At 41.8% G+C, this 288358-nt stretch overlaps 1 protein-coding gene and 3 long non-coding RNA genes across 11 annotated transcripts; 2 read left to right on the forward strand and 2 right to left on the reverse strand.

The window, feature by feature from the left end:
* The first annotated feature begins 838 nt into the window (after positions 1-838).
* Positions 839-38234, forward strand: LOC306802487. The gene is made up of 5 exons (XR_013774379.1): positions 839-977; positions 1840-1934; positions 6454-6527; positions 36811-36925; positions 37195-38234. It is a non-coding gene; the product is annotated as an uncharacterized lncRNA (long non-coding RNA).
* A 39951-nt stretch (positions 38235-78185) lies between these two features.
* On the reverse strand, positions 78186-83179 carry LOC306802486. The gene is made up of 4 exons (XR_013774378.1): positions 82855-83179; positions 80860-80967; positions 80323-80513; positions 78186-78868 (listed from the first exon to the last, which is right to left on the reverse strand). It is a non-coding gene; the product is annotated as an uncharacterized lncRNA (long non-coding RNA).
* On the forward strand, positions 81567-222742 carry CXXC4 (CXXC finger protein 4). 8 transcript variants are annotated; one of them, XR_013774376.1, is made up of 4 exons: positions 84261-84362; positions 84486-85747; positions 102993-105937; positions 106665-108646. XR_013774376.1 is itself a non-coding variant. In XM_079306766.1 (3 exons), the coding sequence occupies exon 3, from the start codon at positions 84671-84673 to the stop codon at positions 85877-85879; it is 1209 nt and encodes a 402-aa protein (XP_079162892.1). In that variant the 5' UTR covers positions 81567-81886; positions 82044-82120; positions 84486-84670; the 3' UTR covers positions 85880-91299. The 8 variants fall into 8 exon arrangements, 6 of the variants coding, with proteins under 6 accessions (XP_079162892.1, XP_079162891.1, XP_079162894.1 ...); XR_013774377.1 differs by having other exon boundaries at positions 105878-105937; XM_079306766.1 differs by lacking the exons at positions 84261-84362; positions 102993-105937; positions 106665-108646 and adding exons at positions 81567-81886; positions 82044-82120 and having other exon boundaries at positions 84486-91299.
* Positions 180687-194001, reverse strand: LOC306802488. Its single transcript, XR_013774380.1, has 3 exons — positions 193878-194001; positions 189147-189256; positions 180687-181330 (listed from the first exon to the last, which is right to left on the reverse strand). It is a non-coding gene; the product is annotated as an uncharacterized lncRNA (long non-coding RNA).
* Positions 222743-288358: the final 65616 nt, after the last annotated feature.

The following is a 288358-nucleotide window of genomic DNA, read 5'->3' on the forward strand; positions in this document are numbered from 1 at the left end:
GGAGAGCAGATCTACTTTGGTATGGCATGACATTTGGTGATGTTTCTTACAAAAGTTCTCCCCCAAATCAAAGAAAATGATAAAAGGAAATATTAAAAAAAATATTAATTTTGTGGGCAATTCTTTTTCAGGTAAAAAATAAGGAGGAGAGTAAATAATAAGGAGCAGTAAATATTTACTGTTTTAGGGGCAAGCATTTCCTCCTCTGTTGTACTTTTTGTTTAGTATTTTTGTTTGGTGTGCTTTTTCTTCCCCTTAGCCAAACCACCCCCTTAGCTTTTATTTCAGATAGATTCAACTGAAATTTTTTCTGCCCATGATTGTTTTTTGTTTGGCCATTGAACCAGATAATCCAATATTTGCACAGCACTCCCTGGAGCTGCATGAAGAGGTAATGTTGTCATTATGACAGGTAGACCTCAGGAGATTATGTGAGAGCACGGGTTCTCCTAGCAGAAGCTCCTTGGCCTTTAAATGTTCACTCTCAGATCCTTAGGATTTCCCTGCAGATCTCTGGACTGTGTTATTTTAGAAGGGATTGAAGTGTTGAGGGGTCTATGGTTTCCCGAAGAAAGAGCAGTAATGGTATTCAGCAACAGGGCATGGAGTTTCTGGACTGTTCATGAGTATTTTTCTCTTAAGATAAAGATAAGGCTTCTAGTGCTAAATGTTGGGATTTACTCCTATGTATATTTGAAATTTATTTTACTTCTAGTTTGTAGTCTGAAAATATGGTGAGATATACGTATATGTGTCTGTATCTCTATCTTCTGCTATGGGTTCTTGCTTAGGTCAGTGTACCTTGTTCTGTTTGTACAAAAATATTTGTTCCTAATTAAACTCACCTTATTCTGTTTGTACCAAAACATCCTGGGCTTGTGAAAACTGCCTGACCTGTGAAGCTGTCTGCTTGGACAAGGATTTTGCAGATCACTCTGCGCACTGAAATTCAAAATTTCTCCTTCCTGGCTTAGATGGTTAGTAGTATAAATTTTTTAAGAAAACACCCAGTGTTACAAGCAGCTGCAGATTTTGTGCTTGTGAAACCTATTTGCACAAATATTAAAAGCCACCACAGTCTCCACCCAAATCTGCCACAATTGCTCAGATCTCCAAACAATTACGATCTAATTAGAGCTGGCATTCAAAGTTGCCTCCAGCATTTGAAACAAAAGTAATTTAGCTGTAATAAAAGTGTAGATTGGCAGCTCTGGAGGCTGAACTCTGCTTATCTGCAAAATGTACCGAGGGTGGGAAAGAGCTACAAGAATCACCACAATGACTGAAGGGCCTGACCCCCTGCCTTGAGATGACAACCCCCAAGGGATGAACAAATGGGCAATTTTCTACAGGTCTCTTTACTGCCACTGCCAAGAGTGCTGCTAATTACTGACAATAATTAGTATGTTGTCTGTGGCATGAATACTTTTCTGTTAGAAAAAAGCACCTGATTCATTGTATGATAACAATCAAATGCCCTTCATGTAGTGATGGTGTTTGTGAAGTTAAGGATTATTCTGAGTTTGAACCGCAGCCTTTGAGGTGAAAGGCTTTATCCTGTTACCAGTCTGCCGTGTGTGAGGCACAGGGCTGTGATTACTAATTCATTTCATAAAGGCCAACCGTTTAAAATTCTCTCAAACTAGCAGCTGCTGGAGGAATGAAAAAGCAACTGGGTCTGGACAAATACTTTTTTTTTTCTTTTTCTGTGTTAATTTAAAAAGAAACCCTGCAATTCTTCCCCCTGATGAATGAGACTTTCAATCAGAGTTGAGCTATCACTGCTGAATGATAGCTTGTCTGTGCTTGCTTGACGTAAGGAATTCTTCCTTATTCCAGAGGTGGAAGTCGTGTTTAGGCTGAAGAGCATCTGAGAAAATAAGCTGCTTCGTGTTACCAGTCAGTAGGAGGAATTATTTGGATTTGACATGGAGGTAGGTTCTAGATGAACCCACTTTAGCAGAGATATTGCATTTGATGTTCTTCACAGGTGCTTTCCAACCACAATCATTCTGAAAAGTGTGTGAAAAGAACCCACGTACCTCAGTTTCTTGTGGTGCTACTGGATTCTTTTATTGCTGTGAATTATAACCAAATGCTGAAGAAAGAATTCCCTTCCCATTTTAGTACTCTAAAATACTGAATTATAACATAGAAAGGTCCACCAGTGACTTCTGAAAATGGAGGAGTCTTAGCTTTCCTCCAGCCAAGTTAGCATACACCTTAGTGCAGCAGGCAAACCTTAATTCAGTTGGCAGTAGGATTACAGCAGGTATATTTGCCCACAAGAGCACTCATTTCCCATTTATAATTATCATCTTCTCTGCTGAGTCAGGAGGAAAATATAAATTATCCTCTGTTTTAGGTTATGTTTTCCTTGGACTGATGAGGAAATTCTGGGTGACATTGTCAAAAGCATCCAATTTATGTAGGATCAAAAGACTGTGGCTTTCAAGGTCATCTGCTCCTCAGATGTATAAGGGACATTAGAAAACAGTACCTTTGGTTTCTGATGTTGAAGATGGAGACATCGATAGAATGTTGCTGCTTCTATTGCTGTTAGTGTGGCATAAGATCATAATTTATGTTTTCAGATGAGTCTTTGAGTATAATGATCTTATGTGTTCTAGCTAGAAGCAAAGTTGCCCCTGGGGCAGGTTTCAAAAGTGTGTGAATGTGCGCTAATAGTTCCACTATAATTTTTTTCTTTGTCCCTCTGCATGATGTATTTCTGGCAGCCACAATCCACTCCAGAGAATGAAAAAGAAGGTAGGAGGCTTTGTGGATGCATGTGAGAAAAAGTATTTTTTCTGGGGAATGTTGTGGTTTCGGTTTTTGGTTGGTGGCTTTTGTTTTTTTTTTTTTTTTTTTCTGTAACATTCTTCTCATCTGCAAATTACTACTGCTTGCTCGAAAACTGTATGTAAGCAAGATGCTTTTATGCCTCCTTCATCACTGTGTTCCACTTTCCCTACAAGCAGATTCAGACAGAGGATGTCCCTCATTCCAAGGAGTATGTATGCCACCAATATCCATGCCTCAGTGACCTAGAAATAATATGTTGGCCACTCAAAAAGCCAAAGCTGTTTGGAGCAGTTGTACATAGAGATATGCAGTACAGGTCCTTTTCTTTTCCAGTTCCATTCCCTCATCCCTATTGAAGAAAAGCAGAATTCTGTGTACAACTATGACAGCCAGCAACCTGTCTCTTCATCTGATTGCATGGAGCTATATCAGCAATCTAACCCAACACCTCATGAATCTCACCAAAATACAAGCTAACAATACAGATGGAGTAAGATAACCATACAGATGGAAGCATTTAAGTTAGTATATGTCTGTAGAGTAATTTGGGTTGATAAATGCTGCAGAAGTTTAAAGCACCGTTTTGTCTCACGCTCACATAAACTTACATTCCTTGGCTTTGCATTTTGTTGTGTAGATTAAGTTATAGCAGATCTGTCTGGAACATCCGTTGAGGCTAAACAGTGGTGTTTCATTGTTTAATATCAACTACTTTATTATGGGAATTCAAATAAAATTTGACCTAACAAGGCAGGCCTTCCTGTATTTTTAGAATGTTATGCCATATCCTATGTCCCTGTTTCACAGGCCAGTGAGTAATTAATGATGCGTGTCCTTCCTTCTCTTGTTAATTGATGCACAAGTTTTTGGGAGGTTTAAAATCATGCAGAAATGTGAAAAGTGGAAAAGGAAAGAAAATAAAAAAAAAATCTGCATGCCTTGATACCACAGTTGAAGTGGGAGTGGGGGTGGGTTTCTCTAGGCAAGTTCAGAATTGCATTGCCTTACAGCATTGCTGGGATCCATGAGCTTTGAACATTGTCTGGCTCCAATGCTTCCATGATCCTGTTCAGAGAAGTTGTTTCAAATGTGTCTTTTCCTTCTGTTGCCCCTTGCCCTGGCATCTGGCAAGAGGGCAGAGGAGCCTCTCCTTCAATTTTCTCCTGAGTGATCTCCATCTCACCGTTGTTCGCTTTCAGGTTGGAGGCAGGTGTGCGGGAGACCATAGGTTCCTTTAATCCCTATTAAGAACAGCAGATCACAGTTGCCCCTCTGGCCTTGTTCCCTATGACTATGAAACTAGCTCTAGCAGCAGAGAGATTTAATCTTTCTAGTGGAAATGTAGTGCTGGTCAAAGGTCTGCACTGCATCTTTTAGGACAGTTTCTTAGCTGTGTGAAGTTAATTGTGAGGCAGTGTCCGTTCCCAGTCGCAGATTTTGGCACAAGGCTTGTGCTACACTCTTGCCTTTCTGCAGCTCTGCTCCATTCCCTGAGAGAGATCTCAAAGAAGAAAGCCACAAACTCTGCCAGACATGCAAAGAGGCCTCCAGTCCCTCTTAGAGGCTCCTTTAGTTGCCTTGCCTCTTCTTCCCATTACCTTCTGGTGACCAGAGGGAGGGAACAAGCTGTTCTGGGATGCACTGCAAGCTGCGTAGGGATGATAAGCAGCTCTGTTTTCCTTTGTTATCTCTAAAACCTACCTGGTACAGTCTGTCAGCTGCTTCAGGTGCTCTCTGAGAGCATGGATGAGGATGAGCCGAGGTGTCTATGCTACATAGTACTCTGGCTGTACCCTTGCCAGTGCCTACAGCAGATAGGACAGGCTGATAGGAAGCAGCCAGTCACTCCTTCAGCAGTTGCTGCCCAGTTTTGTTCCTCCATCTTCAGTTAATTTAGATCATACCTTAAGTGCGTCCACAACTACGTTTAAGCAAAAGCTGTTGCCATAGAAACACTGGAGATTTTCTAAATGCGGTCTATGATGTAAACAACTAAAATGACTGTCACCCCAAATAGTTTATTTCTTCTATGTAGTTTATTGAGTATTTAAATATGTTTTGGCACACACAGATTTACCACTTCTAAGTATAACTTGAAGGAGTAACACATCTTTTCTCTACTGCTTCCATTTCAGCAGATCTGTTTCCATGTCAACAGCTCACATTGATAAAGAATTGACATTCTGACTGCATTTGGCAGTGTAGGATACAAGGTGACAATTAAAATAAATCAATGTTTCTAATGTTGCTGATGTTAAAACCATGCCAAAATACTGGGATTCCCATGCACAGTAGGCAGTGATTGCTTCTTTTAATCTGCAGAGGGAGGCAGGAATTCTCATGGGAACAGACTTTCTTTGCAAGGTTTTTAAGCCTTCCTACTTAGAGATGCAGAAAGACTGGGAAAGCAAACTCTCTCTCTCTCACAGAAAAATGCATTTAGCACTCTGTGTGTATGTGCACATGTGTGTTTGCTTTGGCTCATCCACTTCTAGTCTAGGTGAGGTCTAGGAATGCATAAAGCATGTAATAAAAAACTGAATGTAATTCTTGGATTGGAAACCTGTTTTGAGCTGAGTTTCTAGCAAAAACTGTGGAGCATGTGCCCCCTCTTTCCACTTCTGATTTCCTCATAGTGAGTATATGTGTTGAAATTACTGAGGGACGAGAAGCATGGAGGCCAGGAGAGGCATTTTTTAAGCTTGCCAACCTCTTCAACCAACTGGCACTTCAAATTGTGCATTTTGAAGAGGCTTTTCTCTGTGTGCAGCATGTAGGTACATAGTTGTCACAGTTGAGGTGTCATCACTCTGCTTGTTTTCCCTTAGTTCATAAGAGATGAGATTAGTGTCCCAATGTATTAAGCATTAAGTTATACATGATATGAGAGACAGAAACATGACCCCCATTTTACAGGGTGAGAGAGAGATTGAAAGAAGTTTTTCAAAGCTGCAGGTTGGATTGGATGCTTCCAAGTGGGGCAAGCTCCCTACCTGTGGTTGGGATGCCACAAAATCCTTTATCTGTTATTGGTTCAGGGTTATACTGAAGTCTCATGTCAGACATGGAAATTCAGCTTAGCTCTCCTGATTTATAATATACTCATGTTCAAGGGTGAGCAAAATTTGGGAAAATATTTCCATGGAGTCATTCAACTTGTCTGTCTAGTTTGAAGTAGATTTAAGTCTATAATTTCTGTTGCATCTGAGCCTGTAAATGTCTTCCAATGTTAGGCATGCAGATGATGTGCCTAGTGATCTTAGTTGCTGTGGATTCTCCTGCAATCCAATGAAAAGAAATAGTTGTGTCCAAGCAAGCAGCACCTGATACTGCTTTGTGAATGTGTAAATTCACGTGTTACATCTTTCATATTATGGAATTATGTAAATTTTGTGCGTTTGACAAGAGCACAAATTTACTTTGCCTAGTGAGGCTTCTATTTTTGAATGAAATTCTTAGGTGTTGTTTTAGAGAAAAGACTATAAAAGCAGAAATACTGGTAAGAGTAATGTGGTTCCTGGTACCACTGAGGTATGCCAAAATCTGGTGAGATTTGCTCTTGTACACAAAATCAGTCATTTGTGTAATGGAGAGTGGAGATGAATATAATAAATCCCCCACATGTACTAATGACAATTTTATTTTCAGATTGCATTCTTTGGAGGATCTCTGGGCACTTCATAAGAATTAGTGGATTATGCCTGACAGCAGCCCATAAGATGGTAAATATTATTGCTGCATTTTATAAATGTGAAAGAACTGTGTTTTATTAATAAACAGAGAACTTGCAAAATCAGTCATGTGCATGGCAAATAACTTTTCCCTATATAAAAATCCCACTCTTTCAAATACAAGACGTGCAATGTTTGTATTTCAGCAAACGAGCCATTGCTGAATGACTTTAATTTGATTGCGCAGGAGTGAGACACTTTTAGGACATACCCTGTCAGACAGGATGTGTAATCTCTGTTCTTTGGTCTTGACTGCTGGCTGTACCTGACAGCAGAATAGCAGCTGGTTAGATGGGGCTGCACAATAATTAGGGCTAAGAAGATCCAGCTCTCTCTATTGAACTGCTGTTGGCCTTCCTTACTGTATTACCTCATCTCCTCGCTGCAGGGGTTGGCAATCCTTCAAGGAGGCATGCACAATGTTGGTTTTTCCCCACCTTGAGCTAGAGGTATAAAAGTAGCAGGGGCTCTATCTGCTGCTTCTCAGGGATTTGGCTCAGTGAGGGGTCTTGTGAGGGGGTAACCTCCAGCACCTGTGGGATTTCATTTTGAAGGGCATCAGGGTCAGGCAGGTATCCCTCCTGGTGCCACAGCTTTCAGTATCTGGCTCTGCCTGGAAGATTTCACCACACACTTGTGGCTGACTGTTCATTCTCAAGCTGAGTTTCAGTACCTATAGCTATTGTTCCATGGAGACGTGACTAGCCATATGGTAGTGCTGATTTTACCCATTTTATTACCTAAATTTAATTAACAGCCAATTATAATATCTAGACAGACAAATATAATAATGTACTATCATGCTTCATTGTAAATAATGTCTGTATTAGCCAAAGCAATGTTATTTGACTTAATATGAATGTACTTTACATATGCCATCTAGAGTGAGATGAACATGATGCCTAACTCTGTAGTAACATGTGGTCCCTGTTCAAAAGCTCTGGAAGCCCATCCATAATCAATAACAGTAAAGTTTTAAAGAATTAAAGGATGGTCATAATCATTTGTATATGAGTTAATGCAAAGCAGAAGAAATGCATAACTAAACACAGACAGGAATTGAAGAACAGCTATAACTTAGTCCAAGAAATTCTGTACTAAAGACCCTGATTTCAACAACACCGTAATGCCTAAGACAGCTGAGAAACCTTTGTGCAAAACAGGAATTAAGGATGTTAAATGGTGTTTGCCTGTAATTTAATACAGCCTAAATGCCGTGAAAACGTTAACCTAATTCTGTCCAAATAGGAAAATAAAGTTTGTTCTTTCCACCCAAAATTTCTTCTAATTTTGCAGAGATGCCTTGTGGACCACTAATTGATAAAAAACTGTAATTCTAATAGCTGAGCAAACCCTGTTCCAATACAACACTAAGAAAGTGGAGGAGGAAAGAAATTAGTTACAACCCCTCATGTAAGAAAAAAAAAAAAGCAGGTGGAAAACAATAATGAAAATTAGTTTTTCTAATAAACTTAATATATTACACTTTTGACTTCTGCCCTCTTAAAAAAAAAAAAAAAAAAAAAAAAAAAAAAGCAGCAAGAGGTTTTCAGTGGAAAATACTACGTTGTTGGATTTTCGTAGAATTATAAACCCCATTCCTCAACCTTTGTGAGGATGTAGTGGAAATACAAGATGCTACTCACAGTTCTGCTTGGTTTCATTCAGTGTCAGAGTTGCCTTTTGTTGTCAGTGGGGTGCAGTTCCTATGGAGTGAAACAGCACATACAGCATGAACTAAAGTGCCTCAAAACAGCTGTGTGCTGCCTTAGGCAGTACCTCAGTGGTTAATAGGGATAATGAATGTGCACACTAACAACAGTGAACACAGCCAGTTTAAGGATCAAGACCAAAGGTTATTTTTGGGTGAAAGAGAGAAGGTGGAAATACACAGGCGTGCAGGAATACAGTGTTGTAAGCTGATTTAGGGCTTTGGCAAAAAACAAAGAGTCGTCTTCCTCTGCTGTTACTTTGCAACAAAGGTTTTAACCTGAAACATAAGTAGCTAAAATACTGCTTCAAGCTGCCTTAAACTTCACAGAGGCTGTCTTTTGCTAACGGCTGGGCAGAGAAGAAGTGAAGGGTACTAACTAGGGCATTCCTAAGACCTAGTGGGGCTTTCTGCTGGGGCACACATTCCTGAGCAGTCACTTTGCTACCTTTTGAAAGGATAAGGATGCTCTTCCTAGACTCTTTATGCTGGTGTAGGTAGGTGTGCAGACACAGAAAACTCATACCAGAGAGAATGCTGCAGTTTCAGCAGTAATAGAGTTTTGGCCAGAAAGAGGGTGAAAGAGCATGCAGTGACACATGCAATACCCCTATCTTCTTCTGCTCTCCTGGCTGTGCCAAGCCTTCCTGCTTTTTTTCTAGTCCATGGCAGAGGAGCAATACAGCAGACTGACTGCTTGCTCTATTCTCTCTCCTGTAGCTGTAAAATGAGCTGTTCCTATGACTGGAGGAGTGGCACTGGGTCTCTGGTGACAATGTAAGCAGTTACCAGTGACTGGCAACTGCATACTGCAGCAAAAGGGAGATTCCAGGGTGTCAGAAATGTCTCACTTTGGTTCTGTCTCTGGATGTTTAAACGTTGAATCAGCATCCCAATACACTGTGTTATTCTGGAAGAAAGTTACTCCATTTACTCCTTGGGTTCCTAATTGCTGGGGTCAGAGACTGGCCTATAATTGCAGCTGTCAGCTCACTGTTAAATAGAGAGATGTAAAATACCTCCTTGCACATCATTTATTAACATTTAAAACCCATCAAGGGACATATAAAACATTCCTTTTTTTTTGTAACATTTATAAACTACTGAGGAGCGCAGAAATATTCCCCTATATTAATTACGGTAATTTAGGCGATGTCCATAGAGGGCTGGTGAGCACAGCAGCTATGATTCTCCCCCACAATTCTTTTATTTCCAGGCACTGAAGCTCCCCTGAGCCTCTTCCAGCTGCAAATTCTCCTGGCATGAAGCAGGGTAATGCTGGAGAGTTGAATGTATTTTCAGACCGTGTATACATGAGGGAGTTGCATGAAGATTACTGGTAAGCCTGCTTAGTTAAACCAATGGAAAATGTGGCATGGACAGTCTTATTTCATCTGGTCACTTCTTTTAGATTTGGATTAGGTTTGAAATCAAGTAAACTCCCATTTAACATCTTTAAATAAAGATGTATGAAGGCATTCACATCAGTTTAACTTGAATTGTTGCAGTCAGATTTAAATGAAACCAGTGAAGCTTTCTTGTACTGAGGTGACCTCAGTAAATACAAATTTCTGTCTCTGTTCTACAGATTAAAGGAGCTGCAGCTCTTCTGGTTTTTCTCTAGGCATAATTTTAGTCACCTATGCTAGTAACCAGTGGGAATTATAAGCTTTGCTGCATGAGGGTAAATCAAGTGAGGGACATTTAATGGTCAGGAAAGGAACATGAAGGAAGGCAGCTTTACTTGTCACTCAATGAAAATGAGCACAGCAGCTTATTTGAACTTCTCCAGGTCTAGTGCTGTGAATGGTTGGGCCTGCCATAGGCCCTCAGTGTCTTCTTGTTGTCAGGATATCCAGTGGGGCTAGTACAAGCACACGTGGAGTACCCCAAGTGATGCATCCTGACTGGGGAGGGGTCAGCCTGCAATGTGTATAGATGGCAAATTCCCTTTAAAGCATTCACTCCTCTGCTGGGACAATAGAGAGCTCTTGGTACCTGTGTGTGAGAGCAAGAAAATGGGCAAGTACCTATTCCCGTTGGGTTATTTCAGCCAGGTGCTGCAAAGTTAAAAATGCAGCTACTTTCAGTTCATGCAACCTTGGTGATGGGCGTGTTGTGTTGCAGTAGTGTGACATTTGGAGAGTAGAATATGTTATGCTGAATATCATCTTGAGCTTCCCCCATGAAATAATTTGAAGAATGTTCCCCAGCTGCACATGCTGAGCTGTGAGAATTGTTGCTGAAAGCATGTAACGTGGTGTATTCTTAATTTTAAATGACTCCATCATGAGAAGTGTTAGAGAATTGCTGTGGTTTTGAAGGGTACAGATATGAAGTTTTCTTCTTCAGAGGTGAAGCCATATAAACACTGCTTGTCACTTTCTAGTTATGCCCTTGTTGTGTCACCTGTGTTCCAGTCAGTGTCCCAAAACGGTGATGGAAAAGCACTGGATCTAAAGTAGTAGGGGTCTTGAGTCAGAGGGGAGCTGATTAGATCCAGCACTTGAAGGGGAATTCTGCTGCAGAGGTATTCTTCCCTTTGCTGTGCCACTAGGCCATATATCATTGGAGGGCTGAAATTTGTTTTTATCAATTCAGGAACAAGATCTTACATCTGTTCCTAATTACAGGTAGGGATCTCAGAGGAGGTCTGAGTTACTGTGTATGTGGATATCAAAATGCCTAGCTATCATTACTTGAATAGGTAAATAATTTTATTCCTCATCTGTGCAGGGACGTAGGAAGCGTAGCCTGGGAGATGTTAACAATTAACAGCAATCTTATCTGCATTACTGGCTATCAATATCTTCAGCTTTTCTGCTCAGTAGTTTAATATTGACTGTGTAAACCCTCTGAAAAGGGATAATTTTATTTTTTTCATGTGAATTGGACATTTACCAATATATTTCTGGCATTGTTCAAATTGAATTTACATTGTATTTTTCTATAGAGGATATGATTTATGGTTTTTGCTCTCTGTGGGGGAATTAGAGACCGAGTGTCTTCTGTAAAATGTGTGCTACTGCAGCTTGTGACTAGCTTTCATTCAGGACAACATGCTAACTATCTTGCAGGACTGCTTCCTGTGTCTGAAGTGGGTAATTTCTCTGGACCCAAAATTTTACTTTTAACAGAGCTGCTATTGTTGGTTTTCATTTTGAGGGCATCTGTCCCTGTTCCATACAGTGTACAGTTTTACTTTCCAGTAAATGCAAGGATTTGCTCTTAGTTTTTAAAAGGCCTTTCCCCCACTGTGCTGTTACTCTAGTTGCTTGCAAAAAGGTCACATATAAGAAATGCACCAGCCTGTGTTGATACAATTTATTGCTACACATTCAAGCAGACATGAGAGAAAATAACAGAAAAGTGTAGCTACTTTCAGGCAAATGCAGTGCTATTAATATTTTTAACTTGAGCTGGCTTACCTGAAGCACGCTGGTGCCTTTTGCTGAAGTCATCTGCACAGCCAGAGAGTATGGGCAAGAAACAGTGCCACATACCAGATGCTGATAGGACTCCTCTGTATAGTTTAACCATGACACTACAAGGTGGCTCACCTCCCTGTAGAAACTGTCACTCAAGGGTTGTTAACTCAACCCCCTGTTAAACTGTAACTGCTGGGAAACTTTTTTTTTCTGTTAGAAATTCAACTGTATTCCAGGCAGTACAAAATACTGCTGACACATTTGTTCTGCCCACTGCTAATTGTGGTAGCAAAAGTGCTTTGATGATTTCTCTGTATGAGGCTGGGAAATCCCTCTGAGAAACTTAACACATGCAGTAATGTAAAATACACTGATGCTGTTACTTGAATTTTTCAGTTTGCTGAGGTGAACAGCAATACTGTCAATAGGAACAGGAGACAATCTGGTGATTTCGAATCAGTGCATTTAATTTGAATTCAGTACCAATCACATTTCTGGAGTTATTAGTAAAACATTGTTTGGAAGCAACTACAGCAATATGGGTGGTAAATAGATGGCAGCATGGATTTATTAAAAGTAAGTCATACAAACTAATTCTTTCTCTGACAGGAAAAAATGCTTAATGAATGAGGTAAATCCACCAGAATTGTGTATCTCTATTTCATGGGCATTTTTCTTACAGTTCCATACGATAGTCTCATAAGAAAATTAGAAGCATGGGTAAGATATAATATTTTATAAAATATGATGGATTGTGAGCCATTTTGAGTGACAGTAAATATATATGTCAAGGTATATCTGAAGTGCTTGTCACATTGGTACTTACATATGTATTAATAACTCAGTTTTGTGAGAGGAGAGTGCTATCTTCTAGGAATCAATTCTGACTCAAATACTACGTTAATGTGCTCTATTTTCATTAATTGCTTTGATGGTAGGATTAGGACTTCATTGATTGTATGTGTGAGTGATATTAGTCTGCTTGGAACTGCAAATACCATGCAGAGTGCAGTCATTAAATTATCCCCTTTTGTGCGTGTGTGTTCCTGGCATGCATACTAGAATCTTGGACAGGGAATATGTGCATATCTGTGCCACTTTAGGATTTTGTCTATAAAGAAAAACTCATTCTATCCTAACTGGGATCAAGAAATTGACTTTCTATCTGCAATTACTCTAAAAAAACCAAACCCCAAAAAACCTCACATTGAAAATCTTCATTAAAAGAACACTGAGGTTGTAAAGCCAACCACTGAGTAATTAGGAAAAAAAAATAGAATTCAAGTGGACTGTATAATTTTATTTCTGCTTCCTAATGCATATTTATTATGAAGCAATTTTTAATTCTAGGAATTCACATTATTTTAAACTCAGGATTTTTCCTTGGTACCTGTCTGCAAAGGGATCCAGACAGCTTTTGGCTTCATGCAATTTCATGAATAATTCCTCAGAACTTCATTGCAGGCCAGTTTGCAGCCCACTGTTCCTAATTATATTCTTGCAAAATGAAGATGTGCAGGGAGAGATGTTGAAGCACTTCAGAAAAATGTTTCAGAAGCACTAGAAAAAAACCATGTAGTTCTGAAGTACAACAGTGATTTAAGAAATTGGTGAGATTTTGACTTTTTGAAAAAACATAAATAAAACTCAAAAAATCCTTCCAAATTCAAGTTTCAGTGCAGATACTTTGCAAGGTCTGTAATTAAAGTCATAATATGATCCCTACGTACACTGAATCTTTGTGTCTGAAGGTTTGCCCTGTTGCCTTAGATGCATGACAAGTAGGCATTTTCTGTTGGATGCTCTGGATAATACCATTAGATGCACAATAATTAGGTGTTTTCATCTCATTAATATTCATTTTCATACATTTAAATGCCTCTCTTATAGGCATTTGTTAATTAACATACATTTACAATGGTATATTCCTCTTCCCCATTCACCCATTCTGACTAATTTAATGAGCTGACATATCAGATGACTTCTCGTACAGGATTCTGCTGTTGTATCTTTGCTGGGAACAAAGGAGTGGTTATGGTGCTGTTTGCAAGCAGTATTAGCACAGCTATTTTTCCTCATAAGGAATCTGGCCATGGAGAGTTTGTTCTTAGTGATGCTATTGCAAAATAGGAGGCTCCTTATTGTCTATTTCCTTTTACTCATCTTGGTAAAACCTGCATTGCAGAAGCAAAGTTTGTGCCCATTTATATATTATTCAAATTGAAAGCAAATACAGTTTGTACCCCTAAAAGTTTGTGTTTTGTGAGTCTCAGAGAGCAGAGTACAGGCTATGAGACTATAGTGAGGGACACATCAACATTAACAGAAAAAAACCCCTTTAAACATTCTTGTAAGTAGGGCTAATTTAAAAGGTAAACTAAAACATTCAGGGGAGTTGAAGGAAATCCCCATTTCCTGATAATGTCTGCAAGGAGGTGAAATAGTAACTGAAATGTTGCTGTATAATTACACCTGCTGGGGATATTCATTATGATTCTTTGGTTTCTCTGGAGTCTGACTATTAGTAGTACGTTAGACAGCTTGCCTGTGTATCGTACAAATATTTTAACAGACCATGCACAGCACCTCCCACAACAAAGTCTGTGGTTTCAGTTCCTGTGTTGCTTCTGAAGAATAAAATAATAATAATAATAGCAGCAAAACACATACAGAAAATAAACATAGTTCCTTCTGTAGATTTAGCAGATAAAGTTTTTGTGACACTACAGTTTTTCCAGTCTCGTTTCCCCAAAATTTAAGGTGAAAAACTCCTGTAAAATTCTTCATACTGATACATGAAAAAGCAATCTCAGCAGTTAACAGATTATTCAAATTCAAAGGGAGAAAACACACCTGGAGGGGAATTTTCAAAAAGGCTCAATGTCAACTTAATTCTGTTCCCACTGAAGTCAATGGGAGTTAAGCCAGTACAGAGCATTTTTTAAATCTTAACCCTGGGATCTGCATACCCATCTAAGTTCGATGGGGTTTACTCTTTAGGAGATTCCAAGTTATTAAAGGAGAGATTTTTCAGTAGCACCTGAGGGATTTAGAAGCACAGTTCAATTAGTCTTTCAGTGCAATTTGTGTTTCTAAATACCTGAGACAGGTTTGAAAATCTCACGCTAAAACCCTGTCTCAGCTGTTGGTTAAAGCCTCAGTGCACATGTCTATTCTGATAAAAATAGGGTTGCAGTGCGAGGCACATGCGGAATTTTGCGTGTGGTTGGATGGTACGCCAGGAGAATAGGCTGTCACATCCTCGTTAACTATAAATGAAGGGCTCTGTCAAGTGAGGAGCTTTGAGCAGCACTGCAAACACCGCTGCCGCCGTCCTGGGCTGGGCTCTGCTTAGTACTGAGGAGTCACGTTCCGTGACCTGTGTTAAACTGGGAGGCATAGAACTCCCTGAAGATGCAAGGAGGGTAAGTTAGTATTCATTTTAAGTAAGGTGGAGGGATCTGGTACCCCCCTTTGTGGATTGGCATATCACTTAGGAGTGAACATGATTTACATGGGTTTAAATGGCTCCTTTTGACGTGGTTTTTATACTGCAGCCACTCAACAAAACCTTGCCCTGCTAGTGCACTGAAGATGATAAGATTTAGGTGTCTTGACAGCCCCCCTTTCTCTGCTGGCAAGAAGAGACATATCCCTCCTTTCCCAAATTTCATGGAAGAAAAAACACACTTCCTTTTAAATGTCTGAAAGAGAAAAGATGAGACAGTTTTGTCAGTGTGTTAGAAACTGTGAGATTCAGCTGTGGCTCTTAGGAGAAAGGTTTCTAAGTCCAGTGTTCCTTCATTTAATTGCAGCTTGGCTGGCAATGCCAAGTTAACTCCCTCACTGTTTGGAAGCTCCAGATATTAAATGCTGGTGCTTCAAAGGTTAGTCTGCCTTCTTTGCTCATAGGATGCAGTGTATGTTTCACATGGAAATGGGCAGTAGGCCTGTTTCAGAGGTCAAATTCTCCATGAGATACATCTAAACACTCCCACTGATGAAAGTAGTTGGATGGCTACTGAACAACATTACTGCCAGATTGATGCTTTGAACCATACTGGTCCTCCAGAAGACCTCTTGTGAAGGTGCCTTGCTTTCCATTTTAGGTCTGCTGTGTTGTACTTGAACAGGAATTTGGGGATCTGGGAGTAAGAAGCTGATAAAGGGTTGTTTTCCTTTAAAAAAGAGATGGCTAAAGAAAGGATACTAAATTTGAATTAGTTTAGCACACACAAAAATGAAGAGGAAGCTTGTAATTTTTTTTGCAGGGGCTGTCCTAGTCACTCTGAAATTAAGCTTAACAGAAAAATCAGTCTTAGTCTTTACTTGGGTAGGCAGATGGGTGAAAGAATGTAAGTCTGTTTCTCTACCATCTCTTCTGCTCAGCAAGCCTTGTACTCATGTCACGGGGAGGAGCAGCAGGAACATTACAGCAGCAGACCTAGAGAAATGCCAGATGCTCTACTGTGAGCAAAGGGGGATGAAGCAGCAGGAAATGAAAGGAGCCTCATCCTGATGAATGCAGAGAGGTAACAAGCTCTGCAGTGCAGGGTGAAATAGCTTTCCCCACTGTGTAAAAGGAAAGAGTCTGGGAGGTGAAGTAGTGGTAATTCACACAACCCATGCCAGCCTATTCAAGGGAGTACTGTGTAATTCAATACAGAGTGAAGAATTACCATCTTTATACACTATTGAACCTATACCAAGCCCACAGCCCAACTGTTTCAAGGGAAAGCATTTGCACTTGTACTGGAAATAACAGTTAATGAATGGCTCTAGAAGCTTCAGATTACATTAAGAGTTGAGATTTACTGTCTGAGTGGGATATCTCTTATGACAGTACTTTTGTTTAAATATAGATTCCCCTTTGGAGCTGCTTGATATAGTAAAATACGACCAACAATGTTATGGAGCACACATTTCAGGGAGAAATTTCAGGAAGAAGAACTCTGCAGAGAACTGCTGCTTCTGAGGCCTTCTGAGTACACCAAAGTAGGAACGCTCTGAGTGTCGGAAGGGTGGAAGAAGATTTGTAATAGGCAGTTCCTAAACTGAGTAAGACAATGCAATGTGTGGCTGGCTCATCATCAGGACAAAAAAGTAGTTGCATAATGAGGAGGCTAATGTCATGGAATCTAGGATAGGTCAGGAGGCAACTGAATTAGAGGTGAGGAAAATGAATAATAGAATGGAACTTTGAAGGCCATATAGATCAAGCCCCCTGTAGTAAGCAGGTGCATCTTCAACTATATCAGGTTGCTCAGAGCCCTGTCTAACCTGACCTTGAGTGTTTCCACTGATGAGGGATCTACAGCTTCTCTGGGCAACCTGTTACAGTGTTTCACTACCCTCACAGGAAAAAAAAAAAAAATCTTCTAATATATCTAGCCTGAATCTACCTTTTTTGGTTAAAACCCATTTCTCTTGCTCCTATCACTACAGGCTCTATCAAAAACTCTATTCCTATCTTTCTAATAAGGCCCTTTCAATGCACGCTAAGGCTGCTATGAGGTCTCCCCAGAGCCTTTTCTTTTCCAAGCTGAACAATCCCAAGTCTCTCAGCCTGTATTCATAGGGGAAGTGCTCCAGCCCTCTGATCATTTTGATGGCCCTACTCCAGAACTCACAACATCAGGGATGTGTTTTTCCTGTACTCAGCTGGATGCAGGAGTCTCACCAGAGAGAGCAGATGGGAAGAATCAGCCTCCTTGACCTGCTAACCATGCTTTTTTCAGTGCAGCCCAGGATATGGTTGTCATCCTGGGCTGGCAGCACTCATTCCCATGTCAAGGTTGTCATCAACACTCTCAAGTCTTTCTCCTCAGGACTGCTCTCAATCCATTCTCTGCCCAGTCTTTATTTGTGTTTGGCATCACTCAAAGCCACATGCAACCACACACTAGGCCTCATTAAATTGTATGAGATTCCTATGGGCCCATTTCTTGAGCTTGTCCAGGTCCCTCTGGATGGCATCCCATCCCTCAGGTGTTTCAGCTGCACCACATAGCTTGGTGTCACATGCAAATTTGCTGAGGGTGCAATCAGTCACTTTTTCTGTGTCATTGGTGAAAGTATTAAACAGTGCTGTCCCTAAGGGACACAACTTTTCACCAGTCTCTATCTGGACATCGAGTTGTTTATTGCAGCTCTTTGAGTGTGACCCTTTAGCTAATTCCTTATCCATGGAATAGTCTAATCCACATCTCTCCATTTAAAGAGGAGCATGTTGTGGGGGACTGTCAAAAGCCTTGCAGAGTTCCAGAGGGATGGTATCTGCAGCTCTTGCCTTGTCCACTGAATAGATGAGCTGTTGGAGTAGTCACAGGATAATGTAGCATGAAGAGAAAGATGTAAAGAAGTGAGGAAAAGACAAAAGTATCCTCTCAACCCAGACAAAAGACTGAAGAGCTCTGGATAACTTTTCTGATTTGGGCTGTGAGGGTATCTGATGCACAGAGACTCCTATTGGTGGTCAGTCTCTGAGCAGGCACTTAATGCAGTCTTAGTTTCAATTTTGTGAAAAACTGCAGCTCCTGATAATCAAACACTGGAAATATCCTTTTGATTCTGCATGGCTTGCCTGGCCTGGAGGCTAGACCCAGAGTGATGGGTAATGGGAGCTTTGACAGGAGTGCTGCACAGATTGGTGATTTGGAGAGTAGCATTTTCTTCACTCGTGGTCTAATCTTGGAGGAAGTGAGTCATTGCTATCTTCTTTTCATTTGCTTGGAAGTTGTGCTGGTAGCAAGAACACATTATAGAAGAGTCAAATTTTCCATCCTTCCTTCCTACACTTGTGTCTCTCTTGTGTTAACTTAATGCAGAAGAAACTGCTCAACTAGAAAAGGGGTCCATAAACAAGTGGCTCGAAAAGGGACAGGTGAGCTATTTAATTAATAGCTTCTGTTCATCCCTGCCACCCAGCCTAGCCTGCTCCTGCCTTTACCTAGCTCAAGTGGAACAGATGATAGGGCAGTAGTGCTCCAGTGTTCCCTTCTAGGCAGAGCCTGAGACCTATTCAGCTTCATGGGGAAACAGTGACCCTGCAGCAGCAAACCCTCTGTGAGATGCTAATCCTGCTGTAAGGATGATAGCGGTGCAAAACTGTCTTAATGTCAGCATTAGCAGGATGGACAGGTGAGGTGTAGAAAAAGCTGATACAAGAATTTTGGGAGATTCCTTGAGGCCATCAGTAGGATTGTGCAAATCCATGTTCTCTAAATATCTTTCTCCTCCCTGACCCCCCAGATGAGCTGTTCTTACAACGCTGAGGCCAAAGGCTGGGACAGAGTGCATATCCCTAAGGTAAAGTAGAAATATAAACATATAGCACCATTTGTGCTGTGCTGCTTCCTGACGTAATCAAGTACTGTAAGTTTTACACACCAGTGCACAGATTACTGGCATTTACTAGGAAGAATGAGGAGCAGGCTGGCAACTGCTTGGAGGCACATGGAATATACAGGCAATTGCTCTGGAGCATGGGGAACACACAGGCAATTCAATTCCCAACTGGTTTCTAGGCAGGAGCTACCAATTAAAATTAAAAGAATAAAAGACCGCAAGCTTCGGACTGATGATATGCTCTGGAGAGAGGAGTTGCCAACAGCCTGTGCTACAAAGATGCCTCTCTTTCAATGGATTTCAAATGGTGAAAGAAACTCAGGTAACAGATCATTCTTTTCTTCTGGCTTTCCTGATTTTCATGTACTCAGTCATACAGCCAAAATTCCTACAAAGACAGACGGAGCTGCTCCCCGTGAATTCCAAACAGCGAGCCAGCCGCTTGAGAGCTGATGCAGTGAATATGCCAGCTAGTCAGCTATACCTGGGAAGTGAGATTTTAAAACAGGGCATATCAGGTACCTGAGCAGAGAATGCTGAATGAGGAGGCTCAGATAATCCACTAATGAGAGCATGCTATATATATATATATAATGATTTAGGAATAAAAAAAAATTCATCTGACATGTCTTTCACATTAATTGTTCATGAATCTCTGAAGCAAACCTCCCCTTCTGATGAAGAAAACTGAAGCCTGTCTAGGTGGGGTTATTAGACATATGTGGGATCTGCAGAGCTGGGATTTATGCTGTGTCCATCACAGTGGTCTCTGAGGATCATGTGGGAAGTGTGTAAGTTTTAAGCATAATTACCAAACTGCAGCTGCCATGGGGCAGATGAATTTCTAAATCATAATTTGTCATTGGTTATGAAATCAAAACATGCTTTCCTTTCCTCTCTGAAAAATCATGTTAATGTTGATTAACTAGCCAGGTAGAGGCTGCTGGAATAGGAGAATTTTCACAAAAAATCAGTGAGTTTACTCAATTTTTAAAATGTTTTGTATGAAAGAGGGTAACATAAAGATTCTTAGTGCTTCAGGATATGGAAGTCCTAATGGTGGTGCAATGCAAGAATTGTGCTCTTACCTGAACTCCGTGCCAGTCAGAGAAAAAGCTGTGCCCATCAGCCACTGAAAAATTGTGGCACTAATCCAGTCAAAATACACTTCCAGTCTGGAGGAAGTGTATGCATTGTTTTAAGATGCATTCTGATGACAGGTGGCCTTTGCTGGGGAATCAGAATAAGAAAGTCAAAACCTCTCTGGCACTTCACCTCTGTAACTTAGGAATGACCAGACTCCACACCACATACTTCAAAGTCATTGCAGTTCCTCATGTCAACACAGTTCTGCTACTGGAGGGTTTGCTTTGTGAAGGATACACTGAGTGGCTTTTGGATTTCTCTTTTGGTGAGCTTAATGCAGAAACTGATCCACCAGCAGGTGCAGGATGGAATCATTAATTATTGCTTAGCTTAACAAACTGCATCTTAAATTATGATATCGATTACAATGCTGAATGAAAAGGTTGAGCTGGCATTACAGTATTTGATACAAGCAACATTTTAAAGTGTTCACACTGATTGCATGATGCACCAGTATTGTTTTTGGGAAGCAATAGACTTAAAATATGGCATCACATAAAGTGCTAGGTGCTTCTGAATTCCTTAACTTAAACTTTGATTAAAAAAATTTGCATGGCAAATGGTGCTCACCCAGAGTTCTTGCTCTCCTTAACGAGTATAGGCCAACATTTGCTGTATCAGTTCACCAAAAAAATGACATTAAAGCACAGCAAAAATACATTTGCAGCATCCCTAGTAAGTTCTGTAGGATTTCCTGACAGGATAAACATGTCTTTTCTGCCCTCCTTTTTTTCCCTCCCTCCCAAACGAGCAATAAAAACATTTTGCATAAACAAATTCCAAATTACAACTAATCATAGGAAAGCTGACAAATGTATGCTATGCTAGTCTGTGAAAATACTAATCAAAGCAGTCTGTCAATTGTTAAAGTTAATGATTTAGATATGCAAAACTCTGACTAAATTTTTGTGGATAATTACATAATTACGCCTGGGTTAACACAATCAAAAATAGCAATTGCATGCTCCATCTTGAAACCACCACAGCAGTTCCCTACTACCTTTTAAAAGCCTCTTTACCCTTGTTCCCCCTGCACACAAAGTGCAGTAGGGAAATAAAAAACTGGGAGTCACCCGGAAAGGAAAAGTAACTGTGGTAGGTGTCTCCTGCTTATTCCAGTCACTCTCTGCCCTCTGCAAAAACAATCCCCTGGAGAACAAAGAACCTGCTAGCGTGGGTGGAGGTGTGGGAAAAGACAGGCAGATAATGGAGGATTGGAAACAGGAGAGTTATCTGCTGTAAGAAGCTGGAAGAGCAGCACCTCCACCCATGGATTAAAATGTGTATGACATTGAGCTTTTCCTGTGGGAGGCATTGCTGATTGAAGGGGAGGGAGTTTATACTTTGTTTTAAAGGTCTTGCTGTCATGCAGGAGCCTAGGACTGGCAAGGATTATCTAGGTAATTAATTTTTTCATTTCATTATCAAATCACTGAAAAGTTCCTTCAGAACCCAGACAGCCCCCTTACAAGTGTTTGCCCTAGAAGGTGCTATCAAGCTCTTCCATTCAGACCCCACTCCCTTGAGCTATGAAATGACCCCTCCACCTGAGCACATGCTTAAAGCCTTTGCTATGGGGCTAGAGGAAGGGAGACTTTTGGTGAAGGGGAACAAAAGGGAGTGAACAGACCAGGTCCTGGTGGGCGCTGGGCTTTTTACATCTCCTTTGAAGACAGCTCAGAATCTATTCTAGGCATCTTTGAAAAGCCTAGTCTTTGGAAATCTTGAATTTCTCTTGCACCACTTTTTTTTCCCCTTCCTATGTTGGCTTTGTGCTTTCTTTTTATTCTAGGTCTAGCTAATACTGTATAGAGATCCCAGTTGTCAGGAATCTCAGGAAGGCTGCAGAGCATAAATAAAATTAGTATTGAGTTCTTTGCTGAATGACACATTGGCTGGAATTGGGCAATGGTAGTGATGAGAATTTAAAAAGTAATATATCTCTTCTGTAATTTCTTATCATAATTTTTCTATAGAGTTTTTATTAAATAGATGAATGACCAAAATGGAAAAGAGAAATAAAGTGGAAGTATAAAATCAGTCCCTGTCAAGAGCTGCATAAAAAGAGCCAGCCTTCTCAAAGTGGCTGCCTAAACTCCAGAATCTGCAAATAGGTGTTCAGGTAAATTGACTGGCTTTACTAGTGGCTCATTACTAACAGGGATCCAACATGTAAGGGAAGCAAATGCTTATTGACACAGATGTATTCGCAACACCTGCCCTCTGCCCAGAATATGCTGTTAAAATCAGCTTTAGCTCACTGATGTTATGGAGCCCATTATTGTTTTTTGTTATATTTTCAAGTGTAGCTATTAGAAAAGCAGCAGTGAGTTGCTCAGTGTGGATTAAGGGTGTGAAATTAAATAGTAGTGCAGTTGGATATCTGAATGAAACCCAGAATGTTGTTTTGGAAACCTCACAAGCACCTGGAGCAATATCAGAACTCTGAGGCACTATTCACCAGTGTTACACTGCTTACTTCTGCTGCATTGATGAAGCAAAAATAAACTTCCTGTACTTAGACAGATTTTAAACATTTTTCTACAAGACAGAAACCAGATGGAATATTTTCACAGCTGACACCAAAATTCACAGTTTTTGTGACTTCTGTGATATTGTGATTTATACAGGGACTTTCTGTATCAGCAGCCCTGAGCAGACAGCGTCTTGCCATTCAAGCTTTTAAATGTAATTTGGATTGGTAGGTCAAAGGATTATATTAGCTATGTGAAACATGAAGTATCAGTGGATTTAAATGATAGTTCTGTGAGCTGTTCTGCTTTTACATCTTGACTATAAGTCATAGTAATAAAATATGTTAAAAGTACCCTGCTCCAAAATGGATAGCAAACCCTCAAGTCATTTCTAGAAGCAAACGAGATATTCTTATGTCAGGGCATGAGCACAAGGCAGGCAATTGCTTTAAGTGTTTGCTAGATCTTTTAAAGGGGGGACATGAGTGACAGAAGGCTTTCTGCATTTGGCTGCATGTTTCACAGCAATATTTTCAGACAAACCTGACAAAAAAAAAAGTGTTGAATCTTGTTTTGGTATTTTGGGGAGGTGGATTTTTTTTTTTTTTTTTTTGATTGATTGTTTTCCCTGCTGGGAATTAGGAAGCCAAGTCAAAATTGCTGGTAAACTAGTTGGAGAGAACTGGTGGTTTATGTGGGACTTGGCAGAGTTTAATACAGTCAGGTATTTTTCTTCATGTCCTATTTAATTTGTTCTCCACTTGTGTCTGGATTAACTTATTCTTTGCAGTCACTTCCCATCTTTGTGGGAATTCATGGTTTCATGGGGAACTTGTCTTGACCTGTACCTGAAAAAAAATTCAGAAATGCATTGGTTTTTCTGGTTTTACAAGAATTTCTGTATACGTGAGAGCAATATTTTGGCAACCCCGGTGGCTGCCTGCCTGTTTCCAGATCTGATGTTTTTCTTTCACAGTTGTAGCTGACTTTTGGCTGTGTGATATCCTTCCTAATCTGAAGCAGCATGTTGATAGTTTTGGTTTTAATCATACTCAAGAACTGAGTTTGCTGAAGGAGGTAGTGTTGGAGGTATTCCTTATATATGTATATTATAGGATCCCATACTCTGAAAATCCACTTGCCCACTTTTGTCACCTTGAAAGAGAGCTGGTTTGCATAGGGCTCCAGAAATCAGAGATTTGTCTTTTCTTCAATCAGGTGTTTGTTTAGGAAGAGTTATGTTATTCCTAGAGAATGTAATTTCATGGATGCATGGAATGGCTTGGGTTGGAAGGGACCTTAAACACCATCTTATTACAACCCCCCACCATGGACAGGGACACATTTCACTAGACCAGGTTACTCAAAGCCCCATCCAGCCAGGTCCTGAACACTGCCAGGTATCCCCAGCTTCTCTGGGCAACCTATTCCAGTGCCTAACCACCCTCATAGTGAAGAATTTCTTCCTGATATCTGCTCTAAACCTACTCGCCATCAGTTTGAGGCCATTCCCGCCTGTCCTATCCCTATGTGGCTGGGAGCCCCACAGCTGGATGCAGTGTTGTAGGTGGAGTCTCATGAGAGTGGAAGGGCAGGACCCCCTCCCTTGTGTTGCTGGCTGCACTGCTTTTGAGGCAGCCCAGGAGGGAGTTGGCTTTCTGAACTGCAAGTGCACATCGATAGTTCATGTTGAGCTTCTCATCAACCAACATCCTCAAGCCTTTCTCCTCAGGGCTGCTGTCAATCTATTTTTCACCCAGCCTGTATTGACAGTGGGTGTTGCACTGACCTTGCTGCAGGACCTGGCACTTGGCATTGTTGAATTTCATTGGGTTTGCATGGGCCACCTCTAAAGGCTGTCTAGGTCCCTCTGGATGGCATCCCTTCTCAGTAATTCCAAACAGCACTGGTCCCAATACCAACCTCTGGGGAACACTATTCATCACTGCTCTCTATTTAGATATTGACCGCAATTCTTTGAGTGTGACCATCCATCCAGTTCCTTATCCATTGAGTGGTCCATCCATCAAATCCATGTCTTTACATTTTAAAGACAAGGACATCAAGCAAGACAGCACCAAGTTCTGTACAAGTTGAGCCAGATATGTAAGTCCTTCTTCTATCATCCACTAATGCTGTAACCCTGTTGTAGAAGGTCACCAGATTTGTCAGCCATGATTTCCCCTTAGTGAAGCCTTATTGGTTGTCACTAATCACCTCCTTATTTTCCACATGCCTTAGCATAGTCTCCAGAAGGATCTGCTCCATGATGTTGTTGGGCACAGTTGTGAAACTGACTAGTCTGTAGTTCCCTAGGTTTTTCTTTCCTTTTTAATAATGGGGGTTATGTTTCCCTTTTTCCATTTTCCAGTTTCTTGACATCTCTGAGAAAGATGGAGGTATAAATAATTGTAGGTGCTTATCATTTTAGAAGGATTTATTATGTAAATCAAGGACAAAATAAATAGTTATTTAGTAATATGCAGCAAGGGCAAGGCTAAGACTCAGTCTCCAACGTGTTTTTCCTGCTCAAACAGTTCTTGAGGCATGCCGAAGTATCCTTCAGTCTTCTGGAACATATGTGCCAGTCTCAGAGTAGAATTGAACCACATTTACCCTTTATCCAACTTGATGCTGGACTCCTGCACACCATCATTCCCCTAAAAAAAGGTACAAATATGATAGAGATGGAGGGGGAGGACGGTTAATAATTTACAGCAGATCTTACTGAATTTTGTGCAAAGTAAATATTGTTTCCAATGATATCTTCTGAAAATTGGCATACAATAAGACATTTGGTGATAACATATGGAAGGAAGTGTGAGAGACAGTTGAAGAAGCTTTCCTCTTTTCTGTACATGTTTATAATCTAGTGTCCTCAACATTATAGATACTACATATTGAAACTGTCTGTATGCAACCTGGCTTATGAAAAAAAAAAAAAAGGCACTATTATGAGCAGAAAATACTGACATTGTCAATTCTGGCATGTTATTTCCCTATTTGGACCTTTTATTCCTGTATCTTTCCTTTTCTTTTTTCACCACCAGACATCTTCAATGAATATAGACACTGTTTCACAAGGTTCATGCTAATGAACAATTCTTTAAAAGGCTGCAGCACAAATTCACGGTGTTCTTCTACCGACAGTCTGTGAAATCCAGGAAACCACATTTTAAATGCAATGCTGATGTATATCTAGGGCAGTTTAAACAAATGCAGTCACTTTTGCAAGATACTTCCTTTGACTAAACTGACCTGGCAAGTTAAATATATATATATATATATATATATATATATATGTGTGTGTGTGTGTGTGTGCTTAAATCCCATGTGTACTTGCTTTGAAGTCAATGGGATTATTTGTGTGTTTGTATACTCTGGTTGTTGGAGGCTTTAAAACATAGGAGGATATTTGGCATTTAGAAAGTAGGGCTGGAAGGGGCCTCAAGAAGTCCCCCTTCTGCAGGATTGGTTATATTTATATAATTCCTTAAAGAATTTTTTTTTTTTTTCTAGGCTATTCTTAAAAACATCTGGTGATACACATTGCAGATTCCATAGTTTTCCCAGGCTTCATCCTAGTACTTCACTATCTTTGTTATTATAAATGTTTTTCTCTTATGTCTGACCTGCATCTGTCTTTCTGGAAATTAAAGCTGTTATTTGACAGACTTTGTAACATGCAAGAAGGCTGTGTGTGACAAACACTTGCACATTCAAAGTCTTAAAATTGCCTTCCCAGAAATTATCTCCTCTGAAGACCCTCGAATTTTCAAATCTTTTCCCCTGGACACATTTTCTGGACCTCTGGTCGCTTCCACTGCTTTTCTTCTGGGGCTGACCAATTAGACCATCTCTGCCCTCCAGACTTTTCCTTTCCATTCCCCATTAAGTCTTATCACTTTTCTTGACACCACAGTTATTCCTCAGCATCTCTTCAAACTCTGAGCCTCTGCAGTTGTAGTTGTCCTGTGGATGACATTTGTGTAGTCTGCAAGCACAGTAAGTGTGCTGTGTCAAGGCCAGATGATTTATGAAAGTACTAAAACACAATCATATCCACAGCAGAGTTTTTTAATCCTCCTGTCCTCCTAGATGGCTTTGACTATGGGCAAATAATAACTTTCTCTGCACGTTACACCAAACTGCTTTCATACCTGTCTTGCAATTTTGTTCAGACCACGTTTTGTTAGTGTGCGTGAGAGTGACATTTGAGACAGCACCGCAAGCTTTACTAAATCAGGAAACGTGACATCTCCTGCTCTGCTTCTGCCACAAGGCTTGTTCCCATATGGCAAAAGGAAATTACATTGATTTGACAGGATTTATGCTCTAGAAATCCATACTAGCTGCTATTCATTTCCATGTTATCTTCTAGGCACTTATAAGTAGTTTGAATACTTGTTCTGGTGTTTTTCTGAGGATTGAAGACAAATTCACTGGCTTGTAACTCCTTAGTTCTGCTTCCCCTGCTTTGCAGAGCTGGATATTTTGTCTACTTTTCCCCAGTCTTTTAGTACCTCATCTTCTTTCTTGCATTCCCAGAGGTGACTGTCCAGTGACTCAGAGAGCTCTCAAGTGGCCATGTAAGATTCCTGACTTGAAATGCATTGTGCCAAATCAATTTGAAGATCTCTGATTTATTTAAGGGCATGTTAATTTGCTCTTTTTAGGCCATTATCCTCCTGCTATCGTGTCTTCTGTTCCTTGTCTTCATTGGCATCTGTGTCCTGTAGAATTTTCTCAGAAGCACCATAAATTCTCCTAAACTGTTTATTTTGCCTTGCATGAAATCTCTCGAGTTTTTATCAACTGCCAGGGTTAAATCCTGTTGATATCAATGATTTATGTTGCTTTTGCATCAAGGCTTAATTGTAGACCATGGAAAGAACCTTGCTTTTTGGCTTCTTCTTGGACATCAGTCTTGCTGAAGAGTGAATGGAACTAACTGCAATAATGGGACCTGAGGTGGACTGTGATTTGAGATGCTTACTGACCAACTCTTGTGTACAGTAGGGTTTGAGCTGTTGTATTGATTTGTTTTCATCCAGAACAAATGGCTCAGCTGTCACTCTGGGAGCTTAATGAACATTTATGCCACAGTCTCTGCTCCTCTTTGTTAGATCTGAGAATTTATTTAAGCAAATATATGTTTAGAGAATTAATTGGCTACATTGTATTTGCCTCCTGAAGTTTCTTTGTGGTGGCACTTCCTCATTTGCAGTTCTTTGCTGTTGTTGGTCAGGTATCAGGGTGGTCACTTCATCCTTTATCTGCTTCCCTAAAAAAAGTAAAGTAGGGAGCACTGTTAGAAACTTGGGAGCATTTTTGTGCATAACAGTTTCTGTAATATCTGTTTTTCCATAGTCAAAAGAGGAATGCTCAATTGAGGTTTCTATTGAGCTGGTAATTCACTGTATATAAATTAAAACTTTCAGTGCTAATTATAATACATTTATGAGGTCTTCTGGTTTCCTTCCTATAGGAGAGTATTTTCATGCCTCTTATATTTTGGCATAGTCTATTTTTCTGAAAGGAAGAAATATAAAAATTCAGTAGCTAAGGTTGTAATTTTAAGAGGTGCAATGAGAGACTAAGTTAAAAGAAACTGCAATATTCTATATAATTTCATGGACTGTTCTAAGAAAATGTGTCAATTTTATGAGGGCTCTTATGGAAAAATTCTGATTTTGTGTGGATTCAGGTGAAGAGGTAAATTTCATAGGATTTGTGAAAATGGCTGAATTTCACTGGTTCCATGAAATCTATGACTGCCATGGAAAAAAATCACAGTGTTATCATGGAGGAAATTTTTATTGCAGTTTGCAGAACTTTTATTTTCTGTGTACATCTGTTCCTCTGGCACATATTATGCATTCTGGACCTCTTCCTCATCTTGTAGTCTCTTCCTGTGGATATTTTACCCTTCTTGGTAGATGCATAGTGCTCTGATCCTCAGATGATAGAAATCCATGACTGCCTACAAAGGAGGTTCAAGGTGTAAATGTGGGTGGGGGAAGGGCATGAAAAGTAAGAAACACTAAATACAGTCCTGTAGATTTTGTGTTTTATGGTAATGCCAGTTTATTTAATGCAATATAGGAGGGAAAATAATCAGGACTAAGGAATAGGAATGATGTATCATATTCAACATGAGATCTATGCAATGTAGCATCAAAAGCCACCTACCTGCAATCTGTAAAATCTGGGCTTGTATGGAGGGTCCAGCACAAAACACCTGAGGAGCATATGAAGCTTCAGAGGAGAACAAGTGCATTTTGGCATCTCAATTTATCCTCAAAGCAACCCCTCGTTGGCTAGGACACAAGTGTGACTCTAGCATGTTCACATTGTTCCCTGTCTTCACAGAGGCAGCAGAGCTGAAATAGATCTTGCTTTTCAAGGAGAGAAATTAAGACACAGGAGAAAAGGAGTGCATCCTCAGACAGGGCTTGAAAATCAATGGTGAGATGAGGTGAAAACTTACAAGAAGGCTGTGTCAGAAGGGCATGGGAAATGACAAAGAAAAAGCGATATTAGGTAAGTAGAGGAATTGGAAAAAAAGAGTTGTGAAGCAGATGAAGCCAAATCTATGCAGGGTTTTAAATGAAGAAGTCTGAACAGTTTCTTGAGACAAACAGGGAACCATCTGATTAGCTTTGATTTAATAATATTTTTTAAAATCTTTGTGTGCCTGAGCAGCCAGAACTGAGAACATTCCTGAGAGGAGCCTCTCCTGGGGAATTGCCTTCCCCTTTGCTGAGGGAAGATGTGGAATGTGCTGGTTTTGTCTCAGATAGAGCTCATTTTCTTCTTAGTAGCTCTTGCAGTGCTGTGTGTTTGATTTAGTGTGAGAATATTTAGTGTATTGATAACACAGACATGTTTCTATTACTGCTGAGCAGTGCCTACATATAGTCTCAAGGCCTTTTCTGTGCATCAACCTATCCCACCAGCGAGGCAGCTGAGAGTGCACAAGGCATTGAGAGGGGACACAGCCAGGACAGCTGACCCCAACTGACCCAAGGGATGTCCCACACTAAAGGATGTAATTATGGTCAGCTCATAGAGCTGTGGGAAGAAGAGAGAAGGTGGAGTAATTTAGAGTGATGATGTTTGTCTTCTCTAGTAATTGCCATGTGTGAAAAAGCCCTGCTCTCCTGGGGTGAACACCTGCCTGTGCATTGGAAGTGATGAATGAATTCCTTGCTTTGCTTGCTGGCACACGGCTTTTGCTTTGCCTGTTAAGCATCATCACCTTTTACTATATTCTTTTGAAGGAGATTTTGGCCTGCTGAGACCTAGAACTGCTTTTCCTACTTCATTTCCAGCTCTTCTTTGCATTTGTGCTGTATGTTCAAGGCTAGGTTGGATGGGGCTTTGCGGAGCCTGGTCTAGAGGAAGGTGTCCTTGCCCATGACAGGGGGTTGGAACTAGGTGATACTTAAGGTTCCTTCCAACACAAAGCATTCTATAAACTGGTGGACTCCATGAATTTTCTTGGATCCTGGATGATGTCATGTAGCACTCCCACTGCCATGACAAATGGGAAGCAGAAAGCTGACACTGAGGCTAGCTATTGATGCACACAAAAGCTTGTCTATATATAGCAAAGCCAAGGGGAGGTTCTGAGAGGCAGAAGGAACAAATGGAAAGCAATGGCTGAGGTATGAGGGAGTTGTTTGTATTAATTGCAGTGGACACAGATATTTGTGCTGCATGTTACACCGTTGATTATTGACTGCTGTCCACTCTCTTCACTGAATTTAGGATCTGTATTCCCTTTTACTCAGTTTCTGTAAATGCTAAATAGATTTTTGCAGTGTATAATGCTTTCCAGAGAAAACACCATCACCTTCTGTTGTATTGTTTTGAAGGAGTTTTTTGAAAATCTGCTGAGACCAAGAACTGCTTTTCCCACTTCCCCATCAAACAACTTGCAATCCAGCTCTCCTTTGCATAGTCCTGTTTCCAATATGAATAATATGAATCTTCCAGTTTATGCTAGCAAGGAAATTTGCGTGGTTATATTCCATCATTGCCTTAGAGAAGAAGGGCAGGGCAGCTGCCAGGCTGTCTGTACAGATTTTCTCTGCTGAAATCTAGTGAAGAAACTGTAGTTGTCTTGGTAATATATTCAAGACTTTCCCCCCCTCTTTTACTAGCTCACAATACCAGGAAGTTTTGTGGCTGTGCACTTTCCACTTGCAGTGCCCACCTCATCCTCAAGGTGTACAGATCAGACAAGGTCCTACTGTCTCTTTCTCTGGCAGCAGCATCTAGATATATCTGACTCTGTCTTGTTGACACTCAAATCTCTCTAGTGATGCCTAAGTCATCTCTAGTTTTAGTGAGCTTTTCAACATAAAAAAGGAGTGCTCAGCTCAAGAATAGCAAAGCCTGGAAGCAGATGTCTGTAATAGTATTGACCAAGTTAAGCCTCTGGTTCAGGGAGCCTGCCCAAGGGGCTGTGGAAGGTTGGAGTAAGTGGTCTGCATCAGGCCTGTATTGTGGTGACCTCTCTTTTGCCAGGGAGCTAACACATGCTCTGCAGGGCTGAGTACCAGCACAGCTTCTCCACTGCCACTCTTCGTGTATGGCAGGGCTGGGGCTCCCGTACTGCACCTTGTCCCTGTGATGTGGGAGTCAAAGCCCAGTGTGATGTCTTGTGGGGTCAAAACAGGATATGTTGGTACTTATACCAAGAACATAAATCTGTTTTATTCTCTGAAACTTGCCAGTTGATCCTTTTCCTTACATCCAGTGTATGCTTGTATGTTTTGTCAAGCCAGGTAGGAAGAAAATGTCTACCTGGTGTAATATGTTTTGACAGACTGTCCCTTTTTCCCCAGAAGCAGCTTGTGCCAATATTCCACCTATTCTATCCACTAAATATACATGGCTAATGTCTACAGATGTATTTATGCTGATGGGCCCCACTTGTTGAAAGTGTTCTCTTCACACCAGATGCTGCAACCTTGACCATACATTTGTGGATTAGCACATTTGATTAATATGAATACAGAATTGGAGGTCATAATGCAAGGGATGGGCTATCTCAGCCTTTAATTTCAAATATACCCCATGGGTAAGGTAGATGGATTAGTACCATCACAGGTAATCATATAATTTTACCTCTGAACCTCATTGGTTGTCTCCGCCTTGGGAATCTCCAAAGATCCATGGGGAGATTTGACACCTAGGTTCGCATAAGCAGAGATCCATGTTACCTGTGGTGGTGGTGTCTTTCCACCAAGGAAATGCTAGGTGACAACCCGGATATTTCTTTTTGAGTGTTTTCTTTCAAAACAATCAGAGGCAGTGGGACTGGAGTGCCTGACACCCTGCTTTTGCATGTATCTGACATCGTCATTTCTTCTCCAGAGTAAGCTGGCTAAATTGATTTGATTTTAAAGAAGTGAAGCACTGAGACTGTGCCTGACATTTTCAGAATTCCAGGACGCTGTGTTCCCAAATCAATATGCTGATTTAGTAACATAACTTATGCTCAGGAAGGCCATGTGACACTCTCAGACCCATCTATCTTAGTTGAGCATTTCTATTAGAGCTGTGCAAATCCTTTCCAGGACTGCAAGTGAAATTTTACAAATTTCCCAGTAGAAGGAGGTAGTGTGGAATGGCAAACAGCTCACTATCCCCCACACCAAATATCAGATTTGAATATACCCCTTTTCTTGTTTGTCTCAAGCAGGCCCTGACACAGGACCATTTCTGTATTGCTAGCAGTCAAATACACAAGTGCACACATCCATAGATGTGCAGATACAGCAGTGGTAGCCTACTGCCCATAAAATATGCACTTCATGTGTAGATAAAGATCCATTTTTAAGTAGGCACTTTAGGGAATCAGAAGATGCACTTGAAAAGGTAAAAGGGTACCTCAAGAGACATTTAAGTTTTTCACAGATTTAAATAGAGTCAGAATAGTGCACAAATGTAATCTGTGTCTGTCTATGCAAAAACAAACCCAATCCCATTTGGTCATGTAGCTCATTTAATATATATCAAAAGTGTTTGGCTGTAGGCCCTTCATGTTTATGATGCCCAAAGAAACAACATGTTGGAGGCAGCAATTGCTGACTCACTTACTCAAAAAGTGGCTTTAGGACACAGACAATGTGAATGAGCTTCTTATTCTGGCAAAAGTGTTGATAAAAATATATCAGAAAAAATGCTATTTTCCTTTTCTTTGTTAAACATCTACATGACACAATGCTTTGAGTTTATATTTCCTTTCACTTACAAGGTACTGGCAGCTGAATCTCCTAATAGTACTGGAAATATCTTCGTGTGTTATTTCAAGGTGCACAGAAGCTGTGTGTTTTAAACAGTGAGATTGTAGCAGTGAAGTTGACTATCTTTTAAACTGACACCACTTGTTTCTGTGTGGGTGTAGGCCCAGCTTTGATTGAGGGTATTTCAGTACCATCCTGTTTACCTGTTGTCCTGGCCTCACTACAACTTTTAAGAACAGGCTTAAACTTCTACTGGAAAGTGTCTTACCAAAGAACACAAATTTTCTTCTCAGTGCCTTTCCTTACTCCAAGTAGCCCAAGTACTCCTGAAGGCATCACATCTTTTATGCCCTAAGCTGTGGCTGGCAGAGCCCAGCACATCAGAATCCTTTGTGCTCACCAGGGAGCCAGGATTTGAAGGACCACTAAACTTAGCCATTCTGTATATCAATCCACGAGGCAGCACTTTAATCATGTATTTTCAAGGTTAGAGTGTTCATTTTGGCCTCATACTTGCTAAGTGGCACAGAGATGTTATGCATGGTACATGGTAATGCTATAATTTATTGCTTTCTAAAAGCCACCCAAAGTGCTGCACTGTAATCAAATAGCCCCTCTTGATGACATTGCGGGCTCCACATATAGCCTGAAACAGACTGACACAAATAAGTCATTTAAAGGTGCACAGCCAATCAGAAATTCTTGCCAAATGGAAGATTTGTGAATAAGCAGTTTTCTGGTTTTAAATTATGATTTTGTCTTAATGAGACATTTGCTAACAATGAAGCTGTGTACATGCATTTGGTCTGTCCCTGCTACTCTAAATGAGGTAACTGACATGGGCATATTCTGATCTGCAGCATGGGACCAAACTGAGCTTAGTTTGTCTCTACAAGAAGAAAATATTCCTGTTACTCCTACTCCTTACATGACTTTGGTTACTGACCAAAGAACCCCAGTTTTTATACTGGTGAAAAAAAAAAAATCAGAAGACTTAAACAGAGGATTAAAGTTACACTCAAAGTGGCTGTTTCTAAGGAGGTTGTTTTGTTTTGTTTTGTTCTTTGTTGTTTTGGTTGTTTGTTTGTTTGTTTTTAACTGTAGAACTGGGAATTCTCCACAATCTAACTGCGTTCTGCCTCAATTGGTTCTTACAAACATTACCAGGTTACTTTAGATAGTATGGAAGGCATTAGTTTTTATCAAGCTTGTATAATTTAAAATCTGTCTCTTGTTACACTTAAGTCACTGAAGACTTTCAAATTTCTCTTGAATTTCCCTTTTATTTGTGAGGACCCTCCAGTGACCACTTCCTGCCATGCTCCTCACAGTTTGTAATGCTCCACCTCTTACCTTTGCCAAGGTGCTTCTGACTCCTTGAGTGGACAGGCTTCTGCCTGTGCAACTTTCTTGGCTCTACCAGAATTCTGTACTCAATGTCTGTGTGTTTACTGGGGTGTTTACAGCCCGGCCCAGGCATTGTTTCTGCCATACTGTGCTGTCATTTGCCCACCAGTTACAGGAGCTGCTCTTCCATGCCCCAGGTACCTTGTCCAGCACCTTCAGGTATTGAAAGCCTCAATTTCTTGTGACTGGGGGAGATGGGTAAATCTTAGCACACCTGTTTGCCGTTATTTCTGAGATTACTGATGAGATATTTCTAGGGGTAGGTCAGCCACCACATCTGTGAGAGGCCAGATGACATTTACATAGTGTCTTGTGGATTTTTAGAGCTCTCAGGGACAGGCATAATTTCTTCATTACCAATCACTATTGACAACAAGAAAACCAAGTTCATAGTATATTTAAGACTACACCTAATTCTTGGTGTAATATTGCTCTGTGTCTTTGTAGAAAATGTAACCTGTATACCAGGAAACAATGGACCACATTTGACATTGGGAATATGTGCAACAACATAAATGCAATTTTGGCATCTTAATTTGTAGAAATGCTATATTTAGCTATGTCTGGTATATTTTTAAATGCTTTCCAGCACAATTCACCTGAAGATAATTTGTTCTGTAAGACAACTTGGTCAGCACTACGGTTCTTGGAGTCCTGTAGCAGAAAGAGAAGCTGGTGTATTTGTGCCTTGTGAAGCCAGTGGAAGTCTGTCTGTTGACTTTCATGGGGCTCTGGATTAGATCTTTAATGAGCATCTCCTGATATCATTATGGGAGCAAATATTGGAGCAGCATCATGAAAACTTCAGATTTAGTCGATACGAAGGATTTATTAAATTTTTTTTGAACATACAGTAGTTTGAAAATTGCTTCTTGAAAATTGCTTCTTTACCTGCTGCTCTGTTCATGCTTATCCCACAGTGACCTGAGCCACCCAAAAGATTATTTTGTCAGAAAGAAGCTGAGGCCAAGATTAGGGCAAATGAAGAAACCATGCAAAATTAAAGCAACCGGTTGTTTTGAAACAAATTGACAAGGTGCAAATCCAAAAATCAAATCTGGATGCACCCAGAGAGATGTGGGGAGAACTTTTTGAACCTGTCAATTTCAGAAGTGTGGTATGTTGGGTTGCAGAATCCTAGTAGTTTTGAAACATAAACACATGGTATGTAAAACATAAACCACAGAATTAATGAATCATGCTAATTTCACACTGCCCTCGCTTTGGACTAATTAGTGCAAATTAAATGTTGCACTTGTCAAGCAGAGCCGTTTGTGCACCATGTATTGCATTAAGAATTATTTTCGTATCCATTTGCACAATGTGAAAATAGTGTGAAAATATTTTTATTTCAATTAGTGGTAGTTTTACAGTCATTAGAAGATTTCTTTAATAGGCTTAGACTCCCATGGCCTGCACAGCTGCATGAGGTCTGGTTTGCATTTAAAGGTGGGAAATGATGTAGTGGGAAGGAGGACATTTAGCTGACTGGATTTACTTAATTACCCCCCACCCCATGCTAAAATGCCAGACCAGGCTGGTCAATTATCTGTCCCTTCGTCAGAGGCCAATTGCTTAATTGCAAATTATCCATAATAATTACACAGCCAAATAACTACTGGATTTATTTTTAATGAATGTGGAAGCCCTTAACAAGGATTTAAATGTACCCACCAGGATTAGTCAAAATCGACAGCTATCAAAGGGCTGGAATCTGCCACTCACACTTCTGTGGAGGAGAGCATTGCTCTGCTGATTTTCTGTTCATTTTCAGTGAGACTCAGAGAAGTGAGGATGCTGTGTCCATGCTCTGTAATGTTTTCAGGGTCTAATATTTCCATTGTTTCTGCGAGACAGACTGAAAAAGAGGGATTACTGAAAATAGAAAAGGCTGTCAGAACGTGGGATGCTGTGAAGCTGGGGCAGAATATAGGACAGAGTGGAAATACTGCCTTTTCTGAAATGAGATGGAGCTCTGCCAGGCAGCAAAGAAAGGGATTGTCAAAGCAGCAGCGCGCTCCTCCTCGGAGGCATTCCTGGCGCGGGAGAGGAGGGTCTGCCCACTGCAGGGAGATGGAGGCCTTCCCTCTCGGTGGGATGCAGCGCTCGGAACTGGCCGGCAGCAGCAGGGATGTAATTAGCGCTGACACAAAACACAAGGCAAGGCTTTTGGCGCTTGTTTTTCAGTTTTGACAGAGAGGAAAATCATAAGAAAGGTGGCCTTTTTTGTTTGTTTGTTTAGGGTTTTTTTGTTTGGTTTTTCTTGTTGTTGTTTTTGGTTTTTGTTTTTGCCTTTTGCTTTTTCCTTTCTTCTCTCTTTCTCTCCCCCCTTAAATAGCTTTCTCTCTTCAAATTACCTGAAATCACTGGGTATATGGGCCACATTCCATGGTGCTGCCCACTCCTCCACACTTGTCAGCCTGGAAAAAAAATACATACTTTATTGAAATACTAAACAAAATGAGAACAGGAATTTAAATGTAATGCTCTCTCTGCTCGCAGGCAGACAAAGAAGATTCTGTAGCTGAAGGATGTAACAGAAAATTTGGAGTGTGAAGGAGGAAATAAACTGAATGCAAAGGAACATGCAGAGGAGAACTAAACTAATGTGGTGCAGGTAAATTAAAGTGACAACTGTTTTTTGAAATGGAAACTTGGAATCTCTCTGTTCTCTGTCTTGCCCATATTGGTGTCCAGAGGTCCAGTTCAGAAATCTGTGTTTGATTGTGCTAAGCCCAGTAAAAACACTGTAACTTAGTGTCTCCCATCACTATTGCCCAGCATCTAAGCAAAAGCATTCTCTCAGTTCTAATTTGCTTTTTCACTTTTATGTTGCCTGCTCTTTGTCAGTCACGTGTAAGCAATTTTTTCTGTTGCTTTTTCTAGGAGTTTAAGTAATTAACTTGGAGGAGAATGGGAAGCTGTGATCTCACCTCACTTTGAAAGGCCATTTCCTGAGATTTCTGCAGCATGCTTCTTCCTCCTCTGAAATTTCTTACACTGAATTCTTGCATGGGGAGTTGATATTCTTGACATAAAAGCCCCATCTGGGATCTCTTTTTGATTGTGAAGCATCCTGTGGAGTATTATACTCCTAAAGGGACTTTAATAATGATAGAGTGAGGCATGATGAAATATTGGACTGTTTTGTTTCAAGACTTGTTTTTTTTAATGACTGAGCCCTGTCTACTTGTACCCTGCTATGATGGGTGTCAAAGTTTGCTAACACAAACACAGCCTGAAAATTTCAGACTGTGCTTAACGGCTCAGTGGTTAGAGGATGCAGCCCTGAAGTTCCTGAAATGTGTCTGGATCTTCTGAATGTCACTACATGAAATAGTGATCCCCCATAACTGGTAGAAACTTGATTTGTCATCTAAAATCTGGATTTATTTAAGATGTAGTTGATCCCCCAAATATGAATTCAGTACCATTAATCATTTTTATCTATGACTTTGAATAGCTTCTCTAGTCTGTCTCTGCTGTTGTCAGTCTGACAGGTTTGTTCCTTACAGGGTTAATTAAGAATACACTCTGGTTCCTACACATGGGGTCTACACGTTAAAATCAATATGGATTTCTACCTACACTTCTTGTTCACAGAAAGGAAACTAAGACCCTGCACTATGAGAACAGTTTCTGCATTTATTCTCTGCACCAGATGCCAGTAATGAGGTGGGGAGGAAGAATCATCCAACCATTCTTTTAAATTGAGCAGATATTTTCTTTCCTATTTTTCTAATTTATATACCTTGCCCTTCAATGTTTTTATTATCATATTCTCATTCCTTCCTCCTTGTTTTCTATTTCCCTTAAATATGCATCCCAGTCTGCACTGCTGTTTGCTCTTCTTAAGTCATGCTGTAGTTTTGACTCTTAGTCACATGAAGAATATCTGTTTCCAGTGTTTCCAGCCCTGAAATAAATGCCTGTAATTGTTAAGGGTGCCAGAAAATTCCAGCTCTGTTGTTTTTTTCTCGTATTCTTATTTTTAATCTGGAACCAGTGCATCTTGCAGCTTTCTCAATTCCCTTGTAATTTGTTTAGCATGAACACTTTTCTGAGTACCTTGCTTTTTTTTTCTTTTTTCTTGTTTTTTTTAAGATTTCTCTTTTCCATCTCTAATGTGGATTTTTATGCACCAGAAATTATTGCAAAGCAACATTTTCTTCAACCCACGTTTCTCAATGAATCTTCCCTTCCCATTTTCTTTGTCTTGTCACAACGAGCATTCAACAGTTCCAATTAATGTTGCAACTAAAATTTCCTCAAAGAGTAGTTGTTAGGGGTGCTGTTAAGTATTCTGAGAACTGTCGGGGAGTTACTGGGACAGAGGAGATCCAGGAATCAGCGGCACTGGAAGGTGATAACCCGGCCCGCCGCCCCGGGAGGGCGGTCCTTGTGACGCGGCGCGGCGCGATGGGCTTCGCCCGCAGCATCCCCGAGAAACTCCTTATTGCCTCAGATTTTTTTTTTTTTTTTTTTTTTTTTAAGTATTATTTAATCCAACCCTTCCACTTAGTTTGTTTGGCCTGGTACCCTGTGTTTTTGCTCCTCCTAAATGAAAAGTGAAGCATGGTGGAGCATCACTCTGTTGTGAATATACATTCAGGGAATTCAGAGAATCTCTTTGGAAAACAGATGCTGGCTCACCCCAAGATAGAAACTGTGGCTTTGCTTCAATGCATTATTGCAACAACGTCAGTGCTGCTGGCATTGCCCACTAGGAAGGGCAGCAGTCTGCCCAATAACTCTTTAAAATGCAAAAAATCAGATTGGAGGAAAAAGAGAAAATTACCCTGGGTTATCCTGGCAAACCCTGGAAAGTCCTACAAACAAATATAAGGAACATCTAGAATGAGCTAAAGGAAAGATGAAGCTTAAAAAACATAACAGGGAAAGCACAGAATGGCCTCTCAAGTGCTGTGAAGGCCTATTGTATTTTAATACCTCATTAAGAATCTGCATGGGAATGAGGCACCTAAATATCTTAAAATATGGTCCCAAACAATAAGATTTTAAGCTGTCTGGAAAGGGAAGTGATCTTCTGTTTCAGGATATGAAAATGTGGGACGTACACTTAGTTTCCACTCCATGTTTTTAAGATTTGTCTCATCAATCACAAACTTAGGGAATAATAGTAAAGATTTATATTCTATACAGCTCTGTACTGGTTTATTCTGAGAAATACAGAATCAGAAGGGATGTTAGAGGTCCTACTTTATGAATTAAATGTCTTGTAAGTGGAAGTTGTATCCTGTGAAGTGGTTGGCTCTGAACATGTGTAGTGCTCTATGGGACTATCCCAGTCCTTGATGGGTGGGTATGTGTGTGTCCCTGTGAAATCAAGGCACATCCTAGTTCAGCCTAGAAAAGCTCAGAGGCTGGGGCAGAAGCATTCAAGGTGTACAGAAATGCTCTTTCCTGGTGCACATATTTCATTCTTTTGTTCCTTTAAAAAGACAAACCCAAACTTTTTCATTCAATCTTAGGTATGACAAATGTGAAGTTTTAGAAGAAAACTGCATTTGATTTATGATGCTGAGCTAAATTTTAAAATGGTGGGGAGAAAAAAAAAAAGGTATTCCAAAGGTAAAATTTGGAGTTAATGCTAAAAAAATTCAGTATCTAAACAAAATTATAAGTAACTAAGAATAGGAATTCAGAAACTAGTCTGCCTTCTCAGTACATTGCTACCATGACACTACAGTAATTTATTGCTGCAGAACATTCCCTTCTAGAACTCTCTAAATATTTTAAGGAATTTCAATTACATATTGCAGGGGAACATCTTTAAAAGCGTTCAGGTTTGCTAGCTTTAAGGACCTTAGAGAAATCCATATGCAGAAAAGCAAACAAACCCAGTGAGATATGTACACTGTTTAATTAAAATACTAGGGTTTGGCACATTCTTTTTCTTACTATGACTTATTAAGGAAAAAAAATCCCTGCATAAAATCCCTTAAGTGTACAGATAGATTTTTTTTTTCTTCTGAGCTTTGTACAAATGGCTTGTATTGTCACACACACAAAAAAAAAAAAAAAAAAAGTCATAGACTTGGGTGTATGTTTTGTTCTTTTCTAATGTTAATGCTTTATGGACTGTGTTGCACCACTTATATGATCACCAGTTAGTGAAATGCTCATTGCCCTGAGAAATGTTGAATTCATTGAGAGAGAGGAGTAATAGATTCCCTATCTTCATCTCAGTAATCAGTTGTTATGATGGATGCTCAATTGCTGTGGATGCAGGCAGGCAGGAGAGCTGCTTGGGAAGAGAATTACCACCCTCAGTGCCAGTCAGAACTTGCTGGCTCCCAAGTTTCATATGGAAACACACATTTTTGCTACACAAGTGTATGTAACTAAGAGGTATAGTTTCCAGGCTGTTACAGTTACACAGTAGCTATTTTTAATACAAAACAGCTCTCATCCTTGCTCTTCATGCAAATCTTTAATGATTTCCAAGAGTATGATTAAGAAAGGGAGGAAGGCTTGGATGCTTCAGTAACTTGGTAAGGGCTCAGTCATTGCTGTCAGTCCTGTACCACCTGTTTCTGCAGTACAATGCATGGTACTTCACAGCAAATTAATGCTATGTAAAGTATAGCATTCAAAATTTTACTTTGGCAGGCAATAAATAGAGTTTCTGTTTTCTAACTGGCATTTACTTGGGAGATGGACTTTTCTGGTGATGTTCTTCACTTTGCTGCTGGGCTCTGCTTTTGCCTGCTTTGCAAAGCTGCATAATGTAAGTAGGACCAGTATTTAGAAACAGATACTTGCTTCCTTTCAAAGCCTAAACTGAGCCTACTGCTGGTAGATTAAGGTTGTAAGGAGTTGTGAGAGAGTTAAGCATCTATCATGATAATAAGTAACTGATCCCGTTTTGGGAGTAATGCAAAAGTCTTGGTGCATCACAAAGGACATACTCATTCCTTGGATTTCTCTCATATCTGGAATCAGCACTGCAAAGGAAGGAAGATCCTGGCCATGATTCTGAGCCTTGTGGACTAGACTTGGCTATACAGCTCAATGAAGTAGTCCATCTCTGCTTGAGCTATCCTAGCTTCTTCCAGTGAGTACATCAAGGGATATGCTCTGCAGGACCTAATCAGGAGCTGTGCCTATCTGTTACATAGGTATGGTCACTATTAAAAATTTGTTCCAAGTTTTGATCTTACTGGCATCAGTGCTCTTCTAAAATCAACCAGCAAAGAAAATGTAGCTGAGAGCAATTGTGGCAATTTATTTTTACAATCTCTCGTATTTGTGGTCTCAGTGGTGGGACCTGACAGTATCAGTGCCCTAACTCAGAGCATCTCTCAGCAGGCACTCAGCTCACCAACCTGGCCTGGGCTACATGGTACTAATTAATTCTAAAGAAGGCTAGGTGGATTTCAGGTATGATATTATTGGTACTGAGGTAACTGAGTGACATACCAAAAGAATTTCAAATTTCTAGCTCTGTGATGAGCATAAAGGACTCTGCCTTGTTCTTGCTTAAATACTCTCTTTATATATTCCCTTGGCTGCAACTAAACTGTAGAATATTTACCTGCTTGATTGTTGTTTGTAAATCTAGACTGTTCCCTCCCCCCATCCCCTAAATCTTCCTTAGATGCCGAGAGGAAAAAACAGCGTACAAGAAGGTGGCTGTAAAGCATTTCTTTTCTGTTCTGCCGCTCTGTGTTGAGCTTTTTGTGGCACTCAGGGGTGCAATAGGGCTTGAACAGTCCAGACAATGTGCCAAGACATATTCCTGTAGGACATCACTAGAGATCCCTGCTCGTAAACCCTGCCTGCAGAGCTGTAACTGGAGAGAGAAAGAGAGAGAGGGAAAGAGAAAGGGAAAGAGTTGAAACAGGGAGGACACAGAGGTGTGATTAAGGTCTTACAGAGAAGACAGAGAGAAAAAACTGGGAGAGACAACATAGTGAACAGATTGGGAAATGGAGAGCAACCACCCAGGGCCAGGCTGAAGACAAAGGGGCTGAAACAGAGAATAAAGGACAAAAGGTAATTGCAATTTTGGGGTATTATATTAAGATGAAAAGCTGGGCCAGTCCCAACCAGCCTATGAGGAAAGTCCAAGAGCTGGCTGGAAATTGGGAGGCAGAGGCTGTGAAAAAAAAAAAAAAGGGAGAGGTGTTAGAAAGGAAGGTTGGCCTTGAGAGCAATAAAATCTGCTGTGCTTTGTGTAGAATTTAAAATTGTTTGGCTGGGAAGGTGCATTTGGCTGTGGACAAAATGCTCAGAAATCTACAGGGAGAGATGGAAAAGGCTTTTTTCAAAGAGGTACTGTGAAGAGCTTTGCATAGGGACAATTTTTAACAAAGTGAAAAGAGTGGTGACTTCATTAAAAAGTGCTTGATGCTTTCCACAGTTTAATCTCAGGTCACTTGCCTGGGTATCTAAAATCAGATTTAAGGGCACAGCTTTACATATATGAAAGAAAAAGAAGTGGAGCTGGGGTCTTGGTCTACCTTCTTTGCTGGTATAAATGTCTGGAAATCAGACTTACCTGGATGTCAGAAGGCACAGATTACTGATGTTATAGTAGCTTGTTAGCAACTCAGGTTTTCACTCTTGAAACCAGGAGAGTCTGAGATAATGGAAAGAGAAGTCAGTGGAGCTCTTGCAAGCCTTGCTAGTGCAGAATCTTCTTGGATGTTTTTAGTTATGAATCAGCTTCATCTTGGTTTCTAATGAGTGATTTGGAAGCTGTGTCCATTTGTGAGAAGCACTTTTATATTGATAATATTGTCATGTTAGTCTCATAATTTATTTCTGTGTTTGGCTAGCTATTCTCAGTCATGTCTAAAATTGAACATAAATTCCATACCACCTGTAGTGTCAAATGCCAATTTTAATGCAGATTTTGATTGTATTTGGCTGTGACTGAACAGAAACTAAAGAATATAAGCAGCATTAAGGGACTGTCTAGAATTTCAGCCAGACCCCTCATTCTGACTAGGGAATGTCATGAGAAAAATGGAATTGGGATAAGTGAATGGGGCTGGTTAAGGGATGTTTGAGGGTTCCTTTTCTTCTCTTCTTCAATTCCTTTAAACTTTCATTAAATTATGGATAAACTCTCAATAAGAATAAAAGAGTAAAAGAATGACAGCTGAATTTTTAGACTCTAATGACCTAAAAAATTGCTTTGCAGATATAAAGAAACATAAAGGATTTAAATGTATGACTGTAAACACTCAGACATTATACTGTCTTTTTTCAGAATCAGCTTCTGATATTCACATTCGTGAATAGCCCATTTCAGTGACATTACTGGGACAAAATCCCTGTGGGTGTAATTCCTGTAACTTCACTAACATCAGTTAAAGTCAACATCTCTACATGGATTTGAACTCGCTTGATGAATTTTGTGAGGTTTGTGTTATACATGCAACAGGATGTGTCTGCTGTCACTGTATGGGTGTGTATTGGAATCTGGTGGCAAGTCCTGCTAGTGGGGAGAAGGCTGCAAAGGGCAAACAGAGTAGAGCTTGACCAAGCAGCAAAGCAGTCTATGAGGTGTCCTCTGTGGGGAGGAGTGGGGATGGAGTTTGTGAGTAGAGAATGTTGCAGAACAGCAGCTAAGGACTCCCAAGTAACAGGTACTCAGAAAAGCACTGGATGCCTAAAAGCAGTTCAGCAAATACCCTTCTATGAACTTGAAAGAGACTGTGAGCACCAGACAAGTAGCTTTATTTAATATGGCTTGTTCAGCTAACTAACATTAAGCTAAGTGAGGGAGTAAGAAATAGCTAACAAACTGCTGCAAAAATGAGAGGTTTATTACAGTTGGAAAGCGTGAAATTTCAGCTATATTATTAGTTTTCTATGAGAGACCAAAATAAAGGGGGAACACTTAAAATGCATAGATTTAAAATTTAGGAGTTGCACAAGTAATTTGGAATCCTTCCTTCAGAACCAGATTGTAATAGACTTCAGAGACCCAAACTATGAACAGAGATATTTGAATATCTATGTTAACCTTAGAAAAACAGTAAGGGTGGAGGAGGCCACAGCACAGAGGCAGACCAGACTGCAGGTGCTGGAAGGAAAACCAAGGCAATGATCCCCTGAATCGGGGCCACAACCTATCACAAGCCTACGGGAGCGCAGGAGGCAGAGCAGAACTGATGACTCCAAGGGGAAATGTGCCAACATGCACAGAGCTCTCTTAAAATGCTGCCCTAGCACACCGTGCTATCTGCATGTGATGGCTTTCAGCGGGCTGTGTGAAATGATTTGGTAGCCTTAGCTGAGTCCCACCACAGAAATGCCAAGCCTCTTAAGCTGCTTAACAGGCTTGGCGAAGAGGATAATGATTAACCGTTTATTAAAGTCAGCCCCTCCAGGTCAGAATGAGGGATATTGGTAGTGAGAAAGCTCGTGCTGCTCTTGCCTTCCCAGTGCCTTTTATGCAGATAGAGGACTTTAGCCTCTGGGGATACAGTCAGTGGTATTAAATTTACTTAAAAGTATGAAGTGCCTTCATTTCAGTGCTGAATAATACCACTGTGGGCCATTGTAAACTTCCCCCGTGCAGTCTGAATCTCCTTAAAGGCAGACATGCACTGGTTTCTCAGAAAAGCCCTACTGAGAGCATACAGTGTACATGTCAACTTAATTAAATGAATTTGTTTAAAATATAATCAATGGTGTGTGAAATTATATAATTATTCCATAAATACACGTTGTTAATTAATTAATATTTTAATTAAAGGGTAATTGGAAACTTGTTGCGTTAGTACCTTTTTTGAAGGACATGAATATGTCTTTACCTCATAGTCACTGATTAGATCAAAAAGCCCTTTTTTAAAAAGAAGGTATTGAACTAGTAGCCCAGGAGATTAAAAAAAAAATAAATATATATGTATATATATAAGAAAGGAAAAAAATGGCACGCTATGACAGCTATGTCCCAGTTTGCCATAGGAAGGAATTTGGTTCCCCTTTAAAACCTTTGCTTTCAATCAGCCTTCAGTTTTTCTAATATCCTTCGTGTCTTATTCTGGGAGAGTGATTGTCTCTCTGGGAGTTTTGCCTTGAAATGTCTCTCTGGAAAAAGAACTTGGAACAAAGTGCTGTGGACTAGTTGTTGGTTGGGAGAGGTTGGTATGAGCAGTGTGTCAGAGTTAGACATAAATCCCTCTTTTCCCCTCATAATAATTTTCCTCCTTCAGTTTACCTGTTTATTTTGAAGACTATCCATATTAACAAACCCAGACTCCCTATTACTCACTGCCAGAACAGCACACCAATCCCCAGACCACTTTTCGTAACTGCTGGTGTGGAATAAATGAAAAGAAATGACTGGAAACCAAGAGAGAAATGACTGTGGCCCTTATCTTGCCCCTGGAAATTCATATATAATTCATACTGAAGCCAATAGGCTAGGAAGGGCAAATTTGAGGCCTGAAAAATTATCAAGGGCTCACAACTTAAGGCCCTAATTTTGCAAACTTGCACAATTAAATGTGAATGCCTTCTATGAAGGCAGTGGAAGGGGTGCTGCTTGCAGGTCTAAACTGAGCTCATGCTCTTGTTAGAAGATTTGGGATGTAGACAAATATGAACCAGAGAATCCTGGACAGTTGATAGTTGTTCTGCATTTTTTTGATCTTCTGCTTACCTGGCAAAATTAAACTGGTAAGGTTCTGCAGCTGTTAACTACTCTGCAGCTGCCCTCTGCTCCTGGATGCATCAAGAGCTACTAAGTGTTGTTTGACTGTGACTAGCCTAAACTATTGGTGGTTTTTGATTTCTAACCTGTCCAGCAGTACCATACCCACAGCAGACGTAGAAGGTCCTAAGAGAAATCATAAATTCAGCACAGTGACAGCACTTTAGTGTGTGACAAAAGAGGATTATATGAGGCTAGCATAAAAAGAACAAGGAATACCATAATTAGCAGAGGGACAAGTAAAATCTAAGTTGCTCAGGAGTAGATTACAGCACATTTAGGAATGGCAAAGGAAAGGACCCACCGTACATCTGTTTGCACAGGAAAACTTACACAGCTTTTCAGTGATTCGTAGATTTTTTTTTATATGGATACTTATTTTTTTAATTCCTAATTGCAAAACTGAGCTCACTGTGTTGTATTCTCATAGAAAAGCTACCCTTACTTGTCTCTAAATCCAGCAGTGAATCACAAGGCATGCCTGACTTATTCATGTGTGACATGTCAGGTGCATGAGAGCTTACATCACATGCTATGCCAATGCATAAAATTTTTAAGCCTGTCCTTGACAACTGAACAATTCAGCAACCTGGACACAAGCTGCAAGGATCAAAAAGTAGGACAAAATTACAACTGTTTATACAGCTTTTCACAATGCCATGGCAATGCCTTTTGCAAGAAGAAATATTTACTGAGAGTAAACACAGTTTAGAATGAGATTTAGTGTCTGTGTCTTCTCTGCAGAGATCCACACACGGAATGCTGGGTTTAATGCTGCTTGAAGAGCTTCAGCTTTTTCATTGGTGAATTCTCTGTTTTTCAAAGGTACAGGAACATTTGGGGTAAGAGAAAGTGTCCATGACATGAAGAAATACTTGAATAAGCAAAAGGGAAATTTATGTAAGTTCTACTTCTCTTTTTTTTTTGCCATACTGCAGATTGTTTGACAAGAGTGATACCAATTAGTGCTAACGATAGCATAGTTTATGATACTGACATCTGTCCAAGAGAAACTGGCCCAAAAACATCAAACTTATTTTGCAGATGTCACTGAATAATCATTAGGTGGTGATAATTTTCAGTTGCCCAGTGGGGAAAGGTTCCAGCATATTAAATGGTTGAAGTTTCTGAATTTCAAAATATTGCTGTGAGAATTTTCACTTGAGACAGCAGGCTGAGGGTTTGCAATCCATCTTTTGCTGCCTTGCAAAGCATAGGAGCAGAGGGAATGGTCTTTTCAGCAAGGCTGAAGAAAATCTGAAATATTTGTAGGGTTCTGTGTTCTGACTGGATTTACAGGTCTAAATTTATCTTGGGGCTAGTTACACTGGCATCTCTGAAGTTGTTTATCTCCACGCTGAATTTTCATCAACAAAAAATGATCATTGAGTAATGGAAATTTTATTACATTCAGTAACTAGGTAAATGTTGGGGTGATTTTAGCTGTTATCTGTTTCACGTATTTTTATACCATCTACAAACATTCAAACTTGCAAAAGTGAAAATACAAACATCCATTTATAAGGAGTCTCCTAAATAAATGGCTTGATTTTTTTTCTTCTCCCAGGAATGCTGTCGACAGAGAGGGCTGAGTGGAAGCTGTAGCCACACAGCAGCTCTGGTCATTGAATTTCCCATTTCAGTGAATAAAAACAAAGTTAGGTGTTGCTGGACATTCACGTGGCTTGCATTTTGAGATCCAAGGATATCTGAACTTATACTAGGTGCTCTATATCTTTATCTATCCTTTTGGGGTTTTTTGTTTAACTTCAGAATTATCTCCCTAAGAGAGAACATCTCCCACAATTTCCAGACAAAGCCTTGAATTTGGAAGGGACAAGTCCATGCAATACTCATATCAGATTCAAACTAAGAAATTAGTCTGAATAAATATAAGCTGCTATTTTGTGTACTTCTAGATTCCTCAGCCTCTTCCTGGCAGTGATAAAGGGATTGGGATTCCTTTCTGTTTAAATCCACGAGGAGGACAAAGCCTTGAAGGAAAATCTTGTCCCTTCTCACACACCAGTGTAGAATTTACACCTTCTTACACATCCTCTCTAAAATTAATCCTCTTGGTCTAACTGAACCTGAAATAGTCTAACATGGAATAATTTGCATGGATGAGGGTCTGAAAGAGATGTGTAGCAAGAAAGACAGCAATCAGAAGGATTTAAGAAGATAGAAACTAAAGTAAGAGGCAGCTTATTTATAATTCAAATTCACTTAGATTTGTGTGTGAATTTGGCCCTTACTCTGTGAGGGAGAAAGCAAGACTTCATTTGCTAGATGAGGCAGTTGTAAGAATATAAATAATTTTAAATTCATATGTACCTGGCTTTAGAAGGGAATTATGAAATAAATATTCTTCTTTTATTTTTGAGTTGCATGCTGGGAAAACAATGCACTCATGTAGATATGAGCAGAAGTCATTGCTGCCTGTTAAAACGAATTAGGAAACATGCTTTCAAATCTTAATATAATTTCTAGAGGAAGGAGCCTCTTGACTTGAATGGTAAAGGTCTGAAAATGGTCAGACAGAGTCATAGAGCTAAGTGGGGATCCCAATTACAGATTAGCAGTAATGCAAATGTTGCTGCAGAGGGACCACTCAGCTTCTGTAGCTCAAGAGTTGTGTCTGTGCCTAGTGTGCAGGCATAGAAAACCTCCCTTTCATTATTGTTTTTAATTATCTGCACACTGACAGAGCTGGAATACCTGCTGCACACTGAGGCCCTTTGTGCAAACCCATCAGCAGAGACTAAGCAGCCAAAGCCCACATTTTATGCCTTCTGCAGGTCTTTCAGCTGAATTTTGCTTTCATGCAGATATGCCTTTCTTTCCCATTTACTCCTTATCTTCACTGGCTATTTCCCCTGCTCCACTGAACATACATAACACATGCAGCTTTATGTGATGACACCAGGTTTTGGCTATCCAGCTGTGGTCCTGAAGTTCTCATGTGCACCTGTAAGACTCTTGTGTTACTGTGAGGAAGTGAGGATATGCAGCACAAGGGTGGCCTTGGGGCGTGTGTCTAGCCTCGTCCCCCTTCATAAAGGAGCTTGCAGGTTTGGATGAAGAGCAAGAAGATGACAAGCTCTTCATTAAACTCAAGAATGAGGTGTTAGTCTGTTCTCTGGTCTTGTCATGTGTTAGACTTATGTTCAGCGTCCCCTTTTTCTTGTTGCTTATCCCTCTGTTTTTCCTATGTACTTAGCAGGTATGATATACCTTCAAGGGAGGGCAAAGCAACCAGGAAAACAAAGAGGAAGAGTTGGTAGACAGTCACTGAAACTAATTTCCCTCTGAGGAAATACTGCCAAAGTTATGTTTTGTGTTTCCAACTAGCGGCTGCATAGTTTGAGACCATGTGAAAACAAAACATTGTTGGTGTACCTTTGATTTGGACCTACTTGTCATTGGTGGGACATGCTGTGCCTGTAGCACTGGGAGAATAAAAGGGACTGGCTGAGCAATCTGTGTGCTCTGGGGAAAAGAGTCCGGGCCAAAGGAAATGGACAAGTGAGCATGGGAAAAATGAATATCCACTGGGCAGCAGTAAGGAGCTGTAACTGGAACTAGTCAGAAACAGGGAAGTGCAAGGAAACTTCACCCATGTTTTTTGGCCTCTTGGCAGTGCTGAGCTGTTCTAACATGACAGGAAAGAGGCAGAAACAAGGTAGCTCAGCTCCTTTTCACATGAGCATATTTTGTCCATTGCAGAGTCCTTGCCTCCAACTCAGCCTCATTGTGAGGAGTCTGAAGAATGATTAATAACAAAGAATGCAGACAACTTCTGATGGATGCTCTTGAGGTGTCAGGACTTGTGATAATGCAGATCCTCCTTGTTCACCTTACCTGCTTTTCTGATGGCTCAGTGCCAAAGATTCATGTGGCAGCAAATTTCTACCTGTTGTAGACACATGAAGGATGACTTGTATATATGAGGGCATGGGGTACTCTTTTGTCAACAGAGAAGCAGGCACATTCTCTGTCAACAAAACAGAGTGGAGAATACAGTTTGGAAGAAGATGTGTGGATGAGGATGGGGGAAGCAGCAAAATTGGTTAAAACTGGCCTGGGGAATGAGAACTGACTGCACAAATGCATCAGCAGGAAGATAGACAAAGAGCATATCATTAATAAGTAAGGAGGAGGAGGAAAGGAGTGATGAGGAAAGTCATAGCAACACTATACTTCTTTTAAAACAAAGGAAGATTGGAAAGCAATACAGATCTCAGGAAGATAGTTCTTTGAAAGCATCGAGGGGACAGCGGGAATAAATGCAAATCAGCTGGTGCCTACATCACGTGCATCCACATGAAGGCATGTGGATACATACAATTCAGCATCATAAAGTCACTCCAGGACTGCATTAAAGGGACAAACTTAGTGAAGGGATAATCGCTGTTCCTTAGAAATCACCAAGAGCTGTGGCAGCTCCGGAGGGCAAGGAAGGGGGAGAGGAGAAGGTGAAATTCCACCCTGAGCCTGGCAGGGCTGAGCAATTAAAGCCCAGTCAATCCGGGAGCAGTCCTCTGGGAAATAACGTAGCAAGTGAACGGAGCAGAGAAAAATCTTTCAGAAAAAAGGATTTGATGAATGGTGGCAGGTGGCCTGGTGCAGCTCTTCTCAAGGTGATAGGAGCAGTGCAAAGTGAATTCCTGAAAGTTAAGCTTTGAACCCTGTGTTGTGATTTGGGTCCCCATGTTGTTCTCTGGGGAATTCAGAAAGGCACTGTACGGGGAAGCTTTACATGGATATATCCACAAGACACTTCTAATTTTTGTTGTGGGAATGGAGTCCAGCAGGGGGAAGGCAAATTCTAATTGGAAGTTAATAAGATGTTTAAACATTAATAATACTAATATCATAATGATATACACTGTGTAAACTCATACCAGTAGCACTGTGCCATTTAGGATCTAAATGAATACCAGAAAAAAAGGAACACAGAATTCAAGGGACAAAACAAGTTGTAAGGGTTTAAAATGTATTTTAATTTCCTACTGCAGTTGGCCCATTTTTCAAATGTTTGCCTGATATTGTTTCATTCCAAATCATTTGCCTTACACAGCTGTAAGGGCTGTGTTTTCAATTGGAATCTTCTTCTAAGTAATCCAAGGTTTCTGCCCTGAGCCCCAGAAGCCTTACCAGCTTAAACACTGCCAAAATCTGGGATGTCTCTGCAGGACATTTAAGCTTTGTCAAGGTTTTGCCAAAAGTTTTTACTGAAATGCTGACTTCTGGTTATCTGTGACGGAAAATACGTTTATGGTTAGACCTATACTACAGTAAGAGTTGGATTATGGCTGGAAATAGGTGTCAGGTTTGGTTTTAGTCAGGTTTGGTTTAAGCTGGATCTGGTTTTGGAACAGGATTTGTTTTTATTTATATCATTGCATGCATGCTGATCCCAGAGAGAGGGGTCAAGAAGGTACCTTGGATGGAACAGGGTATTATTGCTATTATTGCCCTGATGGCCCAGCAAGGACCCCCAGTTAGCACTGTGTGAAGTGCTTTCAGGACTTATCATGCTGATGAGTCAGACAGGCCAGACAACAATTTCAGTTTGCTTGTCTTTCACTTTTTGCTGTTGCAGGTTTAGCATTTTATTTTTTCTGAGAAGCAAGGGGATATAGGGAAAAAGGAAGGGGAGCTGGGATTTTTAGGCATTTTAAAAATTTTTGTCCTTTAGTGTGGCTCTGAATGGCTGCAATTCAAATGCAGTGATACAGCAAATGTAGCAAAGAAAAAGATACCAGGAAAGCTGGGCAGCTGGAAAATAAGAGTGGGGAAAGTAATAAAAATGAGGATCAGATTGGAAAAAGAATGCAAAATACTTGATGTGAGGACAGAGTGCTTGGGAAGGGTGGAAAGGCACAGAGAGCTCAGAGATTTCTAGCAGGTGTTGAGCCTGATGCACACATCCTTTGCACAACAGCGAGTGGCGAGGCAGGGAGAATACAAAGAAGCATGACTGACATAAGCACAGTCACCATGCCAATGAGCACAAGTGGCTGAATATATTAATAGGCCAGAAGGAAGATGTGAATGCTACAGGAGTGCAAGCTACTGAAGGTGAGCTCTATCATCAGCAATATGTGGAAGTAGGGTGAGAAATTGACATCTGATTGCACTGCTTGCTCTCTCTGGGGAAAGAGGGCTGTTAAGGTTTTTTGGAAATGTGCCTCCCAAAGATAGCCCAGGTGTTCTGAGCTGGAGCAGGGGATGGTGATGGTGGGACTAGGTAACATGCAGCTAACAGTGCAAAATTACCCAGCAGAGATGAGCCTCTGCAGCAGCTGGGGACAGATGTTATATGATCAGGATGGCCTTTATTGGCTGGGGTTAGAGAGCAGCCTGCAGCCAATGGCTCCAGAGCTCCAGCTGCTCTCCAGGGCACCACAGCAGGGAGCTACCCCTTGCCCCTGGTGAACAAACCTGGGCTGCTGTGTCCCTTGGAGGGACTGGTCCCAGACCACCAGTCTCAGCTCATAGGACACAGCTCAGACTTTTAGAATTTAAACTCCCAGCTTTCTGCTTTCCCTTATTTCTAAAACATAGGGACTGATAGGAATGCACTCCCCATTTCCTGTCCTGATCTAAATGCCTTGATTACCCTTCCCTGTCTCTCTGGCAGTGTAGCTGTTCTCTTTCTCTGGATTTTCCTGGCCCTATCAACCTATCAGTGTGAAAATCACTGAGCACAGTAAACATGCAAGTGTCCTGGGATGTTAACACTGGGGACAACTATTCTCCTTGCTGATTGGCAGCTGGGCCTCCACTGGCACATTGGTTTTCATGGTATGAGGGTGAATAGATGTATAGATAAACAGTGGAGCTTTCATAAATATTTTGGGAGCTATTGTGTGTCTCTGTGCATGCATCCATGCATGGACTTCTTGATTCATGTGAGAGACCACTTTGTTCTCTGAGTGCAAGTGGTTTCTGCTGTAACCATGGCTCTTCATTTATTGCTGTGGCTTCTTGTCACATCCCTCCAGCATTAGAGCCACCCTCTGCAGAATTTGCTCTTGCTCAGTAAGCAGACCCTCAGTTTTGTGCTCCATGCATGTGCCATTTCTTTGCTTTGTGGAATATTGACAAGCCTTTTGCCTATTGAGTTTGTATTTGAAGCATGTCACCTAATTTCATCTTTTTTTTCAGTCTTTCTACCTGCCAGTAGCTGCTCCTGGTTGAGAAACATCTGCCTTGAAGAACTTTTTCCTCCCAGTCAGGTTTTCAGCCCTTTTATTTCCTTCCTCTTCCTTGTGTTTGCACACATATTGCTTAGCACCTGGTGTTTGTAGCAAATCTGACTGGTGCAAAGGTGATAAGTAAATAGTTTCTGAGATATTTAAGAGAGCAATTTTGTCCACTTCTAATATTTGTGTTTCTTTGAGAGAATTCCTTTCTTTTATTGCAAATGCCTGAAGATGTCCTTGGCTGAATTTTTTGTTGTTCATTTTTTAGCAGGTTTCTACAGATCTTTGTGATTCTTATCTTCATTCTCTTTTCCTTGTAGAGGTGGATAAGGAAAACTTGCAGAAATATGCTAAAATGCCTGCAAAAATTTAAAAAAAAGAAGTTACGATATATGCTAGCATAATAGCAAGTAGTGAAGAGGGAATTTAGTAGGCTGGAGGAGTTTTCTAAAGCCCTACTCAACATTTAATTTTATGATTCTTAATGACAAATGGTGATTGTGAATATTCATGAATTTTTCCCTGGGTTAATGTCATAACCTTTGCAGTAAAAAGGCTGTTTTCACCGGTAATAACTACCTTTCAATTTATTTATGCTTGGTTTTTTTCTTTTTATTTTTTTTTTTTAACAAAAATAGACTCCAAATTAACATTCAAAACACAGGAAAGTAATTTTGCATGTTTGTTTGCTGGGGGGAGGGGACAATGTATTTTATAAGTCTTATTATGTTGTGTCTTTATTGACACAATGCAGTTCTTTACTTTCAAAGTCTTGAATTTTTATCTCAGCATTATTAGAATGCTGGAAAAGATGTCTCAATTCAGCTTCACTGAAGAGACAACTCAGCATGTAGTATGAAGAATTTGTCTTTTTAAACATGAAGAATTTGCCTGTCTTTGTTTTTTTCCCCAGTTATTCTAAGCATTCATTTCATATTTGATCAGTAATTACCTTATATCCTTTCTCCTGGACAGTATTCCCTCTTCTCCTTCCTTTTTCCTGCCTATGATTCTATTTAGTGCCTTGCAGTCATTATGTCTTACTCTGTTGCACTGAACTTGATGTGCCCTTTATCTGTCCATAAGCCTAATTTATTCAAATAATTTTAAATTTGCTTGCTCTGTGCACAATTTTACACTTACATGCCATCAGCAAAAAATTCCACTTTAAAAATTATATCCCTTGTGGGCCATTTATATAAAAGTTGAATAAAAATTGGTAGGGTGCTTGAATTTGGGAGTACTGCCTTGTTCCTGTCCCTCTAGTCACCCTGAACTGTGCTGTTTTGCTGACACCTTGCTTCTTGTCCCACAGATAATTTTGAAGGCATTTGCTGTTGTGCTTTTTCTGTGCTGCGCTCTACCGATTCTACAGAACAATCTCTCTAAGTCGGGTGCAGCACCAAATTAATCTCTTCCATCTGGATAAATTATGCCCATCACTTCACTTTTGGCTCTCTGTTGAGAAATGTATTGAGAGCACTTAAAGCACATTTGACAGACAGGAATGGATCTGGCTGCCTCTCCTTCCCCAGCCGGCCATTTCTACATGTTGCATAACCCCATCCCGTATTAATGTTTCCAATATCCGTTCCGTGGGTGCAGCTGGGATTACTGGTGAATGGACTCCTAAATCCTCCCTTGACTTAAAAAAAAAAAAAAAAAAAAAAAAAAATTCTGTTTTGTTTTTAGATACCTATTTTAGATACCTATTTTTAAAAGGTAAAGTTTGAGTGGTTACTTTCTAGGCACCTCCAGATACACCATGCTCAGGAAGCTATCAAGTAATATTACTAAAGGTTTGCCAATTTCCCTTGCTATTTCCTTCCAAATTCAGAGATGCAGTTAATCTAAGTCTCAGGTCCTGTCAACTTTTAATAGTTCTAATTAACTAACTACCTGTCTAGATTGGATGATAAAGCATTTTAACATTTCATTTTTTCCCCTCATGAAAATGAATCCCTGTTTCTGGGATGTGACCTTCAACAACTTCTGTAAATACTCAGGCAAAGGATATTAATTGAGACTCAGTGCAGCATCAGTCTCATCTGTCACTGACTTCTCACTCATTCCCTTTCGTGGCCTCACTGATTCCACCCCTGGTCATCTGCTTTTCATATATCAGATGAAAGATCTCCATTGAGTTTCTTCACATCCTTGCCATTTTTTAAAAAGCATTTGCTACTCCAGCGTTTCCTGCCAGTGTTTATAATTGCTCCATTTTGAATGCAATGTCATTGGCAGACCTGCTAAGTAATATAATAACAGTGCAATAGAGGAAACTGAAACTGATGTTGCTGCCTGGGTGGCAAACTTCTCTGGATCTGGATATATTGAAGTGGAAGTGATGCTACTTTTACAGCATGTGGTGCAAGACCAGAATCTGGCCTCGCTTTTACCTGAGGCTTTTTAGCATGGCATAGTGGTGATGCTACCTCATGTTAAGGGCTCTAACCAATGTTTTGTAGGATAATCACATAGAAACATGAGACTTACGAGAACACCTTTTGGAAGAAAGCTTATATTTCCTCATGAAGAAAAATATCTGACCTGGTTCTGAAGTAAATCCCTTTTTCTTCCTAGAAGGTTATAACTGCTTATGTCTATGCTAGTTTTTTCGTGGCACCTCTGTACATCTTTGCGTGTGATTGCATGGCTGTGTTTGATTTACTGTGTTGCCTTCCATCCCACTGTCATCACAAGCTCAAGTCCCCTTCTGAAAAATTTCTTCCTTTCCTGCATGGGTATGTTCCACACCAGAGACCTGCTGTGAGGTTCCCCATATGCAGGGAGGACATGGAGGGAGTTGCCTTGGGAGGGATGTTTCTGGTCTGCAGCTGAGGTGACTCCTGACAGCTCTGTGACACAGAAAGCACCTTTGAGAGGCAGCTAAAACATAAGCAAGTCCCCAAGCCTGCAGGCATTGCTCACCTGCTTTTGCAGATTATTAAGCAGATCAAGAGAGGGCAGAGGTGATATAAAACTACCATAGTTTATCTAGGAGGTCTCTGTAGCCTGCTTGAGAGACAGCAGGTTTGCCAGTGGGCTGTGGAAGGCTCACTGCTTGTACCAGCACTTTGCACTGGAGCAGAGCTGTGTAGAGAGGTGAGGGGCATCTTTGTAGGACCAACTATGGCTCCAGCGAGGTCATGTAGCCATGGCAGCCTGTACCTCTGCCCTCTGTTTTGGAGGGTATGTACACCTTGTAGCTGGCATAGAGAATGCTGCTGCAGAAGCTCTTTTAGCTTAGCAGTCACTGTACCTTCTACCTTTCTTTTTTTGGTCTTGTACCTTAATGTCCTAAATCATATTCCCTGTGTTGCTTAATACCACATCTGGCATTCTTCCCTTCCTTGTCGGTTTATGTACACATTAAATTAGAAAGCAGTCCTCTACCAGATCAAGCTTTGCTTCCTCCCCTTAATCTACTCTGAGGTCTAGATAATTAAACTCTCCCACTGTCACTGCCACGGTCTTTCACATGTTTTGCTTCTCATATGCTGTGCTTCACACCTTCTTCCCAGTCAAACTGTGCACAACACATTCATTTTAGTGCATCTGCAGCATAGGTATAATCCATAGTGCTCTGCTACAATTTAGTTTATTCCAGGCTTCAATTTTCAAGATGGGCCAGATTCTCTTTTGGAAACATTAGAAGCCTCTAGAGATGAAAAAGGAAGGAAGGGAGAACCAGAAATATTTCTCTGATTTTTTGTGCACAAGGCATGCTCAGCTCTAGCCAAGTCTTTAGTAATTTAAATTCAAAATTGTTCTAACTTTATTTTAAAATACAAGTAAGGTGTTGTGCTTCTGTACACAGTTGTTTTCCCAATTAAAGTTTTTCAGTCAGCAAAAGCATAAATAATGTAAAATGTGATATCATTGGAGAAAAAAAAAAAAAACGGATGCTCTTTGTCATATTTTGTAGTAGAAATGCCACTGGACAGCATTAGAGATTTAAATATGTTGGTCTGTCCAGAATATGACCTGCTTCCAACTTTTTCTGAAAAAGAAGTACAGAAATGTTCATTTCAGTTGTTTTCATTTTATTGTATGTGTTTTTCGGATTTGATAAGTGATCATCAAAAGTCTTTCTGCCAACCAGTGTAGGTATTTTTTAGTGCCTACAGGGTACTAAATGTTGGTATTTATGTTAAAGTTCAAGCAGTACATGGTTGTACTTTAGCACAGAACTTGCTGTTTCTTTCCCACATGGGAAAACATACAACTTCACTGGTAGTTTGGTTTCATGAAGGTGGGTAAGGGGCTATGTAAGCAATAGCAATGTTTTGCCTTCATATCTGATAATATTTAGAGGCCAAAACAGCAAGAAAAATTCCCTGAGATCTGAGCATATTTTGTTTGGTCAGAATTACTGAGGAAGGCAGTACTCTGAATGTTTGTGTAGAAATGACATGGGAAATCTCCATGTGGCTGACTTACACTTAATTCCTAGGTAGAAGAGAGATCCACACCACTGCCTGCCCATGTACCTGCCATCAGTACCACCTGAAAGACTCTTGAGAGTCCTGGATGTCTTCTACTACTCAGCTCAACACTAGAAGTGTTGGCTTTTCCTTTCTTTTATTTCCTGCTGAAGGACCTTCTCAAGGAGTCCCCTTTGTTGTTCTCCAGCAGCAGCCAGCATATCAAATCACGGCCTGCATCTTTCTACCTTTCTTTTGTTGCAGAAGAGGGCCAGCTGCCTCCATACCCTTTTCTCCCTGAGCAGGTAGGTGACTGTCACTGTTACATTTGCCAGCCCCCCTGGGAGACTGACGAATGAAGCCGCATTCCTGAGACCCGAACATATAATTTGCAACACGCAATTTATGTCACATCATACCTAGCTGGAGCTCTAGTGCCTGGAGTACCCAAAATACATCTACAAATAGATCATGTCATGTCAAAAATGAAATGGAAGGTGATAGTAATTGTGGACTATATAATTAGAAAGCAAGTGTCTAACTAATGGCAGCACCTGGAATACCTGCACAAAAAGCTAATCAAAAGTCAACTTGAAATCCAGGGAAAGCCTATATAAGGGGCTGTTTCTGCCCCTTAAAAAAAACTGCTCAGAATATTGCAAATTACACACTGATCACACTTCTACTGGTGTGAATCACATGGAAATAAAGCTTTAAACAATAGTCTGACTTTTCAAGAAGGTTACATCCACATAAATGTATGAAGCTGGACATGGTAGGTTTTTCTAAATGTAGAGTCTATCTATAAAATCATGGTGATTCCAAGTCTAATAAAGTTTCCTTGATGTTATGGAGCGTAAAAGTCTGTTAGAAGTACAGGGTAGGAGGAGAAGGAGGAGGGAGAAGCAGCTTTAGGGCCATGTGAAAACAAAGCCTTTCTTCTCTCCTTTTAAATATTTTTGCTGAGCCTGATTGAACACAGGATGAAAAGCTGCTGTCTTGAGATTTGAGGAAAGCAAAGGATTTCTGTTTCCACTATTACATTGAAAAGTTCTTTACTGCTTGAAAGGTCATCTCTCCTAAACGTCCTCAGACTTGTGGCTTAAGTTTTGGGGGACCAGATCTGCTGATATCATGGAAATCTATTATCAATAGGATGTGGTATCTCTGAGTAGTCCATTTAGTCAGGAGCATTAGCTCTCTGTTCTTTATATTAATTTTACATTGAACCTTAGCTTAAATATTTCGAGAATGAAGTTTTTACTAGTAAAAGTGGCATAGAGGGGTGGTGCATTTTGACAAAAACTCTCTGTTGTTGCATGGTAAGAATGGCAGAGTAATGATTTGAGGTGGTGTACTGAGACTGGCAGTCACAGTGTCAGTATGAGCAGTGGGGTCCTCCAGAACTTGGCCTAAATATTTGACATTTTTGAGCTCTGTTTGATGTTTTTTCTCTCTGTTATCCACATTGTCAAAACCACACCTAGAATGCATTAGAGCCTTGTCATGACAATTGTTTGGGAAAAAAAAAACCCAGAACCCTTCCAGAAAACATTCTTCTGTCAAAATACAGCATTTTACAAAAATACAAAATGTTTCATGGAAGTGTTTGTTTCAATGAAAATTTCTCAGGGAAAACTTTCCAGGGCTAGACTGGGATTCTTAGGGAAAAAGATAGGAGAAAATGACTCCCTGGGAAATGGCACGACCAGCTGGGGCAGTGATGACCCCAGATATGTCCAGCCTGGGTGCAGAGGTGATTTGTACTGCATGTTTGCCTATATACCTGCGTCTCCAATTTCTCTGAGCCTTGTCAGAAGTATTTTGTGGTGTGAATGGTTCACCATTCTCCAGTCCAAAGAGTTACTAAATCAGGGATTAGATTCCTGGTATCCACTATAGAGGCCAGAGTTCCTGTAGGAATAAACTAGGACATAAATTTAAACTCACGTTTTCCACTTCCAAGCAAGGAAGTTGGTCACCTTGTTATAAATCCTGTGGTGGATATGGGTCCAAATATCCCTCTTAACTTTTTCACTTTTATAAAGATTTTCATTCATTGCTGAAGTAAAAGTTAGCTCTGCAACTGAGCTTTCCCTCCAGTCCCTGAATAAATTTATGCTCCTGTTTGCTTCTCAAGTACATATCCATCTAGACCAATCATGCATTGTTGATATGCAGACCTTACTAGCAGTCAGGGGGAAGGTTTTATGTGTTTGGGTGAGCAGAAGGGGAAATCCTGCCTACCAAGGAGTCTTCATCTCTGCTCACATAATCTCCAGTTTGAAGATGGTGCAGGCTCTTCTATGAGGCGTAGCTACCATTGTGATGTTTGTAGTGTGAGCCAAAAGTTAGCTTCACTTTGAAGACAGGAGAGGGTTGAAGTCAGCACCAGGTTCTGGTTGCTGCTGTGTCTCTGTTGTGTATGCTGATGAAAACAGTGTTAGCATGAACAATGTACTTGTTCATGCAATGTACAAGTTGTGCTTTCAGCCATATTTTCAGGTCAAGAGCACCCTCTTGCATTCTCAATCAATTATGTATCAAAGTGAAGGGAACCAGGACTGTAGTCTAATTCCTTCTTGCCTCATTTCATGCTATTAATTGTTTGAAACAGGAGGAAGAGGCAAGCAAGCTCATCTTGGACTCTGCTGTTGTAAGAGACTGGTCAAGGAACAACTCATACAAGAGCTATGATCTCATCTTTTTTTTCTTCTTCTTCCTCCTCCCCTGATGACCAATCACAACCTATCCCACAGGAAGTATTTCCAAGAGAATTGTGTATCACTGACAACTTCATCATAAACCACTGAAACACAGAATCAAAGATTCACTTTTAGACATTTCCATTGGAGTTGTTTTCAAAAAGAATATGAAGAGGAAAACTCTTCTCTTCCTGATTTGCTTGTAAATCTGATGCAACTCTATTGAAATCAAGAAATAATGGAAATTTTATCTTCTGGCTCAGAAAACAGGACTCTACAACAATTCATTGTGGAGGAAAGCCAAGTCCACACCAAATGTTCATATTAATTTGATAATTTGATTTAGGACTTGGCTAGTGAGGCAAGGTGACCCCTTAAAGTATTGAGTTCAGTCCTTGGGCTGTTCTTAAAATATTATAAGATATTATTAAAGACAGGCACTACTCTAACTGCAAAAGAGGACAGATTTGGAATGTATTATTATTGAGTGACTGCAAAGCCCTAGACCCAGACTGTGATGCAAGTATGATGGGTGCAGAAAATAATGGAGAATAAGGACAGTACTTTTCCAGGTATAGGGGAGATGTATAATATTCAAGTATTTTTTCACTATTGCAATACTTGTAGGAGATCTTTGTTCTGTGTCCTGTTGCCCAAACCCAGTAACATGCAGACCTTACAAGTGTCTAGTTTTGGAAAGCTCACCCATCAAAGAAAGGCACTTTCCCAAATGTCCTGCTGTGGATGGCAGCCTGGCCCCAAATCCAGTTCATCTGATCCACATGAATAAGTGAATGGAATGATTTGCAGAGGTAAGTTGCTTGAATGGTTTTGGAATAGAAGTGAAAACTGCAGTCTTGCATATTGTGTGCTTGAAACTACAGGTGAACATGTCACATTTCCCCATTATAACTTCACATTGCAGATATAGGCTTATTTAGAGGAATAATATGGGAGATACCATTTTTTTTAAACAAATTATTTCTTTGTAGTCATTGTATGAATTTGAACACAATGATGCAGGGTTCATATTTATTTGAAATAAAAACCCCAATATCTATAAAATTGGTGTGTTCCATCCAGCTAAAAATCTCAAATAATCTATTATTAAATCATCAAAATATTTTAAACTAAATTGGCTGTAATATTTTTACAAACGACTAGCTCATGAAGGCGGTGGTTTCCTTCCATATGCAATAAAAAGCATTTCAAATGCATGAAAAACTAGTGTACCAAATTCCAGGCTATAAATAAGGCAATTGTAAAATGTAAATGCTTAGAAACACTAGCAAACTTCAGCCAACAAAGCAGGGATCAGGAATTTATACCCTCGTTACTGGTAATTACAGTCACATTCTTTGCTGATCTGTATTCCCAGCCAAAACATAAAAGTGTCCTAGTGCATTACCTGCTTGAAACTAAGTCACCCCGAGCACACATGTTCCAGAAAGCCAGTCTGTGGCCGTGCTAGCACATGGACCTCTGCGTGTGCCGCTGTAAATGTATCTGTCTACCTTTTAAGCAAAGTAACTGAAAGCCCCTCAGGGTGTTCTTACGAAATGTAAATTCACTGACTTGGAGACCTCAGCATAAAATCGCTGCTTTTAGTGGATGGCAGTTTAACCCCCTCCTTCCCCTAATAAAGTGAGGAAGAAGACATTCAGTCCCATGGTTGTTTTTACATACGTGCAGCATTTGTCTTCTTTCTTCTTCTTTGACAAAAGAAGTAATTTAAGCATCTAAAAGTAGCTGCTTTTTTTAAACAGAAATCAGCAATAAATTCTTAATGCTCTTGTGACAGATTAATCTCAACCTGTCAATAATTCATATTTGAAGCTTTTGCTATTCAAGAATGAATTGTGAGGAAAGATGAGCCTTCTTTTGGGTTCATACTGATGCCTCCTGCCAAATATTAATATGCTTAACAAAAAAAAAAAAAAAAACCCCACACATGGGAACTTAAATTCATTAGCGGTTGTCTTGTAAATATTTTGACAATACTGCATGAATCACATAGTTCTCTCTGAATGATGTGCAAACACACATGATTAATGTGTCTTAAACAGTCCCACTAACTAGTCTTGGTTACATAAAATTACCCATCTAGAGTGGCAGGCACCTATATATTTGACTTCAGGGGCACTGTTGCAGTTCCTTCTGGGCTGATAACTGGGCCCTTTTCAGAGTCGAGTGGGGTGTCAAGCACTGCCTGTCCAGTTTCAAGGCCACTAAACTGCAACTATGAAGCAAGTGCAAAGCAGAGGTACCATAGGGATGAGAGCTTGTTGCCTGGAAGACTGTTGTGGCTTGAGAACCTTCAAGAGTCATTCATTCAAGTCTAAAGGTAATTTTGTAGTGAGATGGCTTTATTGATGGGACAGAAATTTCAGCACGTTACAGAAATCCTCAGTGCTGTTAGCCAAATTCTGATCAAATTGGAAAAGGGGGATCCAAGAAATTACAGAAGTCAGAACCAATATTTCTCACTGAATGATAGAATGGTTTGGGTTGGAAGGGGCTTTAAACATCATGTAGTTCCAACACCAGATCCTCATCCAACCTGGCCTTGAACACTTCCAGGGATGGAGCATCCACAGCTTCTTCAAGCAATCTTTTCTAGTGCCTTGCTATCTTCACAGTAAAGAATTTCTTCCTACTCTCTAATCTAAACCTATTCTCTTTCAGTTTGAGAACTTCCCATCATCCTGTCACTCTATGCCCCTGTAAATAGTCTCTCTCCATCTTTCTTGTAGACTCCCTAATTCTTGGGGGTGTTGGGAGACCACAATGAGGCCTTCCCGTAGCCTTCTCTTCTCCAGGCTGAACAGACCCAACTGTCTCAGCCTTCCCTAGTAGGAGAGGTTCTCCATCCATCTAATCATTTTGGTCACATTCTCTGGGCTTGCTACAACAAATCCATGTCCTTCCTGTGCTGGGAACTCCAGAGATGGATGCAGCCCTGCAGGTGGGGTCTCAGCAGAGCAGAGGGACAGAACCCCCTCCCTCTCCCTGCTGCCCCTGCTGCTTTGGATGCAGCCCAGGACAGGTTTGGCTCTCTAGGCTGTGAGTGCCCATGGCAGGATCATGTCCAACCTCTTACCCACCAGCACCCCAAGTCCTTCTCAGCAGGACTGCTCTCAATCAGTTCATTCCCCAACCTGTATTGATGAGGTGTAAACTTCCTCACAAAAGGCTTCCTTTTTTCTGTTACTTTTTCATCCTATTGAAAGCAGTTAATGGAAAGTCACCAGTGTTAATGCATTTCAATAAGCTGATTTTCCTTGGGATCTTTCAAAGGAAATGATAAAACAACCTTGAGTTTTAAAGCATAGTGACACTTTATGTAAAAATGTTCTCCAGGATTTTTTCTGTATGTTGCTAATGATGTAAACAATAAGCTTTTTTCCATGTAAAAGAATACTACTTTTCCTTGTCCAGTTCTCCAAATTTGTTTGGGCTCTAGTTATCATGTCTCTGTTCTTTTTGTTTTCATCGCCACATTTTTTTTTCTTCTTTTTCAAATGAAATAAACTTATTTCAAAGACTTGTCAATTAATACTGGTTATCTCCTGTCCTAAAAGCTATACAAACTTAGAGAAAACATTCCCTTCCCTGGAGGTCTTCCCTGATGATCTAAAACAAGAAGGAGCTGATAGAGACAAACTAAAATAGGCCTTGCAGGTCAGTGATGTTGGCTGGTAGGCTTGATTGGACAAGAAAGAAAAAAATGTCATTGGCAGTACCCAATTGCAAAATTTTGTTCGGTGGCAGATCAGAGCCAAATCAGAGATGTGTGCAGAAGGCAGGAAGACCTTTCTCATTATGTACTAAGGGAGCAGGTCTCACTCCTTCTCTTCTCAGGACTGTGTATGAGCTGCTTGACAAAGCCTAAAGGGGACCTCACAGGGGGTGCAAGAAAGGTGCAGTCCTGCCTGCAACCCAGGGAATAAGTAAGAGGAAAGCCACCTGAGCCCTCCTGTTATATCATTGTTGGGGGTTGAGTGTTTTTCTGTTACTGTGTCAATTGTAAGAATTTTTCCCATTATCATGCCAATGGAGCTGGCCGGGTTACACCCAGGGTCCCTGATGGGTCCAGACAAAGGGGGTGGGTGGGGATGGCCCCGGAGGAGCCTCTGAGGCTTCCGGGAGGGCACTCGCGTTTCCGGCGAGCCGGGAGGAGGACGCGCGGGATCGTTCAGCCACGCGGCTGAGCACAGCAGAGCCAGACCCTCTGCGATCACGTTTCCAGCCTCCTGCCTCTGCGGACACAGCTGATCCCCCGGACACACACGGTGAGCGAGGAGCCGCCGCCCTCGGTGAGGGTGAGCCCGTTCCCGCCCGAGACCGGCGTGGCCGCTGCTGCCCCTCCCCCCTCCTTCCTGCCTCCGTTTTCCGCTTGCCTTTTTGGCAGATCCGGGCTCTGGACTAAGCACAGAGACAGCGTGCTTGCATCTAAAGGGACTGGCACCGAGTTACCTATTTCATTCTGTTACCAATTTTAACTGTTATTGTTTTCTGTTTGTATAATTAGATATATTAGTAAAAGAGCTGTTATTCCCACCCCCCCTTATCTCTGCCTCAGAGTCCTTGATTCAAACAATCGTAATACTTGGGGGAGGGGAGTGGAACCAAAGTCTCTGTTCCAGAGGGAAACTTCTGCCCTTACTGGCAGACACCTGTCCTTTCAAACCAGGACAATCATGCATTTTCCTGATGTGCTTAATTTATTTCTCTGAGCCAGTGTGGTTCTGCCACTGTCTCTTCGGAATTAATCACAGCTGGTTTCTCAACCCAAGCAAATTCTTACAGAAACTTGTTTCTCTCTCCCGTGAATGCATGCAAGAAAGAAAGTGCTATTTTTTAAATGTAGTCACATTTTAGGTTAGAACTCAATGATATAAGCACAAGACAACAATAACTACAGGAATCTGTTAATACTCATAATCAATAAATGGGTACAGGACTGTTTCTTGTATTACAGACACAAAGTGATGCATAGTGTTTGCTAACTGCTGTTCACTTCTAAATACTGCATGTTACTCATTCATTAATTACTGCCACAATTTTCAGGAATTATTCCATAATTAATTGGCCTCTAAAACACTCTGTTATATCTCTCTCACATTTGGGAAGTGCTATTCAACATCCAATTTTTCATACAGTTTCTCCATACAAGCTTTGCTAAAGCTCTTTGAACATGTCATCTTGGCAGATAAAAATGTGACATGGGAATGGCTACAAGAAATGGGAATGACTACAAGAAATGAGAGTGTGAAAAGTTTTGGAAACCGTGAAATATCACCATTAAATGTAAAATTAACATGGCATTCCTACATCATGAAATTCTTCCTTCAAACTATGAACAAGGCAATATTGTAAAAAGTTTGAATGCAGAATCCTTAATAATTTATCTAATCCCGGAATTGGTTCAAATTTTAGAAAAAATAATTCATTTGAATGCATTTGAGCAATTTGACTGTCATAATGACATAAATAATAACCTATACAGACTTGGCATCCTTCACTAGCATGGATCCCAAAGTAAAGCTTCAGTTGTGGAAATTAAGCAGCTACTTCAAGCACCTCTGCCAGCTGTATTATGGATCCAGTCTTCCCCACTACCTCTGGTGAGCCATTTATGAACTGCAGCAGTCCGGCATCACAGATGAGTGAGCCAGTCTCTGTTAGGAAAAAAGTATCTTCTCTGCAGAGAGTTGCAGAGAGAGAAGGGGGCAGGCAGAGATGTAATTATTTATATGGCACATAACTCCTTATGATCTCTAATGACTGAAAATACTGGGAATGATTATGTCTCATTTTAAAAAGCACCACAAATAACAAGCAGTACAATCCCCACTCACAGGACTCTTTCAAGAGCCAATCTCATTGTGCCAGTCCACACAGCACTGAACATGTAGAGTTCTGGGAAAATCTTGACATTTATTTAGGTGCTTACAAGGGAGAAGAAATCTGAAAATTTAGTCTCAGCTGCAGGAGGTGCAAAGCCTTTGGTAAATTCCTATCAATAGCTGGATTGTAAAGCTGGAGATCACACAACAGCCTTGGAGTAAATCAGTATTATGCACTGTTAATCCACACCCACTCTCCAGCCAAAACAAATAAAATAAAAGCTCTTAGTGCATTACAGTAATGCAAAGCCCAAGATAATACAGGGAATGTTCTCCCATGAGCTAGAATGTCTGTTCATCTGAGGTTTGGAGCACTGGTGATCACTGCATGGCCAAACATGCCCAGGAAGAAGTGTCAGGGACAGAAAGGGAGGCAGAATAAGTAAAGGGGGCCAGAGGAAGGTGTCACTCCATCTGTCACACCACATGTGCCAAAGCCTAGTAACTTCTGCCTGCTCTGTACCAGTCACAGCATTCATGGTAACTTCTCCATTGCCTGCTCTGGCAAGTACTGTCTCATCCAGTCAAAACAACTACATGACATTTCATTTTCCTGTGCTGCTCTCCCTAAAAATCCTTTATCATGAAGCTTTTGGACTGCTCTTCTTTGGCTCTGTTGATCCAAATGGCAACTTGAGATATTTTCTGTTCTATTAAACACTTTTGTATTTATCACCTCTGGTTCCTTATCACAGTCTGTTTTGTCTGTGCACTGAAGCCATACTCGGAAGATGAACTCTTAAAGGAGAGGAAAATCTTCCTAGGCATAAACCTCTACAGTGCATAGTGAAGGTTGCAAAGTGCTTCAGTAAAAATGAGCTCTTAAACTATGTAGTAGATGAAATTGTGGGGTTTTATTAGAGAAAAATGATCCTGTTCTATATATTAATTTAAAAAGCAGGTGGTGGCTGGTGAAGATGGAGGAGGTCAGTATTGTGGTGGCTCCCTGAAGATTGTTACAGTTTGATGTGATTTGGGTTCATAGATAAGGGTTGAAGATGAATAGGTATATACAAAATGAAACAAAATCATAACCATACCTAGCACATGATCTGCTCTCTGGACTTAGAAGTACTAAATGAGTACTGGCACTGAAGGATTGACCTGAAAAAGAGGGCTTCCAGAATAAAAAGTTTATTTTAACACATTACACAGCTAAATATGGTTGAGGATCATACAGTTTCATGTTCAGCTCCTGTAAATACATTAGTGTACTTTGATCTCCAGGGCTGCCAAGCCAGCTTCCGCTTTTGTTAAATCAGATGGGTTTTTTGATGAATCTGCAGTGGATGTGGTGGTTTGTTGAGTATTACACTGAGCTAAAACTACTGAGACAAGCAATTGTGGACCATCTAAGATGAAGAGCATTAACAATTAAGCTTTGGTGGCAGTATTTGATAGAAGAGAGATATATTACCTTAACTTTGCTGAAAGGACTGCTAATGTTGTGAAGTATTGGATGTGACTCTGAGGAGATTATGAATGTGAACTCGAACTAAATGAGTAAAATGTGAAGGAAGTTAATTTTGAATTAAATATAAAAATGGTTTAACTGTAGATTTAGCCTGAAAGTTACTTAGAAAACTTAGCCTGGATTTTTGCATGGTAACAGAAATGTTACCAGCTATTTGATGAATGTATCATATGAAAATGTTTGATTAGAAACTAGTGACCAACAATGTTACAAAGCGCAGGAGATTACACAGAAGCATACTGAGGAATGCAGAAACAACTGGCTTGTATTAATACTGTGACAGCAAATACAGCTAAGCTATCAAGATAGTAGGAAGGCTTTCTAGCTTTAATACAAATTCCCAAATTGTTTTGGCACTGAACTCAGAATTGCACAGGCAGACACATAGGATGACTCTGAACATCATAGGAACGCAAATAGCAGCTTTTGCTGAAACACAGAAATGCTATCCTTAGTACTAAATGGAAAAAAACATGATTTGGGAAGACATCAGTAAAAAAGCCGAGTGTTGTCAGGTGAGAAAATGAGGTCAAAGAAAAAGAAATGTATTTTCTTCTAATGTTTAAGGAGGCAGAACCAAAGCTGAGTTTCAAACTAGCAGAAAAAAATTGAGGGAGATAAAATGATGCAGGAATATGACTGAGAGGGCAGCTAAATCAAAGAGGAAAGAATTAATTATCTACCCCGAGGTATAATACACATGGCACAGTTTAGGTGGCCCAACAGAAGCAGCAAATCAAGCTTAGCAAGAGGTTTCTCTCCAGAACAACTGGGAGGAAAAAAAAAAGAATCAATTTATTACAGAGGGAGAGAAATTTATAATAAATGGGAGGCAAGGTATAATGCAAAGTGAATTTGTGGGATTAGCTTGATGTATTGTTTTATTCTTGAGCAATATGACTGAATATTAATGTAGTTTCTATATGTGGAAAAAGTAGCAAGGCTTTGCAGAGAAAGCATTAATTTGTTATTAAGATATGGTTCTCAACCTAGAACTCAAGGAGAAACATTGCACTTGTCACCCCCCTCACCAAAATGATACTGGGAAGACTGAGTTAGACTGGCTGATAGACTATAGACATAACACACAAACACCTAAATCAAAACCTTGGTACCCCAAACCATAGCTGTAGAATAATACCACTAGATCCTCTTAGTCCTTAGTCTACCATATGCATATGGCACTTGAGGACAAAAATGAGTGTAGGTTGAATGGGGAAATAATCCACTCTCTTTAGTGATGCTAATGTTGTTAGAGCATACACAAAAGATGCCATATTCTGCTTATCTATCTGACATCATCTCAAGTGCTTTAAAGGATGGTCAGAGTAAAGGAAAACATCAAACAAGAAGCTTTAACTGAGCTGAGAGTATGACTGAAGGGAAAATGCAGGTTAAAATTTTTGATGCTTTTAAGAAATTACAGCAACTGAATCATTTATTCCCTTTGCTACTATTGCCAAGTCAAACAATGTACAACTGGAACTGAGAGAACTGTCCTTGTGAGAGAAACAGCCTACGATCATTAATACATAGCTTTTGTTTTCTATAGCATGTCAAGCCATATATCCACTTTTCCTGGGTCATAACCAGCCATAACCAGGAGACATATAGCTTCCTAATGAAATGGAAGCATTATGACATCTAACTTTTATCACTGTTACTGAGCCAGCAGACTTCCCTGCTTGCTAGGTCTATTTTACCACCTACAAGATAAATCCTTTTGGGTAAAAAGGACCGGAGGAATTAGTGCTATTAGAGACGTGTGTATATGCATATTTCTATGTGTTCTAAGACTCTTGCTGGTGATTTAAAAAATCCTTTTAAAAGATATACCCAGTGTACAACAATTATCTCCAAAAATCCCTATTGGGCAGTTTTTAATAGTGCCTCTTAGGGCAATTCCTCTTTCAAGATGGAGACTGCAGCCAGAGTTTGAAACTTGGTTGCCTTTGACTTAAATGTGTTTGGAGTTTCCAGCAATGCAGGAGGTAACACTCTTTCCCTTGAACAAAACACATACACTACTTGATGCTTCTGTTCTGAGAGCTCTGAGTAGATTATCCTTAACAAAGAGAGAAAAAGTGAGAGTTTCATCCCTTTTGCTCCTTTACACCAGATAAAAGGAAAAGAGTAAATTAAAGGCACACTCAGTATCCTTTGTCCAGCTAACAGAGTTTGCTGGGAACACAGTAGAAATGCTACTGTGAGGGTTCCGTTTTCCCTGTGGCATGTATGGGCAAGTACAGGCCTTGGAGTGGCAAGACAAGGGAAGAAACAGTAGTCTGGGGAGAATAACCTTGGAATATTTATGAAGACTGCAGGACCTCCTTAACTATATAATTGACTTCTTCAACACCTCAAGTCAGGGTGCTCTAAAACTCTAGGACTCCTTCTCACTCCGAAATAACTGTGATTTTTGTCTTTTTAATTACATTATTGGCAAACTACATAATCAATTAGAATCACACAAAACAGGGAGGAAACATCCTGTCATTTAAGTTACTTGGAGAAAAGAGATATTTCCTAGGTATAATGCTACATATGAAATTTAAAGTATAATATTCTTTTAAATTCAGTGGGTGGAAACAGCAAGGAGAAAGTCTTGACTTGTTGGATGACCTGAACTGTGAAAACCTAAAAGCTACAGAGGAAATGAACAGCAAACAGAAAAAAATGTAATTGAACCAGAGGAAACTGTTACAGTAGGAAAATTAGCTCTTTGGGTTATTCTTCTGGAGCCTGACTGCTTTTTATGACCAGCATATATTTCTGCATGTTCCCTCTTTCTTTCTTCCTTCTAAACATTGTGAGTGTGGAACATGAGGGTTGATGGAGAGTACAACACACTGTGGCTGTACGTGAATGGATTGTGAAACTTCCTGAAGTGTCCAGGCTAGGCTGGAGTATTTGCAATAACTATGCATTACTCTTAATATGTTTATTCATGTTGGCAGCAAGATTTACCTTGAGGAAAATGTTAACAGGTGTTTGATGGAGGAAGAGAATAAAATTGCAAACTGGAAATTCCTGGAAATGGCTAATATGGTAAAATCTCACAACATGAGCAGGCTCTTCTAAGGTGACAGATCTGATGTCTCCACAGAGAGGAAGGAAGACCAGTGAGTCAAATCATCTCCACCTTTCCTTCCCAAGACAGTATTAACTTTCATTCATTCCATAGGGATCTCTAATCCATGCCAGCTGCATCTGCCTTTTAAATCCTTCTTCAAAATGAACTTTTCATTGGAAAGCCTGAAGGAAACACCTTGTCAAAGGAACCTAGCTTGATAGGTCATTTGAGAGATGACCTTATTTATAGTTAAAGAGATCATACATGAACCAGACCTAGTAGTAACCAAAACTACATTGATTCACTACTACCCCACTGAGCATAGTTGCTGTGGACACATGACTGTCCTACTAATGTTCATATCTTCTTCTCTCTTTCCTTTTCATTGCTTACCACCTTAATAATTGTATTACTTCTTAAATTAATTCTGCCATAAATCTGATCAGTGTTTTAGTTTTAGGTCTTCTTTGGATCAGTCTGAGAGTGCACTTTGGAAACCTCTTTTTTCCCTGCACATCTTACAGCTTTTGATACATGAGCCTTATAGCAAATGGATATTTCAGCAATATGGGTTGGACTCATGTCACCTGTCTTTACCTCCTAACATATAAATCTGAGTCAAGAGAGAGAAAGAGAGATAAGAATCATTAAGGTGCCAGTCAGACTTACCTGTGACCTGTACTCTAAAGTAGGTTACACTATTGACAGCTCAGGTTTGGTCTCCCCAAGGACCACAGCACAAGCAGATGACCATTGTATGTATGTAAATATACATATGTATATACAGGCGTTTGTTTGGAAGCAAAAATCATTCATAAACTTCTAGTGTTTTGTTAGGAAAAATGGATGGGTTTGTTAAGTTGGATCAAAAGCAGAGAAAACTCAGGTGAACTGATGGTGCTGAAGGGATTGCTGTGGGGTGCAATGGTCAAGGAAGAATATCAGCCAAAGAGAACAGTGAACTCAATTCTGGATGCTTCTATGGGTATATTTAAGCATAGGATGCATACATTATCTGTAGATTCATACATCACACTGGAATGAGCAGGATGCAGATGGATATTTGAAATACAGATTTGATAACAAAAATGAAAAATGAATGACCCTAAAATCCCTAAATATATAAGGACATTTGTCATGGCTACAGCAGGAAGGAAACCATAGGAATGTAGATAGAATTATACACAGTGACAAATTTCATATAGTAGGAAAACATGGGAGTTTAGTACTCCTGTCAATGTGTGAAAACATACATTTCTTAAAGATTAATTTATTTTACATACTCAACAGGTCTGCTGCGAATCCATTGTTTTACAGTCGCAGCATGGCACAAACAGAAAGCTCAAGTGTTCCTCTTTCATTGATCTTTCTCTTTTGTCCACAGTTTGCAGCAGATTTGACAGTGGTGGGTTTTAGCAGCTGAGATTCTCCAGGCAGGAGAAGGAATGATGTGGGGGAGGGTGAGCAACAAAAAGCTAATTCTGAGAGTGACTTTAATGAAAAGAAAGGCTAAAATGTTTCAGTCATTAAAGCCAAAATATTTAGAAGCCTTCCTGAATGATACATTTAATTCCTGATTCTGAACAAGACTATTCTACCATTTAACCTACAGGTTTACATGAGACTTAAATGACACACAGTATGTCCAAAGAGTTGCAACTTGCAGCATACATTGAATGGTGCATAAAGACAATATTACTGAGGTAAACATATAATTGGCATTCTCAGTATCTTGCTTTTATAAATGCAAAATCAATACCTATTTTAGGCATACTAGTACTTTTACAATAACAGACATTAAAAGAATCATCAGATAACACTTGTTTTAGTATGTCTAGAAGAACTAAAGGAAAATTATGTATTGTTAAACAAAATTATCAATGTTTGAGGCATTTGACAACTGTAAAAAACAACACGCTTTCACAGGCAGCTCTATTAAATAATTTTAATTTGCAATAATAGTGGGGTTCAGGTTCTTTAATGTGAAACATTGGAGAACTGTGAAAACATCTACAAAAATATTGAGAGAACATTTACTTTGTAGCAATACTAATCCTAGGTGACAGACAGTGTTCTCAAAGCTTTTTTGATGACAAAGACAGCAATAATGCTTCTCCATAAATAGCTGTATAATGACAACAATCTGCAAAACCCAAAGTCATTTGAAAAATATCTACATTCAGAGAACACAGTCAGTCCTCACCTTTTTTGAAAGATAGTTTCTTTATTCTGACTTTTTCTGTTTTGATTGAGCTAGATGCCAACACATTTTTTTGGGAAACTATTCCTTAAAATTCAAGAACAAATTATTGGCAGAAACCACAGCAGCAAAATCACAACAGTGTACAGTTTGCCATAACAAACTTGAGAAATAATTACCAGATCTCTTATGCATCTTTATTTTCCCCATATTTTTTCTCATGAAGAGTAGGATCACCACTTCTAGGTAGATACTGGGGCAAAGCTCCTTTCTCCTAGCAGGACTTGGTTCAGCACAGCTGCATTAGAGGACGTGGATTTACACTGTCCTAATGGGCCAACTGGCAATCCCTGGGACCAGAGAATACCAGCACAGCCTCTATATTAATCTTGAATAGCATCATTTTGTCCGCAGGACTTCAAATACTGCTGACCTCTCCTAAGTCTGACCCATATCTTGTGATCAGGGCCAAGAAATACACATCAGTCTCAAATTAGCATTCTTCAGTGTCACAAGCCCATTAGAATTGGCAAAAACAAAAGCAAGAAGCACTATTTCCCCTTCCCACCTCCTGGCTTCCTCCTAGGATGGCTGTGGGCATAAAATGAAGATCATTAAAGTGGACTTTTGTATTAATGATTGAGTGTATGTTACAGTAATCAGATAATGGCTATATCAGCTTTCATTTGAAGTCTCAAGAAACTCATCTTTGCTATGCATGATGAACTAATTTCTTCTAGATACTTTGACAACAATGTTGATTAAAGCCTTAATGTTCATTTTATATCTATAAGGAAAATTGTTTTTTGGTCAGTTTATTGCTTTGTGTAACAGCAAATCTAAATGTTAAATGGGCTTGAGAAGTGTTAAGAAAAATTGTATACTGAGTATGTGCAGTTCTACCTTAAAGTATTTGCACGGGTGTTACAGACAGATCAATAGACAGACAGACTTACATACAGTCCAGGTATAAAAGAAATAACCCTGTTACTTGATCTCAATTATCAGTTAAAATATCTTAGGCCCTTAAGAACCAAGAGTAATAAAATAATAACATTAACAATGGGCATTTCTGTCATCTCCTTAGAGTAACTCTTTTGCAACTTGGAATCAAGCAGTTTCAGCGAAGCAGTGGTAACAAACTAATGTTCAAGAGTGAGGGTATATTGGTCCTTGTTCAATTGGCTGATAAAATCTTCTGGTCTGCCTACAGCATGTTTTAACAAGATTTCTGCTCTCAGAGCTTTGTTTCTTCTGTTCTGCAGATGCCGTGTGAAGCAGGTATGTGACCCCTCAAGGGGGCTAAAGTTCCACCCAGGAAGGTTTGGAGCACTGAGTGGAACGTGCCCGCCGTTGTGGGTGTGCCAGGAATGGCAGGGAATCCCACCGGCAGGAGTGAGAGGTGAGAGGGCTTTCTCTGGGGGCTCGTCTCGGCAGCACAGCACCGGCTGCCACCATAACAGCTCTTGCTGGCAGGAGAGAGCAGCTTAACATATTTGTGTGACAGCACGTTTGGACAGGATTGCACATGTGTGAGAAAGGATAGCTATCTTGTTGAAACATAAAAGTTTGCTCGTGTCCCTTGCGGTGCCTTCTGTGTTTTGTTCTTCCCCGATTTTCCCGTTAAATCATTACAAGACTTTTTTATCCATATTTCTTCAATTCTTACTGGTTTATGGGAGTTTTTGTGTTTCTTTTCACTGTATTCATTCTTGTTCTTCCCAAGTCCAGTAGCTCACATTTAGTTGCCCTTTTGGGGATTGCAGTGTATACTTCTGACCACATTGTCATCTGCAATATCTTCCCTTTCCCAGCATCCTATTTCTTGAACCTCTGGGTCTATAGCTTTAAGAAGGTGAATATTGAAAAGTACTCAGGGAACCGGTGTAACAGTGGTAATATTATGGAAACTGGTATTATCTAAACCTCAGCAATTACCTCTGTGAATCAATACCTGCTGTTGAATGTCCTGCCTTTCATAGGAGGTGCTTAGTTGTGGTTATCTAAATGCCAGACACTGTGCTGTCAGCATCCAGCTACTTGCAGCACCTTTTAAACCATCTGATGTGTGGTGAAGCCAGGTGGCCTCTGCACCTCTATTCGTCTGTAGAATACATCTGAAATCAGAGAAAGAAGCAGGTTCTGGGGACATCAGCAGAGGATCAACACTACTCCTCTGGGGTCATCCATCAGTCCTACACTGTGTAACAGTGGAGTCCCATTTTTATGCCTGCTGACAGTAAAGCTGAAAGATGATTAACATGACCTCAGGGAACAGTAAGGGAAATGGCCATCCACTGCCTGCTGATGCTTATTGTAAGTCGGAATGATGGCCTGTAGAGTGCTTCTGGCACTGTGACCATATTTGAGTCATGAGTGATTGTCATTCTTCCCAAGGAAGCCTTAACCATAAATAGTAGCAGTATGTGAAATCAAGTATTTAAAAATATAAGCTTATTTCAGACTAATCTTAATGGTGAAAGTATGACAACTGATGAGGGGAGCAAAGCATTAACAAAGCTGAATAGTAAAATATACATGTCTTTTGTCAGAGTGTGAGAATTGAGGTAAAAGCAGAATCTCAGGCTATTTCAATGAGAAGGTAACCAAAGCTATGCAACATCACAACTACAGAGAAAAGACTTTTCTCTAGAGAAAAACTCTACTCAGATTTTCCTTCCTATGGAAATTACCTGAAGCAGACACTTTTTCTTTTGTTGTTTTATGAGATACTGTAAAAGTTTGATATACTTACTACTTTGGTTTCAGATGCTCTTCCAGACCAACAGAACCTGGAATTGTTTGATGTAGCTATCCTGGGCATCCCAGGGCCCAGCTAAGTGGTACGAGCTTGATTTTTCATTGCTGTATTTTACCAGAGGTGTTTTATCACAGTGATATGAAAACCTGCCATGAGATGACTATCAATTATCTGAAGATGGGGTTAAATTGACAAAACTCTGCATTTAAATTAATTGTTTGCTCTCCCCAATTTACTAAATGAGAAAGTAGAACTAGCTCATCAAAAACTTACATACAAGTGTAAAGCAAAACCTGTCACTTCCAAGACAAGTACCAAAATTCAAAAGGCAGCCAAGCCCAGAAGGTAGAATCTCCAGAATGTTTGCAAAGGTCACAGACTAAAGTGCTGGAAATCTAGACCATGCCTGAGTTGAGCTTATCCATTAAATCCTTACTGTACCAGTTCTGTACCTATGTCTGATTGCATACTGGTCTCCCCCAGGACTGTTTCTTCCTTTAGTCCCTGGTCCATTCTCAGCATCAGTCTTTTCTTGCTTCACACAGTTGCCCCAATTCCACACAACCATATTCCAAAACTGGAACTCCAAATTCACTATTTGTACAGGTTCTCTCTGATACCTATGTGCTTCTCAAGCATCAATGAATCAGTCTGCATTCTCTGGGATATCTTCCTTGCTTTGATAATCTGATAAAAGAGATCATCTAATTTGAATACTCTATGGGTGATGCTGACCTTTTGCTACTGTCACATCACTTAGCAGTTCCAGTGCAGGTAATGTATCTACAGAAGGAATCTCATTCAAAGATCAGCCAGAATTAATTTTTCCCTGTTGCACTTCTAGCAATTCTCTTGTGTGTGAAATAAGATTTCTTTCCTATAACTCGGAAATATGTGCAATTTGGCTAAATGAGGCATGTTCATGATGACCAAATTTCAAACTTTTTGCTTCTAAGTGCAAAGGCATTACAGCTCCTTAGAAAAATAGTTCTTAGATAGTTATTATTTTAGCACAGAAAATGTGTTAGTTAAGAATGAACTCTGGAAACCAGCTGAATAGTTTTATAGACTGCATACCTCTCAAACAGGGAACTTTTTAGATCAAAGAGGTAAAACTTGACAAATGGAGAAGTATCTGAAAATAGGGCCCAAAAGGAAAGAAAAACTGTCAGGCATCATGAACTATCAACAGTGATGCATACCTTTCTCACAGTTTTTTGGGGACATGCAAGCCCTAAAAGAACAAATAAAGTTTCTGAGCTAGCTGCCGCAGAAGAATGTTGGTGCAATGCCATTGGAAAAAACCAGAATGCAGTCTTAGCACTGAGGAGCCCAAAAGCTGATTAGGTGAATGAGCCCATGCTTACTGTGTGCTGGCCAGGGAGTGCTTATTCTAAAGCCCCTTGTTAGTTGCTGGCATGACGTCTCTGGCTTGACATTTAGATTCATACAGCATTCACAGGGTAAAAGCCACTCAAGTCTCCCTCCAACAACAGGCAGTTCTTAAGAACCATAAAGAAATGAAACTGTAGGACTGACATGGGCTGTCAGTTAAAGCAGGGAGAGGGGGGGAATACCTGTAGGTATTGAGTTGATCTAAGGAAATCTAGGTGGTTCTAGCAGCCTGGCTCTTTGGACCCAGGACTCAGAGGTCTCCATCTCTGTTCTGTCAGACTCCCAATATCGAAACAATAAGGATCCCTGTGTGCTTTCTTTTTCCTGGGCACTGCTATTTCTCATCTGGCAGCATCCTATCAAATGCAGAGCTACATTGTTGACTTGCATCAGTGATGGATCGAGCCCTCTGGGAGTTGGCATAACTGGAGATCAGCAATCTGGGTTCCTGCCTAGGAAGCATCAGGAAAGTGTCTGTGCCTGAAGCAGAATCAAACCATATTGAAAGTAATAGGGATGTTTCAACTGTGACAACTTTAAAAAAAATCTCTCTGCTACATGTTATTAGTAAATATTTGTAGGTGTCTGTAATAGGGGGCATTCGTTGCATTTCCCTTCTAACTAAAGTACTTTTCAGTAATATTGGATGAAAGCAAGAAATTCCAATGCATGGGTTTACCCTGATTTTTGCTGGCAGATAGCACTTTTCAGCAGTTCTCAAGTGTCTTTTCTTGCAGCACACAAAAACTAGTTTGTGCCTGGTCTTTACCGATACAAGAATTCCACAGTAGCTGGCAAGCAGTGAAGCCTCCCCCTTTGCCAGGGAGCTGGGATGGCTTGCACGTGTGAAAATCAAGAGGGGCAGGTATGAGGGAGGTGAATAGGATATGTCTGGATGCAACTGTGAGAAGGAGGAATGGTGCATAGGTGCCAGCAGGAAGGTGAGCGTCTACAGATGAAGGAAGGAAGGAGGGTGCCTAACAGTGCTGAAAATCGCAGAGATGAACTGCAGCTCAAGAAGAGCTTTCAGGTTACATTGCAGCCCAGGTCCCTGAGAGTCTACGAAATAATTTGTAACTCAAAGGATGTTAAAGAGTTATGGGGGATTGCAGGCAATGGGGTGCAGGTGTGCTGTTATGGCTGTGGATGGTATACCAGACATTTCCATGTTGCCACATGTTTCTTGCACCAATTAAGTAAAAAAGAATTTGGTTTGGGAATTCTGAGAAAACTTATACATCTGTTTTTTGAAATTTACCGTCATCTAAGAAGGAAAGAACCGTACATTAAGAGTGCCCACTGGTGCTAGAAGAAAGGCTGTGCCAGAAATGTGTTTCTTCCTGAGGGTGGGAAACAGCTGAGCCACTGTTTCTATTTTCTTCAAGGGGTGCGGCACAGAGCTGCAGCCAGGTAAAAGGATATGGTCCTGAAGGAAAACCACCCATTTCCTTTTCAAGGTGGGAGATTTCATAATGAGAAAGGGAATGGAGCAGAGGCAGCTACTTTTCCAGTCCCCATCCACAGTTCTGTAAGAAAGGCCCACACCCCAAGGTTAGCCGGCTCAGGGTGTGTGCCACATGGACCACCCAGAGGAGAACCTGAGCTGCAGCATGCCCAGTTTAGAGCTCTTGGTCACAGCAGAAGGGAACCCAAATACAGTAACAGGGACAGAGTTTAGCTCTGACAGTGGATCCATGAGCTTTAAGAAGCCTAGGAAAAGAACACAAAAAGGGGAAGAGTAATGATATTAGAAAAAAAACAAAACTCCAGATTGGAGTCCAATGAACTGCTGAATTCCCCAAGCGCTTGCTTCACCTCCTATTTCTGGTAGGGTGCTTGTAATACTTGATGGCTCTGGGTAGGTTTAAAGTGGTTACTTTGTAGATACACACTAGAGTCAGTAACAGAGTGAACAAGAACTGAATGTGAATTTCAGTTAGTTTCTTTTTCTTGCAACTTTCTTTCAGAACAACCTCAATATTTACAAAGGCAGGGCAGCTCCCGTATTCTCGTGTCACAACACACTGCTCTAGCTGCATTCCTGCTAAAAAAGAAATAGGAATGGTTACTGAACAAAAATCAGAGCCTGTGATTTTTAACTTTCTGTCCCTCCCATCAAAGCACAGATTATGGTGAAAAGGACAATCTGGAATTGCTTTCATAGGACTCATCATGAGACAGTTGTAGCTACCTCACTGATAAACTCCTGAATGTAACAGTCATGATCTGCTCTCAAGCTGAGGAGAGAATGCAGGATAAAACAGATTTGTATCCAAAAACAAAAACCAGAAATACCCCTCCCCCACTCCCCCCCATAAAAAGACCCCAAAGAAACAAAAGCCCCCAAACTCTACTAAACAAAAGGTTTCACAAAACAAACAAACAAACAAACAAAAATAAAAACAAACACCCACCCCCCCCCCAAAAAAAAAGCCAAAAAAACAAAACACCCAAACATCTGAACCGGATTCCTCACTTCTTCTCCAACACCAAAAAAGTGTACAACTTCCCGGGCTGGAGTAGAAAGGTTATATATAGCACTGCAATTTAATTCACATGACAATTAAAAAATACATGAATTGGTCTTCCTTATGCATGAGAAAAGATTATCAGAGCTTTCCCCTTTTCCTCTTTTAACTTATTAAAAATGTAACTCCTTCAAGAGTAATAAATTAACTCAGATAGGATTGCTTAACTGAGACACAGGTTGTGATTAAAGGAAGTTTGGAGTTCAGGAGAAGTCTGTGTTTGAAAAACATCCTCAGTGTTTGGAGTATTGCATATGGCTTTTGACAACTAATTTGGGAAAAAAGTGGTAGGGAATGAACCTCAACAGGAAAAGCTCTTGTTTTTTGTCACTTTGTGACATTATTCAAACACCGTTTCCCCTCATTTGTATTTCCCCCTCCCAGTAAGTTTGTGTTAAAATGTATCAAAACAGAAAAGACTTTGAAAAAGGCAGCAGAACTGTCATAAAGGATGAAGCTATCTAGTTGGGAGGTTATGCTTTATTATGTAAATCCATGTTTGGGGGTATTTTAAAATGCATATCGTATGGTTAGAGGCAGCTAATTAGCTAGATAAACTATACTGCTTCCAAATAAAGTGTATCAATCCATAACATAAATGCCAGGGGCATGACTTCTTGCAGATCTTCGACCTACCTGATTGACCAAAATTGTCCCTCATCTGTACCAGTCAGTCTCACTTAATGGAGCATTAGCCACAAGGCTGCTGGTCCTTGCCAAACCCCACTGCTCAAATCCACGTTGTCTTGCTGCTCCTGGGAAAAGGTTCCTGCTGTGCTCTCCCTTGGGTAATCCCGTAGAGTTGAGCACTCTGAGCCTGAAATCAGCTTGGAGAGGAAGGAAATAAAACTTCAGTCTCACATAAATCCTTCATTTACTTACATATAAAACCAATGAAAGAGTGCAATTTCCCCTTCTTTTTCTGTAATTTACAAACGGTTAAAATTGTTTTCTTGGCAGAAACATCCATTTCTTAACTGCTTAGTGCCAGGCTGCAGCAATGGCTCTGTAAGTACCAGTGCTCGCTCTGGAGGTACCAAGAGGGACTGGATGAATATAGGCCCTTTTTTGTGCTTACAAGAGCTCCGGGGAAGGCAGGTGGGCTTGGTTGGTGTTTTTTAAAATAGTTTGCTGAAATTCTTTAAGATACTGTAGTGCGTTTGCATGCAGTACCTGTACGTCTGTGGCTTGTTAAGAGATGCATTTCAGAGTTGGCAGTTCAGGTGCGGGATACGTGCGGCCTGCCCGGACAGCTGCCATGCACCTCCTGGGTTCTGGCACCTGCAAAAATGTTGGGAAAACACTTCTAGTGAGTGCCGAGACACTTGTGCAACATCCACGGTTCAGCTGGCACCATTGCGCCTAAATATGTCTGAAATCTGCAGCACCTCACGCGTCTGAAAAAAAAAAAAAAAAAAAAAGAAAAAAGAAAAGATAGCGTGATCGGGAGTTGGTAGTCATTAGAGATCTGCGAACGCGCGTGAAAAATTGCGTGCTGCGTGGCCGTGCGCTGACCGCGGCACCGGCCGGGCCGGGCGGGGAGACCGCCGCTCCCCTCCGCAAACTTGCCGGGGCGCAAAGTTTGCCGGCAGTTCCCCGCCCGCCCGCGGGGAGGGTGACAGGGCACAGCGCGGGGGGCGCGCCCTGCCCGCCGCCCCCTCCCCTGCCTTCCCCTCTGCGGCGCGGCGCGGCCCCGCCCCGCCGGCAGCCCCGCACCGGGCGGCCGCGGCCGCAGCGCCCCCGCCGCGGGAGGGGAGCGCGGGGGGCGGCGGCGGGGGCGGCCCCGCGCTGCGCTGCGCTGCGCTGCGGCCCGTGCGCGCCGCTCGGCGGCGGCCCCGCCAGCGCTCGGCGGCGGGTGTCCGCATCCCCGCGTCCTCCCGGCGCGCTCCCTCACCTCGGCGGCGATCGCCTCCCGCCCGCCCCCGCCCTCCCCTCCCCCGCACCGCCACACGCACACGCACTCCCGGCGCTGTGTGCGAGGGCGGGCGCCGAGAGACGGGCGGCGAGCAGCGCGCCGGCAGAGGAGACCACCGCGCACACGCACACACACACACAGACACACAAACGCACACTCCCTCCTGCCCGCCCTCCCTCTGTGCCTGCTCCTTCCTCGCCCCCCGCCGCCTCCCCTGCTCCCCCTCCTCCTCCTTTCTCTGCAACCGAGCGAGAGAGGGAGAGGGGGGAAAAAAGCCACTTACAGGTATTTGTTTAGTGGATCGGCGGCTTAATTTATCCCCCCCGCCCCCCCACCTTCCCCACCGCCCCTCGCAGTTTGTTTACAAGTATCAAAGTTGTAATTGAGGAGCTGCCAAGGCACATCTGGATATTTTTCTTCTTCTTCTTCTTCTTTGTGTTAGGGACTGATGTGCAACTAATTAAAGGCAGACAGGCTGGTAGCGTCTGCACACTCAAGCCCCCCCAAATAAAGAGCCTGGTAAGTGACTGGTTTGCTTTCCCCCCCTCATCTTTTCCCCCCTTATCTTTCGCGGGTTTTTTTCTTTTTTTTTTTTTTTTTTTTTTTTTGGTTTTGTGTGTATACGGTTTTGGATTTGAGTTGTGGGGTTTCTTTAGCGGGGTGGGTGTTCGGTTTTTTAAATTGTTGTGGGTTTGTCGGGGGCTCTTTTCTTTCTGTTGTTCTTGTCCACTGGGATCGTAAAAGTAGATTAATGCTAGACTTAGGCAATAAAAGGCGTCGCTATATTAATTTATTAATTAATCTGCACCCGCCCCTCCTCCTGAATGTTAAATATGACCTTTGATCTCTCTGTCTTTGGCAGAGCAGACATGCAATATTGAACATGTACGGTCACATTTAGCTTAAGCAGGGACAGAATCGCAAAGCCCGGCTAGCAATTTCTATTTATTTATTTCATTCGTGGAAAAGAGGGCGATAGTTTAGAGGGGGAGGGAAATCAATAACTGCGTCTCGGGTACCCTTTTCATGCTCCGGAGATGCATCGATTAAACAATAATGACCCGGTTGGTGGGCACCATCATTTTCTCGCTGCTGGTGGCAATAAAGCCTGAGAGGGGATCGAGGAGAGAGAAAAGGTAGCCAGCGAGGGAAGGTTTTGTGGATAGAAGCCAGTTTAATGCTGGAGGAAATAGGGCAACAAAATGCATATGACTTCTGGCATAAAAGCTGAATGCTAACATTTTATTCCTTACCAAATGCGTGGCTTCCGTACACATGGCTGGCAAAACTAGTTTAATTGAGTAGTTGTTATCGAGGACATGCAGCTAGGTTTTCTTTCTAGAAATGGGAAAGGTTTTTTTGCTTTTGCTGTAAGCAAATCCTTCGCATCCCTCCACAAGACGACGCTTAGCCTAGAGCTTTCCGGGGCAGCCTTTGTATTGCCACTAGACCTCTGAAGGCAGCGAGAGTCTGGGTTTTTCCCTGACGTGGAAACACAGAGGTGGCTCCTGCGAGCGAGCTCGGGGTCTTTTTTTGTGTTTTTTTGGTTTTTTTTTTTTTCCCGACGGAAAGACGCCCGCCAGTCCTCAGTGCAGCCGGGGGTGAGGTTCCTTCTGTAGATTTACGCTCCCTTCATCTGGATTTGTTTACATAAAGCCCGCTTTCAGTGCACGACGTTGGGAGAAGACGAAGTTTTTGCACTCGGTAGGTTGGGCTGCAAACGGTTCATTAATCTAATTATGATCGTAATTACCGTAATTGATAACCATTTTGAACTAAACATACCGGAGTATGGAAACTAGACGTAGCCCTACGAGTGCCTCACGAGTGAGCTTTTCCCATAGCCCTACATCAGAAAAGATGCAGGAAATATCTGAACTATTCAGGTAGAGCATCTGGAAAACAAAGAGGCAGTGTTCATAAACTGAGGGCTTTTTAAGTTGTGCTTATGTTTTGCTTTAGTTCGCACCGGCTGCCATAATATACCTTTCTCATTGCCATGAGCTAAAATACCCCCTTCACCTCCCTGGGGGAGAAAGGCTGCGATGGGAAATAAAACGGACGCCGTGCCCTTAGCCCCCTCCTAAACTTTCCTAGCCTGAAGCAGAGAGCCATCTTTCCCCGAGGAGGGCTAGTTCAGCAGGTACAGCGACGTGCCCTCCCGAGAGTTCCCGCGCTGTGTCTCGGCAAAGCCCCCTGCCCCGCGGCGCCCATAGAAGGGCTGTCCCCGTGTCGGTGTGTGTGTGTCCCCAGCCCTCCCTGCGCAGCCCCCGGCGGCGGTGCCGGGGAATCCTCCCCGAGAGGCTGGGATAAATACTCCGTCGTTAGTACAGCTGCAGGCGCCGGGATCACAAGCTGTGAAATTGCTTAAGTTTTTTTTTTTTTTTCAACCTAGCCCCGTGCCCCCCGCGGCCTACTGGCAGCCCCCCCGTACCCGGAGGTGGCGGGGGGGGCAGGGGGAGCCGGTGCCGCCGCAACCAGCGCCCGGCGGAGCCAGCTGTGCCGGCAGGCAGCTAATGACCGCCGGGCTCAGAAGGACACCGTGGCAGCTGGCGGGTCCCTCCCCCACCTCCCTCCTTTTTCTTTTTTTCCTAATTCCTTTTATTTATTTTTCCCCCCGCCCTTTCTCTCTGCCTTTTCATTTTTCCCGGTGCTGGTAGGTGGGCAGCTCCCGGCCCCCGTGCCGTGTCCCCCCGCCCCCACATGGTCCCGGGACTGGGCTTGCTCCACCCGGGCCGGCCCTTGGAACCCTCGCCCGCGGGTACGGCGGCGTGTGCCGTGCCCCCCACTCGTGTGTGCTCTCCCTCCCTCGGGGGGGCCCTGGGCGGCCGTGAGCGCCCCCCGCACGCGCGCACCCCCTCGGAAATGACTTTTTGTGTTTCAGCTGCGGCAGCTCCCGTGAGGATGCCGGAGGAACGGCTGCCCGGCCAAGCACCGACCGCGGGGATGCGTCCGGAGGAGGAGGATTAAGCGATCCCCCCCCACCCCTCCCCGCCCCATCCCTCTCCCCCTGGTCCCCAGACCCCCGTCCCGTCCCTTCCCGCCTCCCTCCCCCCCGCCCCGGCCACCATGAACACCAACGTGTGCGTGGAGAGTGGCCCCAACCCCGAGGCGCCGGGGCTGCCCAAGGACAGCCACCTGCCCGAGGGGGCCCTCAACAGCCTTGTGGATTACAACTCGGAGATGGAGAGGTACCGCTCCTTCGCCACCTTCTACAAGACCAACGGCGGCGCCTTCCCCCAGGCGGCCAAGATCGCCCGCATCACCACCCCCATCTTCCCCAGCGCGGCCGCCGCCGCCGCCGCCCGCATCGGCATGTCCCCCTGGAACTGCGACACCGCCACGGCCGCCGCCGCCACCGCCATGCTCTGGGGCAGCGGCGGCGGCGGCGGCGCGGCGGGCGGCGCGAGGAAACCCTCCTCCTCCTCCTCCTCCGCCGCCGCCGCCGCCGCCTCCGCGGCCGCCGCCGCCGCCTCCTCGCTGCACGCCGGCAGGGGCGGCATGCACCACCGGAGTGACTCGCAGCGGCTGGGCAAGCCCGGCTGCCCGCCGGCCGAGCAGCCCGCCCTGCCCATGGCCAACGGCAACTTCCTCTCCACCCTCGCCCCCGAGCACTGCCGGCCGCTGGCCGGGGAGTGCATGAACAAGCTCAAGTGCGGCGCCGCCGAAGCCGAGATCATGAACCTGCCCGACCGCGTCGGCACCTTCTCGGCCATCCCGGCGCTGGGCGGCCTCTCCCTGCCCCCCGGGGTCATCGTCATGACGGCCCTACACTCCCCCGCCGCGGCCTCGGCCGCCGTCACAGACAGCGCCTTCCAGATCGCCAACCTGGCGGACTGCCCGCAGAGCCACGCCTCGGCCTCGCCCGCCTCCGCCCTGGGCGCCGCCGCCGGCGCGGGGGGCGGCGGAGGCGGCGGCGGTGGCGGCGGAGGCGGAGGGGGGGCCGGCGGCACCGGCGGCGGGGCCGGGGCCGGGGCGGGCAACCCCGCCAAGAAGAAGCGGAAACGCTGCGGGGTGTGCGTGCCCTGCAAGCGGCTCATCAACTGTGGAGTCTGCAGCAGTTGCAGGAACCGCAAAACGGGACACCAGATCTGCAAATTTAGGAAATGTGAAGAGCTTAAGAAAAAACCGGGCACTTCGTTAGAGGTCAGAGGAGATGATTTCTTTTTCCCCAGCCTCCCGCCGTCCCTCCTCAACCCCCTGCCCCCGCCCCTCCAGTGCTTCTTGTCTAGCTTCAAGATGCAGCATCCCTTCTCCGAGGCCTCCTTCAGGCTCTGAGGGAGCCCCGCCGCGGGCGCGGCTCCCCGCGGCGCGGCCCCGCCGCCCGCCCCTCTCCGCCCCGCAGGGAAGAGAAACGCCGCCTCCCGCGGCGCCCCGCCGAGCCGGGCCCCGGCCGCTGCTCCCGGCCCCGGGCCCCGGAGGGACGGCCGGGGGGCGCCGGCCCCCGCCCCACCAGCTCGTGGCCGTTACGGAACGATGCTAACCTGGTTTACCTGCCGTGCTGTTTCCATAAGACTGCTGGCTCTCTGGTTCCTTTTTCATCTTTTTATTTTTCTTTCTCCCCCTTTTTTTATCCCCCCTCTTTTTAATTATTTGCAATCATGATGATTCGGGGTGGTTTGTAAGAATAGAGAGGTGGGAAAGGGAAAGTTTTAGCTGAACACCAGGCTCTTGCTGTCAGAAGTTCAGGGAAAGCAATGGCAAGTTCAACTCCAGGTTGGCTGGTAGCAGTTTGTCCCAGACAGACAACGGGTCATGGAGCCCAGTAGTAAGTGAAACCCACCCAAGTGATCTCTTTGGCAATGTCTTTTATGAAATAACCTGCTTGTGATGTATTAAACACAATGGAAGAATAGCACAGGTATGACTGAACTGATTTCTGACTGAACTGTATGTATGGTTATTTTTACGTTTCCTTGGAACTGACAATGTATTGTGTTCCCCAAAGCTGTAACAACAGGTTTTCAGATTTGCTAGATGTATGAGAGACAGGCAGATCCCGTGTCACAGACATTTCAGTTATTGTATTGGGTACCACAGACAATGGGAACCAAAATACACAATCGTGAGGAAAATGGCAATTGGATGGTATCGTTAGGGGAAGGAAACAAGTGAGGGGAAAGACTAGTAATCATAGTTAATTCCTTGTCATTATTAAAATTATAGTGTTTCTGGTTCGACACGCATCTCAGATGCGTCTGAAGGTGTCGGGGATGATGGATTTAGTACAGAGGAGTAGTGTGTGGTGGGTGACACCAAGATTTGTAGTCACAGAAATCAGCAGCTAAGTGAGAAATTGCAACTTTGTGTGTGTGTGTGTGTGTGTGTGTGTGTGTGTGTGTGTGCCTCTGTGTGTTTGCATAGCGGTTTATTCCCGTGCTCATTGCTTGCAGGAGCTCTCTCCAAGAAGAGATGGGATGAGGGATTCCAGCGAAAAAGCAACACTTAGAGCCAATTAATTTGTTCTGTGTTAAATAAATTGAGATAATAGTGTTGGTATTGACATTGCCATGGGACAAAAGCAACATTTGGGGGTTAACTGACATTTGGCTGATAGCATTAACTCTTTCCTAACCAGCCTCATCAAAGCAACTAATTAATTCCTTCTTGAAAGAGTGAACTGTCCTTGCTGAAATTTAATTCATAGTTCTGCATCATTTTAGCTCGTTTTTTTTTCTTGTGAATGGTGACCCAGCATTGCTAGCACAAAAACCAGGATGGACTTCCCAGGGGATAGAAACTAGACTGGGTTTTCAGCACTTGTGTTTCTCAATAATATGCCTTTGTTGGTTTTGTAGCAAGTTTGCAACAAGGATAGTTAACGCCCTGGTCTGTTAATACTGAGTACAGCTTAAAAGAGACTCCCTGAACCAGAGGCATGGAGAATTCTCCCCACACAGCCCAACACTGAGAGTGCCTTTGTGTGCCAGGTTCCCTCATTAGGCTTGCAAACCAGAGTGCTACTAGGATTTAATGTTTGTGATAAATGATAGGTTCTGATGGTTTATCGATTTGTGCAGAAAGTGAGCTATCTCTGGAAGAAACAAATTTGTACATTATCAGATCTTCCTATGGGTTTGTGTGCATCTCTGAGCACATTTCCAGAACTTCCTTGCTCCTGACAAAGGTGTTTGGTAGTGTTAAAACTTTTCAGGAGTGCTATGAAAATGCCTCCCGTTAAAATTGTTTAACCACCGTGACTAGTAAAACCCATGGTTTAATTAGGCACTTGTGTGCTATCATAACCAGCTGCCTTCACTTCTTTCCTTCATTCTCTCTTCCCCTACTTGCTCTCTCCTGTTTGTGCTCCATCGGATATGTAAACACAAAAGCTCCTCTGCTACTCTATTGTGGCTCGAAGGAAACAGGTTTCTCTTTCCAGCTGTGGAGATGTCAGTAAGGCATCACTTTTCTGCAGGTCATGGCCCATCACGAAGTTTTGTCACAGAATGTGGCTAATTTCTTTACAGAACTGTGGTTTGTCAGTGGGAGAGGAAGAATAACTTACTTATATGGTTGCTTCCTTATGTCTTCTTTCTTCTTTATAAAAAATTTAAATTAACTATTAAAGTAACAGAAGGGCTGCCTACAGAGCAGGTGCAGCAGCAGTGCTTTGGCTGTATGGCACCAGCTGGAAGGGTGTCAGAGGGTGACAGGGCCTCCCTGAGGGCCCTGCAGCAGCAGTGTTGGTGTTGGGGGTGGCCAAGGGCAGCCTCCCTGTGGAGTGAGTGGCTGGAGTGACTAATTTGGCCTGTGCTCCTGGGGAATCCACCACCCTGTGTGGATGATCCCCTGGCACCTCGGGTAGACATGCTCCTGTGGATGTGTGTCAAGGATTGAGGGGCTCACGTTCCACTACACACTTAGATGACTCGTGAATAGCGCTCGACAGTGGCTGCAAAGTGCAGGGGTGATGGGAGGGTGGAACCATTTTAAAAGCAAATGAAAAATTAGAAAAACACCAATAAACTGTAAACTGGCTGATCCCACAGAAACCATTTTCCTCTTTTTCCTTTAATTCTCTTCTACTGGTGTAACAAAGGCATAGGATATAACTCTCAAAGATAGTATATGGAGACAGACTCACATGAATGCTTTCCAGTTCCTGACCCTTGCATTTTTCATGGAATGCTTCTTGCCCAGTATTTTTTTTAAACACTTGAGTTATTTTTTCCTACTTTTCTTGTACCGTTTTCACATTAAAAGTGTCCCAATGCTCTAGTATTTTTCATAGAATGTTATTATTACTAGGAAATTTTATGTATAGCAATAATAAATCTATAAAAATCAGATTGACGTCACGTTGCATGCTGCCTACTTGTGTATGTATATTCTGTGTTCATTCAGATTTACAATCAGTTTAAAGAGACATAATCTTTATTTACCCATAGAGACTACTTATTTCCCTCTGCTTGGTGTATGCCTGTAACTTCTGCTGCAGGTTATGAAGACTAGGTGCCTGATGGTAGTTGACATCCTTCTCCCTTTTCAGTGAACCTCATTCGGTGTATGAATCTCAGTAGCCCCAGTGCTCATTTTCATTAGCATGACAGCAAGTTCAGGCAGCGAGGCTGACTTGCATTGGCAGGGGCTGAAGGGTCCTGCCAAATGTGAAATATCAGCTGTTTAGGCATGCTGTCATCGCAGCGGGCACCGCTTGCTCCCTTTGTAACAGCCCAGCTAATTGATATGCGCGCTATTAAAGTGAGCGTTTGCATGCCAACCTGATTGAGTCAATACCAGCCTCCAAATCCGAGGCACTTCACTGAGCTGTGCTTCAAGCCAGTGGGGTTTTGAGATGGCCTTCTCCAGGGATAGGTTGTGATGATTGATTTCAGCAGGAACGGCGTCTGATCCTGAAAGCCTTAACACCATATGGCATTGCCACGGGGGAGAGAGGCTTCGCTGGCAACCTCCGAACTTGCACTTTGTGTTGCGGTAGCGCGTGCGAGCGCTGTTAAGGGAAGACTGCTGAGCTCTGTGGATAGGGGTCAATTAGTAGGGGCCTCAGAGGAAGCAATTTCCCTGCCGTCTATCTGGCTTTAAATTACATGCACAAGTTAAGTGACGGCATGATGGAATTGAGCAGTGGTGAGGGGGAACTGTAAAGGCTGATAAGAAGCAGGCGGCTAACACGATCCAACGGGCTTACTGGAGGTGGAAAGAAAGACCACCTTGTAGCTCGTGTTGCCGTTCATCACTAAACATCAGCAGTGCTGCTGTATGACAGGCTGTCTCTCTGCCTGCCACCTCCTCGTAGCCCTCCATCTGGCCCAGGCTCCCTGTGTGCATGTGTTAAATGCTTTGCAAAAGGGCAAAAAAGCAGTCCTTGTTCCCGGCCGTTTACAGCTGGAGCAAGAACTGCCGTCTGCCCTGAGCACAATTTACATTGGCATTGGCTGCAAAGCCCCAGTCAGCCCTGAGTGCTGTTTTTTCCCCTCTTTCCTCTTCGTTTGTGCCTCTGGTGCTCTGCCAGAGTTCTCTGTTCTTCGTTCCCAGGCCTGAGCCTGCAGGGAGTGTGCTGGTGCTGGAAATGGCTTCTAGCACCATAACAGAGCCCTCTCTGGGTGACTGTGATGCTCTTGCTTGGGGCTTCCAACGTGGTGCATGATCCTGCTGTGACAGTGTGAGCAGGGAGGGAAGGAAGGGGGGGGGGCAAGCGATTTGACCTTTGTTGAACTTTTTGCCATGAGGTTTTGTTGCTTTCATTCAGATACTGTATGTCTGGGATAAACATACATTCAATGATGAGTTTTACTTTAGACGTCTGGAGGTTCTTGGGGACAACACCAGGCCTCCCAGGAGAGACCAGAGGATCTTTGCTCACCATTGCCTGATGTCTGCTGCTCAGAAATCTCCTTGAGAGGAGTCGACCTTCTGTATTATGTTCACATCTTGCGAGGCGGGAACGCGCTGCAGTTGGTGGGAGTCATGGGGTAGAGGAGTATGGATCTTAGAGGAGACAAACTTTTGCTCTCGTTGCAGTTCTGGCAGATCACTGAGTGTAAATGATTTCCTCTGAAATGTGGTTGGATGGTGCCTGGATTACCATTTAATGTTGTTGTTTCCCTTTCCTCACCTGATACTTGCAAAGCTGAGAAAGTGCCCAAACCCCATGGCATTACTGTTCATTTTAGAGCATAAATGACTGCTTGGTACACTGTACATACTGTTGTTAAGGAGGGGCAAAAATGAAGTTGCTCCTGCCTAAGAAAATCTCTTAGTGGTGGGATTTGGTACTGAACTGAGCAGAATTTCAAGAAATTCTACAAAATTGTAGACCAGTGGAGGACTTAACAGCCTCTTTCATACAAACCCTGCTTTTTTCTTGCACTGAAAATCACTTGCTTTAAATCATTGAACTATGATTGCCAGTGAAATTGACCGTATGGTAAGAGAGGTTAACTGGTTGTGGTGGTTCTGAATTTTGATTGCACTGAGTAGTTCTTTGCATGGTTTTATAAGTACTAGTATAGGTTATGCACTTGGGGCATCAAGATTCTGTGCCAGACTCTGGATTTCAGTCTTGTGGCTGTTTAGTCTATTTTTTTAAGCTGACATAATGAAATCTGTATGTATTGTTTAGGCTGGGCAAGCTGCATGTGTCATGAGAAAGATGATGAATGGGGGTGGTTTGGGATTTTTTTGAGCAGTAATTAGCATAAGTGTCTTTTTTTCCTTTTTTTTTTTTTTTTTTCTTTTTTTTTTTTTTCCCTGAAATTATTTAGGTCACTTTGAACTAGATATTTCAGTTAGAGGTGCATGAAACCATCATGACTTGCAGCTACAGGATGCTTGGAAAGTCTTTTCCAATTCTGTGTTTATATGAATTGTTGTAGACTATACACGTCATGCCTGATTCATATAGGGAGACTATTGTCTAAGTTGGTAGATATGTGAATGTCATGCTACCTACCACTGATTAGGGGTGGGAAACAGTAAGGAATAGTCTCAATTTTTGTCTGCTTATTCATGTATGTTCATATTATCGGATCTTGAGGTCACTTCCCATGTAATTCTGTTTGCACACCTAACACCTTTACTGAAGTCAGGGAAGACATTGCTCACTTGGAGAGCATATTAGGATGCAGCCAGCAATCCCTTGGTACTGGGGAAAGAAAAGGAACAGAAATTTTGTTTTTATTTTTTTTGGTCAGAAAGCAACATCCTGTACTGCTTTTTGGGTTTTTAAAGAAAAGCACCCCAGAGAGTTAAAAAAAGAAAAAAAAGTTGATATTAATTTCTGTATGCTGTCATGTCATGCATTTATGCATGGCAATGACTAAGAACAAGTCTTTTCCAAATATCCTAAAACTTTGTACTGTTAAAAACAAAACTAGTAGTCTTCCAACTCTTAACATGCATATATTGTAAGGGTTAGGCTTGGTGAAATAGTTCTAAGCAGGCAAACCTAGGATGTACACCATAAAGACTCATCAAATACAGCATAATCCTTTTGATCACTGGTTGCATTGGGAAATTGCTGCTTGCATAGGGAAAGGCTTTAAGAAAAGCTTTTTGGATGTACCCAAGCAAGTTGGGAGCAATAAGTAACCTGTGTCACTGTAGCCTCGGTGGCTCATAATTCCTTAGCCACCAACTATGTGCTTGAAAACTGGCAGCAGACACCATGTCTCCTGAGGAGTGCCACCACCCAGGGAAAGAAGCATTTCTCTGCTTCTTTAGTGTCTTGTAGTGTTTTTGATACCTCATCTGCTTGGATGATAGTACTGAACCACAATGTCTTGAAGCATGTGGCTTTCTTTGACGTTTTTCTTGCTATTTGAGAGCCCTGACTTTCTCTTCTTTTGGGTACTTTTATGGTTTTCCACAGTCGTATCTTGTTCAGTCACATCCAAACAGCTGTCCTGAAATTGAATTACTCTGTGGTGTAATCTAAAGTCACCCCCCATTTCAGCATCCTGTGCTTTCTGTTGTGTGTTGAGTTATGTTGCACCGTACTTCAGATGCAGCAGCCATTTAATAATGTTGAAGTCTTAGCTCTGCAGGGGCTAAAAAGATCCCAGCAGGCTTGTTAACTTCTACTCTCAGACATTATGGGAAATATTTTCTCCTCCCTGGAACTCCTTGGCATCCTCTTAATTAGCACCATAAAAATCCATAGCCAGGTATGTGTGAAGCCTGTTTAATTTTTTTTTGCAGTTTTCCCAGTTTCTCTGTTCATTCCTATTTAACCAGACAGTGGTGCCAAGTGAGATATGAGAAGGTAAAAGGAATAAAGGAAGCCTGGGTCATGCTGGATACTGTGTTCTTGTCAGGCAGCGTACTCATCAAGTGCCTTTCCTGTACTCACCATAGGATCTTATGTTTTTGCCTGCTCTACTCATTATTTTTCTTTATCTCAATCTCTGAAGTGCTGGGCATTTTAAAACTTTGCACCTCTTCTTTCTCAGGACAGTATTTTTTTCTGCTCCAGACTGCTATGGTCATGGTGTCTGTTGTACTTCTACATAGGATCCCCACTAGCTGATATCAGACTTCATTGGCCTAGAAGTTATCTTTCTATATATTTGACTAAGTAGGTATCTATGACAGAGATGAGAGAGATTACTCACTGCTTTAAGAAGTGGAGAAGCAGTATTAAAATTTGAGGTGGAGAGAAGAACTTAATAAATATTGGAAAATGGGGTAAATCCAAGGAAGTAAGGATGGATATTACTTTAGATGAGGGTGGAGGAGGAGGAAAGAAGAGCTGCAGAGTGCTCAAATAGAGAAGGATTCCAGAGTGGCTGAGGGTTGGTTATAATGTGTGAAGCCTCAGTGAGGGGGTGACTGCTTCTGCACAGGGATAACTCAGTTACCAAGGGACAGACTGAGCACTGAAGGGTGCAGGGATAGGGCTGAAGATGCAGTGACATCTCCCTTGCTGAGAAGAACCCAAGGTGTGTTTGCTGCTATGAGTAATAAATTAGTATTCAGGTGAGGCAACTGAAGAGCTCACCAGCAACCATTTTCCCAAAACTTCTGCAGGGGAAGGCCAGGATTTCACAGAGCTGAAGGGAACCCAGATGAGGCTAAGCAGGGCTTTACCCATGCCCTTGTTGATATCATGAACCAGCTTATTTAATTATTTTTTTTTTAATTGACCGGACTTCGTGGAGAGAATTTGGATATCAGGGTGAGCATTTGTTATGGGTGAAGTCTTGTCATCCAAAGAAATTGTTCAAGGGATAAGAAAATGATAAAGGCATATCTACAGAAAAGTCAAGAGATGTGAAAGAGAGGGGAAGCATGCAAAGGAGAGGCTGAAAATGATTTCTTGCACAAGGACTTCTTGATCTTAAAGGTTTCTTTGGTGGTGTGTATTGTGTTTCCTAGGAAAGCTGGAGTATGCTGACAGCATATCAGTCTGGCACTACGTTAACACAAAGAATTTGCCCCATTGTCATGAAAAAAATACCCCAAAACAACTGCAGTTCAGTAACATCTGTCCTGCACATCCTAACTCTGGTGGGGGATTGGAGATTGAGTGCAGCACTCTTGGTAGTTACAGGCTTGGAAGAGCAGTGAAGAGCTCTGAGAGTCTGTGTAGAAGCTACAAGGAGGGCAGAGCAAGAGGCAATTAAAGGGGCTGGAAACAGAAAAAGGGAGACAAGGAATAGATATTCTTGTGTGATTTCCAAAGCAAGTAGTATTAGTTTTAAAAAGGCTTTTAGTTTTAGAGTGAACAGAACAGGAGGAAAATATATTTGGAAGGGTTGTGTGACCCACATGGCAGGGGGTGAGAGAAGACTTGATGACACCATCTTAGTAATGATGTAAAACCCATTCCCTCTACATTATCAGTTCATCTGAGCTCTGGGAGATAGTGAAATGGTTGGCTGGTTGCTTGGAAGCTGATGTAGAGTAGATTGGAGGTCAATGTCCAGTGGAGGTCATAGTGTCATGAAAATAATTACTGAGATGTGTTTTAATTGTCATCCTTGCAAATTTCAGAAGACACACACCTGTGATGCATCTTAGGCATTGGCTGATTATGCTCCCTCAGCTCAGATATCAAGTGCTGCATTTGAGTGATGAATTTCTGTATTTCTCCTTCCTTTTTTTTTTTTCCCAAGCTTTGCAGAAAAAGAAACAAGCAAGCAGAGACCAAGAATTTAATGGATATTTTTTTCACTGGCTCTTTTATCAACAGCATATGAAAAATCCCAAAGGACAGAAACAGTTAGCTAACCAATGAGGCATCATAGCTGATTTCAGGTTCCATGCAGGAGAAAAAGATACTGAAGCCCCAGCAGCTCAAGGGGAAAGAGATTTAAATTTAGGTTTGGTACAGCAAAATGTGCCTCTCCTCTGCTTGGAGACCAGTCTGTAAGAGATTACTGTACCCCAGGGCAGCAGTTTAGAGGATGATAGAGATGTCAGCCTGTGAGTGCAAAGACTTGTACTACTGGATGATGAACCAGCAGGGATTTCTCATTAATGGAATGAATGTTAACAAGAATAATGCTGTTTTGTGAGCTGGTGTGTGTGGGAAGGATAAATGATAGGGGCTGATGGATGGTCTTCACAGAGATTTGATTAGGGAGAAGGTGAATATGTGTGTGAGAGAGGGGGAGGTGTATGCACATGGTACATCCATTGCAGTAGGCAGGCACATTTCTAGTTGATGTCTGACAGAGAAGTCAGCAGAAGTAACCAGACAGGTCCTAAGCAAAAGAAGAAGCTGAGCACTGGTGTGGATATTTCATTTTTAGTGTCTTGTGAATTGTAGGGTCTTGGGTTTTATGTTGCATGGTGGTAACAAACCGATATCCAAGAATTTCTCTATAAAACTTTTGTTAGTAACAGAGCTTTCTGCTTTCTTCTTATAAAGCATTTGACTATTTATATTAATTCCCACAGTCAGTATGCAAGCACTGAATGACACCTTTTCTGCTTAGCATCATTTTGGCTCTGAAGTAATACTCTTAAAGCTTCTATGAGCCTTTCCCAGTTCTTGAAAAAGCAGGAGACAGGCTGGACCTACTGGTTGAGAGGCCAGTCAGGCAGAACCAACAGAAACAATCACTCATCCTGCCTGAGGCCTTCATATGCTGCTGGAATGCAAATAACAAATGAAAAAAAAGCAAAATAATCACATAAGCTGAGTAGGCACTTCAGCAGACTTAGTACATCAAGTACAGGGGTAGCTGAAAAAGTGAAGGAACTGCATGAACTTCCCGAGAGAGATGTAGAAACGGGGAAAGAAACGTGAATCCCTTTGCCGGTGAGATGTGGGAGACCCCTCAGCCGAAAAGCCAAGGCTCTGGTGTCTCCCGGGCTGCCTTTGCCAGGAGCCGTCGGGAGCCCCGCCCGCGGCCGGAGCGCGGCCAGCTGGAGCTCTTGGCAGGGTGGCAGATGGCAGCGGGAGCTCCCGGCCCGGCTGGCCCGGCGCTGCCAGCCCCGCCTGCGGAATGCCAGCCGCGGGGAAGCCGGGCCAAGCCGCGCTCCCCTCGGGAGCGAGCGAGACGGCGGAGGCGGAGACTTGGCTCCGTCCCTCGGCTCGCTGGCCAAAAGGGCTGCGCTGGCACAAGGGAGGGAGCGTGCTGGAAGGCGTCCGCAGCCAGCTACTCCCAGCCCGGGAGGGGATGGGCAGAGGAGATGCGTTCCTTTCCAGGGCTCTGCCTGCATCCGTGCGCCCGTACCCTCTGCTGTGCTGTACTGACTCCAGCTGACCCTGGGGGTGTTGAGGCCGATGGCGGAGCGTGTGAGCTGCTCTCCTTAGAGCCGAAGGTGATGCTCACCGGCACAGAGAGGGGCTCCAGGGGCTCCGTCACTAACATGAGCTGTTTTTTCTTTGACAGCGTTAGTCTGGATTCCTTATGATTTCTGATCTGTAGCTGCCGTCTGTTTTCCCCAATGTCTTTGTGCATTTTTTCCGATCGAGACACTATTCCTTCAAATTTGATCTCATCTATATAGTGAAAAAAGTTAATATATAAAATAAACTGTGGTGTGCAGCGAATGTAAGTGAGGGATACCTTAGCTCCTTTTTTCTCCTGGAGAAACGCATTTCTTCTCTGACTAATCCTATTGATTTGGCTGGGGAGCCGTGGCCTGCTGCTGATGTCAAGTCCAAGAGGCAGGATCCAGCTGTACAGTGGCAGGTCTCCGTGGCTGTTGGCACAAATCTTTTATTCCCCAGCTGACTCCACTGAAAAGTCCTGAGCTATTTGAGAAGAGCTGGGTCTTCAAACCATGACCCTGACTTAGGAGTACATTTTAAAAATTTTTACTTGCAATGTCCTGTGGCAAAGGTTTACTTTTCACTCAGTGGAGCTGGCAGCAGAGAAAGTCAAATGAGTTTTCCTAATCTGGTATGTTCCAAATCTGGTTTGTCTCAAATACAGCCTGAGAGATATGCAGCACAAGTGGAAAAATAACTTCCAGCGTGCAGATGCGTGTCCTCTCTGAGCAAATAAAGCTGACTTTTAAAATAAATGTTAAATCTCATCCTTGGTATGAAGGGAGACAGGCCTGTAGCTCAGGTAGAGGAAGAGATATTTTAAAGTGGGATGTGGAAGAAAGCTCACCACCAAACTTCTGACCCAGCGTACACGTCCCTTTTTATCTGCTAAGTCCAATAATAAGCTTGTTATTAGAGGACATCTGTTACTGCCTGATAACACGTACAGGGAGCAGGAGCGCAGTGCTGGTGGGCAGCCAGGGATTTTGGCAGCTGTGGGCAGCGGAGGCTTCGTGGACTGTTTCACACCTCATTCAGAGCCGGGGCAGCACATCCCTCCCGTGGGCCTGTGGCTGGGTGGGAGGATGCCAGGAGTTTGAGGTGAGGGCTATTCCTGCAGGGAGCTCCCCGGGGCCAGCTGGTATGCACGTGTGCCAAAGCCTCACCCACTCATCCTCCTGCAGCCACAGCTGGCCCCGTGGTGCCGGGTCAGCGTGGTGGGTCTCCTGGCACACCTCCAGGACAGGCAGCGGAGCAGCTGGGAGGAACGTGCCACACACTGGGTTCTGCTTTTTCCTGCTGCATTTCCAGGGGATGCAGTTCACACACTAGTTTCTTGCCCCCAAGCCTCCTTGCCCAAAGAAAAACATTCAAGGAGACTGTGTGAGCTGAATCTGAGCGCCATGAGGTTTTCCCCAAAGTCATTGCTGTAGGTAATGTATATTTATGAGCGGAACAAAGTGGGCTGCAGATACTTTGAAAGGCTGCTTTCCTCTCAGGGTGGCTTGGCATTTAGGCAAGTAAGGAGTGGAGATGCTGTCCAGGCTGCATGTTCCAGAGGCAGAGGAGGCTGGTGTAGAACAGATGGCATCTTTCACCTGCCTTCCTGTGTGTCAGGATATGGTTATCCTTCCAGTACCAGAGGCAGCCTACAAGAAAACTGGAGAGGGACTTTCTACAGGGGCATGTATTGGTAGGAAAAGAAGAAATGGGTTTAGACTGAAAGAAGGTAGGTTAGGAAGAAACACCTTATAGTGAGGGTGGTGAGGCACTGGAAGAGGCTGCCCAGAGAAGCTGTGGATGCCTCATCCCTGGCAGTGTTCAAGGTCGAGTTGTATGGGGATCTGAGCAACCTGGTGCAGTGCGTGGTGTCCCTGCCCATGGCAGGTGAGCTGGAGGTGATCTGTAAGAGCCTTTTCAATCCAAACCTTCTATGATCTTACAGTGCTCTGCAGGTCAGGAGACATCCCTCTGCTGGGCTTTAGCCCATCACAGTGTAACACGGCTCCATCCCAGCAATGAGACTGTGCCTGTACCACCATGTGTGCCCTGAGCCCAGCTCTTGTCTAGGGAAGGGTCTTTCCAGAGAGGGAAATCAGGGATGGAAAGTGAATTTTGAATTTGCACCAGAGTCTTCACTGTTTATGTATGGCAACATGTCATGAGCAACATTATGTCATTTCCAGGATGACTGTCAGACACCTGAATTAGATTGTGGCACTAGACATACAAGGTGTGACATGAAGTAAAGGCCAGTTTGCTTTGCTGCTGATGGTCATGTGGCTCTCTGAGACTGATAAGGTGCATAGCCTGCATTCACACTGTATAGGGAAAGCATACACGCACTGGTTTATGGCTGGTGGTGGTCAGTGTTTGCTCGGCTAGGCTGATGATTGATTCAAATTGCATTTCATGCAGGGGGCAGGACTTTACAGCTGAATTGTTTTGGCCACCATAGTGCACCAGATTTCTCTATATCTGATTATATATCTCTTATATAGATACATTGAGATATACATAGACACAAACATACACACACACACACATATACATTTATCACTTACTGGGCCAAACTGCTCCTTTTGTGAAAGTATTTCAAGAATGGATTGTTCTTGAGAATTTCATGTTGGGTTATCTGCAGGACTTGGTAAGCTCAGTTTTGCCTGTGTTGCTAACACCAGTCCCGCTGCTTTGGGAAATCCACCACTTTTATGTAATTTGCTATGTGAATTTGAGATCCATTAATGCACTGTCTCTTTCTGTGGTTGGATAGGTCTCTGTAAAGACCACCAGGTAGCCCAGATTTTGTTTGACATACCTCAGTTACCATATACTTCCCAAAGAGCCTCTGCTGAGATAGATTGTTTCCAGGGCTCCTTAAGAGGAATGAGGAGTGCCACATCTGGCTAATAATTCACTGTAGCCAACATGTGAGTTTACTTCAATGAGAGAAGGATTTTTGCTCATGGATCAAACATCAAAGGATTCTTACATAATGCAACATCTTTTGACATTGGTAAAGTATTAGGTCATAATCATGTAGTGCTCTGATATATTTTGTTATTCTATTTTATTTCTGAATGTGGTTCACCTCAACTCAAATTATTCCCTAGCCTTGTAGAAAATAGTAATACAGGTGGCTTGCAGTGAGTCTTCTCTGAATTTTTCCTGCACCCTTAAGCTGCAGCAGCGTCCCAAGCATGTGCAGCCAGCTTTTCTGCTTCCTTGTCTCTGTATCACATCTTTCAGGTGGCTTTGAGACTCTTTGAGAGCCGAGGAGAGAGGATTCTCTGGCAGGTGTGGTAGGCTTGAGCTTGCCAAGGTCTGGGCTGGACAAGCAGGCGGACCTTGGATGAGCAAATTCCAATATCTGACATCCCTTGCTCCGTCAGTTGGTCACCCCAGAGGGCACTGGGAGGCATTGTTCTTTAGTGAGTGCTTTTTGCTGTGAAAATACGGGTGTTGAAACAGATTTGGTGAGGAATTTACAGCTCCTGCCAGCATGCAGTTTTCATGTGTTACATATAGCAAGAGTCTGCTTTTACATTTCCCTGTGGAGTGTCCAGACAGATACATAGGTATAATTTTTCTGCTTAATTGAGGAGATTTTCTGTTGGTTTCCTGTTTTTTACCTCGTCCTCTAAAAATGCAGCATGCTTAGTTCCCTATATGAAGCTCATTTTTCAAGGCAATAATTAGATTTTCAAATTTCAAATATTAGAGCTACTTCTTCTACAGTGACTGCTGGCATATAGGGAGCAGAATAGAAAGTTTGAAAGTGTGGAGGACATTTCATCCCAAGTTTGTGTAGGGATAAATCCTCTCCAGTGCCATGCTTTATAGCATTACCCACTTGGAGAAGCCAGGGCTGCAGGTTTCTGAGCATCCTCCTGAGAGCAAGCCTGCCGTTTGTCAGCATTTGCACTGGCACAAGCAGTGAAGGTTTTTACAGCAAAACCACACTGATCAGCTCTGCTTCTGCTCCTCAGCACCCCTCCCTAGCCTTCCAGGGGGATCTGTCTTTCCTGTCACTCAGGATAATGATTCCCCACCGGCAGCACAGAGATCCAGAAATGCGCCGTAATCTTGCCGAGAGTTTGATTCCCCAGCTGGGACTGCTGGATTTACACAGCCAAGCAGTAGATGGTCATTGCGCTTAAACTTGTGTGTTGGTGTGCTCAACCTCTAAATGGGCTGAAGGGTCTCTCTTTGTCTGGAAATAGCCTTGATTCTTGGAGTGGTGAAATCTATGTATTTCATTGCAATGAAATCTATGTATTTCCTTGGTTTAGATTTAACTTGATCTAGCTATACAGTTTTAAAAGGTTTTTTTTTTCCTTTTTTTTTTTTTTGTAAGGCTGGATTATTGGTTCATTCCCAAATTGGTAGTTAAACACAATGGATATTTAATTGTAAATGGATATCTCTAATTAGAACTTGGTACACGGATACAGAAATTCCTTATCTTGCAGTTTTTCAAAAACACAGATATTAAACCACAGCCTTGCCCTTCAAAAATACTATTCTGTGTATTTAAAGGTCTGAATGACCTTTTAATCAGACATTATATCTTTACTTCCAGCTGATATGACAACGTCTGACAGTAACTCAACCTGATGTGGCAAGAAAATAAATAAAAGCCGTCTCAGCCACTGCGTCTTTAAATCTCTCTGTCTAGCTGTGGTTTTGTGTTCAGGCAGATGGACCACAGCAGAATATTACATTTAGTTTTCAAGTGAAGACAATGTATTGACTTTAATATGTTTGCATGTTTGACTGTTTTTCTGAGGTCAATTTAGTCATGCAATTGTTTCCTGCCATTCTGAACTCCAGCCTCTTCTGCAGCCAAGCTCTTTATAAATTATAGATCTGTAAACCTGGCTCTCAGCAGCCATCTTACAGCCCACACAGTGTGGATGAAATTGCATTAGCTCTCCTTGGAGTACCTGGGCGTGAGGGCTGCCGTGCTCTGTCACTGCTTGCGCTTGTGCTCACCTCACGAAAATGGGCAGAGCAGGGACTGGTAAAGATGAATATGAGCAATTCCTTCTTTTGCACCACCAACACAAAGAGAACTCACACTAGCCAGGGTGATGGTATTCAACACACCGGCTCATTGTCCTTGGAAGTTGATTTCAGATGATTTATTGAAGTGTAACATTTGTGGAGGGGGAGTGGATATTGAATTGACAACAGGTCAGAGTTCTGATAATACAGCAGAATTATTTTGATCTCTGGTATTTCCAAGTGCTGAAGCAATAAACATAACAATAACAGCTCCCCTTTCATATGGCTTTTATAAAAGAAAAGCTGTGTACTGCTTGCACCTGTTTATCACAAACTGGGCTAATTATTCAACTAAAAATACCTGCCATTCTAATGAGCAGTTCCTTGGAATTCAAAAAGTAATACTCTGACACCAAGTACAATGCATATTGTACACTGCTGGTTCCATGGTTTGTTGGATTTTTATAGAAAAATTAGGAAAACATTAAAAAGGTCTTACTGAAACAAAAATGAAAAAATTCTTCTTTCAAAAAGAGACATGGTACCTAAGTGTGGCACCAGCAACAGAACTTCTTCATTATAAGTATTTATTTGAAATTTCCAGAGTTTTCCTTTTAGGAGAATTTTTTTCAGATATAACACTATTGTTTTGTGAGTAGTTCTTAATGAAACAAGTACTTGTGGGCTGGGACAGACTGATAGAGTGTCGTGTTAGGGCTCACTCTCCCCTCCCTGGACAGTGCAGTCATTAATTCTGGAGGGGAGATGTGGGTCGAGATGCATGGGTTCAAGGGTGCTTTTATCATCTATTGGCTGAAGGAAATTGAGGACAAGAAGTACCTCACAAAAATGACACAGCCTTTGCAGGCTCAGCCCTTTCAGCCTCTCATGTAGGTTGTACTTTAAAGCTGTGAAGGGAATTTGCTGCTACTCACATGTGTGTGGAGGCACCTGGATTCAAGAAGATATAATTTTTAGGGTGCAGCAGGTGGGAGAAAGAGTGGGGGAAGTAGCTCTTTTTACACTGGACTGTTTCTGTGTAAGCCAAGGTCCTGCACATATGCGAAAGAAAGGACAGGGCAGTGGGCAGTACCCCTGAGTCAGCAGGGTGATTCCATCACAGGAATGAGGTCATGGATGTGTTTTCAGTTCTTTCTGCATTGCAACCTAAATGTGGAACAAGGTGAGGTTTGAAAATTCCAACCTCTCCTCCTAAGGTGTCTGAAGACATAGCACACTTTCTGAGTGACAGAGCAGGGCCTTTGCTACTCCCCTGTCATGAGCATGGTCTTGCCAAGGTGTCTGTTTAACCCACAAACCCACCAACCCATAACTGCATGCCCAGTATGCCAGGTCAAGGCAGAAACCATTGTACAACCATGTGGTTATTCTAAAAGCACTGTCTGTTTTCCGGATATTTTTCCTAGCAATGTTTGCATTTTCATGACTACTTTGTTAACAAATTAAGGAGAAGACATAGACTCAGTGTTACATACTGAGTACAATGTATTGCGTATGATCCTGAAATGGTGTGTGTTTGGAGAAGGGTGTTTTAATTGTCAGGCAATGGGAGGCACCATGTTGTTCCTAGATAACTGAAAGTATGCCTAAAATGTAAGGGAAAAGAACAACTAGAAGTGGAATATGCCAATGCCACAAAAGAAAGCTTAACTTGTTTTCTTGCTTTTTTTTTAGAGAACACCTGTTCCCAGCGCTGAAGCATTCCGATGGTTCTTTTAAGCAGTAGTGTATCTTATTTTCGAGGCAGTCCGAAGTGAATGGCAAGCTAAAGTCTTGTTTTAAGAAACTGCTTAGTCCACCATTGAAGAATATACTCAGATACTATTTTCATTTATGTATAGGGGTTTCCTCAAAAGCAAAAGACAAAAATCTGTGAGCCTGGGGAATTGGCCAGCTTCTTCACATTTAGTACACCGATTCTTTCTTTGATGTAACTTAGCTATACTAGTGAAGTTGTTGTCTATTTTTAAAGTGGCTGTAAAAAAAAAAAAAAAAGTTTGGGTAAACCCCTGCTATAAAGTCATGTATCTTTGAAAAGTAACATATCTATACTTCATTTTCAAATATATGTGTTTCAGTACTGTAAACTGTACAGATAGCCGCTTGTATTTTGTGTGTTTAGACACAAGGAGACAATCATGTCTGAGCATCAATGGAGATAAACGGTTTGTACACAACAGTGTGGTTCTGCAAATTAAATCCGGAGCAATAAATTCTAGCTTTAACTATTATTTTGCTAGTTGTTTAGCAGCAGCAGCAGCAACTGCAGCACTGTTTTACCATGCATCCTTCCATAGAGACTTGATGCCAAGTTTTCCAAGATTAAAAGATTGTGATGCATCTAGCAATTACCTTCTGTTGTGGTGTTGTGAGAGGGGAAGAGGTAACACTTCAAATTAATCTTTCAAGCACTATATTAGAATAGTGGTTTGTGCACTTGCATTGCTTCCAAAGGAGCTTTACAGAGGGGTATCTCTCCAAAAATGCTGTCTGGTGTCTGACTTATTTTTCACTGTGCTTTGAGCTGGAGCGCCCAGCATAGGCAGATGTGTAAAACTAGTCATCTAAATAAAGGTTGTTCTAGGATGCAAAACAGAGTATGAGACCTTAGGAAAAATGATGACTCAGCTTAATTACCCTTCACCTACAAGATCTTATGTAACATTTTTAGTCAATGGAGTAAACATTTTATAAAATAAAATGCCATACTTTTGGTTCAGGTAGAGCTCTGCACAGTTAAGTGAGTTTTGACAGTTGGACTGGTTTAGGTCTCACTTGCACTTGTGCTTATTTGAGAGCCTTGATATTTTTGCAGTATAAAAATGATTTTTTTTAAAAAGCTTTTAAAAGAAGACCACTTCTCCCCACATGTTTCTTGGTCCACTGTTCTCAGCTTTGCTGAGTTACTAGTCCCTTAAGCCCCCACAAAAACGCTTTGCTGTTCTTCTTCCTGTTGTAGCTGTATGGAAGAAATGTCTGCTCTTTGGAAAGGCAGCACACAGAGGGATATAGCTGACAGGCCATAAAAAATGTGGAGGATTCTTTACTTAGGGATGCTTATTATCAGTTGATCATCACTTTCTATTGTTTGGCTTTGTCATACCACTCACGAGTGAGAAGGCCATGCCACCAAAGTAAGTGAATGCTGTTGTGCCATGTATTTGATAGATTTATAATTTTATACAAAACAGGCCTACTGGTAGTTTCACAGACAAGGTGCTGGGCATGGAAATAACTGGTTAATGTTGCACAGCACATGCAAGTCTCCTACTGTTTCAGCACTTTCTCCACTTTTTGCTAAGTACTTCAGCCTTTGGCCCCTGGTCACACTTACTTGGTGAAACACAAGGGATGAGTTGGGAATTCTCCAGTGTGGGACCTGTGCAGGTGGGGAAAAGGCCAGCTTTGGTACTTGAGGGCTGGCAGATATTGGGAACAGCCCAGAAAGTGAAGACCAAGGGATGGAGGCAGAGAAACCTCCTGAAGTCACGTGTGTGTGTCAGCAGGACCAGCCAGAGCGTGGGTGACCCAGGGTAACTGGAGGGCACAGCTGGGCTGGGCTTACATCTGCATCTTAGACTTAGGCTCAGTGCATGTGTCTGTGCCTTGCGTCATATGACGTCACATACATGGCTTCAGAGATGGAATGTCACTTAAAATGCTTCTTTCATGGTGCCCCCCTTGCAGTTTGTGTGATCCTCAGTTGAATACTCATCCAATGCCTATTCAATGAGCTTTGTGTCTGTTTGTATGGCAGCTGTGTAAGGATTTTTTTGTGTTGGAGACTTTTTGGTTAGGGGCCTCTGTTACTGATTGCTATACCCATATGAGCTCTGCAAGGTCTTCTCTACCAAAGTGCTGATAGATTTACAAACTGAAGCCTTATTTGCACATCTGGCTGATAAGCTTGCCTTGCTCTTTGGAAAACTTATTGCTCTTACAGAAGCAGAGGCGAAGTTAAGTTCAGGCTACATTAGGTGTACAAAGATACTCATAGCAATGTAATTACTGTCTAATACCCTAATGTTGCATGTCTTGTTGTGGTTCCTTTTTTGTTTCGTTGTTTTGTTTTAAAGAACTGATGGATCTGTATATTGTAATTGTGGTGTTTTACATGTCAATTCAAAATTGTTAAACACACAAACAAGCATACCTGTTACTTATTGAAAATGAATGAGAGGTGATTTTTCTTTGATTTACCCATATGGTTTTCATTTCAGATGTTGTTCCTTTGCACCATGAGGTTTTTACATTCTGCTGAAACAGTATATATATAATGTAGTGTGCATAGAGCATTTTAATTAGTGATGTTCGAAGAAGGAAATCCATTTTCTGGCCTGTCTCTCCCCACTGCCCTCCCCACCACTCCCCACTTATATACATATTTGTCAATCGGATTATTGTCAAGTTCTAATTACAAAATTTGTGCTTTTCACAAGGTCCAATACCATTTTCTAGTGTGAAAATTTGTATTCTTCTCCATTCTTTCTTTCTCACAGTGAAAAGTAAAAATAAAAGGGTGTGGGCAAAAAAAAAGCAGAACTCTTTCTGTCTTCTAGGTGTGAGCGCTAAGCCTAGTGGAAGCATTTGGCATACCCCAGATAAACTTATGAAAAATGGTAAGCTTGAAAGGGAGGCACTTGTACCCATTCTGTCAATTAATAACAGACCCTCCCTATGAGGGAAAATACTCCCTTTTGTACAGACCTCCTGGTATGTAAGTCCTACAATTAATGTTGAAGAATGTAAAGTCTTCAAACCGGCTATATCTGTAATCAAATAATGAAGAAAGAAAGTAGTTAAATGAACATACCATTCAGGGTCGAATGCATTCAGCAAAAAGCAGTAGTGGGTCTTTGATCATGGTTAGATGCATAGTGATATCAAACAGTGGGTTCTCATGTAACAGCTAAATGTTTCAGATTTTGTTTTTATTAAATTTGGCAGTTTCACGCTGAGCTCTACTGTATTCTTAGTGAACAAAAGACAGCTCCTGTGTTAGAAAGTACTCCATTTTCACAATTGCAGGGAACTAGGAGGGTATTTTCAGAAACATGGGCCACAGAAATGTACTCCTTTCACAGTGTTCTCCTATTTCTGAACTGTGCAGTTATCTATTAAATTTTCTAATAGATATTTGTGTAAGGTGTATGTATGCTTGTGCAATTATGGAAAAAAAAACAGTTTTGGAAAACAGTGTATTTATGAAAAAATAATCACTTATGGGGCATGTACAAAACTGTATAAAAACATTCAATTTGCCCAGTAAAGTTGTTTTTGTGATATTTCTGTGTTGTTGAATAAAGGACTTTAGTATTCAAAATATCTCTCTTTTTCCATAAACAGGTCCTGTTTGTGGGATCTTAAACAAAGAAAACTTCTTTTACAAAAGAACCCTCAAAATGAGCGAGAAGGTCCAAATGCTGACCTCAGTCTTGCATATGGGAATGAATGCTTATGAAGTGATGGTACAATAGCCACAGAGCTTATTCCTTCTCAATTGACAATTGATGGAAACCCCATAAGTTGTATAACTGAAGGTAACATCATACTCTGGATTTTTTAAAATAGCAGGGAAAAATACTGCCTTTTTTTCGACTAGGAATGTTTCTTTAAGATTTTGAGGCTATGAAAGGTTAGTGAAGTAGGAGCAAGACTGATTACAGAACAGTCTTAAACCCATTAATGCAGACCTGTGTTGTATAAAAAGAGTGGACTAGTGAGGGTGATGTGATAAATTAGCAGTTAGCTTTGTATGGAGAAGCATGCAAAGGTGAAATCTCATCTGTAGCTCTTGCAACAAAGAGTAGTCCTGAGGATAGATCATCCCGTTGCTGTTGAAGTACTTGGAATTACAAATATGGTTTGTGAGAGAATGACAATATTATTTTCCTTTCTGTTTTACTGCTTCTCAATTCAACGTTCAGCTCTCTACCTGTCTCAAAAACTATACATAGCTAAGGAAATGTTTTCCTCTTGACATTTTGTTTCCCCATACTGCTTGCCGGCATTAAAGCAACTTCAGATAGGTGGGAAGGCTCCTGACAAGTGCTGGCAGCACATCATCTGATTTTGGTGAAATTTGGAACGTCATTTTTCTGCGCATATTCCTTTAATCAGCAGAAAGTCAGCTCTTAGGTGCCAAAACAGAATTTTGAACGAGTTCGAAAAATGAGGTAGGTCCTTTAGTCTGTGAGATGCCTTCAATGCCAGCTGATTTTCCAGGGGGGGCCTTGGTGTATCCTTTTGTTTTTTAAAGAAAGCAACAAAAGAAAAAAGAACAGAAGTGGATTTTCCACTGATCCTGTCTGCTCTCATCGAAATCCGTAAGGATATATGTTCTTGGGAGACGTAGACCGCTCATTAGACAAGAGTGAATCTTGAGGTTTGTTTGAAGAGGAGGAAAAGGGCTGCCAGGTTGCTCAGGCATACTCCGTGATCTCTCTGGATTAAATATAGAATTCACAGGGAGGAAATGCACTCATTTCATGAGACGGTCGATTTGGAAGCAGGAAGAGGTCTCTGAGTTCCTATTCTTTTAATGCTTTCTCTTTCAACATTTTTTCCCCTCAAGTATTGTTTTATACTGGTCTGAATGAAAAACGTCCCTCAGCTCTGAAGAAATACTCGCCCCAGACATGAACCTTGCAGTTTAAAACTACTTCTAGTTTTTTATAGCTTTTACTTTTTAATTAAAAAACCAAACAACTAAAAATAAAAACTCAGTCAAGAAGCAGGTAGTTCTTCAAAGCCAAAACTGACAAACTTACTACTGAACCTATTAAAGGAAGGAAAATGCCCTGTTGTGTGGAAACTCAATTCTTCTAGGCTGTGTTGGGCTCAATTTGGTTTTGCCACTAGCCATGTCAATATTTCCAAGGAACTAGGCTGCAATTATGAACAGCCTAGTGATAGAGGGCAGTGTGCCTTCTGGGAGGCTCCTGTCCTCCTATATTCCCATGGGCTTTACCAGATAACTCGTGGACTTGGAGGATATTATATAGGTGCTTAGTTATAAATTTGATCTTACTTCACTGCAAGGATCTACTCAGTTACCAGTGTGCACTGAGCATGGATAGATGCCCCCAAAATCTATAAAGGAAAGAAATTCTTCTCCTCTGTAATAACTGCAGGACATACAATGATGTTTGAAACCACTGTATCTATCTGAGGAAAGAAAGATGTGCTGCAGGATCTGCTCCCCCTGTAGGTTTCTCTTGGTTTGCTGTTTGGTTTTTAGGGTGAACACTCTTGGCTGGGTCACTGGGTGCTTCAGCAGAGCAGCTTTGCCCAAGGCAGGCAGAATGAAGGAAACGCAGGTAGCAAAATGTTATTCTTGCAAGAAAAGGATCTAGATTACCTAAAGAAGCTGTGATGTTCTGGAAGATTTTCACTGCCCTTCTAAGTTCTCCGATGATATTAAAGGATTTTCACCTTATTATTCATGTAATAATCAGGAATAATCTATCATGCTACTGCCCATTCCTGAAAAAACACATTTTAGAAGTTAGCCTTAATGGGTTAATTTTCCAGCTGACTCTGAAGGTGCTGCTTAGTGTAATATGACTTCCCTATAACAGAAAATGATGTGACTGTGGGTGCATTGGTCTGTATAAGGCCTGGACTTGCAGAGTCAGGGATCTTTGATAGAAAATAATTCAGTATTCTGGTAGAAGGATTTGCAGGTGTCATGATGTCAGCCAGAGCCTGGATTAATTATTCAGTGCAGTTCTCCCCATCTTGGTTGATGATGTGTGTAAGCATCCTACATTTTAAAAAAAGCACCTTTCTTCCCTTGCTCCTTTAAGTCTGCTCTCTTCACAGGGTTAATAAGACTAACCCTCTGCACTTCTTCAGGAAAGCCCAAAGCATTAGAAGAAATCCATTTCTTTTTGGCTAGACATTTTCCTTTGGGAAGAGACAAAAGAGTTAGTCTAGGTCAGAAACTCCTGGTGTTTACTCAAATCTCCTAACAGGGGTCTTCTCTGCATTGGATGTAGCTTATGAGCAAAGCCCATACATCAGCTTGGCAATTGGACACAACCCTACAGAACATCAGCACTAAAGCAAACAGGACCCTGTGGGGGACACTGCTGTCTCCCTGGTACATGTGACACACACAAGTTTATGCCAGGTGTCCAGCACCCTTCCCATGCAGGGTGTCAGGTTTGCTGACTAGCAGAGAGGTGAACTTCTCCAGATCTGAGGAGCCTGTAGTGTGCTGGAGGTTTCTAAGAAGAGAAAAGGTTTTGGCATGTCCAGACAGGGACTAGAACCTCTCAACCTGCTTGTCTCATGTTAGCTTTCTATGGACAGCTCTGAGTTTTTGTGGCCATCAGGCTGTAGAGATGGACCTGGGCTATTGAGTGTACCTAGTCTCTTACATGCCTACATTCTAATGGTCATACCTAGAGATTGACAGTGAATTTGAGCAGCTGGTATGTTGACTGAGATTAATGCAGAACTATTACAACTGACTTTCAACCTTTTGTTGGAGAATTAGTGAGTAAATAACCTGATCTAGCAAAATGTGTCACCCACATTAGGAACTGTGAAGTAATTATTGCTTTCTCATACTCTGCTCTTACTTGTTTTGCTTTTTTATCCTGATTGTTTGCATTCCTAGGACTGATTTGCCTTTCTGATGCAAAGCCATGTGATCTGCTGATTAATTTTTGTGAGTAATCATAAACTCTAACCTATGGCTGACTCTGTATATTTTTATGCTACGCTCCATAAACATTCATTCATTTATTATGATTACTGTGTGGAAACAGACTTTTACAGGCTAATAAACTTGGATTTGAACTAGAGAAATGTTTCCTGGTGTCACTTCTTTCCTCTTTTTTAAGAAAAAAAACCAAAACCACACAAAGCAAAGAAGAAGAAATAAAGGTGCAGACCTTGACTCGATTTAACCGGGTCTCTATAACTATATCCACAAATACTGTCAGTACTAGACCTAGAAATACCAACAGTAAAACCTTATTCTCAAGTTGATTTCATTAACGGTGAGAAACACTCTTTCTTACAAATAAAACAAACTTCCAGGGCTTAAGGCTGAGAGGGAAAAGAGGGGGAAGGGAGCTGGGTTTTTTCTTTAATTGGTTACTCTAGTGTCTTCTCTCCTGTAGACCTGCTTTCTTAAACACGCTGACATGCACAGGGCAGCTTCCAGCTGAGACCAATTAAGCAGAGCATTTGCCTCCAGTGTGTCTCTGGCTGTGGCCGGGTGATGCTCATGGCAGGCTGCGTGTCGGCGCAGGCACGGCTGGAGCACGCGCGGGCTGGCCACCTCTCAGCACACACAGCCAGGGCAGCATCTTCTCATGCTCCTGGCCTCTGCTGCTGCCTGGCCTGCTGGGCCTGGCAAATGTCTGGTCAGAGATGACTCTGCAGGTGGTGGAGTATTTCCTTTTTTTAGGTGGTTAGTTCAAACTCAAACAGCTTGGCAATACCAAGTGTAGTACACAGAAGGAACATGAATTCTCATGTCATAACTGTTTAAGGCATCTCAGTAGATGATGAAGCTGGCAGTAATTGATAACCTTTTACATGGTCTCTGCAAGGAGGTCATTGGGATGGAATGGCACTTTGTGCAGACAGAGGCAGCAAAGCTAAAATAGGTTGGATGAATATCTGCACACAACTAAATGTAATCCTCTGTGTAACGAAGTTGTCATCGTTTCCATATGTTCATCTGAAGTGTGTCACAAACATTATGCACAAAAATTGTACTTTTCAATCCACTGGAGGCCCAGTTACACAGGTAATCTTAATCTCACCAAAGAGCAAATGGGAATTTAAGAGCAGAAGGAGGGCTCATATTTTGTCAGCTTTCAGGCCTTGAATGCAAGCAGTGAGATAAAGTGTCATTGAATGGTGACTGGACAGGACCCAACCTCCATCTACAGTGACCCTGCCAGAGGCACAGCTGTACTAGACAGATCTTTGGAGACCACTACTCTAGCCTTTCCTAGTTCTGCTAGAAAGAGTGGCTTTTAGAAGATGGGGATGATCCTGAGGCAGTCTCACCACAGAGATGAAGCACAGACAGGATTATTATCTGATGATTTTTTTCCCTGTTGTGACCTAGCACATCTTACTTCAATAACCTAAGATAGAATTGCAGCATCCAGAGAAAACTGCAGCTCCCCAGCAAGGCAGAGGGAAAAGCTCATTTTCTCAGTTCTTCTTTCTCATTCTTTGTTCCTCTTTCCCCTGTATTTCCTTGCTTTAACTCCTCTATTCCCTAGAGGAAGGCAGATATGACAGATGCTGTGGCTCCTGTCAGCAGTCCCCAGCTCTGTGCTTTGTGTCCTGGGAAGGTGATGGAGCTGCAGCTGCATAGAGGCTTGAGCTTGAGGCTGGAGCACCTGCAAGTTAGGTAGGTGTTTGGTGTGTAGAGGGGCGCTCCATCAAGTGTGTGGGATGCTGCTCTTCTGCTTCTGCCACTGGATTCCACGGGGAAATGGTGGCAGATACTGGGCTGAAGCAGTCAATGTAGAAGTTTCTAAATCCCCAGCATGGCAGGGTCAGGAAGCTGATGCAGATTGAAATCATAGCAGTGAATATGTAGGTTACGTGTGCCCTAAAATGCTGCTGATGAGAAAATCTAGGGGGATTTCTGAGGGGCAGAGAGTAAGATGTGCTTGATTCATCACTGGCATGTCCTGAACTTTCTCTGGCCATAGCAAGGGTTCTGGAAAAGAGGTGAAAGAAAGCCAGGCTTTAGCTAATTTTTTTTTCCTAATTATTTTCTTGGAAACAGCTGAGTTGGTTTTGCTAGGAATTTGAAAGCACACCTAGCTCAAGGCAGGCACTGAGCTGGAGGGAGATGTCTTGCCTGAAAGGTTTCAGCCTGCAGGATTAAAAGTCTGAGTAAAGCTATGAACTGCCAAAAATGGGACCTTGTAATAGGTGCTTTAGGTGATGTGAACTGCAGATGTTGCACCAACTTTGCTAGGAGAAAAGGAGGGAGTGAGAAGAGGGTTAATTCGGCAGCTGTGTGGAGATCAGTCTGGTTCTTTACCAGCAAGGCTGGAAGCAGCTGGGATGGGCTAGGGATTTTTGGGTGGGCATCCCCTTAGCATTAAATACCACTTGTATGATGGCAAGGAAAAGCTGGGCAAGGAAAGCAGATGGCTGTGGCACCACCAGCCAAAATGCTTCCCAGAGATGCCAAACTGTGCCCCAGGGAGCAGACAGAAGAGATGCTCTCCTGGCACATGCACAGTGAAAGCTCCATGTTCAATCTCTGGCTCCACTGAAGAGAACCAGCAACCCAGTTTGTCAGCTTCCTGGCCTGGTGTGCTGAGCACAGAGGCAGGTGATATCCAGGGTGATTGTTGATGTTCTGGGAGTGATGGTGATGCCCTGGCAGTGCCATTCTGGGGGCTGGGGTGGCCCCTCCCTGCTCCCTGCTGATGGGTTGTGAGCCTCCACCGTGTTTTGATCCAACACTCCTCGCTGCTGTTCTGACACTTCACCGCTCCCACTGTGACTGCTGCATTTCTCTTCTGCTTTATGTTAAAACAAGGGAGGTGTTTAAATATTTATTATTGCTGGAAACTCCAGAAGCCAACGTTCATTTCTATAAGCGAATGGGATTTTTTTTCCAATTGTCACTAATAATTCATTAATTATTATTTTTAAGTTGTTGTTCTGCCTGTGATGTGTCACCTTCCCACCAGTTTGGCAGCAATCTGCACAAGATGTGGGATGCATAGCATTGTGTTTCTTCCTCCTGTGGGTTGTTGCTGTTCCTTCAAATGTCTTCTCCTTAAACAAAGTGGGCATTAGAGCTCCTGGTATCTGTTCAACTAAAGGCAGAATTTTTTTCCTTGTTCTTCCTCCACATTATTTTTTTGGGAGGGCCAAGTGCCTTCTGCTGTCATTACCACACCTGTGGAACTGTGGTCTGCTTCTGCCCCTCTGCAACTGCAGGAGATAAAACTTGTGGCTTTTGGCACCTGGGAATGCTGTGTTTGGTTGTTGCTGGTGGATGAGCATTTCTTCTTGCTGCAGTGGCTGCACTGAGCTGTGCCAAGCCTCAGCAGTCTTTCAGGCTCTGAGCATTGAAGTGGATTAGTCTGGAATATAGAGCCATGCAAAAGCAATCTAAGCATTTTTCTTAGATTACTCTAAATGCAGAGTGTTGCTTGCTTTCCCTTGCTTCTGCCTGCAAATGAGTGGGGAGGCAGCTGGGGAGTGGCAGACTTCGTCTGCAGGATGGGAAACTTGCTTTTTGTTTTCAGCCCAGAACATGATATTTGTCTTCTGAATTCCCTTTTTGCAAGGCCTTTCCCTCGAACACTTTTGTTACCACTTCTGTGTTTGCCACTTTTGCAGGGGAGGACACTCTCAGGGAGCAAAGCCATCCCCTATCTGAGTTTGCAGGGACATGCCTGTGCCTAATGCCACCACTACTATATTCCCATAGGTCACAGCTGAGCTGGGTACCAGAGCTGCCAATAGCCATGGAAAACAGTGGACTGCCTTACAGGGTCACCAGATGCAGCTGGCTGACTCCTGGCTTGCCTGGGAAGGGCAGCAGCTGCTCTGTACAGATGTGGCTTCTCTGCTCCTGGATCTTAGGGCAGGAACACCTCCAGGCACAGAAGCAGGGGCAGAACTGTGACCATGTGTTGCTGCACACACCTGCAGGTGTGCCTGCAGTCACCTCTGTGCCTGCGTCCCAGCCAGCCCGAGCACAAGGCACAGCCCAAAGAGCATCTCTGCTGTTGGACCCATCGGTGCCACCATTTCCCAGAGCATTTGCATTTGCTTGTCATCTGTGTGGACATGTAAATGTTAACGGGCAGTGCTGGGTTGGAGATTAGGTTTGTTAGTCTAACTCTGCTTTTTACTTCTTTGATGACATGCTGTGCAATTTGGCTGTGTTCCCACTCCTTATCTTTCTCTCCCCTCTTTCCCCTTTTCTTCCTGCCCTTGTCCTTGAATGTCTCCATAACGCCTATTTCCTTATGGAGAGGAAAAGAGGGAAAACAGACCTTGATTAACTGAACAATTCTATGAGATCTGGCCTCTCTCTCACTGGAAACCCATGCACCAATAGTGTAGCAATGTGGAAATCCCTTCCTTTCCTGGGGTATTTCAGCTGCAGGTTGCAGCTGGAGCAGCTGGGACCGAATACAAGCGTGGCAGCACCTGCACGCATAATTTTTTGGGGGAGTTGGGAGATGTAAAACTTTGCCTGCTTTCCACTGGATGGAGTTTTGCCTTTGTCACAGTAGCAGCTCCTGGGAGCTGCCTTCTGGGAGGCAGGGCGAGCTGCGGGAGCGGGGCTGAGATGCCAGGCTCAGCGGGATTCGCCGCCTGGATAATGCGCGGCCAGGGTTCGGGCTGAATGGGCGGCTCGCCTTGTGTGGTCACAGGAGCAATTTGCCGAGAAGGGCAGGGATGAATTGCTTTGGCTCCCGAGAGGCCCCGGCGCGGGGGAGCCGAGCCCGGCACAGCGCTGCCCTTCGCCCGGCGGGGTCTGCCCTGCAGGAGCCGCTGCTCCCGGGAGTTTTCCACGGGAAACCCAGGTTCGGGTCAGGATCGCCAGCACTGCCAGGCTTTGGCAGCGACCCAGAGCTTCTGGAGAGGGTGCTTTAGCCAGAGAAGGAGTGCTGAAGCACTGCTTTAAACATGCACCTCCACAAATAAAGGTGCTACAGCTCTGGAGGTGTACACAGGTATTAAAAAAACAACAAACCAACCCTCAGAACATCTATTATCAAATGCATGCATCACTTGCTGTGCTGGGAAATGTGCAGTCAATCAGTCTCCCACCCTTTCATGGGATGAAGGTGGCAGCACTACAAGGAGAGGAAATAGAAGAGGAATAAAGCCCAGCAGGTGCTCTCTGGGTGTGCACGGGGGAAGCAACATTGGCCGTGACCCTGTAGGAGCACCTGAGCTCCTGGCCCTGCCCGCAGCCCCTGGTCTCTCCTCCCATGCAGCATCAGAGCATTTGCCTCTCCCTGGTCCCTCAGGAGAGGTATGTGCTGCTCAAAGCCCTTCCCAGCCTCTGAGGAGTCTGGCATGGCCACATTTCCAGGAAATGCCCTGCAGGGACACCCTGCTCTGGCCGGGGGCCTGGCACAGGAGAGATGTGGTGTGACACAATGCCTGTGCTGACCCCAAGGCTCTGCACTCTCTGGTGCAGCTCTGGGCTTGCTGTTTCAGGCTTGGATGACATTTTTGCTTCATTCATACTCTTACGGACAACTGTCACAAGCAGCTTTCAGGCACATTTTAAGTCTGGCTCTTACTTGGCCCACAGAGGTGTAGACAGCACCTCAGTAGGACACCAGAAGAGGAATTCAGAGAGCTGCCATAGTGTTCAAGTGGTGTGGTGGGAACTCTCTGCAACAGGATGGATAAAGGGATCTCAACATCCACCTGGAAGTGGTAGCTTTTTTCCCCAGGACATGCAAGGAAAGCTCAAAGCTGTGCCACCATAAATGCTCTGGGTGGTGGCTGCTTTCTATGCTGATGCCTCATGTACAGCATGGGCTTGACTTCCAGCTTCACTGCCAGATTGGGATCCAAACAGATATTGCTGTCTTTGCACAGGCCCCTGCCACAGACCAGCATGCCTCTGCCACTCCCTTCCCCGACCCCTGGGCACTGTTTGCTGGTGCCTGTGAACCCCATGCGCAGCAGAAAGAGCCATAAACCACTCCCAGTGTGGAACCATCAACCTGTGTTGATGAGAGAGCACAAGGGTGCTGATCTGCCTGCACTGGTGTGACTTCCCTTACAGCCACCAGCTGGTTCCTACCGAGTTCATTTAACTGCATTTCCTTCACAGTGTGGCTGTGGAATGCCCACCTTCAAAAAGGTTGTGCTTACTGCAAAAGTGATTTTTTCACTTGGGTGCTCATGGTACCTATATTGCATGTGAGTATTACAGGGAGGACCTGTAGTCTGGGTTTACTTCTGGTTCTGCCTTTATCTAGGGGTGTCTCCAAATCAACTGTATTTCTGATGCTGGCAGCAACTAGGGTAGGAGTAATTTGCTCGGCTGGGGTGTCACTCAGCCATGAGCGGCGTGTGACAGCCATGATCGAAAGGGACATTTATTTGCCTTTAGGATGGAAGAGCCGTGGCACTTCTTGTCAAATCCCATCTTTGCAGATGTGGTCTGTGAGGCAATAAGGCAGAGGTCATGGCAAAAGGTCAGAGCAAGCAGGGCTCTGCCTCAGCAGGCGTTTGTCCTGGTGCTGCGACGGCGTGAACATGGCATGGGATAATGGCACACGTGAGGAGCAGCTGGTCCTGCAGGCTGCTCCCCCTGACAGCTCCAGTGGTTTTGTCAGTAATGGCTCACACGCTGTTTTGATATGTGCTCACGTGATTTTACACATTGGTGATATTTTACACCACAGGAGTTACTCAGAAGACCAAGGGGTGCTTCATGTGTCACTCACTGGCTTGGTGGAGCCCCACATGGATTTTTGCTGCTTTGGAGGCTTCTTTGAGAACTGGAGGTGTGCAACTTCTCTGAAGTAGAGGTGTGAGTGTAGATTTTAAAAATGTATTAGAGGAATTCTTTTGCTTAAATACAGACTCAGGTCTGACAGCATGGACTAAAGCAAGGAAAACTAGAAGTGACCATGAGCTGTGGACCATAAGGGTCTCCCATGGCCTACTCTGCTGCCATGAACATAAAGACAGGAGACTAAATGGATCAGGAAAACAGAGATGAGGGATTTCCACACCCAGGAGGGGAATTTTTTGTGGGCTACAGCCTGATGCCTGCCCCATCTGGGGCATCAGGTTTAGGTTCTGGATCTCATTCCCACCACTCCTGCTATTGGCAGCACCATGGCCACTCTGCAAAGCTGTGGCATGCCTGCAAGCCCTTCCCCTGCCTTTTCCTTCTCCAGCACTGCCTGTGCTGCTGAAAGCTGCTCTTTTTCAGCACGCATGGAAAAACCAAACCTGCAGTTTGCAAAGACCCACTCTGCTCCTCTTTCCCCATCAGTAAGTGCACATAACCAGCACTTCTCACCATTACACCTCCTTAGAGATGCAGCAAACACATAGGTTGTTTGTTTTCACATACACCTACCTAATTGATGGGTTGGGAAAGGGAAGGCGGGAAGGGAACTCCAGCCCTATTAAACTGTTGGGAATTGCATTCCTTAGATTAGAAGTGTTTGTATTACAAACACTGCAAGAAGCTGAGGCAGAGAGTGAGCTGCCTCTCGGCATCTGGGATAAAACCAGATGATGGTGGAGCCCTTTGTAAACATTTGCATTTTCCTAGGTGCAAGGGATAGTTAATCCAAACTACACACCTGGAATTTAGTTCCTGTGGCTCTCAAAACTGTTGCTTCCATGCTGGACCAGGACCTTAGGCAGCAGAACTGAGATGTGCACACATCCCTGCCTGGTCCTGTTTCTCAGAGGAGCTGCTGGAAAGCCACTCCCTGGGTGTAAATACCTTCAGTCTTTGCAGGTGGATTTTTAAATCTAGAATTGAGCTTTGCTGCTCTGATCTATTTATATACAGTGCGTGGGGCAGAAGTATATTTAGGTGAAAATTTTCAGGGACAGAGAGATTTGTGGCTTATTTATGGCTGAGCATAAGAACAGAAAACAAACAAAACAGTAAGCTCCAAAACCCACTCTGAGTATTTTTTTGTGTCTTTTGTTTTATTTTGTTTTGTTTTGTTTTTGGGGTTTTTTTGGTTTGGCTTTTTTTTTTACTTTATGTCTGTGCACCACACTAATGCTTAACCAGAAACTGAAGCAGACCCAGAAAAGTGTCTGAAAAGCCATGTTCATATTGCTCAGGTAACCCTGATGATTCTCTGTTTCTAGGAGCAGGGCTGCATCCTGCAGGGTCATGGCACCTGTGGAGAAAAGCACAGTTATTACGTAAAACAGAACAAAACGGATCCAATTCTATCTTCCTCTCATTTCAAGGGGTTGCTGTGAAATTCAAATGCATAAAATCTCCTTTTGGAGCCTTTTGCTTTTATCCTGATGGACAGGCCTGACACAGTGTGAGCACTCCTAAGTTAGAGATTTCTCCCTGTGCTTCTCCCCAGACCCATATCCTTAATGGTGGGCTGCTGCCCCCTCTGCCTCCAGCCCAGGCCAGACAAGCAGTCAAGAGCACTTTGGAGAGTTGTCAGGTGGATTTGGCCATGTTAAGTGAAGTGTGCAAGGAGGAGAGAGGGGGAAAGAAAAATACCAGGGCCGTGTGCCAGCTCTTCAACCTCTGGTAGGGTGACAACCTCGCAAGGGCAGCAGAGCCAAACGTGACTAAAACGGGTCCTCTGGGATGGTGACTCTCCACTTGTCATCTCCAGCGCAGGGCTGAGCTCAGCCTGGAAGCCTGTAAAGCTGGGGGAGCAGATGCATGGATTAGTGATTACCTTTCCCCTAATAAAAAGGAAAAAAAAGGGAGAGCGAGCAGTCCTTTAGCAAGTTATTGCTTTTATAGCCGCACCTCTGTGCACTGAGCTGAGACAGCTTCCTCTGTGCATTCAACTGAAAACAAAGAGTGAGAAGAGAATGAGAGAGCAGGATGCAGCCTTCCCCTCAGACCTGAGCCTCGCTCAGCTGCCTGCCTGCGTGGGGGCACACTCTGCCCTGGGTGGGGGCTGCAGGGGAACCCTCAACCTGCACACTGCTGCCCACCTACAGCACCCTCAGGAGAGTGAGGGGAAACCACAGCCAGGGGCAAGAATGCAAATAACTGGAAGAGGCTCCCCCCACAATTGAGAAAACCCAACAACCCCCCCAAAACCCACTCAGGCTCACTCAGGCAGTAACTGCACCATACACAAATCAGTCTAAAATGGAGAGTGTTGCAGAGCCACAGCCTGGTGTTGCTCAGGTAAAATGGGTGCATTATCTGCAGGAGCACAGCGATCTCGCTCTCTCACCTCCCCGGCTCTGCCGGCATGGAGGCGATTGCACAGACAATGTGCCATCCCTCATTCCCTCCACTTTTAATTCCTCCCTCCTCCTCCCGCGAATCCATGCAATTTTCCGTTAATAATAAAAAAAAAAAAAAAAAAAAAAAAAAAAAGAAAGAAACTAAAGCTCTTCCTCAGAAATCTAGACATTAGCATACTCGCCCTAATACTTTAATCCCCATCATTGTTTATAATCGGGCTACACACAAGGTTATGCACTGTGTTGACTGATTTATCTATATCTATATAAAATATATATATGTATATATATTTTGTTTTAATTGGAACGGCAACATTTAGGTTCCACCTTAACAGTGCACCTTAAAAGATTATCTCGGTTATTTCACAGGCACCGAGCCGGCACTAATAGTCCGAGGCAGATATTGAAAAGCAGCACAGGGCCAGGCAGATCTATTAGAAATTCCCATCCACGCGCCTCATACATATTGATTTCTGACACCAAGCAGCAGTGAAAGCCCCCGTGGGAATAATATATTTAGCAGGGTTCGCTGCGAGGAGGTCACAGAGTGCATACAGATTAGCTACAGAGGACCAAGGCACTAGTGTTGGAGCCAAATGCTAGATTTTATATCATTTTAATCTGAACTTTTATAATCCTTTTAGTTCTTCTTTCTCTGGATGGCAGAGGAAAGGCTCCTCCGCATGTATCATGCATCTTTTTTCTTTTCCTTCTTTATTCCTCCTATAAATGTGCAAATGCTGGTGTAATGGGGAGGAATGTACCCTTAGCATTAGCAGGAATAGGCACAAACAGATTTGGGGTTTATATATAGGTATGTGTGCATGTGTATATATGCATGTATATATGTGTGCAAATATATATATATGTGTGTGTATATATATGTGTGCCTGCTTGTGGATAATAATGGTCATTTTGGCTGGAGACATCTTCATTTGAGGATTTATTTGAAAGTTCCCTTCAATTAGAGTGATGGGAGGGGGTCTCGGTAAATCTCAGGCTCCAGTTTTAATGTGCAGAATTAAAGAACAGCTCTAAGACCTCCTTTTCTTTTATTTTTATCCCAGAGCTTAATTGAGCAGAAGTCACATTTACACCGTTGAGCCTCAGAAAGCAACAGCAACAACAACAACAAAAATACCTAAACAGTTTTAATTGCCTTTCTGCCTGTGCTGAGGGGGAGGAGGTGCCTGCTCGCCGTGCAGGGGGTGTTGTGGCTGGCTGAGGCAGCGGGGTGGGGGGCTGGAGGGGTGCCAGCATTGCAGAGGGAAAGGTTAGAGTTGACACACTTTGACACGAGAGTGAAATGCGCTCCGACAACAAAGGAACCAGGAGATTGCAGCTAAACAGACACAAAAGCTCCCAGGCATCTTGCAGGCGAGAGAAACACACTGATTCCAAATCTTTTCCTTTTTTTTTTTTTTTTTTTTTTTTTTAAATCTACTTGAAAAGTTCTCAATTCTTCCCAATAAACAGTATTCCCAGACTGATCAAACCCATCAAACCCACCAGTCTGTGGCTGGGAAGTCATTCCTAAAAGCTGCGTGACATGTGGATCCACTACTTTCAGTATTCTCGATCCTGGCATGGAGCAATGAGAGTCACCCACCCAGCCAGACCCCAACCTGCCAGTTCTAGATGTGGCAGGATGAGTATGGGTCACTTCCTGCCTGGGAGGCAAAAAATAATTTGGGTGCTGTTTTCTAATTTTTAAAATGAAAGGGAGGAGCAGCTTTTGGCACTTCTGTTGTCCCTCAAGTCAGTGAGGTGCTCAGCCTTGGGCTAGGAAAGGCTGTGAGAACTGCTTCAGAGACATAAGTTGTCTTTTTTTCACTTTTTAGCTCTCTGAATGATGGTTTCCCTGCTTGAGGTGTCCCCCTGTACCTCAGACAATGAAGCAGCAGTCGAGTTGTCATAAGAGAGGAAACCCATAAACCTCCAATAGGTGCTGGGGAAACGAGAGGAGGAAACTGGCTCACGGTGCTTGGGGGTGTCCTTGACCCTGCTGGGGCAGGGTGGGGTGGCCTGTGTGGCCCCAGGCTCTGTTACCTGTGGGGCACGCTGGGGGCTGCCTGGCTGGGTCCCAGACCAGTGCTGGTTGCTGTGGTGGCTCAGTCAGGGTGCCCTTGGGACATCCCAGGTAAGGAGAGAGCTGTTTGGTGCTGCACAGAGGGGCCATGTGTGGGGTTGGTGCAGGACCAGGCACCATTTCCCAGCTAGTGTGCTGTCCACATGGACTCGCTGCCAGTGCCATCCAGTCACAACTTCAGTGGGAACAGCCAGAGTTGGCTGAGCATCCTCCCCAGCTGCAGCACAAAGAGCAGCTCAGCATTCCCCCACAAAACCTGAGCTTACCTGCACTTCAGTACCTCAGATGGATTTGGATGCTGTTTGCAAAGCATTTCTGATTTGAAGAGCAAGCAGCAGTACAGTACCTTCAGAGCTGACTACTTGAACATGGGATTTATTTTCAAGAACAGAGTGCCTGCTCTGTTCTTGATGGGTGGCACTATTCAGCCCTTTGCTGCCCACCTGCAGTCTCCACAGGCACCTGGCTACAAACCCTCTGGCAATGGGTGCTCCTGATTCCACAGGTCCTCGCTGTGGACGCTTGCAGGCTCACTTACTGTTGGCCTTGGTGCTTCCTGAGAACAAAGACACAACAAATAAACAATAAACCTGCTTCTTCCTTCACTTCTGCAGTCAGAAGAGCCATAAGCTACAAGGAATGTGCTGTGTCACTAGAGAGAGCAGAGTTCTGCTTGCCTTTCAAAAGTGCAATGGTCTTGAGCATCACAGCACCATGATTTTCTCTTCTTGCCTGCCAAACCTTCTCATGGATCAACCTTATGGTCCTCCCAGGGACTGATGGCCATCACCTATCTCTGTTGGCACAGGCACCATTCAGAGCTGGGGGCTGTGCTGAGCCTGGCTTTCACCAGAGTCTGAAACTAGAGTGGCACACATCTCCCAGCTTGCACAGGTGATTCTCTTGAAAGAACCTTTTCCATCACACTTGTGCTTTCCAGGAGCACAAACCCTGCCACAAACTCTGTGGCAATGGGTACTCCAGTCCCAAGGCTGCTGTGCTGCAGTTAATGCACCTGTCCTAAAGGTGAGCCTTAAAAAAATTGCACCAATGGTCAGGCCAAGAAGGTTGTTCACTTAATCATCAGCTTATGAAATTGGGCTGCTTTCCCAAGGCTCTGGATAATGTGTCACATCAGTGCTGCTCTCTGAGCCCAGACCAGGGTTTTAGCTGATGCCAATGCTTCCTCAGGAATATGGGGCACTTCTTCCCACCTGGCTGCTGGTGGTGGCCACTTGCAGTTCACCACCTTCTTGTGAGGGCTTTGGGGACATTAATAATTGCTTTGCTGTGGCTCCAGTAAAACACTGAAATGCTGTCCAGAAAAGAGCTGTCTTCATAACATTCAGCCTCCCATTCCATGAAACTCAGCATTTCTCATGACTTGTCCTTGGTTGAGCCAAGCACTGGCATTTTGCAGAAGGGTTTGGTGGGAACTGTCCAGCTCAGTCCTCTGACATTTGAGAAATGGTAGGTCCATGTTACATCTGTACTGCTGATGAGGTTACTCAATTGAGCAGCTGCCTGGAGCCAAGTCCCACCCACAAATTCTTTGTCTAAGTGGGAATTCAGTGCTTGGGAACAATGCAGGTCTTGCCAAGGACCTCACTTTTCAATCAAAATATTTAAACTCCCTAAATGTTTTTGTCAAAAATAAAAGTTTTCTGTTTATTCTCTGTTGTTCTCTACTCTGTACTTCAAATTAAATTAGGTTATAGGTGAAAAAACCCTATATTTGTTTACCTTAAAAATACAGGGTATATTATATATACAGGATATTTTGCAAAGGTTTACAGCAACCAGAGCTAGATAGATACCAATTACACCAAACAGAAAAACATATTTTAGGTTTATATGCCATCTCACTTTTTGTTTCACGCAGGATTCTAGTCCAACATTCACCACTCAAACAGGGCTGCTATTGACAGCATGGGACCTACCTACTCAGATTTTGATTTTTTTTCTTTGTCCATATTTGAAGAGCTCCATCTCAGTGGTAAACACAGTCAGTATACTGAGATGAGGTCATTGCTGGCCCTTGGTCAGTCTTTTCCATACGAGTGCCGTTTCCTTCTGTGTCTGGAGGAAATGGCTTTGTTCCTGCCTTGATGCTCCCCTGGAGCACTCTTTGTGGCTCCTAAGAAAGAACCATGCAAATCCTTGAGGGTGGCAGCTGTCTCATCTCCTGCAAACTTTCTGCCTCTCTGATGGCACAAGTCCTATGCAATACTTCTCTGAGCCTGCTCTTGGACTAGCAGCACACCTGGAGAGAGGCTTCAGGAATGGAGGTGGAAGGCAAAGGCTGATGGTGGTGAGAATGGTCAGGAAGCCCCTGCTACTGTGGATAGGAATGGTCCTTGTCAGTAATGAGAAAATCTGTATTCAGACCCATTATCAGATGCTATTTGGGAATTGAAGCCTGTCAAGGTCAAGAGAGACTGCTGGGGTCTAATCAGGGTGGGAAGGCTGGGTGCAAGCAGGGTGTTTGCAGAGCAAAGGGGCAGTTTGGATGATGTTTGTCCTTGTTGTGTCACTGTTGCCTGCACAGCTGGTGGGTCAGAGGCAGGCACTGGCTCTGTGTGTGCTGCTGCAGCCGGTTCTGCAGGGGGGCTGATAAGTCACCAAAAGAACTGCTGGACTCAAGGCCAGGCTGGATGGGGCTTTGAGCAATCTGGTCTACTGAAGGTGATTCCTGTCCACTGCATGGGGAGCTGGAAACAAAGTCTTTGAGATCCCATCTGATCCAAACCATTCTACAATTCTATGAACTGGAATATGTGGTTCTGAGGTAACTTCTGTCAGCAGCCTTCACACAGTTGTGCCACGTTCTTGTGAGGTCACTTTTCCCTGAGAAGCTGACTGCCAGCAGCATACCCAGGACCAGAATACATGGTTCTGAGGCACCTTCTGTCAGAGGAGCTCACAGGACACCTGATGGCAGGGTGTGAGCTGAGAAGCTGGGAAGCCACTCTCCCCAAATCCTCTTCATTGGCACATCCCTGGAGCTCATGACCTTACTCCTGGCAGCAGCACCAGTCACTGGCCAGCTGCAGCACTGCAGGGCCCAGGCTCTGCACACTGCCTGCAGCTGCAGAGGGTCATTTCTGGCACTGCAGCAGCTCTTGCATGGGATGGATGTCTGTTCTGCATCCCTCCAGGCCCTCTGGGGCTGTGCTTGCCAGTGCCTCACTGTGAACCCAGACACGCCAGCAGCTAAGACATCACTCTGAAATTCAGCTTATTGGTGCTGTTGCGCTTGGGGTGTGTCCACGGGCTGCAATGTATTTTCCTCTCTCCTGCTCTCTTCTCCTTCTCCCCAGTTGCTGGAGCGCAGAGGTCTGTAGGCTGTACTGGGTGACAGAGGTTTATGAGTGACACTCAGGATGTACCCAGGTCCTGACCATGCCAAACAGGGATCAGATGTGCCATTGCCCTTTGGAGAGCAAGGCCGAGAAAAAAATGGCAATAACTGGTGAATGCAAACTAACCTTATGCTCTCAGAGCTCTCAGAGGTCTTTTCCCAGTGAGGCTAGAATTAATAAATCCTTCTTCATCTTTTCTGATGTGGTGGGAGTCTACTTCCTTAGACCAGTTCTTGGGTGGCTGGTTTCAACTAAGATGGACAAAATTCCCTCCACACTTGCACCAAATCAACACTTATTTCCTATACAGTATTGTAATTGATCTCAGACACAAGAGGCCTAAGATTTTCTGACATATGGATAGGATCTTATAAGCACCACATTCCTGAAAGATGCTTTTAATTTTCAGTGATATCCAATATTATCTGACAAAACCAATCAGGTCACAGCTCAGGTCTTTGAGGGGCTGCATGATTTTTGTCAGAGTTTTGTGGGGTTTGAAGGTTTTATTTTTATATTTTTTATTTTTATAATGCAGAATACTGTTTGTATTAATCCCAATTAAACAAAAAAAAATTTTTTTTTCTAAGAAGAAGCCTCCACTTGCGATTTCCCCCTTTTGAAGAAGGAGTCCCCAGCAAATATCATCAAAGTCTGCCAAACTGATTTTTAATTCCAAAGTCTTAGGATAATGTAGAAATGCTCTTTCTTAATGCAGAGCAGTGCAGAACTCAGCAGCCCTAGTTTCTGTGCTGAGGAGGGGAGCAGGCAGCAGGGCAGACAGGGCTGTGTGAGTCCCTGCTCCTCAGACCCTGCCTCTGGAAGGGATGCACCACAGCTGCATCCACATCTGGCTTACCCTTAAAAGACTGCACACATGCCAGCTTCCTCCTGTTTACACAGCTGAATTTGAACACACTGAGTTTGTTCTGGGCTTTTGTTTCATCATGTGGTAAAAAACTGCAGCTTGGTGGTATTTCTTTTGGCAAGCTACCTCACAGGCTGGGATATTTGTAAATGAGCAGTGTTGGTGCTGGGGGAATGCCCTGCCCACATGGACATCCTGCCCCTTCTGGTATCAAAGCACCAGCTTGTTTTATACCCATACTTTTATCTTTGTGTTTATATACAACCATATATTTTTATGCATATATATATATATATATACACACACATATACATATTCTAAGAGAGGACAAAGAAATATCTCATTCCAATGCAGATATGTTCCACAGGTATCTTAGTTGGTTCTCATGATGACCAGGAAAAGATGGCCCACTGTTAAATGAGGTAGGAAACCCAGCAATAGGTGATGTCAGGAAGACAAAAGCACTCCACATACCTCTCTTATTTTCCCTCCAGCTTTACCCATTTATTCACCAATGAACTTTTTTTAGGTCGACAGTGTTCATCTCTGCAACAAGGAAGTAGAATTTAGGGTGGAAGAAGAACACAGCAGGATATTTTTCACAAGACTGGATCCAAGGGAGCTCACAGAAACACTCATTTAGCTGCTGGTAATTTTATTTTTTTAGAACTGGTGGCAACCAGGGAAGGTTTCTGAAGCTTGGGAGAGGATAACAGGAATCTCCACCTTGGAAAAAAGGCCAAGCAAGGGGACCAAGGAGCCATAGACCAGTCAGCCTACTTAGTGCATGGAAAAGTGCTAGAAGAAATAATCAAGTAAATTATTTATGAGCCTCTAGAATATAGTATGGAGATAAGTAACAGCCAACAGAGATTTGTCAGGAACAAATCATGTCAAACTCATCTTATTTCCTCCTATGGCAGGGCAATAAGCCATGTGGAGAGGCAATGAATATCATACATCTTCACTCAGCAAGGCTTCTGATGCTGTCTCAGGCCACAGTCCTGTAGATGCCACAGGGATGCAGACCATGGGGTGGGAAGATGCCACTAACAATGAACCATCAGCTCTGTGCCCCATCCCTATGGTGGGATACACGGCAGCAGGGACAGCTGGAGAAAAGGAGAGGTGCTTCAGTAAGGACAAGTGGAAAGGACTGGTTTTAGGTAGGAAAAAATGGTGCACAACACTGGTCAAGGAACACTTAGCAAAACAGCAGATCAACAGGCAGAAAGGATCTGCTGGGGTTGGAGGGCACCAAAGCTTAACATGGAGCACAGCTTTGGAAAAGCAGATTCCTCACTGGGTGAAACAAGGGGCAAATCCCAGGTGAGAGAGACTTTCTGCACCACCCAGTGTTTCCAAGGGATCAGGTGGCATTGTCTGCACCAGTTTGAGCATTGCTGTTGGAGAAAAATGTGGATTAATTGGCAAGAGTTCACCTGGGAGCAGTGAGGATGGTGTGTGGTGTTGGGAGCATGTCCTGCACAGGAGAGTGGAAAGAGCAGGATTGATTTATGCTGAGGTTAATGGTAGGTGTGGGAAGGTGGGGGGTGAGGTGGACATCACCAGAAGCCCAGGCTGTGCAGCAGGAAGGGACCAGGGGGTTACAAATGAGTGACATTGGTGGTAAAGGGGAAAAGTGCTGGGAAGAAAGCTGTGACTGGAGGGTGGTGGGCTTGCCACTGCAGGGAGAAGTTTGGGCACAGCTGATCCCACAAGTGAGCAGGCAGGGTGGTCCCTCTGGCTCCTTCCAGGCCTCCTTTCAGAGGGGGGGAATTAGGAGGGGGGTGTGGTTTTGCTTTCCTGGGCTTTGTGCCCGCGCAGGGATGCTCTCCTAAAATCAGAGCAGGCGGCTGCTGCCTCGTCAGCATTCGGGATACTCGCCCAGACGAGACCTGCATTAATCAGCACAACGGGGACATAATTAATTATTCTCAGCACCTTCTCAATGGAAATGTTGGAAAGGAGGGCTAAGCTGTCCCCGCTGCCCCCCTGTAATCCTGTGCCACGGCTGGCTTTATTGGCTCTGAGGGGAAAAGAGGCGCATTTGCTTTCCCGCTGATGCGGCGTTCAGCATGCTCACTTCACAGGCGCGTGCAGATGGAAGTGTAATTGCATGGAAGGTGAATTGATTGCAATTAACCTCGGGACTTGGCCTCGGGCTGGGGTGTCCCACCTTCCTCCCCGGGAAAGAGCCATCAGGGAACAGCGCGGCTGATGGATGCGCGCATCGTGGCACGGAGCACACGCGGTACAGGTGAAAGTACATAAATCATCTAGGAAAACACGTATTATACCGAAATGATCAAATTATAAATGAAGCATATAAATCATGAGATTACGCCGCTGGATTGTATCAGGGACCATAAATTATAGAGTGAAGCCCGAGGTTCACCGGGAGGTTCACGGAATAATGAAATGGGACTCATATAACTTAAGGAAAATGTCGTTATCTGCATGAAATGGAAACACAAATATCCAGCCCGACCTCCATGTATTTTTACAACATCTTCTATCGGGAAGGCTCACAACAATAGGGCCAGTTAAGCACAATAAGCCCCAAAGAAGCCTCCCCTGCCAAAGCAAACAACGATTACACATTAAAAGGCATGTTGGAAAGATAAGTTTGTAAGGAAGATAAAAAGTCTCTAGCAGGGCTGATAGTTGGGCGGCGAAGCCGCTCCGAAGGCTGGTGACACGCGAGCAGGCTGAAAAAGCTTGTCTGCAAAGTGTGAAAAGTGCGAAAGGAAGAGTTTATTCTGTGAGCAGCCGCTTGATTTGCTATTGATGGCGAGGGCAGGGGGCTGGGGAGGGCGGGCGCTCGGGATGGCCGCTGGAAATGGGCTCAGCAAGGCACTGCCGGGCAGCTCTAGCAAGGCAATTAAAAGTTAACATGAAAAAAATTCAAATCGATTGCTCCACAATTGGAAACCAATGGTGTTCAGGGAAAGAAAGGGGAAAGGGATATTGAGTGCAGTCATTTCATACCTGATCTTCTGCCGGTTTTTGCTTTTATTGGTCTATTTTTCCTTCCTTGGTTGCTCCAAAAAGCGATTTGCTTTTTTTGCTCCCTCCCCTAGGTTGGTTTTTCAAACAGATACAATTCAGCAGAGGAAAGGCCAGTCCAATAAAATAGAAACCTCTCTTTTTTTTTTTTTTTGAAACACAGCTTTGTTGTTAACCAAGCCAGCCTCAAGAAAGAGTCCGGCTGTCCTTTGGCTGCTGCCAGGATTCCATGTAACAGAAAGGGTCAGGGCTGGGTTTTTTCCCAGTCGGTCAGTGTGTCAGTGATGTCAGTGTCATAGCCTGGCTCTGGGATTTACATCTGTTCACAGCATTGCTGAGCTGGGCATATACGGTGGCACATGTGCACTGGCAAATTCCTTAGTCCCAAACAAGGTGTTTGTCCTGTTTCATTCTAGAGGGCATGAGGTGGAGCCCACTGAATTTATGCTCTGGGAATTGCTGGCTTATGGTCGACCCTGGAAGGGCACTGGCTCAACCTATTTCTGGCTGCAGATGTTAATAAGGATGGAGAAGATGTCTCAAGTGCACAGTAAAACTGACATTTAAGGGAGAATGCCTAAAATGTTTTGTAGTACAGAGATATAATTTTTAATTAACAGGCACACCAGATATAGCAGCCACTAATACTCAGTAGTAAAATCCATCTTCAATTGCAAAACTCTCTGCAGCTCGGGTGCTCAGCACCTGTAAGAGAGGGCTCTACTCTAATTTATTTTTCAGTGAGTTTGGGATGGAAACCTGGGTTTGTATGATGGGAAAATAAATACACTTTTGAAAAGAAAAAAAAAGGGGGTTGGGCTGCTAATCCCTGGGAGGGGGAGGGCCATGCTCAGCCTCCTAACCAAAATAAGTTGGTTAAAAATAAATAAATGGTTGAGCCTGCTAGGTGTGAGCATAATCATTTTACTATATGATCTATGCGTTTCATTAGTTGAGGTACACATTTCGCCATAATAAATGTGCTTCAGCAAATGATCTATGCATTTCTTTCTGGAATGTATGTGTTTCACTGGGAAAGGTATGTGTTCATCAGCAATGAGTAATGCCCCTGATGGCACTGCATTATACTGCTCAGCTGTATCAGCTCAGGACTGCACATCCATCCCCCACAGCCGCAGATGCTGATCCAGCATTTGGATCCAGAGGCAGGGCCCTGCCACTCCTGGGCTGGAGGGCACTGGCACCACGGGATGGAGAGGAGGGGGAAGAGAGGGAAGTGGGATGCCCTGCTGGGCACGAATCAGAGGTGCAAAAAGAAGGGGAGGTTCTTGGTGAAGGCAGGCCAGGCTTTGGGAGTACACAGGGATGCAGTGAGGATGCAGCTGGAGGTTTGGCCAACCTCAAATCCTCAGTGGTCCTTTCTAGACACCCTGCTCAGATCTTTTGCTTCCAAAGCTCACCCAGTGCAGGAATATCCCACCGAGATTTCAGTGAGCCAGCCCTGCAGAGGCATCCCCACCACCATTCCAAATTTTGAATTTCCTCCTTGCCTTCCTTGCCATTGCCACTGTGTTTTGATAATTGCCCCTGCCAGCACCTGAGGCAACTGAAGCTAAGTGAACAATTGAGGAAAGGTTTCCTAACTGCTTGATAATCAGTCCCCTCCCCCAGCAAGGCTCCTTGCCCATTACAGCATTGTTATTCACTTGTAATGACATCGCTTATTACCACAGAATACATATTAGTCTTGGCCATGGGACTAATGATTTGTATCTGAGCCTTCATTTTAAAATCACTTTTCATCAATACATTCATTTTTATAGATACAGCTTTATATAATTCATTACACATATTTCCCTTTACTGACCTATTTTGCTGTACCCTGCATCTATCACCATAGATGCTATTCTGCTCTTCTGAAAAAAATTCTGCCTTTTCTACATTTCTCTTCATTAATATGCTCAGGAGCTCTGGTCACATGTATTTTTGTATTATCTTATAGTTTCCTCCCCTCTGTGTGAACAAAAATGGTGATTCTGAAAAGGGCTGTAAAATCTGAATGAAACTGAATTAATTAGGAGCTCTATTGATGTTACATAATGCCCATTTTAGTTTACCCAGTATATATTTTCTGATTAGTTCCACTCGCTTTCTCTTTCTCTCTTTCTCAAAAAAAAAATCTAAACATTTTCATAGTGTGTCATTTGGTGGGTGCACTTTTAAAGGAAACCATTTCTGAAGGAACTAGTTCAGCGCTGAAATAAGGCTGAGTGTAGCTCATGCTCCAAACTGGGTCAGCCAGGAACACTGGAGACCATTAGGAGACCTGAAGTATCTGTTTTCCACGAGGGAATAAATATTTTGGGTCAGGTCCTCAGCAAGTCTAAGTTGGAATAGGTCACAGATTCCCAAGCAGCTCTGGCTGTGTTGTTATGTGCACCTGTCGGTAACGCGCCAGTCACCGAGCAACAGGAGCATCATTAAGGGCCTCGTTAAGAGTGGATAATGATAGTTCCTTTTGCCTGTGAGTTTGAGAAGTGGAAATGTCATGGATGAGCCTGCTTCTCTGGGTGCTTTCATCACCCCTTGGTGTGTGTGTTGGTGTAGTGCCTGCAGGCTCATGGGAGGGGAAGAATCCCATGTGGGCTCTGTATGTGGTTCTGCAGGACCCAAACCAGCCCAAATCAGGGCTTCCAGGGGGGTTAGGAAACCTGCCCCCAGGGCTGGAGCAATGAGCTTGGAGCCACAGTGGGGCATCCCCACAGGGTCTCCCATCACTTTTGCCCACCAGCTGATGCTGATGCTGATGCAGCTGCCCCAGCAGGAATTTCTCCGTGCTCTGTGCTCTGTGCTGGTCTCCCTGCTGGAGTGGGCCCATCTGGAGAAGAGCAAGCTTCCTCCATTCTAGTGTAATTCCTGAATGGTGCCTGAGGGTAGGACATGGCCGTGCCTAAGGGTGTCCTCAGGTCCCACACAACAGCTTTGGGCCCATGCTGCAGAGCTCACTTTGGCTGTGAGGGGAGAGTGGGGCTGGAGATGCTGCTGCTGCTGAATATTGCAGTGATGGATGCACAACAGGATGCTGCTGGTCTGCAGTACCTACCTTCCCTCTCAAAAAATGGTGCACAATGCCTTTGCTTCCTCCCCAACACCACAGCTCCTGTCTTATCTCCTCCTTCAGCCTTTATCTCTGTCCTATTTTATTCTGGGCTTGTGGGGCACATCAGGATACCTGCCAAATATTTGCTGAATCAAGACTATGATTTGTCTATGATTCTCCATACTCATTTGCTGACTGTAAATTTTTGCTTAGGCTCTGGGACACACTTTTTTAATTTGCTGTGAATTGCTGTATCCTTCTCAGATGTTTTTGCTACCATAGCATTATGGTTATGAAATGAAGTTCAAAGAACGCTGGTGGGAAGAAGATAGACTGAAGCATTACTTTGTTTTGTGAAATAAGGTAGGGGGAAGAATCCATTTATGCAGGCAACCACAAATCTTAAATTACTCTAGTGTTTTGGTCATCACCAGCAACCCCCGTGGGGGGATAAATCAATTTTCAGCAGCTGCAGACAGCAATGTAACTCAGGGCCAGAACAGCTTGACTGGAGAAACACAGTGAAAGTTAGGGAGCTGATATCATAGGAGGTTTCCTGAAGATGTGGAGGGATGGGAAAGGACAGGGAGGAAATGAATCCATAAAACAATATTCCAGGTTAGCTTGTCATTTTCATTAATTCAAACATAAATGCAGAGCCTGATATTTGCAAACTTGATGTGCTCCTGTCTGTTTCCAATCTCTAAAATAAACACAGCACAAAGGACCTTGTAGTTGTCTGAATCCACTTGGTTTGTTTCAGTCAGCTGCTTTTTTGTTAGAACATGATTTAATGTGCATGGCAGAAGTAAAAACTACTAGTTTTATATTCTTTTGATCTCAAACGGAAGCAAATTTGGATTTCTAAAATGCCAAAACTGGCTGTGGTCTCATACAAGATGCTCGAAGGCTGTAATGTTGGGCTTTTGTCAGGGTAGAAAATCTTTGGTAATGGTATCCTAGATTGTCAAGCTAAAGTGTTTATAATGAGAATTTATTTTGCTTTTTAAACCATGGTAAAAATATTGTGCAAACTATAGCTCATCTGCTTCTTTCTGCAGTTTCTTTTTTACCTTATATGCAGTTAATTTTGGAACACATCTTCAGTGATTCTCAAAATAGCCTGAATTACTACTGTATTGCACTTATCTTGGTTTATTTGAATCTGCAAGGAACTGCCTCAAATGGTCAATGATTATCTAATATTTTTCACAGGCCATCTTTCCTACAAATCCATTTTCCATGTGTGATAATCACACTCAGTCACAGACCTCCAGCTGCAAAAGTGCTGAACAACATACTCGACACATCCATGTAATGGGTGATATTCTCATGCCAAGCCATTCCAGAGTACTGTCAGTGCCAAATACATTCCTGGCCTTAACTGCTGTTTCCCCCCTTGTTGCACATATAATCTCTGCTTACCCTGCCATTACTCAGTGCTTGGAGTGGCTAATGACAGCTGATGATGGTGACGATGCATTTTAATACGTCTACCAGGCCAGTACATGTATAAGATCCTCCCTGCTTCCTATGCTTTTCCCCACATCAGACAGAGAGTAGGCAAAGGCAGTGCTGCATTTTAATTTTTTTTATCTCAGGATCAGTGACAAAATATAAGACATTGGTGGGGCTAAGGCAGAAACCCATTGGGAAAATTTGTTTCTTGTGGAAATGTCTGTGGAGCTCCTTTCCAGATAACTATTCCAAGCATTCCCTGGAATGCTGATGGGTTGAATTGGTTGATGTCTCTCAGCAGAATTTTGGATTTTGAATCCTGTGAAGCAAAACCCAAGTGAAAATCTTGGAAATGGCATCAGCTGTAGGGCAGTTTCCATGTGGTATTTTTGAAACACAAGTGCAGACTGACCTTCCTATACTTCAGTCATACAGGGGTGAGTGAATGGAGTAAGGGAGATGAAGAGAGCAGGATTATCCACCAGTCAAATCAGCCATTCCCCTTCAGATATCACTGGTTTCTCTATTTTTTTTTTTTACACTTAATATTGTGGAGAATATGAGGTATTTCAGACCTCCTGTGTCAACTACTCTAATACATCATTTATAAGAACTACTTAGTAAAACTTTATTGATTGCACCTCAGATTTTGATATACTAATATCACAGCTGAAAACCATGATTATGAAAAATTTTGAGCAGTAAGTAATACTAACAGGACAGGGGGTTGAGGGAACAAACTCACAGAGGAGTAGGAAAAAAAAACAACCCTAATTTTTTTGCCTGAATCAAGAGTATGTAGGAAAAACATGTAGTTGTGATCTTTGTCACCAGAAGAGATTTGTCAGAGGTTTGATAATCACACATCTTGGGCTATTGCAGGTGCTCATTTGGGCTTCTCCACCAGTACAGAAAGAGCCTTCATGTACAAAACTCTCCACTTGCTGCCAGAGCACGACAGTGTCTGAACAAGGGACCCCCTGGGAAGAGGAACTGTGTCCTTTGAACTCCAGGGAGGGATCCTACTGGGAACCAGTCTATGCCCTCTCCTGCTAGCCTGCTGGATGGCTTCCCAAAGGAAGAATTGCCAGCAAATCACACAGGTTTGGGAGTAAATGTCTGGAAATAGGTCATCCTGACAAAGAGTATTCCAGAAGTTCATGTTTTCTTGAGGGCAGTGATGATTCCAGAGGGTTGGGGGAGCTAAAGGGCTTCAGAGAGCAGCAGTTACGTCTTCACAGCTTAAGTTTCACCATTATCCTAATTATCATCACTAAGGGATTACTCAAGTGAAACTTTATTATTATTATCATCATCATCATTAATTTTGAGGCAGGAATTGTAGACATTACGTGTATGTACCCTGCAATTAGGATTTTTACAAGATTTAAGCCCTCATCAAGAGGACAAAGCAGAAAAATTTACTGGGTTGCTATTTTATAAAGCCTTTGGGACCTCACACCAAAAGTTCTCTTGCATGTGATAACCAAGAGTCTTTAATTTCACAGAGTTTTTTAACGGCAGAAAAAAATCCCAACAATCCACACAGTCTGGTCAAAACCTTCAGGCTGCATATTCATGCCAGCACAGGAGAGCTCTTACAACACCTCACTTGGTGTCTGAAATACTCCTCAGAGCATGGAGCTGCTCCAAAAACCTACGGTTACATCACAGTAATCAAGTACAATCAAACCCAAGCTTCTACCTGCAGTTTGTCATTGCATTTGGATGGCGTTTTGTATAAGCAATTGTGTCACACCAGTAATGTGGGTTGATTAATGCAGGGAGCAACATGATGCTCCCTCAGCCTTACAGCACTGTTGCTGCCTGGGTTTGCTCCAAGAGGAGCCCCACATAATTAACATGACTCTCACCCTTTCACTTTTAACATGCTCCCTAATTAAGCTCTTCAGGATCAGAGCATCACTTTCTGGCTGCAGAGGCTACAAAATGATTTATCCCCCCATGATGGTCACTAGCACCAACCTTGCTGTCAGGAAAGCACACCAAAGCATTTAACACTTTGAGTTATTTTATTCCTTCTCCTCTCTTGTTGAAGTAGGGAGGGCTGGTGCAAAACCTTGCATTTCAAAGCCAGCTCATCAATGTGCAAATGTACCATAGGCCATGTATGGGCATACACACGTACGGGATGATAAGGGTGCACATAAAAAGCCTTTGACCTGTAATTAGCCTATCTTGCTTTTTTTAAAAAAAAAATCTTTATGTCACTCCATTTGCAGATTAATTAAACCTAATAGATGTAATGAAATGCAAAGGGAGCCGATCGCTTTGTAGAGATTTAATATTGATTTGTACATTAAACCAGCTTTAGTGTATTTTAAACAATTATTGCCAATAGATAAATTTCTGCAACAACTTTTCTATGTAGAAACAGATCCTGCTGAGATACAAAGTCTACCTGTGCATATAGTTGATGCCTAACCCCCCCACCCCCATTTGTATTTGCAAAGCACCTCCAGCTCCTTAGCTGAAAGGTGCTGTTTACACAATATTATTTTAATTTCGCATGACAAATGTGCTACCATGAAGTTAAACATTCATCATTACCCGGGCGCTCTTCCCCCTCTGCGGGAAGAAGCAGTGTCAACTGCTGGCACAGGCTCTCAGCAGATAGCACCAGCTGGGGAATAGCAGCCGTGTTCCACAGAAATCCCACTGCTGAAAAAGATCCACAGTGGATGTGCCTGGGGGCCAGAGGGACTTCAGGCAGCGTGGCTCCCGAACTGGGCTGGGATTCTGCCTTGCAAAGCCGCGATTCCCTGCCTGGTTCGGATCTCAGCAGCCCCGCCTGCCTTCATCCATCGCCGTGCCAAAACGGGAAGGACGTGGAGCCGGCAATGATGATGAGAGCTCACATGAATCCCCCGGGCCTGCAAGCAGGGTTTCCTAATTGTCAGCTGTGCTGCGCCAGGCTTGTTTAAAATAATTAGAGTGCAGCGGCTTAAACAGACCGGGAAGGGTCGGGGTGGGCTTTTTTTTTTTTTTTTTTTTTTTTTTTTTTTTTTAATCCTTCCATATGGGTTTTTATCAGTTGCTATCAGCTCCCTGCTCATTTCTGACACCATCACTCTGCCAGGCAGGGGGATGGGGAGTGGGGAGGGGGAAGCAAGGTATTATATTTTAAGTGCACGAACGCATTCAGAAAGAAAGAGGACGAACCAGCCCCAATGTATGCGATGGATGGAAACAATACAGCCATCACACCAGAACTATAATATTAAAAAAAAAAAAGAGGGGGGGTGAGGAGGAAAGAAAAATCTGCTTGCTCCTCTTCCTCCTCTCTTTCCTCCAAGAGGGCTAGCTGAAATCTTTCTTAATTACCGCTTATTTCAATGACAGAATTGTAATTTATCATTTAGTTGTAATTTGACATATGTTCACACCTTTGCCATTTCCAATTTCCTCCTTCACTCTAATTGTCTGCCTGGCTCGGCTGTCACGCGCGCCTCCTGGGATTAATTGGAGCTGTCTGTCTGCGGCGGGCTGGCGGCGCGCTCGGGGCTGCGGTGACAGCGACAGCGACAGCGACACTGCGCGCCCCGCTCAGCCCAGCCGCTGCCGCCGCCCCGCCCCCGCCCCGCGTTTATTGTTCGGCCGCTCGGCATCCCTGACTTTTCGGGGCTGCATCCGGCGCTAATTGCGCTGCCAGCCGGAGGGAGAGGGAGCCCTGCGGTAATTGGTGGGAGGGGGATGCGGAGCCGGGAGATGCCTCTCGCTTCTCCTCCAAAACGCGCTCCGGCGCTAAACGTTCTGCCTTCATTTTCCTCCGCGGCTGTTTGTGCTCCCCCGGCTCGCTGACGTGGCCTCAATAGAGAAACTGCATCCTCCTTCTCCGGCTTTTGGCCTCGCTGACCCGCTGCTCCCCTTTAACACTCTGCATTCAGCTCCAGCATCCTCTCAAAACGACCTTTCCGTGGTGCTGCTCCTGCTCCACCCGGGGATGGATTTGGCACAGGGTGTGTTTGTTTGCCGAGGATGGCAAACAGCAGGAAGAGCCCTGTGTGCCCTGTGAGTGCACACCGTGGCTAACAATTAACCTGCAGAGGCTGTTTTGGCCACCAAGGAGATGTTTGGGCTCCTTTCCCCATGGCTGGTCCCGCTGTGCTCATGCTGACCCTATTCCCTTGTCCATGTATATCTGAACCGTGAGGCTGCCACTGCCAGGCCACAGAGGTAGCCTCTTTTCATCAAGAGAAGAGATATTCCACCCGTGTTGTGAAGTAACACCTAGAATTCATTTCCCAGCCACACTTTTCATGGGCAACAGCTGAACTCACACTGTGGCTTGTTACCTGGCCCCCTTTTCTCTATCCCACCCAGACCCCTCCCAGAGGCTGTCCTGTGGGCCTCCAAAGCACATATGGATGTTATATGTGTCCATACATGGGTGATACATGCATCCAGACATGGATGCTGTATGCATCTTGCTCCAGCAGAGGATCTGAACAGCTGCAGCACCCGAGGGGGGACCACTCTCAGAGCTCCTGTTATAGCTAAAAGTGGCTGGAGAAAGCCATCCAGTGTACTGCTGTTGTAGGGTTTTTAAAAATTCTTTCAGCCTTTACCTGAAAGGACAGAAAACATCCATTCTTTTCTGCATTTTCCAAGGACATTTTTTCCATTTTTTGCATGGTCTGTTTTGGCAGATGTTCCACAAAAGTGGTCCAGCCCCAGCCACCAAAGCAGAGAAAAACCTGGCTAACCAGCTGAGCAGACACCTGGAGCAGTTTGAAGATAGAAAGCAACATCATCCTCTGACTTGATTATCAGCATCCTCTTCTGCCTTGCAGCCCTCCAAGATCCCCACGTCTTTGTTGTGGTTTAATCCTAGCTGACAAATAAACCCACACAGATCCTGTCAGGATCCGCTAGGGAGCTGGATGGGTAAGAGTGAGACAACTCATGGGTTGGGATAAAGACAGTTAATAGGGAAAGCAAAAGCTGTGCATGCAAGGAAGGCAAAACAAGAACTCATTCACCACTTCCCATTGGAAGTTCAGCTGTCCCAGTGGGCAGGGCTCCATCACATGTAACAGCTACATGGGGAGGGAAATGCCATCACTCCAAACATCCCCCCACACTCCTTTTCTCTGCTTTATGAGCCAACATTGGTGCTCTTTGGTGTGGGATATCCCTTGGGATATCAACTGGGGTCAGCTGTCCCAGCTGTGTCCCCTCCTAGCTCCTTCTCCATCCCTCACCTCCCTGTTGGTGGGATGGAGTGAGGACCAGAAAAGAGCTCAACTCTGTGCAAGCTCTGCTCAGGAATACCAAAAACATTCCTGTGCTATCAAGACTAGCACTAACCATGACTAACCCCAAATACAGCCCCATACCAGCTACTGTGAACACAACTAACTCCCAGCCAAAACCATATACCATCCACTGTTCCTCCAAATTTCCTTTTCCTCCACATGCTACCCAAGTAAAGATATGTGAACCAAGGCAAAGAGATAAACTGCTTTTTCCAGTTGTTAGGTGAAGCCTGTAAATGCTGAACAAAACAGCTTCAGACAGAAACTGACCCCCCATACTTATTAATTTATTCATTTTCCAATTATTTTAATTGTCCCACCCATCAGTATCTGCATGAAAGAGAAACCTACAGAAGCAAAACTAAGTTGGCCACCACTGTTCCCTGCACTGAAAGTGTGGATGCTAGTGAAGGTGAATTTTGGAGCAGGCTCCTCTCCACGGTTTCAAATTAAGCTAATGCCCTGAAAACACAAATCCATCCAACTGATACAACTCCTCCCTCCCTAAAATTAGCCTGAACCCCTTGCTCCGGGCCATCCTGAGCCTTTCCAGGCATTGCCTTGGCAACACACCAGAAAACCAACCCAAGCACAGAGTGCAACCAGAGGTCAGTGCATCTTGGCACTTTCAAATCCCAAATGAATTAATTTCAGAGCCAAGGGACACTGGGAAAAAAAAAACAATCTAAACCACCACTCCAGTTTAGCTGGGGGCAAAAAAGCAGTGGTTGGCAGCACTGTGAGAGGCTGGCAAGATGCTGCTTATTGGAAATCCCTGGCTCAGGGCCATTTGCCTTCCCACAGTGGTGTGAGCGGGCAGAAATGCTCCTCCAAACCCAGGTACACAGAGCAGCTAGCACAACACTGCTGGGAAATATTTAATGACATGTAGGAGGCAAGACTGAATGGATTTACATTTATTTAGGGGTTTTTTTTCTCCCTTTCAATGCCTGCTTCCTACACCACTGACCTTTTAAAATTATATCACTACTTACTGACTTTGTTTTCTGTGTGTTGCAATTTTTACCTTCCAGCTTCCTGCCTTTTTTTCCTCCTGGCCATCTAGGATGGCCAGCATTCTCAGGCAGTTTGTTTGAACACCAGGATTTTTCTGATGTGCCTGCAAACTTTTAACAGCCAGCATTTCTCGCTCCCTTAGCTGCCAAATTGTGAGAAAACACAAAGTGCCTCAAGCTGAATCCTAAAAAAGATTTTCCAAATACTTACTCACATGCTCCAGCCTTGGTCTGAAGACTGGGGTATGAGGTGCTTATGATTTAGTATTAGAGTTCTCAATATTTATGGCCTATTTCATATATCAGATCTATTTAACTGGAAATGGTGCTAGAAATCAATGTACTCATTAGAAGTCAATACTAAGTGCCTTTGAAAATTCACTTTATTTTGCATTTCTCCTAGCTATCAATTTTGTTGTTGTTTTAAACCTAACTTCCCAAGGCCTTATTCATTAATAGATAAGCAGTCATAAGTAGGTTATGAGTGTACAGGAGGCTCATCTTCCACACTGGCATACCCAGTGCACTTCCCACCTAGAAATACACCTGATTTTTCAAGGATGGACATCTCCCTCAGCTCTCAGAGGGTCTCTGAAAACAGAACTCTTTTGCTTTGTCAGTGGTGAGAATGTCAGACTCCAGGAGGAGAGGAAGGGGTCAGACCCCAGCTGGTAAATAACCTTAAAATGATTGTCCTCTACAGTGCAGGCTGCAGTGCTCTGTACTGTCAGTGGGGAGGGTAAAGGAGATAAAACAGGCTGAAACATGAAATTCTGGGGGAGCAGAAGGAGTTGCTGACTTTTATAGAGGGTTTTTTTCCTAATTGTTACCCTGCTTTTGGGTAGGTATTGTGTCAGCAGTGCTAGTCACTCGCTTGTGTCACAGAAACACATGGATGCTGCAGCGCTGATTTGTCCTAAATGGTCTGTCCCACAGAGACACCACAAACTCAAGCTCCAAACCTGGCTAGTTATTTGCAGTTCCTGTATGGCTGAGAGTGTAGTTACACTCTCTACACCCCACAAATGTTCCCAGAGCTGGCAGGAGCAGGCTGTGCTTGAGCAGCACTCCCCAAGTGCGTGGGGGGCACCAGGTCCCCTGGTCTCTCAGGAGCAGTTCAGGTGCCATCTGAAGGACTTCCCCAAAACCCTGCAGGAAGTTCAGTGGAGGGCTACTGAAACAGTAGTGGGTGACTTTTCTTTGGTGCTCCCTCAAGTCTTTCTTTAGATTTCAACAAACATACTCAGTTAATCCTGATGCTGCTAACAAAGAAAAAGAAAGAGGAGGAGACCCCAATAATGCATCCCTGAGAGGCTTTACAAGCCCTTTGCTGTACCCTTCCTGAGCGGGTAGTAGTTTAGTATTGCTCTAGCTCCTACTTGAACATGGTATTGTGCTCTCCTTATAGGTGCTTGATCAAGAAGGGATGAGGAAACTCCTTGTCTATACTCAGTATGCAAGTTTAACTTGTTGCATCCCTAAAAATCAAATCCACTTTTGTTAAAAAATAAATATCTCCAACCCAATCAAATGTAGTAGATGTCTGCAAGAGTGGGAAATATTTACAAATAACAGAGAAAAAGGCTCATTCGTTCATATTTGGAAAAAGAGATGAAGTAATTTTCCTTTGTAGAAAGCACTCTTGTTACTCCCTTAACTTTCATATGGAGAACACATATCAACATCTTGGTCCCAAAATGTAATGCTCTGGGAAACTCTAAGTAGGAAAAATCAAGGTAGTGTCCTAATGGAAATTTTTTTTGTTCACTAAAATCTAGTGGTCATCACTGGTGCCCGCTATGATATTTTTACATGTAGAAAGTGGCAGGCTACCACATTTTTTATATATGCATATGTAAAAGTGACAGGCAGGGGAATGGGATGCCTGAAGGTGTAAGATATGAGTGTCATAGGCCACAATCCTTTCTTTTTATTGTTCTTATCTCAATGGGAAAAGTTTTCTGTCATTAGCTTAAAAATGGAATACAAATGTTCTCTTGAGGCCTGAACACACAGAGAAAGATTTTGCTTCCCATCCAGGTATTCAGCACTGCTGCTCCCTGCTTGTCAGCACTTCAGGGGGTTTATGGAAGCTGTGGGATTGGTGCTAGCTGCTGGGGCCACATGTCCCTGCTGGGCAGCTCAAGCACCACAGGCAGGAGGGTGGTTATGAGAACCTGCCAGGTAAGGCAATATTTGGGAGCTGTCTGGAATGCTGTTTCTAACCTTGTAGTTTATGTTCCTCAGCATCTTTCAAAACTTTGAGAAGGAATGAAGAAATAGAGGAGGTAAAAGGGATGCAGAAGCAACACCAGCTGTCCTTGTCCAGAGCATTATCTCCAGCTGCAGCAGCATTGGAGGCTTTGGAAGAATGAATGGAAATGCCTCACATAGGGAAACCCGCTGTATGAGATCACCACCCACCTTCAAATACAGCCATATTCCCAGCCACCTTAAATCCAGCATCTGCCCATGGCCACTGTGATGCTGAAATTTCTCTGCTAGTCCTGGGATCCAGTAGGTCTTTGTTCCTGTTCACCTCAGAGCTTTGCAAGTGGCTGTGGCTGTTACAGACATAGAATCGTTTCTGTTGGAAAAGACTTCTAAGGCCGCCAAGTCCAACCACAAACCTTCCAACCACAAACCTTCCAACCACAAACCTATCACCTCATCCCTCAGTGCCACAGCTGCACTGTCTGACAGGTAGCTCCAGGCTGGTGAGCACACCAGTTTCCTGGGCAGCCTGTTACTGAGCTGCCACCTTACCCTGTGTGCAGTGACACTCTGAGCTGCACTGCCATGTGCTGTCAGGGCTCCAAGCCATGGGGAGAAGGAGGCATCTCCAGATGTAGAGCTACTGAGCTTTGTCAGATTTGTATTTTGGGCCTGGAAATTGTATTTGCATGGAAGTTGAGTATTGCAGGCCAGGGGCAAAGTGGTTTAGGTTAGGGGAGACATCCCATGGGTCCCACAGCACAGCTGCAGACATTTTTCTGATGTTTCTGTGCTGTGCTGAACTTGCCTTTGTGTGCTGTGCATACATTTCCTTGTCTGGGATACCCTGGTTAGAAATAAGGGAGGTCTGCATGTGTGCTCCTGTCTGACAGCATGGAAATAAATATCCCTTTACATGCACATTCCAATTGAAGTGGTTTCCAGTCACCCTCAAATGCTGTGAGCTGCAGCTCTGCATCTCACCCTGGACAGCAGGTCATGACCTGCATTAGTGCATCCCCTGTCTGACAAGCCCCTGCCCTCAAGCCCACCATGGGACAGATTCTGCTGGGTGGGAAAAGCCTGCCAGGGCAAACAAGGAAAGAAATGTCTGGGGGATAAACAAGGAAAGAAACTCTGAAGGATCTGCAAGGACCATTCAGTTCCTCTGACATCTGTCACTGTAAGTGCTGGATTTACACCTTCCAATTTGTTTGGGGAAAAAAAGGGTGCAATAAAGTAATAACCTGAGCAGAAAAAGAATTGTTACCAGAAAATTATTTGTAATGCAGCCCTCAAAATAAATATCACAGCTATTCCTGTGCTTTACACTGTCATTTCTAACTCTAAAAAGTCAGTGTGTAAATCTAATGGAGTAGCTATTCATAAAAGTTCAGCTTGAGTAATAAAAGTAACAATTTTCTGTAATGATATTTTATAGATTTGAATAAGACATATAAAACATTTTTGCTTTTACAGCATATGTAAAGAGAGTAAGTATACATGCCTATAAAACAGGGATTACTTTTAAATTCTTAAAATATTTCTAGAACAAAGTAAATAATATTCATAATTTTTTCCTGAAAGACTGGTGAAAAGCCACATAGCAAACTTTTCAAATACTTTATATGAAAACAATTCTCCTGCAGCTTCAGATAAGATATAGCACACTTACCCCTCATCTTTTAAAGGAAATTACAGGTACTTTCCCCTTCCTATTGTGTTGTACAGGAAGAGAAGCTGGGATGTAAATATCTCGAGTTTGAAAAGCCTTATGAAATAGACCAGAAAATATGTGGCATGCATGTGATTATTTCTAAACCTGCTTCTTTTCCACTTGCTTCAATAAAATATGTTTCCAAGTTGCTTTGTCTAAATGTGACTTGGGCTACCTTCAGTGAAAAGCCCTGGAGTGCAATTTGATTAAGTGGTTAAAATAAGGCACAAAAGGATGGCCCTGAGTGGGGCTGCAGCCTCATGGGCTGGAACACCAGTGCCCAGCCAGACTCATCCCCTGCAGCTCCAGCCTTTCCATGGGGAGCCATGTCCTGTGTGCTCAAGCACAGCCCAGCAGGAGCTGAACCAGCCCATGCTGCCAGCAGGCTGGGCCTCACCACCCACCAGCACCTGCCCCCATGGCCTCTCTGCTCCAGGGATTTGCACATTCCCTGCCCAGTCACTGGAGCCAACAGCTCCAGGCATGGCTCAGAATTGTACCCAGCTGCACGGACACACACCCACTGTTATCATCCAGAATGTGGAATTGTGCATTGGCTGCTCTCCCTCTCTGACATCCCTGTGTGCACACTGCCAGCAGGAATGCACAAATCCCCCTGCAGCCACACACACACTTTTAGATCTATTTGCTTCCTACAAATCCTTGTAGAGGACGTTAAAAAAGGAGACTTATGCAAAACTGGCATGTATTTATTTTCATTCATGTGCTTACTATGCCCACTAGAAATGGTGCGCACCTGTGTCCATTTGCATACATCCACTTGATAGCAAATCTTTGGGTGCACAGTGCATGGTACAGCCACAAGTACTTATATCTACAGGAAAATTAAACCAAATATGACTCAAACAGAAAGTTTATACATATTTTTATTGACTTGTCAATGCATCTGCATCTCTAGCTTGGCTCCTATACCCAGGCCAGGAGGAGGATCACTTCACCATCATGTAAAACCAAAATACAGAGGCCTTCCTGCTGGATAGCTCTATACATTTGGCCTGGTCATTATATAACCAAAGCTATGAGATTTGAAGGCTTTTTGATTAGAAAAACCTAAAAAAGCCTTGTACAGGACCCGCTCAAGGACTGCTGGACTGTGTCAGCAGTAGGCTGGCAATAGATAATAACAATAAGCAAATCATCTTTTGGGCTAAACACCAGCTCATATTTTTGGAGTAAACTGTAAACAATAAATATTGGGCAAGCTGCTGTGCTGTGACAGAGGCTTCAGTTCAGAGTTGGTGCTATTGAGAGCTTCATGGCTTAAATATTGGCTAGGTCTGATTTTTGATTTTATTTTTTATTTGACAGTTGGCATATTTCTAAAAAGTCAGTGCACATTTTTGAAATTTCATTGCACATCCATGCATCATTACCTGTTTTTCTGGAGCTCAAGGGAGACGATATTGTTGGGGGTTTTCTCTCATGTAGGGAGGAGAGGCAACGAGGCATAACAGAAATGAAGGATGGCCTCTGGGAGAGCAGCTTTGCTTTTCTGAAGCAGAAGTCTTTGGTCCAACTGAAAGTTCAAAACAAAGGAGAATTTCTGTCTCTCTCTCTCTTTTCAGCTGTACCTTGGTAATGAAAAGGAAACAGCAAGGAAAGGGGAAAAAACTAAAAAAAAAAAAAGTAAAAAAAAAAAAAGTAGAAGCTTACTATTTTTAAAACCTGGTCCAAAGTTGAAGATTCTGCTGAATGGAAGCAAATGCTCTTCAGAAATGCCTGACTGCAGAGCCAGGCTGTTCCAGGAAAACAAGATAGAGGAATATTTTTACCAGCAAATACTGGAGTTAAAGGAGACTGGCTCATCTCAAATAAAATGAGGGACAAATGCTGCAGGGCATGCTGAAGAAAATAAAATGTTTATCCTTTTTCCCAAACCCATTCAGCTAGGGACCATTTTGGGAGCTGATGGAAGTTCTCTGAGGTTTTTCCTTCACTCTTGTTCTTTTTCCTTTTCAATAGCAAACCAAAAACATGTTAAGTGTCTCTGTTGATGGCTTTTTCTTGCACTGAGAACTGCAGGTCTGGAACATTGCAGCTTTTCCCTTGAAGGCTGAGCTTTATTATGTCTAGGAGTCTAGATGGTACCAAGCCTAAAGGTTACACTTGAGCCTTCATCCATGGTGGACTTAAAAGTGACTGGACCTGAAGTGGCCTGTGGGGAGACAGATAATAACAAGCCCACTGAGCTGGGATCTGCAGGCAATTCTTGCAATTCCTTCTCCCAAGCAGTTATTCCCAAAAACTGGTTCTAATTTAGTTTATATTTTGGCAATATTCCTTCTCTTTAGGCAAGACTGAGGTAGGTGTGGGAGGTCTGGGTACAGGTTCAGATTCTAAACCAGTGCAGAGTTTTGAGGGGCAGGGCAGTGTCATGTTAGCCAGCTCTTCTCTGACCTGTTTTCTTGTTCTGTGGTCTGGCCCCATATCCCCTACTCCTGACTAGGACAAAAGACACAGTGGTAGAAGATAAAAGACATCTTGCTGTATTTTACAACTGCGAAATAATTTTGCCACATTCTTCTGAATTCTCCAGACTTCAGGAAAGCTTAGCATAGCTTTTATTTTTTTTTTTTTTTTTTCCCTTTTTGTACATCTGGGCTGAGAAGACACCATTAACCCTTTCAGACCTCCCCTTGCTGCCAGCCAAGGGGAGAACAAATGGCTCTTCGCACCTGCGTGGGGCCAGGTGTGCGCGCTGGGAAGCTGAGCAGGCACGGGCGGGGCGGCTCCCACCCGCTCCCGGCGGCATTCCCAGGACATGGCACACGGGCGGCAGCTCGGGAAGCTGCTGCTGCCCCCGAGGGAGGCTCAGGCTGCCTGGGGGAAGGTTCACGCCACCCGCCCCGGCACATCTGGCCTCGCACATCTGTGCGGCGCCCTCGGGTCCCCGCCGGAGCCGGGAGCAGCCGCAGCTCCCGGGCAGGAGGCGCTGCCGGAGCGAGTCGAGCACACGCCGAATTATTATGAATTAAATTAGAGCTCCCCGCAGCAGCTGTGCATCCATCAGCGCGCCGCACCCAGCACCGCGGGCAGGGAACTCTGTCCTTTCCAAAGGAGCTGAGGGCTGTGACCAGGGGTCAGAAGGTGGTACCGGGGGGACCAGAGACCCCCCTCAGGGACCCCCAGCAGCAGCTTGGTAGCGTGCTATGAAGTGGAGATTGGTGGATCCCAGCCACGTGAAGAAAAAGCAAATTTCTGTTGTTTACGGACTCTGGGCCACCCAATAAGGAGCTTCCCACCTGCCCCCAAAGAACTGGCTTTTAGGCAGTTAATCAAATGAGAATGGCCAAGGGCAGTCACTGCACCCTTTGCAAACAGCAGTCCAGACACAAGAGCAAATAATTTGTGTCAGCGTGACAAAAGAAAATGGAATGTAAACTTGCTAAACAGCCAACATAGACAGGCGTTCATTTATTTATTTATTTACGCACACACACACACACATGTTCTTCTGTCTCAGACCAAAGAAAGAACTCCAGCAGGTTTAAATTTGATCCATTTATAACGTCATAAATGCTGCCCCCTTTCTTGCCCCATACTGGTGGGGAAAAGCAGCCTTGCCAATATCAATATTCCCTATGCCAGCTTTTCCACATCCACCTCTTTGCAATGCTACCTACAGAGAAAAGACAAAGCTTCAGCAATTTTATTCAGGCCTGTTTCACAGCATAGGTCATCTCAGCAGTGTGGAAACAATAGCACATGCCAATCTCACAGCACAAATAGTGACCCACGAATAATGAACGTTCCTAGCAACCGTGTACAGAAACAGCAAAACTTTTAACTAATTTTTATAAAAAATAATAATAAAAAAAATAGTTTTGCCTCAGCAAAGGTGTCCTGCATGTAGATTATCTGCAAAGAGAAAATTGTTAGATAAATTATTTGTATTGAGTAATTTGATCAGGTTTCCTTGGAAGCCTAATGAATAGGTTATTTTCTGCAACAGCTGCTGCTCGAACTCTCAAGCTTGAGCCCACACGGTTCTGGCTGCTCAAAGAGAATTATTTTGCTGGATTTTAAAGCAACTTTTAAGAAAGCAAAACTAGTCACAATCTATTTGTTGACAGGGAGGAAAGATGGACAGGAGAAGATTTAAGTGGGTGATAAAATTATTGTGAATGCCTGAAAATTATTAGCAGAAAAGATAATTGTGTGAAGCTGCAAATAACTCGCCTTTCACTGGGACTGTAAGAGACCAAACCTTCATGGCTGTAATTCAGACACATCATCTGCATTTCATGGATGCTGCTATTGAGAGGAAATGCCTCCCAGATGGGCTGTGAGGCTGATGGCCCCAGGAACTCTGCTGCTGGGTGGGCTATGACCTTGTTGGCTTCTTGGTCGGGGGCTACTCTTCTATGGTTGCTTCTTCATTTATAGAAGGCCAAACACCACACAGACATGGGCCAGTGGAGGAGTCTAGGAAAAGTAAAAGCTCTTGTAATGGCTTTTGGGGGTGTTTGGAAAGGGTTAAATGCATTCTGCACTCATGCAGCAATTTGCCAGGCATGACATTTATTCCATGGTCTTATTTGTCCAGAGGGAGCAGAATTCCTTCTGCATTTCTTGGTGTGTCTCCTTGCCTGCAGTAGGAGAAGCTGACCTGAGCCTCTTTTATGGGTGATATTTGCTGTCTTTTCCCCTGACTAGCAGGGTGCAGTGTGATCTGCCAACCATAAAACCTGAATTCTTCCACCAGCAGAGTGAAATAAAGGCAAAGTTCTGTACTTGCTTTGCACCTTTGCCCTATCCTTGTGTTGCCTCTGTCTGCCCAGCCCCATTCCTTTGAGGCACTTTGCTGGGATCATTTTGCAGTTCAGCACTCAGCTTCCACAGATTGGACTTTATTTCTTTGCTCTCTGAATAATCTATTCAGTAACTTGGTGTTTTGCTCTTCTTTTCCCTCTTCTTGCCAATGTAATCAAGAGAAGACTTGTTAGACATTATGTTAACAATGTTAAGGATGGAGCACATGTTGAGGTGAAGTGAATGGTGCCTCAGGTAGGATTTGGCTGTGAGCTGTCTTTGCCTTGTGTTGTGTAGAATTATATTTAAGCAAGCTGCTGCAATGGAAGACACTGAGGGCGGATGCATGCAGGCATGCATGGTCAAGGGAAAGAAATCTACACTGAAGAGCCAGAGGAAGCAGCCAAGGACACGTCTGATAATGAAGGATTTGCTGGCTAGCTCTGAGAGGTGCTCAGCACCGTGAGGACCAGCACGGTCAGGATGCTTCAGCGCCGAGCCCAAGGCGGATGCTGCCCCTCTGCCAGGTCATCTCAATTTCCACGGGTGGTTTGGGGAGCTGGCAGGGTTGGGAGTGCAGGGAGGGAGCCTGTTGGAATGATGCAGTCCCCCCTCGTGTCCCAGGACTGTAATCCTAGACTGTGGTGTCACCTTTCTTTTGGGACAGGTCCCTGGCACTGTGCAAACCGGGGTGAACACTCTGCTTTGTGCCTGCTGCTGCTAAGTGCCAGCTCTGACCTCTCATGGCTCAGTCTGCTTAGACACTGCTGTTCCATGGGATGTGACACATCTTCTCACCTGGCTTCTGGGGACAAACCCCCAAACAGCTGCCAAATGGAGCTTGCATGTATTTTGCTTTTGTAGCTTCTTGTGTTGTTTGGGCTGAGCTGTGGAGAAAGCTGTGTGTTTCCCAACAAACTGGCTGCAAAGTGAAACCCTGTAATTTTGGGGGCAGAATCTACTTTGTTTCTCATGAAGGCAATTTGGCATTTTGCAAGAGTGTACAGAATAGTTCATGTTTCACCTGAATTAATGAAGTGTGCACGTTGATTCCATGTATATTGCTACTGAAAGCTTTCCTAATTATGGATAACCCTAAATATTTCTTTTTCTTTTTTTTTTTTTAAAAAGAAATTAATTTTATGAGGGTTTAATGATGAATTTTGAGAATCTTAATATCAAGAGAAACACAAGTTTTTGATGTCATTTGTAATTGTCTTTCTGCCAGTATCAGTGGCTACATTTTGGCTGAGCACAGCCTGCCATCAGCAGCTGAGGCTCTCCAAGGTCAGCAAGGAACACAAACCCTGCCCTACCTTCTCACTGCATTAATTAAAAAAATAATCTTTTTGGAAAAATAACCTCACATCCCATCTTTTTTGTACTCCTTCTGTCAAGTTGCTGCAGAAAGAGTGAGGAAGAGCTCTGTGACAGCAAACCACTGAGTCTCACCACAACCCCACCAGTCTGTGTAGGTTAACCATGAGCCACAGCACAGATAATGCTGCAGCAGTGGCTTGGCTCTTTAATGAGGCTAACACAAGCCCAGAAACCATCCTTAAAGATGATCCATGCTCAGATGGCTCTGCTGTGACACACTGCCAATCCAGGGATAGGTAAACCTTAGGGCTGAAGGCACAGGTGCCTAAAATTTGGAGCAGGGCAGCATTGTGTCACTTGAGAGCACATGTTGGTCCTTGTCACCACCACCAACTGATGTATCCAGCCATGAAAAGGTGAGCTTCTGGGCAGTAGATTAGGACAGGCAGCTGTAATAAATGTCAGGGCTTAGAACCAAACAGGATACACGAGATGTTCTCACAGATGGTGTATTTAAATGGGTATTCATAAACAAGCTTTAACATGCATTTTGGAGCCGCTGTCCCTATTTGGTATCCACTAATACCTGCCCTCCAACTGATTGCAAGTGTAACATGCTGAATTTGAGTTTCCCAATGATTGAATCACTGGTTTACAGACACTACCAGTTGTGGGTTGAAACAATATTCAAATCCAGAGGTCATTTACCCAAAACGAGCACCTGGATATTAAAGCAGCATAAGCATGTTATATTTATCATCACTGTTGGCACACGTGTGTGACATAATAATAGCAAAAGCAGGTTGTAACAGCAGGTGGCACCTTGCATACTCTCTCACATCAGTCACTTTTTGTTTTTTCTGTGCATTTGGATTGATAGATTTATTTTCTAGAAAACTGGCATACTCTTTTTCAGAGAGGAAGCAATTTTTGCAATGCCCTTCCTAGCCTGGTCTCTCTACAGTTGCCATTTTTATCTGGGATGATTAAGATTCATGTTTCTTTCCTCCAAAAGCACTTTCTAAGGTCCCTATTTACACATGATATAAGATCAGTGGGCTAATAATTAAGGCAGTGGTGTGATGCTGTTTCAGGTCTGTTGCCTATTTGAAGCAGCTGTCCATGAATGTGGGATGCATGGTACAGGGGTTGCCATGGTTAAAAACCATGTTTACTGATTTCTCAGTAAATAGTTACACAACTTTCTGTGTAAATGCCAGATAGCACACCAGAATTTCCTTGGGCAGTTTCACCCAGGCACAAGCCTTCTCCCCAGTTCCTGCAGTTGTACTGATCTTGTTTGCTTGCACACACCTTTATGGAGTGAGGCGAGAAGAGAAGGAAATGTGCCACCAAGAAGGGACAGAGTTTGTGTTTAGCCCAGAGAGAGGAGAACTGAGAGGAGGTGTGAAGCCAATGTCTGCAGAGATTAAAGGCCATTGCAAGGCAGCTGGGAATAATCTCCTCTCTGGTGGCTGGGAGAGGAGCCCTGGTCTTCAATTGCTGCCAGGAAGAATCGAGTTAGGCGTCAAGGAGAGACTTTGTAATGGTAATGATGGTGAGGCAGCAGCCTTCAGAGGCTGTCAGATCTCCATTGCTGAAGATCTTGAAGAGCAGATTAGATCTAGCTTTGGCAGGAATGATATACTGTAACTAATCCAGCCTTAAATCAAGGAAATGGGCTGGATGACCTCTTGAAGTACTTCACAGCCCATAAGTCTCTTTATGCCATTAATATTTGGAGGCAGAGTCTGATTAAACTGTTGTATACACCAAATGCTGGAGCAGCTGCTGTTTCTTCCACTCCTAGCATGGTGAGAGGACCTAGCAGGGCTCTGTGGGAACAGGATGCTCTGAAGGAGGATGGTGCCAATGTGCCTGTGCCCTGCAAGTCTCACCTTAGGTCTTCAGAGATGGACATAAAGACACCAAGGAGCAGTTGGGCTTTCCCAAAGTTGTATCCAAGTGTCCACTAGAAAATCCCTCTCCTGCCATCTACAGCAAGTCTAGACTCCTTTGCAGAGCACTGGGTCCCTGGCCAGTGCCAGCAGCATACTCAGATCCTCGTTGTCCCCCAGAGGAATCAGAGGAATGCAGGTGCCCTGCATTTGTGTTCCCCTGTCCCGCACATCTCATCAAGGAGCAGGGATAGTCTGGCCCTCAGCACAGGCATTCTTTGTTTTCCTTGAACCCACTGAATAATTTATTAAAAAATGTAAAAATGTTAATGTGCAAAAAGGTGTCTTTTTTTTAACTTTCACCCAAATGATATACGCTTCCATTTTCAGACATGTCTTATTTGCGTTTGGTTCTCCAGATGTAAAACAGACCCATGGGGTCAGGCAGCACAGGTTTCCTATTTTTCACATCACTGCACCCACAGAAGGACAGAATTTGGTATCACTCACATTATGTGGGGGAAGAGCCTTCCTATTCATGCTGTTTTCAAGAATGTAGACTTTTCTTGCAGGAATACTAAGAACCCCCTCTCATTTTCTGCTGCAAAGAGCTGCTGCAAGCTGGGGTAAAGCAGCAGACTATGAATGGACTCACTTCCCCATAACACGTTCTTCTCTTTAAAACGGGAAAGCTGTGAAAAGCAAAAGTAACCAGTCAAGATTGCACACTGTAAAATGAATTAGCAGATAGCTGACTTCTTGAAATGGAAAGGGCTTGCTTTTCACAGGGCCTGGATTTACTTATCTGCCATGCAAGTACTTGCATAATAATAGCCAATCTGCATATGATAAACGAATAAAATGCATCTAAGTGTTGAGGGTGCAAAGAAAAACACCAAGCACTAGATATTTGGCTCCTTTTTATTTATCTCAATTGACAACACCAGTGGAGGATCTGTGAGGAAATTAGTAACACTTACTGGAAGAGAAGTTTTTGCATGTGCGACGGCTTCCCAGATCCTTCCCGTGGCAGTCACATTTTATCCATAACTCTCCTGAAACAGGAGCCTGTCCTGTTCCCAGTGCCTTGCAGAGCTGGCTTTATATGCAGTCACATTCCTTTCAAAATAATAATCCAAAGCTTACAGAGCTGCAAATAAAACAGCAACCTGTGTAAACCAGCATAGAAATTTTTCCTGAGTCCACAGATGATCAAAATGATATTGCTGGAGAACATTATTTCAGCTCTTTCCTGTCAGCAGTTACTGTAATGCTCAGTAGCTGCAGTGTAAGAGTTTGGGCAGATGTGTGGGCTGTGGCACTGACAAGCTCATTTGTGTGGCACAGGGAGAAGGGCAGCAGGGTAGCCAGGCAAGGCTGGGGAAAAATCCATGCCCATTCCTATCTCCATGTTTCCCAGCTTCTCACAGCAAAAGATTTTGGTATTGCAGTCAGTGCTGGGCTACCAGATCTGACATCTCAGCTGGCTATTTTGTGCCAGTGCAGTTGCACTGATTATGGCAATAACTATAGGCATGTGGCTGGTTATATCCCTTGTTTTTCCCATGTCTTGTTGGGTTTGGAATATTTTTCTAAGTCCTTGCTGCAAAGTGTGGCTGAGCTGCTCTCTGCCTTGTAGCTTGGATAGACCTGTCTCTAACTCCACAGCCACTGCAGAGAGAGCTGAGCAGGAAGACACTGGGACTTTGTTTCTATTGTTCACTGGCTGGCTGTCCATTCCTAATCAAGCAATAGACATAACAACATGACATTTTCTGCCTTACTTAGCTCCAGCTCTCATTCCACTCAGAAAACACCTCAAAATGTGGATTATTCATACAGTGATCTTGAAAGATGCAGCAATAATTATGTAAACTTCACATCAGCTGTACCTGTTGTCAACTAGTAAAACAAAAGCAGAAAGGAGGTGGTTGTTTTGTGGGTTATTTTCCCTCATATCATATATTCCAGGCTGGCCTGATAGTCCTAACTGAGGGTGGTGTTTTGTTTTGAAAGGCTACAAAATTCTGCCTCTGGAGATCACAGCCTAGAAAGAAGAGCACATAGAAGCAAGTAAAGGACAGAGAAGAACATCTTAGCAATCAACTCTTGTAAATATCTGTACCTGAAAAAGCTGTACTCACCCAGTCAGAGAATTCACAAACCAGATAAGCTATGGGTCCAAGCAAAAACAGTTCAATATTTAATATCAAATACTTGAAGCTGTAAATGCTCCCAAATTTGCCCTAAACCAGAACAATAGCTTACCAGCAACTCAATCTGGTTTTTAGATAATTTTGAACTGTGGATGTATTAATGGAAGTTGTGATCTGTTTCAGGATCAAGAAGGCAAAAAGACTAAAATCACAAATTCAATTTTAGCTGCAAATAGTCCAACCAGAACTAGTTCTTCAAGATAAGGTTCTGAGCATTTCTCATTTTTGACTCAAATGAATGTCTAGTGTGCTATTGCATTGTTTATCACCAGAAAGTTTGACTTCATAAATACTGAATCATAAAATTGAGATTGCACTAAGTCTTATGCATGGGCATTTTTTAAAGAGTCATGCACCACCTGGACCCCCTTCTTTGCTGCTGTTTCAGGGTGCCACACTCTTCCTTGGAAAAGGGACAAGACTAGGTGAGCTCGCCATAATTGAAACTGTATCCTGTTCCATTTAGACTTCTTGCCATTGAGGTAAATGCTGACATTCATTGTGTGTCCCTTGCTTTAATACTGCGAAAAATTATTTTTTCAGATTCTGATTACTTTGAGAAGACTGAGGGGGTTGGATTTTTGCCCTGCATGCACACTGAACCCTGCTGTACCACTGTTGGCACCCAAGTGGTAATAGATTAACCAAATGCTTATTCTGGGTTCATTGTCTCACAAGTCTGTAAGGACAGATGGGTTTTGCAGAAGTGGTTCCATGTGTGGTGTCACTTGCCTAGTCTGTGGTGACTTGCACCACATTGAACTCACTGGGTTTTTCTGCTCAGCAGGCAGTTTTGCCTTGAAGCTTTAAGGAGTAAAATCATTTATTGGAGAGAAGTTGAGTAGCATTTGTTTGAGAAAGCCTGGTTTGGGAAAATGTAGTTAGTTTGGTCAAAAGTGTGAAGAATTATTCTTGCCAGTAATGACCTTTCCTGCAGTGGAGAGAAATGAGCATTTAGAGCCTGAAGGGGACAAAAGGTGCAGCCACTGAAGCCATATATTCGTGCATCTGGGAGAGTCACAAAGTCACAGATTCAGCTTCCAAGTTCAGGAATCAAAACATGGATGGTATGTCCATGGCATGGCCTTTTTTTTCATAATGTCAAAACCTCAAATTCCCTAGGACACTTTCAGCTTGATGGCAACATATTGTCAAGCTTAAGTCATGAAGGACTATGATTTTCAATAACTTTAATCCCACCTGCTGTTCCCTTTTGGCAGCCTGTGCCCAGAACCAGGTCTCAGCCCCAGCATCAGTTTTGGAAACAGTTCACATCTGTATAGAATTGTCACTTGGTGTTGGTTTGGGATTTTTTTCCCTAGGCTCTCCAAATGTACTAAAGTGTCATTAAGACAAATGGCAAACATTTCTCCTTTTCTCACATCTGTCAAAACTTCAGAAACTACTTCCATGACATTTCACACAGCGTTTTTTATATCCCACTCAAAGGACATGGAATCCTAATGAGCCTTGCTTCCATCATTTTAATCTGCCACATTTTGCTGTCCCAGTACAATAAATTAACAAAAGTGGGGGGGTTATGTAACAAGTGATACAATCAGTTGTGGAGTGGAAGGAGAGGGAAAGAGGATTAGGCTGGTACCCACCTAGGGTTCAAAGACACTTTTTGAAGGAAGTAACTATACATTCCTTCCAGAGGGCATGGTCCTGAGCCTCTAGCAGAGCATTTCCTCAACCACCACCAAGGGGGCTGAGATGGTCAATAGTAGAGAAACTATGTAAGACTGAGGAGTAGCTTTGCATTTCCAGTGTCGGGAATCAAAAACTTTATTTTTGGTCATTAATTTAGAAAGTAATTTGTTGTTACAGTTACTTGCCTAGCAAATGTTAACTGATGTGCTTGCTTTCACTGTTCGTAAATGTGTAATGGGAGATTGAGGATGCCGCTTTTTTACATCAAACACAAAACAAAGAAATATACCAAAATTAGTTTAAGTGCTTCCTTTATGGAGGAAAAAAAAATGGACAGTCAATTTTTAAATTCAAGGCTGTGACTCAGTCGTGCTGGCAGCTCAGGTTCTCCCCTGTTAACCACTACAATGTAACAAATAGGAGTCACCCCCTCCCCATCCTCTGGATTGGGGAAGGACATTTTCAGATGGACTGGCTGACCTGTAATAGCTAGGATAACAGCAATGCAGTTAACAAGATTCTGAGCAAATTTCTATCAGTTTTTTAAAAGCTACCCATGAGCAAAAGACTGACTTTCAATATGAGGGTCTCCTAGCAGCATCCTGAAAGCACTCAGGAATCATGTGGGACTTCTGTTGCCAGGAATTTTATCTTGATTACAGGTTACCAGCAGCTATAGTTTTGTAGGACAGTTGTGTTTTCATCCTCAGGATACTAACTAGTCCATTTGGAAATATATATATATATATACCCAAATTAATAGAACTAAACTGATAGTGTTTGTATTCAGGATAGAACACACAATCACAGAAATGCCAAGGGAGTGGCCTTTAGGCACTGGTTAATCATGTAGTGTTTCTGCTTTAGAGCAAAAGTACTATCAGAAAAAATCAGAAATACCACTACTGTCCATGCTACCAAACCAGCCAATAAAGAAAACTACATCTTGTTAGGTCCTTGTAAACTTGTTTCAGTTTTAACCTGGTGTATCAGGACCTGTATACACACATACACACATGCTTTTCTATACACTCATTTGTTCCAGTTCTAATGCACCATGTCCACCTGAGCAGTGCAATGTGCTGGGTGGCAATGTGGCACTTGCCCTTTGTGTTCTTCCACAGTAGGGCAGGAGGCCATCACCTCCAGGTGACTTCCAGCCTTTGGGACTGCTGCTGCCTCACAGCCTGAACCACCACAGCCACTGTACACTGCCCCACAGGTCTGCTTTATAGGAGACCTGCAGCCTTCTTCCTGCCTGAGATGTGATACACAGACCAAATTACCTTTCACTGCCTACCCTGAAGTCAAAGTTCAGCTTTCTCCTGCAGCACCAGCCAGCGGGAAGCCTGGATAATGGTTTGACATGGTAGGTGTTAGCACAGAGAAATGTGCTTCTGCCTCAGTACAGAGCCTTATACAGGTTTCCTAATATATTTCCAGAAAGTTTCCAGATGAAGCAGATATGGCAAAAACTGATGAAAATTTGATTTCACTTGCAGCAGGGGAACAGGAAGAGGAAGATGGGTTAATGTGCTTCAGAGGAGACTGTCCAGGAGGAATGTTGATAGGTAGTCACCTGCCCTACTTTTACCCTTCATGCTGGACGCTGTCTTTTACTAGATTGCCAAAATCTCCATTCACGAAAACAGGAGCTTCAGAGAACTCAGACTTCAGCAAATCAGTGTGTATTTGGGGAGCCTAAATCTGAACTAAGAAGAATAATTTTGTGCTTTTCATACCACTGGCAAAATGTAAATTTCATTGGTGCAATGTTCACTCATTATCGCTGAATCAAAGAGCAGTCTCAGTTCCTGCTGGCATCCTATTTAACAGAAAAATAGAAGTCTCTTCTGTTGCAGACATACATTGCTGTGTGAATGGATGATGCTGCCTCAATCTTCACGTCTCACGCTCGTGTTGATTAGCTGCCCTATTTTAGGACTGTTTGCATTATGCAACAGGCTAGTAAAATCATTAGTGTGCAAATAAAAGTAGGTCTTTACCTTAAGAATTAAACACATAAAACATGTGATTAAAATGACAGAGGTTTATAGGAATGGGGAAAACTGCATGAACTAGGTGAGACACCAGGATTTGAGGGAGATGAGCTACACTGGCAATAAATGACAGGCTGAAGCACACAAATGAAAATAATCAGAACTCCTGTGTAAAGTGATGCTGATATATTCTGAATGTCACATTGCACTGCACAGTGCTGCACTCGCTCCAAGAAAGCTCTTTAATTATAGCTGCTCAAGCCTTAAAACTCAAAAACTCCAAGTGTAGAGGTGGGCACCATTTAAGTGACACAAATCTTCTACTGAAGATGCAAATGGGAAGTTCAGCTCCTAGATAATTAGCAAGACTTACCACTGATATTTAATTATCTATGCATCTATGTAAGGCTAACGGTTTATTAAAACCATTATGCTTTTAAAATATCACTTTCTGTCTTTTCTTGCCTTTCCAATGCTTGTAATATTAAATTGATATTGGGTTTTGGTTTTTTTTGGTTTTTTTTGGGGTTTTTTGGGTTTTTTTGCATATGAACCCGTTCTTCCCATCCTGCTGTCAAGGGTGGCAACCTGTTTTGGAAATCTCCTCCTAATTATAAGCCCTTCCCAAGGATTTGCAAATGAGGGCAACACCTGCTAACCTAGGTCTGAGTTGAGGAGTCCCAGTGGAGCAGGAGCACCTCACATGGGGCTGAGGAGGCAGGAATGAGGAGGGCACTTTGGAGGTTTTGCCACAGGGGTCAGGATGGCAGCATATCAGCTGTCCATTGTAATTTGGCTGGCAAAAATTACTTTGGCAGCTTCGTCCTCTCCTTCCTGTTGCCTGTCAGAAATGGGACCCATCCCCTCAGGCATCACTAAAGAAATCCCTTACTTGGATATGGATAAACAGTGGAAATGTTCAAGCCAAAACTCAGCTCCTGAATTAAATGAGGGAACTCTGCCCATGGTAGTTTAAGTGTCCTGGAAAGTGCAACCTGGGCCTTTGTTGGCTTTGTAAACTGCTGGCTCTGCCACTTAAGCTAAAAATAAATGTTTCCTTGAGAGCCTTTCTCCCACACCTTTCTTTTCAGGAGCTGGCACTGAATAAAGTAGTTTAAGCAAGAAAACAAACCAAAATGAGGGCAGAGTTTGAAGCGGAAAAACTGAAAAGCCCTTTCTGAGCTGAGGCCACACACAGTCACACGCTCCCAGCTGTCCTGGGATCCTGCCCCTGCCAAGTGTGCTGCCTGCTTTGCTGTGGATGTTTTCTTTATCTCAGACAATACCCATGCATTCATTAGCAGACCCCTGAAGAATGATTTTTAGATCTGATATCACTTCAGTCGCCAGTTTTCTTACATACCCTCCTACGCTTTTCCTATGCCAGGCATTCCCAAAGGAAATGGGTTAGTTGGTGCAGGGCTGGAGAGGACTTGCTGTGCTGCCAAAAGAGCTTTGTTACTTTGCAGACAGAATCTCCAGGATCATCTGTCTGGGCTGCTCTCCCAGGATGCCTCCTCGGTCGTTCTGCAATTCCCTGTTTTTCCACCATTCCTCAAAAGGAACTCATCTCTGTGTAGCCAAGTTCTAAAAGCTCATTGCCTTTTTGAGGAATAGCCAAATTACTGTTGTCTTCAGCAAAAGTTATCATCTGCTTAGGAAAGTTCAAGGGATGAGTATGTTGATTTAGAGGCATTGTGGCTTTACAAAACATGTTTTGCAGTTATGAAGAAAAAAGTTGTCACAAGATATGATTTGGCCAATAAAAAGGTCCAATTTCCTTAAACAAACTTAAACAAAGCAACAAAAATCTAACTGGCTCAATTCTGTGAATTGAAAATAATCTAGTGCTAAATGAAACTAAACTCAACTGTTTGTTGACAGATTGACATGAACAGATTAAAAAAATGTAATGGCAAAAGTTGAAGCCACAAGTTAGTATTAGAAATTAGTAATTTTCCCTAAACAAAAATAAGATATTGAAAAGTATGTGAAATGTGAGGAAAGAAATGGTTTTTTTAGTATTATAGTACCCACATTCCCCAGAAACAGAGGATGGGGTTGTCAAAGGCCTTTACACTTATATTCTCAAGAATACCTTAATGTGTATGGTATAATTTACTGTTAACAAGTAAAATATATTATTTTACAGAGAGGTAGATGTTTTGAAAGTTGTATTGTAGCTGTTCAAAAGTGGATGGCTGACCCCCTGCACAAGGCAGAGTAACTGAACTACTTGCTCCTGTATTCCTTTACAGTGACACCCACTTCTTTGTGGCTTCTGACTTTTAGATGAGGCAGTTCTTGTGTGAAGAGGGAAAAAACAAAACTCTTCCTCGAATGTCTGCTTTGGTAAAGCATTGCCTTTGCTTGTCACCACTGACAGGTGTTAGAAACTCAAGAGAATAATTTCAGATGATCAGCATTCCTGGATTCATCCACATCTCTGACTTTGTGACCAACGAATGCTATTTAAAAAAAATATTTTTATTTAATTTTATTTAGCTGCAAACCTTCTCTGCACCCCCACCTTGGAGTATTGCACAGCAGAGTAACACAATAAATGGATTCTCTCCTGGACATCCAACAGTTCCTTTTAGTTGAGAAACCTGCAGCCATGCATAAGCTTATGCTCTCTTCGTCTCTCTCACTTCCTCTTTTTAAAATTTAAATATCTTTCTTCTGTTACAGTGCCAAAAGAAAAATTCAGTCAGAGCTGAGTCTCCACACAAAATACAAGAGGTTTGCTGGAGTCTCCTGCTGTGCAGGGAAGAAGCATCAGCTGATTGATCCGCCACGTCATTTTACCTTCTCCCAAGATTTCACAGCTTTAAATGTCTTTTGTCTGTAAAGATCCTAAAGCAGGGGTAAATATGATTGAGGTTTTACACTAGAAGAGAGAGAGAAAAAAATACAAGCTTTAAGAGACAGCTGTGTGCGTGTGAAAGAAGCATTAGCTGGATTCATAGGTGTCATTTTTGGATTTGAGAACATACTAGCAATTTCAGAGGCCTGGGGGTGAGCGGCTTCCCATGTCTTCCCCCTCTTTCCAACGAGTCTCAATTTACCACGTTTATGCCCTTTGTATTTGGAAAATGCTTGCTGCTGTGTGTGTTGCACATGCCAGGCTGCATCCTTGCAGCCAGGGCTCTTTGTGCTCGGCATTTGCAGATGGATGGCTTTTTCCATCATACATCATGGCTGTGACAGCAGACTGATGATCTACAACTCCGAGCGCTGTAGCTCTGATGATGTGGCTGTGGCTGCAGTAATAATGCGGGCCCACTCCTGGGACAGCAGTGCTGCACGGGTTTTTCTTAAAGGTGAGGCAAAAGGCTTAAATCCCCTCTTGTTTCCTATCTGTCTCCCTCCCCAAAGCTGCTTCAAGTCCCAGATCAATGGAAAAAAAATGAAATTAATCCATCTTCTGCAGAAATATCATCACTGGTATGAGAGAGCTCACTGATTTAGATGCTGGAGAGGATATCACAACAGCAAGCTTTGTAAATAAAGATTTGGTCAGAAATGCAAAGGAAAGCCTGACTTTTGGATTTCTTACCATGGCAGGTAAATATTGCCATACTGGAAGCAGAACAAACTGTTCTTTTGTGTAGCTGCAGTTTGATCGACCCTTGCAGTTTTTCCATAGGCTCATATTCATTAAAACTCCAGCTCCTGGAAGCCAGTGAGTTTCACATCTTCCCTAAGTAAATAAACATTACTTTCTTTGAAAGGAAAAGTAAATTATTCTAATTGTGACATCAGTTACCCATGGAGGTTCAGAAATAAAAAGGTCATGGAAAGAAAGCACATTTTATTATTACAATATTTCCTGGGTTTTAAACAATTCTGCTGATTTAGGTTTGAGTCATGAGGCTTGATTGCTTGGGGGTAGCAAAAAAACTAAATTTAGATCCTCACCTGGCACTGACTCCTTGTGGGCTGGCACCTGGTGGTGCCCAACTGAAGCCAAACTCCCTTCTCTCCATCTCTCAAGTGCATTAATCCATTTTTAGATGGCCTCAGCTCTAGGACTGCCTGTGTGCATACAGACCCCTATCCCCATTGCATTCTTGGCCAGCCAGGCTATGTGTGCCTGTGGAAAACTCCACCTTCATCCAAAGTCCAGAGAAGTGAAAGAAGACGCATATTGACTTCAGCAAGGTTTAATTCAAGCCTAAGTCTCATCCATCACACAAAAGTTGAGAGTGCTGCCTGTGTACACTGATAGAAACAGTGCAAGGTGTTTTTTTGTTGTTACTACTACTGCTACTACTACTACTACTACTAGTAGTAGTAGTAATAGTAGTAGTAGTAGTATATCTGGTTTACAACCCCAAGGCTGCTTCCCAATTGCCCACAGCTGTTGCAGATTAAGCCTTGTCCAAAATGTCCATGCACACCCTCAGAGAGCAATTTGGGATGCATAGCAGCCATATTGTTTCCAGGTGTCATCTGAGGACTGGACAGAAACTGCCCAAGCCTGGCTTGAGCTGTCCCCAAGTGCATGTCACAGCCAGGCATGAGGGGGACCAACTGCAAGGGTGCCACTTTCCATCCCTGGTGAGAAAATGCAGCTGGGAATCAAGGACAGTGTTTGGCAGTACCCATCAATACTGATCCTCTGCCCTGCCACTGAGGTACTCATACCTGAATGGTTTCTAGCCCTCCCATGCAGTCTGTTCTTTCTGGGGTGCCTCATCATACCCATGAGGCTTCCAGGAGAGAGGAGATCCCCTGTGGGTTATCCAAGGTCTCTAGCCTGACTACCAGAGGATTTCTTGGGTGGTTTCCTCACTGCCTCTGGGGGCCTGGTCACTCTACAGTGGTGGCCACTGTCTATGCTTCTTTGGCAGATTGCTCCATTTGCTGTTTTATCATGCTGAGTTTTCCTTAATAATCTAATTTTTGCCTATTGGACTTAAAATCCATTCCTCACTATTCTTCCCCCTCTGACTAATGAGAATTGGTCCCAGTCTTCTTTTTAATGCCCTTTAACATGATTTTGGACAGTTATGTGTCCCCTCAGCCCTGTCTTCTGCATCTTGAACATGCCTTTCTCTCACAGGTCTTCTTTTCCAAATCCTTTATCACCTCTGTACTTTCCTGTGAGCTCTTTTGGATTATTCTTTAAAAATAAAATGCTCCCCACAGCTAAGACAGTGCTCTATTGGTGTGCAATTACTTCTGTAGCTGAAGAAGAGCAGAACAAGTAGCATTACCATCTCACCTGGTTTCCCCACAGCTCTGCTATTAACCATTTTATTGCTGGGGCAGTTTGTCCAGCTGGCAGCTTGTCCCACATGCAGGTTCATGTAGGATTTAACTGGCTGGGTGTTCAGCCAGGAGTCATATTAATGAGTTCCTGCAAGGCAGATACTGCTTTGCAGGCAGAGCCCAATCCCTGCCTCCAGGCTTTGGAGAGCACTGGGGAAAGCATTGCAGTCTAGGAAAAACACTGCCCCAGAGAGGCTCAAGGCAGCAGGTAGGTGGCCCCAGGAGCTGGTGGCCCTGCTCCTGCAGGGGGGACACTGGCCATGCTGGATGGCAGCCCAGTGAAGCTGGCAGCTGGCAGCTGTGCCTGGCTTGTCTCCAGGGTGGCAGGGCTGCTAGGCATGACAAAACTTTCTGCCTGTGGCTGCTGGCAGGGAAGTTGGCTCCAAAAAAACTGCAAGGAGAGTTGCCATGCTTCACAAAGCACCGCCAGCCAGTCACAGCCACGGTGCCCAGCAAAGCCCCTCTCACTGCCTGGATGTTGTGTCTGTCAAAGAGCAGAGCTGCTGGCACCTCTCTCAGGGGCTTACTGGTGACCTCTGGGTACCACAGCAAAACAGCACTTTTCCCAGAATTTTCTATTGCCATGCTAGTGGTGCATTTCATTATTCCCTGTACAGAACATTGACTTAGTTGACTCTCAGCATATTTCTTCAATTTATCTTCTAAACATCGTTGTTATACTTTCATCCTATCCTCCTTGATATTTACATATCCTCCTTGGTTTGAAGGATACCTAAATAGGGGCTTGCTCTAAAAAATACAGACAGACTTGCATGTCTGACTATGCCAAGAGCTGCTAATGAAAATACCAACGAGCATGGGGGAATAAACTTGCCACCTGTGGAGTCTTGTTTGGCATCCTCATTCAGCCTAATAAAGAATCATTCATGTTTAATTGCCACATTTGATTGTTTAATTACAGTTATTTTGCATGCCATCTTGTAGTTTTGTCTTGGCTTTAGACACTATCTGCCACCTTACTCTTTTTAAATAGCAAATTATACTATAATAAAAAATTATTTTGGTCAAATAATTAGAACTAGGTCTTTAAATTGTAATCAGAATGTTTTTAAAAAAATAAGTTAATAAAATTCTTTCTGGTTGATGTTGCTGTATAGATTCAAATCCAGGCTTTTTTTCTGTGCAACAGGAATTATAGGAATAACTCTCTCAAATGCTCTTGCATGGCCACAATATGAGTAGTCTCATCTTCTCACTGAAGTTTTATCAAATTATGTTTATTTTGTTTAAATGCCAATTCATTTTAACCACTGCAAGATGTTTTTCTACAGGCTTAACTTGGCATAAAATTAGTTTATTGTAGGTTCACTTAGCTGGACAATGTTCTGACTTCAAATCAATACAAATCTGTCTGAAACTTCAATAAGATGTTCTGCTTGCAAACCTGGCACCTGTATAAGTAAATTAATGGAAAGAAAAACCAGGAAACCTCTTCTGCTTCTTCATCTTGCCTTTTTGATGCTCTGATCCTGTAATTAAACAGAGTGCAGAACCCCAGGGCTGACCCTTGCCTTGGTAGCTGGTGGGTTTCTCTCTGCAAGACAGCCTCCTTGAACTTTGTTGCCAGAGTTAGTGACTTTTTCGGGTTAATGATGGACTTGTCCTGGACAAACCTTGCTCATGCACTCCCCAATGGCAGTCAGGCTCCAAACCATCTACCCCAACCTTTCTCTTACCTTTGAATAGGCTGAGCTCCATTTTAATTAACGTGCTTAAGGACTTCTTTCAGGAGCAATCAAACACCTCCAGTTTATTTATTTTCTTTCTGCAAACTGTATTGTGTTCCCCACAGGGCAGACATCACCAAATGGTGAGCAGTCCGCAGCTCCCCTCCTTGCTATCCAAGCAGGGTGGGGTGTCACTACCCTGCCCTGAGCTCTCTCAGGTTTTCTTTCTGATCTTGTGCTTTGGCACACATAGGCTCCCTGCTCCCAGACTGCTGTCCATGGGATCATGCTGCATCCATCCTGCTGGTACGTGCACAGCTGTCCTTTCTGATCTTTGTATGTTAAACTGCCTGGCATTCAGTCAGTCACCCCTCCCACTGCTCCCTGAAAAATTTCTGTAGAAGCAGCTGAAGAGATGCCCAGGCCATTTGAAGGTCTATACTTTCTATTATCTTTGTCTTGAACCTTATGCTCTTTCCAAATGTTCATTCCAACAGCTGATATCCTCAGACACTTTCCAGACCCTCTGCCCTTGGGGAGCAGCATCCCTCAGTGTGGCACCATCTTTTGTGCCACAGAACATAACCACACAGTGCTCCTCACCTCCCACATTGAAAAATAAAAGACCAGGTGACTGCAAGCACCACACATTGTGTCTTGCTCAGCAGACAGCAATTTTCTCAAAGCTTAAGCTCCCCTCTTGGACAAGTAAAGACAAGTGGTTCTTTGTATGCCCAATAGCAGCAATGGCAAGCACTTCACCAATCCCTCTTGGATTGGGCAACAATGAAACACGGCAGCTTGGGGAAAGCTGCCCCTCACAGTACCCCACCTTTTGATACTCTTGTCTCTTAATTTTAGGCACCAGAGTGATTTTTTACCTGGGCCATTTCTATGTGATCAGTACACATATAAGAGGAGGAAGGTCTCCCTTTTACCCTGCTTTTATTCCTGCTTTTTTGTTGACTGAATCTGTCTTTGTGCTGGTTGCCCAGGTTGCTCTGCCCATCAAGAAGGGTGGCAATTTCCTCAGACTAGTCTTTAAATGTATTGTTTATTAGGAGAAAAATTTAGAATGACAGCAACGGCACACAGAATTTAGGGGGAAAATATGGAAAAGCCATCTATCAAAACATTTAAAGAATGAATAAATTCAGGGCACTGCACTTATGAGGGTTCTCCACCAAAAAGAAAGAAAATAATAAAAAAAAAAAAAGAAGGTAAGGGAGCCAAAGAGCTGCAGGACGGTTTAATGAGAGTTGTTTACCTCCTTGGAGGCTCTAAGGGATTTCCCTTTGGATGCATCTTGAGCTTGTTCCCAAGACATTCTTCCCCTGCTTATTTTTACCACTGTCTTGCCTTTCCCCTTCTCACCTCATACAGTTAAGAAATGATGAGCCACCTGAGTGCTTTTTTCCAGGATAATTTCAGCTACTTCTTTCTCAGTTAAGATTTTTGAAAAGATCAGGCTCATGTACTCAAATCAGTTTGAAGTGCTCTGCAAGGATGTGGCACAGGAATACTAAATCATTATTCAACATTTGACCAGACATGAAAATAATCCACATTTATAACTAGTTTCTTAAAATGGCCAGTGTAATTGCTGAAATACAGAATAAGAAAGTAGGAAACAACTACTATTTCCACAGACAAGGAGCATCTTAGTGAGACAAAGCTACAGTGAAACAGGCAATTTTCAGCTCTTTTCAGCAAGCTTTCTACATCCTTTCTTGCCTTTGCACACACAGAAAGCCAATTTTCCATGTCCCTACTACAGGCAAAATGGGGCAAGATTTTAAAGATATAGCTCCACTCCATTTGACTGCGGCAGACTAAAAGAAAAATGAAGTTCAGCACTTAACTGATCCCTCCGCAATATTTCAGAGTAAATTAAAAATCAAAATGTCAAGAGGTTCAATATGTCAGTGGGCCTTTTGACAGAGCAGCCACTTTGAAGCCTAAATGGGAAATTTGCTCTTTTTAAAAACTAAAACCAAATGTGTGCAGCTGCTGTTCTGTTTCAGAATTTGTATTTCTTTTGCACTAAAATTAGCAAAATATTCTGGCTGCTGTTTTACTTATTCTCAGAGCAGAAAGACTCCAAAGAACTGCTGTTTATTAAGATGGCTATTCTTCATTTATTTGCATTAAGGTAAAATCTGGGAATCTCACAGTCTGCCTTCTTTCACTGAGCAATACTATATTTACTGCCCATGATGTGTTTATCTTTGCCTGGACATCAACAAATCATTTTCTGTTTTGCCATCTCGGTTTGTCTTTGTAGAACAGGGAAGATAATAAATGATAATACTTACCTTCTTAGCAAAGATGTGGTGAAGATTAATTAGTTCTTGTTCATACAAAGATTGGCAATAGTGATCTGCAGGTTTGCAAAACTTGAAGTGATTGCTATCACTGCTGTGCTTGACAAAGAAGCACAGTCAAGGACAGTAGCTGGTGCCACTGCAATCATTTACATGACAGATGATATATGTGGCCTTGAAGAAAACTCCCCCAAAACATCTGCATCTGTACCTAAAACTGGAAGGAAATGCATATGAGGACACGCAGAAGTTGTGTTTGCAGCGTGATCCTTGCAGGATAGCCCTCTGCATCTCAACAAAAGCAGTGTCACCATCTAGTTGTAAGGTCTCCTTGGAGCCTGCAAGTGCAGTTAGCTGACACAAGCAAGGGTGTCCAGGTTCCTGAAGACACTTGTCAACCCACAGGGCTCTCACCCCATCACTGAGGCCACAGACATGGGACTTGGCCCAGCATTAGGATGGTGCTCTGTCCTGAGGCAGAATTTGGTGAAGCTCAGAACTTCCTCAGAACAGTGCTGGGAGCAAAATGAGGGATTTGAAGACGCTTCCTCCTGCCCAAGAGTCTGCTCCTCACCTGGCCACATGCCCTCTTCTCTCAGCCAGTCAGCATGGACTGACATGGACCTCACACTGGAACCCAGCTCAAGCAGGTGCTCCTTCACCACTTCAACCATGGCACTCCCTGCTGGGTCTCTGTTACCCAGCAGCAGGAACCCCCTGCCCCTCACTGCAAACACTTCAGTCTGCTGGAAAAGGCATGTGGATAAGCACTCCAAATTGCATACCCAGTAACCTCCTGGAGTGCATTACACTTGTCCCTCCTGAACTTCACACTGGAGGCAGGGATGGACTCGACTCCTCTCACTCACACATCTTCCCTGCCAGTCTCTGCATACACGTGCTGTGCTCGGGTAAATTGACACCTTTGCGCTCAGCCTGCTGTGTTAGTGAGATCAGTGCAGGCTGTCCAGTCAGCAGGTTGGGCTATTTTCATAGCAATGTGCCTGCTGTGGAATGCATTTTTCCCCATAGCTGCCCAATTTGCTCTCTAGGTACTTTGGAGCATGGCTGGCTTTCAGTCTGAGCTTGCTGTTGATGGGGCTGTCTCTGTATTAAGTGGCTGAAGGCTGTGCTACCCCTCTTACATCTTCCCCCTGCTTCCTACAGCTTTCCAGAGGCTCCGGCTGCCACTTTTTTGTTTCCTCAGCTGTTCATTGCCACCATGGTAGCTGTCTCTCTGCCCTCCTGGGCCACTGCACTGCCTGTGGCAAGGAGGAGACATGTCCAAAATGCAATGAGATGATGCAGAAAATCTGGAACTCCCCCTGGTCCAAGTGTAGGCTGTGGCTGCTGATGGCAGTGACCAGCAGCTAGCGATGGCCAGGTTTAGGCATTGCAAGTTTCTGACACAGCAGATGGGATTTCTGTGGCTGAACCTTCATTCCTCCTGTAGCCAAAGTGGCATAAGCCATCAGTTGGAGACAGCTGTGGAAGATGCTGGTCCTTGCATAACTGGTGACTTGCATAACTTGCTTTAATCAAGTCATCTGGTAACACCTGGGTAAGTTTTGGAGGGTAATTTTTCTGACTCACCTGAGACCAAAGCATGCTGTAGAGGAGAGGTGAGATATGTGAGATCTGGGATAAGGATACCACAGTTACCAATGCATGTCCCCAGAGCAGATGGCTGGCCCATCCTTGAATGACTGGGTATTACAGGGCCCCTCAAATCCCAAGACTTTACTCCATGCTTCTTTGCTACATAGTTGTGCCAGCAGTGCACTTACTCCTCTGTTAGTCCTGTACCAACTACAGCCACCTGGAAAAAAAAATGCAGCCAACACTGACTGGTTAGCACCTCCTTCCAGATTGTAACAAAAGCAGCATTGACAAAACTTCCATGTTCTGTAAATATATAATTCCTAGCAAGGTTTTTTTAACAGCAGAGATTCAGTTACTATGGTGGATGAGGTCAAAGTCTACAGGTTAGATAGTGCAAAGCCAAAAATTCAAGCTGTGGGATTTCACCTCTCTTTAGTGGTGTGGGCTGAAAGGAAGGATGTATTTTTGGCAATTTGCATTGCAAAGTATGTGCAGGTGGCAGTGCAATATGATGGGAGATGTTATTATTGAGATTAAAATTTACACTTATAGCCCAAATCAAGATTGTATTTGTCTGAGAAATGATGGTACCCTGGAAAGAAAAGAAGCCAAAGATCTGCTAATTTAATACAGACTGCGTCCAGTAAATATCCTTTTGGTTTCCTATTTCCAACAAAGATTAATTTTCTGATCAAAGAAAATTTGATCAGAACTGCATAGACAGTGCAACAGCAGTGATATTACATGGCTTGAGGATATGTGCTGTACCTTTGAATCTCTACAGGAAAGGCAGCCAGGAGGGGATGATGATGGCTTGTGGTAGAAGCTCTGCAAGAAATAATAACTTCTCTTTGGTTTTGGAAAGGAGCTATTTTTATGTATTTCTTTCCTGCTGTCAATCAGAGAAATCTTTTCCTCACTTTGAAAGCACAGACAGTTTTATGCCTGTAAAACTCTTGGGATGCCTTGGTTGAACCCTATGCTAGTTACAATTATTATTATTTTGGTTTCTCTTATAAAGTCCAGTAGAGATGAACAGTACCACACCATCATTTTGGTGTTATAAACTACATTAACAAGATTAATCTCCATTCCCCCAGTTTCTGCCAAGGGATAGTCTCCTTGTACTTCTCCTCCCACTTCCACCTATTCCTGCTAGATCAGCTTTTGCCATCACAGGTGGCATCCCACCCACACAAGTTCTGAATGGTTTATGGTTAGCCTTTACCAGTCATTTTGCTATATTGCCCTCCTTGCTCTTCTACTATCATATATTAAATATTTACTGTTCCACAAAGCTTGTTAATTCCATGGTTTGCTACTAATATCTGGGTCTGAATGGAGACATCTTACTCCAAGTATTCCCAGCACCATCTGCTGCCTTTCTTTATTTCCATTTCTATAAAGGGTTTTGCTGATATCTGAGAAGCAGGGGAGGAATCTGGATACAGTCGACACAAATCTCAGAAAACATTTTTCTGTTTGTCTTATGCACTAATTAGCACAGAATTGGTCAAAAGTGTTCTGAACTTTTTTTTATTTATTTTACTCATTTCTATAGCATCTATCACCATGACAGCAATGTACTTCAATGGCAGGAAATTAAAACACATAATGCAGGCAGCTAATCAAATGCAGAAGCAAACAGAAGAATTTTGCACAGAGTCCTCAGTGTCGCTACGGTCCTGCTTTGACAGACAGTTTCTCTTTCTGCAGGGAAAAAAAAGATGTTTTGTTTGTCTCAAATTCCCTTTTCCCTTGCAAGCGTAAACATGAAATTATCTTCCTCTGTTGGGATGTCTTATTTATTTTCCTGCTAGTGGCTGCTAAAGCAGATGATGTTTAATTATTTGGGGGTTTTCACTCATGGCTTGGACAGTTCAGCATGGGGATTATGGGAGGACTGGTGCAGACTGACCTGTGCTGTTGAGGTGCAGCCTGGTCTTAGTAGCTCAGTGCCCCTAAGGCCAAATTCTGACGCTCTCCTATAGCTGCCCAGATCTCCCTTCTGTGCAGTGTCAACAGCATCTTGTTTCACTTTGTCCTCTGGGGCTGTGCTGGAGTTAGGAGGTCTCTGCGCACGAGCAAGGGGCAGAATGCCTTCTCAAGGCTCCCAGAGTGCAGCACACTTCTCTGGCAGCAGCAGGTGGAAGGGCAGCTGTTCAGCTTGCTCCACACACCAGGCTTCCTGCTCAGCCAGGCAGCAGGGCTGGTAAGAGGTTTCAGCAGACAGGAAAACCTGCTGAGCAGAGAAGAGAGGCTAAACCTGCCCAGGTAAAGGGGAATGCCAAGCCAGCAAGGCTGTGCTTTATTGCTTTGCCTTTGGGGCAGCAGGTACCAGCTGGGAAGGAGTGGGATCTTGTTTTGCTGGATAGGAGACACTGAGCTAGTGAGCTCTTAATATCAAACTATTCACTTACTGGGGAAAGACTGAGGGACTGAACCAGGACAAAAACAGGAGGGTTGTGCAATGGGACCCAATTGAATGGATGGGTGGCCCACCTTGTGGGATGAGGACAGGTGCAAGGGAAAACCCATCAGGAAAACAATTCCATCCAAATCTCTCAAATATTGGAAAAATAGGATTTTTGTTTTCAGGATCCAAACTAGATCTCTTGTCTGAGTTTCATGAAGCTTTTTTATTTTAGCAGTGTATGAACATGAGTGTTACTGTAGTTCACAGCATTTAATGATTTTTTTTCCACTTTTCTCCCTTTTCAGGCTGCAGCCAATTCATGACTCTGCATGTTGCAACCCTCTGTCGTGGGCATCATTCACATGCAAACCTAAACCCCTCCAATCCAAGCTTGTGGCAGCAACGAGTCCAGAATCATCAGCCTAACTGAAAAATGGCAACATGTGAGTAGCAGACCTAGGGGTAAAACTCTGCTCATCTGATGCCCCTCATTCTGGACACTAGACTGTGCAGTGTGATGCTCACCTCTCTCTTCAGCACACAAGGTTTTCCTGGTGTGAAGTGCTAGCCTGTAGTTATGTCATATGTTTATGGCTGTATCTACATGCTGGGGTGAGAAGCACAGTAATGTGATGGGAGCAGTGTTTTGGGCTTCAGGAGTTCAGATAACCACTATACTTAACATTATTGTTTAAAAAGGAAGTTTTTAAAGAAATATATGAAAAAGAAAGTATTTCAAATAAGTGTAATATGGCTTATTTGTAGTAGCAAATAAAATTATTTTGGGCTGTTTTTAACTTTAACAGGAACCCTTTGAGCTGTTCACATAAGGTATCGCATGTGTCAATCACAGCCTGGCTGCTGGTGGAGACTTCAATTTGAACTCTGTTTGTTTCTCTTTTACATCAAATCATCATCTATACTGGCGTTTTCAGATTATTTCTTTTGGGGGTAACATAATTTTACCAAACCCAATATTTGTATTATTTCCCTTGCACCAAAATTAGTTCTTACTGTATTCTTTTGAGTCAAAAGTTCAAACAGCTACAACTATGAAGAAGCATCTTAATGGGAAGCTTTCCTAATAAGCTTTCTTTAGTGTTGAAAATTGAAATGCATTTTTTTTCTTGACCAGCACCAATAAAATGTCTGCCACATGATTTGCATGAATCATGCAAAGCTTGAGTTCTTCCCTGAACACAGTTTTTTTTTTGCTCCTGCAACTAAAGTCTGGATTTCACGGAGCCATTGAGAAACTCATCTCTTAAATCCATCTACTAGAATAAGCAGTCTAATTTATCTCAAAATAGTTACATTGCTTCCACCTCAGGTAGTAAACTTGGGTGTGTTGTTAAACAGCTGTTGGGTTTCACTGTCCAGATTAACAGAGTGATGTAATGTGCACAGCAATCAGGTCTTCTCCCTGGTGTGAGATGCTCCACAAATCTAAGAGACTCATTATCTGCCCATCCATTCAGATACATATAGGAAAAAATAATTTACCATACTAATGAATACATTAGTCTCTTTTTTAGTTCTCCATCCAGCTTTTTTGAGTTATTTCCTTGATCCTAATTACTGGAAAATACTCATGATTTTGTGGAGCTGTTGTACACAAGTAGCAATATTTTCTGCCATAACGGGCACAGCAAGGTTAAATACTAAATGCCACTTGAGGTGATTTTTTGCAGATTTGGGCATATGGAGCCACGAAAGTGCCTGAGGCTATCAGCTCCTCTTGGCATCCATAATCAGGAGGAGTGAGCTGATTGTCTTTCCTTTTCATAACCCTGTGTTTGAGTAGGAGCTCTCCAAACTATTTTATACGATAATGTCTTGTTGAAACTTTCATTTTGTGTACATAGCCAGACAGTGTCTCCTTGCTTTAAAAACTGATTTTATATCATAGAATTTTTCTCCTGTCTCTGTTTTATATTTCAGGTGTCAGTCTAGAGGCTGCTACTCTGGAGTTTTTTCTTTTCCTTGCATGCTTGCTTTAAAACTATTTGTGGATATTGAGTATTAGGTGTTTTAAATGACTAAAATACAGTACATTGATGTAGATTCAACATAAAGGGATTTGAGACTGCAGCAACTATGGCAGCTTCACATACTAACATTGGAAGGCATCATAGTTTCTGAAGTAACCAATGTTAGCACCTGAGTAGTACTCACTATTGGTCAGGTTCAAAAATTTTTCTTAATTCTCTTGGTTGCAGATTCTTACAGTTTTCTATTTCTGCAAACAAATCAAAGTCTCTCTTCCAGTCATCCGGGGAGAATAGCTTTATGAACCCTACAGTAAACCTGTATGAACATAATCACACAGCACTTTTAAAAAAATTTAAGCAATCCCCAAAAGCTTTTTGCTTCATAGGGAATGGGTGGAGCTCACAAGTGCCTACAAAGGGTAATGGGCTCTAAATTTCATCTTTATTCTTTGATCCACAGGGGCAATTCCCCTCAACCTGATCCCAAACTCTGCAGCAAACTGTTGTATTTAAAAGCCCTTGGGAGAGTATTTCATGGAATGGAGATTAGAAAGCAAGAACTGAAAACTGGAAAGTGCTTGGTGGTGTCTCTTTAACAGCTTAGGATTGATTCATTTTAGCATTTGTGTCTGGGTCGTATTCACTGATGCCTCATAGATCAATGGCATGACGAAATCCCAGCTCTTGTTGATGCAGCATATGGGAACAGGATCCATTATCTTTAGTTCCCCCGACTATAAAAGTCTAATAAACTCAGCAGCAAGAGTGCCAGATTTGTGCAGCACTGCCAGCTGCTCTAGCCTTGTTGTCTATTAAGCTATGTTTTTGGTTTCATTATTGATGGACAATGCTGATTGTTGAGCAAATTATGGCACTTGCATATTTGAGGCACTTCACTAATGCCTCAATGATACTGGAGGGTTGAATGAGGTCAGAGGTAATGGAAAACCAGTCAGAGAAGAGTCTCTGTCACCTATAGGGTGAATTTGTGGTTCACCTGGCTTACTTCTCTTTTGGAAACTAGGAGGCCTCCAAAGTTGTGCCTGTGGGAATTTTAAATTAATGCTGGTTGCAGCAGAGAGTGGAAAATGAAAAGTGTGCATATCAGAGCAAGAAGGAGACCTAGCCGTGAGAAATTAGGGCTCATAGGAGGAGCAAATCCCATTCACCCTAGTGCTCTCCTACCCCATCCCAGTCCTGTCTCCTTCTTTCTTTTCTGCCAGCCAGGATCTGGAGCAGAAAACAGAAAAAATACTCAGTTCACCACTAACTAAAAAATATTTGCTCATTATCCCATAAGCCTCTTTTCCCCATTTAGCTTCTTTCTTCCACATCAGCATGACTTGTAAAGGTGACTTCAGCTGCTGTGCCTTCTCTCAGGCAGGGAGGGAGGGAAGGAGGGAGGTATTCGTGCTGCAATGAGAAATCAATTTAAATTCACATGGGCACAGTCAATCCTTAATCAAATCAGCAAACTCAGGCTGACTGCAGGAATCTGAGTAGGAAGTTCAAATACCTCAGTCCCAAATGTTCATTCTCTATCACAGAACTCACATCAGGGTGTCCCTGAGCATTAATCTGCTGCTGCAGCACTTTTCTCAGTCTCTTCCCCAGCTACATCATAATTTGTTCCCTAGTTTACATATTACATTGTAATAAAATTACATATTATACGTAACAAATTAGATATAATATTTGTCTCTCCCCTATTTTTCACACTCACCATTCTGTAGCACTTGCTATACCTTTGGAATAAATTCCATAGTCACCCTAAAAATGGTGCAAAACACGATCTTGCACATGAGCATTATTATGGTGGGTTGGGGGAACAGCTTCCTACTCTGCTTTTCTTCTTCTCTGTGCATTGTCATTAGGGCATGTTGCAGCTCCTGACAGTATTAGTTTTTATTGCTTTCTTTACTCCTCTGGGACATGGAGATCAAGCACAGCTAGGCAACATTTTCAGTCTCTAGTGTCTTTAGTTTAGGCACTTCAAAATCAGCAGCAGACACTCAATTGGAAGCTAATATAAGCCTGCATCCACAGCTCCCATTTAATCCACTGACTATGGATGCCTTTGATCATTCTCTAGATATTATTTCTTGAAAAGAGAATCCTGTATCCCACGGGCAGGATCAGTTTCTGTATCTTGGATATCTTGGACAAGGGAAACCAAAATTTGCAGTATTAACGCTGGCATAAAAGCAGAAGGAAACATCCCTTGTGTTTTACCTGGGCTAAGGTCTGTAGGGTGGTGATTACAGCAGCTATCACACATGCTGGTAGGGAGGCTGCTCCTGGCTTGCAAGGCTGCTGTCACTGCCCAATGCCTGCTGGCTCCTGACAGCATTCCCAGGTCATTTCCAAAACCTCAATCTTTGACCTCAAGAGCTGCAGCATTGGGAAAAACCTGATAAATGTTGTGTTCCTGCTAATTATTCTGCAAGAGGAGAAAGAGAGAAGTTTGTGAGCCAGGAACTTCTTTTAAAGAACGCAGATCAGAGGTTTTGTGCGAACTACTTTTTTCGATTATTTAATACTTTCTGTAATTACTGAGAATTACTTAAAAATATTCTGGGGAATAACTTCTGGGCCCTTCTGTTGTTTCCTTCTTTTTGTTGCCACAAAAGGTCTCAGCCATCAGAAATGCTAAAGGATGACTTTCATTAAAATGAGGGAGACAGCAATGGTGTGTTTGACAAAAACACAAATTCTGCTTGACATGCAGCTGTGTACCCTGATCAGAAGACACTAAGAGGTGGAGGATTCAATACTTCCATTGATACCTTGACGAGAGCTTTAGACCCTTCTTAAAAATGTATTCTTACCATGTCAGTTTGTCTGTCTCAAGATTCCAGTTACTGGGTCTTGTTCCCTCCCATGCTAAAACCCTTCATGGTTCCCAGTGTTTTGGAAAGGTAATAGCACATTGTAATCAAGTCAATCTTTCAATCTATTTTTTTTTTTTTGGATAGGCTAAGCAGATTGTGCTCTCTTTTCTATTTTAGAGCATTTTCTTCAGCTCTTAAACTATTTTTGTGGCACTTGCTGTGTTTTTTTCTTTTTTTCATCAGCATATTTAGTGCTGTTTGCCCCATCCTTGAAGCAGCTCTGTTGCTACCTGTCACATCATTTAGGTGCATCTTGGGTAGAAAATGCTTTCAATGTCCTGGTCACTTCTGACCTGCAGTGGAAACATCTCTGTTTGAATCCCACTTGAAAACACCTCACTTCTTCATTTAATGCAATTTTTACTGATATTGTGAGTGCTTATTTTTTAATCACCTTGCTGTACAGTATTAAGTGAAGCACCTGACAAGGAAAGGAAGATCGCTGTATCACCAAATCCATCAACAAAAAGAGGAATATTTTTTGAGACAGGATTTCTATTTATAAGAATGCTGACTGACATTAATTATCACTTAAAATCTGTATCAGCATTTCCATTTGGCATATGAATTATGCCAAACATCTCATTCAGTAGTAAGAAAAATGCAATGCAACCTCCACATTAGCTCCCCCGCAGCTGCTCTGGTGCTATCTGCAACCATAAGTGGAAATGGAAGGTATTGCCCTCTGCTTTTAGAATCCCTTGATTTTCCAATTGGGTTTGCATGCTCAGGCCTTTGCTTTGCTGCTCAACTCCACTTTATGAGCATGGCAGGATGATTTATTAAGGGCTCCAAGAGGCAGACACGAGGGTCACAAGGCTCTCTGCTCGTGCAGGGCTGGCCAAGCCCCCTCCCTGCTGCTCTGAAGCCACGAAGCCGCGATTTGTACAGCCCGTGGTGGTGGCACAGGAAGGCACTCACCCATTAAAATGCTTTCAGTGCTTGTCCCTGGGACTTAAACACAGGCTTTTGGTTTTGCAGGCAAGAGGTTAAGAGATGTCCATCTCTTCTTCTTTTGGTTTGGTTTGGTTTTTCCTCTTCTGCGCATTGTTATTCCTTACGTTTCTTAAAGCTCCACAAATTGTAAGCTTACAGTGAAGGCGTGCTGGTGAATGATTTATAGAGGGTCCTACAAATCATGTCATAGAGAGTGCAATCCCTTCCCCCACAGCAACAGTCATCTTTTCAGAGCAGCACGGTCTTCAAGGGAGCTAAGTTGTCCTTTCCCTGCTGAGATTTAGGAAACCAAACACTAAAATGCATCTAGAAGTGAGAGTAAACAAGCCACAATAACAACCTGGCATTTAAGTTTCAGCAGGGTTTAAGGTGGCCTCAAAGAAGCTCTTGCTTATCACTGGGATTCTATTATAGCATTAACACCCACCTGTATGTTGTTTTACTGCTTTTACAGATACATAAATATGTAAATCCCCTATGTGGACATATGTCAGCAAGGAGTTAAAATTACTTCAAGGATTAAAAGGCAAGCAGAAATTTCTACCAGTTAAACAAACATGCAAAACCCCTCATTTTTAATTGTGGTCTTGGCTATACCCACCCAGTCAAAGTTCAGAGTGGTTGGAGCAGGCCTGAGAGAATAATTTGGCCCTGCGACACCAACCTCAGGACTTTTCATCCAGAGAGCTCTCAGCATCATTCCACAAAGACATCACATATGAGGCTCCCAAGGGCATGTGACAATGCCCATGGGTACAAAAAATGTTTAAAAACCCTCAACCCCCTCAGGGTCCCAAACATGGAGAAATGATGTTCTTACCTTGCTGCCCCCTTCAGCAGCTGGTACAGCTCCCAGGCATCCCCATGTCCTTTGGTAGAGGCTATCAGTGTAGGAAGTTTGGGGATCCAGCTTGGTCTTCTCAGGCTCTGGAGTACGGAGAATATTAATAACTTGTAAAATTGCCTATGCTGCTTCCTTCCTCTTGTTCTCTGTGTTGATCACAAAATCACAGAATAATTCAGGTTGAGGGACTCAGGGATCTTGTAGGGCAACGCCTGGACAAAGCAGCACCAATTAAATGAGGCTGTGCCAAGCCTTGTCCATATGGAGCCCTTATACTGCTCAGGATGGAGACCACAGGTACCGTGGGCTCCTCATCCAATGTTTTGACTGTCCTTCCTGTGAAAAAAAAAAAAATTCAAATATCTAATCCAAATTTCCTACATACCAATTTGTATCCATTGTTGCTTCTCCTATCCCCCTGCACCTTTCAGAAGAGTCCAGTTCAGATTTTAATTTGTCCAATCTTCAGGAAGTGCTCCAGGTTAAAAAAAAATTAAAATAATTTAAAAAGCAAAGTCCCATTCCTTGACAGATCTGCTGTTTTTAGGGCTCCCAAAGAGTTAATGCAATAAATCTGCACAAGGAAACCAGCTCTGGTGCCTAGAAAGAAACAATTTTTGTGCACTGAAACAAACGGATCAACATCGTAATTTAGACAAAATATTTTACCAAGGCAGTTGGAAACAGGAGAAATGAATAGTTCGGGGTTTTTTTACTAAACTAAAAGTTCCTGGGAGCTGGTAGGGTAAATGTTTATCATCAAGCTCTACCCTCTTAAAAAAAAACTTCAAAACATTGCTGGGCTATAGACTAAGCAAGATGCACAATCTCCTTAATGGAAAAGTGAATCCTAGCCACTGTGATGCTCCATCTGATGAGGATACTTAGCTGTGATGGTGTGGAATAAAGTGCTTTATTATACTGCAGTGAACCACACTGCTAGTGCTGGGGATATGGTTAATGCAAGTACAGAGAAATTACACAGTGTCTGTTTTGACTTTCTGATTTCCTCTAATGGACACACAGCCTGCAGGCCAAGCACTTGGAGAGTTTTGTGTCATGCCATTTTCTCCAATTATTAGCTAAGCTTTTCCTCCAAAGTACCTGGTAGCAGTGGCTCAGTCTCAAAACCAGCATTTACAGCAGGGAATTTAAGGGGCTTGCCTCCCCCATCCAAAATCCTTCATTTCAATCCCATTTCCCTTTAATGACACATTAGCCATTTTAACTCATTAACTGATGTCACCTGCAAATGCAGGACACAGCAAAGCCAACACCTCGCGGTGTGTGATTGCCTCTGGATTTTGTTAGCTCAGCGTTCATCCTCCAGCCGTGGCTGCTTTTCCCTCGTTAAGATCCTCCTTAGCTCCTTGTGCAGATGCTTTGTCAGTGAAGGCAGAGCATGGTGCTGCTGAGGGCAGGTCAGCACAGGCAGGGCCAGGCTGCTCCTGCAGGAAAACTGCTTTCCCAGGGTCAAAGCCTGCTGTGGGAGAGGCAAATTCCCGAGGGAAGAACACAGCAAAGCCCTGTGCATTCAATTACAGGGCCCTTGAATGGCAGTTTATAAGAAAGCCTTGCTGTCTCTGTACTGCTGATGCTAGCTTGGGGTTGGTTTGCTTTTGGGTTTGTTTTTCCAGTGGGATGCCTGGGACAAAGGTATCTGAGGGAGCAGAGGGACTGTCAGAGATAAAGTCTTGGGTTCCAGTTATACACCTGTGCATTTTACACTCTGAAGGCGGGTGCTATGTTGAAAACCCCCTGAAGCCCCAGACAGAGTATGATGCTCCACTTCACCATTTAAATCTCTCTTCCTTTCAATCCCCAGACTGTTTGTTTTCCCCACCCCTACTGACCTGGCTTGTTATGTGGAGCTGAGTTATTGCAATGGTCTGGCTTCAAATCTGTCTTGGTGTTGTCCAGGCAATGGGGAAAAGCATGCAAAAATAGTGTCCTAGGAAAACTGACCATGGAAAATTCAGCTTAAGGAGCATTAAAAGAATTTATTGCTATCACGTGGAAACCAGCAGGAGAAATTGCATTTCCCACAGCAAGCTCCTTCTGGAGGCATTTCCATCCTGGGGAAGGGAGCCAGGCCACCTAGGAAGCCAGGAGCTCCCTGCAGCATGTGGCTATCCTTGCCCATCCACCAATGTCTCCCTTTGCTGAGCCCACTTGAGCACTGTGGGAATCCAGTTGAGGCAACCAGCCTTGGGAGGAAAGGCAGCAGTTGCTCTTTGCTATCAGCTGTCATCTCTCAGACAGTGTGAAGGACATTTCCCTGGAAGACAGGGTACCTCACCTCAACCCTGTCTTCTGCAGCCACAAACACTCTGCATCCAGGGTCTTCTCAGTGTCTCCTCTATCTCCTGGTAGTTTTCTGGTTGTCACCTTTTGTCAGGCAGAACACAGGATTTGCACTCCTGATTCACCCAGAGAAAGTCTTGAGGGGCTATTCTGTCTTCTTTCATGAAGGCACTTCTGTTTCCTAGCTCCCAGCCCAAAACTCAAGGGATAAAACCAACACTCAGGACCACTGCTCTTGAGAACTGCCTGAGAGACCTGAGCTGGCCTGCTCTGTGTGGGCAAAGGGTCTGGGCAGGATGGTGGGCAGGCAGCCTCTGGCAGCTGCAGCCTCTCACAGCTGTGTCCATGCTCTTTGAGCTCAGGTAGGGGGAGGACAGATAGGTATTCCTGGCAGGGCTTTTTTTGGCAGGGTTTTCCTAAGGAGGTTATTCTGGTATGCATGGTTCCAGGACTGTGCACTGCTCCTTGCAGAGCTGGCCAGGGGAAGAGTGGTACACAGCCCTGAACACTTACTGTCCTCTCTGGCTGGCATACAGGTACCCCGAGGACTTGACAAGTTGGATACAGCCATCTTTTCCTGCTCCTCGGTATTCCAAAGTCATTACCATTTTTATTTTGACTTTTTCAGTCTCGAGCTCTTTTTCCAGCTTTACATCATGCTTTCCATTTTGGAGATGTCAGATGATCTGTGATAAACTGACAGTACAAGGAGGAGCAGTGAGGAGATGAGGTCCAATTTAATGAGACTAACTCTACTGGGTAGTGAAAACTGTGCCTCAACAAGCCCCTAGACCTTGCTTCTCTTTGCAAAGTGTCTTAATGGCACAAAAGGATTTTTACATAAGTAAGGAAAGGCAATTCCCAAAACAGATTTCTTTCAGTGACCATTCAAATGGAAAGTTACCACAGAGATTTCTGTGCTCCCCTTTAAGAGGCAAGTACAGCCATAAATCAGTATTCTTTTGGCTCCTGAAAACAGCCTGAAATGCTTCTGAATAAACAATGTGTTTGCTTGGTGTTCACCATTCACCTAGCAGATCCTGCAAGCACTCTCCATTTCTTCTCTGGTCATCTGTAAGAGTCTAAAAAACCAAATTCAGAGGGGTGAGAAGGGAGCAGGAAAAGATAGGGCTGTTGAGGGAGGACTAAACTGGACTTCAGGAAATGCAGCACTGCTAATAAATACAGAAATAAATTCTCAATGCATGTTCCCTGACTTACTTATTGTGGCCTTTGCCATCTCTTGAGAAGGCTGTTGGTACAATCCCTGCCCCCTGGCACTGAGATTTAATCCCATGAGCACTCCTCCAGTGGTGAGGACAGAGTCTGGATGCTCATGAGGCAGGATGTGTGGAGACACAGCACAGCTCAGAGCAAAGGTTGAGCACCACAGTGCTTTCCAGCCCATTGTCATTTCATGGAAGGACTAAGGTGCCTTTCATCACCTAAGTAGCATCATTATTCCCCACAGATGAAGAAGTCAAGTCAAAAGAAAAATTTTGGTACTGTTGCCATTTTGTATTTAGCACGTAAGTGGGCAACTAAGTGCAAAGGCAATTGGATATGCATTGCAGGGCTGTATTAATTTTCTGACTCCCTGTGGAAATTATTGCTCATTCTTAACTTCAAGAGAGACTTGATTAACATGCACGTGAAGCAAATCTTCATGGCTAAGTTATTAGTCTTTAGGACAGACTGGGCTCATACTTCATCCTGGTTGCCAATACAATCTGGGTGACTTCTGGAGAAGTAATCACAGTTCAAACAGGGTCAGCTGTACAAGGCCAAGGCTATTGATGGCTATTTTCTGAGGCTTGCTGTGGTCAGAAATGCCTATGACACCTATTTCAGATCAGAATCCTGTAGAAATCAGAAAGATATCTTCACTTAGGTCTTTACTTAAGGAATTTCTTACCATAGGATAGAAAGTTGAACTGCAAAATGATTATGTACAAATCTTCAGCAATCAAGCAATACACAAAATAATTTACACATACTGGCTAAATGCAAAAAGACAGCTAGTCCATATGGCAGATAAAAGCAATCTTTAAATGGTTTATTTTTGACCTAGACATCACTAACTTAGTATGTTCTGCAGCATCTACAGAAAATAATTTTTATGGAATGTATTTTTTAAATCTTGCTTTCTGGGGAAGTACTTTTTTTTTTTTTTTTAAATCTAGTACTCTTTCCTAAGCTATTTTTGGACCCCAATGCATGAATTCTAAGATTTCTGGGCAACAATGTGAAAGAGTGAATAGATGAATAGGAGATGTAAAATATCCCAGCCTGCATAAAAGTTCTCCTGTCCAGTTTTCCTGTTCTCTATTGAAATGTGGATTTAGTGATGATTTGTTCAAGCCTGCGGGAAAGCTTATTTAGTTATGTATTAAAAAAAATCAAATGTTCTAATCTTAACTCATACTTCTGACTACAAATGACTCCTGTATTTTTTCAGCTAGGTCTGGAATATCTCTCCAAGGTAACCACGGTCTGTTTTTGAGTTTGCTTTTTATTTGTAAAAGTCTGATTTGTTTAAATAGCTGTAGGAAATTCCATGTAATTAGTGGTGAGAGGATACTCACTAAGTTTTAAAGGCCTGATCAGAACAACAGCAGGAAAATGGTCAACATAACTTGATGGTCATTCCAAGTATTAATTTTTACTTCAGCAGTACTAGATACTACCAAAAAAAATCGGAAACCTTGCATTTAAGAAAAAGGAAGTGTGATCCCAGAAAACAGATGCAGATTTCTCCAGATCTCTGTGAGTATCCAATCTTTACACATCTGATTGATAGCTTTAGCAGCAGGACACATGTGTGATTTATTCACTTTCAGATCTTTAAGGAAGACAACAAAACAACACTAAAACCTCCTGTTGCTTGTCAGTGAGTGGCTGGTAGCCATCATGGCGAGGGTGGATTGCAAAGGCACAGACAGCTGTAGGTACAGGTACCTTTTCAGAGTGAGGTGAATGGAGTAAGGCAACAACAAAAGCTTTGGCTTCCATCCATCTGGACAGCAAACAAACCAAACAAACAGAGCAGGTGGGCACACACAATGGTACCACGACAGGCCAGGGCAGTATCTGACCAGTGTCTCACCAAGGCAATCACAGGGTAGCAGCAGTGGGATGGATGTGTTCCTTCAGCACTCCGAGCTGACCAACCTCGCGCTCCTCTCCAGACAGCTCACACAGAAAGCTGCAACAAGGGCTTCTTCTGCACTATGGACCCCCTTGTTGTTCCTTTAGGGACCCTAACTGTTGCTAGCAGCAGCTTGAGGGCAAAAAAGCCCTTTGGTTGCCATAGATCTTCTCTACATCGTGGAACAGCTGGAAAATGCTAGAGGCCATATGGAGTACACCCAGTGAGAGCTACTGCCCAGGCCCCTGATAACAGCTGCATAAATGAGTTAACAGCATCACAGCAAACACCTGCTTGTGCTTTCTGTGCCTCGGTGTGGGCACTGCATCTATGTTTGTGCCACTTTGTACAATCAGGCACCAGAGACTGCAGTAAAACCAGCTATTTGTCACCCCTTCTGAGGCATCTGCTTGCTTCACCAAAGCAGCAGAGCAGCCTGGACAGGCTCCCCAGCCCCCACTTCCAGGGGGAGCCTCTGCCATTGCCCCCACACCAACACCCAACAAGATATGCAAAAAGCACCAGCAGCACAGAGATTAGAAAGATGTGTCAAAAAAAGCTTCCCTGTCTATCTCCCGCACAGTGGACCCAGCAGGTCTTTGATGGGTTTGAAGCCCTAAAAGGAGTTCTCTGTGTTCTGGTACTGCTTGAGCCTCCACAAAGGAGATGAAAAGGAGGAATAAAACATCAGAACAGCCCAATGTGGTCTGAACTGCATGCATTCATTACGGCAAAGATGGATTTCTTCTGGTTCCTCCTCCGTATCCTCCTCCTCAGTGGTGGCAGTGAGAAGCTTGACACTCCAATTACAGGATATTCACATTAAACAGAGAAGAGGGACAGCTAGCTGGTGGCAGACATTCAGGCTATGGAATCCAAGTCTGATTGTAGCCAGCAGAAACCTGAAGGAACAGATTGAAACTACTCTAATGGCCCAGCTCCTCACAACACTTTGGTATAGACTTAAATTAGCTCCAAGCCATCAGTGCTACCCATGACTTAAATCAGGGTCCAAATGTATTCACTTCACCAAAGCTACTGCGAAATGGGACCAGTGTCCTGGAGGCTGGAAGGGGCCCAGCTGTGTGGGGCTGCTGTTGCAGTGTAGCATTGGGAAAGGCTTTTTCCATGCTTTTTTTTCCTTCCAGGTTTGCCATTTAGCTGTACCTCATCTCTGAGTTCCTCAGCACAGTGTCTCAGGCCAGGAGTGGATGCTCACTCTACTCATTTACAAAACCATGTGGATGAAATACATTCAAAGGTTTGTGCAAAAGTATTTGATGTTTGTAGCTCAGAGACTGCTTTTTCCTTTCAAACTTGAGAAAAGTTTTTGTCTTTTTTCCCCTCCAATGGAAATGGTAATGCAGGCTAAGGAAAATGTCATTAATAATACAATCTGGGGGCCTTTGGGAGGAAATTTTAGTTTTGAAAAGTGACTACTCTGCATGAATATGTCATGCCATCAGAAGTTTATCTGCATTGTCTTGACTCTTCACATATGTATATATTTCTCTTCTGCCAGACATGACCATTATCCTTATTTAAATAGGGTATAATTATAGATGCCTACTTAAATTACAAGAAATAAATAGAAATTCATCTATTCAATAGGCATTTTCCTAGGAAAAAATGTTTTCCTTCAAATATTGGTTTTCTTCAGGGTTTTTTTCTCTCTATTTTTAATTTAAAGCTACTTCTCTTATGTTTTATTCACTTGTTTTCATTAGGTAAAGGAATGCCTTGGCATGAAAACCCATCCTGAATCCACTGCCTGCTTGACAGATAGATATAAAGACTTGAAACACGAGAGGAAAAGCAGATGGTTGCAAGGGAAAAAAAACCAAACCCTTAAACAAAAGAAAGGAATTAAACCTAGCACAGACACATGTATTAATAGTTTGTGAGTGCCACTGCATGTGCTGGTAAGACTGACAGACCTCAACAGTGACTCTCTATCACCTTTCTAAAAAGGCAGAACCCTCCTTGTTGTTTCCAAATTGATTCTGACCAGTTTGTTGCTGCTTGAATTTTAAATATGGAGTGCTGGTATCTGCGATTGGTCCCGCAGTGTAAATCACATGCTAATGTTTCTCTGTCTTGACTGGATGAGAATAAACATAATAATCAGGAAGAGGCCTTCAAGAAGCCACTGCAGCTTTAAATCTCTCAGGGAGCAGCAGCAGTTTAGGGAGAAGTGACTGATAAAGCGGATTAGGGAGTTCTAGAAAATTTAAAGCCTGTTCCTTTCTGGCCCACACAGGCTCTGCCCAAGGCACCATTCCTAGGAAAATTAGGCTGCTGTGAAATTTATTGCCAGGGTGCAGAATTTACATTTCAATTTCTCCTGTCACAGCTTGGGCTTCTGTCAGATTCCCTCTCCCTGCCTCCCCTGCTGCTGCACCCTGCACCCCTCACCCTGGCACAGCCCTGGTCCCCCGCTTCCCTCACACTCTCTGCAGGGGCTGGAGACAACAGCAAAGCCCTTTTCTGAAAGTCTGGGGAGAGCAAGGCTGGCCAGGAGGCTTTGCAGAGGATGGCTGCTGTTGCTTTTCACCATATTGCTGCTCTCGCAGCCAAGCAGGGCATTTTTTTCCTTGCCCCTACAGAAACCCGATGGAGTTGAATGTTTGCATTGTCAATAAACTACTCTCAGGAATTATCTGTGAAGAGCTAGTCACAAGCCAAGGCAGGTGATGACTGTCTCTAGATTTGTGGCAAAGGACCTATAATCCTCTTTCAAGTGTCTGTGGGGCTCTGCTGGGCTCCACAGTGAAGTATGGCTCAGGTGGTACCAAAATATTTGCATCCTGTGGGGAGGGACACAGGACACAGCAAGTCCTGAAGGCATTGTCTCAGAAACTGAAGAAGAAGAAAAGAAAAAAAAATAGAACACTTGGAGGGAGAAGAATAGAAATGGTGAGAAATGGCAGAGTGCAAAATAATAAGTTTGCTGCAGATAAATCAATTCTGGAGAGTATTTGGTTGAACTTCTTAACAGGGCACTCACTGCCCCTTTGTGCTCTATGTTATTCTCCTTGTCAAAGAGGTCACTAGCAGGAAGGTTTGCAGAAATGATGATCATTATCTGGATATTCATAAACATCCAATATGCTGCCAATCACAGAACAAAAACAGGTTGTATCACCTCTGGGTCTGAATGGAATTAGCCAAGAAATCTTGAAATTAGCAATGTGCTCCTTTGTGGCAAAGTTTAAGTCCTGACTTAGCTAGTCATGACGAGCTGAAATTATGTCTAAATTACAGAAGAAAAAAAGCCCAACTTCCTCAGAGGTGTTTTGCAACTGCAAATGAGGCATAATTGTATCACCTAGGAACTATAATAAACTGCTACTAGTATTTGAGTTGCATTTCCCGCAGAAATCCAGGAGGGTTTTTTACCCTGGATTACGCGTCCCTCCTGACACTTGAATAGGAAGTACATATGGAAATGGAGCTGTCCAGGGTGTCACCACCTTGAGGTGAAGGATAGCCTGAGGTGAAAGGGTGGAGAATAAATGTTACTTTAAGAAAAGCTGCTGGATTTCCTTTTGAGAGACTGATAATCCCACAGGCTTCTGCAGAAGCAGCTTTTGATTATCATTGCTGATGATATTAGAAGACATCTCTGGAGTCTGTCCTTTAAAAAATGTTTCCCCAGTGCTACTTGAAAACATATGGGTTGGGAACTGAAGTGAAAAACTGATGTTTTACTTACTCTCTTGGCATGATGGAGGCTTAGAAAATGATGCGCCTGATACTGGGGATGCATTTTTAACAGTAAATGAAACCAGACAGCATAAAATTTCAAAATACTAGACCAATAAATGTAGATGAGAAAAGAAGTTAGAATAAGAAAAAGGGACTGGTAGAAGAACCAAATGAGAAAAGATGAATCAGACCTAGAGTTGGGGTGAATTGGAGCAGCTCCATTTGCTTTACTGGGTCTACTCTGAGCTGCACTCACAGAAGATCTAGATCTTAATTAGTAGTTTATATACAGGGTTGGAGCAACCAGGTTGTTTTCAAGGGCAGCAACATCCTGAGTGATCATCAAGTAATAGGATGGGCAAGCAGTTTGGAAGGTAACAAATCTGAGGGGCAAAGAGCAGAGAGATGGAGACAGTGCCAGTGTATTTTCCTAACTCCAGTTACTGCACCAGCAATGCCTGCCTTCAAAGGAGGCACATCTCCATGGGTTACTGAAAGCAATCAGGGAGGGGGAAAGGGGAAAAACAGGAAAGAGGAAGGCTCCATGTCCTAGCTGACCAGGCTTTTTCAGTCTAGTATCTTGGGAAACTGGCCTATAGTTACATTATTTAGAACAGGCCACCTGGAGAGAAGTTCATGCTCTTGTTCCAGTGGCTGGTCTCTGGACAACTTAAATTTCTTTCCAAACAACATGCACTAACCTCCAGGAGATGTTTCATACCAGAACAAGTGTGCTCTTCACTTGAGTTGGATTATGTTACTTTTGCTAGTTTAGCAGTGTATTTTAAAAAATAAAATTAAAACCCGTCACTCTGCTACTGCTTCAGAGGATACATTAGGCAAACTGCTGGCCTTAAACAAGGCAGAAAACTTCACTCCCTTTAGCTCCACAGCCTGTGAAAAAATTAATATATTTTGATTGCTGCAGAAGAACTCTTGAGAAAAAAAATACTTTGGTAAAGTGTAGAATCTCTTGACTGGGCTTATGACTTTGAGCTCCCCCCAGAAATTACTGATTTTGTAAATTTACTGAAGTAAAAAAGCATCTCCTTTCAGTACCTTTCCTCTCTACTTCTCTGTCTCTTTCAGTCATCACACACATACCCACAGGAAAAGTCAGATGACCAGCAGATTTTTTGCCAGACAGGTGCTACAAAATTCCTGGTGAATTTCAAGAGGTTTTGGTGCGCTCTTAAGAAAAATGTAAACTCTGCTGAGGTTGGCATCTTCCTGCACCAGTACAGGCAAGCTCTCAATCTGCTCCTTTTCTGAAAATAGGTCAGATATTTTGACTTCTGGAAAAGATTTTTTAAATGTCAAAACTTATATTTTTCCTGTGTGGTGGCTACAGTGTCTGTTGAAGCTGTGAGGTTCTGCAGCACCCTAAAGAAATGTTAGATCCTAAAGACAGCTTTCATCCTTAGCCACAATCAGTTAATATAAACTATTTTTCAGTTTTCCCAGGTCCTCTTTACACTCTCTAGCTAGTAGCTTAACCTCTTTTCCAAAAATCAACATAGCTAAAAACCACTTAATATCACTCTCATTTCTTACAGAAACCAGGATAGGTTTTGCATTTGTCTACACAAAGAAGTTTTATTTCAGTGACTTGAGGTGTTAGGGTTTTTCCGGATGTAACTCAAACCATGATTTCCCATTGAAATAAGCTTTTATCTTTTTTTCCAAGAGAAAGATTGTGTTATGAGAAAATTCAAATTATTTTATTCTAGAAGCTGTCTAATTAAATTGAACAATAAAAATTGTTATCCTTTATGACTGCCAAGCAATTAAGTGACCTGGTGATAGGGAATTAAGTCAGTCTTCTTCCTTTGAAATGACAGCTGAAATAGGAGAGGCGCTGTTCTTTGTCTACTGTGTGCGTGCTGGAGAGGAGGCAGAGGGGGAAGGATGGAAACAGAATAATACACAATCAGAAAAATCCTTTCCTTGTTGCAATTGCAGAATTGTTTCCCATTAACTTTCCTAAGGGCAGAATTCTCCTCATTGTGTCACATCTTCTAGGATAGCCTCATAACAAACAAACGAGAAAAAGACCCAACAAATCTCCTTGCATCTACTACCATTTATACTATTCCCCAAACTATTAATCTAAAATGCTCATTGAGTATATTGTGGTGCCTTTCTTTTCCTTTGATATCACTTGGAGTAAATGACAGTATAGCAGGAAGAGTCCATGCTAGCTTACTGAAGGTGTGTGCCAATGAACTTGTAATTCCAAAATGACACAGTGGGAAGTGGACTGGGAACACTGGGCTTAAAACCAGAAGTATCTAAAGTACCAGAGCTGTGGCAAATTCACCAGCATTATAGACCATAGCCTCTCCATCAAAGACATGAGATACAGCCCCGGGGCCAGGTGACAATGTGGCCACATAGAAAGCCTTCCCTTCTACATCACCACAATTATCTTAATTATTTAAGAACTTAATTCAACTGGCATACAGTTGCTTTCTTTCAGGGATAAAAGCATCCAAGCTGACATGATCCAAGATGAAAAATGGACACGCATAGGGAAATTAGTGATTCTGTTTGGGACCTTATATGGGCATTACTATTTTTTTAGAAGAATTGTTCCCCATCTAGTGCTTTTTCCAGGCCATCCAGTCTTGGGGTGGCAGTTGATTATACAGCACTGTGTGATACGACCATTGTGTATTAAGCATCAGTGAGTGCTTGCCTATCCCATAAAAGTATATATAAAAATCAACTCTATACAAATTATCTCAATAAATTGGATGAAAACTTGCAAGAGGTAACAAATTGATTTTAAAAATACCTATCTATTTTGGTGTCACTTACCAGTTAGAGTAAGACACTTGTGACAAGATATCTCATTGCATGGATGAATGGTGGTTTTGTTTCCTTCTCCCCAAACTACCATAAATAACCATGATCTTCCACTGGACACCCTTTGGTAAGGAAAAAAGTCATTACCAACTGCCCCTCGTGTGCTGGTTTCACATGGAAGGGGGGAAGGGTGGAGCTGCCTGAGGAAAAGCAGCACCAGGCTGGAACAGGAGGGCTGTCCCCTCTCTGGGGGCTTCCCCTGTGAGCTGTGGGGACCAATCAGAGAGCTGATTTAGTAGTGGACAGCTCGGGAAACTAATTTAAAAGTTATTTCACTTTCACAAATCACATGGATAAAGTTAACAAGCTCCCAAGCAGCAGCTGGTGTCCCCCAGCTCCACATGGTCCCCAGCCCCGCGCAGCTCCCGGCTCTGCTGGGCTCGGCTCCCCTCTCCACGTGGCGTGGCCAAGAGGGGGGCATGGGGGAGCCACCAAAGGCTCTCCCTTCCCCCCCTTTCTGAGAAGAGAGGCCCCAGATGATCCACGTGGCTCAGAGTTTTTCCAGCAATGGCCTGACCCAGCTTCTTCACATCCTGGATGCAACTTTAACCCTTTTAATGCCTGGATAATATTCACGATCTCCTGAGCTCTCCTGAATGAGAAGAAATAAAGCATGGAGTCTACAGAAGTCAGCAGAATGAAGATAAAGTTCCTGATGGAAAGAGATTGAAAAGATGCAACTGATGAGTAGCTGAAAACCTTTTTTTTTTTTGGGCTATGAGGGGATTGTGGCTAAAATTCCTTTAAACTGTGAAATATACTTGGGGAGGTTAAGTGCTTGAAAAGAAGACCTTTTTTCTTTGAGGAATTGGGGCTCTCTGTTTTGGGACTGGAAATATGGACAGAGACATTTAATAGAAAAAGAGATTAAGAGAATTTTGTTTTTCAGCAGCTTGCCTTTAAAAGTGGTACCCCAAATGTGTAACATAACCCATAGCACAGCACTGGAAGGACTGAGGAGATGAGAGTATTTCCCAGGTGGATGTAGATTGTGAAAGTGAAACACTCCCTAAGCCTATACCAAAAAAGGGACTTTTCTCTCTAGAGTGAACTAAAATGATTATTTAAGTAGATAACTCACTGAAATGTTTTCTGTATGTTGTTGTTAAGAAATGTGGGATGAAGGGAGGGGGAGGAGGGAATAATCTAGAAATCTTATTCTGAATTCTTTTTGTGTTATTAATCAATTTCTTCTTATACTCTTTTAAGCCTGCCTTATCTCTACTCCTAAATCCTATCTTAAAATAAATTAAATATATTAAAATTGGCAAAACACAAGTCACACCGTGACACATCGTTACATGGCAGTGACCATCTGGAACAAAGTTTCTGTTAGCCTGCATAAATTTGGTCTAACTATTAATTACTGTAATTAATTAACCTCTCTGAGTGGAAAAATATGAAAACAAGCTAAAGAGCAAGACTGTTTCATGCCAAAGATGTTTCTACAGCAGCTGAATACTACACTTTCACCCCATAGTTGTAAAAGTTCCTGGGTTTGTAGTTTTCCTGGTTGATGGTGGCATTAATAATTTCCAACAGTGACAGATTTCAGAGTGTCAAAAGAATTAAGGCTGTAGTGTCAGAAAATAGGAACATAAGCCACGCAGCACAAATGCAGAGCTTTTTAAATGTGTTTAGATTTTAAATCCTTTTAAGGGATAGCATTGCAGGCTTCAAGTGCCCTAGCAAATCATTAATGATAATATGAAATCCCAGCAGAATTACAGCAGCTATTTCACCATGAACTTGGCCATCCAACCATGTAAAAAGAGTCCTTTCCACCTCTGAGTCATTACTCATTACAAAAAAAGCCCATCATCTTTCCACCAATCTATCAGGGTAGCTGGAGAGACTAAAACTAGAGAGTGACCCATGTTGGCAGTATATCTTAACAAAAACAAAGACTAGACAAATTCACACATGAAAAATTCTTTAAGTACTATTAAATGCCTCAAGAAGTTGGTGAGATGCAAGCAGCTGCACTCTGGAAAAGTACTTGGAGGGAGGATCTCTATGTGCCTGTCCTGTTCTCATACACATTTCATAGGCATCTATTGTTGGCTGCTCTCAATTTCTGCTGGACTTGTGCTCAAGACAGCAACTTTGGGGGGAAATTGTAATTACTGTTCTATTGTTAGATACTATAATTTTGCCAGAAGGCCAAAAGTTGCAATAAATCAGCTTTAATACTATCTGTTGTCTCCAAACATGGAAAAGGGCCATGAATTCACTAGAGGGACAGACAATGCAGTTATATTAGAATACATTATTATCCAAAGTGTTGCCTATTGATGGCTTAATTTTTATTGCATGGCAAAAGTTAACATCTTTAGGTAGTTCAAAGGACCCAAAAGTTAGAAAATTACCAAGAATTTATCTATACAGCATAGATATGAAATTATCAGAAAAGACAGTCAGTATGGTGCTAGGACCCTCTGATCTAGATGACAGATTTGATTTGGCAAAGATTTGGCTGTCATTAATGGTGGACAGGCACTGAGGTCTGAAAAATGGTGCCAGCTTATTATTCTGTAGCTGAAATGTAGCTCTTGGTAACAAGATTCACGAGTCTCAGATTCCTACTGGAAAATGAGCTGTGATTCATTTTGGGAAACTGCGAGAATATTTTATTTCAGGTTATTTTACTGTTTTACCTAGAAATAATCCACACAGACTTCTTCTTTTCAATTAAAAAGAGGAAGAAAATGTAATGAAAATAGCAATAGATATGGAAGAAAAATGGAACATTCCTCCACAGGTTTTTCTTACAGCCACAGATTGCTCTTATGGGCATCAGACTTGACAGCGTATGCTGGATCCTTCAGGATAATTTAATCTCAGAGGAGAGTGCACCTACCCACTTACTTACTGATGCTTAAGTTAGCAAACTATTTCACTAGTACTGCAGTACATTTGTTTTTGATTGGTCTCCAGGATTATTTAAAGCACTTTGGGTATATTTTAGAACCACCTTAATGTTCTAGATCTGAGATAATCTTGGTGTCTGTCACATGATGGGAAAAGAGGAAAAGATACCAGACAGAGAGTTCAAAAACTGTGAATTTCCAGATAATGGTACTGTGTCGTTTTGGCACTAAAGTTTTATTCTGACTAGGCTGACTTTCCATAATGTCATAATATTATCTCATATCACTTCATCACTGTTTAATGTCTTATTCTTCATAAGGCTCAATGGTGTTCCATCACTGCCCATTCCCCAGCTTGGTTCTGCACTCTGCAGAAGAATGTTTAAAGTCCACCACCATTTAAATATATTGAAGCTTCCTCTTCTTGTGGGTTAAGAATGGGTGGCTAGAAATGTCCAGCTGACCTTCTCTTTTGCCTCTCTCACTTCTCATCTAATTCCTTTTCTCCACTGGTCTGACAAAGCCTGAGACAGTGGCACTTTGGGCCACACTGCAAGACCCATTTATTATTACATCTTTTACCAAAGAGGCTGATTTGAAGGGGCATGAAGTTTTGTGAGGCTTCAGAAGTGTTGAATTGACTTTTCTGTCACTTTTGCTACATCTTAGTTTCCATGAGTTACAGCACTGATGGAAATATCCTTATAGTCTATGATAGGCAGATTCTATAAATAGCATGTTAAAGAAATTGAAATGTTTTAAAAAATTGACAAGCATTCAAAAGTTTTTTAAAACAGACAATATATGTAATAACAAAAAAACCCTACTGCAGCTTTATTTTTGGCAAAAGATATGTATTAAGAAGGGAAACTATGCAGTTTAATTTTCTCCTTGGTATTAGTTCTCATAGTATTTGCCAGTAATGGCAACATTATAATTTGTGGAATTAATTAATGATCTGGCATCTGATTTTGATTCATTAATGCTTAAGCCAGCTAAGTCTCAATTATCCTCTGGACTATTTATTCCTTAACAAGCTTTTTAGCTAATGTGATTTTAAAAATATGAAAATAGGTTTTAACTTGCCTTTAAGACGCAGCAATATTTTAACACTCAACTATAAAATAAAGGAACCTTCATATTTTTTATTCTATTATAGTTGCATTCAAAATTAGACTAGGGGATTTGCCATGTATTCACTAAATATATACTATATTTATATGTACCTGGAATCTGACTTCAATTTAGTCTTGATTAAAAAATGTACTGAATTGGAAACTGTGTAATAAAAGATGCCTAAATCATACTGACCCAGAATATCTCACTCAGTCAGACAGTTAGCAAATAAGTGCACAAGCAAGCAGATGATACAAGAATTCAAAATTAATTCTATTCTCTGAGGATGCATAGACTAGGAGATAGATAGGGACTAGGAGATAGCATCTGATTCCATCTGCAGAGGTGTAAACCCAGAGTAACACCTTGGCTAAAGTCTCCTTACCCTGAACTTGATTGCTTATCCTGCAAATGATCAGAATTGGGCTCTCCTGTGCCCAAGGCTAGGGTAAAGTAGCTGAAATATCCAGTTCTACTTCATGACATTTTTGTGATGCAACTGAAAGTATCTACCTATTTCCAGGTATTTATTATTTATAACTAATCCATTTAACAAATGTAAGGACTCCTGATATTTCTCCAAATGACTGATATTTTAAAAAGTTCAATCACCACATCATTTAGGAAAGTCTGCCCAATGTAGTTGTGACTTGTGTTGCAATTGTGTTATGAGAGGGGGCATTCAGAAACTGCATACCTTTGATTTGGGATTGTCAGGCACCAGTTCAGAGCTGAGTTGAACTGATCTTGAGAAGATGCATCTGTTGCTGGGCTCTGATGTGATGGTCCTGCCTGTCATCACTGCACTTTGTCCTTGCTCACATCAAAGCCGTAATGCATAATTACAAAGATGGGTAATAGATCAATTACAGGTGTTTTAACCAAATAATCATAGTTAATTTAGTTACTGAGATTTGTTTTGAAAGTACCTTCTGAAAAATTTCAGGCAGGGTGCAAATGGTAGAAAATGCCATATTCTAAGCTATCAGTGTTGCAGTATATAAAAAAAAAAAAAAAAATCTCATGAAACTGTGCTTCCTTCTCCTAAGAAGTCATTCAGTGACTTCCCAATACCTGCATGTCAATGTAATACCACTGGTGTCAATGTGGCTTTTCTTAGTTCATACTGCTGTGACAGCTACAGCCTTCCCCACCCTTCTCATTAATAAACGCCTGAGATAAACATCCAAAAGTATCTTCCTTCCCATTTTCAAATTGGTAAATTTGGCACCTATACTTGGCTCCTAAGATGGGAAGTCAGTCCCAGCTTTTAAGACATGATTTGTAATGCCAGCTTCCCTTGAAACCCAAGGAGCCCTTAGCTCAGCCAGTTGCCACGTGGCTACGGCAAAACTACTGAGTAGGGGGACTGCTGTGTATGGGTTTAAAAATCAAGACCTATTTGCTGAGTCAGATCCTCTGGCCCACTGAATCCACACTGCAATGATCCAGAGACACAAGGCAGCTTATAAAGAAATAAATCTGGCTTACATGGCCAGCGCAGAACTCCTGGGTGGTCACAAAACCAGCTAGCAGAGTCATACTAGAGACAACAAACAAAGGAATCAATCTCCAGTTACTGCTGCACGAGGAAAAGTCCAAGGTACCTGCGTTGTTATGGCAAGAGTTCATTTGGGCTAAGAGGCAAACAGACGGCTGAGCTTGATCTCTAAAGCTGGGGCTGGATGCCTGGAAGCACCAGCTTTCTCAACTGCTTAGAGCAAAGGATTGAGTTGATAAATCAGAGCAGCCCTGATCGCTTTTAATCAACTGAATGAGGAGGAAGGAGGGGAGGTGGAGGCTTGGGAAGAAAAATATGTAAAGCTTAAAAAGTTCCAGCTGCTGCTCTCTAATGGAGTCTCGTTCCTCATGAATGGTGGAATGGTTAGGCCACCTGGTGGCAAATAACAATCCAACAACCTTTGCAATTTCCAAGCTACAGTAAATGTCCAAAGGATCAAGAGCTCTGGGAACTGCCAAAGGCTGGGAGCTTTTCACACCCAGGTGGCTGCTATGCAGCTACTGCTGGGAGACAGCAGCCAGCAAAGGCTGCCATCAGCCACTCCACAGGTGCAACACAGAACAGCTGACCTGGTGTCTGGCCAATTTCAGACAGACATCTGCCTCCATCACCAAATCTTCCACCACAGCCAGCCTCTTCTGTACCTCAGGATGGAGGCAAAGGAGAAATCAGCCCAGGAGAAAAGAGCTGAACTTGGCTTGTAGTTTGTGAAGAAGTAGTCAACAGCTCAGTGCTCCAGCACACACTGGTGAAAAGTGGTGTCCTTCAAGGGTCCATACTGGAACCAGTACTGTTCAATAGCTTCATCAGCAACACTGACAGGAGTTCGAGTGCACCCTCAGCAAATTTGCAGATGACAACACACTGGCTGCTGTGGTCAACACACCTGAAGGACAAGATGCCATCCACATGCATCTCAACAAGTTTAAGAAAGGGACACCTGGGAATCTCACATGACTTAGCAAGATCAACTGCAAGGTGCTGCACTTGGACCAGGACAACTCCTGGTTATCAACACAGGCTGAGGGATGAACAGGTGAAGAGCAGCCCTGCTGAGAAGGACTTGGTGCTGCTGGATGAAAAGCTGGACATGATCCAGCCATGGGCACTCACAGCCTAGAGCGAAACCTGTCCTGGGCTGCATCCAAAGCAGTGGGGGCAGCAGGTTGAAGGAGAGGATTCCGTCCCTCTGCTCTGCTCTGCTCTGCTGAGACCTCACATGCAGGGCTGTGTCCAGTTCTGGAGTAAAGACATGGACCTGCCGGAGTGAGTTCAGCAGAGCAACACAAAAACTATCAGAATGCCGGAGCACCTCTCATACAAAGAAAGGCTGAGAGTTGGGGTGGTTCAGCCTGGAGAAGAGAAGGCTGTGTAGACATCTTGTTGTGGCCCTCAAGTACTTAAAAAGGCCCTGTAAATGGCTGGAGATAAACGCCTTATCAAGGTCTGTTGGGATAGGATAAGAGGCAACAGTTTTAAATTAAAAGACAGTAGATTTATACAAGCTACAAGGAAAAAGTGTTTTACAATGAGGGTGGTAAAACACTAGAACAGGTTACCTAGAGAGGTGGTGGATGCTCCTTTCCTGGAAACACTTGAGCTCAGGTTGGACCAGGTTCTGAGCAACCTGACCTAGAAGAATATGCCACTAGTCATTGCAAGAGGGTTGGACTAGATGACCTTTAAAGATGACCTTCCAACACAAACTATTCAATGATTCTAAGCAGGAGCTTGACATAATGTTTGTTAAGAGTCTGAATGAGGATACTATCCCTGTGTGTAGCATAAGGTCTATGCAGGTAAATCAAGTGAGGCTCATGTGAAAGGCTGCAATTATACATTTCAGAGGACTGTGTAGCCCCTCAGAAGGACCTTGACAACTTGGAGAGATGGATAGAGAAGAATTATCTGAAATTCAAGAAGTATCTGAAATTCAACATAAATGCAGCATCCTGCACTTGAAAAATAATAACCCCAGCACCAGAACAGGCTGGGGTTGATCTGCTGGAAGCAGCTCTGCAGAGAAAGACCTGAGTATCCTGGTGGAGAGCAAGCTGTCCATGAGCCAGCAGTGCCCTTGTGGCCAAGAAGGCCATTGGTATCCTGGGTGCACTAGGAAGAGCTGTGCCAGCTGGTGGAGGGAGGTGATCCTGCCCCTCTGCTCAGCCCTGGTGAGGCACATCTGCAGTGCTGAGTCCAATTCTGGGCTCCTCAGCACAGGAGGGACATGGAGCTCCTGGAGCAGGTCCAGTGGAGACCACGAGGGCAATGAGGGACTGGAGCATCTCTTGTGAGGAGAGGCTGAGGGAGCTGGGCCTGTTCAGCCTGGAGAGGAGACAACAGGGAGGGGAACTCAGAGCTTTTAAACATCTGCAGGGAGGGTGTCAAGGGGATGGAGCCAGGCTCTGCTCAGTGATGCCAAGCAACAGAACACAAGGCAATGGGCAGAAACTGATGGACAGAAATTCCACCTGAACATGAGGAAGAACTGCTTTACTGTGCAGGTGACTGAACACTGGAACAAATTGCCCAGAGAGGCTGGGGTGACTCCCTCACTGGAGATACTCAAGAACTGTCTGGATGCAATCCTGTTCTGTGTGCTCTAGGATGAACCTGCCTGGCAGGAAGGTTGGACCAGATGAGCCCTTGTGATCCCTTCCAGCCTGACGCAATCAGTGACTCTGTTATCTGGAATTCATACTTTAGCAAATATACTACAATACAGCTTTCATTTCTGTGTCTGCAAATTGTTTCTTCCAGCAAATCTACTCACCAGAAGTATTGCAAGGTTTCAAACATATAAAGGGAGTACATGGAAAATGCCAAACCTGTTAAAGGTTTCTTCTCCAAAAGCACTTCTAAGTACTTATCTTTAATATCCAAGAATTTAGCTGAGCTGGACAGTGGTTTACTGCTAGAGGACATTCATAGATGGGTTCAGTACAGGCAAAAAAATAGAAATGAAAATCTAAAAATGTAATAATTCTTAAATAAAGAACTGTCAGTTGTTTTCTCCAGTTTTGTCCACTGCACCTTTAATCTAAACCCAGTAAAAACGAGTATGCAAGTCCAGTAGCTGCTGCTCTACAGAGCATTGCTTCTGGCTGTTCTCTCTTTGCTGTTCTTGCCTCATTCCTTCACTGCATTCTCTGACAGTTGAAAACTCACCAGACTTGTGACTCACATTTTAATCTTATCCAAGTCACAATGTTTATTTCACAGGATGTCCAATTAAACGTCAATTCAATCTGCTCTGGAGTTGTTTCCTTCCCCTCTGGTGATTAGTATAACCTGAATAATGTAGGAAATACAGGGGAAAAAAGGGCAGTAAACAACTCCAGTGACATCAAGAGACCAAGCTGAAACTTTTCCCACAGAAGACAAAGCAGGAAGGTGATGCACAAGAATGTTAACATGGGCCATACTTTCTAATGTTCGGACTGTGAAGAATGGAAGGGAAAATTATGCTACCTTAGAGTGAGTTTTGGGCCCCCTTTAAGCCTGGGGACACATGAGTAGGTGTGGGGGTGTGCAAGCTGCACAAAGTGAGATAAAATCTCTGTCTTCATTTTCCCTGTGCTTTGAAATGCTCGCTGTGCCCTGCATTGAAGCCAGACTACACCACTTCCTTGCATGCTGCCTCCAATGCAGGTAATGGAGCACTGTGGTCTCAAAGTGAAGAAGCAGACCCTCTCCTATCAGGTGCTGCACACTACTGTCCAGAAGCCCTAAAAAACTACCATCCATCAGTTCACTGACTGACTGAAGGGGAATCATATCATGACAGGGACTTGCATACTTTATTGGGGCTTTCTTTCTTTTCATTCAGGCATGTCAAGTGCCATGTGATGCATAGAAATGTAATTCTACTTGTTCTCTGTTCCAGAAGTAGCCTTCTGCAGCATACCAGGCTTACACTGGAGGCTTGGAAATGGACCTAGGGTTCTGCATAAAACAAGGGGCTGTTTTTCAGAATAAGAGAGAAAACTGAACTAAACTTTCAAATGTTACCTGGTTTTTGAAAAACCACCAATGGAAAACTTCCTGACATACACCAAATCTTGGTGAAGCTGTGCAAGAACAGAGCTCAGAGTCACCTTTCTTCCCTTCTTGTCCAGTTTCTAAGTCAATGCCAGCTGGGAGTTGAATATCACCAGTTACTCAGGGGAAATACCCTGGTTTCAGGATGAAACTGCTCACTGGAGGACACTCAACATGGATGCAAGCATGAGAACTCAGCTGGAGAGATCTCAACACAAGTGTTCAAAACAAAAAGTGCCACTGGCTCCTCACTCTACAGAAGCTACATGTGTTATTTCCCCAGGAGAGGCTACGCTGTGTCTCCGGCTTTTCTGTGTGTGCACTGGGACCAACTGTGAGCAGGGACTGGGGGGTGCTGGGGGTCCTGCAGAGCCAAGAAAAACTGTGCCAAGGACCCCAAGCCCATGGACACATTGTGGGACAGTTCTGTCAAGAAGCCAGATGTTCTCTCCAGTTTGCAAAGGGAGCAGTTTTGCAACTTAGGAAGAAATACTTCCATTTGAGCTCCTGCTGTGACAGTGCTCATTACTCTGAGCTGTGTATAAATGGCAATACAAGTTGCTCCTCACAAAACATGCCCTGTGCCTGCCTGCTCTTTTTTTTTTTTTTTTTTTTTTTTTTTTTTTAAAACCTATGAGAGGTTTGGCACTTGACTTTTTTTGGCAATAGCATTGTAAAATTCTTTCCAAAGAAATTTTCAGTGTGCCTTGCTGGGACTTTCTAAAAAATATAGATTAATTGTGATAATTAAATTTCCCTCTGAGTGATTTCTTTGATAAATGGGTCTAGTTAGGACTTTCAATTAAGCACCAAGCCCTGCTGTGAAGTCAGACTGAGCTTCATGTTGCAGGCATTTATTGCCTCATTTACACAGAGACAATCTGAATTATTTTACATTACACTGTTTTCTTTATCTGTCTTTTTTACACAGGTATTAGAATTCCTATTAACCCTTCTTTCAGGGAACCAATTAAAAAGGTATGGTCAAGCAACTTTTAATTATTTTGTTATGGTTTAAATAAGCCTCCTGGAAGCAGGGCACTTAAAAGCTTTCTCTCATCCATACCACAATGCATAAACCTATTGATTTGTTACTGTGCAGATTCTCAGTCTCCAAGTGATAAAAAAAAAAAAAATGAAAATAATACAAAGTGGGGAAGAATAGACAACTACCACAATACTTTGATGAATTGTGATAATACGTAACAATCCTGGGAACAGAAGCTTTTATGCTTTTGCATTGTCCAAAATTGTGAGCAAATGGAAACCACAGCCTGGAGAATTTCAGTTATCAGCTGTGCACTATACCTTTAAGGTCACTGTGTTTTAAGTTATATCCATGCACTCAAGCAGCTTTGCACGGTCATTTTGAAGTTGGACTGAAATATTTAAGATACACAATTTCTACACTTTATTATGCAGTTGGGACTATTTGTTTTTCTAGTCACTGGCAGTGATGGCTGCAGAAAAAACATTCATGTGACTGTCAATCACTGCCGTTAACCATGAAGAATGAAAGGTCCCATGATTTAACAAAGCCAAACCCCCAAACTGAGCCAAAAGAAGGTGTAGTTTTTAAAAACTGCAAAATCCACATCTAGACACAGGATTCACTGTCATTGATAATAAAGAAGAAGTCGACCAGCCTTAGAAAATGGTTTTAAATTTTTATGAGTTTTCTGTAAAGCCATCCACAGCTGTGCTAGCAAAGATGAAATTGCAAGGTTTAACAACTGGTGTGCTTTAAGATATAAATCAGAAACTAATTGTCTGACATTAGGAAAAATAAGTTTTTCTCTTCTCCCACACTACCCAACAAAATAATATTTCTTTTATAATATGTAGCATTGGAATCTATGTATGTTGGAATCTATGCAATGAGAGTACATACATTTCTGGTTGTACTTTTGAGCTTGATTTTGATACAACCAGTGAGATTGCTATGCTTCTCAAATGACAGTTAGTCACAGGCATATTTTAGTTCATATCAAACTGAACCTTTTCCAGGAGGCAGAAGGATTTCCAGGGAATCTTCACAATCTAAAGAAATCATTCTGCCTGTCCATATATGAATTTAATCACAGTCAGATCTCCTATTACCTATACAAAGCAATAAATGACTTGTGACTACTCAGAGCTTAAATAATTGACAGAAATTTCAATGCAATTAATGTAAACAAACAGTCTCACTGATGAGAAATTAAGGTTTGTAGATTATTGAGGTATGACAGTAAATCCAAATATCAGCCCCTACCCCCTTTCTTTTCTCCAACATAAACTACCAAGCCCCATGCTTCTAATGCAGATTTGTTATGCTCTGGCATACCTAATTTCTTAAACTGTGAAGACAAAGATGACTGATACCAAATAATATAAGAGTACATTTTAAAAATCCAAATGCTGCTTTAAATGCAAGTTTAAATGAGAACACTATGTGGTTAATATTTATCTAGCATGCTCTGTCTTTGAGGCACATTTCGTCATGTAAGACTGTGCTGTTAAAGCAGTTCATGGGAATGATGTGCATGACTCCTTTTGCTAATGGGAGCTGGTTGCACAGAACAATCCAGCTGTTAGTGTTCTGAGGAGAAGGGAACTTGAATAGCAGGGGTTTGGAGAGCAAAATAAAAAGAAAGCTGCTAAGGGCATTTGAAAATATACTCACTATTCTTTTCCCTCCTAAGCATTGCTGCAGTAAACAACAGCTTCAAGACTCCTCTTTAAATAAGTGACATGAAAATGAAAAGAGCACGACTTTGTATCAACAGCCATTCAAAATGCATCCAGGATCCCAAACTAACCTTGGGGATAGGAAAGGCTTGCAGAGGGAGGATGCTGCTAGCATGGTTGGTTGGGCTTGTTTCTTTCTTTGCTGGCCAGTGGTTTAAAGAATTTATTCCTGGTTGGGAGCATTCTGCCCCAAAAACAGGGATCCAGTGTTTTCTATGGGGAGTGTATTTAGACCTGGATTTTAAAAATACAACAGCCTAAAATTAGACTCCCAAATCCATGTAAAGTGCTAAAGAAATGCCCTGGTTTTCAAAAGAATCAAACATCCACTGTCTCCAGGTCAAGGTCCTGACCCAGGAAAGCAGATGAATATTCTCCCCAACCCCCCACCCCGAGGCAATGTGATTGCTCAAGCATTTAAGGCTGAAGTGCTTAAGTGCTCCCATAGGTAGGGGTTAGAGAACCTAAACATGGGGGGAGAATCGACTGGGCACCATCCACCCTTTTAGATCTTGGCCAGAGGGAAGTTTTTTCATTTGATTGGTTTTTTATCACTGCCTGTGCAGAATTTTCCCAACCGAGCCACATGCAGCAAAGTGCTTTTTAAGCACATTGCAAACATTGGTCCCAAACCATGCCAGGACAATTTCCTTTGAGAGGTGGACTACGAATACACAAATTGTTGTAGGGCTGTGTTCAATCCCTAAAGTCAGGATAAATAAACACCACACTGGAACTTCTTTCAAAGGCTAAGCTAACAGCAAACTCTTTCTGATGATTAGTAAGGATTAGAAGGACCTGCCATATTAAAAAAGGCCAATGTGAGCATCAGGCATCACACGGCCCTTTCCTAAATGCTGTGATGCAGATCTGTTAGTTGGTGAAAAAATGGCTCAAGGTACTGGACCATGACACAGAAAACCTGACTCAAGCCCCACTTCCAGAAGAAAGAAATACGACCTTAGGCAAGTCCCTGACTATTCACTTCTGTAAAAAGGCAATGTACTTTTCTGCCTTTGGAGTGAAGGGAGTCTAAAATCCATTAGTGATTGTGAGCTGCTCAGATACTAAATTCTTAAGTGCTTAGAAACACCAGGAGAGGAATTTTCCAAAGAGACATTATTGAACAGATGTGTGCATGCTTTTTGGTAGTATCTGTCATAATGTGTTGTTATATATCATTATTCCTGATATTTTATTTATCACATAGTATTAAAGGTTGGGTTTCTTTACCATAGTGGATTGACTTGGAGGAGTTCCATGGGGAAAGGAAATGTTTTCTATGTTATAAGACTAATAACGTAAGGGGGAAAAGAAGAACCTTATGTTGCCATTTGATTGAGACAATAATGAATGCTTCCACTTTGGCCTATAGCATACCATATAACTACTATCTTATGTCTGTTCAGTCTCATTAACTGCCTTGCTTTTCACCTTCTACAACAGTTTTACTAGATATTGGGGGAAAAAACTGACCAAACCAAAACAAAAAAATACCTTCAAAAAATCATTCTAGTCATAACAAAAATAATTTCATGCTTCCCAAATTGAATGCCGCTGTATCATGGTCCCCTTGACATCAACAGAAATGCCATGTTACTGTTTAATTGTCAAGTCCTGACTAAGTCTGTGCATGAGTGACAGTAATAAGGACAAAAAATTGAGCCAGCTTGAAGACACCAGGATCAGCTTAAAGCTAAGGAAAGATGGGCATGGGACAGGAAAAAGAATTTAGAAGAGTGACTTAATGGAACGTGAATGTTCTTCATCTAAGTCTGTATCCAAATGTTACATTTATGATCTTACCGAAAGATGATTTTTCTCTCTTTTCTGTTTTCTCATGAATTTGTGTTCCTTCAGGCATGCAACTTTGATCATACTCTGGCAATCAACACAAACCTAATGATCCTCTTAAGCCTTAGTTCAGAGTAGGTGACAGAAGCTGCATTACTTTCAGGTCTTTAATACTTTGGGTCCTCTTTCTCAGTATGACACCTTCCTTGAACTGCTGGCTCTGCAGGGATCAGGGATCAGTGCCTGGATCAGAGCAAAGCACTCCCACTGAGGATAAGCATGACTTAGCTGTAACACAGGATGCTGGATTGCAGTCTACTGTGCCATGCTGTATGTCCCACTACACAGCCTGGCTTCTCTTATGTTCATAAGTGGTTGTTTCCTGTGGTCTTCTTTTGGGGCTCTTTTTGTCTGTAACAGAATATCTTATTCTTCTCAATCAATACCCTGAAAATGTATGGGGAACTTCCAGATTGAAAGAAACTAAACATTGGGCTCTACTACCACCCTAAGCACAGCTCAGAATAAAATTTCACCCTTCTATGGGTATCATACAGCTTCTTTGTACCCCACTTGAACTTGTCCTCTTTATCCAATATTTTGATACAGAATTAACACTAAACTCTGATTTACTAACCAACTAATTATTTTTTTGTCTGCTGTTGGTTGACATTGTAAACCACTCAGGCTGGGGTTCTGTGTTGTATCGGCATTGAGAAAGTACTTTAACTTACTTTGCACCATTTGGACTCAGATCTGATCCCAAAGATTGGTCCCTTTATGAATTGTATTAGCCTAAATAGACCTCTCTATGGATAACTTTGCAGTTCAGAGACACAGAGAATTCTTTTTGAATGTTTTGCAATACAGCCATATCTCCTGCCCTCTTTAGCAAGCCCTGAGCATTTCTGGAGGTTAGTAGAGCACCAGAGCAGGCAGTAGAATCAAATAGTATTTAAACTCATTTTTATAATAAAACCAAACTCAAGTTATCATAGAGTAATAACAATTCATTTTATCTCCCTGTCAATCATCAAAAGACTTACAAAAATAGAGTTAAGGCCTCTATGTTAGTTAAAGCAAGAGATGCCCAATTTAAAAATTAGGAAACTCAGGCAAAAACACAATTTACTACTCATTATGAAAATAGCTGAGGATTAGAATTTTGAAGTAGTTTTATACCAAGTAAAAAGGGCAAAAGGTGAGGTCTACAGATCTTCAAAGGTCTGGGTTTTTTCCTTCCTCCTGCTGTTTATAGCCCTTCTGTTTTATTTTTCAGAAACAAAAGCCTGAAAATTTTGCCTTCTCCCTCCCTGACCTTTTCTAGAAAGAAATTACATAAAGCTAAACAGTTTTCTCTGGATCTTCTCTACATTGCTCTACCCAACAATAACAAAAAAACCCCAATAAAATAAAAACAAAACCCAAAACAAACAAACAAACAAAAATAAGAACAAAACAAAACAAAAAAAATAACAAAAAAAAAGGCGGGGGAAGGAATGAAGGAATTTGATTTGAGGTATTTTGGCCAACATTTAGAATGGAACACACAGAACTATTCTTCTGTTTCTTCCCTTTTCTCAGTTATCCACAAGACCTAAGCCACATTCATGCAGTTTGCTCAGCCCACAGTTGAAATCAATGAGTTCTATGCAAGAAGAGAGCACCTGCCACAGGCTGTTACTGTTTTTATTTATTTTCTGTACTATTGGACCACACAGGAACTCCAACAACAAATATTGTCAGGACCACTGTGTAAACATCTACCAAAATGATGGCCCTGTCCCAAAGTGGTTACAAACTAAACAGAGGACAAGGACTGCAGATGGATACAAACAGACAGAGAGAGAATAAAGGAAATGAATGCTCAGTGACAGCAGTATCACCTCACTAGCAGTCTAAGGGCTGTCAAAGCTTTCATAAACCTCATGGCAAAGGAGACTTAAGGAGATTTTAGAGAGCTACCAAAACAAATCTGGGAGTGTTTATGTAGGGTACTCTCCAAGTATGACAGATACCATAGAGGAGAAAATGAGAATGGAGACGAACACAGGAGCACCCAACAAAAGGTGACAAACCATTTTAAGGTTTTAACAGCACTTAAACATGGGAGTTGTCTTCATTCCTGACTGCCTTTAACAGTCACCCCTTTTTTTTTTGCCCCCAACCAATCGTATTCACCCTCATCCTCCTCTGAAAAGAATACAAGGACCAAGCATGGCAGAGCTGGAAGTCTGCTCAGGCAGGGCAGTTACTGGAGCTGCTCTGTTCCCCATTCCTGCCTCCTGACAATGAGAGATGATAGGTGGGGTCCCGGGGGACCTTGGAAATGAAGACAGGCAGCTTATGTTGATGTGAGATAGGGGAGGGGGGAGGTAGCACAGTGCTGCCAAGAGAAAAGTGACACGTTCAAAGAGACAGGCCAGGGAAATGATCTTTGAAGCAAGAGCAGCCACATGCAGTATGATTAGGGCAAAGGCAAGCCTGCATGTGTCCAGGCCAGAGAAAAGGAGGTTGCACCGACTCAGCAGCTAAATAATGTCAACTTAAGCAAGAATTTAGCTGCACGAAGACTGAGAAAGATGCACCTTAAAAGCTGGAAGACTTAGGAATTGGAGGTGGGGTGGTATAAGGAGCTGAAAGGCTTTACCTGTACGTAAGAGAGGTCAGAGCTGATGTTCCCACACAGCAATGAGTGACAGACATGCATGCATGGCACGCTGTGCACAGGGGTAACAAGTGCAGGGATGGGTAGCAAGCATTTGGTGTTTCCTCCCTCTCACTTCCTGTTCCACTCTTTTCTCTGCAGTTATTAAATACAGGCAACTACAGAGTAGATGCCCAGGATAAGCAAACAGTTTAGCAAATAATTTCAGGCTCATCCATAATTCTTCTCTTGTGTGGTCCAGATCCTGTTCAATATACCCATGAGGTTGTGTCTCTCTTGTAACTCAGAAAAAATATGACACCTTTCCTCCATGCTCATTAATAAACTGTACAGCCCCTGTGCAGTTCTCCACTGTATTCCTGGAATAAGATTACCAGCAAGATTAAGGCCTGTGGTTGTGAGAAGGGAGATTTCACAGGATTAAATGTTATCCAGTCTACTCCTGAAACAGAGAATAAAATACAAGAAAGGACTATGAATAATATTACTGAAAATATTACAGACCATGGTGGTGGTACAAGGGATAATGAAAGATCGAAATTTAAATTATAATAATAAATAAAAAGCATCAGGAGAAAGTAGTGCAGGGACTACAGATGTCATCTGTTGCCAGAAGAGGGCACTCCCGGCTTGCTTTTTTTTTTTTTTTTTTTTTTTTTTTTTTATGACTTCAGAGATTTAAATCAAGATTTCCCTTGGTAGCATTTCCCAGGCATAAATCAAGCACAAATGAATAACCTTTGATTTATCATTCCTAATGGAGATGTACATCATATTGGCGTGTCATCACATTTCAACATTTGCCATTATGATGCCAATCATATAGTAATTTTCTTCCGTGTCATAATCACTGATGAAGATGTACGTTTCCATTCAGTACAATTAGATTTTCATGTTTCTTAATGGTAGCTGAGGGCATTAGGCAGAATACCTGCTTTTGCTCTAACTCTTTTGTATTCATATTTTTTTCTGAAACTGTATCCAAACCATTGCCCAATCACCACTCTTCTGTAGTTAAACACCACCCCTGCTCATATGGGAAAAGGTGAGAAAGATTTAAACTATTATTCCAAGCTGCAGAGAAAAAGCATTAAATCCTCGGCAAATGCAGGTGGTGAAAAATACCTGGCCTTAATTATTTGAGAGTTTCTCAGTACACTCCATGACATCATGGGCTTGTCACATATGACCTAACCCAGACCACAAACCACAGTGAAGGTGTTTGGCTGGGCCCAGTGTCCTGCTGGCCAACTCCAGTGCAATTGTTAGGAATAACCACCCTGGAAAAATCCAAGCTACAGCTGTTGGCACTGAAACTCTTCTGTGAGCAGGGGAATCCTACTGGTTGCTTGGAAGAATGGAGAGATGGATAGACAAGATGTGTTACTGTCATTTAGAACAACTACAGCGTATGATGGGTTTGTAAAACCCAAACAAGAGAAACAGAAGTCACAGCATTTCCCAAAGTACCTGAGCCTGTCTGAAAAAAATCTCATTATGCATCTATAGGGGATATTTTGCTGGTCAAACACTTTACTAAAAGGATGCCTTAGTTTTTGTCACCTTGGCTCTGTGCCCAAATGCAGAGAAGTGACTGACGCTCGATCGCGGGGCTGAGGACGGGGAAACTCGGCGGCATCGCTCCGACCTTGTCGCTAGACCGCAACATTCCCGAGCTCGCCAAGGGACCAAGCCCAGCCCAGCCCACGAGAAAGGCCCCGTGCCTCAGAGCCAGGCGGGGAGCCTGGGCGGGAGGCGGCACCGAGGCCCGTCGGAGAGCCCGGAACGCTGGGACCAGCAGCAGCATCCCCAGGGATGGGCTCCGGCGTCAGCCGCCCTCGCCTCCCGCTGCAGGCAGAGCGCGCTGCCCCGGGCGGGCCGAACGAGCGCCGGGGGAAGATGGCTCCGGCGGCTGCAGGGGCACTGCGGCACGGGACCCGCGCTCCGCCGGCAGGGGCAGGGATGAGGCGCCTCGGGAGACGACCCCGCCTCTCGCACCGCCTTCCGCCTCCCATCGGCAGCGCACCCGGCTCCCCCCAGGCCCTGCCGCGGGGGCGTTCGCGGCCGCCGGAGCCGCTCCGGGCGGAGGGATGAGCACCGGAGCGGGGCCGGCGCGCCCTCTCGCGGCCATGGCCGGGAGGCGCGGGGCCCTCAGCGGGGGCGGAGGGGCCGCCGCGCTCGGGCACAAACACACCCGCAGCGCCGCTGCTCATTCCTCTGCCAGTGAAAGCCTGCCGCTGGCCCTCTGGCGCTAAGCCCTCACTGTACCAGCAGGAATTCTGTGAGCCGGCTGTGCCCGGGGCCAGGAAGGCCAATGGATTCCTGGCTGGGTCAGTAACAGTGTGGCCAGCAGGAGCAGGGCAGTGACTGTCCCTGTGAGAGCTGTGCCCAGTGCTGGCCACCGCTACAGGAAAGGCACTGCAGTGCTGGAGCGTGTCAGGGAAGGGCAACAGAGCTGGAGGAAGGTCTGGAGCACGAACCTGATGAGAAGCAGCTGAGGGCAGCTGTTTATCCTGAAGAAAAGGAAGCTCAAGGGAGACCCTATCACTTCCTACAACTAGCTGAAAGGAGGCTGTAGCCAGGTGGAGCTCAGCTTCCTCCCAAGTAGAAAGACAGAATGAGAGGACATTGCACCAGATGGATTTATGTTGGATATTAGGAAAAGTTCCCTCCCCAAAATGGTAGTCTAGCATTGAAAAAGGATGCCCAGGGAAGTTGTAGGATTACCATCCCTGGAAGCATTCCAAAACAGTGTAAATGTGGTATTAGGGAGGTGTTTTCATGGTGGACCTGACAGCATTAGGTTAATAGTTGTAATCAAGGGCCTTGGAGGTCTAGTCCATCCTTAATGATTCTATGATTCTATGGTTCTGTGATTCTATGATTGGGTTGTCTCATCTCTCTTGTGTGTAAGACAATTTCTTTCTCAAAAAGGTTAAGGGAATCAGGAAAATGGTCCAAAAAAGCATCTCACCACCTTTAAATGGGAGCTGTGGTAAGACCAAGCAGCGCCTGACCAAAGACAGTCCGTGCCCACGAGGGTAACTCACTGTTGCCAGGAGGCACCTAAAGCACACTGGCACTGTGAGGGCACCAATCCTTTGTGCCAATAACAACAATGTTCTAAACATAGCCTGAATTCCTGTCAAGGAAATCAGATGGCATCTTATCAAAACAAAATACGAATTTCTTGCTTGCTATGGGAAAAGTTCCCAATTATGCTGCTGTCAGGCAAGCCTGGAGGTTTTATCTAGATACAAAGTCAGAGAACTTCTTTCTTTCCAGGCACAGCAGAACTAAACTGTGAACCCATGTTGAACTGAAAAGTTACTGGTTTGTGCCTGGGTTTAAATTACTGTTTTTAAATGCATTTGTTGGTGTGATGCAATATAGTTTTTAAATGTATCTGCTGATGATGATATGGCAAACATCTCGCCCTTTTCTACCTCTGTTCATAAGCTGTGCAGGTTTGTAGCCTGCCCTCACAGCAGACTGACACAAGCACCCCAGCTGTAAATCCACTTACCTGAGTCAGATGGCCTGGAGAACTGATGTGGCTCTTCTAATTGCCCATGTGCTGTGGCTGGCTGCAGAGTCACATTTGACCTGTTTGTGCATGAAAGAAGCTTTATTTAGTGAACTTGAAAATGTGCACAATTTTAAACTGAATCACAGCAAGGTCTAAAAGTTCTGATGGTAATCCCATTTTATTTCCTAGTCAAAAATGTTCTACAAAACCAGAATGCCTTGTGATGGTAAATATAAAACAGAAGATGTACTCAGTAACCAAAAAGCCAGTCCTCACTTGGGCAAATAATTATTTTAGGATAAAGCTTGGGAAGAAATAAAAAGTGCCTTTCTTTCAAAGAACAGAGAAAAAAATGAAAATTAATGCTGTCTACATAAGTCCTTGTTGGTTCCCCTTTTGAAGATGGAACCTTTGTCCACTTATATAGGGGTGAGTTATCCCTAACTCCACTGAAATTAATAGAACCAGACTGAGGGGAAAATGAGGTTCTTTAAATGTCTATTTGAGTGTTACTAATGGGTGGCAGTAGTTGCAGATGTCACTCTTAGCTCCCTATTTTCACTTTCAAATTTATCAGTATCCTGGTTAGAAATTGTACAGTTCTGTAGCTGAGGTTTGGATTAAGTTAAAATTATTAGGATTAGAAATGGTGCAAAACCAGAACCTCAAATCTGATCCTCTTTGAATTTCTATGGAAAGGAGTTTGGATTTAAATCCCCAGATGTGAACCTGCTTGCATGTTTAATTCTGGGTCAGTAGGAGTCTAAATTCCTCAACTGATTTTGTGTGGGTGTAATCCTGCAGGAGCATTTGATTGTGGGATTTTGTGGGGTTTGTGAATGAAAGTGAGAGAAAGGAGGCATTTCATGACTGGTGATGAGACTAGTTTCTTATTCAAAGAGTATAAGGAAGTAAAAGACAGTTACTACACTAGTTTTTATAAATTGTTTGGAATACAAGACATGGGAGGAAAAGTGGAATAAAGAAAGTTTCTGTAAAATCAGCACAATGGAACTTCACTTTTAGTTAGTTTTAGTCATTATTATAACAAACAGGATTAATATTGAAAATGGAAGTCAGAGTTTAGAGGGTTAACAGCTTTAGTTGTCACCATTTAAATATAAACAAAATACCAACATAAATTAATTTCAATAATATTGCTTTACCTAAGCCCAGGATTTGGCCTACTATGGAATGAATGGTGCATTTAATTCAACTGGAGAAGATAAAAAGTCCAGGCTCTTTCATTTGTTTATACTGGAAAAAGTACCTGGTCTGCTGACCTAGGATGAGTATTCTGGGCATAAAAGTATTACCTTGTGTAAGATACAGTTACTATGTTCAGCATGCCAGCTGGTCCTAAATTACTAAACCCTTATTCAGCTTTTCCTTTGTGCATGTAGAATTGCTTTATCAAGAAGTGAAGCTGGAGATTGCTTAGTCAATATTGTAATTAATTTGAGTGATTCTGCATGAACATCTCTTTTCCGTGGTGGGTAAAATTATTGTGCATTCTCTTTTTCACAACTCTGGAAATAGGTGTTTTCTCCTTGGTGGGCTAAAGCACATCTAGAAGCATTCCTTTCCCTCACTACATCTCCCATCAGTGGCTAAAAACATTGCCATTATCCTGGAGCAGGAAGAATATTGGGTTGGATCAGCCATTTCACTGCCTGTGTGTGTCTGTGAGATAAGGGCAGAGTATTCAGTCTTTGAAAAGATGTTCTTCCAAGCAGCTTCTGTCTGTGTCTCTGTGCCTTTCATTTATTAACTCTCACATGTGACACGTATGTCTGAAAGCCAATATGCTGTATTAGGGCTCAATCCCACACCACTGACGTCAGTGAGAGTTTTATCAATTACTTTAATGAGCATAGGATTAGGCCTTTGTGATTACACAAAGAACCAATTATTGGATTTTTCTATGAACCTACATTAAAACCTCATTTCAAATATGACTTGCAGGGTGGGAATCAGAAAAAACATTGCTTTTCTGTTTCAACTTAAGCTCTAATTCAGTACAAAGCATATTGCATTTAGGTTTGAAATGCAGTGCATTGGCAAAAACAGACACATTTTGCCCTGTACTCCATCTCCCAGTGGTAAGCCACTGCGTGGTTTCATCTCTTCCTAGGTATGTCTTGCCTAAGAACCCAGTATTTTCATAGTCTCTATATTAAAAATGACTTCTAGAATGTTGTGGAGTGAGACACTCCCCCCAATATTTTGTTTGACAGATGATCTTTCTGTAATTCCATTGTAAAACAAACAAACAAACAATTAAAAAAAAACAAATCCAGACAAAACCAAACCAAAAAATGAACCAAATCTAAGTTAGAAAAAAGCCTGAGCTGAGCCTTATTTGTCTTGGTTTCATTCACACTCCTGCAAGCATGCCAGCTGTGCTGTAATGACCTGGCCTATATTTTGTCCAACACAATGCTGCAGATCTTTTTATTTTCCTTTTGTTCCTAATCATTATTTGTTATCTGAAATTATTATCAATCACTTCTTGGATAACCCTGAAGAGAGCAAGCACATCCTCCAAGCCTCATGATCTTCTATATTTAAAGCTCAAAGAGTTCCTGGCTTCATTTTAACTTTCTGAAATCCATTAATCCACAGTGCAGAATGTAATTTTCATGTAACTATGGTCTCTGCATCAGTAATTTATGCTTAAAATCAGAAACACTGGAAGTGAACAGCTGCCTCTCAGGCATTACTTGTGATGGAACTGATGCAGAGCTAATGTTTTATCCTTTACTCCACCATAAATTCACCCTGGCATTTCACTATGTTCCTGCACATCCACATAAAAAGATGGATATAATAATTATTACTTATAGCTTGTATTTGGAAGTGCTCCTCACAAGGTAGATAGAACCTGCATCATGTTTTCTTGGAATAAAAGTTTATAGTGTTATTATGCTGGAGTGATTGGAACTGAACCTTCCTGGGGCAGGTTATTTTTTATTTATTGGCATGATAAGAAAATACTATTTACAAGTTATAAAAATCACTAAAAGATGCAGTAACAGAATCTTACTGTATGACACACACAAACTAGAAATAGCATTGTGTTCAAAGTACTGGCAAAATACTGTTTCCTAGAACATCCATTCTGTGCTTGTGCAAGAACATATAGATCTTATTTAAGCTGAGAAAACATTAAATAAAAAGGGCTTTGTATTTGAGGTCAGTAGGATTCAGTGTAAATCTCCAGAGTAATCTCATGAAAGTAGCAGTTTGATCTAGGGGAAAGACACTGGCTTAGGAATCAGGGAGCTTGTGTTTCATTCCTAGCTATCTATCTCACTTGATAGTTCTGGCCTCTTCATCTCAGCTCTTAGTAATGCCATTTTTCACTTGTTATCTGTCTTCACTATTTAAACTGTAAAATTTTTGTGACTGGAATTATTCTTTGGTGGGTGTTTTTAAGGCGCTTACTGCAGTGGAGCTCTGTGGTAGATCAGGCATTTTTAGATCTGTTCTGCCATAAAAATAAAGAGTGTCCTCTTTAACTGGACAAAAGAAACAACATTATGATGTCATAAGAATACTTGAAGGAAACTCATACCTGAATTTCTGATACAAATCTTGTACAGAACGAAGTTTTCTTTATTAAACACATGGTTCTAATGGAGGAATGAGAATGAAGTGAATGAAACCAATTTATTGTAGCTCAGAATATCCATAAGTCTATTTGTGCTTTTCTCTAGCTGCTGAAATATATTACTTAGATTTACACTTGTCATTCATCTATGGGTTAATGACAACCCCAAATGAAAAATAAGCTCAAATAATTTTGTTTGTCTGCAAGAGATCAGACAGGATTCCTGATACCACCTCAGTTCTTTTCTCCAGAAAGCCCAGCAGCCCCTCTGGTGTCAGTATGCTGTCCTTCACAAACACAATCTGGTGCCCTGAAACACTTCAAGTTGCAACTGAAGAATTGATTTTGTATTTCTTTTCCGAAAGTAGTTTCATGTAGCAAGTAGTTTTGATCACATGCAAAAAGGAGGCAGAAATGTTGCTGAAGGTGATTGATTTCGGACTGTAACAATTCAAATGAAAGCATTCTTCATTGTTTTGATACCTCTAGATTTAAGTTGACAATTTCACAAAAATGTTGGCTGAAGAACTTGTTCTATTGACAAAAAAGTAGAGTTACTTATGTCCTACTGTGCATTAGCCTTAATGATTTCTTCTTCCTTCTCTTTAATTTTCAACTTTTTGTTTATTTGTTTGTTTTCTTTTTTTCCTTTGATTATCTCTGATTGTTTTTATTTTGTTGTTCTTTTGAGGTTTTTCCCTCAAAACAACGTGTTTGTGCATTTATAAATTTTAGCATTAATCTCTGCTCTTAAGACATCATTGTTTTCCAGAAGGACAGCTAGATCTACTTATGCTTTTAGCTACTTTGTGCTGTTCAGCTGATGCTAAGCATCTATAAAGCCATCTTAATCAGTTAAGCCTCATTTATGATAATGAGAACTTGGCCTTTATGCTTCCTTTCTTGTTTCTCTTATTTTTAAGTATATTTTTTCTTGAGAAGATTCCCTTATTTTTTCCATAAAATGTAGCCAAGTGATTAAAAGAGTGTTCATGAGTTGGAAATAATTTCTACAGTTAATCAATAATGTATTCAATTAATATTTCTCTTCATTACTCAAACATCCCAATTACTACTGCATTCTTTTCTCTAAGGTTCTCTTGTCATATTCCACAAATTATTTTCTTACCTTCTTTCACAAAAATCTTCTTACTCTTTAAAACCACTAATGTAGAAGCAAAAACTATCACAATAATCATCATGCCAGTAAGTCAATATAGATACTCTATTTGCCAAATTAACAACTGATCCCCTCTTCAGGGGATCTCAAACTTCACAAGGACTATATAAGAATGCCAATGTGAAAAGCATATTGGGATGAAAGAGAAGGGATGATCTTCAAAATGCTCACAGGCTTCAGAATAATTATACAGAAACACTGATGACAGTAAAAGCCTAATGGATTAAATAGGTAACTGAGAGAAGGCAATGTGAGGTTTTACTCTGCTATGCTGCATATTTTCTATATTAGATTTTCAGCAGAGCAAAGAAAACCAAATCTTCCCTCTCCAGCCAAGTACTCATATCACTGCTCTTGTTCTACATGTATACTCAGCCCATGAGAGGTAGAATGCCTTCAAAAGGCACATTAAAAATGGTTCTTTTCTAAACCTGGAAAAACACACAATCTTATAGAAGTATTCCTGTGCAAACCATAGGATTCAGTATACATCTGGTGAATCTAGCCTTAATTCTCCTAATTTTCAGTGGTACTTGGTTTTAAGAGCCATCAAGTTTAAAGAAGAAAGGAACCTAGCTTTAGACTAGTCTGTGGGTATAAGAACATCAAGAAGGAATCACCTTCACAGATCACGAAGACTACTGGAGTCCTTATCTTGGGACCAATACAATGAACATTAGTGGTTCCTGAATTACTACTTCAAGGATGTTTTCCTTAGTGGGTAAAGTTGGATTCAATAAAAATTTATTTCTCGGTGACTTCTTGAAAATGGGAATCTTTTCCATAGTGCACTGGTAAACATTCTTGTTTGTATGGATAATAGATGCCATTATAGGCACAATTATTCCATCATACTAATTTTTCTGCAACACCATCAGCTCTGATATCTTTTTTTCAGACAGTTTATCAGCCTCTTATTTCCAAGCCAGTGAGCTATATCTGGAGCTATCTGAATGTTTCTTTTAATATTGTTTCTTTCTCATGATGACTCATAAAAATCACCATTACCATTTCTTTTTTTATCCACCTATGCTGTGCAGCTTGCACACAAGATTTTGATGTACAGTGCAACCTGTTCTCATTTTCTTCTCTTTGTCCTTTCTGCACAGATTGCATCCATCAATATTAACATTTCAGGTTTCTGATTTATCTCAATCTAGTTCTGCATTACCAGCTAAGTCATAATTTCCTTCCTGTAATGTCACTTCAAGCTCATTTCCTATACACTCTGCATGTGTATATAGACAATTATGGGGTTTATTGCTTCCTTCCTACTGGTCTTGGCTTTTCTTCTTTTTCTTCATCTTCCAGCATTCAATATTTATAGAAAGAGCTCTGCATTGAATTGTAACATCCCAGTCTAAGTTCACAGCTGCCTGAAATAGCTTGGCAGCACTAGTGTGCTGTATTTTCTTCTTCTCAGGTGGATGGTTTTTAAGTATGAATTGAACTGCCCACCCTTCCCACAAATCCTAAGATTTGGCCATGCTTCCAGTTCCACCAGAGTCATATAAGTGAGTGAAAACTGTGCCCCACCAGTTTAAGGTTCACTCATTTTCCAGAGCAAGAACCAGGGGGTTTGCACTGACTGCAGTGATGGTTTGTGAGAAGAAATTCCTCCTAAACAGTGAGTTCCCAGTTGTTTGAAAGGAAATAGCTTGCAAGAAGGACTCCTCTCACTCAGGACAGCAAACCTTTGTCATTCACAAACCACATGCACCACTGAGGCTTCCTGTGAGAAAACCACTCTCAGCACCTTATGACTAGAAGGGCAAATGTGGCCCAACAGCAGCTGGGGGCACTGCCTGAGGGAATGAGCAGCTCTCTCAGCCTGGAGGCCTGGCATGTATGGACACACACAAGGAGACCAGGTTATACCGGAGGACTCCATTTCTCTCCCACCTGGAGGCAATTCCAACCATGCAGCTGGAGTAACAAACACGTCCAGGTTGCCCTGACTAGTACAGCCTTTTAAACCTTGGCTATATACTTTGTCTCAGTGCTCATATAAAACTTTGGGCCTCCACACAGTCCCCATCTTCACCTGAATTGTCCCCTGCAAACTGCACTGCTATTTCAATGAAAATCAAGGCTGAAAACTCTTGCAGACCCTCCCTTTTCCAAAAAGTGGAGGTACTTGTATGGATTTCTTTGTCCACTGGAGGGCAACATTGGCTTATAAAAAAAAAAAAAAAAAGCTTTTCCCGGTTACATGGAAAGGTGAGTGAGGTGAAACAGACACACAGAGGAAAACACATAAGGAATGCCCAGGATGCTGCTTCACAGGCAGAAAAAATATAAAGTTTGCTGCAGTGCTAAGGAAGTATCCCAGACTACAACAGAAATTGGTGAGTATGGAATGGAGATGACGGATGAAAAAAAACTGTAGAAACTTTTGTTCTTCCTCTAAAAACTCATTCACAAAGGGATTTAAATGGGCTTTATTAATCTGAAGTCAGGAATTAGCTCTGTTGTCCTCAGACTAGACATCACATAGACATTATTTTAGATGTATAGTAATAAAGCTGAAGGCTAAGGACTCCCCTGGGACATGCCATTCATGCTGCTGAGACTGGTGGGGTTTAGGTTTTGCCCCAGGCTGCTACAACATGACCGGATAAAACGTTCCATAAGGAACAGCTTTTCCTGGCTGCTTCAGGCAGATTTCAGCCACAAGGTACTGGGATGCAAGCAAGCCTAGAATTTAGGCTATCAGCTCTTTTGTGATTTCCATCTTGACTTGCAATTTACCTTCTTAGCTAGCAGAGACTGAGAAAGCTGCCCAAAGGTTCTGCAGACTACTTTATTTCTTCTACAAAGAGGTCTAAGCAGCAGTCCAAGTACATAAGGTATCAAAGGGGATTTTATAGGGTTAGGATGCCTTAGAAAATGAACCAATAATATCAAGGATTGAAAACTATCCAACTACTTAAAGGTTTCAGGTAAAAATGACCAATCACCCAAGGAATTTAAAAAGACCCAATTAAAGCACAAAAAGATAAAGTGGGGGTCTGCAAGAGGGGGTGAAAATATTTCTAGTATTAGTAATTCTAAGGAATCAATTTCTTATCTAAGGGGAGATATTCCAGCAAGGCCCTGTCAGGGTTTCTGCTCCTTCCACAGGCTGCTGTTATTCTTGGGAGGACCAATAAAGAAAGGAAGGATGTGTGGCAGGCCCTGAAGAAGTAGAATCTTGGGATAGGAACCTTAGAAATGGAAAAGACAGACTGTAGCAAATCTGGTGGCAAGGAGAACTAAGCAACAGCTTCTTAAAAAGCAGAAATTTGCAGGTTTGATAAGAGCCAGCAGTGGTCGAGTCCTCCTTGGACTGATGCAACAACTAGCACAGAAGGGAATTTCTTCTATTTTGTGTGTCAGGTTTTTCTTATCTTTTATCCCTGCTGAGGGAGATGGCTTCTCTCGTTTATTCCCTCTGCTGCCACAGCAGCATTCTTGTCCCTCTGCCTCCTGACAGTGATGTAATTATGTCCCCAGAGAGCTGTGCCTGCAGGCAGCACTGCGAGCCTGCCGAGCCTCTCCCGGTGGGGCTGTGCACTCTGGTGGCTGCAAACTGTGCTGCTGCCCATTCAGTACCTATTTCAGACACTCCTGCTGGGGCCCACAGGGGAAACAACAGGCTGAATGCCCACTTAGCAGCTGCATGCTGGTAAATGAACTGGTGCTAGAAGTACCTGAAGAGTTTTGCTAGCAATAACACGGCTTGTCAAAGGTTTATAATACAGTTTTATAATTGGATTTGAAACAAGAGGCTAGGTTCACACTGTGCTCTGTGGGGAGCATCCCTTTGTGCTAGTCTGGGTTGCTGAAGAGGAGTGGGATGTGTGCACACACTGGTTCAGGTGGCATTGGTTAGATAAGCAGTGGTTGTGCCTGATCTGCAGCTCATTGATCCTGCTGCAGGGCTGTGCTGGCTGTGACGAGCCCTGCTCAGGAGCCCAGAGACAAGGCAAGTATGTGAAATCTCACATATCCTGTGTGAAAATCCATACTTGGCCTCTGTCTCCCTGTGCCTCATCGTACACCAGTTCTCTCACCTGCTAAAGCCTGCAAGGCTCAGAGCTGCTCAGAGCTTCCCAGAGGTGGGGGTGCTGTGCCTGCTCTGCGAGGGCTGTGCATGCAGGGCCCTGCTGGTGCTCCACATCTGCTGCCTCCCTGCTACACCACCCTGTCTGCAGTGCTGCATGGCCAAATGCCTCAAACACCTCTCTGCATACTCCCTGGCACTCAGAAAGGCAATACTAGGGGTAGGGTGAAATTACAAACATTTTTGAGTGTGATGCTGGCTTAGCTGCTAAGCTAACATTCCCATTCACTTTGTCTAAAGAGCCCCTAATAGCAGAAGTGCCCAAACCTTTCAAATCTGGAAAAGCCACTCTCTTTCCTTAAGAATATCTAGCCATGTATCCTTCCACAAACAGCTCAGAAACTCTTTGTTGGCAAGTGTTTTGCACAGTCAAAGCATTCCTTGTCCCATGCAGAAACGAAAAAAGCCTCCCAAGATAATACAAATAGACTTATCATAGTCTGACTATACCCTGTATTGACTCTTTACTCCATCTGTACTCCCTTGCATTCTTTATCTTCCATTCTGCAGACTGGGAAATGTAGAAATGTATCTCTTAAAGCTAAAAGCTCATGGTTTTCCCACTGATGAGGAAAGATCAATGCACAAATCTAACAACTACCCTGCTGTGTTTGTTCTGGAAATGCAAAGTGAGCGTATTGCTCCATTCTGCCAAGAGAGGTGTCAGGACTCAAGTCTGTGGGAACTGTAACATCCAGGAGTAGCAAATTTGATAGGAAAATGTAGCAAAGGAGCTGCTTTTGGGACAAATAGATTTGGTACTTGAAAGGCTGAATCCCCATTTACTTGCCTGTCAGCAATTCACAACCTGTATAGGATTTTGAATGCTAAATACCTGCTTATCATCTCAGAACTGTCAGCAGGATATTCAGTCAATAAACACACCTGAATGCAGACTGTAAGGACAGAATTTCCCAGGGCAGCAAGCTCATGGGTGGTTGCTGCTTGCTACAGGTGCCCACAGCCTTGTGCTCTGCAGAAATGTCATCAGAAGGGACGTCCTCAAAGGCAGGTTTGGCTTCTCCCACTGCCACCAGGGACTGAAGGTGCAAATGCTGCTGCAGTCACAGAGAAATGTGACTACTGCTGCACTCCATTAGAAGCCCAGGGTTTGAGTGGCCAGTAATACTGTTTTGAAAGGAACCCTGATAAAAATAACACTTGCTCTGAGGCAGAAGTAAAGCAACCCAAAGGGTTCCCCATGCCCTGCTTGTAAGCAGTATGGGAATGGCATCATGTATGCAGCTGATTTATGCCTTCTGCTGCCAAACTGTTGTGCCTAATATCCAGCACTTCCAGAGTATAATTTATGGGTCAGATAGCTTGTTTAATAGCCTATCCATGTTTGATCATGTCACCACTGCTTAGACAGACTAATGCATGAAGATTTTGCTTCTGGAGCAAATACATTGGGCTCTTCAGATTTGCATACATGATGATTCTCTGGGCTAATAGCTGCCAACATACATTTATTCCATTAATACTGCCTGCTTCCTGTACTGTAATTCCACAGCAATACAAATACCTGTTCAACCAGTGTGGTGACTTCTTAAAAAATCAGAAGCCTAAAAACATAAATGTTATCATAAACAGGGCCAGGATCTTTAGTTAATAGCAGACTACTGTGAAATAGCACTTTAGTTTATTATTCTTCTCAATTTCTTCTTACTCATACTCTTTTGCTCATGGCTGAAGTAAAACCAGACCATCAGGGGCATGAAATCTGCACTTTTACTCCCCTCAAAGGCCAATGCACACCACGTAATGCACATGCCCATGAAGAGTTCCCAGAAGCTAACTGAAAATGAGATCCAGGGTGTCAGGACCAGGATTCATCTGGGGAGGCGGGAGCAGCTGGAGAGAAGCTCCCTCCACTCCCTCCCCACGTCCATCATCACTCTTCTCTCCAGCATAACCTTTTTGTTGTCTGCCTTGGATGTAGTTAAGCTTTGTAGTTTCAGTCAACTCTTTCAAGGGGGCTCAAGGGGACAGAAACCAGTGAAGCCAGAAGGGGGGCATCACCTATGGCATCCAAAGTGACAGCTGCCACAGCCTTTCATGTCACAGTTCTACAGACTCCCGAGGGGAAACATCTCATAAAATATAACCATATATGTATGTATCCAGAAGGGTTGGGGGTGTTTGTGTTCCAGGCAAGATATTCTCATCTTTTTTACTAACAGATGAAAACAGAATGAATTTGCAGAAGCTGTAAAAAACAGAAAGTCATCTTATGCTTTGCTCTAGTGCCAAAATGCACGACAAGGCCAGTAAGGGACAGAAACACAGCCCCCCCCCATTCTTGAAGAAAGTCAGTTTCAATTAATACTAGTTCTTATTTCAGGTCTGCAGAGATGCCTCATGAAATTATATACAATTCCTTTGAAACATAGAACTTATGCTGCATGTGATCAAAAAAGTAATTTAAAAATGCTACGTGTACTCTGGGAGGAATTCCTTACTTTCCATTTGAAACTTACTTCTGTCCAGTTCCTGTATGGTGGAAGCAAGTCACTTACAGAATGAAACCTTTTTCACTTTTAGTTTTCACTGGAAAAATTATGAGGTTTTTTAAGACATAGAGCTATTTTCTTGTATTAATTTTACACAGAACAAATCTGTTTGCCACAATGCCTACTTCTTTCTCATATCATTTATTACACAGTGGGACAACGATTCAAGTGTCCCCTGCCTCAGGCAGAGATTGATAAGGCATATGTCTGCTGAAGCCAAGCAAAGAGTGATCCTCAACAGAACATACACTAGTGCTATTTGTAATGTAATCAATTACTGTACTTAAAACTAGACTCATACATTTTGTCAAATACCACACTGGAGGTCTCCTTAGCAGTTTTATCTGTAAGCTTTAGTTTCTAAATGTACCTTAGTCTGGGTGGTGCATTTAAGCTTTTTTTTTCCTTTTTAACCAGTTGCTAGGTATTCAAGGCAAGATTTATTAAGAGGATAAACTTATTGTGTATTTCCTAACATCCTGTGACTGTCACCAATGACCACAATGCTGAACCAGAGGGCTTTGAGTCAACTCTGCACGAGAGACCACTGTGTGCCCAATAGCCACAGGAAGGGGTACCTAAGTGGGGATGCAATATAGATTGAAATTTTTACATTTCCAAGTGTGCTGTCTCTTATGGATAATTTAACATTGGCATTTCATCTCTGAGATTACATGCAGGCAAAGGGAAAGCTTCATGGGCAGCAAGGTACTGCAAGGACACACTGTGTGCTCTCCAAAGCTTTCCCATTTGCTTGCCTTGGAGATCCTTTTGTATGACCCTCTCCTTTATGACTGAAATGAAACAAATTCCTTTGTGAGAGTCAAAAATATAGGTGAAGGAACCAGGTTTTTTGAAGAAGCTTACATTTCAAACATATATGTCTCCAACAGCATCAGAGGAAAAGTGAAACATAAAAACTGACTTCTTTTTCTGAAACTTCATTTTGCTGTGAAAACCTCTATTTTAAAAAGTCAGTGCTAGGCTACATTCATGGAACAGGAAGGACAGTTTGAACATACTGTTTTCTGCTCTCTCTAACAGCTTATTTTTCTGAGATACAATGGGTAGGATGATGGTTTTACAGAAGGTTTCTAGCTGCTCCTGCACTCCCCTGTCAGAGCCTAGTGCCCTCCTTGGAGGCAGCCCAGCTGTGCCCCAAGTGGCCTTTCAGGCCCCACTGTCTCACTGCCACCCTGGCTTTGGCACAGTCTGAAAAACACAACCCTTCCCAGCCACCATGGGGACATCCCAAACCTCCACTCCACTCAGGGTGCCATCTCTCCCATGGCCTGAAAGGCAGGATAACAGACCTGATACATTTTGAAGCATGGTTATTGTGGCCTCTGATCTTTATGACATGAATTTTAAAATGCACCAGATGATCTAAAATCTGTAGGACAAAATCAGGAGTTTCCTTGATGTTTGCTTTCCCAAGCAAACACAGGCTGTTGAACCTCCCTCTCAACAGTGGCTTTAGTGGAGCAATGACTATGATGGATTATTACAGAGTAATGGGATTGTACATCTCCTGCAGAGAGCTCCATCTCACCTTTCCTGCTGATTTGGAACAAGTGGAACAAGATTTTCCTGGGCTGTACTCACTCAGCACAAAATCACCCACCAAGATCAACAAGCAACAGCCAGCAAGACTTTCTGCACCCTCATCAAAGCTCTTTCTGGTTCTTCATTGTCCAACAGATTCTCCATGAAAAATATAGTTAGAATTTTTTTAACTACTTTTATGAATTTAAGTACACTTACAAAATACATTCACATATAAAACAAAACACCACATGACCTATGCCAACTTATGATGCCTACTTTTTACAAAGAAAACCCCAAAAAATAGATGCTTTCCTCTTTATCTCATTATTTATCTATGCAAACGTTTCATTAGAATAAAAATAAACATAACAAAAATTAATTAAATAAAGTTTGGGAAAATACACTGGTGTTTATCACTACTAAGAGTTCTCTGCTTGTTGTGTGGGGAGTTTGTATGAAATTACCATTATCTTCCTCCCCTAAGACTAAAATTTTGAGTGACTTGTTTTTTGGATCCCAGAGGAATGAAGGACATTCAGGCATAAGTAGTCATGAAGCAGACTAATTTTATTCTCTCCACGGGTAATACACTCAATGATTTGAAATGATTGATAATATTTTATATTTCAGAGGTTTGTGTTTCCCTCCAAAATGAGATAATTACTAGATTTAACAACAACAGAAATATCTTTTCTTAAATGTTCAGCTATCACTGCAGCACTTTAAAAAAGAGTGGCACTGAGTCATCAGTTGAATTCAGTAAGCAATACTAATTGGAAGTGTCACTGATTTTTCTCACTTACACAGTCAAATGACTGGAGTGAAAAAACACCTAGGAGGCATCACAAGACTGAAGGTTAAAACAGATCAGAAATGATGGAAACACAACATTGGGATTTGAGTTTCACTTGGCAAGTGTTTGATGTACACTACAATCTTGCTCAAAGCGAGACATCTAAGAAAAATAGTGGTAATAACTAAAGCAAAATATCTTCTGCAAATGCTTGTGCCAAAGTTCTGCACTGACTCTCAGAGCTGGTCTACCAAGGGTACTGGGTGAGCACCAGTCTTGGTTGGATGGTTCCAGTTCACTGTGGGAGTCAACTACAGGATGCAGATCAGAACACAACATGAATTCCCTGAAGCAGAGAGGGTTTTGTGGTGCCAAACACCCCCTCCTGTTCTGTCAGCTTGAGAGATCCCCTTCCCCACACCAGGCTGGCTCCCCACTGCTCCCTGCTCAGGAATCGAGGCAGCACACCCTGGGCTAATGACAGCCACAACTCTCCACTGGGTGCAGAGATGCTGGGAAAAAGGCAGGAATGAATAAATGCCTGAAGTCCAAGGAACACAAACACTGCTCTTTCCTTGTTGCCTGCAGTAACTGTTCCTGGTGGGCACCAGGCTTCCAGTTCTGTGGAGCCCCTGAGCAGCCTGGCCAGAGCTCACGTCTGCCAGGCAGTGGCTGCCTCAGGACAATGGCCACAGAGCCCAAAACACCATTAGGCCATTTCCTAAACCCTCCATGTTTCCCTGCTTCTGTGGTGCCATGTGAGTGGGCTCAGGGTAAGCACAGGCAGAAATGCCTCTGTCTTCTCCTGCCCAAAGCAGAGGGGAAGAGACCCTGTGTGATGGGGACACCAGTGCCAGTGTTCCTCTGCCTGCAGGGCTGGGGCTCTCAAAATCAGAGACAGTGAAGGCAAAGCAGGGGTCTAAACCAAAGTGCTTGCTCTCTGTCTGCAGATTCCAGAAATAATTTAGGGCAATAAACATGGCCACAGAAAGTGGCAATTTCTGAGTATAATTTTAAAAAGATATTCATGGCTTTATTTACAATGTATTCATGCACCCACAGATTTTAAGTGTACCAAAGCAGGATTTTACTTTGCTTGCCACGTTGATGCAGACATGCAAGCAGAAAAAAAACAAAAGGAGACTAAGCTGTCAGTAGATGACCAAGTCTGTTTATCTTTGTCCCTTACTCAGAATTACAGGGAAATATCTTGTGTTTAGACTGTTTTCACTACTTTTTGTTAGCATAAAACAAAGATAGAAGACTTTAACTGCTTTGAAAGGCAAAAAGCAAGTCTTTAAGCACTGTGCTGTATTTACCAAGAAACTATGTTGCCTGCTTTGAAATTATATACTCCACTGTTTTCTTAGTCATAACATTAGGAAATATTTTTCTAGGTCTTATAAAATACTTATCAGTAAGTCCCTGTACATATTTGACAAGCATACTGGAACATTCAATTTACAGGACTTCACTCTCATTGTATTTATATCTCTCTTACTGCACTCCTGACTCTGGGTGCACAGTGTATTCCTCAGGCATTTACTTTCTTAGGCTCAGGCAGTACACACAGCAAGCATATGCTGAGTCCCTGCACCACGGTGGCCCTTGCTCTGACCCAGCAGCTTTGTCTCTGGTGAGCTACAGAAGCAGATCCCATCCCATGGAATCAATGGTCAAAGTCCCAGTGGAGGATTTTCAGTAAGGGCCATCCCTATCCTGTTTATTTATACCACAACTATTTCCACTGACCACCTGTAGCCAGGTGAGTGAGAACAGAACCCAATCCTTTAACAGCTTTTGTTACCACCAGCAAAGCAAGTAAACAAGAAGTGCTTTCTTGTAAACAAGAGTTGCCAAATCACTCTTCCTATCTCAATGTCACCCAAGATTAATTAAATTAGAACTATTCCTCTTACACTGAGGCTCCTAAAGACAAAAAGTACTTAATTTGTTCCTGCTCTGTTGACTGTGAAGGAAGAAAAAAATTCAAGAGAGTTAAATACAGGTATGGAGCAGTGACCCATGGTTATGATAGATGAGATCTGTGACATGTTTATAAACAGGTTAAAATAACATATGCATTGTAGAAATGGGATGTATAAAATAAACCAACTTGTATGTTTGACTGTCTTTACTCTTTGAAAATAGTGCTAGTCTGTATTTTTAGAGTGTTTTTCTTAATTTACCTTGGCTCTGTTTTACAAATTCATTTCCTGTGGGAAACCTGTTAAAGGCCATACTGAATTACCCAGGGAGCTGGAGGACCAAAAAAAAAAGAAAAAGTTTCCAAGATATATCATCAAAATATATATATTTTTAAGCATTTTGTTAATATCAACAAATAACAGAAAATAGAAATAGAATAAAACTTCAATACATCAGTTAGATCATAATGTACATGTTCAGTGGTATCCAAATGGTCTTCCAGAAAGAAACTGGAAATTACCAGTGATATTTTAATGTCCAAGTGGATGATTCAGGGGCAATGAATCCCTTTTTTAAAATACCTCTTACACACTGTGAAGAAATTAATACAGCGACAGGTTCAATTAATCAGAAGTGTTTGCAAATCAACTCATGTTATACTTTTGCATTCATGCTATTTGTTCAATCATGTCAAAACAATTAGGACAAGTAGAACAGAAGAAGTCCAGGATTAGCCTTCTTTACTACCCCTTATGCATTTTTAATTTTCCTTGACTAGGAAAAAATAAAATTGAATTGGTGGGCTCAAAAATATCAGAAAGAAGCACATTGTTTTAAAATGACCAGAAATACATTTAAACTGGGAGATTATATAATTTCTAACGACAAGAACTGTGGAGTTATGGAGCAGTGTTCCAAGATAAGTAGAAGGGTGAAGAGCCAAATTGTCTTATGGCTGATTTGTAAAGGATATGTCAGGCTTGCCTGTTAGGGACAGGACTTGTAATTCAGGAGATCCCTACAGTGAGTGATTACTAGTAGTATTCTGTCTCCCAGGCAGCTACCACCACATGAGAGCTACTGCTAGAAACAGCCAGCTTCCTTTGGTGAGCAGAGGGGTGGAAACATGGCAAGACAGAGGACTTCAGATGCTGGCCAGGTCCAGAAGAGCCCTGCTGAGCTTTGCCAATGAGAAGGCTTGTCAGGGACTGAAGTGCCCAGCACCAAGGAAGAAATGGAAAGCACTCCCTGCTTAATTTGGCCTTGTAACACTCCAAGACACACAGAAAGGTTTGGAGGGTGCTCAGACTCATGGCTCTTGTTCTAATAAACAGAGTTTTCTTTCCATAGGCCTGATAATTTCAGTTTTCTTCATGCTGGTAGCTCCTTTAGGGTCAGCTCTTGATCTTTTTACTATATCTGAATGTTACATTTCTGCAGAAGCAGCTCTACCAGGTCACTGAGCCTCATTCTGCCCCGTGCAGAGAGACATAGGAAACACACACACATTAATGGCTGTCAGACTAATGGTGTCAGAACGACCCTCTAATATTTAATCTCTTTGACCAATGGCCAAGTCAATGCAGCTGTAAGAGTTTGCCTCAGAAGGAAGAGTCAAGGGAGCCTCTGAACCACAACAAAATTAATCTCAGAGTATTGTGCTAAAAGCAGGAGCAAGAGATAACAATGAAATATATTCCATACACTGTGAAATACTTCAGGACCAAGTACTAAACTAGAATACACTATGATTTTGCTTGAGACTGCTAGTTGCATTAGACTGCAAGTCTGCTTTACCTCACAACCAGTCCTGAGGAGGAATTCAGCCATGAAAGGAGTGACTGAAAAAGCCAGATAGTATAAACATGAATTTTTTTATGCCAGAAACAACAATATCACTTCCTTAATATCACTTAATTAGGGCCTTAGTTTCCTTGATTCCCAAAGAAGTTAATGTAGTTGATTCAGTCCAAGATTATGTCCTGGGATCCTCAGACACCAAAGATGATGCCAAGGGACCATCAATCCCAATGGTTTGGGCCTGGCTAGTTTACAATCTTGGCTTCCGTCCATGAGGCTCTGTTTATGAGACCTGGATACTAAAATGCTGTTTTCCTCTCCTGCCTCTTTAATTCATGGTGAAATTTGAACACTAGAGCACTCAACTTAGGAAAAACTAATTACAAAGCTTGAGTATGCAACCTTATTTAGAGTTTGGTATGGATTATAGTCCACAGGTACATTTCTCCAAAGACACATTTTATATTCTAGTTCTGTACCTCACAAGTTTAGAGCTAGAAAGTTTCTTTAGTATTACCCAGTTAGGCTTTAATTCTAATGATGCCTCAGCTATGGATATTTGTCATAACATCCCACACTTCTATTCCAGCTCTTTTTAATTAAAAAATGATTATTTCTTCCAGTGGAGCTACTGAGAGAAATCTATTTTCATTTAGCACTTAGGCCAGAAATGTTATTGCCACTCCTGCTGTAATTGTCTCTAGCCTTTATTAGTTTGTATCGATCTGAAAATCCACATTTTTTAATGTCTTCTAATTTTCAGTCTGAATTCAGCCTATAGTGAAGTAAATGAATAAGATTTTACCCCATCTATTTTTTCCTCTAGTACACTCTTGAACCATAAAAAATAGCTTCAGCTCTTTTACAGTTCAGATTTCTCACTTTGACAGACTTAACATTAGTTCACTGCCACACACCTCCAGAGCCAAACCCCTGCAGCACAGCTCAACAGGATAATAAATACTGGGGAAACGAAAAATAATCATAGTGCAGCTGCAACTGCTCATTACAAATTTATCTCTGGTGCTGTTTATCTAGAGGTTCCAGCCTTCTGCTCCATCCCAGCCAAACCTTCTGCAAGAGCAATCACCCCAAACCCTTGGCTGCTATGACTGCTGTGATGAGCTCTGAACCACACACTCCTACATCAAGCCTCAGAAGTCAGTGGCCACCTTGCTTTATACACCACTTGCTTTCCTCCCAGTTAGTCTTCAAGGGGATAAACAGGCACCTGACAAACTGACAGAGGCTGTACTCACTTATCAAACTCCCTTAGGCTTTTGACTGCTGCTGCTTTGCTACTCCTTTCAGACTGTCAGTGGCATAGCACACTGGAAATCAGGAGACATCAGCTTTGCCAGCAGTCTGCTACATGACCTCGGGGAGCCACTTCAGCTGATTTGACTTTTATTTCTACTTCTGCCATTTGTTGATTCTGTTTTTGATGAGAATATAAATCTGGGACAGATACAGTCTCCTACCATACTGATAAATGGCATCAAGTACAACATGACCACCTCTTTCTTGTGTTTCTAGATATTAATGTAATATAAAAAAGGAGCAACTAAATTAATCTTCTTTTCTATCAGTACCATTAGCTCCCTTAAATCAAGAGATGGTTGGTGGCTTGATGATGCTGAGGTGTGATATCCAGCCTAAGGTCATTATCCTCAGAGTAGCCTAAACTACACAGAATAATCACACAGAAGTACTTTTAACTTTTGGGGCTTGAGTCAATTGAACTGGAAACCTCTTAGTGCTTCTCAAGAGACCTTCAATGGTATGCAATGACTGGTTGTCTCAAGAAGCTTTACTGGACAAGAAGAAAATGACTCATGGCCTACTAGGATAAAAGTATAGTTGAGCTTTCTGGAGCCATTTCATAGCTCTGTACCTCAGAGCCATCTGGGCTTTGACAGGGACAGATATAACATGACTGGGCTGCCTTGCTCAGCATTTCCTTCCTCAGTTCCTTGCAGGGACCATGGATTGCCAAGCCTTTCTGAAGCAATCTGGCTTCTTTGGCTGACCCAGAAAACAAGGGCAGTGCATAAATGCTTGGCTACATAGGTTTTTATGGAAAACATCTCATAATTTGTCTCTCTTAACCCTCTAAGCTCCAAATGCTGAGGCCATCCACTCTGTGGGACTCAGTGGGTAACCCTGGGCAAATTGAAGGCTGTTAAATCATTTCCAGCTAAAATACTTTTTCCAGCCAATCAGGAAAGTACTACATGCTAATTTCTACCAGCAGGCTCCTAGTACAGTTAATTTGACCACCTGTGTGTTTGCCCAGGGCTCACACATGCTGTGCTGTCTTTATGATTTCATGTGGGCTTGGATTTGGTGCACATATGAGGCTGACAATTTTGTTTCGTCATGTTTTTTGGGGTTTGGGTTTGGTTTTTTTCTCTGAAAACCTGCTTGTTTTCTTTTGTATTTGGTTGTGTTCTATCTAAACTGCCTTTTCTAATTGGAAGTGCACAATATGCATTATATTTAGTTATAGGCTTAACTTTGATTCTTTCATTCAGCAGCTTGTCCCAGATTCTATGTATTTATGAAGGAGGCCAAAGACCACTGGCACACCACTGTCAATGCCCAAATTGCCTAAAAAATACATTTTTCTTTTTAGAAGGAAAAATCTTTCTAAGTGCTAGCATTTAAGGATATCTACTATCAAGTGTAAAAGCTCATTCCTTCTATAGAAAGGCCACTCAATCCACAAGCACATCAATGACAAAAATGCTTTATGAAGCTGTTCCCCAGAAAAACTGGCTCATAAAGCCTCCATGCTATCTCCTGCCATCAGCAGGTTCCCCAGCCTGTGTAGGGCTGATTTGCTCATTTTATGTGAGTTCTGCCCCTGGCCTCTCACATCCTGTTTCAATGCTGGTGCATGGAGGCAGAGCAGAAGGCAGCAGAAGGCAGCAGAAGGCAGCAGAAGGCTGGCTGCTTCTCCCAGCAGTGAGCTGCTGGACACAGCTGCAAGGGTGGAGCTGGGAGTTCACTCTGTACCTGGGAGCTGGCAGATGCTCCAGCCAAGCTCTAAGCCAAAAGCAGCTGGGTACATATTTCACTGAAAGAAAGTAATTCAGAGGTAATACTGAAGTGCCTCACTCAGCTTTAAGTTTTGCATTTGCCTGGGGGCCTTTTGTGTCAGAGAAGCACAATTCTCCATAAAAGCAACAACATATACAGAAGGTGTTTTCAGCTATTATGGTTTACCATTGCAAAGGTGTCTTAGCAACAAGCAACAAGTTCTGAGCAAAAATGTGCTGATATCTCTGCCTTCTTTTGCTGATGTATTTGCAGCCTAGTGGCTGAACTGCAATGTCCAGGCTCAGAAACAAAGATGCTTTAGTTTTTCTGCCTGTTGAATGAGGGTAAAGACTCAAGCTTTTTCTGTGCATGTTTTCTCCATATAGTCTTACATAAAAATATTGGCACAATTTGTGTCATGTATGTAATAAACTAGAAAGGTTGATAGGACACAGTGAGAGAGCACATAGTTGGTTGGTGTATTTTAACTTGACAGTGTCAGGGACTGACTCCAGGGGCCATTAGCCCTCATTGACCTGACACAAAATGTTACTAATGCACACTTCCACTCCTGAACTATGCTGGGCTCAATAGCAGAAATATGAGCACTTCATGTTCAAGTCAACCAAAGCTGAGACAGAGGTTTTGCCAATGAACCTACAGGGCACAGCAGAAAATGCAAACTGGCCGTGGAATAGGAGCAGACATAGACACCAAAAATGAGGGGAGAAAATTAAGCATGGGTTCCTGACAACAGAGCTGGAAGTAGTGCTCTGAGAGCTTTGCAAGTGTAATTGCTTGTGTGCCATTTGGACCATCCCACCCCTGTTTAAAGAGGTCTTGTGTACACTGGGAACACATTATCCTAGAGTGTGTGTGGGGTCATCTCTCAGGGCAATGGCAGAAAGAGCCATCTGCCAAATGTCTGCTTGACAAAGGAGAGACTTGTTTCTGCTACAGGTGGTAATGCATTACCCACTGTATTATTCCAGAGTAATTAGGAATTCAGAAGCAGCAGCTGAGATGGAGCCCTATTGTGCTAGCTGTTTTCCAAAGCACAAACCAAGAGCAAGTCACCCTTTTGATGACTTTACATTAGTAAGTGCATTCTTGTGTTTGCAAAAAAATACCCCACAAAACAAACAACCAAACAAGAACAACAACAAAACCCACTAACAACAAAAGCCATGAACAAAAAAACCACAAACCAACAAAAACCAACCAAACAAAAAAATCCAACACCAAACCTCAAAGTAAGAGAGGTTCAGGTGCATTTGAAATAAAAGCACCTGAGATAGAAAACCATCTAATCAACTTGCTCAGAGGTACCCAGGCAAAGACTGTCTTGGTGCAGTTAACCCAAGGTCATATTTACACACATTTTTGATAAACATTTGATTTAATTTGTACAAAGGAAATCTTTTACTGCCTCAGCTCTATGGACAAGGCTGTATATAATCACATGCTATCTGCTGCTGTGCCTTCTGTTTGCTGTCAGGAGCAGAGCTGGCACCTTGCTCTAGATTTTTACCCTCTGTGTGTACCACAGCAATAAAGGGCTGCCTGTGGAACAAGCACACAAACTGCAAATTCTGTTTCTTTAATTTAACTTGAATTGTGTATCTGGAAGTTCAAAAAATGTTTCCAATAAGGCAGCTAGCAAAATCCATTTTCCAGGAATCAACTGTTTCTTCTAAAATTTTTAGCTTTCACAAATGCTGAACTCCATATAGTTTACTTCTAAACCCATGCCTTCATTAATTATCTGCTAGGAATAAGTCTCACAAAACCATTTCTACTTTCGTTCTTAATGCAGATGTCCAAATTATTGACCATTTTATGATTATTTGATTAAAAGTTTTTGCCTTTCAAAACTTCTGAATTTTTATGTGATAAGGGTGATCTACATCTGAAAGCTGAAACAGAATAACATAGGGTGCTAGTGTAAAATACAACAGCTATTCCTAAAGTAACCCATTTGGATCTTTTAGTTTGGAAATTTTAAGACACTGCAAGATATCTTATTCTGGTATAATTAGGAAGCAGGTTGAACTAAATCAAACTGGCAGAAAGAGCAAAAAATTATGAAATAGAAGTGTGTATACATGATGTGAGTTATTCAGGAACTTCTGAGCAGCAATTACAAACTACTTCCAATGCCCCTCACCAGGGGCCAAATAACACAGCTAATTGACCCATCTGAGCAGCAGTGCTGCTTCCAGAACCAAAGCAAGCTCGGGCATTTCTGTTTGCAAACATTGCTCCATGAAGGAAAACGCTTCATAGACTAAGAGCACAGATAAACACGAGCATCAAAGCAGTAAAAAGCCTTAGGAGAGCCCAGCTGGGAGGTCACTGAGTGTGGCAGGGACACTGGCTGTACCTGCACTCCAGTCTCTACAGGGCTAAGTCAGACACATGAGTATGGCCACCATCACTCCAAAGAAAAGTTGTTTGGCTGCTGTTTGTGTGGTGCACCTGACAAAGCTCCAGATGTCAAGCATCCTCCAACCTAACACTAGGCTTTCCTGACATGGCTTTTGCAAATCACCTTCTGTCACAGCCAGGGGTCAATGGTGTGAATCCATTCTGTTTTGCATTGCAACAGATTGAGGTTGCACACACAGAGAGTCAGCTTACTTCCACAGAGGGATAATGAATTGCTAAATTACCACAAAGAACTCCCTAGTGCTTAATAATTGTGGCATATCTGTGCTGTGGATCCAAATACTTGGGAGAGTTTTTATATCAGAAATGAGCAACTTAAGTGGTTTCTAAAGAAAGGCATTTCTAGGTGATTTTTCAAGGGGAAATTTAAACACCTGCCAGTTTCTGGTGTTAATTCTCCTGCTCAAATCTTCCTAATTAACAGTTAGTTGCAAAATATCAGACTGAGTGATAGAATTGTTTAGTGCATACATTCTGAACACTGACTAAGGAGGACTAGAATAAAATCTACTGATTTCTTTTGAATGATAAATCCATAAACCTTTCATGCAACCATAACTTTCTGTTTAATATTTGTTTTCCTGATTGTTCCACCAGCACAAACACATTACTACTTTATCTATTTTTAGAAATAAGGAACTGACATTTGCCACTGTGGCTTTCTTTCATCTCTAAAAAGACTTGCTTGTCTTTTTAGATCAAAGGAACAAGAGGAGGAGTTTGGGAATGGACGGAGGCTGTGGTGTATTAACCAGAACCCAGAAGAACCAAACATTTTGTGACTGATTCTCAAAGATTACTGAACAATATCCATCCAGATTTGACTCTGTGAACTTTGCCCTGTGAAGCCCAGAAGTTGTAACCCACAAACAACAGTGGAAGATAGCCAGGAAATGAAATATATCCCATCTAAATTTTAATATCAGTAACAGCCCATTGGATTAAAAGGATGAGCTCTGAGAGTCATAACATATCATGTCCAATCAATGCTAACACTGCTGGTTTCTGCAACATCAGCTGTTAACAGACCAATCTAATTTTGCCCCAGAGCTGACCAAATTTCGGAACATCAACTAGTGTTTTGAAGTATGAGAAATGCTTTAGTACCTAATAGTTAGTGCTAGAAGTAATTTGTTGCAGTGCAAAAGCTTAAAATTATTTGAGTCCAGTTTCTCTCCAGTTACTGTAAGGTTCAAGCAGAGCTTAAATTCCTGCTAAAAAAAAAAATTATTAACAGCTGCTCTCTAATTATATTTATTTCCTTTTGGAACTAGCAGACTGTGGGCTTTGATTAATTGCTATTACAGTTAATCACATCTCATGAAAATCCCCTGCAACATAGAATTTCCTCCTGATGTTTGGTTGATAATAAATTAGATCAAAGTTGCCATCAATAAATCAATTTTGTGTCATCATACAAATTTCACAACAACAAATAAGTTAAAATTCAGTAACTCTGGAGAAAAACTCCAGAAGTAGAAGTGCTAATTTAGAAATTAGGCTTGTATAAATTAACCTTTTTTAGTAGCATAGAAATGGGTTTTCTGGTGGAAAAAGTGCCTAGGCTATAACACTAAATATGAAACTTTTTATGAAAAGTAAAGGACCTTATAGACACGACAATTTTTAATTCAATAGATTGCTGGTAAACAGACTGCTGGTTACTCATACATTCCAAAGGCTTTAATGAGACTGATAAATAAAGATTAAGTTTACTAAATAAAGCAAGCCAAAATTTTTGGCTCAGCAGCTTGCCTTTCTTGTAGTATAAACAGCTCTGAAATGCAGTAGCTCATACAACTTTGAAACTTGAACTTTTCCTCAAATCATAGCAAAAACAAACAGAAAATATCCAATGGTATTAGACAAACCAGCAATTTAGCATCCCAAAACACACAAACACTGGGTTGGGCTCACAAAGTCCACTGATGATCTGGTGTCACATACAACATACCCTGCTCTGCCTCCTCTGCTGTCACAGTACTTTGCAAAGGCTCAGGAGAAACAGCCCAGGCAAGAAAAACACTGCTCACACTGTAGTTATAGACTGTCCACTTGTACACAGGATGAAAAACAGGTAGATGTACTTTCATACTTACATATGCTGGCTAAAGTAAAAAGGTTTTCATTCTCACAAAACAAAACTGTTCAACTGATTAGAAAGTCATGTTACAATTGGAGATTTTAGTATTTCCTCAGTGACTTTCCTAGGCCCTTGCAACGTGGTGTTTTCATCTTTGAGACGCATTTGGTCTTGCAGAAGGGGAGGCCATTTCTATAAACCTTGTAACTGAGGTAACAAAAAAAAGCACTTTGATATTTTCTTCCTGATTGTAAATGACTGATGCACACTACCAAGGGCTGCTGGTCCTCTCTTCTGAAGCCAAAAATCAGCTGAAGAGATAACCCAGGAAACCTACCTGAAAGGCTTATGTAGGACAATAAATTTGCTCAGCTGCATTATTGCAGAACATTGACTGAACCTAAGCATCTGCTTTAGGGCAGTGTTCTGCCTTTAAGAGCAGAATTACACTAAACACACACATAATTGCATTAACAATTGATAATTACAGTGTAATTACTCTTTTGGCCTTTCAAATTACCTTCAATTCTCATCAAGTGAGAAAATATTAACAACCTAGTCCAATCTGATCTGGTTTCTACTAACATAAAATTCACCTCAGCATTGTGTCTGTCACGGTTTAATCTCAGCCCTCAACTAAGCATCACACAGCCACTTCCTCCCTCCTCACTGTCAGTGGCTGGGCAGAAGAAGCAGATAATAGGTGAAATCCATGAGTTGAGATAAGAACAATTTAGTCATTGAAAAAAAGTAATAAATATGTAATATTAGTAAGGAAAAAGAAAAAACAAACAAACAAAAAAGATTCAATACCCAAGAAACACAAGTGATGCCCAATACAATTGCTCACCACCCACTGACCAATGGCCAGCTTGTTCCAGGGCCTCAATCAGCACCTCCTGGCCAGCTCCCTCCAGTTTATACACCAACCAGGATGCTCCATGGCATGGAGTATCCCTTTGGCCAGTTCAGGCCTGCTGTCCTGATCATACTTCCCCCAGCTTCTTGGGCAGCTGCTCCCTGCCAGAGCACTGGGAACTGCTAAGTCCTTGACCTATGGTAAGCACTAGTGAGTAATAGCCAAAACCTCAGTGTGGCACCTACATTACTCTCATGCTAAACTTAAAACACAGCACTGTGCCAGCTATAGGAAGGAAATTAATTCTATCCCAGATGAAACTAGGAGAGTGACTGACCAAATGAAAGACTCATCTCATCACAAAATACAGCATCATTCAGACCTAATTTTCCTGCTTAGTAAAGTCTCTTCCATCTATTGACCTAGAATATAAAACAAACAAACAAACAAACAAACACACAGTGCTCTGACATATTCTAAACAACTGGGTACATAAAATAATACAAAAGAAATCATACTAAGTGCCTTACCAAAAACCCCCCATATCTGGTCTTGCACAGCATAATCTTCAGTAGAGTTTATACATCTGTAACTTCCTAGGCATTTCTACCTCCATGCTTGCATGTGCTTCAAGATTTGGCAAGCTCTAGAATTGACAGATCTTATGAGCTCTCAACCTTGTTAGCAAGAGAAACAGTTTTCCAGATTATGAATTTAGGACTTATGCAATTTCATTTATACCTGAAGATGCCCCACTGTTGCCTCTCCTGCTTGCCTGTCTCACTCAACTCCTGCTCCTTTCCAACTTTCTCCTGTTAATACTTTACCCTGTACATTAAAACTGGTTCTTTTGGGTCTCTGCCAGGTTTGTGGATCCTCAAGGCAGATCAGCCCTTTCTTCACTGCTTTGAGCTCACAGTTTCACGTGGACAGTCAGCTCTTGGCCACTGCCAGGGTTACATGGACTGTCAGGCAGGCAGCCACTGGCTGCAAGCAGGAGTGCTTTGGGTATTGTGGCTTGTGACAGCATACAAAAAACAAAAAATGCAAGGCCAAGCAAAAATTCCTCTGAAGACATTACGCATGTAAAGAGTCAAAGGCAAGCTGGCAGAGGGCAGCCAAGTCTTTGCTACTGCAGTCAATCACACCAGGAAATCCAGTTCTGCCTCTGTTCTAAACCTACTGCAAATTGTTGCTGTATTCACCTTGGGCATCAAATCAAACTGTTTCAATGTGAGAAGACAGCTTCTGACTAAGTGCAGCCAATTTATGCACATTTCTTGTCATGACAGTATTATCTTTAATACTGAGAGTTCTTGCACTCCAGCAGTCATTCAGGTCTCCTTTCAGCCACAGGGACAGACTTATACATCATTTCCAACAGATGGCACTTTTCAGCCTCTTCGTGTGCACAGGTGAGTGCATGTGTACAAACATGTTTCCATAGGAACTGGAAACTGCTTTTACAGAGCACTGCCTATCATAAAGCAGAGAAATTATAGTTGGGTTGAAATTACACCATCTTGTATTTTAAAGACTTTTTTTTTAAAGCTACAGTGAAAATAACATGGTCATTTTCTTTTCATTATTACCTTGTGGTAAGAAACGCATCCTCGTGCAGAAAGAAAAACACTTAAGGGTAAATGTAAAATCCATCAGGTATAGGGGGTTTGGTGGAGAAAAAGAAATCAATAAAACCTTTCTGATAGAATTCTATAGGAAGCCTTTATCATAGGTGGATATAGCCTTCATACAAGTACAAATTGAAGTTATCAAAAGTTAATTCCTGATTTCCTGGAAGGTACTGTAAAGGCCACGTAGGCACAATTCTCAGGGGACAAGCAGGGCAGTGCAGCAAGGCTGTGCAGTCCTTCCTCAAAGCCTCCAAGATGAAAAGAATGAGACCTTTGCTTCTCTAATAAAGCTTCTGCAATGGCAAGACTGTAAATTCAAGCCACTGGGTAATCAAGGTCTAAAATACTCCTCCTGCATCTGGGTTCCAGAACATTTACTTCAGTTTCCCTTTCTGTCATAAAATTGCTGTCTCATCTTTGTGGATAATTTTGAGGTGGTTTTTTTCCAGTCCTTTTATATTTTTATCAAGCTTGTTTTTCTTCTAAGGAAACAATCTGCTACATCATTAGGGGATTTGGGTTGCTCTTTGTAATTCAGTAGTCTCCTTTGGTTCAATGGGCCACTATAGAGTTCTTCAAGTCTTCTCCATGCTCTGGACATCAATTTTATGGCAGTTCCAATTATGTAGGCATAAAAAGGGACAGAATGTAATTTCTCTGTTATTTTTGTTCACATTTTCTGCTGATGATATTCCCCAGCTACCCTTACCTCAACTTTTTCATTATCCTTGGTTTCACCCTCTCACTCAGATCCAAGCCAATGTATCTTGTCTTCCAGTCTTCCCTGCTCTTGCTTTATTTCCTCTCTCGCCTTGTCATTGTCAAAATTTCCTTGGGGGAAATTAGAGAGTGCTAAGAACATAAAGTAAATATGAATGTATTAATTTCTAATGTCATGGCAGCAGCAATGGTTATTTCTCAGGTCGTCTTTTCTCCCTGATTTCAAGGAGGAAATATTGAAAATTGAGAGGCTGTCCTTTACTTCTGTGAGCAATATGCAGTATGTTGTGCTTGGGTAATTAATATTCAGTCATCAGAACCTGCAGGATTTAAGATTTCCAAAGTCAGCAACTTTTGAGTTGCTTCACCTGAAGCAATGCACTGTTCTTGGACTTGATAGGATAAAGTTCACCTGCTGCCTACTATAAAACATCTCTGCTCTTAATGAAAAAAAAGAAAAAAAACACTTGAGAGAGGTGGTCTTACTGTTCACTCAGCAGAGCTCAGTCTGAGCTGTTGCAGGGGGACCAGCCTGGCCCTGTGCAAGGATGGGGAAGTTATCTAGAGGCAGGGAAAGGGAGGAGCACAGAGTGCTCTGCTACAGACTGCCCACAGCACAGTCCTGAAAAGCTGGATTGCAGCAACACAAAAGTATGATCTATGAAAATCAACACGTCATCAGTGCTTCTTTATTCTCTGCTGGAAATTCTGGTTGGCAGGTTTTGTCAGAGGACAACCTCCATGTTTCTTATCTCTGTTATTTCAGCACACATGCCAAGATAACTCAGACCTTGGTGTCTTTTGGCAAAAATACATCACAACATAATGCTTGCCAATGTGTTGCAAATTGTATGCTGAAAAAGGAGCAAAGAAAGGAGCAGCCAGATTTGTTAAACAACTGTTATACTGTTAATCAACTACTTATTTGGGGTCTTTGTGACTCCACTCCCCACCATATGGGCAACTTCTAGAATATTTTACAATCAGTGTTTTCTTAAATGTGAGATTAAAGGATCAAAAAGAAAATGTTCAAGTAATCAAACTGAGGAACAGGGTGCAATCTTCAAGTTCTGAACCAGAAATGAAACAGTCTTGAAGATGAGAAATAATACAGACTCATAGAATGGTTTGGGTTGGAAGGGACCTTAAAGGTCATCTACTTTCAACTCTCCACCATGGGCAGGGGCACCTTCCACTAGAGCAGCTTGCTCCAAGCCCCATCCAACCTGGCCTTTGAACACTTCCAGGGATGGGGCAGCCAGAGCTTCTCTGGGCAACCTGCTCCAGTGCCTCACCACCCTCATAGCAAAGAATTTCTTTCTAATATCTGATCTAAACCTGCCCTCTTTCAGTTTAAAGCCATTTCCCTTGGTCCTGTCACTACATGCCCTAGCAAAGAAATCCCTCTCCAGCTTTCTTGTCAATCCCTTTGGGGACTGGAAGGCTGCCAATATGACCCTAACACGACTCTATTTAAGTGGGAAAGACAGCTATTAACAGGAGGAGGTCAAAAGAGGAGATGCCAGACTAAGTGCTGCACTTCCCATTGTCAAAAGACTTAGCCTCATCTTTCCAGTGGTTCTTGCAGTTTTTAAGGAGATATGTGTTTTTCCTTCTTAAATGTCATGAATTTCACATCCTTAAGACTCCTGTAATAATTTGGAAACTTTTATCTAACCATTGTACTGGTCTCATCCTTACACTTTGCAACTCTTTTCAAAGAAATCCCGAGATATTCTACCTCCTCAAATATATAATTTTCTTCTTCAAAAAGTCTAACAAAGACAGCAGTTTGGCTCAGGCTGGTATTAGCAAAGTGTCTTATGAAAGTTGTTGCCAAGGAATTAAGTTGCACCATCACACCTCTCCAAAATAATAGTTTGTGAAAAATTAATTCATAAATACAGACATTTTTGGAAATATATAGAAACATTCAATATAAAGATTACATGTTGTTCAGAACTTATTTTCATACATTTATAAATTCTGTTTAGACTCATATTAAAAAATTCCCAGTGGTCAGGCAGTATTTTCCTACCATGATGTAGGATAGCACAGTATTTTGCTCTCTCTCAGCCTAAATTACCCCATTCAACTGCAACTAAGGACTCTTCAGAGAATCTCCATTGCATCCAATTTGCTAAAATACTTTGAACCATTTTTACAACAGATTAGAAGAATGCCTAGGCACCACACTGTCATTTCTCTTAAGGTAAATGAAGGTCATTCCTTCTCTCCTGCCTATTAAAAAAAACCCTTAGAATCAGAAATTCCATGTGGTGCTCAAGAAAACTGCCTGGAGACTCTTGAACTCCGAACAGCAGCATAGGTGCTTGCAACAGCATCTCAAATCTCTGAACACAACTGCACTTTAAATGAACAAGAAACACTCAGAAACAAAGTACATATCAAGAACCTTAGTGAGTGAAACCAAGTGTTATCCAAACTACTGGTGTTCCTGAAGTCTTTCTGGAGTAAGTGTCCAAGCTCTGGCTGCCTCCCAGAAGGCAAATGCCCTTGTGCCTGGGTAGTATTCTCAGTTTAGCTACAGCTGATGCCTTCAGAGAAGTTGTGCTGACAGCAAAGAAAAATTAAATGTTTAAACACTTCATACAGTCACAAGATCTGCCATCTTCACACGAGATTTATACACAATATTTTATTCCCAAAAGACATGATTAATGTTTAAGTTCACTGATTTTGCCTTTGCCACTTCTACAGCTCAGCAAACTCTGAAAACATAATTATGTTTTTTTCTTCCATCATTAAAAATCTCGTGTTCTAAGATGACCTGTTTGCATTACTGTATTTGGAAGGAAATATACCAGGTCTGTTTATCTACATGCCTACTCGAACACAGAAACCCTGTCATATTCTTCCTGGAACAGTACTTCTCTTCAATGAAAGCATAATATCTTAAATATTAAACGAAGTACTTTTTTTTTTTTTTTTTACTGTCTAAATGTACCATATATCTTTTCACTATTGCCAAGGAATGTGAGAGAGGAAAAGAATATGCAAAGCAAAACCATGAAGTGAACATTGCCAGTTCAGCATTCAAAAAGGAGTTGCCAAGAGCATTAACAACCATCTCTACTAAGTGCTGTCTAAAATGGGAGCTATTGAAGCAGGGAAATTGAAGGTCCTGACCAAAACACAATGACCAACCTGTACAACAGAAGTTCTGCACTACAGAGCTCTTAAGTTAAGTGGTGTTGGGATGTGGGTTAAATCACTGGCATGCATGTTAACTCTGTTGTTTGGGCACAACATTTTTTTTCCCCTAAATTTACTGTATGACTAATTTCTATGATAGATTTCCAAAAACCATAGGATCAGGCTCTAAAATGCTCCCATAGACGTCACTTCAGCAGTAAAATATTACATATCAGCTCTGTTGTACTAGTTTGTAAGCAAGTTCATAAATGCACCAACATCTTTTAAAATTTTTTATTCATTAATTTTAATGACAGCACCGCTTCATTCCTTGCTATAGGATAGGGAGGTGGCTGCTGGTAGATTGTGTGAAGAGGACAAAACACTATAATTTCCAGCATATCTCTAGCATCTGTTATATCATAACCTGCCTTACAGCATTTCATAGGACTATCTATTGGCTTTAAAAATCACAAATAAAATAAAATAAAATAAAAGGAACAAAGGTGATCCTTCACCCCAGTAACCTTTCAGACTCTAGAAGGATGTCCTTGTCAGTCATGCCAACACAGGAATCTCGATGGACCCCAGGTTTAAGAGACCTATCTGTAAAAAAACACAGATAGGCAGATAAAAGCCAGGCATCTTTCTATGCCAATCCAGGTGTGGAGACAAAAAATTGGAAGGGTCAGACCAGTTCATCACCAGCTTTGGAATGACAACAGAAGGGTAGTTTCCCCAGTAAAAGGGCTGTGGAAGATTCACAGACTGAGCTGCCAAGTTCCAGCTGTCCTGAGAGAGAGGAAGGCAACAGCAGTTTGAGCTCTCTGGCAGGAACCTCAGCCAGTTTCTGCCTCTGCAGGTTGTGAGTTTGTTTGTTCAGTAGCAGTGCAACTATATCTGTGCAGTTTTGGGTTCTCCTGCAATTCCAATTGTGTGATGCAAAGAGCAAATGGCTCCAGCTACCAATTATTTCCCTTAATTTGCCAAGCACAAGGGTATATCAAATTGTAATTGGGGTACCAAGGGGTCATAAATCCTAGGAAGGTGTGATGGATGCACTCAACCCCTTTATCCAAATTAGCAATGATGTGGAACAGGCTCCAAAGGAGATAAAGCTTGAGCTGTAGCTGGGCCAAGAACTCCTCCAGAAAACTCACAAAGGGGCACAGTAACCCAGTGAGCATCGAGGCACATGAGCTTGGAACAGCAATCATGTAATTAATACACAAATAGAGTGTGTTCTTTCATGGACCTGAATGTGGTCAGGATAGAAATTTATGGATTAATAAACCAAGTCATCCTGTGATGCTATAGACAATGGTCCTAAGTGAGGCCCTTTGAGCTCTCCTGGACTGCAGAGGGCTATGCCAGCAGCACCCTCTGAGCAGGATGGCTCTCACCATTTGTGCTCTATATCTGAAGCCTCACAAATTACCACTTCTAAAAAGTTAAAAGGATCATTGCCAAAATCTGACAATGGAGCTTGGGCCATGATTTTTAGCCATTAGACTCTGGACATTTCAAATTTAAGAGAGTAAGTTTTGGGACAATACCTTTTCAGTCACTCATCTAAAGTTAGATGCACTGCTTTGCCCTTTCATGTAGGGTTTCATAAGGAATTAAGAGTTCCAGCATCTTCTGAGAGCTCTGGTAGTACAAGTGGCAAGGAGCATGGATTACCTGGTGAATGTCCTCTGATGATATTACAGAAATATTAATACTTGTCTAGTTTTTCCTACATGGAAGATTGCTATTTTTTGGAAGCCTTCCTGTGACTCAAAAGCCATCCCAGTGAGCATACTCCCTGTGGAATTGCAGCAAATTTTTGCTCAAATACAGATGGCTCATCACTATTTCTGTTTCAATGCTTTATCTCTGGGTTCGACTAGAGACGTAATTTTACATCCAAAATGTTCTGCAGGAAAAGCAGATAGTGGAAGGAAAATACCACTTAGCCCTCATAAGAGGGAATCCAAGTTCATACAGTACAATAGAAAATTATAATTTTTTTGATCAGTCTGCTTGAGAAGGAACTGGAGAGATCATTAAAATCATCTCTGTGGTTCTTTGATCACTGGTGTTATTTGCATTTCAAAAGGAGCAAGTTTGACAGAGCTCATGGCAATTCTCTACTTCTACCTTGTAGCAGTCTGGCTCCCTGTCATCACACTGCCTCCTTCCTGACCCTTCCCAAGCCACAGATTTCTCCTTTTGGACAATAAAGATTAACCTCCAAAAGTAAAGCACATTTATAATTCAGGATTGCTTAAGGGAAAGCTGGCATGAGTTGGTTCAGTAAAAAGATACTTCAGTATCAGGCCCTTGTTGTAACCCATACTGTATTTCAGTGCTGACATTGTGCTTTCCTAGACTGAGCTGACCACCAAAGTGAGATCATAATGTATAACTTGATATTCTACATGCATCTTCCCCTCTCCCATACACAAAAGAATTTATTCCTAGGGCGGGAAACGAGTTTAAGTTGATCTGCTCATACTTGTACATCTCTGAACCTCCTATTCTATTATTTTTTTTAAGTCCCAACAATCAAGTACTTTGCAAATTCAAGCAATTCTTGCATTTATCCCACTGAATTTCATCAAGAGGTGGGGGCAGCTTGTCTACACCATTGCTTCCTTCTCATTCCTCATTTCTCCTCTAGTGTCTTAATGAAGCACTGCTGATGGCACATTGTAAAGGAGTCTTAATACAGAAATGGGACAGAAGGAAGATGCTCACACAAAGATTCATGTCTGCTGTGGTTCTCAGTCTCTCTGCTTCAGGATGTAAAAATTCCTAGTAAAGGCAAGGGTCAAGAGGGCTGACCTAGGCTAGAGAGACAAGCTGACAGCCCCTCTTAGCTGGACTTTTACAAGGAGCTAAGCTAATGGGACCAAAGAGAACAGTATTTTGACCCCAGAATAAGTCCCACCATCAGCTATACTTGAAAGAAGTGGTGACTTATGGGGAACATGAGTGGGAGGGGAAGGACTTTTGAATTACGAGTTAAACTGCGACCCAGAGCAGACAGATCTGGAATATCTGAGAGCTGCTACCAACATGGTCCTTCCCCAAAACAGAATTTGGCGCTGCTTGCAGAGGCTAAGAAGGCTGCACCTTCAGTCAGTTTGCCACAGGAGTAGCTAACACGCCCTGCTTTGTTTTTCTTTCCTTACTGTGGACACTGGCTCCTGCCAAGGACACCACCTCCAGAGGTAACAAGACATTTAAGTCCAGAAAAACCTGGGCTGTCCTCTAAGGTAGATGAACTCCAGACAGCAAGAACCACTGGGTTATAATGCTGGCTAAGCTTTTATCTCCCAAAAATGTTTAATGTGATTAATTGTTTTCTGAAGAGAATAGCAAGGAGTGGGAGTGGCAGCATTAGGGAGGACTTTTAACCAGTACAACTAGATAGCAACTAATGCCCTTAAGAACAATTTTTTTAAGGTATCTTTTTCAAACCATGACTTTATTAATCACATAATACATTGACAGATGTATGAGAGAACTCAGAGGGTGACAGGTGTTATATCTCCAATAGCTTTTCTAGTTACAAGAACAGTTGAATCATTCATCTTATTACATATAACATCCTTGGTTTTTTAGGGCTGGTCCAGCTGGGTGGAAGAGGGAGGAAAAGAAAGCTGTAGCAAACTGGTTAAGTTAAATACAAGTAAAATGTTGAATTTAAAATTAATGTGCACTGTGTAGCTCAATTCTTTTATTTAAAAAAACCTGCATATTTTCTTTAAATCTGCTACTCAATGCCCTTAACTTTCAGCACTGTATTTCCATGGGGGTTCCTCCCGTGTAGCTTGACATTTAAAATGACTTCAATAGTAGGTGCCTTTTGTTGCTAATTTCTGACTGGATGGTTACATCAAGCTGTCAGTGCCCTTCAGTACAATAAAATCTCACCCCAGGGGGTCCTGTAGATTAATTCCTAGTGATTCTGCAGAGCACTGAGCTGCCCAGATCAAGTTCCCCAGTGAGACCACAGCAGAATTTTCAAGACACGCAAGTATTTCACCCTAAATCATAGCAGCATTTTAAGGCATGTAACACATTTTACTAGAAGGATGTGACTGGAGAAGTGTCAGGTCGAGAGATGTGCCCAGGGTTAGAGGACAGCCTGGTACAGAGCTGATGTGCAGGCTGCCCACACAGGTTAATCCCTGGCAGGGCTGTATTCACAGTGAAGGAGTGCTTCCCCAAGTGCCACTGCTCGCGTATGAGGCCTCTCCTGCACTTAGAGTGGAAAGGCAGGAATGCTGGTGGCAGGATATTAAACTGTTTGGGGCTCAGCCTGCACAATGCCCAGCTGTGACTACCCCCAGGCCTTTTTCCTGAGGCAAAATCCACAAAGAAAGGAGCAGCCCTCCCAGTGCCAGCCTGGCCAAGAAGACAGATGCCCTGTGCCTGGGAAAAGAGCTTGCCAGGCTGTTACAAGGGACTCCTCTTCAGAAGAAGCCCTGGCAGCCTGAGAAGCTGTCACCTCTTCATCTTACAGAACAGACCAAACCAGCTTTTTTTTTAAATGCCAGCTCCCCCTGTGTAATAAATTCCCATCCAGAAGCCAAATTCTTTTTCCTGAGTGCCTCATTCATAGTGAGCAACAGCACAGCAGCAGACAGAAGCCATTAGAGAGCTATTATATTTTACTGCTAGGCAATCACTGATTGCACACAGGAACAACTAATATCAAAAAAGTTCCTACCAACAGCTGTTGGAAGGAAACGTCACAGTCATGGTGTCTAGACATTGTCAGGATGCCCTAAATCAGATTGCAACTGCAGGTCAGCACTATACTGACAAAAATCTTACCAAAGTGGCTAAAACTTTGCCTTGCCATTAGAGGGCTTCAGCCAGTCTACCAACACCCAAAGCACAGCTCAGGTCTCATGGCTTTGGGGATTGCCAGCAGAAAGGCACATTGAAAAACTCAGGGGCAGAACAGGAGCTCCATGGCTTCAGTGGTAGGCATCTTACTCTGGCCTTGGCATGGACACATAGAGAGTAACAAAAGGATGAGACTCTGCCTCCTCCTTGTCCCTGTGGAACAAGGGCTTCCTCTGCAAGGGATCTTTATGGAAGGGAACTACAGCCATCACTGTACCTCTAAGCAGTTTCCACCCTTCCATCCCAGGGGCCCAAAAGCCAACCAAGGTACATTGTGAAAAGGAGGGGACAGCCCTGGCAAAAGGTGCTGCTGAGTGTGGGCAGGATCCCCCAAGCTGTTTCCATGCCTGGTTACTGCAGAAGTCATCCTGACTCACAGCTCCCCTTCATTAAATCTGACAAAAGGTATTGGAAAAAGGCAAAGTGGCACTAGAACACGAGTGAGAACAAGCTGCTGTAACTAACAAGGACAAAGACAGGTTTAAAAGGTTTCCTGAGCTGGTAAGAGTGCACACAACTCCCTTTCTCTCCTGCTGTGCCACCTGTGAGGCTGCCAGCCCAACAGTGATTCCCCTGGGGCTGGGAGCAAAGCACAATGGAGGTGAGGACAGCTGCTGGCACATCACTGAGCAGAGACCAGCCATCTGCACACAGCCAGGCAGCCACTGGAAGTGTGTAATAGCTACCTGCAGGAGGGATTTTCCTCCAGGGAATTTGTCTTGCAGTCTGCTTCACAAGACTTAGCTGCAGTAGGAAGCAATCATACTGAAAGATTTCAGACAGCTGTGGGGAATTAATAGGTGTCAGAGTTTGCCAAGTCTTGGCTTATTACAGGTCAGCAGTGAGCTCCTCCCTCTCCCAGTGGAAAGCATAGTGATGCTGAGCACTAGTGGTGCTCAGAAAGCACACCTACATGCCAGCCCAGAGCCACACAAAGCCCTTTCACAGGGTTTAGAGGTTCAAAAGAACCTATGGAGTCACTGCTTAACTCATTTTTTAACCACCATAACCATGTAAAACTGCACCTCAGTGCACAGCAAAAGTCATCCAGTATCTCCTTTTCTAAAATACAGCACTTGAGCACCATCCTGTTGTGCTTGATGGGCTACATAAACACAGACTAGAAGAAGGCAAAAGAAAACAGTGGCCTTTGACAGAGAAGCTTTATGATATATAAACTTCTTTTCAGACATTACACAAATGTTATAAAGAAAAGGACAACACTTCTAATATCAGGGACCTTTAACCCAGGCCAAGAATCTACCTGCAGGTCTCTAATATCTGGTCTCATAGTCTATGTAGAAGATGAATGAAATCACTGTATGACACTTCATGTTAATAAATCTGAAGAAATTTTTGGTGTGCAACTATATAATTGTTCCTATTCCACAATCCCATCTTTTCAGCTTGCCTTCTGTTATTTAAATAAATTAATAATCCACCTCAATTGCATTGGATCAATTCAAAACAGTCTGTATCCAAACTTAACAAACAAGTTACTTAGGCAACCTTAAGTTCAACTGCAACAGCAATGCATAAAAGACTGTTACTGCCAGCTAAAATTTCTACAGTAGCTATGAAAACCATCAGCTGCTGCAGCTGCATTTCCAGAACACTGAAGTCCACAACTTTATCATAAATAAAATGTCACCAAATACTGAAAATCATTATAATCAACTCTGCTGGGCCTGTTGCTTATTCACTGTGCTTTAGTTGCACACATCACATAATAAGCTGGTTTTCTCTGCTGTGGATCTATGTAATTTCTGCCTGTAAGTCAAAGTTCCAGCATTAGCATGGACTCTCATTTTCCACATCTATGGAATCAGCGAGTAAGAATTTAATTTATTAGTCCCCTGGCACATCAACATGACTTCCTTTAATAACTTCTCCATGGAAGTACCACCCACAGCAAAACCTACTGAACACAGAACTTTTGGAAAAACCTGGTTGAGGGAAGAAGATTGTGTGACCATTGTGTTGTATTACCATTCAGACAGGGGAAATAAGAAATTTTTGACAGAAATAAATAGGTTTGCAAGAGGTCCTTACAGGCCATGACAATTAAAAAACAGTTTTCCTCTCATCCCCATGAAGTCACCTGAATATCTGGCTTCTTTTTGCAATACAAACTTCTGTTAGTGGAATGTTGCTGTTCTGGGAAGTCAACCTCACACACAGCTATGCCAGAAAGACTGGCAGTAGTTATTTGTGATGGACAGAATGGATGATTACTTGAAAAGAAAATAGTGTTTGGGATTTTTTCCTATTTCTGAAAGGTAGCAAAATAGAACAGTTCAAAAACCTTTCCGACATTTTTTATCTTCTCCTGGTGAGGAAATTACCTAATATCCTGGAATGACATTTTAATAAGAAATGCAGTCAAGTGTCAGAGGGTGTAGTGAACTGTGCTCTCTCTAAAGACATTCTGGCATCTGAAACTATTTCTAAATACCTTGAAAATAGAGCTACTTTAGTTTTATCTTTGGATTGCTAGGTCAGGTGAGGAAATTTAAGACCTTACTAATAAAATAGAATAAAAAGTGTTTTATGCCATTTGATTAAATAAAATTCAATTATCTAGAGGCTATCTGGTTACTTTTGAATAATCAGTCACACATAATCATAATTAAAGACATATACAAGTGGGGTTGATTAAGGTCAAGGATCATTACCATTTCCTAACTTTTGAGAATGTGATTTTGTGCACGTAGTCATCTTTGATTTTGGGACATTTACACACACACATATATATATACACACAGACATACCATTATTTCCTCACAGCTTTCTTGTAGTTTACCTATGTGAACAACAACAATAAAAAAACCCTTAGAAAGCCAGAGTCAGTAATAGGTAAATAATAGTCTCCCTCCTTTTCTAAGCATTTTGGTCCATCCTCTATGCTCTCCATATTCTTTCCATATATTCATAGTTATTTTCTGTCCACATTCTTATCGTCTTCTTCCCTCTTGCCTTCTAATAATGGCATCTCACTTATCTTTCTGTATATCCTGTTTTCCTTTCCTCATTCATTCAAGATTTCACACCCCCCTTCTCATACATGCAGACTTCACCTTTTCCACCAGGCCAGGTACCCACGTTTATGCAACAATTCAGGACTGTTCAAAACATGGCTTCTGTCTCATGGTACCATTGGACATAAGATTGTATTGTGTGCCTATAATATGCACAGTGAACTCTATGAATCCAGACTCCATTTAACCTGTGGCATATGCTGCTGAGGTCACTTGTACAGTCATGACATTCCCAGTATCAAGTTATTAGGATTGAGATGCTTACACAAAGAGAAACCGAGTAAAGAAAAAAAGAGAAGTGTTTCTGCACTAAAACATGATTATAAATTAACAAAACACATACCCCATTAATTAGAGCATTAGTTAGGCTTCACAGTGAAAGATCAATTATTTATTTTCTACCTATACCTCCTCCTGAAGTGACTCCAAATCCTCTACAAAGACCACTTCAGCAGAAGTGAGAATTACACTTGAACATGAAGGCTCCAAAGCAGCAAAATTTGATCATTCACATACACAGGACTGTTAAATTAGCCACAGAATTTTGAAAAGTTTCTACTCCATCTTATTCATTGAATTAATGCCAAAGGAGCTGGGCTGTGCAAGAAGTGATTACACAGTGGAAGACACAATGTTCAACACTCATTACAGAACCAACAGGTTGAAACAACAGTACAGAAAGAAATACATGACATCTTGACAGTTTAACCATAAAGTTCTTCTTATACCAGAGAAAAATGACAAGCAATGATGATTACAAAAGTAGTTAAAGACTGGAATTACGCTATTTGAAATTTTAAAAATACCAAAAACAAACAAAGAAACAAAAAACAAAACCCAACCACTTTTACTCCCAAAACCCAGTCCATCATAAAAAAGAGTCTGTGAAATAGAGAGCCAGCTTGAGACTTGCATTTAGTAAAATCATTAATCATTTAGCACACGTGTTTGAGTTCAGACTTTAAAAATAGTTATTGAGCAAAAAGACTTGGGGGAGATCAACTGCAAAGAACTTGTCTCAATTTGCTTTTTTTTCCCCACTAGTTCCAGGGACTTAGAATGAGAATAAAGTTGGGGAGCTAAGCAAGCATTCTCACTTAGGAAAGTTGCTTCTGAAAATAGATGATGCATTTTTATTTACTTATTTTTAAAAGGATTGCTCAGTGTCTTGGCATTCATAGCTGCATTTTTACTGGATCATCCCTGTATAACAAGACATCTGAGCACAGTCCTGGGAACAAAGTCTTGATCAATAATCTCAGTTCTGTGCTGATTTGCCCTGCAGGAAGACATTTCTTTTGCAATGATTTTCTTATCCACAAAAAGCAGACACAACACACAGAGCCATGGGTAGGTGAAGCCTTTTCCCGTGGTTCTTTAATTAGTGTTTGTGAAGTGCTCCGAAGGCAAGCTCTCAGAGAGAAAACCATTATGAGCAGCAGCAGCAGCATCTTTCATTTGGCATGCTCATTTAGCTCACTAGAAATTACAGAACAGCACTGTTGCAGCTGACCCCAAAGGCAGGGCTGAAGGTGGATGCTGCTCAGCCCACCTATCTTGCTCTCAGTATAATTAATCTCCATCTGGTCTGATCTCAGCCAAGAGCCAGCAAGGAGCTACTTGCACTAATCACAGTTAATATATTCATACCTGCATAATTAGAAAGTTAAAACGAATGCAATGGAAAACAAGATTTAACTTGTAAAGCTAAAAATTAATTTTAAAATTCATTTTAAAAGTGCATTTTAAGTGTCAAGCAGCCTGAAACAATGCCCACAGTGAGCCAGCAGTGTACATATCAGCCAGGCACAGGACTGGCCAGTGCTCAGTGCTTAGGAGCTCTAAGTAGTCTGTATTTATGTTTGTTTGCAGTGCAGCAGTTAGCAGCTTCACACCTTCCACATTTGTATTGTGGGCTGCTGAGGAGGCACCAAGAGCTGAACACAACGAGGAACTGCGATACCCCAACACCCTGTGAATAAACCTGAAAGTGCAGCGTGAGGTAAGGACTGATGCCTTCTGCCAAGAAGGCTAGAAACTTGCTTATCAGTTAGTACCAATAAACTAATAAACTAATCAGTTGCTACTCAATAAAATATTGAGGAACCCAAATTTGGATGTGTACAACAACTCCTCCCCCATCCCTCTTTGCTTTTACATTGAGACAGAGACCTCAGGCAGGTTGTACCTTCCCAACTTCTCTTTGTCCATGCTCAGACAACAGGTACTTTGTTAAAACACTTCCTGACGTTTGTTCTCATTAAGTTACCAGCAGAAGCACTGACCAAAATGCAGCACTACAAGCTAACACCTCTAAGAACACTCCATAGGATATGAAAGAAGTGAAACAAGTATGCAGTGAATTTTAAAGAACACTTTTAATACTTTTCCCCCGCACATTTTGAATCATCCTTTGCATGATCAAATCTACTTTGAGACTCAAGACGTCTATGACACAGCTCTGAGACCTCCCATATATGATTTCCTGTGACCATAATTTCATCTAGGAATACAAAGGCAACTTGTAATTGAGAAATTACATGTAAGAATTTCTGTTAATTACTACAATCCTTAGGTAAATAAAATAACAAAACTAAAAATAAAACAAACAAAGCTTGTGAACTTAATCATCACATTAGCTCATAGTTACAGTAATAATTTGTACAACTGAAGAGTAAACTAATTGATCACTGTTAGTACATCTTTGTAATTAAAGGTGGCCCAAAAATAAAAAATTCTTAAACCTTGCTATTTCTAATCATACAGTGACTGCTTCAGAGCCAAATCACCCCCACTATTAAAAAACAATTTGTGCTGCCTGATGAGAAGTTAAGGCAGGTGCTTGCATGGGACACAAGACTCCATAGCAACAGCAGGAAAAGTTTTAACATGCAAAAGACAGCATAGTTGGGCACAAAACCTCTGCAATCAAGATTTCATAGCATAATTTGCAAGTTATCAGTCCACTGGGACACCACTGCAGCACTGACATTATTCAAAGGAGCAGCAGAATTCAGCTGCAGGTGGCATAGCTTGTGTATTTCCAGACCTGACCCCTACCACATTCTGAGCTACAAAGACCTGTCAGCAAAGAATTTTCTTAAACTGTCTAATGACACCTATAGTTGATTAGTATCAAACCAAAGTGGTTTAGCCAGAAAAAGTAAGTTTTTTTTAAAAAAGGTGCTTTAGTAGAGCATAATACTGGAACAGTTAAATTTCCTGTACTTCTACAGTTTTCCCCATTTTGTTTTCTCTTTGGATTACATTTACTTGTAATGTAAATACAGAAGCCTAGGACAAAGTTTACTGCAAGTTCTCACTGTTTCTAACAGGCTTCTTTCCTAATTGATAAGAGTATTTTAAATGCAGTTTTGCAGATGATAAAGTCAGTTTTACTTGCACATGTAAAACATAACCAGCATTTTCCAGCAATGTATGTGGTACAACTTAAACAGATAATGAATTACACAGGATTTGCAGAGTCTGTTCTAAATGTCAGAAGTGTGTTGACTTCAAAGAACATATTTTTAATCTCTCCACACTGAAGCTATGTTTTCACTACTGAGTAATATGTTTTAAGAACCCTATTTTTTAAAATTGACTTTAAAAGCTGTTGTTAGCCAAAACATTACCAAGAGCAGGCTGCCCCAATTTTAGATTGTGTACCCTCTAAATGCATTATAAGGTGCTCCCCTTCAAAGGCCACACTTACCAGTGACAGGAAGAAAACTGTTCAGAGCTGCCATGGTCCTTCACAAGGGTCAGAAGAAATCATTAAAATAATAAGGTCATTATTGATTCAGAAACTTTAATGCCAGACACAACTCTTTTCTCCATATGCTTCTTGCATAGAAAGCATTTAAAGCATTTCCTTTGCACAGTATTCCTGCTTCTTCTAACTTTTTAGTACTGATTTACTGCTCTGCTAGCACCCCAAGGCAGGTTACTTGAACTATACACCCTGCACCAAGCAATGCCTGCTCACCTTTGCCCCTCTCAGGGCATCCCACCTGACCCCAGCATCAGTCCCTCCAGGTGCACCAGTAATCTCCACACAGGCAGCCCAGAATGCTATTAGTCCTGCTCTCCATCTCAGTATATTATACTGAAGTCCACAATAAGCTAAATAGAAAGAGGAAATATAAAGAGGAAGAGAATGCTTTTTGGTTTTGTTAAAATAAAGCTCCTGCTTTTACCAGCTCAGGGCTGCCAATTCTCAGGTCAGATTCCCTGCTCTTTGCAAAATTTTTATTATTCTGAATGCTATTCCTTTTCTTTTAAAAGCATTGAGGAATTACATTTTTTCATAAAGACAGAAAAGGGAACTTCAACTGAATTGGCTTCTTTTATTAATCTCACTATTAAACTACTAGCAAATGAATTTGCAGTATTTCAATTAATACAGTTTAAGGAGAGATGGGAGATGAGAGTCATACACAGCCAAATTTGTGTTACTCACGTTTGACTCATTAGCACTAACTGATAAGCAAGTTTCTAGGATTCTAGCCCAACCTATCACATAATCATGGAATGGGTCAGGTTGGAAGGGACCACAGTGGTCCAAACACCCTGCTCAAGCAGAGCATATGGCACAGGATTGTGTCCAGACACTTCCTGGATATCTCTAATGAGAAGAGATCCCTAGGTATGCCAGAATTATCCTCTCCAGTTTGGTTACTCATATTCAGGTGGCATTTCCTGTGTATCAGTACCTGCCTGCTGCCTCTTGCCCTACTTTTTGGCACCACTGGGAAGAGCCAGTGAGGGAGATTTCACAGCCTCTCTGGTTGATCTGCTCCACTGCTCAGCCACCTATAAAGTCAGTGAGAAACTTCTATTAAAAAACCAAACCCAGGAGATTAAGTTTAAAACTGATGATCTTAAAGTGTTCTCCTTCTCATGTTCTTTCTCTCTCAGTCTCCTCTCTTCTCCAGCACATCCCTATCCAGATGTGTCTAGATTTTCTGTGCTGTTTCACATGATATAGGAGGGCCTTGGTTAAAGAGACACTTTCAGCAGTTTGTATTCTGTACTATGCCTCTCTGCCCTTCTCCACGCTGCCACTGGATTAAAGCAAATCACTTCTTTTTGGGTCACTTTCTCCTTCTTTACTGATATCCTTCTCAAGTATTGTTTTTTTGTTCCCCAGATTGAGCTGTCACTTCCACTCTCCTCCATCCTCTCACACCCCCAGAGTGCCATTATAGAGGTCACCATGGAAACAGCTTGCAGGGAGATCCCTGTGCCAACTGCTGAAGATATCCTGATTTTTATTAATCTCATACAATCATTTGGCACTTCAAAATTTATCAGCAACACACTAACCTACAGCAAGAGCTATGGTGCTCTGTCCCACTCCAGTTTGTACTCCCACAGCTCCAGCATCCTCAGGACACGTGCTGATTTGGTTTTGAAGGGCTAGGGGACACTTTGGCAGTTGAGTCACCACCAGTGGGAGAAATGCTGAGATAAATGAGCTGAAAAGAGCTCTGTATGGCTGCCTGTCTCTCAAACAGCCAATTAACTCTGGGTTGGGACAAACCAGGTTTCAACACTGAGGAAGCTGTACTTTGTGTTTGAGCTACTTCTTCAGCAGAAGAGCCTAACTCTCCTTAACTCTCCTCATATCATGAGGAACCTTACTCTTGATATAGCAACTTGATATGCTAAATTTTTAGCCATATATTTCCCCTTAACAAAGGGGGAAAATACACATTTATGTGATGTTAGAAATACAGAACAAAATGAGAACAAAATCCAGTGTTTTTCTACCTATTTTACCCTTCCACATTCACTCATTTCATACCAGCAGATGACAAATACACAACAATGACATGGTCACTGCTTTATATTTGTTGTAGACTTTCACAGTGATGGACAGCCATACCAGGTACATAGGGGAGAAGAATGACAGCCTAGGGATGCTCTAGTACTGCAATGAACACAGTGTGTAAAAGTAATCTTCCACCTACAATTTATTCTGTATTTGCTTCCACATACAATCAGTGGTTCCCAAGAATTTTTAATTTTGCATAAAAGGAACTTATTAGTTAACAATATGATCTTTAAATGACAGCTCTGTGCTTCCATATGTTCTGGCCACATGATGAGAAAAGCTCTGGGTGTCAGAAGGCCACGTTCTGATTGCAGACCAACACACCACACGTGAGAGTAATTCCAATTCCACTCATTCCAATCATTCAAATCTTTGCCAATTTCGTTTTTCTCAGACATAATGGAAATCCTAACTGATCACTTATCATTGCAAAATTATTCTACATATTATGTATGATTTAGGTTTTGAATAAATGTGAATTAAGAATTAAATGTTGTAAGATCAATTATCACTCCTCATATAGAAAGCAGTAAAAATTCCTTTTGCCCTTTTCTGAAATTAAAAATAACTTCCCTTCAACTAATCACCATTCTGCAGTTTTCAAAATCTGTTATTGTCTTCTTATTGTTTTTGATTTGTTATTATGTACTGATGGAGGCACTAAGATAAGTTGCAGGCTAAAAGTCCATTGTCATTTATTTTGTGCACTGCTTGGAGACAGCTACATTTCTTACTGAACTACTGAATATAAATGGCACTATAAATAGACAGCAAATCCTTTAAATATTTTACTGCTTTGGGGCAGTCTAATAGAAAGTCAAATGCTTTTGATCTTTTTGTCACTTCATTGTTGATTTAGGAAGCTTTTCCATCAGATCGTGCAGTAACTGTCACAGAGAGGAAATACTGCCTTCAGAGTTTTTAACCTCAACTATATTAAAAGAATATAATGCAATATTCTAAACGAATATAGAAAGAAATGCAGGTGATAATGATCTGCAATCCCTACATAAATCTTTATCCAAAGAAATGGGAATACTACATATTTATTTTCTGTAAAGAGGAAGTCAAATATACACATACTCAGTCCCATTTTTCTCACAAATATAAGCACAGCAATATGTCTGACTACTTGGTGAAGCAGTTTGCACCTGATTTATGGTCACAGGAAGGTAAAGATGGATTTATTCACCTTCTGTAACTGCTTGTTGTCAGAGCTAGCTTTCCATCTGGGAGGACAGACTTGTTCAGCATATGTAGCCTTCTTCTAGATCCACTCCCAGTGGCAGAAGGGGTAGTTAGTTTTAACACATTTTGACTGTGAAGGAAATGAGTGTCTAGGTTCATTCATGAGTCTGCCCTTCTAGCATCCACCCTAGCAAGCAGGAAATTTTGTTCCTGTCATCAGATCTGTTCCAGGTCAGGTGCTCTCACCTCTGTGTACCCCCACACAAAACATGGCTCTGGGTGGAGCTGTAGCCTGCAGGTCAATCTCATTTGTCTCTTGCCCAGTGCTCCTCCAACATCTCACTCCACCCTGTTCCTGTCCCTCTGGCCATCTCCTCCTCCCTGCCCAGAAGCTGGGGAGCACCTTGTAACTCTTATTTGTCAGGAGAAGGAAACACTTCCTGAAAAGGACAGGTAGAGGTTGTCTCCAGCAAATAACAAGGTGCAACACACACACCAGTTTAGTGAATGGAATTGCAAAGAGAAGAGATGGCAGAGGAGACCATTCAGGTGAAGTAATCTTCCAGGGAGCAATGACAGGCCTTGCCTGGCTGAAAAGTACTTAATTTATTTGCATATACATTGACTTTACTATTATTACACTACTATTACTGATATCTTCTTAATGAAAAAATACTGGAATTTTACTAGCATTAGAAATTCAGCAACTGAGAGATTTTGAGAGCTCTTCTATTAATATCATAATAATCTCAACAATGTTACTTACAAATTCTATAGGTTCTAACAATGCTGATTATTATCCTTACTTGCTAAAATATATGAACTGAAATAATAAAACTGAAGCATGGGGTTTAGCTTCTGTTTGAAGTAAAGGCTCCAGGTGACTGCAAATGAAGCAAGAAACAGAAGTGTTCCAAAACAAGGAAAAACTCCAGACCCTTGAGCTCCCTCCCCTCTTGTGCTCTTTATTCAGACTGGTAAATTCTCACCCAAGCTCTCTGTCCTCTCTAAGTTGGCCACAAGCATTCACCAAGTTTAGTGGGAGTAGAATCCCTTTCAGCTTCCCAGTCAAACAGATGACCCTTTTTACTGTGTCCTGTGCCTGGGACCTGGACAAATGGGTGAATATATTGTTATCCATAATGGGGGACCAAGACACAAAAGAAGCTTTAGCAGCTACCAAAGAACACAATACATCTTTAACTGGGACAGCAGTCAGCAACAAGGACAGCTTTTCTAAACTCCTCTGAGTCACTAGTCCATTTTCCTTCATGGTTACATGAACCATAGTGATTTAATCCCATGCAAGCAAGCAAAAACCTTTTTATATTTTATTTTTTCTCCCTATGTAAGACATTAAAATTAAGCTGTTTTGGAAGATGTCAAAGAGAAACTAAAAAGTACACAACCTTATTTTTTCATCATCAAAATGTGACATTGGCTATGATTACTAATCGGCAATATTTCATATTTGTAATGAGATAAACTGCTTTATCACTACTATATTCCCATTTATATTTGGTAACTTTATAGAAAAACACTAACAATCCCCAGCAATTTAGGCTCTCATTCTTATACTTGGGGAGCAATTGTTATAGGTTTCACTGGTGTAGTCAGTATTTCTGAGGTTAAAGATGTTAAGCAAAAGTCTATTTTGACATTTCTATGTTTTTTATCCTTATGCAATTTTACTTTATGTAAAAAACCGAGTTGCCTCTCAAGGAGGAGCTGTAAAACTGCTTCTATTCCTTGCAAGTATGGTAAAAGCCTTTTTTTCTTTAGGAATGGTACATCTTGTTCTCACTAACTTACTTGTTGAATAAGTAATTTTCAGCTCAAGGAGAACAAGTGAAAGCAATTTAAACTAAGGAAGCCACACTATGGAGAAATACACTCATGTGGCTAGACTATGACAAGGACTGAAAAGATTACAGCTGTTTCTGAATAGTTAGGAGACTTGGATATCAGTTTGGACTTGCCTGTCTGAGACATTTAGGGTATATTTGGGGTTTTTTTAATTGAATGGGGGGTAGTGCAGAGACAAGCTGCAGAGGAGCCTCATTTCTTGCTACTTGCAAATTAAACTTCTCTATAAAAAATTGCAGGGCAGGATTGGACCTCAGAGAATTTCTACCAAGAAATAAATTGGAAAATCCTGACTTGAATGTAACTTACTTATTTTCAGAACAGTTCAAACAGTTGTGTAGTTAGTATCTGCTTTCACACACACACACAAGAAACCCCACAAGAATTTCTGTGTTTGCCCTCCTCTTGCTTTTGCAATGGAAATTTTAATATAACCACTAAATAAAAGCATACAAGAGTGGGAAAACTACCTTACAACTCCCTAATCATTATATATCAGAAATCTAATAGAGTAAATATTTTAAAATGATATTTACTTTAGACATTAAAGGAGGAAAATATAGTGGGGAATGAATAACATATTGATTAGTAAAGTTGTTAACCAAATTTCAATTAAATAAGCATTGAAAATACAGTACTCCACATATAAATAAAAAATGCTGGAGTCATTAGGTATTATCCACTGTTTTGTAAGCAGTACTTAGCAAAGCTGTTTTACCTCATGGGGTGAGGAATGAAATGGGATTTGATAACTGTATTTATATTCTGAGACAACATTATTGATAATAGATAGGACTGGCACATTACATATCTTCACAAGAAAAGGACAAGGAAAAATATTCAAAAGTTTAAGCAAGGGAAATTGTGCATGCATAAATGGAAAAAAAAAATATCATTTTGATAATGGTCAGGCTCTGGATTAGAGCCCAGAGAAACTGCATTCAAAACTCAATTGGGCACTTCTCTTGTAATTTAAAGTTTGTCCTGGATTGCACAGGGGGTTAGACTAGATGCTTAAATAATTCAAATCTACCAAAGTATGTCCTAGTGCTAAATATCAATTTTTACATTCTGAAAAATAACTGAGTGTTTCTTACATGTATACTCATGCACACAATTTCTCAGTCCAATCCCAGAGACTGACAAGTTAAATTAAATTATGAATGGAAAGAATAACTTTTCTATTTGGAAATATATCCATACCAATTTAAAAGCAGAGAAAAGATAAGTGTGGCAAAAACTACACAGGATAAATTAGTTCTGTGTTTACCTAACTATTTGAATTAAATCCAGTGTTTTTCTTCCCAGATTAACAAAAATACTGACCTGAGGAAACATGAAACAGCACATTATATTTCAACATTTTTCTGTCTGCCTTTTCTAATTCACAATTATTATTACAAAAGTCACAGAAAAAGATACAAGAACTACAAGCAAGAAAATTAATTTCTACCAGCTCTGAATATTTTAAAGTAAAGCAAAAAAAAAACCAGGAGGGAACACAAATAAGGAATTTGCAAATAAGTCAGAGAGTCTTTTAGATCTTTCCAGAGAAGGTTTTTAGAATGGGCTTTCTCTGAGATAATGTCAGCTGTGCAGAAGCCCTCCTTTCTAGACAACCTTACACTGAAATTAATTATTTCCTAAACTGTCTAAAACAATGAAACTAAATTTCTCCCTTCATTGGACATTGATAAATCCTGCTGCCTAGGTGTAAGTTTTCATGGGAATTACAGATACTCTTGACTAAGGATGTGGCCATGCCTTAGTCCCTCATGTAAATCACAGTACAGGTTCATTGCTTTTGTAGCTATAGGTGTTTAAAAATCATCACAAGCAGCAAATCTAGTTTAGAAACTGTATGACATGTAAAAAAATTCCTCCCAGGGTAAAGAATAGTAGAAGGATTATATTTTACAAGGCAAAATGGACCAATATGGGAAGGAGGAAAAAAAGAAGTAGCTGCAAATTAAAGCTACATCACAGAAAATTAATCTCCCTTTTTCTTATAAGCAGCTTTCATGTTTAAAGCTACAGATGCAAAATGAAAGAAGAGAATACTAAAGCAAATCATTTCCAGCAAATTAAATAGCCAACATGAAAACAGTCCACAAGTATTTATGAATGTTTATATAAATAATACATGAAAATGGTAAACAAGCAATAAGAATGATTAATAGCACAATCAACTAATTAAAAAAAAAAATCACCTGGAGTTTTGGTCCTTTCCTTTACTTTCATCATTAAAACAATTGAAATTACATTGCTTTCAAAAAATAATGCAAGAATGTAGTCTGAATGAGAATATAGTCTGAATTATCTCTGAATGAGATATGTGTTTTATTATTTTCAAAATTTAATCATGTACATGGTGTATAAATCACTTGTGTTATTAGTAAAAAAAAGGGAAGGTATTATACTTTTTCAACAAAGAATTGTTCTCACATTCTAGACCTTCCTATATTGCCCAGAATGCATAATCTTGCTAATATATCTTGCTACTGTAAATCTCTCAATTCAACATTTAAAGCTCCACAATAAAAAAACCCCAACCCTTTGGTATTATCTAAATAAGTATTATTCACATGACTGAGTTATTGCAAGACTGGGACAACACAGCAAACTTGAGCAGTGAGGTAGAAGATTCCCTTCTGTCAGAGGAATACAAACAGTACCATGTATTTGAGTTCAGTTCATTAGGTCCCCACCTGACTGTAGCTGTTTCCAAAGATGCTCATCAAAATTCTCTGGAATCAGACTGAAGCAACAGGATCCTCCTGAAGATGATTCAGCTTCATTGAAGCACTGCAGCCTGGAAGTGCTAACTCTAATTTGGCTGCACAGTTGAGCTTACACAACCAACTCAGACACAGAAATCCACTTTTCAGGTATCTGAAATCAAATGAGATTGTCTTGGCTGGCCACAGATGCAAAAATGAGCAGAGCACCTGTTTACATCTTATTTTATTACAGACAATTGGGTTTTTTACCCATGCATGTGTAAGATTGCACAGGAGTAAGGTACTTCCCCTCTCCTGTGCTACATGACCTACATTAAGCAAGCATTCCTGACAGACACTTCTGCTACCAGCTAGCTCTGTGATTGTTTTATTTTTGATTGAAAATCAGCCATTGCTATTGACACCTGGCACCACATGACTTATGCCTAGTGGGTCACAGAGAGAAAGTATGGAAAGCATTAACATAAAGTTTAGCACCTGAATTGCTGACAGCACTCAATATATCACTCTGTTAAAATGTTAAGAACCAGCTAAGTGCAGTTTAAGGCTCTGATCATATAAATTATTTTACTCCCAACACACAGAGTCTTATCAATCATTCCTTACTGTGCCCCATTTCCCAACCAGACATGAAGGAAAAGCATGAAGAAACCACTAGAAGAAACAAAACCAGTCAGTATAAAATCTATCCCATTCTGCTTTCCTGCTAAACTCCCTTATCCCCCTCCCTAGGTTATCTGTTTGCTGTTGCATGGGTGAATTGCACTGCAGAGCTGACGAGGACAAAAATTGTTCATGTGACATTCTGTCAGTTATTGAGTGTTTATATATTGAGTGTATTGAGTGTTTATGAATTATTGGTAAAGTACTTTCATGTCAATCTGTTACAATGTTTGCACAAACATTTTGCCTCTCAAAAAGTATAAGAAGAGGAGCCCTTCTCCAGCATGAGCACAGTTGTGTTTGCCCACATATTTTCAGTTGTGTATTTCACAAGATCATCAGCAGGCACTGCATAGAAACAATTCGTGAATTTACTGTGAAATTCAGTTTTAGCATATAAGTTCATGACTCAAAGTTTACTTCTGTTTAGGAACTAGACATATATTATTTCTCTTTGAATTGGATAAAGGCAAGGTTGGACAATCTTTGAGGTCCCTTCCAACCCAAACCATTCTGTGATTCTGTGAAATGCTTCAACAGCAGAAATATTTCACAGTATTTTCATTTTTTTCCTTTTAGGAAATAAATACGCAATAAACATTTGAAATCAATCCCCCTCATTGGATGTAGAATACAGGACATTATCCTGTAAAGGTGTTAAAAGTTACTTTTCAGTATTTTATAGCACAATTGTGCTCGTTTCATGCATTACTGAGCAATGGTTCATATAATAGTGTATGAAACTAAGAGATTACTCCTTTTTAGTATCCAGTTGATTTAGAGATACTGCAGATGGATTAAGTTCGTTTAGATTTATACCAAAATAATAAAGTAGCTTACATGAATTCAGTATTAAAAAAGCTCCAATCTTATCTTCTGGTGTTAATTAGACACAATCAGTTAAATACACCTTTGTAATTACACATAAAATTATCTCAGACCCAGCAGGGAGTCTTGTAAACTTTTCACTGTGTCAAGTTGAAAACATTTACAGCATTCAGAATTTCACTCCATCTCCTGTGACTATTTTAGGAATGTAAGATTTGAACAGAAGAGCAGAATGAAATCAATCAGAACACCTGCCAAACTTCAGTTCTCAAAATCTTCATTAATATATATATAAAAAGTTTTTAAAATAGTTCAGAATGTCAAGCAGACAAGATATTTCCTTGTTTCAATAACTCTGCAATGGACCAAATTTTAAGCTGAGAGATATCTACTGGAAACCAGTATATGAAATAATATTGCAATTCCATTTATCTGAAATGTTTGGAAGGTACATAGACATTGTTAGAAATCACAGCAGACTACTCCTGTCAGCTGGCAAGAGAGCACAATTTTGATTAGACCATGTGAAACTTCCCTCAATTTACTCTCAAACTTTGTTTTTTGAAGTGCAGGTGCTAGAGACTGCCAGCACAGTAGGGAAAAGCATTTAAAAGGTGTTCTCTTACTTTTTAGCAATAACTTTTTAACAATAATTCATACATGAGCAGGTAAATAGAGTGTATTTGCAACAGTTGCTTCAACTTTAAAAAACAAATAAAAAGTGTGTGCAGAAAAAAGTACTACTAAGTGACTTCATTATTATTGCCTAATACCAAGGTTAACTGTATTATTGAAATATGTGCATCATTTTTTTAATAACTGTTTACATCTGTAGGTCCAAGACAGCCAGAACATTCTGCTGGGAAAAAATATAAGCCTGACTTTAGTTAGACAACTTTCTCTCCCTGAGTATTTTTCATTTTCTAATGGAGACAAATAGTGGTGAATAACTGAAATCTTAACAACACTGTAGTATATTAAAGGAGGGAAAAAAATCGAAATAATTTCATCTCAATTTTAACATTGATTTCCTGAGGAAATTACAAAGTTTGTATCTACAATATAAATTAAAAAAAAAAAGTTGCATATACCTGAAAAATGGTTTCATGAAGTGCTCTGCACGTGCAAAGCACAAATGGCCTCTGGCATTAGTGGAAATCAAACACAGATCTCAGTTTCTCTTGTGTTTTTCACTGTACCATCTACTTCTGCAGCAACCCAACCCTGCAGATGGATTTCATACTGCAGGCATGATTGCACCCAACTGTCAGAAGTGGACTGTGATGTACATTTTACAGCAGGTAACAAAAAAAGGAGAGGGGTAAGATAAGCTATTTAGAGATCACAGGCATGACCAAAATTTGTGTGACAAATGTTCATCTGAGTTACCTAATTCAATCCACCATGTTGAAAATGTATTTCACTTGATATAAACATATGCAAGGCAGTTTGAAATTAAACAATTTCCTGTACCTTTGCATAGAAATGAAGACAGGAGGAAAAACTTCCTAATTCAAAGCTAGCAAGTGTTCTCAGCATTGCAACGTAGTCAAGTTTAAAAGAAATGTAACATGTAGCATATCAACAGTACTGCTAAGGCAGAGGTGGTAAACAATTTTTCTAATAGGAAGAAAAGCAGCAATCAATAGAGCAGAAATCCAAATCAGATTTCTCCAATAATTAGCTGGAAAGCTGGTAAGTGTCTGTATGTAGCTTATTACTTTGCAACTTAGGACACTGCATGTCTAAGAAATATACTGAATTAAAAGTTCATCAGAACATTTGTCTATTTAAAAACAGAAGATGCCAACCTTGGAGACTTCAGACAGAAATTTTACTTGCAGCTTTATAGAATCTTGACACATGTGAATGAAATCAAACCAGAGGAAAAAAGCAACAGCTGAGCTTTCTGTTTAAGCAGCAGCAAGCTTACTGACCTTGCAAAATGTCAGCAAGTGCAGAGATTACTTCATGCACTAGTAGTCCCAGAATTTTGTTTTCACTCCCTCCTTGCTGAAGTTCACATCTGTTTAATGCTCTCCCAAGACCCCACATGTGTGATCTAAGGGGCTGCAGTCACAGACATGCCAGGACAGAACTAGAGCAACAGCCATGGCAAAGATCACTGAAACTACAGTGAATATTCTTCATTTGTTACAGTTTAGAGATCTGAATTCACCATAAATCCATGTCAGGGGATGGGCTTAGCTCACATAGTGACAGCCTCACCCAACATCCAGCTGTTCTGACAGCAGGCAACAGCAAATGCCCAAGAAAGATTGAAAGAAAACAAAGATATTTATCCTTCCCCATATCGTCACATAAATCACTTGTGGTGCAAGAAATTCATACAGTCACAGAAAGACTCGGGTTGGAAGGGACCTGAAGATCATCGAGTGAACTTCATTCATAAATTCTGGGGTTTGAGGTAGTATCTTTACCATTTATTAGCTCTTGACAACAGCCCAACAGCTCTTTTTCATCTATGAAGCTTTCTAGTTGCTTTTCTGCATCCATGTAAACACTGGTCTCTACAACATGTTGTAGCAGAGCTCCCCAGTTTCACTATATAAGGCACCAAGAAATTTCTCTGTTTTTTTATCTATCTCTTTGTAGTTTCATCTTATAAGGAAACTGAAGTTTCTGATGAAACCTGATTTCTTGGAAGCAAAACTAATACTTGAATGACAAACCCGGGTAATTATTCCCTCTTCATCTTTTCCATGCATTCTTATCACCTTTCCCAGACAGAAAATCCCTGGCCTTTTGCTCTTCCTTTCATTCCCATGGTACTTAAATGGTCTTTGTATCCCAGAGTGAGGAGGTCCTATTCATATTGCAGCACAGGTTCCTTAGTTAAGATGGTAATCTCAGAGGAAATCAGGCACAATTTCACTAGCAGCTCATGTCTTTTTGTTGGAAGTATCCCTAGGGTGTAACCATCGATGGTTTGCTCAAATAAAATTTTCTGATTAAGCAAGCACTGAGCCTGCAGCACTTTCAGGGCTGGACAGAAGGGTAAATTGTAACTTTTTAGCACATACAGAAAAAACATTTATGAATAGCAGATGACCATCCAAAAACAATGCTGCTTATTAACTTTCCATGATTGTTCATTTCATGGAGTTATCATCCTGAGACCAGTGGTGAAGGAAAATGTTTGTGATGACATTTGTTCCTAAGCACAAAGGAACTAGGCAATCTTTATTTTCCCTCTTACATATCCCTGTGCTCCATCCTTTTGCAAATCAGTGCACAGTTCACTCCACTCAGAGCAGTGCACACAGAGGAATCCACTCCTCTGTACTCAGCAGGACCTACACCCCGGGACACTCACAGTGAGCATTCATGAGCAGTTACCTTGGCAAAGGAGAGAGGAAAGAGTCTGACAACGAATTGAAAGAATCATTTCCTCTAACAGCTCAGCTTTTGACAGCCTAGAGTGTGTTTTCTTATCTCCAGCAATTTTCTATGAAATATACAACTCATGGTGGATATTCTCTACTGACTGCTAGTACTGACTAGATTGAAAAGCTACAGACAGAACATAACCACCACACTCAGGCAGATCTCTTGGTTATCTGGCCAGAGTGGACTGTCCTTGAAAAATCAATTGGGTCTTTAGGGATTTTATTGCAATCTCCCCATGGATCTTTAATGGACACTTGAGATATCTTTAGGGATTCAGACTCCATTAGGGAAACATTTCTCCCCACTTTCCCCTACACCCAATCTTTGTTCGAAACACCTGACTGTAAGACTTATTTTTGCAGTGTTTCAAAGGAATGAAATGTCACAAACTCTGCTCCAGTGCACAGCAATAAGGAGGTGGGAGTGTGGAATGCCAGATCAGAATACTGATCCCTCTAAGTCTCTGCTCTTTCTCTGATTAACATCAGATTTTTGTTTGTGTGAAAACTTCCCTACCTAGATAGAAATGCATTTTTTATCCACTAACTAGAAAGTGAGGTATACCCTAATCAAATGCTGCCTACAGCAAACAAAAAATATTTTCACCCTCAAATCTTTCAGCCCTCTCACTACTGGATTAATTTTTAAATACATATTGTTTTATGTTGGACACTAGTATTCATTAACTTTCTGTAATGAATTTCTGTAATTCATTCTAGATTTCACTTAAATTTAATTGCAGAGTATCATATAAAAGGAGAATGCTATTTTTTTCCTGATGATTCTGGAAGTAATCCAACCACTAAGCTATTAAAAATTAGTGAATCTCCTATTCAGATAAAAGAATTTTTTAATAGAAAACTGTAACATTTATCTCTTAAACCAAAAGTATACTGGCACAATCACTGTTTCAGCAACATATTTTCAGAAAATACAGTCTGATTATGAATGAAAATATAGAAGATCCCAGCTTTTTTTATCCACCCCACAAAAGTCTTTTCATTCTTTCAATTTTAGAAAGAAATGGAAGCTTTGCAAACCCACAATAGTTTAGGCTAAAAAAATGCAGAAAACACACACAAAAGGACATGAAATTTTAGCATAGGGTTTACAGTCTATCATTTGCACCACTGAGTGTGCCATTTCTATCAGATGAGTCACCACTACATGTTCAGTTCAGCTCACTTCAGTGCAGTAATTTTTGTAAATGAAGATCATATTATATTAATAAACCAGGAAGGCAAGTTGCTGGTAAGATCACATACAATAATATTTCACATCATTTCAGGAAGGACCACCAGAGTTAACCTGAAGTTTATCAGCTTTATTTTTTGTTTTGAAAGTCCTGGGGACGTAATGCCACAAGCTTTGCTCACTGTAGCAATATAGATAGAACTGATGAAAAATAAGCTTACGAACTGCAACAAAGTAAGTACTGTCTATGCAATAATTCTACCAGATATCAAAGGACACTTGTGCTGTACCACAAGAACAGAAAAGAAATTAGTTTTTCTAGGAAATTGTCTCCATCAGATGCTTTCAAATTCACCCAGAAGAGTAGAATGTTCTTTGCATGACAGGAATTCATAGGTATTCATCACATCTATGCTATTTTATTCAAAATAAAACATACTATTCCACAAGCAATATTAAGGGCCTATAAACCAGGAGTTTTTTTCCAAGTTTAATAATTTACAGAATCACTAGGCTGGAAGAGACCACCAAGATCATTGAGTCCAACCTATGCCCTAACACCTCAACTAAACACATCCAGGGATGGTGACTCCACTACCTCCCAGGACAGACCATTTCAGTATTATATTGCTCTTTCCCTTAAAAAAAAAAACTTCTTCCTAATATCCAGCCTATATTTCCCTTGGTGCAGCTTGAGACTCTCCTTTCATTCTGTTGGTTGCTGCCTGGAGAAAGACACCGACCCCCACCTGACTACAAACACCTTTCAGGGAGTTGTAGACAGTGATTTGGTCACCCCTGAGACCCTTTTTCTCCAGGCTAAACAACCCCAGCTCCCTCAGCCATTCCTCACAGGGTTTGTGTTCCAAGCCCCTCACCAGCCTTGCTGCCTCCTCTGGATGCACTCAAATGTCTCAACATCCTTCCTAAACTGGGGGGCCAGAACTGGACACAGTGATGCCTTAAGATCCAAGTTTTCTGTTCTGCTTGTGTGTGCTTTCCATTATGCTTTAGGGTGATAAAGGCAAAATAGTCCGATACCAGCTATGGACTCAAGGACAGTTTCTTCAGACTCCAGGCCAAAAGTATAAACAATGTGAGAAGAGGAGGGCAGGCCAGCCAGGAGAAGAGGAGAAGGACACCTTACAATTTGAGACTATTAATTGGATGGTGGACTGCTGAATGTAAATGGGCTGAAGTCTATAAAAATGTGAAACCATGTGACCAAGCCCTCTTTTACTTCCACCTTGGAGCCACTCAGGCGGGGCAGGGGCCACGTTGTGGCACTGTACTGCCAGAGTGTGGCCTTTGCAGGCCTTTCAATAAATACCCATTTTATTTCCCCTAACTCTGTGTGATCTCTGTTCCAGCTCCTAAAGGCAACAGCAGCACTCAAGGTGTGACCGCACCAGTGCTGGGTACAGGGGAAGAATGAGCTCCCTGCTCCTGCTGGCCACACTGCTCCTGACCCAGGTTGCACATCCATCCAACCATTCCAGGTCTCTCTGCAGAGCCCTCCTACCTTCCAACACATCAACACACACTCCCAGCTTAGTGTCATCTGCAAATGTACTAATGAAAGACTCAATATCCTCACCCAGCCATCAATAAAAATATTGAACAGGACTGGCCCCATCACAGACCCCTGGGGGACTCCACTGGTGGCTGATCCCCAGCTGGATGCAGCTCCATTCACCAGCACTCTCTGGGCCATCCAGACAGTTCTTAACCCAGTAAAAAGTGCCCCTGTCCAAGCCATGGGCTGCAGCTTTTCCAGGAGTGTGCTGTGGCAGACAGTGTCAAAGGCCTTGCTGGAGTCCAGACAACATCCCACAGCCTTTCCTGCATCCACCAGGTGGGTCACTTGGTCATAAAATGAGATCAGGTTGGTCAAACATGACCTCCCCCCCTAAACCCACAGCTGTATCTGATCCTCTGGCCATCCTGCACGTGCTGTGTGATGCCATTCAATATCAACTGCTCCATTAACTTACCCAGTACTGAGGTCAGGCTAACGGGCCTGTAATTACCAGGATCCTACTTCTCACCCTTTTTGTGAATGGGTGGCACATTGGCCAGCTTCCAGCCATCTGGAACTTCACCAGTGAGCCAGGATTGCTGGTAAATAATGGAGAGATGCTTTGCAAGCTCCTCTGCCAGCTCCTTCATCACCCTGGGGTGGATCCCATCAGGTCCCATAGATTTATGAACATCTAAGCTGCTCAGCAGTTCTGACTGCCTGCTCCTGGATAACAGGGGGACCATTCTGCTCCTTGACACTATCTTACCAGCCCAGGAGGACAGTTGTCCTGAGGACAAGCCATCTTCCCAGTAAAGACTGAGGCAAAGAAGGCATTAAGCACTTCCACCTTCACTTCATCTGCAGTTCCTAGAGCTAGTTCCAGTACATCACTTTATGTCAATTTTTAGGAGATCAAGAGCATAGGAAAACAAAAACCTGCAAGGAAGGGATCTGTAATAATACATTTTTCTCAAATTTTGCCAAAAAAAGCATATTAAAGTAAGGCTATTTTTAATTATTTATTATCTTATTCTTCACAGAAAATGTCTTCCTTTTAAAAGAGACCATTTAGGGAAAAACTCGTGTCTCATTGTTTTATGGGCCACATGGACTCAGTAACCACTTCTACCAGCCCTGGGAGGTAAAGAGGGAGATTTGCAATGGTGAGAATTACTTATTGAGTTTAGATAAAGTATAGCTTTAGATTTAAGAAGATGTAGTGAGACAGTGGAAGCAACCATAAATGTCAGACAAAAGGTCTGTCTAGGTCAGTATACTGTACTCAGTAACACCAGCAGAGGATTCCTAGAGAAAAGTGGAAAGAAAATGAGAAATATATTTCCCAAGAATTGACACCTAACTTTTAGTTTTTTATTCTAAAATTTCCTGACCACAGTTGACATCTTTCATTTAATAGCCTAGATCATTTTTTCTTCTATTAATGTATCCAATCAGTTCTGAACACCAGAAAACTTCTGGTAACTGCAATAGCCTGTGGCAAGGAATTACATAGCTTAGCTATGTATATAGGGTTTTTTCTTTATTTTCAACCTGCCATAAGCAATTTCAATACATGTGCATCAGTATTAGAGCAGCTATGGAGAACAGTCCTGACAGTTTAATATTCTTTTTGCCAAAGTTCTTAAAATCCACCCCTATTTCATATACTCTTGGATTTACCAGCAGAGAATGAAATGGCACAGGATGGTTTCCAGTCTTTGAAATGCTATGTTTTGTTATTTCTCTCATAATAAACTGTTCTGAATTGTCACATCAGTCCCATACAAAGAGATGCTGTTGGATGGCAAGTCAGCTTTGAGTGGGTTCTCTGCAGCATCACTTTAAGCCACCATTGTTTTCTACCACATTTCTGTCACCTGAGATCTCCTTTGTTAAATTACTTTTCATGCAAGTCTCTTCCCACTCACACGTGTGAGTTTAAGGCATTGCTGAGATCCTTCTCAGCTATATAAATTATCTCCTCTTTTGTTTTTGCCAACATCCACCTTTTCTTTTTCATATATTATAAATTTCTATTTTCCTAAAATTAACACTTTATCATCTTCTTCAAATACTGTAAGCACCTCTTTCATCATTTCAGCACTCTTTCAGATTTCACTGAACTATTATCAGTACCCTCTCTGAGTGCTTACACAAGGAGGCATTTAATAAACCTGTTCCTAATACTAATTTCCAGACAGACTGATGTTACTTGTTGCCTGTTACATCAACTGTTCTAGTTATCTTATTACTGTAGCCCTATTCAAGCTAGTTCACACTCAGTTTCAGCTAATTTTAGGAATTTCAATAAAATACCAAGCAATGAATTTTTTTTATCCCTACTTTCTCTCCATCTTTTATACTTTTATCAAGAAGTTACAGAATTTCTATTGGCAAGATAAAATCCTGCTTATGAAAATATGTAAAACAATGGCTATTTCTACTTTACAGAAGAACTATTAGACATATCCAGTGATATTTTTTACGTGCTGAAACACACTGAAAATCAGTACTGAGAAAATTTATTGGAAGGTAAGGTATCATTTCTGTCTAGATCTTGAAATGTCTTGTCTGAGCCTAAATGTTAGACCAACTAACCCTAAATCAGCCTTAAAACTGACTTAGTTGAATCAATATATACTATTAACTAACAACCTTAGCATCAATTGCAAATTAATTGCAATTTCACATTTATCTCCTAACAAATAAACTGATACAGAACAGAATTGAACCATAGTAGGTGACCTGTGTGGCTTTGAACCCATTTCATGACAATACTTTAAAATTCTGTTGTAATTGTAATAACATTATCAGCTACTCTTTCCCCTTTCTCATCTCTACTATAAGTAGATATTTGTCCTTCCCTTCCTCTCCTAGGATCAACCATTCATGCACTCTTGGATCAGACACACAGCAGCCACCTGATGTCTATTCATCAGAGTTCTCTTCTTTCCTGGCAGATTGATTCAGTCAACCTGTTTAGTGGAAGGGAACCCACTACCACTCATAAATCAACTCATTTTCTCACCAGTTTTGATCCCATGTACCAGATTCCACTGTCTTATAATACCTGGTTTCCTCATTTGTATGTAGAGATATAAAAACTCTTTCTACCTCCAGGGTGAATATTCACACAAAGGAGCATTATCTACAGGAAATATTGTGTAAAAAGGTTCCACTCACTATTGATAGCTCAGAAGTCCTCAGGTCCCTTGAAACATCAAATTGATGATTCAGTGTATGAGTGTTGGGGGTTGAGTGTTTTTCTGTTACTGTGTCAATTGTAAGAATTTTTCCCATTATCATGCCAATGGAGCTGGCCGGGCTACACCCAGGGTCTCTGATGGGTCCAGACAAAGGGGGTGGGTGGGGACGGCCCCCGGAGGGGCCTCTGAGGCTTCCGGGAGGGCACTCGCGTTTCCGGCGAGCTGGGAGGAGGACGCCTGGGATCGTTCAGCCACGCGGCCGAGCACAGCAGAGCCAGACCCTCTGCGATCACCTGCCCTGCATCTGCCCCGTTCCAGCCTCCTGCCTCTGCGGACACAGCTGATCACCCAGACACACACGGTGAGCGAGGAGCCGCCGCCCTCGGTGAGGGTGAGCCCGTTCCCGCCCGAGACCGGCGTGGCCGCTGCCGCCCCTCCCCCCCCCCCGCCTTCGTTCCCGTCTGCCCTTCGGCAGATCCGGGCTGTGGACTAAGCACAGAGACAGCGTGCTTGCATCTAAAGGGACTGACACCGAGTTATCTATTTCGTTCTGTTAGCAATTTTAACTGTTATCGTTCTCTGCTTGTACAGTTAGATATATTAGTAAAAGAGCTGTTATTCCCACCCCCCCATCTCTGCCTCAGAGTCCTTGATTCAAACAATTATAATACTTGGGGGGGGAGTGGAACCAAAGTCTCTATTCCCAAGGGAAACTTCTGCCCTTACTGGCAGACACCTGTCCTTTCAAACCAGCACAATGAGAAAAAGAATCATGGAGATTTGAGTCATCATGGCAACAGGGTGAGATGGTGATTGCAGACTGCTTCAGTTAGGCTTCAATGCTTATCTCTAACCCAACACTCCACTAATCCCTCAGTCCAATTCTTTTCACTAATCCCTGAAGCAAGCCCCCTACACTTTGAAACTCCTAAACTACATTCCCATGCACTAACCTTCTAGCTCTGACCCAATTCTGTAACTCTAACTGCAGCCTGCTTGGCCATTGGGAGACAGAAGAAGTGCAGTGATTTTGAGGTCGTGTAGAAATCCCTGCTGCCCAATTGATTTTTACACAAAATTGCTTTATTCTCTTTGAATGTGTGAACAACTGTGATGTAGGTTCACTTTTCTTACATTGCGGGATCCCAGGACTTAATTTCTCAAACTGAAGTGAATGTTTCCAGATCCCTTATATTTCATTTTGTCACATGCAGAAAAAGCTGGAGAATAAGAAAGGAGTCAGTTGATAAATTATATTTAAATTTCACTTAGTTTTTTTCCCTTTAAGAGACAAAAATGCAAGCACTGTGTAGCCATCAGACAAAACCAACTAGTGCACATGAGCATTTAGTTCATGCAGAGAATGATTCAGCAGGCCTGGCAGAATATCCCACTCTATTCTAGGAACTGTTACAATAGAGGCTCCATGAAAGGAAACCAAGATGCATAACGAGATGGTGCTGATGTAACTCTTTGAACAGAATACATCAGGAATAGTGTTAATTCATATTTTTTTGTAGTCTAGCTTGGATACTGAGCATACACTAAGAAAAGTGTCAAAGAGATGTAACTGCAAGTGGCAAAATTTTCAGTACTACATTGAGCTCCCAGTTCTGCCTAGTCAACAAATTTGGGGCCACTCTATTCTTATATACTTGCTTAATGTGGATTGTTTATACTCTTGCCCCTCTTCTTGAACACCAAGCTGCTCAGCTGATTCCCATTTACTTTCCTGACAGCTCTTACATCTTACATTACTATTTCCTATTTCTTACCTCCAGAGCAGAGCTAAGGACCTATCAAGGCTTTCACTGACAAAAGCAGCAAAATTCATCCTGATTTTTGCCAGAGTAAGAGTTGGATGCAAAGTAGCAGACAGTTATTCTGCTGTAGTTCATTCCAAAGGAGCTACATGAAAAATGGTCCTGAACAGAAAAGAAACTAGGTCTTATAATAAGAGTGTACTCTCAAGAGCTTAGTAGGCCACTCAGGAATCAGAAGACCACTGATTGCAGCTATTTTTCTTTTCACTTATCCCTCACAACCATCTTCCATCCATCCTTATAGCTGTTCCAAGGCTGCGGTGCAGAGTGTGGATTGGTGCCAAAGGTTAAGCAGGATACATAAGGTATCACCTCTGAATTATCCCCAGGCTATGATTCTTTAACTCCTTAGCAGCACTGACAGCTGAGTTGTGCTGTGCTTCAAGTTCCCTTGTTTCTTTTCCAAGTTATTTTTTACTGGGAACTTCTCAGCCAATCACCTAAAGGAATGAAAGCTATGAAAAGTCTGTCACTTCAGCCATAACCCCAACACAGTGTTATTTCCATTGGCCAACAGTGACAGGGATGGAAAATAATGCAAATTCTGTTTATTTGTTAAATTATAAATAAGGTATTTTATTGTCAGTTCCATTTTCATTCCAAGTTTCCAAATCCTGCCTCAGTATTTGTTGTTAATTGTGTTTCTCTAAACAAGTCTTACAAAAATTTTTGCAAGTAGTTGTGTAAGCTGTGTTTGCAGAGAACCTCACCCAGTAAACCAAACACAAGCGATAATCTGTGGTGCTGAAGTAAGGGCCAATTCTAACAATGTATTTGATAACTCATAACCATAGCATGGCAGAAAAAAGATCAATAGCTACCATCATTTCATCCCCTTGAAGAAAAAGAGCTTCATAAATAATTCTTAAACTCTATCTTCAAACTAGGAAATTTTATTAATAATTTATACAGCTATGTATGGTTGCCATAGTTGGCAGTTCAGCATGACTTCATTTGCATTAGTTACCAAATATTAAATATTTTTTCTGTCCAGTAGTTTAATTCATTGCTTTTCTGCACTGTCCTCTATTCTGTACTGCCCCTTCCCTAATTATGTATCTGTGGAGACAGAAACTCAGCTCCCATTTGGTCATGTGATATCCTGTATTTGGTCTGTAATGTGTGGCTCCAAATGCAAGACACAAGCTCTTTTCTTTAAATACAAACGTATCTTCTGAAATTTTATATCTTGAACGTGAAAGGGAACAAAACCACTGCCCAAACAATTCATGACTGCTAAAAGTCTAAGGTCCTGCTGTCTTGACTGGACACATATATGGATAGCTGTTTTTACAGAAAAGATACTTTTTTCCAAAAATGTTGAAAGATTCTGTATTCTAAAAAATTGTAAGAATTCTTTAAATGTACAGAGAATTGCAAATATTTTTAGTCTATAAGAAATTCTTATAACTTTTAAAAATTAACACTTAAAAAGATGTACTTTAATTTCCTGTCATTTTCTGTGGCTTAAATTAAGACAATGTAAAGCCCTACATATTCAGTGTCAAAGTTTTTACAGTCAAGAAATTAAGGGTGTTTAGTGTTCTTCCATGATCTTCATTTAGAGCAAAGAGAAGTAAAAGCTAGGCTTCACAAACAATAGAGATAGAAGTGGATTCAGACACAGTATGGGTCTCATAATTGGAATTTTATGCCTTTCATGTCAAGTACAGAGATGTGGAGAGAGGCCTGAGGAGAGATAAATGAACTGTACAATAAAAGTTAAAATAAAATTTCTATCACCATTGCCACCAGCCTAGGTCTGAGTTTTCCAAGCTGATGTTTCTGTCTGGTCTCCCCAGTGTATTTAACGTGGGGCTGTTCCAGGCAACAACGGTACAAGAAGGGTGAGCATTTTGTGTGGTTTGGGCATAGGGCTGAATTAAACCTACAAAACTTTCCTGTATATGAATACTAAAAATGCTGGAACTAAGACACATCTGACTAATGGCATATCTATACAGGAAAAATGATGTCTGCTAAGAAAATTACAGAGGAAGAAGGAAATAACACAGCACAGTGATGTCTAGCAAACCTAAATAAAAAGCTGCTGCACATTAACATACTAGTAAAGTCAGAGAGGCACTCTGCTAGCTTTGGTAGAACAAACACAAGGGATGCCAGCACAGCCAGAATGCAGCACCTTAAAAAGCCTCTTTAAAGCACTGAGTTTTTATCAAACATTAAATGTGGAGTGTCAAAAATTCTGAAATGAAGTGATTAAAATGAAATGGATTGGGATGAAATGAGGAGCAGTAAAATGGACTGAACCTTGCCAAATTGATCCTCACTGAAGTTGCAAGATGTCATTTCCTTTCATGAAATGAAGGCTTTCCTTTCATGAAAGGAAATGAAATCTTGAAATCAGAGAAGAAAAATCTAGCAAACACTCTGGAAAGGAGATATTATGAAATAAAATGCAATTAAAAAAAAAAAATTTTTAAACGAGTGACTGCAACCAAATGGATTGTGATGAAATGAGGTTCAGAGTAAATGACCCACACTTGCCAAATTATACTCGTTGAAGTCCTGAAATTGGGGGAAAATGTCAAACAAAAGGCAGGAGAAGAAATTGATAAAAGGAAATGCTGGGAAAAAAAATTCTGCACTGAAGTGAAAACAATGAAGGGGGAAAGGATGACATGAAGCGCAGGAAAATGGACCAAACCTTGCTGAATTGATTCTCATTTAAATGGTAAGATTTCATTTCTTTCATGAAATGAAGAATTTCCTTTCATGAAAGGAAATTAAAAAGGAAATGAAATCATGAAATCAGAGAACCAAGTCACATGAAAAAACCAAAGAAGAAATTGATACAACGAAATTGTAAATAAAACAAACAACAAAAAAACAAAAAAAACCACCCCTATACAAGTAATGTCCAACTGGGCTTACACTATCAATAGCTATGCCAGACAGTGTAAAATGGACAATTTAGAACTTAGTACTTTTCTCTCTGTTAATGTCCATTTCCTTAAATATTTCTCAAATGATCAGTTTTCTCTCACTCATTTCCAGCATGCATTAAAATTTTCTAAAGTCATGATGCTTAAGATGGTTCTGTGTTACAGTCTGTTCTATACAATTACAACAGCTGGCAGAAGAGAAAGCTCTGTTAACAAGAAACAAAGCTCTGTTAGAGTAAGTTTCCATAGCAGTATTTCTCACAATAGAAACTGCTGAGAAATGGGGTGATGCAGCCTCCATATGCTACTCTTCAAGCAGAAGTGCAAATGGAGATAGGTAAGAAATTGTAACCAAAAGTCCCATACATATTGCAGGGATTTCTATTCAGCTTCTGTCTCGAAGCAATCACTGTCAAAACTATTATTTCAGTACTCTGAAACAACAGTGTGAACTGGCTGATGAATTTAATTTTGAGTAGACATTGTCACTCCCAAGCTCTTCCCCTGTACTGGGAAGTCTGGCCTTTCAGCTCTTTTTCTAAGACGACAATATTATTTTTACAATTTGAACAATTAATACTTATGGGAACTGCAATTATACATAAAGAAAAAATTTGCAGGATTTATATTAGAGTCTCTATATAGAATAAAAATGTTGGGGAAAAGAATTGGTTTTCCTTCCTAAATGACATGAAAAAGTCAGCTACTTGGGCCTCCTCATTAGCCTAAAGGCAGTGCATCCTGTGAGTGCAAGTGAGAGAAGGATTAGGTCCATACTTGAGACAAGTCATTGCTTTTGTTAATACAATGATTCAAGTGTAATAATAACAGTGAGCACTTGCACACTATTTATATTCATATTTTCCAAAAAGTTTTATAAACATTAGTTATTTACGTTACAAAATAAGCATCCAAAGGAAGTGATTATTAGATAAATGCCTGCAGAACACAACCTAGAGATATTTTCTTTAACCTTTTCTCATGCTTTGACTTTCACATACTTCCAACATAAATTTATGCTGGAAAAATCATTCAGATAATTACTGTGAATTGCTGCTTACAAGTTTATTTTTCTACTTCAGCCGCAGAAGTGAACCATTTAAAAGACAGCCTGCCTTACCCCTTTTCAAAAAATCTTCCTATGAACTAGAGTCGTTGCATTTAAATAGCACCAAAGGACAAGCAATGGGAAATTGTGAAAGGTGGCTGTTCTTCATTCAGAACGCTGCTGCTGTCTTAAATGGCCTGCACATCTCCAAGCACAGCCAATTAGACACCATGATAAACTTAATTAGCAACAAAACAGGATGTTTCTGCTCTATGTTTCTCACTGATCTCAGGCAGCTATTTTCAAAATATTAATATTTAGAGAAAAAATACTGCCACCTTTTACAAAAGAGAGTAAGTAGCTCAACCAACATTTAATAAAAGTTTGACTATTATTAATAAGAGCTTGGTGGTTGAAGGTCCTTCTTTGAAATAAATTCTGTTATTTTTTCAGAGGCTTGCTTTAGTGGACAGCAGTTAGACAGGGAGCACTGTCCTTTGTGCTTCTATATATCTATCAGCTGCTGCTTCCTCAAACCTGGCCCCTTTACATTCCCTCAGCTCTCCTCTCTAATTAGCACAAATCTTACAGGTGTCTGGAAAGAGCTGGAAGTGCTGCCTTCAGCAAGGAAGTGCCACATACAGGTCACTGTAAGAGCAATGGGAAACCCTCCCAGACTGCACGATTTATTCACAGGTGTCCATATCAGAGGCTGTGAAAGGAATGACTAGGGTGTGTTTTCCCAAGGTGTAAAAACAGACTAACAGAACCAGAACATTTCATCACCAAAAATGTAGCACACTCTTCCAAGAAAACTCTGTACCTCTATTTAGATGCTTTTGAGATTATCTGAATAACACCTAATGATTTTGTTAAATCTGGGCTCATATGCAAACAAAAGCTCCCGAGCAGCTCCTTACGATTTTGTTAACTTCCACTGGAGCAACTAGGCTGATAAAGGGCTCACTTCAGCTGCTCTAAATCAAAATTCAGACCCAAATGCCTGAAATGAATGCCTTTACTGAACTGCAAATACTGTCACTCTCCTGAAAATATCACTAACTCTTATTGTTTGAAAATACATAATTTCCCTTCTCCAGTGTTTTCCATTGACTCCTCCAACATCTCTTGTAAAATGTCAGCATTCTTCTTCAATGACAGCATATATTTTTTATAGTTTTTGATGCTGTATTGCTGCATTACTTAATTGATTGTTTTCTTAAAAAGAAACTGTATTGACCTTTAAGAATTAGGTATGACAGACACAAATGTAAACAGCCTCCTGCCCTTCTGAAGTGAATGCTATTTTTTTACCCTTGTCATTTAGGCTGTCTTCAGTTTTCTTTTGTCAGTGTAATTCTTAGATTCTTATCCCAAGAGAATAACAGTTATGCAGTCAAGGTGTTTCTGGCACAGACATTGTTTTTCAGATACAAGGCAGATTAAAAGATGAAATCAATCAACTAGCCTAATTATCATAGAATCATAAAGTTGGAAAATACTTCTAGTATTAAGTCCAATTGTTAACCCAACACCACTAAGTCACCACTAAGCCATGTCCCCAAGTGCCACATCTACCCATCTTGCAAATACCTCCAGTTAGCAGTTAGTGATTCCACCACTTCCCTGGGCAACCTGTTCCAATGCTTGAAGAAATTTTTCTTAATATCAAACCAAAACCTCCCCTTGTTCAAATTGAAGCCATGTCCTATTGCCAAACTGCCTGCTACCTGGGAGAAGATAATGATCCCCACCTGTGTTCAGCCTCTTTCAGTCAGTTGTAGAGTGATGATTCCCTCTGCCTGAGCCTCCTTTTCTCCAGCCTCAACACCCCCAGCTTCCTCAGCTGCTCCTTACAGCACTCGTGCTCCAGACCCTTCCCCAGCCCCACTGCCCTTCTCTGGACACACTGCAGCCCCTCAGTGTCCTTCTTGCAGTGAGGGGCCAGCACTGGGCACAGAATTTGAAATGTGGCCTCCTCATCCTTCTGGCCACAGACACAAGCCAGGAATCCATTGGCCTTCCTGGCCCTGGGCACAGCTGCTCCTGTTCAGCCACTGACCAGCACCCCAGGTCCTTTTCCATGGACAGCTCCCCAGCCACTCTGTCCCCAGCCTGTGGCACTGCCTGGGGCTGCTGTGACCCACGGACAGGACTTGGCACTTGGCCTTGTTAAACCTCATACAACTGGCCTTGGCCCATGATCCAGCCTGTCCAGACCCCTGCAGAGCCTTCCTGCCCAACTTTGTATTGCCTACAAACTCGGTTGGGGTGCACTTCATACCCTCATGCAGTTTTTCAACAAAGATATTAAACAAGACTGGCCCAAATACTGAGCCCTGGTAGGAAACACCACTTATTACCTCCTATGTGATAATTAATGAGGGACTAACTGTATATTCTGCCCCTTTTATTTCTATGTTAATTCTGCTAAATAAAGGGTACATTTATCAATTTCTAATCCATAGTCCTACCAATCTGCAGACTTGGTACTTAAAGCTGTTGCTTGCTTTTCATCTAATGCATATTCCTTATAGAGGAATTACACATTTTATTCATGATGATCATCCTCCAGAAACTTTAAACTACCAACAAAAGGCTGAGGTTGGGGTTGTTCAGCCTGCAGAAGGCTCCAGGAATACCTTATAGCAGCCTTCAATTACTTAAAAGGGGTTTACAGGAAAGCAAGAGAGAGACTTTTTGAAGATAAGAGAGAATGCTTTCAAACTAAGAAGGTAGGTCTAGACTGGGTACAAAGAAGAAACTTTTTAATGTGAGGCTAATGAAGAGCTGGAAGAGGTTGCCCAAAAAAACTGCAGTTACCCCACCCCTGGCAGTGTTCAAGCCAGGCTGGATGGGGCTCTGAGCAACCTGGTCAAGTAGAAGGTGTCCCCACCCATGGTGGGAGGTTAGTACTAGATGACCTTTAAGATCCCTTCCAACCCAAGCCATTCTATGATTATTCAGTAGTCTTCTTCTACATTTTGTGCTTCCTGTAATTCTGAAAGACACTGCTAAAAATTGCTAGCTAAAGCCTACTAAGAATCTAATTTAAAAAATCATCCCAACTAGAAAAATCTTACGGTCTTTAGAAGAAATCATCTTTTTTACACATTGTAAAAAACTGACAGTCTGTCAGCCTGTAATATGGAGTGATATTTTTCTTCAGGTTTTGACAGTCTATTTGGAAGGCAAAAATGGTCCAGTGAAAGTCCCTCATTTACCTTCTCAAATTGCCTTCTGCAAGACTTTTTTATATTACTTTAATGAAAGAAATTTTAAATCCTGTAAATAACAACACAGCATGTATAGATAGAGCCTTTACTATCAAAATTTCACAGATTAAAGAGCTTTTCCCTGTGGCTATGGGCCTACCATGTTAGGCTCCTTGACTCTTAGAAAGCATTGGCTTACAGCAAATTCACATATTAACTATTCGTATTAACTACCAGAAAGGGTACAAAGAAAAAAAAACCCACAATTATACTGCTGTATTAATATATAATGAATTATAAACATTCAGAAAAAAAGATACAGGTAACTATAAGATTTGCAAAGAAAGGCAACAATATTTAACAGAAAATTAGACTTATGGTGTAGTTTACAATTGGGAAGGTCTAAAAATATTATTAATCCTCTGCTTGCAAGAGAAATACATCTAATACATCTTAACAGGTTTTGGAGAATATAAAGAATGGCTGTTTCTTGAGTTTTATAAACAACAGTATTAGGGAAGAATGCAAAGAAAATATCAGGCCACAAATTTAAGAGGCAAAATAGAATATCTTTCTGAGGCTGGATATTATTTACTTTTGGATCTACCAAAAGCATAAATAAAATCGCTTTTGCTAGGTCTCATCATGACTATTAAGAATAGTACCCCAAATTTGATCTCCTCAGTAAGTTCCCAGGACACCACAGAACAAAATGTTGAATGGCACACTGGGGCAAAGACCATAATACTTCTTCAGTACTTTATATCTCTGACATAGAAAGCTACAGATGATCATTGTCATGTAGAGGATTCAGCTTTATCCATCTTTGTACTGGAAAAAACCTGGTGGCCAGCTCTTCACCCAGAAGCCCACCTTTCAAGAGTCATCCTGTACTTACCTGGAACAAGTGAGGCCTCATTTACTGGATAAAAAACCCAGCAGCAGCATCATTCTATTTGAAACCCTCAGTGGCTGCTGAAAAACATTTTCTTTGCAGCAGAAATTCAGAAGAGTAATTTACTTCCTGAGTCTCCTTTCTTTTAAAAATTGATGGTTTTTATCTCTAAATCTAGTATCACACATTCTGCACCAACCAGGAAATACTATATATAGATTTTAGAATTAGAACTTTTGGATACATGTGCTTTTCACGAGTTAACATTATAGGATTGAAGAGGAGATTTCCACTGCACCAATTGCTCAGTGAAGCTGATGGTAAAGCTAGAAAAGCTTATTTATACATATATATATATATGTGTGTGTGTGTGTATGTGTATATATATATATATATATATAGTAGCACCTTTGCATGGGATTTGGAGCTAGGGCTGGTAACAGTTTATAATGATAAAATACCTCCTAGATGTATCTAAGAGTCTATGATTCCACCACAGACAAAAGATGCAGAGTATATACAGCAGAGAAGATTATGTCAGTTTTCTTTGCTGGGAGATGATTTCTTGGATTGGATGATTAATTGCATTAGCAAAGCATTTTGCAAAAAAACAAAGCCTGTGGGACAAAGAGCCATTCTGACAGGAAAGAGCTCAGCACAAAGGTGACAACATACATTGATTAGCATATCAATATGAATTTGTCAGTCATATAAACCTGCAATGCCAGGTTGCACTTTGCTTTACAAAAAGAACAGTTTGCTCTTTTCAAACAAGAAGTGACAGCAGAGAAAAACGCAGTTGATTGCTGCAGATTGATGGCAGTTGTGGTGAGGGAGTTGCAACTGGATAAAGAAAATCCTTTTTCTATGTCCATATTATCAAAACACATTTTCCTGACATCATGATTTTGGGCTGCTGGTAAAGAGATGCCACAAGCTGGATAGTATGCAAAATAAAACAGCCTCCAGTGTGCAGCCTATGTACTATGTACAGCACTATGTACTTTGGTCCTGAATCAAGGCAAAAATATCAACACAGATTTGGAGGTTTTTTCCTAAGTGGAAATTCTCAAAAGGTTGGACTTAAAAGCAAACAAACAAACAATAAAAACCTCACCCCCATGTAAAATGCTTTGCAGGATTTCACAAAAGAAACAATTTCCACGGTCTACAAGTCAAATGCTTTCATTTGAACTCTGAAGACATGAGAAGCATCTGGACTCTGTGGTAATGGAAGATGAATAAAATTCTGCTGCTGAAAGACAGGGGTCTAAACAAGGCTGTTCTGTGTTGACAGCTAAAAACTGCATCCATCTCTATGGATGCCTGTTGAAATTCACTATATAAGCCTTAATATAACCACAGACAAAAGCAGTGTTTCAGTCCTCTCCCTCATCCCCTGAACAATTTGGTTCTATTTCCAATTATCCTCAATGTTTTTTTTTCCAATCACCTATTCCAATCTGCTATTCAGTGATTTTTCTTTTACCCTTTATCCCTTTCTTTGGATTCTCTCTCTCCACTTTTGTCTCTTTCTGTAGTGAATGTAAATTGTTTTTATTAGTTGTTATTGTCTACTTCCACAGGTTCAGGCTCCAATTGCCCCTTGCTTTTCCTCCTTGGGCATCCCACACACTAACTCAGTAAGGAACAAGAATATGAAGAAAAAACACTGCTTTGCAGCAGGGAACATTAGTTCATCTTTCTAAGACAGCAGTATTTCATTAGGGCAGCTGGAATTTGTACTCCAGCCCAAGATTTCCCTGTCTTTATCATCCATGAGAGAAGATGTGTTCTTTACAGCAGGAGAGATGGAGGGCCCTTTCTCCACCAGATAAATCTGGAAATAAATCCATTTGATAACACTCTGAAAAGATGAAGTCAGACACAAGAAATTCATTTCTTCAGCCTATAAATGCTATGTCTACATGTGATTCCTACTACTACAAACCCTACTTGATAAAATTAGATTATCTGAACAATTAAGGGAGACAAACATTTTATCAACACCTACCATCTGGTTTTAAAAGAGCAGAAGATTTATAAAATAGCTTCAATCCCCAGTGTTTGCTACATGAAAATAAATTCTTTTCAGACAATAGCCTGAAGGGAATGTAAGAGATTTAACAGAAAGGGTTTTTTTTCTGTCTGCTTCAGGAAAGTTAAGGAATACTTATATTATAATTTTTACAATTCCAGTTCCCTGACCTCCTTTCAGAGTCTTTTTATCAGCTACTGTCTTATAAGAGCCACTGCATCAGGCAAGGGAATTTCCATCTGTTTTTCCACAGTGAGGCTTAGTTTGTAAGTTTATAATTCCATAGGACTCCTTTTCATTTGTCGGAGTCAAACATCTTATTCAACCATAAGACACAAAAATTATCTGCAAAACATCCTTGTCTGTATTTGTGTATGTGAACAGGGATATGCATGTGTGAAAAAATCAGGCTGTGAGCCTCTTCCTTTGCTACTTACCTAGACAGGAAAGGCTGTTCATCTTTATTTTAAAAAAATACAGTAAAACCAGAAAGTATTTTTAGCAAGATATTGCTACCTGCAGCCAACCCTTCACCATTCTTTAAAGAATGGTATTCTTTAGAGGGAACAATGTTGTTTACAGATTAATATGGTTCAAGAAATCACCAGAGGATCAAATACCATCACTGTTAACACAATGACACATTACAGGTGTAGACACACTGTCAATCCATCTGCCTTGCATCTGGGATCAGGAAAGCAGTAGCAAAGATATCTACTGATTCTTTTGTCATTTCCACATAAAAGCAGGGGTTTTGTTCTAAAATCAGCAATGAGGATCAGAAGTGGCTTGTTACTTGAGAGTTAATAAAATAATCTTAAAAGAACATGATGACAATAAATTTAAGTACCTTCTATGATGATCAAAAGCTATTAGTCACCAATTCTAAATGCTAATTCTTGGAGCCTAATTAATAAGATGCATTCTTTATAAATTATATTTAGTTACTACATTTTGCTTTCATGCTCTCCCTCCCTCTTTGCTGCTGCTTGTTCAAAACTCATCTAGTGATATATGTCATAGCCACAAAAAATAAATTAGCCTAAGTCATTTCACCTCAGAAAATTAATTGCTTTCCTTTCTGTTGCCTTACAATATCTCTAGAACTTATTGAATTATTGAGAAAGGTTAGGTCACTTGAACTCTTGTTCTCACTTAAATAATCTCTTTCAACATGAATATAGAATATCAAATTAATAGGAACTCCTTTGTAAATATATGTCATAGCAGAAATAAGATAGTGCAATGGTTTGCAGAAAGGGTGCAAGAGACTGAATGACTTCTTGAAGCCACAAATTAAATTTCACTGATATGGCAGTAGTTGCTTTTCCTTTCATTCCAATTTCCAAAGGAAGAAGAAAGGTCACATAACAGAGAAACAGAACCTTAATATTAGGGAGAAGAAAACCAAAAAATTTTGCAACAGATAAACTTGCAGAAAAAAAACCTAGCTCTTAAGACAAAATCATTTTAGTGATAGGCTCCATAAATGTTTGCATAAGTGTTCATATGGGATTTTGGACTAATAAATGAATTGTTTTGCTTAACACAACTAACTACCAGAACTTTTGGCTTAAGAAACTCTCTAGTTTAGAAATAGGCGTGTGATAAAATGTCATAAGAATACCACAATCCTTGTGCATCAGTTTTTATAGTTGTTTCTTTGCCACTGACAGTCACACAGGCAAGTGCACAAGATATGACAAGACATTGTCACCATTTAGGCCACAACAGTGGTTTAGGATGTGGAAAAGCCAAGTTCAGATCTCCTTTCCACTTTTATCTCAGATGAAGAACTGGATTCTAATAAAGGCAGGGCACGAATTAGATTACAAAATGTAGAACACAAGTGGTTTTGCACATTTAAGAAAATAGCTGAAAATTTTTAATTTTATTCTTTACTTTCCATGCAAAATAGATATATTTCAAGACAAAAGTTTGCTATGTTGCCAAAGGCTTCCTCCTATATTTATTACACATTGGCAGATACAGCTGTTCCAAACTATCATATGCCTACCAACAAGCAATTACTACATTCACTTTACTCTGATCCTGCTCTAGCACTTAGACTGTAAAATAATTTTTGGGGAAAAGTCATAAGAACATAGTAACATCATGTGCAAATTTGTACTTTTTTGTTCTTGTACAACAAAGAGCAATCAACTATTTCTATGATGACAGAATACAGTTTCATACAAATATTCCAATTAGTCTTCTAAAGTAGATGAGATTTTTTTTTTAGAAATACTGTCTAGATGGTATTTTAAATCTAATGAATTGCCTGTAGTGCTTAATATTAAGATCAATCCATTAAAAAAAATATTTTAGTTAAGGAAAACAAAATAGAATATTCTCTTGATACCACAATGCTAAGATAATATCTCCTGTTATTAAAAACCAAGTCAAAAAGCCTCTCTGGTTTTTTTTTCAGTGAAACAGTTTACTTAACAGTGAAACACAGATGAGTCACTGATGCTCTATAAATAACATGGGTAAAGCTATTGGAAAATCTTATTTTCTGATTTTACTCAGCACTGAATGACTGCAGTTTAATTCATGCTTTTTCAACTTGCTCAAGACCTTGTAATATGCATTTTATTCTGTAAGAGCATGTATGTAAATGTATTATATGCAATAAATGTATATAACAGAGTAAGGAGCTTCAAGAGTCAAAAAAATCATCAACAAAATCCCCCCTAATTTGGATGTTTGTAAGGAAACAAATTACTGGATTGAGAGGAAATGGTTTTGCCAGTGGGCATCTTTTCGACTGACTTCAGTGGACTTGCAATTTCAGCAGCTACCCATTAATTTCGAAGCTGTAGGTTCTGAACCAACAAGATCCAGTCAAACACATTCTGACTTATGTATAATTCTGTTGTAAAATGTAACTTTTTGAAAGGTTATTAAAGCAATTTAAAAGACAGAAGAATAGGGACAAACATGTATTAGTGCACACATACAAGTCAGTTGCTAATTCATCTCACCTCTGACGTTAGACAGGCACTTGAGAGGTAGAAGAAAGATGAAAAGGAAGAGGTGCCTGGATTTACAATTCCAAATATATTGTCTCCCTCTAGAGAAAATAGAGCATTTACAGCAGCTAGGGGAAAAAAAGTATCAGTGAAGGTTCCCTGCTAATTTGTGTCAAGGACTGTCACAAAGAATGTAAAGAGGAAAACAGTAATAGCAGGAAGGAAGACTAATCACAATAACCCAAGAAAATATTTATTACACCATGGTCCATTTCACTTTGCCTTTACCTCCTCTCCAGATATACTGCTGTCAGGTAGAAGAACCATTTGAATCAATCCACTTAATTTCTTCCAAAAAATGCTAGTATCACACTCTGTATAATGTATTTTACACTCAAAGCCCTAGCTGACCAGGAAAGCAAATGAATAAGAATTACTTTTCATGACTGTGAACCTACAATTACATTTTGGCACAGACACCTCACCGTGCCAGCAAATTAGCACTTTCAATCATGTCCTATGTGTAGCAGCTAAATAACAGAGGGATAAGCTATGCTGATGACAATGGAAAACACATATATTTAGCCTTTCAGAAGGATCAGAAGATCAGACTCTCAATGGCTGAAGAAATCTTTCATCGAGGAAAAAAACATTTCTCATACAAAATAATTTGTATTATCTGAATTTCAGAATAGTCTTCATTTCTATTTATTGTTTGTTTCTCATAACTCATCTCTAGACACATTTTTACTTTATTGTACAAATAGTTCCAGCAAAGTTGCATCTCAGCATCATATTCCAGAAGAAGACTTGTCTCCAATTGGTTATTTGGCTCTAATTTTCCTCAGCCTTCAGCCCCCTCTAGCCATGATGAAGAGCCAGACACTATATTTCTGGTTTTGGTCTTTCCCCTATGCTGCAACATCCTTACTTCCATGCTTGTGAAGCTGCTAAATATCCTACTGAGTCATTTGCAGTTGGTGACAGGAATAAAAATTTTGCATTTATAAACAGTTATCAGAAACCAAGTTAAAACTGAGTTTTCCAGTTGTGTTTTATGCTATACAAATAAAAGCAAACTGTTCAGAATATAGGTGGTCTGGCACTGTCATAACAGCAGCACAATGCAAACACACAGCCATGATAAATAGGACAGTGCTGAGCATCCTTAAATTGCATAAAATCTGCTTCCCTAGCTAAACCTTTTCATGACTGACTGACAAATGGGCACTATCAGAGCTGAAAAATAAAAAAAAGCTCCTGCTGAAGGATCATTTCTTCCAGCTGGGCACTGGAGGAAAAAGACAGGGAAAGAGGTTATTCAGCTAAGCCTAATCAAGCAAGCAAATCCAAAACCAAAACCAAACTTCACAATGCCCTGTTCTATACACAAAAGGAAAAAGAGGACAGGCCTTGTGAGATATCTTAATGATGCAATTAATCACTTATGCTAAATAGAAATACTATGCAGGCTGCTATTTTACCACAACTCCCTACTTGTGCAATAATGATGATATTTGTCTCTCATTCCCATAGCACACAGAAAAATCTAGTGGAAGAACAGTTTCCAACAAAAACTTCAAGTACACCAAAAGACCTGTAGAAAATTAAATCATAATTTCATAAACAGCTAAGAAAGAAATGACTTCTAAACCTACCTTCTAGTCAAAATGCTAAGTCAGGAGCTTAGTTTCTGCTCCAGCTAAGTAGGAGCCAGCTAAGCTGGAATTGTGAAAAAATAGCTTCAAACTATACAACACAAAGGAAAAAGCAGAGACAGTCACAGCTACTTTTCGGTTCACACTTCAGATATTTCTTTTAGATTTCCTAGTGTTTCTGTAAAGCTGGGAATGGGGAGCTGCTAATAGTGGCAAGTTTAACCACAGTTTAAAAGTACAACATGCTTTTACACAAGCACAAAGTAGCAGTCAGTGGAAAAGCAGAGGAGGAAATGACCATCAGGAAATAGCAGATGACCAGAAGAAAGTCACTCTAAAAATGAGTAATCTTACAGTGTGGAAAATTAAACATTCCCACTGGAAATATGCATAAGCTGGAAGGGCCAAAAGTTAACTTAAGAAATCACATACCTGCAACAGTTCTGGAAGAAAACACCAGCACAGGTACCCTCTATTGTCTATGAGAAATAAAAATACAGATCTTTGTATTT

The sequence above is a fragment of the Erithacus rubecula genome, assembly GCF_903797595.1.
Source record: "Erithacus rubecula genome assembly, chromosome: 5".
Classification (NCBI taxonomy): Eukaryota; Metazoa; Chordata; class Aves; order Passeriformes; family Muscicapidae; genus Erithacus; species Erithacus rubecula.

Bases quoted from the DNA above. Each gene is read 5' to 3' on its own strand.
- CXXC4 (XM_079306766.1), top strand. From the start codon at position 84,671: ATGAACACCAACGTGTGCGTGGAGAGTGGCCCCAACCCCGAGGCGCCG.